The sequence below is a fragment of the Apteryx mantelli genome, chromosome 5, assembly GCF_036417845.1.
Source record: "Apteryx mantelli isolate bAptMan1 chromosome 5, bAptMan1.hap1, whole genome shotgun sequence".
Classification (NCBI taxonomy): domain Eukaryota; kingdom Metazoa; phylum Chordata; class Aves; order Apterygiformes; family Apterygidae; genus Apteryx; species Apteryx mantelli.
In genome coordinates this window covers 35,107,917-35,358,402 of record NC_089982.1, presented here as the reverse complement: position 1 = coordinate 35,358,402, position 250,486 = coordinate 35,107,917, and the positions used below count along the sequence as shown (strand labels likewise).

The 250,486-nt window shown below is 40.9% G+C and overlaps 4 protein-coding genes across 10 annotated transcripts; 1 reads left to right on the top strand and 3 right to left on the bottom strand.

Annotated features, from left to right (window-relative positions):
- Positions 1–16,752: 16,752 nt before the first annotated feature.
- On the bottom strand, positions 16,753–18,359 carry POU4F2 (POU class 4 homeobox 2). The gene is made up of 2 exons (XM_067297114.1): positions 18,081–18,359; positions 16,753–17,688 (listed from the first exon to the last, which is right to left on the bottom strand). The coding sequence occupies exons 1-2, from the start codon at positions 18,357–18,359 to the stop codon at positions 16,753–16,755; spliced, it is 1,215 nt and encodes a 404-aa protein (XP_067153215.1).
- Positions 18,360–46,260: 27,901 nt separating this feature from the next.
- SLC10A7 (solute carrier family 10 member 7) lies at positions 46,261–202,477 on the top strand. 6 transcript variants are annotated; one of them, XR_010884378.1, is made up of 13 exons: positions 46,261–46,426; positions 50,249–50,331; positions 55,642–55,778; positions 60,460–60,535; positions 97,045–97,083; positions 147,051–147,086; positions 160,906–160,989; positions 172,517–172,682; positions 175,732–175,783; positions 177,344–177,417; positions 194,735–194,880; positions 198,569–199,545; positions 200,322–202,477. XR_010884378.1 is itself a non-coding variant. In XM_067297789.1 (12 exons), the coding sequence occupies exons 1-12, from the start codon at positions 46,327–46,329 to the stop codon at positions 198,611–198,613; spliced, it is 1,038 nt and encodes a 345-aa protein (XP_067153890.1). In that variant the 5' UTR covers positions 46,261–46,326; the 3' UTR covers positions 198,614–202,477. The 6 variants fall into 6 exon arrangements, 5 of the variants coding, with proteins under 5 accessions (XP_067153890.1, XP_067153891.1, XP_067153892.1 ...); XM_067297789.1 differs by having other exon boundaries at positions 198,569–202,477; XM_067297790.1 differs by lacking the exon at positions 147,051–147,086 and having other exon boundaries at positions 198,569–202,477.
- A 13,218-nt stretch (positions 202,478–215,695) lies between these two features.
- On the bottom strand, positions 215,696–225,679 carry REELD1 (reeler domain containing 1). The gene is made up of 5 exons (XM_013951646.2): positions 225,460–225,679; positions 224,038–224,260; positions 221,659–221,831; positions 221,292–221,311; positions 215,696–216,289 (listed from the first exon to the last, which is right to left on the bottom strand). The coding sequence occupies exons 1-5, from the start codon at positions 225,677–225,679 to the stop codon at positions 215,696–215,698; spliced, it is 1,230 nt and encodes a 409-aa protein (XP_013807100.2).
- Positions 225,680–234,849: 9,170 nt separating this feature from the next.
- LSM6 (LSM6 homolog, U6 small nuclear RNA and mRNA degradation associated) lies at positions 234,850–242,117 on the bottom strand. 2 transcript variants are annotated; one of them, XM_067297113.1, is made up of 4 exons: positions 242,037–242,117; positions 240,300–240,412; positions 236,554–236,667; positions 234,850–235,023 (listed from the first exon to the last, which is right to left on the bottom strand). In XM_067297113.1, exons 2-4 carry the CDS (start codon positions 240,391–240,393, stop codon positions 234,989–234,991), a joined length of 243 nt encoding a protein of 80 aa, XP_067153214.1. In that variant the 5' UTR covers positions 240,394–240,412; positions 242,037–242,117; the 3' UTR covers positions 234,850–234,988. The 2 variants fall into 2 exon arrangements, with proteins under 2 accessions (XP_067153214.1, XP_013807034.1); XM_013951580.2 differs by lacking the exon at positions 242,037–242,117 and adding an exon at positions 241,413–241,570.
- Between the last annotated feature and the right edge of the window lie 8,369 nt (positions 242,118–250,486).

The window sequence follows — 250,486 nt, the reverse complement described above, 5'->3', positions numbered from 1 at the left end:
TGGTGATCTCTCGCCAGACATAGTCCTGTTCATAAGAACTGCTGAGATCAGAGCTCAAATTAGTAAAATGGAACTTTTTTCCAGTGTCTCTTTACATGATAGATTCTATCATTTCTTTAAGGAGCTCCTCATATGGAATAGAATCATTCTTCACCCTGCCTGGCTCATTATCACTGTAATCCTTTCTCTAAGTTTTTCCAAAAAGCCTCTAATCCTCTGTCCCTTAGGATATTGCAAACAGAAGAGAATACTCACGACAAAGTATGAATTGCAGTTCCAGGTTTTTCTGTGCTCTGAGAAACTGTAGAAATACTTGACTTTAATGAAGTTATGAAAGCAGGTAAATCAGATTAGCCCATGAAGACAGTTGTCTGTTGCACAACATAGACTCGTCAAACATATTACAGCAAATCAGCTTCTGAATAGTTCTGAAATGGTAATATTGCTATCTTTAAAATATGTTATGGGAGACTTGGCAATTAAAACTGCTTCTTGGCTAAGATTTTAGTAAGTTTTGTTGTGGATGTATCAGATGGTATATTTATTGGCTAACAATACATAGCAGAGGGGAAGGTTGCACCTCAGAAATGAGTCTGATTATAATTATGAAAAGCATCTTTTCTGAACATTAGTGAGGTATGTCTTGTTAGTTATGATGATATATATATAAGGTATTTCAGCATCTACCTGTGAAGCCATTTGGAAAATTAATGTCTGAGTCATAGAAAGGTCATCACCATTCTGGACGGAATACATTCATCTCTAAATAGTCCATCCAAATGTAGAATAAGAAATACACTACATATAATTACCTAGAAATAGGTGGAATAAATAAGATTGATGATAGATATTACTAAAGCCACATTTTAGTTTCCTGTTAGGAAAAAGTAGAAAGTAACTGGAAGAAACAATAATACACATGTAAAAATGCAAGAAATAGGTTAAAGTCATAAGTAGTTATGTGAGAGTCAGCCGTTACACATGAGATCAGAACTCATCAGCCTGCATAAGGGATATATATCAAGGACGTTGTCCTGAGATTCAGTCAGGTATTTCAGAATACAACTCCTACAAACAAGTGAATGAGGACCACAGCGTTTTTTTTTTCAAATCTGTCTTGTTTGATAGCATAACTCTGTGTATCTCTATATTTTCCACATTTATGCCTCCAAGTAGATAGAATGTTTGTGCTATCTTTGAAGATAAACAAATAAATGTGTTAATGAATATTTCCATGTTTGAGTCTTCTTTTGACACAGGCGTATTGCTGAAGAGTGACACTGAGCATAAAGGAACCCAGCAGCTATGACTGTAAAGCACATTTCCAGGAGTTCAGTCTCAGGAGACAAACTTCTAAGTATTTAAGGTTGAGTTTTAGAAGTTAAAGCATAAAAGTCTGGAATGGCTGTTGGTCAAATGAGCTCTCAGGCTCATTTGGTAGAGGAGCAGAAAGAGAACAAGGCATGAGTGTGTCTTTAATTGAAAGTCTGCTGTTTAATCCTAGCTCATCTGCAGGGTGGACACAGTAAATCCAAGATTCATTCCCACACGCTGCAATGCAGGCTTGGAGGGTTTAATCTCAATAGGGAAGAAAATAGTTTAGTAACTGAAATCCCTGGTACCTCTCCCTGCTGAATTAGTAGGCTTGGGCTGTTGTGGGCAACTTTTCACTGAGGTTAACAATGAAGGTACCAGTTCATTTCATTGCCACATAAAAGGCAGACAACTTTTAAAGAATAACAGCTTTCAAGCACAGCTAATCTGGGTCCATCTGAACTGCTGGCATCAGTCCTGCCTGAAGCCTGTGGGAGCTGAGGGTGTGCGGCCCCAGCAGAATTACCCCACTCTTCATAGGATCGGGGGCCAGGGGGAACCCGACGTTGTCCCAGCAGCTACCTATTCTCTAAGTCAACTGTGTATAGACTGGGCATCTGCAGTATGAACAGGCAGAAAACCAGTGGATAGCAAATGTTCAGTAAGGGTAGACAGGAAAGCAGTGGAAAGCAGATTTGCGCTAGCAGAGGGAAGACCCCGAGGCTGGGAACGTCAGCTCCTCAGGGGGAGCATCTGGGAGCCGCAATAGCAACTGGCTCCCACTCAGCTCTGAACCCAGCTGGGGCTGGGATCTCCTACCCCACACAGACAGATGAGAGCCTTGTTTCTGGGAGGCAGCTTCCTTTAACACCTGCTTTCATAACTGGCACCTTTAGCCTCTAATTTGGGAGCTACATATCCATGCACAGAGGTTTATGTGTATTTTATTTATGTATATTTTACATACACAAACCTTTCACCTTGGAAAGGTTGGTACCCACTATGCTGAGCCGTCCCATCCCTTGCAACTTTGTCTGATGCAAAGTGACTTTGTTGCTCCTCCACGATCCTCCTAGGCTGCTTCAGAAAACATTGTCCCATCTGGCCACAGGTCTGCTGTTTGCAATCAAAGTAGCTTGAAGCTAGACATAACCAGAGTGTCGCCTCTAGAAACAGCTCCAAAGAGCCCTCCCTGAAGGATGGTTGTCACTGTCATTTTCTCCAGTTTCCTTTCATAAGAGTTGTCTGCCTCCCGACTCCTCAGCGTAGCTGGCTCAGAAAATTAGACACTCTCCCTTTCCACGTGAGTACCAGAAAATCAGTCTCCCTGACGTTACTGTGTGCTTTCTGGGCACAATGGGCTCACGCTGGGCTCACAGTACAGATTGAAACAAAATGTATTTATGATAAGGGAAGTTCAGGATTGCTTGGCTTCTGTTTCCAGCCTTGCTCTATCACAGCAGCCCCTTTAGCTTTTACATTCTGAATTGCAATGAGCTTTTGTGTCTGTTGAGCCATGAAACTCTCACAGGAGCTTTGTGATATTAGAATATTTTGATGAATTAGAGCCTTTGCTTTTACTTTGCCTCTCCCAGCCTCTGTTCTGGGAGAGCAATATCACCAATGCATTCACATTTTGCAGCACATTTGCCAGAAATGGCTAAACAACTGCTTGAGATGGGAACAGTTAAGCGGAAAGGGGTCGGGATTTATGGCACTTTGAATTCTCCCTGTCATGCTGAAATGCAGCACCAACGCACACGAACCGTGCGGGGGGAGGAAGGGGGTGCGTGTGCCAGGAACAATAGTACACCATGTGCATGAGCCAGGGCAGAGCAGGCACCCATGCAGGCTTGTAAAATGTAATTCTGTGATGGCTGCATGGAGAGTGTAACTCTCAGCAGCAGCTCCCTTACACAGCAAATGCTTTTTGTTAAAATGATAGCTGTAGGACAGCCAAGTGGCTGTGTACACACCCCGCCACCAAAGCTTGGGGCGCTATAGAAGCAATACACTGTGTTGACACTGCGTGTCCTCTATAACTAAGGAGGAGCCCCACGGACAAGTCTTACTGGTGTGCCTGAAGGGGAAGCCCTCATTAGCCAGCTTTGGTAACCCTGGTATGAATCTGGCTTGGGCTAAGCCAGCTCGGTCTCCCAAAATACAAATTTGTGGGCCATCAAAGGTGACTCTGGCAGGGGGAGGAGAGAAATCCAGGCTCAGTGTGAATATTTTAAGTTCAGTAGAAGCCAATTAGGCTATAAAGTTTTAGGGCCAGGAAGCATCTTTCGGATTATTTGTGTGTAGCAGACTGGCACAGTTGGGCCTCAGTCAGCAATGGGGAATTCAATGCTGGCGCAGCCTGTGCACCCACACACGCACCAAACAGCCTCTGAGGAGACAACATGCAGTCAGTGTTGCTGGTAGCAGTCACTCATATAAGCCATGTTCCAGGCTTTTTTCCTCCTTCTTCCTGATTAGAAAATTGCAGGATACTGGAACCTGCCTAGAAAATTACTTTGTGAGACCATCTGTGCCAGGAAACTGGGTAGTTTATGCAAAGTAAATAAAAACCAGGATGTGAATCTGAGTGAAGTAGAAGAGTAAAAAATCTAAACTAATATATTTGCAAAAAGTATGTTTGCCTTATTCGCCCCCTCTGGTTCTCCCAAATTCCAGGTCCTGCTGAAGGGAGCTGCGGTATTTCCATCTTTGAGACAATGCGCTTTCCCTTGAAAGCTGCTGAGTTTAATCTCACCATCAGATGGTGTGATTCATTTCTGCAGTCCCTGTTGTACATTTCTTAATATCAGACATGAGTGAAATATCTTCAGGACTGTGAGTGAGAGTGGAGTTAACTATTTTTTCAAGGGAAAAGGATTCTAGAAATATATAGTGGTCTTCATCAGCTGAAAGAGTGTGTGAAACCAAGGCCAGGCTCCTGGGCTGCCCATGGTGATCCCATGGTGCTACAGACTGAGTGAGCCAGAAAGATGCTTTCAGACCACTAAACTGGGACCAGTTTTGTTCAGCCTAGTTCTGGGCATAGTTTAGAGCACTTGGCCCAACACGCCGTTGCCTGGAGGTTGCCGCAACTGATGAGTAACAGCTGTCCCCTTGCAGAGGAGAGGGCCTGAGCCTGCCCCAGCAGCACCGTGCTGCACAAAGTTTCCCTCCGCATGAATTCATCCTCCACAACATAGGGAAGTTTTCTCTGCCTTTTAGAGTGCTACCGTAGCCACAGAGCTGGATGAATGGAAGAAAAAATTCATGTAAGGGTTTAGGTTTTCTCTCATCCTTTGTGAGACAGGCGCATTTACATAATCCACTTTAAATGCGCTCGTCATATGTATTGCCTCAAATCATCACATAGACCAAGAAATCCTGAGGTCTGTGTTCACTGAAGACAGGCTGGAGTCCTTTTACTTTTTCCTCTGGTTTCTGACCCTTTAAGGTTTGTTCAGGGTGTACACTAAAGCTCTTTCTGCAAAGAGAATGGCCTTTCTGTAATGGAAGTTGCAATTCTCAGGTCATCTCCTGACTTCTGAAGCAAAGGCCTCAAAGCTGCCCCAGATATTGCAAGCTTGTCGTAAACATCTGCAGCTGGTAGCCCTGGACAATGTGTCTTCACACCTTTGCTTCCTGATATTTTGAATTTCTACCTGTATATGATTTTCAGCACCTTTGAAACACAAGTATTCATACTGCTTCTGTGAGCTGAAAAAGTTTATTCATGTTCATAGTTCAAAGTAATTCTGCCATTTCTAGCTGTACTAGCTGTTCAGCCTTGCATGAAGGTCACCATTTTTGGGAAGTACTTTCCTTGATTTTGTCTGGTTTGTCTTGACCAGTTCCTTAGTCAGAAGCTTGATCCTCTTTTTTCACACTTTTCTATGTGCAGCAAGTCTACTTCAAAAAAAAAAGAAAAAAAGAAAGAAAACATTTGTTGATCAGGAGCCAAAGTACATTGGATATTCACACCAGAACTCAGTTAGAATCTCATTTCCCAGCAGGAAGTCCAAAAGGCTTTGGCCTGAGAACCAAACACAAATTACAGCAAAGCTGAGACTTTGAGCCTGCTGTATTCCCTTCCCATTTGCACTTTCTTCTCCACTTTTCCCTTTATTCATGTTTCCCTCCTCCCCCTCAATCAAAATCTCCCCTCTCTCTTTCTCTTCCCATTTTTAATTAACACTGGGCTCTGCAGCAGCTCGTTCCTCCCACCCATCATGTGACCTACCAGAGAGTTGACAAGTGCAGTCACTTCTCTGTGGGGAGCCACAGTCTCCCTTCTCCGATTGCCTTGAACTCCTGACTAACCAAAGGTAAGTCCAGTCTCCAAAATGACTATGTTCTTGTTTACATTGCTAGGAAAAAGAAAACCATTCTGTACTGCTGAGAAGCGAGTAAACGCATTGGCAAGGTGCATATGAAAAGTGGATAAGTTCTCTTTATCTGTGTTCATTCTCATCTTCACAACGTTTTTCCCTAGTGGTCTTGATGTGTGAAAAAACTTTGAGATAGTAGAATTTATTCAGTATTGATACAGCCTGGGATTTTGGTCCATCTGCTGTGCTACATAGCTCCCTTTGTTGTTCACCTTGTATGCATACTGAGTGAAGACTTCATATATATATAAGGGAAGTAAAGATCACCTGTGCTGAGCTATTTCCAATTAAACTTTGCTATAAATTTAGCTGATCTGTAAAAGTGACATTGTGCCCTCAAGAAAAATGTAAGTACTTAAGCCTGAAATATCATTGATCTCTGTACTCAAGAACGCTGCCAAATGTCTGCCAAATTCTGCCCTCCAGAAACTTGGACCTTCTTCTTCAGATCCGACCATGGTCCATGCTAGCAGATCTGTGCATCAGAACAACCTGCTCGCTTGTAAACTGGTAGTGCTTTTATCCAGGATCATTCACAACTGCCTCCCCATTAATTCTCTCAGCCTGGAAGCACCCTGATGTCTCCTTAATAGGGGTTAGCATTATTTATAACAATTTACAGGTGTGCTGCTAAAAGACCAAACTGTAAATCACCTCAAACGCTGTTCTATGATGAAGTGCCTTTACATTATTTAACAAATTGTCCCAACATGACTGAACGATGCGCAGTGGAAAAACTTGCCACAGAAACGTGATACTGGAGAAGCCACTGTATTGCCTCCTTAGTTTAGTTTTTTATTTGCAGATGATATTCTTCCAGCAGTTCTGTGTTCCAGGAGTATTTTCAGTTTCAGAAAAGTGGAGGACTTCTAACTTAGGGGTGTCAGCTGGGTAACACAGTAATTGATACATATGGCAGTGTTATATGGCTGGGGTTGCAGAGATATTTGACACAAAAAAAGATTAGATTGCACATATGCATTTTAGTTACAATCTATTACCTGGACTGTGTGGTGGCAATATTGCTTTCCAGAGTATAAGAATGCATCTGCCTCACTAAAACGAAGGGGTGAGGTGCTACAAAATGCCAGACAAAATTGCTTACAGATATCTCAAAATAAAGAACTGCACACATTCTGTGATTTTGGTCTGTTGTATTGGGCTTATCGGCCAATTTTTATTGGGTTTAAACTGAGCCTGGTGCTTTCCTCTATCAAGGAAGGGTGATATTGTGTTAATTGGTATGTTGGTCCTTTTACTTGTACTTACAGATGCTTCTCCTCCGTCAGATATGCAGGTACCACTATGTGGTAAATGGGTTCTGGTTTTCTTTACTCATCCATGGACAGTTTAAAGATAGTCATGCATGAATGATACACCCGCTTACAAGGTAGGCTGAGGGGTCTCCGGTGTCCTCACTCCCATGCAGAGCTGGCACACAAGCTACCTGAGCAGCCCTGGCACCGGCAGCCGGATTGGCAGCCCATTTCCTTGGAGCAGGAGCACTTGCTTGCAAACACAGGTAGTGTTTGGAAGGGCAGAGGAGGGAAGGAGGGATCTGGGGGAGTTGGAAGAGGGTTTTTTTAATGTTAATGCTTCCTTTTTAGGGATTCAAGGCTTGGATGTGTATGAATTAAAGAGTCTTTTCTAACCGAATAGCCGAATAGCTCTGGCAGTATTTCTGTTACTTTTTATGGAATAGATTTTAGTGATGTTTTTTCAGCTTAACCTTTTGAGGTTTCTCAGATAAATCCTTACAGCAATCAGAGCTCTTTTAATGTGAAGTCAAAGACATTTAAAAACATTGTTATTTGGGGATGTTAAATACTCCTGAGGGAAACAGCAAAAAAAACCCCACGTTACTTCAGAAATGACTTATCTGTTTCTGTGTGGAAAGGGGGCTATTTGTGTTTGCATCTACCTGTGCACAGAAGGCTCCACTCAGTGAAAACCAGCCTCAAACAGCGGAGCTGTACTCAAGTTGCTGCCATGTAGACAGAACTAGGACGGTTGTAAGAGGAGCTGTCTGCCGGCAGAAAAGGGCCAACGAGGTTTCAGAGATGGTGAAATGTTCACCTGAGCAGCATCTCTTCTTCAGTCACCGCTTCGAGCCTGGTTTCCCCTGGCAGCGGCTGGTGCGAGTGTACTCTGTGCGACTGTCCCTCCGCATTTGCGTGCCTCTCCGTGCCTCCCCCACCCTCAAACTGGTTTTTCAAACCATTTGCCCACTGAGAACAAATGGAGCAGATAGGGAAAGGGCTTACAGATGAATATATCCTGCCAGATCGTGTGCAGGGAGGCGGCTGACAGAGGGGAGAGACCCCATGTGTGTCCCACACAAGGGAAAAGGCGGAAAATCACACATGTACCAGAAAGCCTGCCCCAGGCAAGAGATTTTATTAATGCTCCATCCTCAGGAAAAGCATCAGTCAGGGCTTGCGCCTTAGTTGACACCAGAGAATCCAAGCAAAAAACATGCATCAGTGGGAAATCAGTGTGCTTAGTCCCGCTGCTGCTCACCTCCCTGCTGTACCCACGAGGCCAAGCTTGAAAAGGGACTGCTGTGTTGCTGCTGGGAAAAATAAACAATTTCTTGCTGTAGTTTGAGCTGAATGGACGGCGGCAAGTAGGATATTGGAGCCCACCACTGCTTCAACTTTTTGGCTTGTGGTTCAAGTGCCTCTGTGGTACCACAGGGGAGCAGGACAGCCCTGTCTGGGGGGGACGCTGCGGATCAATAGAATAAATACCAGGAGGCACTCTGAGGTGCCCATGGGAGGGGGTAGAATCACATGATTGCAAAGAGCCAGAAGAAATTGTAAAACTAGAGAAAAATCCTTAAAAAAAAAAAAAAAAAAGGCTTAGCCGACTGGGGACACGGTGTTAAATATGCTGTCACTCACCTCTGCCACGTTTTTCCCTTTCCTGCGTGTTCTCTTCCACACTTGCTGCTATTCTTGCAAGTACAGCCTGCAAAGTGTGTAAAACAGGGCCACTGCAGGCACCCACAAACACTGGGGTTTGGGCTGCACGATTGCTTCACCGCACACCACGACATTGGCACTAGAAACCTTCTAGTGGCTGTGTTTTGCTGAATAAATAAATAAATAAATGGGTGAATGCAAATGTCACATACATAAATATGCCACAGTAAGTTTAGTCTTTGGATCAAAGTGCTCAAGATGAGACAGCTTTGAAACAGAAAGGTAGGAATCAAAATTACACATCTGCGAGTATGGGCTCGGATACCAGCTGTTTAACTGAGGTTTATATATTACGGCTTATTAAATGAAAACATTTTAACGGCTGTCTAGAAGTAAAGCCCTGTCACCACGTGTCTGGGGGCTGCCTGGCACACAGTGTCCTGGTACGGGAAACCCGAACGCCTGCGCAGGGACCTGGGCTAGGTGGCCTCCCTCGAGCACCGGCACCTCGGTCACCCTGTGTGCGCGGGAGGCAGTGGTGCTCGCCCTGCAGCGCAGGTGCTGCCCCTGAAGCCTGCGCTGGCTTGCAGTAGCGTTCCCTGCAAGGACGGCAGGCACCGCGTGGGCCGGGCTGCGCTGCTCCGAGCACGACTCCCGGCCATGGTGGCTCAGTGCTTCTCCAGCCTTGCTTAACAGCCGGGAAAATGATTTTAATTCCCAAGACTGGTAACCTTCCATATTTCTCCTAAAAAATTTCCTCCAAGCAAATCCTGGGGCCATTCACGCTCTTTCCTTCCCCACCACCCTGATCACATCACAGGTATGTTCAGATTTCTGTGATAACCCTAGAAATATGGCCAATACTCCTGCTTAGGATGATCCAATGCTGGCTGACAGAGTGTGCCCGTCTGAGGGATGCAGAAAAGCAGCTGCTCCCACCTTGCTCCTGATCCAAGCCTCACGCGAATGTGCCGGCAGCATTAGCGGGGCAATGAAACGGGCACCGCGCGCATCGCCCAACCATCGCCCTGGGCCCACTGCTGACATCCCCTGCCTGCCTGCCACGCGTACCCCTGCATATCGAGGCACGCCAAAACAAAGAGGGGGTTCAAGGGCAACCAGGCGGGTGGGGAGTCACCACAGCCATCACTTGCAAGTTTAAGCAAGTAGCAAGAAGACGCCAGCGGGGCCGCCTTCCCCACGAGGGAGGGCCACAAGGAAGCGTCTGCGAGCATCTTTGCAGCAGGTACCTAAGTCTGGGACACATGAAGGAGTTATGCCTCAAAGGCACCAGGCGCAGGCGTTCACGTCGTTCATCGGCCCGAGCTGCGTGAGAAGTTGTAAGTGCTGCCGCCATGAAGAGCTGTCGCTGCTGCTGCACGAGACCTTTCCACACTTCCCTTCGCCATCTGGCGGGGCCGGCTCGCTCAGCTGGCGGTCTTGTTTTGGCACTGTGGCTTTTAATAGCTTCGTTAAATACAAAGACACCTCCCCACAAGGCACCCCCCCAAAACACCTCGTGTTCTCGGTGTCAAATTCGTCCCACCTTGCTCGGCTTCTCCTCCAAAAGGAGGCCACGTCACGGGCACGAGGCAGGCGGGCAGGATTTCCTCTGAACACGTGGGTGCTTTCCGCCACACCACCACCCTTTTCCAGACGAGGGTCCCGCAGGCCGCATGCGCGCACCCACGGGCATCTGGGGAGGACACCGTACCAAACACCATATTTGGATGGGGAAGGAAGGTACATACCGGCATGACAGGTGCGTGGTGCCGCGCGGCTGCGTTTCCTTCCCGGTCCTGGCCACAGCGACTGCGGGCACAGCTGCAAGTACGGTTTCGTGCGTCGACCTCGGGCCTTCTTGCAGGTCGCAGCGCCCAGCGCTCGCTGCCCACGCGGAGGCTCTTGCGTGTCCCACTGCAGGTGCTTTTTGCATCCTCCGCCCGGAGATTGTCCCCTTCGTTAGGGGGAAACAGGAAGCTGCAGGGTTCAAGGCTCCGGCACGCACCCCTGCCCTGCTGGCCAGACCCCTGGGGCACACTGGGACCAGTCCAGCGGCGGCTCTGGGAGGGGTTCACACTAGCTGCTAGCATTGGCCCTGCGCCCCGCGCAAGAGGCACCGGGACCACGCGCACCCCGCGCAGAGAGGGGCGCTGGGGGGTGGGGGGGCTGGAGCGGGCGCTCGCACCCCAGGTGCGGGCACCGAGATGTCCCCACGGGGCAGTGCGGCGGGGAAGTCCCGCGGAGGAGGGTCGCGGGGGTGCACACGTACGCCTCGACTTTCTCCCTTTTTTCCCTCCCCTCTTCCCCCCACCGGGGGTTTTAGGCAGGATTTGGGGCGGGGGGAGGCGCGCAGGTCCCGGGAGGCGGCCGCAACGCGGAGCGGCAGCGGGAGCCCGCGGGCCGGGCGCTGGCGGCGGGTCGCTGCCCGCGCTCGTGGCGCTGCTTTATTATGTGCTAACGCGAGCTCCGCCAGGGGAGGGGGAAAACGCCAGAATCTATGGATTTTCAGATAAATAACGGAGGTAATTTATTGGCCTTTATGCTCTTCCGACGGCGCCGGGGAGAGATAACGCAGGCGTGTGAGCGCGTAATGAAGCGGGCTCAGCACAGCGCGGCCGCAGGCACCCCCCAGGCTGCCCCCGCCGGGGCCGGAGCCAGCCCCGGCCAGGGCCCGACGCCGCGGTGAGGGGCGCGGCGCCGGGGGAGCCGCTGCCCGGCCCGGGGGGGGAGCCCCAGCCTCTCCTCCAGGTTGTCCACGGCGTGCTCGCTCTTCCAAACTCATCTAAATTACATCAATAACAGAGCGCACTCTTTAATGAGCTCTCAACTTTAAAGACTTGAAGGATATTAACAAGCCGCTTGACAAATGGTGCTTAGAAGCACATTAAAGACGCTGCTAATGGAGCGCATAATGACGGCTAATTTTCGATCAGATATAAATTAGAGCCCCAACAGTTATTTGCCTTAAGGACTTTATGTAAATGATTCTGTTCTGTATAAACGGGAAGGCGAGGCGAGCCCTGCCACGCCGCCAGCGCCGCCGCCGTGATGAATGGGGCCGCGGCCGGGCGGCGCTGCGCGGCGCTGCGCGGGCTGCCGCCTCCCGCCCGCCTCTGCTGCGCACAGACACACACACACACACACACACACTCAGGCTCCCGGCACTGGGGTGTCCCAGCTGGTGGCTTTGCCGCCCGGCCCTCCTGCAAGTGCCTTTTTCAGTTGTTTTCTGGGGATATATATAAACATAAATAAATATATATGTGTATGTATATATATAAAGTATATGTGTGTATGTGTGTATATATATATATATATATATATAGGCAACAAGTGGCAGCCGGGGGTGGGGGGCAGCCCCGGGAAAGGGAATGCGTGAACCCCCTCGCAGCGCAGCCGCGGCCGGCCCCGGGGAGCCCCCTGCCCGGGGCCCCGGCGGGCGAGCGGTGCCGGCCCGGGGGGGCGGCCCGGCCCCCGGCTGCCTCTGCCCCCTCCCCCCCCCCCCCGGGGGAGCCGTGTGAATGGGTTAGCAAAGCCCCCGTCCCGGGAAACGGGCACCCACCACCCGGGCGTTTGCAGGGACCTGCGGAGTTTTCTTGGAGACTTCTGGCGGTGGGTGAGTGGGGGTTTTTTTTCCCTCCCTTCCTCCCTAATTCCCTCCCCAATTCCCTCGCAGTTTCTCCTCCTGCAAGGGAAGCGCCTCGCCTCTCCGGGCCGAGCCCCTGCGCGGCCGCCCCACGGCGGCGGGGGCGCCCCGAGGGCTTCACCCGGCCGGCGGGAACACCGAGAAAACACAGGGGGAAAGCCCCCTTTCCCCTCCCTCCCCCGGCGCTTCCCACGCCGGGACCGCGGCCCGCACGGGGCGGCCCGGGCCGGGGCCGCCGCCGCCGCGCTGGGGACAGCGCGGGCCGGGGCCGCGGCGCTCCCGCGGCGGGGATCTGGGGAGAAACCCCGGCGCCCCCGCCCCGGCGCAGCCCGGCGCGGGCGGTGCGCGGGCGCGGAGGCCCTGCCGCGGCGCTGCTCACCTGGGCGGCCCGGGGGGCGGCGGGCTGCGCCCCGCGCTCCGCGCTCGCTGCCCCGCTCCATCGATTTGCTGCTGGAAAAACGCGGCGCGCTCTTATAGCAGCCACGAGCAATTAATATTGCATTAACCCTATTAAAAAAAAAATCCCAAAGCCCCGGAATACCGCACCCTATCAAATCCATCTATTATTAACGAAAGTGTAATTGGAGACCTGAGGGGTGTGGGGGGGGGGGCAAGGCAGGAAAACACGAGCGTGACAGTATTCCGGGAAGGAAGGGGAGCCGAGGGTGGCTAATATTTAATTTCAGGTCTGTGGTTTTCTAATTCGAGATTAAAAGCAGTCACGTCTTTGAAGCCAGACACTTGGTGTAAATGTACAGTTAAAATATTCTATTCCATAGTCCCCAGAGCGCTGCTACTCCCAGGCTTCATTAAATTTTAATTATCATCCCAGACTGGAGCAAGGAAAGAGGGGGAAGACTGTCCACCTAATTGCAATTGATAAAGGCAGAGAAGCCTGGATATTTTTCCTCTCCGCGCAAGCACAGCAGTTGTTGTTGTTGTTTTAATGTGGGTAAACCCCGGCTAGGGCAGTGTAAGCGCCGCTACGTACAGCGCTGCTGTTTACAAAAGAGCCACTTGAAGGAAAAAAAAGAAAAAAAAAAGGGGAAGTGATGCTATAAATGTGTGTACGGGGGGGGCAGCTCTTGGCGAGATCTGGCGAAAGCTCAGCAGAGGAGACGGGGGCTGTAATTAGGGCTCGGCAGGTCGGAGATGAAAGCTTATTGTCTCCCAAAACAAAGCAGGCTGACGCCTCCCGCGCTGCCCCCGCGGCCGCGCTGCCCCGCGCGGGCCCGGCCGGCGCCCGCAGCAGCCCGGCGGCGGCGTCCCGCTTCCAGCCGCGCAAGCCGCGGAGCGCCCCGTCTCCAGGCGGCCTAAGGTAAAACGGAAAACCCGCCGCGTTTGCTTTCTAAGCAGCTTCCTATTATCACCTCGCCACTTAATTTTATTTCCATTCCTCTCCAAGTTAAATAGAGAGACGAGCTCACAGGGGAGCTGCCATGTGCCTGCAGACTAGGGATGTCAAGCAGAGAGACTCGCTGTGCAAAGTTAATTTCAATTCCCGAGGAGGATTTCACATTCTCGCTCGCTCTGACCCACAGTAATTAGCTGAGATAACTAATGATTACTTACTTATTCCTTGTAATTATCTGGATTTAATAATTCGCTGTGTAATTTATTAATTCGCCCGTAATAGCCTTTAAGTGAATGGCTCATTGAAGAGGGCCAAGCGGAAGTTCAGGGGCTGTTGGCCGCCTGCCGCTCGTGCCCGCTGCCAGTTTTGGGGCTCTTTCCGCCGTTTGCAGCGGTGCGGCCCGGGCCGGGCCAGGCGGGGGGGGCAGCCCCGGCCCCTCGGCCCTGCCCGCTCCCGCCCCCGCTTTGCCCCGCTTTCCCCTCGCAGCGCCCGCGGAGGCTGCGCGGGCTCTCCGCGGCCGGGACCCCCGCCGGGGGGGAGTTTCCCCGGCGCAGCTCCGGGTGTCGCCGCCGGCCGCCGGAGCGGGGCCGCGCAGCGGGGCCGGGGATCCGCGGGGCCCCGCGCAAGGGCAGCGCTCCCCGCCCCGAGCAGCCGCCCCGCACCGGCGGGTGGGTTTTTTGGGGGGGATGGGGGGGAATTTTCCGCGGCTCGGGGCAGGGAGAGGCCGCCCGGAAATTATCATTTCCTATGACAATAATAACAATAATAACAGTCGCGAGAGCAGCGGGAACTCACAGGACCGCGGGCGGCTGCGCGCCCCGGCCCCCGCCGGGCCAGGCCGGGCGCGGTGCTGCCTCCGCGCCCCTCCGCGCCCCGCGGCCCCGCCGCGACACCCCGCCGTGCAGCGCCGCGCCCGCGGAATGCCCGGGTGGCTTTGAAGATGCAGCTGGAGCTGGTGGCGGAGCGGAAATATGAATATTTAATAGCGATTTGTGTATGATCTCCTCTCCCACCCCCCGCCCGGCGTCGGGTTTCCCCGTCTTTTGTAAGCGACACTCGGCGAATTTACTCTTTTCTCTTCTTTCTTTTCTTTTCTTTTCTTTTCTGGCAGTTCGCGAGGTCCCTGCGCCGCGGAGAAGAGCAGCGCAGGTAGCGGGGGCTCGGCGGGGCCGGGGGCCGGGGAAGGGGCGCATCCGCGCACACACATCACACGCAATGGGGGCCGCGGCGGGCCCTCGCCCCCGCGGCTCTGGCGGCTCCCCCGACGGCCGCGCCCCCCTCCCCCGCCCCAAATCACGGCTCGCCACTGACCGCCCCCTCGGACGCGCAGAGGGGACCCGCCGCCGCGCCGCCACCGCCGCCGCCGGGCGCTACAAGCCACCGGCAGGGGAAAAAACACCCGTCTCGCTTCGATTTTTAACACCCCCCCCCCAAATTATATATATATATATATATATAAAATATGTAAAGATATATATATATATGTATAAAGATATATACCTCTATATCTATGCGCGACCGGGGCACAATGTTAAACTCAGCAGCAGGCTTTGGAGGAAGAAAAGAACCAGCAAACGCGCTTTGCCAATAAAACGTTAAAATCTTTTTTAATGAAAGACGATTCAACGACATTTAAAAATAACTTAATACATTACTATAATAAATAAACCTCCTATTAACAAAACCAACGAAATCGCGTCATGTACAGAACTTAAGACTTCAAATAGTCTCAAATAGAACAGCGATACAGCGAAATCTGTAAGAATATATCTATATGTGCGTCAATTCGAATGAAATATTTACAATACCTACAGGTACCAAACCAAGTACCCTGTTTTATTGTTGTTGTTCCAAAAGAATTGTACCAAACAATGTGAATTTACAAGCAGTGCAGTCTCGCTCGCTCGCTCGCTCTCTTCCTTAAAAATTTAAATTTGGCTTTTCTACAAACAGACCGCCAAAACCGGACTTTCCTCCATGGAAAAGTATTTCAATTAAAGGTAATAAATAAGCGACCAACCAACCAACCGAACAAACAAGTAAATAAGTAAGCAAGTAAATAAATAAATAAATAATAAATAAATAAATACCCGAGCCGGTCTGAGCACCGTTGCGCTACAGCTTTGAAATTTCGAAAGAGAAATATTGTGCTGGAAAGCAACCCGGAGCAACAGCCCCCCGCACCGCCACCGGGGCGGCCGCGGCTGCGCTCGCTCCGGCGGCGGCGTGCGGGGGGGGGACGCGCTGGGAATCCCCATTAAATATGTAACGCCGTAAACAAATACCTCGGACAGTGAATCAGTCTGCACAAATAATGTAGGACATCTACTACAGGGTGCCGACGCCTTACAAATAAGAATACTCGCCAGGAAAAAATACCTTAGGTTCCGGGGACAATTTACAGATGGCCAAAAGGGACGTTTAGGAGGGGAAGAAGAAGGAGAAAGAAGCGCACGTTCATAATTCCTACCAACACAAAATATTTGATCCTATCCATTTTTTTTACTTTTATCAAGACTTAGATTAAAGAGGTGTAATTAATTAGAATGAGCACGAAATGAAGTTGCTAGAGAGATAAATTAATAATTTACAAGGGGTTGTTTGGCAGTAATCTAATAATAGCTTTCCAAGACCAGTGAACACAGCAGGATCAGCTCTTTCCCTAAGCATTATAACTTCGGAGAAGGAAAAGGATAATAACCACAGTAAAAATATATATATATATTTATAATACGCAGTGTAAATGCAGAAAAAACCTGCCATCTGTTTTTTTTTTCTTTTCTCTCTCTCTCTCTGTTTTTAAATCAAAATACTTTTGAGACGTCTCTCGCGGCGCAAGCCTTCCCCTCTAAGATTCAAGTTTCAGTCTGGAGTCAATTTAATTTCGGGGGGGGGAGGGGGGAGAAAAGAAAAGAGGAAGGAAAGAAACGACCCGCCGGCCGCGAAGCGCGGCTTCGCCCCTCACCGCGGCGCTGCCCTTAGGAATAAGAGGGGACCTTACTTGGCGGCGGCGGGGCTCCGGCGGCGGGGGGGCGCCTCGATTTTTGTTTTGCTTGTTTGCTTGTTTGTTTGTTTTTCACCCCCCTGTTTTGCCGCGGGGGCGGCAGGGAGGCGGGGGCGGCCCTAAATGCCGGCGGAGTACTTCATGCGCTTCTGCTTCTGCCGCTGGTTGCAGAACCAGACGCGGACGACGTTTTTCTTGAGGTCGAGCTTCTCGGCGATGGCGGCGATCTTCTCGGAGGAGGGCCGCGGCTGCAGGGCGAAGTAGGCCTCGAGGGAGCGCTTCTCCGGGGCGGCGATGGAGGTGCGCTTGCGCTTCTTCTCGGCGCCGGCGAAGAGCTCGGGCTTGGCCAGCTTCTCGCGGTGCGCCTTCTCGGCCTCCTCCAGCCAGGCCTGCAGGATGGGCTTGAGGGCGATCATGTTGTTGTGCGACAGGGTGAGCGACTCGAAGCGGCAGATGGTGCTCTGGCTCAGCGAGCCCACGCCCGGGATCTTCAGGTTGGCCAGCGCCGAGCCCACGTCGGCCTGGGTCACCCCCAGCTTGATGCGGCGCTGCTTGAAGCGCTCGGCGAAGGCCTCCAGGTCGCGCGGGTCGGCGTCCACGTCGCTCACGCAGCCCATGTGGGCCGGCAGCCCGTGGGCGTGGGCCATGCCCAGCGCCGCCGGGTGCATGGGGGTCATGCCGGCCATGTGGGGAGCATGGCCCGGCGTGGACACCACGGCGCCGTCAGGGGCCGCCATGGCCCCCAGAGCCAGCCCCGGCGTCAGGTGCTCCAGCAGGTCGCCCTCCAGCGCCTGGTGGGGCTGGTGGTGGTGGTGATGGTGGTGGTGGTGGTGGGTGCCCGACAGGGCGGACGGGTGGGAGATGGGCACCGAGGAGGAGGAGGCGGCCGAGGTGCAGGGGATGGTGTTCATGGTGTGGTACGTGGCGTCCGGCTTGAAGGGGCTGTGGTGCGGCGGGTGGTGGTGGTGGCTCTTGCTCGGGGAGACAATGTCCACCGCTGCCAGGGCTTCGGCGCGGGCCAGCAGGCTCTCGTCCAGACCGCCGAATATATTGCTCTGCAATTGCAAATAGAAGGCGCACATAACGCTCAGCGGGGAATTCGCCTCCCTGCGCACTCCGCCGTGCCACTAAAACCTTCCCAGCATGTTAAAAAAGAAATCCTGGAGAAAAAAAAAAAAAAAAGGAGAGAGCGAGAGAGAGCGAGCGTGGCGCGCACACACACACGCACACGCACACGCACACGGACGGACACGCACACGCCGCCGCCACGCGCAGCATCCCAGGTCATAAAAATTAATACGGCGGCGCGACCCGCCGCATGCATAAGTTGGGCGAGCGCCCGGCGGCGCCGGGTGATTTGCTGCGCGGCCATGAAAAAATCATCAGGGAGTCCAGGGGGGCCGCCGCGGTGCTGCCCTTAAAGCGGGCGGCGGCGGCGGGCACCTACCGGAGGGGTGGGCAGGCAGCCGCGCCGCATCGCCTCCGCGCCGCCGCCGCCGCCGCCGCCGGGGCCGGAGCCGCGGCCGGCGGAGCCGCCGCCGCCGCCGCTGCCGCCGCCGCTGCCGCTGCCGCCGGGGGAGGCGGCGGCGGGGGCGGCGGCGGAGGGGCAGGGCGAGGCGGTGTGCAGCGCCGGGTACTTGGTGTCGTGGAGGCCGCCGCCGCCGCCGCCGCCGCCGCCGCCGTGGGGGATGCCGAAGGGCTGCTTGCTGCTCAGGGACATCATCATGCTGCTCGCCGCCGCCGCGGCCCAGCCCGCCGGCGGCCGGGCGCGCAAGGAGAGCAGGGGCGCGGCGGCGAGGGCGCGGACCCCGCGGAAAAGCAAAAGGAGCCCGTCCCCCCGCCCTTCCCTCCCCTCCAAAAAAAAAAAAAAAAAAATCCCCGCCGGGCCGCGAGAGGCGGCTCCGGGCTGCGCGGGGGCTGCGCGGGGCCGGCTCCCTGCCGTCGCCGTCCGCCGCCGCTTGCGCTCCGGCGCCGGCCCTCGCCGCTCGCCAAGTGCCTTCGCCGCCGCCTCGCCGCTGGGTTTTACTCGCTCCCCTCCCCGCCCTCCCCTCTCGCCTGTCGCTACAGCCCAACTCCGCGGGAAGAGCCCTCCGCGCCTGCCTCCTCCTCGGGCCCCCGCGCCCCCCCGCGCCCACGCCCACGCGTGCTCCCGCGCTCACCCAGCGCCGCGCCGCGCCGCCCCGCCGCGCGCGGCCCCCGCCCGCCGCCGCGCCCCCGAAAGGGGAGGGACGAGCCAAAAAAAAAAGAAAAGAAAAGCCCCCCCAATCCCTCCTCTATTAAAAAAAAGAAAAAAAAAAAGGACGGAAAAGTCCCGTCCGGGCTGAAAACGAGCGCGGAGTTTCCCAGGCGCGGGCCCGGCTCCGGCAGCGCGGGGCGCGCAGCACCCGCGGCCGCGGTGGGGCGGGCGCTGCCCGCGCCGGGAGGCTGCGCCGGCGGCGGGGCCGGGGGGGCCCTTGCACCGCTGTCCCGCCAGCCTTCCTTTCCCTTCCGAAAAGGGGGGCAGAAAAGGGATGGAGGGGGAAAAAAAAGAAAAAAGAGAACGGGGGAAGTCAGCTTTACTTAAGGTGGATGGGTTTATTTCCATGAATTTTACTTTGCACCAGGAGGTTAAAATAAGTGCTTAGGTGTTTAATTTCTCACCTAAACAGCAGACTTGGTAATTTTAAGGGAAATAAAAAAAAATTACATTGTATCAGCTCTCACTGTCGCCAGCTCCGAGAAATGAAATAAATCAAAGTTAAAAGCTTGAGTATCATTTAATTATGGTGCGAATAGCGCTTGGAAAGAAGTAGAACAACATCTCTAAACAAATTATGGCCGGGCCAGGAAGGAATTATTAGATTGAAATTTCATTTAGGCTCGGGAGACACAGTGCTTCAATATGTAATCTGTTATGCCTCATCTGATTTGTATGCTTAATTCAGCTTGACGAATTTATTAGTTTTCATAATAGTAAAAAAATTGAGCAGCACTATGGGCTAATGCATTGTGTGTACTATAAATTGTATGTCACCGTTGAAAGGCTGAAGTCTATAGAAATCTTTTATTAATGACAACATAGGAAAGAGGATTTTCTTGCAAGCCTTTAAGGAGTTCATGCCAAATCTCCATGCTTCGTGTCTCAGTAGGCTATTAACATATCGTCATACTAATTAGGCTACTTCATGAGTGATATAATTTCAAACTTTAAATTATGTTCTAATTAACAAGGGTTGTCCAATTTGCTTAATCTTCAAAAGGCTTTTGGCTCGTCTAATTAGTCTAAACTATTGAGCATCTCAAACGCCTAATAAAAATCCATAAATAATATTTTTGTATTTTCATTAAATATCGTGTAAAGTTTACAAGAAAGACTCGAAAGCCCGTGACGGGAAGTGGCTGGCAGAGAGACAGATGTCCTTCTACCTCCCTCTGCCTGAGTCATTGCAGCTCATTTTGCCATTCCTGTGCTCCAGCTTCAGCCTCCTAAGCAGCAATAATAACCTTTTACATTTCATTACGGGCTTGCGACGAGGTTTTCGGAGAAAACAGACGAGCAGGAAAATCTCTTACTTTCAAAAAAAAAAAGAGAGAGAGAGAGAGAGAGAGCGCAAAATATCTCATTTGCACTCGGAAGTCCGAAGGAAACCAACGTATTTTGAATGAGCGGAACTGAGAAAAGGGCTTTGTACTCCTCGCTCTTTGGCTGAACTTTGTTAGCAATAATAACGGTAGTGATAATATTATTATTATTATTAGAATGATAAAAAGCTCTTTACAACATACATTTAACCCCTCCCGCACTGAGTTTAATTACTTGCAATAGTTGTTTTAATGTATGCTGTCACATGGGAGGATCGAGAGCGCATATCGTTAATACGAATTAATCTTGATTTTAATGGCAACTGACAACCGATCTCCAAAATGCTAAGCACTTATCGCCCCTTCCGACGGCGCATGCACGACGCCCGGCGCAGCGCGCCGCGGCCGCTCGCCAAAACTTAGTTCGCGGCAGCTCCGCGGCCGGCGGAGCGCGGTTTGGCCGCGGCTCGGCTCCCGCCCCGCGCAGGCACCGCGGGAGAAATCGCTGTCGCCTCGCACGGATCCCCGCTCCGCCTGGCGATTAAAATTTAAAGCCGCGCATTCATATTTTACCGAACCTAATACGCTCCATGAATTTTTAATCCCTTCGGATGCGCGCAAACTCCGCCCCCGCCGCGGGCGCAGCGCCGGGCCGGGCCGGGGGCCCCGCGCTGGTTTGGGGGCCGGGGACCCCCAGCGCCGCGGCCCCGCCGCGCCTGCGGTGCCGCCGGCGGCGAGGCCGAGTCACGAAATCAAACGCCAAAGCCCGGCCCGGTCAATGAAGCCTTTTGCCGTCTGTGGCGCCTCGTGCTTCCTGGCACTAAAATAAATGCAAGAAATCGAAACTTAATTACTTGAAAGAAACCCAGAAATCCCTCTGCATAATTTATCCGGGATGTTTTTTCTCTTTTTTTTCTTTTAGTGCCGTTTGTGTTGAATGCGGACGTTTAACTCCCCGCGTGCCCCTCTCCGGCGCCGCTCCGGTTTCGCTGCCCGCCTTCACAGGCCAGGCCCCACGGGCAGCCCCGCGTGCCCCACGCCGTGGGCCTGCCCCAGGGGCCCTCGTAGGAAGGCCGCCCGGGCCACAGACCCCATCGTCCCACTGGGGACAGGAAAAGCAGGAGGAGGAAAAGCTGCTTCCGCTGCCCAGAGAAGACAGCATTTCTCTGATGGAGTCGCCCAGCACCGTGCTTTGTCTGGTTAGGAGCGTTTCAAAAGATCATGATGTATATGTATATATCATATATATATATATATATATACACGCATTCCCTCTCTTATTGCCGCCACAGTCTAAGCCTTTAAGCGGAGCGCTGTGCCGGCACTTTCTGATCGGGAGGGTCTGGAATAACCCTGAGTCTCCTGGCGTAACGGGGAGCGCTGATGAAGTAACTCTCCCCCCGCCTTTGGTGATACCCCCATGGCCTCCGCAGCCCTTCTCACATGCAGGGCGCGACACCTGCTAGCCAGGGGTAGCGTATTAACTGGAAACGTGGCGGTGGCCTTCTCGTTTGCCTGGCTGATGAGAGCCCGCTCCACAAGCAGCTCTTTGGGTTCATTAGGGCTGGGAGGCTGCTGCCTTGGAAGCAAACTTTATCATAGACACCTCATGGAGGACTTGAAGTAATGTTATGAAAGAATGAAAAATACGTTTGGGAGCTGCCTGGAAACTGAAGTACATTTTGATTTAACTTACATTAACAGAAACCTAATGTAAAAGTGAAGGGATCTAACAAAACCATTAATAATTTAAAAATAATTACAGATAGTCTATCCTTACTATTCATAACCACTCAACATTTTAGACGAAGAAAGCTGAATATTCTTCATGGGAGAAAGATGTGAGCAGACTGCTAAGTGGAAACGGAGGCGAGCCGTGCACCATCCGGTTCGGGCTGCCTCTCCTCTCCTTGCTGTATCCCCAGCTGTAGCCGGGGTACAACCTGAAAATTAATTTCCCCGAAGGGCTGGTGAGAGCGGGCAGGTGTGGGGTGGAGGCAGGCTCGGCCTCCATGCGGGACGCTTTAGCAGGCATGGGGCACCGGTTTCCAGCCGCACTTCTTGCTGTACTTGCTCTTGGATGTGGGCCCGGCCCGGCAGGGGAAGCCAAGGGGATGCTCGGACACCTGGGCCCTTGCGAGGCTCCGCTGGCCTTGGGGGCCAGCTGTGAAGGCCTTCTCCACCCGTGGCCTTGGCTTGCACCCGCCGCAGCAGCGATTTTTCTCACTCCCGCTCCTCTACTTAGTGACGGTTGATCTCCACCTCATACATCATCTACCTGGCTTTCAATATCTCCTTGCAAAAGTTGTTTTTAATACATCCATTCCAATTCAAGTCTCCATTGTATGTTTCATGGCTCAAGGGTTTTGAGTATGCTGCAAAACCATGATTTTGCTTGTGTTTCTGTCTGTTCTTTTTTTTTTTTTTTTTCCAGATACACCTGCTGTCCAAACACCATATAAAATCAAAGCAGCTGGATCTCAGGCAAACTTCACTGCTTTTCCTTACGGATAGTGATAAAATTGCAAAGAGGGAAATTCACAGGTGTAAAGCGATTTCTTCAGGGAAAGAAAGTATGTGACTATACAAAACAGAAAAGAAATTCAAATGCAAGTCTGCAATAAATCCACCTTACAAATAGCCTTACAGGTGGGACACATTTCTCACCTCTTCCCCAACTGCTCCTTGCACTGAAAACATTAAGATCTCATGGATCATTAAAAAAAAAATCCAATAAATCACAGAGTGGATGTCCTTGGGACTTTATTTTTGCTGATCTTAGACAAAACCCTGGTATCTTGGATTACCCTTCATTAATTATTTTCATTAATTTCACTTGTTATAGATGTATGATCACAAATCATATTCCAAACACATCCACTAATGAAGCATGAAATTCCCCTCTACCTCCTTATGCCGTTTAAAAGGAGCAATGAGAAAGTGCGAGTTCAAGGTGTATCTGCTGCCCACCTAAGCACGGTACCCGCGGGACGGTGGTAGACAGCCAGGACCACACAAGGCAGCGCTCGCGTGTCAGCTATGTTTCCAGATTTGCTATAACTCAGAAAAAAGTATTTTGATTTTCCATTTGGTAATTAAACTTCGGCATGTCCTCAGCTCAGGGGTTTTCTCCCTTCCAAATTTTACACGTCCTCCATCGTCTCCTGCAGTGTTTTCAGAGGGGGTCTGAGGTCCTTTTCTCCCTGCTTCCCCACGCTATGTGTTGGCTGATCTGTTTATACCTTCCCCGTATGCAGCGTGTGCTGAAGAAGAGCCCACCAGTTTCCGGCCGGCAGTAAAGGTATGGCAGTCAGTAGGCATCTAAAAAAGATGAAAGCATCATGCTTCAAATGACACTATCACCAATGGAGAGTTGCAATTTTAAAATTGGTTTAACGGTGTCACCAATGGTGTGGCACGCTGCTCAGTGACATGTATCATGTCTGCTACATGCTGCTAACCCCCTTTATAAATGAAATATTGCACCTTCTGAAGACTGGTAATATAATGAAACGACATTGGGAAATACCTCTGTAGTTCGTATCAACATTTCCTATTGGAAAAAAAAAGCCTGTTAGGATTATGTTATCATGTATCTCTCGCAGTCTTGAGACAGCAGTCTAATTCCAGTGAAATCTCTTACCAAAGGCAATCAAGCAGATCAATCAGTGTTTTACTGGTAACATCAAACATGATGAAATGGCTGCATGTTAAGAACTGCAGATATGCACGTAAAAGCGGGGATGGATCAGAAAACAGAAATGTGAATATAAAGAAAAAAATACGAAGGAAAAGATACCCAGAAAAAAAACTTTAGGAGATTAATAGCTGACTGACATATATAGCCAATCCAGTATAGAGTTTAAAATGTAGTTAACTCAGTTTATAGCCTGTAACGGAAACTTCTGAGGGCACACTTATTCAGAAAAGCCCTTATGCACACAGCCAGCTTTAAGCATTTTGCTGAATTGAGATGAACTAAACTTATCTTAGCTGCTTTGCTCAATATGGACCAGCGAGACCTGGGACAACATAAGGAGGCTGTGGCTTTAAAACTTCCAAGCATCGTCATCAAGTGACATATGTGTATGTATATCGCTATAGATATAGTAAATGCAGCATCAGATTACATTTTTACTTGTTATATTTTATTCCAATTATATATTTACTTGTTGTTGAGCAGCTGTGCTGCGTGGTGGGTGCCTTGAATGAGCTGGCTCACTTGCATCAAACATGCGCCTGGGTTTCCCGCTCAGGCCAGCGGCGGTGCGGCTCGGGCGCCGCTTCCCGGCACGTGCGGCGTCCTTGCCCTCCTGGCGCCTCAGGCTCCCAGGCTGCTGGGAACGTCCCCGGCAGCTCCACGCACGCTCGTCCGAAGCGGGCCAAGACGCTTCTTAAGTCACGAAGCTTTTAAAAGCGCGTTTGCTAGTATTTTGCAATGAGGGGGTTGGATCTGACAGAGGTTTTTTTACAAGTATTAAAAACCTGCCTGCTTTAAGTGATGACGGCTGGTTAATGGCTCCGAGCTGGCACCGGCTGATGGGGTATTTAGGACCATCTCTGCCAGCTGGGCCTGGAGGTGGCAGTAGGGCAGCACCTTTGCAGCCCCCTGGAAACAGCCCCCAAAACCACCGGTCTTGGCGATCTGGCTGTATCCGCAGGCCTCCTGGGTCGCTGCCGTCTCCCGTCAGGATGGGCTTGGGCGTGGGGAGGGCGCGAGTGGCTGGATTTTGTTCTGCCTGCTGTTGGTGTGGGGGCTCTGGGCTTGGTGTGCCCTGAAATCACCCCAGCCGCCTCCGGCAGCAGCTGGGGCTCAGCCATGCTCCTGGGGGTGAGCTGGGGTCGCGCGTGCTACGGAGATGCCAAATTTGGGTCCGGCAGGAGTTCCTCTGGGAGATGCTTTCTGACACAGGCTCGTGCCGGCGGAGGGGCGAAGCAAGGAGCCACGGGCAGCGAGGTGCGCAGACCTGCCATCCCCCTTTCGTGGGCAGCCTGGGGATTTCGGTCGCCTCTGAACGAGAGCCAAAAGCCAGCTGCGCTCAAAGCTCCCAGTGAGGCAAGTGTTTTGCAGGATGGAGTTAAAAATCGATGCCCTCTGGGGCATGTTGGAGAGGTATGTCTTTAAATGAAACTTAATTTAGTTTTTATATTGACTCTCTCATGTTTGCATTATCTCATTACACATCCCCAGTGTTGCGTAGGATCTCATGGCATGTCATAGTATGTTGCATCATGGCTGCATGCAATAGTGAGAACGTTATTTTATTTAAAGAAGTAAGAACAGCCTCTATCTTATAGTGACACCAAAAGCGGGAGACACTTCAATCCAGAAATAAGATGACTTGATCTATACTCATAAATTGTGCAGATATTCAAAGATGAACTAAAAGGCCAGAAAAACTCAGGGACTAAACAAGTAAGCAGTTAAGTGCTGGGAGGCCAAAGTGACTTAAGCCCGTCAGTTAGCACGGCCCAACTGCTTTAGCTGCCAAAAGGCAGGGAAAAAGAAAGCAGGTGGGTAGCAAGAATATCTTGTGTGCAAGCTAGGGGAGGGAAGGAGATGCTAAAAGGTTTTTGTTTCCGGAGGAAACCTGGGGCCCAGCTCAGGGAGGGAAGGGAGCGGTGGGGCGTTCGTAGGGGCGCGTGCTCCAGCAGGGCTGAGCTCCCCACACAGGGCTGGAGATGAGCTGTGTCAGCACAGCCTTTATAAGCCTTCCCCCCCCCCCCCCCCGAGATGTATGCTATAACCATAAAAGTATGTTCTGCACTGGTATCTCCCGTACAGGGATTTAGTGAGGGCCCTCATTTTCAGGGGGCTGGTGCATTTATTTTTTGAAGCCTAGGATACATGATAGAGGATTTAATATATAGTGTGGCATAATAAAAATGGATGGTCTTTGAGGGGATAGCAGACTTACTCCTGTACCTACACAACATCTCCTTAAGTAACGTTTTGATAATGATTTTACATGTGCGCTATAGGGGCATGAGAAATGGTAACAGTACAGGAGGAAACAGTAGGAGCTGCTATGTCGACTCTAATCTTATCAAAATCACTATGCATATACAAAACAGCCAAACTGGACAAAGAGGGAGGGGAGAAACACTAATTCAGAGGGGGGAAAAATGGCCAAATCCTGCTTTTTAAGATTAAAATTGAAGATTCCACTTTAATTCAGAAATAAGCAAGTGAATTAGGAGGATTTATGTTGAATTTATACGCATGTGTGAATGCTCTGAACATTCCTACGAAATTAAAATGGACCTGGGGGTAGCAGGGTAGCTTTCTTCTGCAGGATTAGGCACGTAGCCTCTGAACTGCTGCAGGTGCGACCGCCGGTTTTCCAGGGGCAGCCCAGCGTTGCAGCTATCTCTAAAACATACCGCACATCACTGCGGGGCGCTGACAGAAACTGTGCGATGGTGCCATGTCGTGTGTAGTTCACCGTAGTCATGATAACCTCTTCCCATGCAAATCAAGCCCTGCCCCAAGCTGTGGTGAAAAAAACGGACCTTTATCTCTGCATGAGCACTTCAAGGTTTTTTCCCTTACTTGGGGAATTTGTGCACCTGAGGTGGTACAGGCACCTGCAAAGCCCGAGCCGTGGACACAGCAAGCCAAAGCTATGCTGCTGCCTTCTCCTGCTGAGTCAAAGAGCGGCCACTAAGCGAGAGATTGGCCTGAATCTAGAGGAGGGACTTATCTACTAGTGCAATTAAAATTAAGAAAATGTAAGGGTAAATTTACAATCTTATTTCTCTTTAAGTGGGGGGAAAACCCAAAATGTCTGGCAAACAATAAAAAGGGGGGGTTTTTTGTTTGTTTGTTTTGGTTTTTTATACACAGTTACCTTTTGAAATATCACCATTCCTCTCTGTATTGTGTAAGCAGAAATTCAAGTGTGTGTTAGCAGTTCTCTGGTTTGCTGGCTCATGTGCATATGAATTGGAGTTAAATGCTATGCTGGTGCACAGACTTTCACGAAGACTTCAGATTATAGCAAATGCTCAGTTCGGGATTGCAATCTGCTTGAATTCTTGAACTGTTTATAGTAGTACAAAAATCTATTAAATCAACAACAAATTTATTTAGGTTTTGGGTTCTTCTGATATAAAAGCAGCAGGGTTTTTCCATTTGCATGTTTGACAAGTCAGCTAAGTAAAGCAAGGAAGGGGTAACACTACTGTTTGGAAAAACACGGCATAGTTTTGAAGAGAAAAAAAGGAGAAATACAGTCTTTATCTGCTAACGTCTTTATGCCATACTTCCAAAACACCTGCTAACACAAATTGAGTTGTTAGCTGAAAAAAGCAACTTTGCGCTGAATTTTCTATATTTGCTTAAGATTGCAAAAATTGTGCTGTTCAGAACTTGTCTGAAGTCTACGCATAGCTTACGTTTACGTGCAAATCAACTCTCTTCTCTCTGTCCCTGTTATCGTTATAATCGATCCTGAACAGAGAAGCCCGGGAGCAGTGTTTTAATGTCGGAGGACTACAGTGGGATCGCAGGGGAGGGCACTGCAGGACGCTGGCTGGAAGCACTGGTCTTCTGAGGATGGATAACTCTGCTTATATAGCGGGGTGTGTGCGTTTGTGCATGTACATGTGATTATCTAAAATAAACAAGATAGCAAAAGGCAACGGAAATCTTGGCTTAGGTGAGAAGGAGAAGCATGCTCAGTGATGTGGGATGAGGGTAAGATAGCAGGCGCCAGCGGTGTTGCGTGCCGTGCCCCAGGCGCAGGCACTTGGGGACTCCCGCGCCGAGCACCAGTGCAGCGACCGGATGGGGGCGAAAGAGCCAGGCAGCCCTGAGAGCGGGCAACAGGTGAGACGGGCCCATGGCCAACGTGTGATAGATGGTCTCGGGAAAAGGGTGAGCTATGAAGCAGAAGGATAAGTTTACTCTTGGTTAAGCTGAGTTTGTGATAGCAAAACCATCAAGTTATAAGAGAGGAAATCCTGAACAGCTATGGTGGTTGGGTGGGTGGGTGGATGTGTGTGTGGGTGGTGTATGGTGTGGGTGTGGGTGTGTGGGGGGGTTGTTTGTTTGTTTTTTAAACCATAATGACAAGGAAGACTCCTGAGAGAAAGAGGTAGGTGTTATTTGGTTTTGTAACTTCCAGAAGCAAATAACAAACAAAAAAACCCCCAAATATAAATATTGACTCAACTCTGACCTGGGTGAAGCAAAGTTCATGAGAACTTCAGCACTTGCTAAAGAGTTACATTATTGTTCATTCCCACACTTAGCAAACTTGGTCCTGAAGTTTTCTTTTTCTCCACCAGAATTGGATTAAATTAAGGTCTTAATCAGACTTGTTTCAAGAGCATGCTCCAGGAAACTCAAAACAGAAGTGATATAGATAGTGACTGACAAACAACGTATTTAATGTTTAGAAAACGGAGCAGCTTAAAGGCTGCTTTCTATTTGAAGCTCCTCACTGGCTCCAAGTTTTGGGAGGCTGAGACGACCCATCAACCCAGCTGCCAGCTGTCTCCGACTGCAGGGCACCCACGCTTCCCATGCCTTTACCTTAGGTGGGAGTTTGACTACAAGCAGGTGAAACCAGATAATATTCCCCCGTGTAGAGTGTGAAGATTTATGTCATATTGGAGTAAACTTAAATATAGTAGGTTTGGCAGTGCACAAACTCGATCCTATTTCTTTTCACAAGAAACTGGCCAAGCAATGTCAGGGGAGGATAACTTCTTTTGACTCTTCTAAGTAATGAAGTGGTTCATTTAGTACTTTCTTGTGCAAATTGGACTGTGAAATAACTGCTCGCGTAATGCATGAGCTCACTTCTGCCACTCCAGTTTTCCCTCCGCGTTTGCCCATCTCCGGCTCTTCGCTGTCGTGATCCAGGTGAGCAGGAGACCGGATGCACCGAGCCACGTGCGGGGCAGCATCGCGTTGTTGACTCTCCCGAGTGGTGGCTGCCTTCCCGCATGTATTTTTGTGATGGAAAGCACAACGGTGCCGGCTTCTGGCTGGTGCCTTCAGAGGCAGCTACGACCCCGATAAGTAAAAGTTAATTGCAAATTTATTTCCACATAGTAATAAGGGAAAAGCACTCGGGGCCAGTTTTCCTTAAAGAAAAGGGGGGAAGGCTTGTTCTGCACTCATTTGATTAACCCATGCTGTTAATCACTGCCAGGTTTATAAACCTCTATTATAAACTTGTTACTCTAAGGGGTTTTATAGTTCAGTGAGTGAAAAACAGCTTTAGGGCTTGTGTAGGTAAGAGTAGCAAGAGATACGAGTGGAAGCACTGAGCCTTTGAAGAGGTGTATAAATAATTAGCAACATATTTCATGTGGTCTCTTTCTTCAAGATATACTGCCAGACCTGGGAGCTTATCGGAACATAATGAAAATGTAGAAGGAGCTGTATATTTATTCCAGTGTAACTATGCTTAAATATAAAAGTCATTCAGTATATTGGAAGCTATTTTGGGCCACATATTTAGATAACAGCTCTGCACTGCTAAACTGCTTCTGAATCCGATGTGTTTTCTCCAGACAGCGCCTGTGTCCGAAAGGCTCTTTTCAGGCTCTTTCTTCTTTCGAATTTTAGATCCATATTTCATAGTTGCAAAATATGATGCAGGTGAAAACCTGAGCTGCCTCTTAATAAAACAAAACAATGAAAAAATAGTAGCTGATACAACTTCAGAAGATGGAAGGGAAATACAGCAGAGAAAATAGGAAACTAAGTTAGAGGTGCCTGAAAACACTCCAGTGAGAAACCTGTGTGATGCACCCATGTCGCCAAAGCTAGGCAACAAAAACTTTGTTCTTGTTAATGAACAACGAACACAAACACTCTTAAGAAATGTACCTGGAAGCTAATGGCATCACAAGTGTCTTGGATATGAAGCAGAACAGATTTCAGCCTGGTTTGGTTTGCTATTATTCCAGTTGTTTTCTTCCTATTTATATGGTGCAACTGTCTGATTTTTTAGGGCAATACTTATGGTCTCTGAGCTTTAAGCATTAACACTGATCTCTGGGGGGGAAAAGCTCAAACTTGCCCACTGTATGTTCCCTTGTTTGCTCCTACCTGAGTAGAAATGCAGTGGTTGTCGGCGCGAGCTCTCTCAGACCACGAAGCCATTTCTGCCTCAAAATAAATTAGTGCCAGTCACTTGGCTGATGTGGAGCATGCAGGTATAGCAAAGCCACGTGTTTGGGGGTAGAGGCTGTTGTGCAGAAATATGTTGGTCTGCGCTGCTTTTGGACATGTTAATTGGCCTTCAGTGAGGTCAGGACTTTGAGTGTTTTTCTATTAGCCTGAGTAGAATCAAGATTTTGCTAGCAAAAGGTGAAGAACAATGCTTTCTGCCAGGCTTTGAAGCTGATGAGAACAGATCAGCGTCAGAGTGAACTCTTTACTCTGCCTCCAGTTTCAATGTTTGGGCTGATCGTGGTCTTAGTAACAAAACAGTAATCTTGTCACTGCAAAGCTCTGGGCTAATGAATTTGTAGGTTATGGGCAAGATGCATTTCCCCCCCCCCCCTTACATTAGGAATTATGTGGATCTCTTTAAATGACAATTAGGTTTTTTAATAGCTTTATTTCTTGTATGGGTTTGTACTTTAGGAGGCTTGCTTGTATTGTTTTGTATTTTAGTAGTTAACTACCTTTAATTTGTATTTGTTCATTGTGCTGGTCCAACAGTCCTAAGAGTATTCTGTGTTACTAAAGCATAGATAATATATATATTAATGTGTTATATTCTGCAGAGATCCCATTGTGTTTCATATTGTAGTATACAGTGGAAATGATTAAATTATGGCTGATACATGGAAGAAGATAGTGTAATCTCTAATCCACCCAAGCTTAGCTTGGCAGTACGTGATCTCCTTAACAAACAACACTCCCCAAAACAGGGGAAAAAAAGAAGAAAAACAAAAAGAAAAAAGCTGGTTCTTCCTGCCGTGGCTTTAACCTGGGAGGGATTCTGTAGAAATTCAAGTCCAGCACAGTAAGCAGTAGAAAAAAGCAGGTCCACATTTATTTTCTGTCTACCATTTGTCTCTTAGTGTCCACTGGAAGTGGACGCTATACCCTGGTTATGTGATGTCCCACAAGAGTTAGACCAACTTACCTGGTAGCCACCCTTTGGTGGGTCTGTCTTCTGCCCTCGCAGAGGCGGATGGGGCAGGGATCCCTCCCGGTGGCTTAACGGCGAGCAGAAATTGCACCGTTCAGCTGTTACTACGTCTGCTCTGTAATCCACGAAGAAGGGAAGGGAGCCGCTCAAGTGCCTGGCTCGTGGGAGGTCATCATTAGCCTGTCAAGGTACTACTTTATTGCTGTTTTCCATAAATGCATTTGATATGGCAACTTCAGGTTATGTTGCTTCGAACAGATAAGACGAACCGTTTATGAAAACGGGCTTCTAAAAAGCAAGCTGTGAGGAGGAAGGAGGAGAGGCTGTTTACAGTATTTTAAGCCAATGGTTCCTTTGGCAGGAGATTTTCTGTAACAAGTGAGAACAAGAAGAATTAGCGCTCTCAGCACTTCAAGCAAGGACTCTGTAATGAAAAGAATCAGACTTGTTTGACATAAACTACACAACGGCACAGGAAAGACGCAAGAGGGCAGAAATATATTACTGAAGGTGAGGGAAACAAGTTCCCCACTCTGCTGTGAATTCAAGCTTCTTGCTCCTTACCGTGTATAATTACAGCTGGTGTCGTTCTGGAAAGGGATAAAGGTAGGTCTTAACAACCGTGGCAAATCTTGTTGAGGAATGGATCACAAGAGCGACCTACCTGATTTCGTATAATTCAAATACTTCCCATTTCTCCTTCTGTGCAGAGTTCTTCCTTATGCAGAAATGCAAATTCTCTTTGGACTCCTGAGGCTTCAAAACTGATTAGAATTTTTATGTTCCTCCATAAAGGGTAAAAACAGGATATCCCAAGGCAGATGGGCCTCCAAATTATAAATTGGTCCAAGAAACTCGGAATAGTTTACTTTTGTCACTAAATAAGTAAACAGATGATTTCAGCAGCCAGTGCCAGCGACCTGGTGGCAGCCCCTTAGTAGGATACTCATCCATCTGGCATTTAAAAGCAAACCTTTGGTTTGCCCTCTAAATCTAGTATGTCATTGAGAAGATTGGAGAAATGACATATGCAGCTCTCCCAAGCTGCCTATGGTCCTTCCTAGGGCGAGAGCTTGAACCAGTGAGGAGACTGGGGTGAAGTCTGGTCTTCTGAATGCCTCTGGGTGGACAAGCAGATGTGCAACCTTGTGAGCAGGGCATCATTTTTTAAAGGCAAAGATGGACCAGGACACTGTAAGACAAAGTGCATATTTGAGTTGCTTCACAGCAGCTGTCCCAGCCTCTCTGCCCCCCCTCAAACTGCAGCGTGCTCAATCTCATGGAGAGCTTGCAAAAAAACCCTGGTGAAGCCATCTGGTTGAAGGAGGGGAAGAGAGAGGGAAAAGCCAAGGCTAGACTTGACGTAACAAGTCTTATTTATTTAACTTTCCCCCTGGCTGGCCACAACTGTGTGCTGTTTATTAATATTTCATTCATATCATACATGCATACTGCTAAAAATGGTGCTTCTCTGGGCATAAAAAGAATGTTGATAATAGATTTTTATTTGCGTTTCCTGAGTCTTATTATAGAAGTAAAGTGATTGTCGGCTGCTGCAAGGCTAGGGGTTTCCACTTGCTTCTATGGGTTTTATCTCTGGATAAGTCTGAGCTTTTTTTGATTTATAATGAGAACTAAGAAAATCAGGCTATTTCAAATTCCTGTTAGGGAATTAATTCTTAAACTCTCATAAGTGTTGATTCTTTGTATTTCCTATTGGTAATGCTATTTGCTTTACCAGTACCGTCTGCGGGGAAGTAAAAAATTTTGCTTAAACCAAAGGGGGTATATTCCCCTGTATTTTAACTAGAGTTCTCAGTTTAGACCCTGACATGTTACATGGATATAAAACAGGGCTAATGTGATTGTAATAATAGACACAAACCAGGATTATATCTGCTAAGCATAAAATAAGAATTATATCAAAGTAGAGATTTATGGGTTACTCCTAGTTGTATCAAAGAAGGAGAAAAGCATAAGTATCTTGTGGAAGCATTTGGGTAGATGCAAAAATATTGTTATAAGGTTGTGCATGTTTACTGAACTTCATTCTCTTTTTTTTCTTCTGTATGATAAAAGATCTATTAAAATCAGCTAAAGGGAAATGAACCAAGTCCAAGTTTGTTGCTGTGAGAGAATTTTTACAATTTCAAGTCTCTGATGTCACTTTGGAAAATGGAGGGTTTTTCTTCTTCTTTTTTTTTTTTTTTTCCTGGTGGCTTTTTTTCTTCTTTGCACTAGTTTGAAGCGTAATTAAATCAGGTACCCACATGTTTACAGTTCCATAGAAAGAAAAATGGTCTGTTTATTTCAGCAGCTGCTTAACAAGCCACCAGCACAATTAATTAGATTAATCCCAGGAAATAAAATTTGAAATAAAGGTGATATCTGAAATCATTTTTATTCATGGTTAGAGACCATGCAGATTCTTTTGACAAGTATAAAAATCTTATGGGTGATGTTGAAAACTTCAATGTACAAGTGCTAATTCAATTTGAGGAGAGAAGCTGTCTTGATAGAATGGTTTCTGTAGAGATATTACTAGAATAGCAAACCCCCAAGCAATACAGAGGCAGCCAGAGTATTGTATGCTCATTACCTGAATTTTCAAACACTGAACAACTGTGGGAAGTATGAATATGCAAAGCTTGCACGCTCTGACCAGCATTTTTCTCTTAGTCTTTTCCATGCCTGGAATGAAAGAGTCAGTGGCTTGCTGTCATCGCGTATATATAACTCTCATTACCACAGTGTAAACTGCATATGATTTAAGGTTATAGGTCTCCAGTTCAGTGGAACATCTAAGGAGATTGGCCCCTTCATCCAGCTGCAGCAGCTTAAATATCTGTACAAGTGCGCTGTTGAACTGGTGCTAAAATTTTGGCCACTGTATCTTCACAGCCCTTATGAAAAGGAATCGAAGGGTGGACCTTGTATAGACAATGCAACAACTCAAAAAAATTTTTATAAAACAGTAAGAGATGGCTTGTTGGAGCTAAAATACTAAAATGGGAAGAAACACCTGCCCTGAATGGGAAGTAACATCTGCCTTGAAGGGTGAGGGTCCTAAACAGTCATCCTTATCTGTAGGAAAACCCCCTAGAAAGAAGAGCCTGGAGAGGCTGTCGTGGTCTGCGTGAGGGAACGGGCTGAATTCCCGTCCCTGCCAGGGAAGCCCCTGACAGTTTTGGGGACAGGCTGCAGCATCAGGCTCTGACAGCTGTGTTAATCTGCCTGTTTTTAAGTTCTGGGTTAGATGCTTCAAACCCTTATTTGCATAAATGGTTCATTTGAGGAAACTTTGTTATATCATTTTATGATAGGCAGTGTGTCAGCCCAGGTGTTTAACCAGAAACAAGAAATACCTCAGGCTTACGCCACACAGGCACTGGTGTCGCTCCTGAAACCCTGATTTTTGCATTTTCTCACCTAAGCAGTGCCAGTTTCTGACAGACAAAAGAGGCAAAGATATTTGTGCAAGACTTAAGGCCTTATGCTTACTGCTGAACGCTTGGAGCTTTGACATCTAATCTTGAACAAGACAGTAAGATTACAAGAATCTGTTGTTTGTTTGTTTTTAAGCTAAAATCATGTTGCCATAAATAAACAAACATGGACACTGACCTTTGCAGGTTAAGGCTAGCAAGGCAGCAGCAAATTTTGATATTAGATTATTGTCTCGTAACAATGGGGAAAAGGTCTTAAAAATAAGCTCAACTGTGTATAACGTACATGAAGCTTTTGTTCTACACAGACATTAAAGGTTTTATTTTGGGACATTTTCTTCTACGATATCTGCAGTCTTTCTCCTCCTTGCTGATTTGTGCTGGCACCGTCTAGGAGAGCTTCCTTGGTTACCTGAGTCCCTTGATCATGGCAAGTAGGCGAAATAGTCTAGGTTATGACAAATGTATCAAGGCTCCAAGCAAAGAGCTGGTAACACTTGTGTTTGCTCTAGGCTCTTGAAGTCCTATTCCTCTGAGCATTTAGATGGGTGAACCTGCTGGAGTGCGGTTTGGCTACCTTCAATTCAGCCCAAATGCTCATGTTTCCTTCCCATGAAAACCAAATAGCACAGCAGAAGGTCGAGCACCCTTGCATATTGCTCCCATATGGAGATGGGTGGTGACATGCCCTGGGAGCTGCAAAGTGCTTCGAGGTCCTTGGTGTATGCTAAATTATGGTGGTGGCAGTGGGGTGGATGTGCATGGACATCTCTGCAACCTGGAAAAGTGGTGGTGCTCTGAAAAGAGACTCCCGAAAAGCAGAGCTCCTTGCTTGTTTGTCGGTGACTCCCCCATGGATTTCCTCCATGTACAAATTCCCTCCCGCAGGCTTTTGTGTCTCTATTACTTAACCTGAAAGGTGAAAATCGGTCTGAGCTCCTGCTTAAATACTGTCAAAGAATTATCCACCTACTTGCCCACAGTAACTGTGTAGTAATACCTGGAGCATACACTACGTGCATTTTAATGAGCTCAAGGAAATCTTTTATGATGGCAGAAAAAGAGAAGCCTGCTTGTCTTTAAAATGCCCGACAGTTTATGAAAGGAGCCTCTCGGGCAGAGGGAGAGGCGCGCGCAGGGAGCGAACAGTGCGGCTTCTACGTGTTTGGTGTTCAGAGCACAACTCGCTCTTAACCACACAGGGCACTGCCAACTACCGGCTGCAGTTTAAGGGTTTAGCTGTCCTGTGGCTTCCTATCTATGAAAAGACAAGTAATTTGATTCTGAGTAGTAATCAATATCCTGCTGCTTCCTTGAGTTGTACGCACTCCCTAGTAATCAATCCAAATTTTTGTTGGGCTGTCATTGTTAAAGATGATCAGAAAAGAAGGGGTTTGTGAATATAAATGAAGCATCCTATTGCTCTAGGCCACGCTGTGTGGAAGTTGTGCAAGATGATGTTACTTAGCGTTAACTCAGTAGCTTGCTTTTTGCATAAGCCGGTTGGGCTCTGTATTTTGGAATGCTGAATAGAAAATTAGAAATGCAGGCCAGTCTTCGGGAACATTTTACTTACTGTTTTAATAAACTTTTGTTTATGCCTAGAGGTGCCATTAAATTACCAGCCAGACATTAATATACAGTACACTAGGGATCTTGTATATAAGCAGTGATTATTACTGTGTGACTCAAATGAAGCTCGCTGTATGCACAGATAGCTGCTGGACAGGAGATGAAAAGTGAACACCTGTCTGGATAAACAGTGCCACTAGTGGTGCGGTGGATGTGCCATTTGGCTGGCTGTGTTTAAGGGGAAGCTATTTTTGATAAGAGCAGAAGCTCTGAAAAGGGCCCTCTGAAGGGGACAGGGGTCTGTAGAAACACCTCTGCTTTCTTTCAGAGAATAGTGGAAAACGAGCACATGGTGTGAACAGCCCTGGAGCTAAATGCACTAAGCATTTCTCAATTAAATATCGTTCTGAACCCTTTAAGCAGGGTGTCTTTTCACACCACCAATGCACCAGCTTCACTTGCTGATGAGGAGTGTGCAGGAAAAGGTTAATTCAGAGCAGGACTTGCTTTCTGTGCCGCTGCCTCCACAGTGAGCAGGTAACCAAAGGAAGCTAAGGCTGCAAGGGCAACCTGGAATAAATGCGGGCCATGGACAACAAACTGGAAAGCATCTAATTGAATAACAGGGTGGAATGGGGAAAAAAACAACGATGCATTTTGCTGCAGGCCTTGAGCTCGCACGCTTACAAAAACAGGTACAACTTCAATTATGGGACTGCAGGAGTGTTATAAGTTCATCTAGAAGGAAGAAAATTTAAAATCCCTCCAGCTTCTGAAAAAATGTATGCCAATTAATTCTGAACTGGGATTTTCCTTTACATTTGATCTCCTTGTGAATGCACCACAAGGAAAGCTTCCTGTGAGGAAAGCTGAGAGATGCTCTTGGGGGATAAGGCACCATCACAGCTCTCCCACTTCCTAGAGGGATCGAGGTACCCTGCTACTTAATGCGCGCCCTAGGAAGGGAAGAGGAGCCCAAGGAAGTCGTGCTAGGTAGGGCCTTATTTTTCAGCAGAACCTGGATAACCAAATAATCCCTCCCCATGTTTCTCTGCTTTTCTTGTTCCTAGCTGCTCCACTGTGCCTGTTGACCTGCTTGCACGTCCACAGATGAGTTTGCTCCCTTATTTGCTACTGTACGAGGCTGGGCAGGTAAGCTGCCTGCATGGAGCAAAGTCAGGGAGGAACGGACAAGATCAGTGAAATGAACAGTACAAAATCAACCTGAAACAACTTGCGTGGCTTAAGCTGTAGAGGCGGCAGGCAGTGGGCGGCACTGCTTGGAAACCTGTGTGAAACCTGATTGTGCTCTGGGAACGGTTTAAGTTGAGAAAAGAATAACTTTTTCTTTCCTTGGGAATGGGGAGAAGAGGGTGGAGGATGTCTTGGCAGTACTGCTGCTCAGCGAAGCGCTGAAAAAGGCCTGGGGCAGATCCTGAGGGCAAGAAGGGGAGAGTGAGAGGGTTCGTCAGCTGAGCTGGCTGTGCCAAAGAAAGGAGTAGTGGGTGTGCGAGCATGGGATGCAATGGAGGTGCAATGTTGCCTTTTGGCTAGTGGACAGTAGGAGGAGAAGTGAATTCACAGAGGAAGAGCAGTGACATCAAGGTGGACTTGGATGGAAAGGCTTTCCCTTCAGGCCATGTCCTCCCTGGTGCTGTCTACCTTGGGAGGGTAGGTACCCCCAAAATGCCCACCTTGGCTTCACTTTTTAATCCTCAGCTTCCACCCCCTCTCCCCTCTGTCTCTGTTTAAATAAGCTGTTTGGGCTGGACATTTCTGGAGTAATGATTGCATCTGAATCTTTCATCATACAGTTCATCATGCTTCCTCATTTGGATCTGACTACTGACAAAAAAAAGTCATTTTCTTTATATTTGATGGTTTGTGGGGAGGTCTGTGTGTTTGTTCCTGTGTCTTTTGTTTCTCATTTATGTCATTGTTTGCTAGCAATACACAATCATGTCCTTTGGTTTAGTTCAGCTTTATTCCCTTGTCCTCATGTGATATTGTTATAGGCACAAAGCATCCCAGTTTTTTTAACACTTCATCATTTATTAATGCTGCAGATCGTGGGATGAAGAGTTGTCAGCATCCTCTTTTTTTTTTTTTCTCTGAATTGACAGGTATAATAGCTGTAAAGAAGCTGATTTGTTACTAAATAGCTTTTAAAAGATCTCTACCTTTCTAGTTGTGTTTTTTTCTCATTATTTAGCATATCTCCCAATAGGTTATCTCTCTTCCTGACTCTTTTTTCCTGCTTTCACATTTGAGATGAGTTTTCCGCTTAATTCTGAAACTTTGAGAGGAGAGGAAGGACTGAGCCTGACCAACGTGAATAGATGGGGTCCGATGCGCCCAATGTGCCCTCGGGCCCCTCTAGGCCAGGGCTTGTGAGGATGTCTGCAGCAGGTGGAGAAGGAGCTGAAACTCTGGCTAAATCCTGAGCACTGACAACAGGGAAATCCTGATGGCTTTGGCCTGGTGCTCCCCACTCATACTGCAGCCTGCACCACCTGTGGTTTTAGTTGCTGTGGTTGGTACTAGTGAGAGCAGCATAAAAGCTGGTTCATAGTGTGTCTCTGCACCACAGTTACCCCGGTCGCCATGCAAACGTGCCTGGGTCTCTGCGTGCACAGTATCTGGCCCAAAGAAGCCTTGCAGTCTGAGCAAGCTTGCCGAATCTTGCCCTGATATGAACAACAATTTAGGGGGGAAAAAAATAAAAATAAAACAAAAATGGTCTGACTCCACCACTGCAAAGGGGTCTAGCTGCTCTTTCCCGGCCCCCCTGCCCTGGAAGACAGGAAATTCGCCCCCTTTCTCTGAGCTTTTAAAGCCTTTGGTAATGCCAAAATCAAAAGGGGCAGACACTGGAGAAATCAGGCCCTCTCTTCCATCTAGCTGAGGGAGTTTGACGTCTGGAGCATGGGCTTTCCTGCCTGTTGGACAGGCTCTGCTGCTCCTGCGTCCTGGAAGCTGGCGCTTCAGAAAGGCTGCTCTCTGCACGCGGGCCCCGCTGCCAGCAGCTGCCTCTTCCCCAGGCCTGCAGCCTCCGGCCTGTTTTTCTTTCTCTGATGGCTGCTCCCTCCCAACTTGACCTTTATGACGGGTATTGCAGGGCTGGGACACTTTCGGCTCACTCTGGACTGTGCCGTCTTCCCATTGGGAGCGGCTGCTTACGCTGGAACTTGTAAAAAGTTTGTGCATGCATATGCACAAATCTGCTAAACCCCCCCCCCCGTAAATCTGGGTTTATTACCATGCAAATACAGCATGAAACTGGTCATGCTTTAGGTGTTTTGATGCAATTACTGTCATATCAAAAGTTACTTTTGTAAACTTGATCAGAAAAAGATATGAAAGTAATAAGTTATCTCTGAAGTGCCTCATTCAGCAGGTTAAATCCAGTTGCTTACTGTGAAAACAGCCAGAGAAGCTACTTTACATTTTCACTTTCATTTTTCAGGTTTAAACTTGTACAGCTTTCCTTGGTTTAAAAAATATATAAATTTTTTTTCTGTTTAAATTAGAGTTAGAAGCCTGCAACTTGTTTCAAGCACAGCATTGTTATGACAATTACTTCTTATGTTCTTTTTTTTTTTTTAATCCAAACTTCTGAATGCATTATAGTCTTGCTGCCTTGTGTAAAACCATAGTTCTGCAAAGAAGTGCAAAACCTGAAAATTTCTCTGTCATGCCTTTTGGCCTTCTCTGTGTGCCCTCTTGGAGGTCTAGGAGGAGAAGGCAAGAGAATTACATGGGCAGAGGAGCACTAAGCCAGTGTTTTCTTTCTTTATAAGAACAAGCTGTTTCTAGCAAAGGCATCAGCAAAGCCCTGTTTGTTGCCTTTTAAGTTTTCTTAAAGCATAAGATTACTGCATGGAAGTTTCACATCAGGCTCAACTAAAAGAAACATTGCTTATTTGTTGCATACATAAATATATAAGATGATCCTTTATTACAGGTAAAAAGATACATTATGTATTTAAATTTCTGGTGAAAAAAACATACCACTATGGAAATAAAAACAAAGAGCCATGAAATCTTTTATCTTATAGCATTTATTTAGAAAAGCATACCTATCCAGAACAGCACTTCATTATGTGTTTAAGTCTAAAAATAGCAAGTCCTGCAACTGGCAATACGTGAGTACTCACAGACATTTTATAATACCCAGTAGAAACAAGGAAATGATTCCTTTCAGATGTCTGAAACAGTATCAGCACCCAGGCCAGGACAGATTAAGAGCTGCAAACTCCATTACCTTAAGCAAAAAATGGTTAATATCATCAGTATAGCAATCTCTTCTTGATGCTGAGAAAATCTGAGATCATGCCACTAAGTGCTTGTGAGAAATATAAATGTGTTGTAAACTGTCTCCCATATATTTCCACTTTTCCTCCTCAACTTTTCTATTTATAATTAACACCTCTCTTTATCTTGTTCATTTTGAATATCTTTGTTCTTTTCAGGTTAAATTATTTAAAACTATCTCTTCCTCTCGTTTAAGATCCCTTTATCTTGTGATCCCCTCTCCTTTATATTAAAATCTCTCCTGTCTAAATGCATAATCAGATGACATCCGCTACTACAGAACTTTAAAATCTCAGCACATTCCCTAAAATAACTTAACAGTGTAGTTATTAGAAAGCAAGGTGTGTTGTGCAGATAAGAGACTGAGTACACAAAAGAAATAGGCTCTGCATGGCACAAAAGGGAGCCAACTTCCAGGCATTGGTTACAAACCACTCGGGTTGAATGTTTGTAACATGACATCCAGAAAGTTGCACTCCACGTCTTCATCTTCGCAACTGTGGAAACTGGTCGCTGTTCACCTTAGATAAATAGTCCTGTTGATTTCAGCAGATTACCTGTGAGCAACAAAGATTTGGTGTTACACAGTTAGGCTTGTTGTGAAGCTTTTATATTACGCAGAAGGGAGCGTGGGGGCCTTTAGAGGCGGGAAAGCAACTGGAAGCCCTGAGGTATGTTTGCATTCTTTTCTTGAAACAAATTGAACAAAAATGAAAATTTGGTAGTGTGAAATCTGAGACATGCGAAGTGCTCATGCTTGTGCTGTGTTTAAGCCACAGCTAGATACATCCTAAAATTGTTCTGAAGCATATTATGGTGAATATACATACATACGTGCCAGACCATTCTGGGATCTGAGAGAGTCCCACTGGTTAATTAGGATACACGTAGTATCTGTATGGGAACCTGATGAGGAAAGTGAAGCATTGCAGGAAATAGCTTTGGATGACAGGGACTGATTTGTTCCTCTCTAATACTGAACAAATGTGTCAATATGGTGATGAATTGCATTATAACAATAGCAATGCTGTCTTGCAAAGAGAGAGTCCTCCTGATTATACAATGTTTTCTTAGTATTTTCTTCCTTCCTGTTCCGCTCTGCCAGGATAGGGCTTATGTAGTGTTTTCTTATTTAAACACAGTAACAATTTCATTTATGTCATCTGAGAGATCTATATGCTTACACTAATATTTGAGAAACAGCTCTTCAAAACAGCTAAAATATCTTTGAGTCTTTCATTACACAGCTTAGAATATTTCCTTAGTATCTTAAAGATTATACAATGTAACAAGTACATGAATCTGTATGTTTTCTAACTCAGTTCACAAAAGACTTTTATTCCAAAGTTCAGACCTTTTGGAAACAGATTTCTAGGCAAAGCATCCCCCAGATGAAAGAGAGCCTTGCAAAATCTGATCTTCTGCCTTAGTGAGTAGGGACAAAAGGTAACCTTCTTCTGTGATTTCTGCTGACCATCGGCAAACCTGTTATCACTAACCATCAGCATTTTTTTTTTTCTTAACTGTTCTGAATCTAATACTCAAGACAGCTCATTCTTCTCTGGAGACAAGAGACAGGCTGGGGACAATGCGCACAGTAACCCTCTGGAGAAGAAAATGAGAAGAATCTTCCAGAGCCTGGAAGAAAATCCAAGGTTTCTAGTTTTTGCCACTTAGCTTTGTTATGAGCAAACACCTGAAGCTGTCTGACAATGTGCATGTGCTACTTCCCATGCAGTCCTGGCCCATGCTGCTTACAGCTACTGCCAGTTAACGCTACTAGCTCAAACGGTGGAGATCGGTGCTCTGATTTTAGAGGTACGAGTTACAGTGATAACCCTGTGAATAGTATTGTTTCAGGGATGAACATGCCAAAGTCGAGAAATGCAAGAACTATGATTTCTCTAGAAACTTAATCTGCTCCTGTTTGTTCCCCTGTGTGTTGTGGCAGTCTCATGTTATGTGATCCCACAGCAGTTTTCCAAAGGACCTCTGTCACCTTCAGTTGATAGGTTTGCTAGCACTCAGCTAATGAGCTAGTCAGTAGTTTACACACACACACACACACACACACTTGCCATACACCAGTTCAATATCCACTATATGGCTCCATGCCTGCATTTACTGCACCCCACTTGAGTGCTACTCAGAGACACATTTCACTTTACTGTGGTCCCTGTCACTAAGGTGTCTGAATGCTTTACAAACGCTAACTAATTCATTTTTTCCAGATGTTCTGGAACAAAAGGATATTCTTACTTTATAGATATGTATCTAAGCCAAAAAAAAAGAGGGTAAAGAACATCTACTAATTTGGATGGCAATTCAGAGGTAGGTAGAGACAATTATTCAGAGCTCTCAGCAGCTTTAGTTCTCACTGTATTCATGTCATAGTTCTGACCAACTTCAGCAACAACTGCGAATCCTCAGTTTTCTTGCAAAATGGACCTAGAATGAATTTGGGCAGCGGGCAGACTAGAAATTCATAATTGTATTCACTTGTGAAGAGTGAGGTTAAAAGGAGAGAGTTAGCATCATATAAAAACTAAGATCCCAAAGCAGGGAGAGATTGAAGATTTCAACTGCAAAATTGAACTTCATTGCCAGACCAAGCACCCTCCCCTTCCACCCCCTTTAGTGACCAAGCTGCAGCTCCTGCAGCAACTGACGCTGCAGCAGCTTCGTTCACTCTAAAATGTGACTTCTTCTAACTTCTGAGTGCTTAAATTTTTGGCCTCAATAGACTATTTGATATTTTGCTTTTGTTTGGTAACGGTGATGGGTCATTATTGAACTATGCTGAAGCTGTTTGTGCCTTTTTGCCCTATGGGTGCAGAGTGAGGTCTCTGTTCTGCATAGTGTAATAAGCCAGCTGGGCAGGGGTTTGCCAGGCAGGGGTTTGCCTGGCAGGGGGTACGAGGCCTCCTCCCCATCTTGTTTAGGGCCTGCACTGCAGTAAAGTAGCCTGGGAAACACTGGACAGCTGCCCGTTCTCCTGCTCTGCCACTGCATTCAGATGGGAGTATGTCTGCTCTCGCTGCCTGCTTTGAAATGCAGTTATGAAGAATCTTAAGTACTCTTACCTAACAAACAGCACAGATAAAAAACATGTCATTGAACTAATGCCATCTCACCTGTGAATGAATTAAATATAGTTTAAATGACAAATCCGCTTTACCCCCTAACCCTTCTAACTTTACATCTTTAGCAGGTTCATCTTATCCTTCCTGAGCAACTCTGAGTAATCAAATCCTATACTCAGTATAATCACAGCTTGCTTTGGAAGAACATCTGTTACACATTTATTTTCTCCAAAAACAGTCAACCTGTAGCACTTGAGCAGGCAAATACAGTGACATTTTGCAATTTGGCACTGGTGTATCCAAGAAGAGAACAAGGGCTAATGTGTATTTCAGTAAATGTAGTAAAGCAGTGAAACATACAACTGTTTTAAAGTGCACATTTTGGATCCCCATATGAGAAGACACATTCCTTCCATATTCAAAAAATTCAGCTGCGATGTATACATGTTTACACAAGCGAACCTCACAGGATACGCAGCAATACATGCTTCCACAAGTAGCTGAGATTACAGCTGAGCTTTGAGCTATAAACATTTATTTACTCGGTAGCAGAGAGCAGAAAGCATGTGGCATGGCTATTCTTTGAAGTCTGAATATATCCATAGAGACTGTGAAGTATAAACTTACCTAAACATTTAGAAATCACATGGCAGAATTGTTGTGTGCTTAAAATATCTTAGAACAAGGCACCCGTGGCAGTACTGATGTGAGCAGCTGTGATGACAAAATGTTTTATACTTTATCATTTCCTTGTTAATGTGATTTAGAGTGAGGGGATCGTGGCCCACCAGAGACTGGACTAATGAATCCATCAGGAGACAAGAGAGGAATAGAAAATCGAAAGTGCAGGTTGAGCATCAGAATCAGCTTTTTATGATACTCTGGATTAAGGGAGATATATTTAACATTGAAACAAACTCAGTGACTTCCGTGTAAGGAATTTTATGAAGTTTGGAAGTAAGCTAATTCAGCAAGCATTCATACATAATGAAACAGGATAAATCACAAAAGATTAAGTTGTCTTTAGGTTATAATAGGTGTTTCTTTTCCTGTAGGCAGGACAGATGTCTTGGAACAAGTTCAGACTGTGACATGCAGGCTCCTTCTTACAGCAATAAAGTGGTGTATGGATAAACTCCAAGGCAATGACGACAAATCCATTATTCAGCATTTTAATACACTAACTGGACAACAATTTTTTATAACCTGACATGTAAATAATGGCTGTTAGAATAAAACATAATTGAATTTGGAAACTCAGTGTTAAGGCAAAGCCCAGTTTTGGCTGGTAAAGTCCAGCACTGGCACTGCAAAGGACAGGAAAGTCCTGAACCACTTGAAATCCGGGTTGCAGGAGGACTCCCTGTGCCTGTAGTACGAGTTATGCGAGTTGGCACCCGCGGGTGTTGCATCCACCCAAACAGGTAGCACAAGCCAAGGCCAGCGCAGGCGGAGCTGGCGGCACCGGGGTCCCTACCAGGAGCCCCGAAGACAGCACGGTACTGGGCGCGGCTTCGCCCTGGCACCCGGCCTGCCGAAACCCTGCCCGCACTGTACGCGTGCGGTGCTCTGTATGTGCGCGTATATATACACAAACACGCATATATATATATATTGCACTCCAGTAACCATCTGGCTGGTGTTCCCTGCTCTCCCAAAACAGGTTCCAGTATTCTAATTGTCAGTATTCCCCCTGTGAACCACCTCCTGCCGAGCCGAGCCTGCTCCCCGCTCCTGTTTCACAGGAAACTACCTGCTCCTGCAACGGCCCTGCCTCTGGAAATGAGGCTCAGATAACACCATGAGGGGGTGCCGCCTCAGCCGCAGCCAGGCGGCTTCGCGCTTCCTGCGCTCCTCTCCCGCAACGCGAGCACCCGCCGCGCCGCGCCGCCACGGGAGCGCGGGCTGCAGCCGGCTGGCGAGAGGAGCCGCTTCGCCGGCCCCGGGAGCGGGGCGGGGGCGCCCTGCCCCGGCCCCGGCCGCGGCCCGGCACCGCCCGCCCCCCGCTCGCGCCGTCCCCGCCGAACGCGCCCAACGGCCGCAACCGCCAGCTCGCGCCCGCCCTCCCGCGCGTCAAAGGCCGGGCGTCACCGGAGCGTTGTAATGTACCAAAAAAGCGCGCAGCATCGCCGCCCGCCGCCCCACGGCGCCCGCCGCCGCCGCCGCCGCCCGGCTCCGCGGCTGCGGGGCCGCGCCATCCGCCGGTATGCGGCTCGGCGCCGCGCTCCCCGGCTCACGGGGCGGCGGCGGCACCGGGGCCGCCCGCGCCGCCGGGACCCGCGAGCGACCGCCGGGGTCGCCCGCGCCCCTCGCCTGCGGCCGGGGCTGCAGCGCGGGGCGGCGGCGGCCGTTGACGCCGGCGGGGCGGCGGCGGGGCGGGCGAGCGAGAGAGTGAGTGAGTGAGCGAGCGAGCGAGCGAGCGAGCGAGCGTCGGCCGGCCGGCGCCGCGGCTGCGGGTCTATTACAGGGTGTGTGGTAGTGATGGCGGCTGTCGGCGAGACTTTTCCTGTCAGCGGATCCGGCTCGTCGTGCCGGCGGGCGGGCGCACCCCGCCCCGGCGCGGTGCCGCGCGGCGCGGCGGCAGGGAGCGCGCCATGGGGCTGCCGGAGCGGCTGCGCAAGGAGTGGTTCATCCTGGGGATCGTGCTGGTCATCGCGGTGGCGCGGCTGGAGCCCGCCGTCGGCGGGAAAGGGGGTGAGTCCGCCCGGCGCCGAGCTGCGGGGCGGCCCGGGGCGCGCGGCGGCGCGGCCGTTGCCCGCGCGTGGTGGCGGTTGGTCTGCGGGAGCGGCGCGGGCTCGGCGGGGCCCCGCCCGCCGCCCCCTGGAGCGGCCGCCCGCGGGTCCCGGGAGCCCGGAGGCCCCCGGCCAACTCGCGGCGGCGGGCGCTGCCTCGCGTCCCCCGCGGGCCGGGTCGGCGCTGCCCCGTGGCGGCGCGCTGCCCCGTGGCGGGGCGCTGCGGGCTGGCCTGGGCTCTCCCGGCGCCGGCGGCACGGCTGGGAGCGGGGAGAGGTCTGGGGAGCCCGGGCTGGGGGTGCCGGTGGCCGGGCTGCCGGGGGCACTGGCGCACGGGAGGGTACTCCTGGCCTCCCTCCTCAAGTTTCCAGGGCATCCACTTAATAACTTTGAAACTCGAGTTGCAAGAGGTTCCCCAGAGAGAGCGTATGGGTTTGCGGGGCAGTCTGGTACACTGGGCCCTCCCGTAATCCCTGCATCTCTAGCAGTTTGCCTCCTTGCTTGTTAATCGTTCACTATTTCTCAAGTACCCAAGAAATATTTTAAGCTGAATTCCTATATGCATTTTTGATAGGCACTGTACAAGTGTCTTGAATAATATCCTACTCTTTGTGGATTAATTGTAATGAAAACTAAATAACAACTTACTTTGAAGGTAATCCTCCTAACTAAGCAATAAATTCAAGAATCTCTAAGAAGGGGATAAAGTTATCGGAGTTCAGCATATGAATGTCTTCCATCTGTGATCCTCTTGAGAGGCATAGCTTAAAACATACTGTGTTAAAAGCAATCTCAGGTGCTAAATGTAAGCCAGATGATTTCTTTGTTTTACAATAATACATTTCTTTTTTTAAAGATTTTTTTTCCTGCTCTCTTTTACCTCCACGCAAAAGATGGGGGAAAGGGTAAAAAAAAATGAGTCTATGCAAAATGGGGTCAAAAACATAAAGTAAGCAAGCCAGGAGAAAGATCTGTCATCTTCTACTAAATGGAATCTTAGGTTTGTGGTAACAAGCTGATGAAATACCCAGCATTATTTTAAAATAAACAGCATATCTTTAAGAAAAGATGCTGGCAATATCTGTTGCTTCGTTTCCGTTGTCACTTCAGTTTCAAATATCCCAAACTTTTCAAAACCAAATGAACTTTTATAGTTGTTTTTTTTTTTCATGTTTGATCTGTGAAGATTTAAGAAAAGGAATGTAAAATACTTTAGCAGAATTCTTTTAGCAATTTCATGTTATGGGAGGGGAGGAAGACTCTGACTGTACTTTTACACGCATAGTTGTTTTTTTTCTTAACAGAGCTGAAGTTTGAGGATAGACAGCTTCACACTGAGGAGCCAACTTTTTTTTTTCCCCCCTTAGGATCTGGAAAAAAAGAATGTTTTAAAAATGGTTCTGAACACTTGCTGTGGCAACTAAGACTCCAGTGCTTCATGGAGTTCAGGGTAGGCAAATTCCTGCTGTGCAAGGATCCCTTCTAACATCAGTGTGCTGTTCTGCATAGGTGTGCAGGGCCACCCATATGGAGCTTCCTGTAGCGTCTGGGCCTGTATGTTTAGCAGACCTTAAAGACAACTGTAATTTTATAACATCAGCTAGTTTGTCCCTTTTTGTTTTGATTGTCAAGCTAATTGTTACCAGTTTTGTGGGAGATCTTTTAAACTAAAGCATTATCTAATTTTTTCTCAGTTTACTTCCTGCATTTTATAATGGAGGGTTTCAGTTTAATTCTTCTACTGCAAAGAGATGTCAAGCATTGATGTGACATTGTTCCTGGGACAGCTTGTTTGAAAAAGCATGTAAGCATTGCTTGAGACTTGCAAGCGCATGTTCCCTATAGCAGTATCCCTTTCCTGAATCTATGCTACCTCCCTGCTCATTTTAAAACCAGAAGGAAAGGGGGTGGGAAGAAATATCAGCATATGAAAAAACCTTAAAGTTTTTAATCTTCCAGCTGAGAAAATCACACTGCAATTTGCAGGGCCTCGCTGAATGGTCCAATATCCGTACCAGTGGAACAGTGTGCCACAAATAGCAAAGATCTCTGCTATTCTGACTGCCTTCAGGGTGCAAGTCAAGCCCCTTTTTGTGTGTTTTCCTATTTGATGAGTGAATCTGTTTAGTTCATTTGTGAAGATAGTTTTCCTGATCAGTCTCTTGCAGGAGAGTTGAAGCAGATCTGTTTGCCTGACAGAAGTGCCCTGTGCTGCATGAAAGTGTAAATACTGTAGTGGCCAAGTTTTACCCCTGTGTAAGAGTTCAGGTAGCTCAGTGAAAAACTGTATGATAGAAGAGTTGGGTCCTAGTAGAATCCTTATCTTAGACTAACTGGCCAATTGACTGTCTGTCTAGTGCGTGGGCCCGCACATACGTCTGCACGCATAAACACACACACAGCACTTTTCTGATCTTTTTTTTTTTTTTTTTTTTCCTCCCTGGTCATTCAGATAATATGCCATAAAACTGTGCAACTAGCTCTGTGTTTTGTTGCAACTTTAACTTTTGCTTGGTAACCTTAGTTTTACATAGTGTTTCATATAGGTTGTTTTGTTTTTTTGTGTTTGCATTTAGTTTGTCTCACTAGTGTGTCTCTTTAGTGTGGCTTTTAGTGTCTCATCAACAAAACCCTCTCTGAGAGTAGGATTTTGGTTTGAATGACTGGAGATGCAAATTTGAGTAGACTCAGTGTACGATCAAATCCCTCTAATTTAAGGATCGTTGACCTTGGTGCTGTGTGACCATCAATGTATCATTCATCTAATACAGAAGAAAGGAGCTTCTCTTCTGGAGTACTGAGTAAAGGCTGGCCTGTTTGCTGCTGCAGTTTTGCCCATGACAACTTATTGTCACTAAATAAAATATGAATTAGAAAAAAAAAGTTGCATTTTAATTTGTCTCACTTGCAGAGTTCAGATATTAGTTTGGTCCTAAGTACACTGTTAATATTTTCTTTTAATATCTGGTTGGATGGTTATGAAAAAAATGAATGTATACTTTTGGCATTTGGTGGTCTCCAAAGGTAGAGAGTATTAAGGAAATTCATCATTTTTATAGGAGTATAAGAAGTATTTGATTTTTCATGTCCTTGAAAAAGGTATATCAATGTATACAAACATAAGCCTTTAATATAGTGGAACCCCTGGAGATGCAAGCATCTGCCACATTGATCTTACTGCACCAATGTGTCTGGAAGGTGTTACACTAGGGCTCTAATGAACTATTCCACCACAGTCTCATTGTGGGTGGATTATGCAGAATTGTACCTTGCAACGAATTCCTTGGGGAATACAATTTGGTTTTCCTTGTGCAGGCAGCTAGACAGGTGTGTGTATTGGGGGAGGGGGGGAGAGGTGAGAGGTAGATATGTGAATGATGTAGATGCCTGTATGGAGGGAGCAGCTGCTATTTTCATTTGAGCATATGCTTTGAATTTGACTAATGTTATGGGGATACTCTGAAGATGGAGGAAAGCTCTGGAAACTTTCCCTTTTTCACATTTACAGAATTTACCCTGTAGTTCCTAATGGCCTGTAATCACATAAGCCCAATCTTTAGGGCATCATACCTCTCTCTCCACTCACTGGTTTGTTTTTATTTAAAAATAAGTAGCACTAATTTCTATAACTTAATAGTAAACCCTACTCTTCTAAAACAGACTGTAATGATTAGATTTTCTACAGATACTCTTCTAAATACTCTCATTTACTTTGATATAGTATATGCATATCATTATCACTTTGACTGTAGTTCACTTTGTTCTTTGTGTCTATATTTTTTAGGACCCTTGAAACCAGAAATTACCATAACTTACATTGCTGTTTCAGCTATATTCTTTAACAGTGGACTCTCATTAAAAACTGAGGTATTGTAATTTCTAATTGCTTCATTCTTGTTTTGTTTGACAAGTTGTGTTGCTTTTGATCAAATTTGAATGTAATTGGAATATTTAATTGCTAGGCTGTTGTTGTTGTGAGAATGGCTAACAAAAGAAGATTAAAACTAGACTTTTATAGAACAACCCTTTCTTTATTTCAGAAAATTCTTCATAAGGCAGCGGAGGTGATGAGGAGGGTGTAAGGGAAGTTCGCCCATCCACAGTGGCATTGTTGAGATTGCAGAGCTTTGACTAAATGGAAGTGCTGAATGCATTTTTGAGTGTGAGAGACTGGAATTGCACCTCAGATGCGCCCCAATCAGGGTGAGACTCAGGAGCACGCTAGCGCCCCTCCTTTCCCCACCCATTCTGCATGTTGGTTTCCGTGATGTTACCCCACTGCTCAGTTTAGATACAAGCTAGAAAACTGTGTGAATCTAGGGTAGAACTTCACAGGGAACTAGGCATAGAGAGGCTAAATGGACTCTCCATGCATCTGTAAGACATGAAGAAAACATGAGATCTCAGTGTCTCTCTCTTTCACACGTCCTGCCAGCGTGCTCCCTAAGTAAGACTCTGTAGGCTAGTCGCTACCAGATTCATGCTGATGAAGATCTAGTGACTTTAAGTTATCACATTGGGTAGGCACAGGATAGCAGCTAGTATCAACACAAAAGGATTCTTCTGTAGATGCAAAGCCAATACACTGGTACAAAGTCTTAGCAATCTTTCCCTGTAAGATTTAGCTGCCTCTTGTGGACAGGTGGACTTGAAATTCCTACACTCCAGTGCATATCACAGACACTGGGACTTTTTTCTAATTTTATGTCTCTTTCATTTTTCAAAGAACAGCCATCCGGGAGTAAAAGGAGATGAAGGGGAAAACCTCTTAGTGAAGCATAAAGTGGGGAGGGAGAAGGAAGTGATTGCTGCGTGCCAAGAAGAGAAGAAGGGGTACCTGCTCTTGCTGAGTAGCCAGAACTGAAGGGAAATGCTGCATTTCTTTGCTAGTCTAGTTTCTTGGTTTCTTTTACTCTGTTGGCTGTGTTAACTTGTCATTTGTATGTTTCTTGAAACTAATGCCAAAAAAAGCATCATGATATTGTCCAGTATTACAGTATCTTCTGGGCAAAGTATCAGTGGGAGTTGGACAGTATGCATTGAAAAGAAAAGTTAATTTCTGTACTTGTATCATGATTATGATGATAATGCTTCAAATGGAGGCTGTGTTTGAGTTGATGCTAGTCCTCTCTTTCTGTGTCTGCAGGTAGGCAATTCTGACATGAGTGCCTCTAGCTCTGCCTGCATACAGTATAAGTGAAGTGAATAATTCTAGTCAATCCTGTAGCAGCTGTTTAGAGTGTTGTGGTCATATGTGGAAGCAGAAAGAGCCATGTCAATTTATCTGTTTCACTGGGACAGTAATCCATCCTAATGCAAACAGGCACTGGAGTTTTCCATAGAGGACCCAAAACACAGAACCTGAGTGGCACTAGTGGAATTTTCTGCATTCAGTGTTAAGAATCTTTGCATGCAGAAGAAAAAATTAAAAACTTCTTTTCGTTTTAGTAATTTGAATCCTTCAAACTTCAGATTTGTAAAGCTTCTGTGAATGCGAATGAAATCTGTAGCGTAATCAGAATCTTGGCTAGATTCCCGATGCTACTGTATCTCTGTCTGACTTTCTCCAGTTAAGGTGGTATGATTGACAAGTTCCTGGCAACTTGTCATGCCCCACTTTGAACTTGTATAACTTTCTTTCATGTGTGGTTCTGAAAGGAATGCGCATATATATATATATATATATATAAATGTAAATGAAGTCTTTGCAGGAGCTGCATGTCCAGCTAACTGCTCTCAGATTGCTTTAGAAATGACAGTTAGTACTGGTAGTGTGTATCTAGCTCTGTATTTCATCAGGCAGCTCTTCTTGCATTTCTGCCATGGGGGTAGAAGATAAAGAGGAAAAAAAACATTTCTGCAATTAGTCCTAGTACTGTTACTTTCTAAAATGTATAATAAAAACTGTCCTGAAATGTTAGGAGACTAGGTCATGATATTATTAAAATGCTTTGGGGTATGTTTTAATTTCTTTCTTTCTTTCTTTTTTAAAATACATCCTTTAGTGTTTTGAGAAGCATAAGGCACAATCTAAAGTTAGTATTATTCATCAGTAAATGTATCTTCTTACTGAGTTGCAAAATGAGTTGTTTCTGCTTTTATCTTAATTAGTTCTGGACAGTCTATGTGTCTACTGTTTTAACTTAGATAACACTAATTTCATTTGAATTAATATATTCAGTGTGCTTTATGAAAAGATGTTGCATAAGATTTAACTGAATGTGTATCCCTTGAAGACGAGGATCTGATAAAATTAGAAATAGCTGATGCTCTTTTAAGATTACATTTCCGGTTTTATCTGCTGTGAAAACACATGCTCAGAAAAAGATTTTTTAACATGCATTTAGAAAGCATTTTACAAAATAATTGACAGCTTTCAGGGAGAGCTAGTCTGTGCACAGCCTTGTTACATTTTCAAAACTAAGGATAATTGTGGTGCTCCTACATCGATAAAAACAGTTTGTGGCCAGGAATCACAAGAACGTTTGACTGCACCTTACTCTGATGCCCTTTCAGTTTTTGGTGACTGGATAGCTTGCTTTTTTTGAAGAAAGTCCTACTGTAGGCCCCAAGAAATCAGACAACATACTTGAGCTCTCCATTTAAATGAGGTATCCGGCAAACCACTGAAAACACTGTTGCTCTGTGTTTGCATTTGCCAGAGGAGTCCAGCTACAACCATCTTAGTGTGAATGGAAGGTAATAGGGACTCACACTGACCAGAGAGAAACTTGCAGAAGCTTTCTGAAGAGTCTAAAATACTGGGGAAGACAAGATAACCTATTCTACTTGGTGTGAAGAAACTGAATCGTAGTTGGCATAATCTCTGAGATTTCTGCTCTTTTTGAGGATTCTAGTAACTGAGATATTTTGAGGCAAGCCCTTGTAGAGTACTTAAGAGGGTGAAGGCTGTTTGCATTAGTGTTTGATCTGTGTTAATGCAGTCTAAGGAATAACTATTTTAAAGTTGATTGCTAGAGACATTTTAAAGACTGGTAGTTTAGGTCTGCAAAGACTTGTTACACAGCATGTCTCCAGGCACTAAGTTGCCTGTGCTGTTAGCACCCTCCTTGCTCACTGGGTCCTGTAACCGACCTATCCCTATGATAATTTTAAAAGTAAAAACCAAGACAAAAACAGTTTCCTTCAAATTACATGTTTTAAGGTGTTTTCCGTTGTTGTAAAAATAACAAATTAAAAGGGAAAGTGGGCAACAACTGTACAATACTGAAACAGGGAATGGAATGTTTTGTATAATGCCTTTGGTTGCATTGTCCACACTTGGGAATGTGTGACATTGCCTAGACTGTCATCATAGATTGGTCCACTAGGAAGGCTGGGACTGGAGAGGACTTCAAAGACTTGACAGGAAAGAATAAGGAATTTGCAGCTGTGCTGAAGGAGTCGCTTACAACTGAGAAAAATCAAAGCATTATTTATATTTAAAAATCTACTTTATATAGGTATTTCTAGGTACCTTTTCTTCTCACACAAGATGTTTTTACTACTAGACATTTTATTTTTGCTTTCTTTGAGGAAAAATGTAACAGTACTACAGTGAAGCCATTGGCAGCTCCATAGGTACTGTGACAGTTTTGTGTGATGGCCTATTTTTTTTTTTTTTTTGTGTAGGCTGAAACTAGCCTGCCTGAGAGTTTTCTTTAAAAAACAAACAACCCCTTCCTGTCCCAAATTTGTTGTTTCATTCAGTTAACCAAGAACTGAACGTAATGGTGCTTTTTTCGTTAAACTGTGTCAAGATGTTCATCTGAAGTCCTTGTTTTGTGTAACTTTCTGAGATTAGGGTGTGAACAGATGCATAGTTTTTCATGCCAGGTTTTTTCCCCAAACCCAAATTTGGGAGATAATTTTAGTAAAAGAAATAAAATAACAAGGGCATGATACTTAATTGCTTATACTTCTAGATGTTTAATTGCATCATATTGCATTTGGATGGTTGAAAAAAAAGTATTTGTTCATGTTTATAAATGTTTAGCTGTCTCGAAGCTGAAAAAGGGTGGCATTTGAAGACCTACTGCTGTGTCACTATACAATGAAATACGCTTTTTGTCTTGTTCTGTGTTTTTTTTTTTTTTTTTTTTTTAATGCATTTGGAATATCAGACCTAAGATAGCTTGAGAATCCTAACAAATTAGGTTTTGAATAAAAGTGACATTAGTGGTTTTTTTCAAGTCTACGGTGCAACTGAAAGGGTGCAAGTTATCTTGAGAGAAAGGGAAAAGGGTTTTCCTTCTCAGTCAATGGGAGTTGAAATGAGCTGAAATGTGTAAGGCTTCTCCCTTGCACTCAAAAGCTATGTAAAAGATTCTTGAAGTGCCCCCACAACAGAAATGGAGACGTAGCTAACTGAAGAGCACATTGCATAATGATACTTGATCACCTCTCTAGAGTGCTCTTCTTTTGATGAAAGGTACTGTGTAACAGCAAAATTTTATTTATTTTTTCAGTCTCTGACTGCATTTTGCACCTTATTTCTCTGAATTTTATGGCTTAGCTGTTAGCTTGTTACAGTCTTGATATTGTTTCTTTGCTCTTCTTCAACAGTCTTATTTCTTTCTATATGTGAGCTCTCTGTTGGCAATTGTGACATACAGTAATATTTTTAAAGTCTCCTAATACAATAAAGATCAAAATCTGCCACTCGATTACTTTGTTATCCTTTCATGAAAAAAATCCCCAACAACCCAAACCCTGGATGATGATTCCTTGTAACATAAAGATCTCTTTCTTCTGGTATAAAGGAGAATTACACTTTGTGGCTCTCTTTAAGGAAAATTTAAATCACATGGGCAATGCAAGTTCCCCTTCCTCTTGATATTAGCAGTCAATAAAGTAAACAGGCTGTCAGCATAGTTAACACAGGTGTTGAAGCAGTGACACAGTTCTAAGGCTGCCTGCCGAAAAGCTACCATTATAAGAGCTACGCTAGTATTGAAGTGGTGGACAATTGTTTTGGAGAAAAGCCCAGGAGCAGACAGAGCTTTTATGTTGTCTGGATGTACATGGTTATTAAAGAGGAGAACAGATGATCCCTGAAGGTGCCTTTTTGACATGCGCTCTCTTTGTGTTATAAAGATGATCCTAGTTTTAAAGCACAAATATGATCTTACTTCAGCTGTTATGACTGCAGCTTCCTCTCTTCTTTTTCTCTTGCAGGAGCTGACAAGTGCTTTGATGCATGTGAAACTACACCTTTTTGTCCAGATTTTTACACTTGTGTTCTTCCCAACAGCAATCTGGCTCTTTCTTCAGCTATTATCAATCACACCTATAAATGAATGGCTTTTGAAAGGGTATGTTTAAACATAATAGACTGAAATATATTTGTAACTATCTTTTTAAAGGACTGCTCATCCTGCAATGTGTATTTTATGAGTTATATTGTGAACAGATTTTGTTGTTTGTTTTTGTGCTTCAGCACTTTGCTATTGAAAACACAGTACACAAGATTATGTTTTCAGGAACCTGGTCTCATTTTTAGAGAGTCTTGTCAGTTAGTTTCATATGTAGGGAGCTTGCAACAGGTCTGCTTTCTATTTCACAACGGGCAGCTGAAGCTGCTGTGCTAGGTCTTGAGGAGGAGGGGGGGGAAAGAAAATGGTTGCTGAAGAGAAACATATGTCTGTGAATACATATTGCGTATGTCATGTATTGATATTCTGTTTTGTTTTTAAACAGTCTGTATTGAGCATCTCTTGCATGTGTCCAGATTGGAGTACAGCATTCCTGCCTAGCTAAGTTGTAGAGGGGGGAAAAAAAAGGAGAATAAAGCTTTTGTAGGAGGAGAACTTAGAAATGAGCAGAAGCTATGTTACCATGAAAACAATGTTTTAAATACTTGGGTGTACTCTGCCAATGTGTGCTTCCAAAGTTGTGTTGACAGTGGTGATAGGTGCTATGAAAAATCCAAAGAATAACATTTTTTCAGATCAAAGATAAATATCTAGAGCCATGCAGCTAGGCTGGAACGTTCAAGCATAAAAATAAATGATTTTAGAAAATTGCTTAAAGAATCTGTACTGGTTTTCTTAGTGCTTGGTGAAATGTTGCCTGGGGATAATTCCCTGTCTTAAAAGCTTAATGATAAAGCTGCTCATGTTTAGATGTTTACAAAGCTTAAATCTAAGAGAGCATTTTGTTTTGTTTTTGAGAGGCTTTTCCAGGCGTTCCACCAAGTGTGAGGTTGTCCAAATGATATCAAGAGGGTGAAATCCGAGATGAAAATCATCCAGAAGTTAGCACTGTTTTGATTAACAGTATCAATACATCAAGTAAATAAGGCAGTGAAACAATGTTCACTTCCATTTGGTGATTCATAGTAAAGGTTATTATTTATAAAGTAAAATCAATGCAAAAGTTGTTTTGTTTTGTTTTCTCAGCCAGGACACAGACAGGATTTTTAATAGTGAGCCAAATTCCTCCTAATCCATGTCAGTCTCTTCCTGAAGTATGAAGTGCAAGGAATTTTGATGCTTTTCATTCTTTACAGCACTTCTCATTCCTTCTTTCACTTATGCCTCTTACGCCACCTTGGTTCTTAATATTTAAGGGGCACGTTCTCAATTACGTGCACAGATATATGTGTTTATGTATATACATATACATGTGAAACTACATATGTGTGTGTAACATACATGTGTATGTGTGACTCTCTAAACATCCTAAAATGGCCTCATTTTTCATGGCATAGTGGCTGTGTTTCACTAGTGAGCTAACAGACTTCTATATGCTTCAAGCTGCCTTGCAAGCACTTGTTCCTTGAGTACTATTTCTGTTCTGGCCATGTTTTATTTTTATTATTGTAACTCTGTAGTATGGCGACTTCATTCAAAGAATGGTCCAATAGGGAAGTTTAATGAAAGTTTATTTTGTAACAGTGCTTTCTTGATAAAGATTGTTGTTTAGGACATTGCACAGGCCAGCAGCCACTGCGTGGGACTGAAGGCATCCACTGCAAGGGAAGCTTGGTGGGAACAGTACCTCCAATGCTCTGTGGGAGGAGAAGCTACTGAGCTCTGTCTTTAAAAAGCAGCCACAAGAACCAGCTATAAAATGAGTTTAAATTCTAGGATAACTCATTTTAAAGTAGAAAATGTCCACATTTTCTCACACGTCCATATACAGGTGGAGTGGAAAGAGGATGCGAGGAACTGCCTGTGCCTTGTGCACTCTGTCTAATCGGAATTTCACCCGAGTGCCCCACAGTTGTAGTTATTACTCCCTCAAACCACTGAAGTAGCCTACTGAGGGCATGGAGTGACAAGATGGAGTTTGGCAAAGCTTCCTCCTCATCACATGCATTTAACGCAACTTGGAGCAGGAGCTAATTGATAGTCCTCACAAAGGCCTGGAAAAATAGGCACATGCTCCCAAAGATATTCGGCTTCCTTTTGACAGGACAGCTCCCCTGGGGACTGTATTTCTTTGCTACTGTCTACCCAAGGCTATGCCTAAAGGACATGGTCAAGCCCACAGTTAATTTCCTGCCTTGCTTTCAGGATTTAATTCATGAATGGTAGATTCTCTCATCCTCTATAACCATCTCTTTTGCCGTAAATGTTATTTTAGAGGCAAATTCAGATGTTACCAGCTCTTCATATGTGTCTCTGTGGTGCTGTAGGCTTTTTTGCCTCTGCCTGGGATCATATTAGGAGGTTTTGTTTTGCAATATTTTTGAAATACATAAAATAGGGGAGAAACTGACATTTGCCGGAAGTGACTTTGTCATTAATTTTTTGTTATCTGACTAGGTTTTGTATTGAAGGGATTCCTTTGGAAAGGAACTTGAAGCAGCTTATATAATGTTTGCATGGGTTCACTTCTGCCACTGTTAGCATATGGCATTTATAGTGTAGTTGGTAAGGATCTAGCACAAGATAGAGCTTTGGTAGTTACATATGTGACTTTGGAGCCTATTACTATTCAGTTGTCTGTACTATATCAACAGAACAGGTATTGTTTATGGCCCTTGAGCAGGTCCCATGATATTAATGCGTATAGCACTGCCTGAACAAATGGAACATTTCAGCTTATTGATTGTTGTCTGTAGTAGTCTGTTGCTGGCCATTAGAGGAGTTTGCATGTTGCTATTGTGTTGCATGTAGTTGACAATAAAGTAAGAAAAAAAAATTTGACAGGCTATTTATATGCATGCTCTGATACACATGTGATTAAAACCATTTTCATTTAGCATATATCATATTTTCTGTAGATTAATATTTTTCTATGAAGGATATTTAGAACTATCTCTTGATGGTGATTTTTTTCATTCCAAATGTATCATTTTAAATTTCACGTGGATCTTGTTTATTAAACCTTTCTCTTCTTAAAGTGTGGAAAATCCCTTTCAACGGAGATGAATGTGCTTGTTAACATTTCATACCTCTCTTGATAACTTTGAACTTATCCATCCTTTATTAGTGCAGGTGAGGAGTTCCAGGAGCTAACTGTGAAGAGACCATTGTAGAAGAGATGTAATGTCACAACTGATGTAGGGGATGGACATCAGAATCGCCATGTGCTTCCTGGTTTTCACTATTTCTTTTTCCTGTATCTTTTCTTTTCAAAATGAGCTTATCCTGCTAGGCACTGACAGCTCCCTGCTTCCAGAGACTTGTCCTTAAGCTAAAGGCACTAAGCAATTCCAAGGCGATGCTTGGCACTTCGTGTGATTGGATCCATATAATGTGCATATTGGTTGCCTTTTTCCTTTTCTACAGTATCTGTAGCTGACAAAGTGAACATCTTTCTTGTCATTTATCTGTTTCTGCTATTTAAGCTTTTCGTATACTTGCAGCATTTCAATTGCACTGTAATATGCTCCCTATTGCTGTTAAATCCAATTCCTATTGGATTTAATAACTTTGTTGTTGTTGTTGTTGTTACTATAGCTTTTTTTTAAACACAATGTTCCTTCAGGGTGGAATTACAAATGCAAAGTAGTTCACCACCAGTACTTGCCCTGAACAGGGATACGGTGTCAAACTCCGATACTTGAAAACATACATAGAGTCCTTGCTTTTTGAGAATCCACAGCTTGTTTTATTTCCTGTCTTACTGTTCCTTCCAACTCAATGCAGTTTTTGCTTCAGAAGACCTATTTTACTTAGCCCCAAAGTTCATTGGGATTTGTTGCACTATGTTCTTTGTGGTTTCCAACTGTGTATTTGATACAACTCTGTTTTGTAATAATGGCTTTTTGTGGACCATATTTAAAAACAAAAGAAAGCTCACACAATTTTTTTTGTTCTCGCTTTGCAACAGCCCTTATTATATACATTGTTAACCTTGATGGACAAACAACAGAAGAAATGACAGATAATAATTATACATTTTAGACTTTTAAAATGCAGGAGAAAGCTGTTGATGTTTTGATAAATAGAAGTCAGATGATATTACCAAGAAGCGAAAATGTGCATAAAAATAAAATATTGGATGGCCTCTTAATGTTCAGTAAATAAAAAGCTTAATTATGATTTCTATTAGCTATTGACTAAAAAAACAAGTACAGTGGGAATGTAAAATAATGCACATGGTCCTTCCCACCCTTTTGCTTCTTAACAGTCCATGTTTTCATCGCCTAACAGCCTTTGTAAGAAAATAAGTTTGCATCCTTATATATATGTATTTTTCTCCACATAGACACAGGTATGTTAACACACTACAAACTTAACTGCATCAGGACACATAGTATCTTTGTGAATGGTAGATACAGTTCTACAGGTGGGAAAACAATCAGAAAGACTAAGTGTTTGGGTTTTTGATGGTGATAAGACTGTTCAGTGTGGTGCTTGGTAAGAGATAGCATAGAAATCCTGCCTGCTGGTGCTGGGCTGTAACCACAACACAAACTGATTAGGTTGCACAGATGACAAAATAATTTTTTCTGCTCAGCTATTTGGTATTTTAAGATTTTTAGGTTGTAGAGTGTTTGCATGATGTAAGGAACATAACATTTCTTTTTGTTGTTTGCAGCTTGCAGACAGTAGGCTGCATGCCACCTCCTGTGTCTTCTGCTGTAATTTTAACCAAAGCTGTTGGTGGAAATGAGGTGAGTTTTAGTTTTGATCTTTAATGACCCCCCTCCCCCCCCTTTTTTTTTTTTTTTTTACACAATTTCAAAAAATTATTATTTATGATGAAGTTGTGTGGCAAAACATTGACTGCAGCATGATGCTACTGTGATTTGTAAAAACAAACAAAGAAAAACAAACAAAAAAAACCCAAAACCCCAACAAGAAGAAAAACAACCTTTTAGAATTAAAGCTTGGGTATTGTGTTGGTGTTAAATTACTGATGTGTTAATCTTCTGGCATTAGTCAAGCTGACAGAAGCTCAGTTTACTGAGGTGGCAGGTAGAGAGAGACTGGTGCTCTGCTTGTTGCTGCACAGTATTTCACTAACCCTATGATATTCCATGCGGTGTAATGGTTATCTCATAGACTATTAGCTTTTTCGGGGAAGGATTACCCTTGCAGTGGTTATCTGGACAGTATTTAATATTAGGAGGCCTTATTGCAGGAGTTCCCCAAACTAGAGGCTGCAAATGCAACAAGTGAGACAATGAACATACAAAAATTAATTTAAATATTATATTGTTATTTGAAACTGCAGGAAATTAAAATTCTGGGAACTTGGAGTGCTCTGACAGTGACATAATGCAAAGTTCTCAAAGGAAAGAAATGTCAGAATTGAAGTTTTCTGTGCAAATTCAGTTTGGTCACCTTAAGTGTCTGCCTTAAGATAGCATGTGCCAATGTCATTTAAGATTGTTTCTTTCTCCTCAAGATACCTGATACTTTCAGGAACAGTGTTTAGGAAATGAATCCAGGTGTGATAGTTAATGAGGCTGTTCCCTTTAGATCTGCTTCCCCTTGACTGCAGAAACTGGATGAAATGTGAGGAAGAGAGAGGAAAACACTAGAAGAAATTGGTTTTAAAGCAAGGGCTGTTGGGGAACTATGCTGGAGGATTAGAGACAAATCTTAATTCAGCCACAGAGCTCCTGTGTGAGGTCGGGTGAGTCACTTCAACCACATTTTTTTTAAATAGGCATTAGTTGTGTACTTCTCATTTTCTGAGTTCAGACTCTTGGGACTGATTTATGTCAGCTTTGAAAACACATGATAGCACTCAAATAGATTGAAATTGTACTTTGTACTGACAAAGTGCTGCTTAATTGCTTTGTCCTCTGATGAGAGACCTGAGGCATCTCAAGACAAGCATCCCTAATTATGGGCAATCTTGATGCACATCACTGTCTCTGTTTGCTGTGTGAAAACAGGGATCATAAAATTGCCTGATGGAGGTGCTGCAAAGTGAATTAATTAGTATTAGGAAATGATTCAGGTTCATAACAATGAGCAATGGAGAAATGAGAAATTTTCTCATTCTGATTCTAGATCTAGGCACTGTAAATTATACCAAGATGCCACATATTGAACAGCAGCGATAAAGTGAGGTATTGAATGAGTGGTCATTCAGTGTTAGTACTACCTGTCCTATCCTTGGAATGAGGTAAAGATCCTCTGGAAAAATTAGGGTGTAATGGGTTAGTTGGAGAGACTATCATAAAGCGTTTGTGTGCAGGGGAGAGAGAAATACTTCAGTTTCTTGACAATTAGAGTTTTGTTCTATGTGGAAATATTCTTTTAACATGGTGAGGGTGTGTGTGTATATCATACCCCAGCTGAAAACCTGACACTACCATATGACGCTTGTGTAAGTAACTACATATGTCCCTGGCAAAGTAAGCTTTAATTCATCTGTACTGGACCTGTATTGAAGGAACATAAAAGCGCATACCTTGTTAGTGGTTTTCACAGATAGATGCTGGCAGCAGAGACAGAGTGAATCAGGAATTAGGTCTTGGGAATTGGGAGGCTTTAGAAAGGTATGCAAGAGAGAAACATCCCTTTAAACGTGTTCAGTGTGGACAAAGTGTGTGGCAAACTTGAGCAAGTTTCCAGTGCAAACAGATTTTTGGAGTCTGATACTTCTCTCGCATTCAGACTATTGTTAATTGATCTTCTGAAGAGCAGCAAATCATATCCGTGATGCTAGAGGAGAGCCTTCTATCTCCTCACCAAATTTAATCTAAACTGTTGTTGCTGTCTTTCTGTTTCTGACATGAGCAGTACAGTGCATTTTTTTTCCTGTTCTAATTGAAATCAGTTCTGATATATGAAGAGGTATTTAAATGTGGAAGTGAGCTGGAAATAGAAGTGGTTGTACAGTGGTAGCATTTGTTGGTAATGATCTCTTTCAAACTGCTATTGCTTCATCAAGTTTGTTTCCCTTACCTGGAAAAAACGGAATTGTCTGAGGGTGTAGCTACACTGCATAGTGTAATATGGAGATAAATGAGCTAGCTCAGAAGCAATATAGTGAGGGAGCTCCACATGAGCTAATTAGTCTGAGAAGTGTCCTGCTGCTGTGAAGTACAGGCACACCCTGAATAAATGCTCTGAAGGCCTCTTTGGATTTCTTGAAATATAGCAGATGGTAACCATGGTGGTTGACTATATTATGGTGGTATAGAGCATTTTAGATTTTCCTTATTTAAATAGAAGCGACTAAATCTCAGTTTGGACTTAGGTAATTCTCAAGGAAATATCAGGCAGTGTGGCGTAGTAGATGAAGTGCTTACCTGGGGCTGAGGAGACTTGGATTCTATTTGCAGTTCTGTCATTAACCTGTTGGGTAAAATTGAGTGGGGTACTGCGTCTCTGGGGTTAGCAGTAATGGATAAGAGCAACTTCTCTGTGAAGTGTTTAAAGATACATACTGCAGAGCCTTATCTAAGAGCTGTATTTTTTTTATTCTGGGAAAAGGTGATTAAATATTTGCTCAAGTGCTTAAAGAGAGAGTCAACATCGTTAAAGGTTGCTGGGATAGCTGGGCATTTTGCTGCATATCATTTGGAAAATTGGTTATGAGGTGGTAAAAAGAATATGTTTTTGTTAATCTTAAAAGGATCTATTTTTTTTAAATAGTATGTGCCAGAGGGCACAAAATAGAAGATCTACTTTTGTTGACTCAGGAAGGTATGGCCACAAAAGCTGATACTAAGAATTCTAATTAAACTGTGTTAATGTTCTGGGATTGTGAGTACAAACTCAGGTAAACTGAAAACCTTCATTATTATTTGTTAACTGTCCGTGTTTAATAGCAAGTATACAATCTACTGATATTTCTTTATTTTTCCTATTGGTCTAAAGAGTGTTTCATAAAGAAGTTCATCTAAGCTCTTAGTCCTCTTGATACACATTAAAGAATACAGCAGCTCAAGAGTTGCTGGGGAGTGCAAATGTAAAATTTTCCAAAGCAAAAATACATCATCTTTCTTCCCTCACATCATTTGATCACTAACTCTGTGATGCTATACAGCTTTAAAATTTCTAGTCTTAGCAACTGTCAGGGACACCTTCCAAACTCTACCACTTTAGCCATTTACATTATTCATGTGCATAGATGAGTTTTGTAGAATGCCTGGAAGGTGAAGAGGCTGGGACTGTTTTGATGTGGCAGATTTTGATGGTTGGAGCATTCCAGGGAAGATAAATCTTTATTGGAAGCCCTCTGTCAGCAGTATCCTTCCATTTTTAAGGAGAGGCAGTTTTGCCTGTTAGCACTTTTGATTAGTTGTGGCTAGTGGCAGTATGGTGGGGAGATGTTAATATTTGGTTAAAGAGTCTTCCAAGCCTTTTGGTGTTTGAAGGTGCAAATTAATGTCTTCAGTTAGCTTTGATATGTAAGTGTTTGGGTGGCTTGTTTAAGGGAACTGGAAAGAGACTTCTTCAAAAGTCATAGGGGTTTTGGGGGTGGGGGAATCTCTGTAACTTTACGGAAGGACAGCAAAGAGATAATCAGACTGAAAACCAGTATCAGATTTTATAGATGTATTAGAATTTTTGCTGTAATCAAGGGAGGAGAAATCCGATGTTGGCATTAGAGTGGGAGAGCAAAAGATTCTAGCTGCAAAGAAAATAACAGAATGACTGATTCACTTTCAGTACTGATTGTTACAGGAGACTTAAGACAGGCTTTCCAAATCTCTTTTCCTCAACTATCACCACAGATACCAGTAGCAGCAGCAGAGGTGTGTAACTGTTCGAGACAGTCTTTCTGAACCACTTCAGAATAGCTTATATACTACCAGTAGTACCATTTCCATGTTTTGGAAATGTCTGATATGAGGCTTTATAAGATATGTACCAGTGGGTATTGGAGGAAGAGCTGGTGGAGACTAAAATTTCTGAATTGCAGGGGCAGGTCTTTGGACAGACTAGCTGGGAGCTGGTATTATTCTACAGAGAGCTGCTGGCAAAGGAGAGCTGTGTGTGTGTGTGTGTGTGTGTGTGTGGAGGGGGAGAATACCCCTTTGTGTTCTTGAAAACCTTGGCTTTTGGAGGAGAGGAAAGTTATTAATGGCTGCTCTTTCTTTTACTGCTGTGGGAGTAGCTGTTCTTGCTGTGATGAGCAGAAAAACAACTTGCCTGATAGGGCTACAAATTCATACCTGTTTACTCTGTGACCCGTGTTACATTTCCTTGACTCATCTCCCTGGTCTCTATATGATGCATGGATTGTTCTGTCAGCTCTCTTTCAACTCTTCTTTCTTTCCCCTATTTTTTCTTCTTCTCCCTGATTTCCTGCACTCTTCCTGTGATCTCCTTCTGTAGGATGCTACTTTCATTAACCCTGCAAGCAACTTTCTAAAATTGCCCATTCCCAGCTTTTATTGCAAATGCATTTAGTCCATCAGAAAAGCTAGCTTTCAAGTACAACATTGAATTTAATTTCATAAATGTTAAGCCTGTGTGAACAAAAAGCAATTCATATGTAGGCAAAAAACCTAGGAGGGATCACCATGAGAAATCATCTAATATTTAATTTGGTGATGTTTTCTCAATTACATAGCTGTTTCTGTCATCAGTAACGTTTATGAAGTCTCTTGATAAAGAAGAGGACAGTCCCTCTAGTTACAAAAACTGCTATAAAAAGTAGAAGGCCTGACTTTTGTTCTTAGCTCTTGTTGAGCCAAGAAGGGTCGGAATTTTAATGTCTGACAGCACAAAAAGCTGTTCTATGTATTTTTTTTTCAAAAAGTCTTGTAGCTTTTCAATGAAATTATAAGTCCCATATCTTTAAAAGTCTGCTTCTAACTATATCCATCTCTGCAAAAGGGAGACAAATAAATACATCGGCATTTCAAGGTGCTTAAAGGCAAACATGTTCAAAGCTCGGAGATCCTCAGACAGAAATGCTGTAGAGATGCCAGATATTACTACAAAGTATTCAGACAGCAAATGTCATACTCTCCTTAAGAATCAAAGTAATGAAGAAAAGAAGTTGAAAATTAGATCTATAAGTCTATTATCAGTTTGGGAGAAAAACATTTTGAGATGACTTTTATGGCAGCTTAATGACATATTTTTGAAAAGTGTAACATAACAGGAAAGAGCTGTGATGGAATTGTACAGATAAATCGTGGCAGACAGTTCATGTTATTGAAAAATACTTCGGCTATTTTATCTCATACAACAAAACCATTGAATTTTTTTGTTCAGTTAAACTGTAGCTTGTACAAAATCTCTTGCTCAAGCTGATGTTTTATTTTTTGCAACTTCCATAGGGATGTTAGGCCTTTTGTAAAATAAGGTGTTCTAGATGCAAGACAGAAGGTTTTGAAATATAAAAAAGAAAATAATGAAGGAAGCTAGAAAAGTATTTCTGAAGATATTTGACAAGAGTTCTAATACTGATATTTTTGTTTAGATTTGTTTTTTGAAGCAGATGTAGAACAGAACCTAAATATAAATTTGAAAGGAACACAACCAGCCTTTGTGGAAAAGAATCAAGGGAGAATAGTAACATTTTAGCAACAAGTAACATGCAATAGTTTTAAGGGGTATTTTAAAGAGCATTGGAGTTCTTACTGACAAGTAAACGATGGAAAATTCTTCTGTGTGTGTGTGGGGGGGGGGCGGGTAAGTAAAAATAAAAAAGTGAACCCTAACACTACTGTAAAGTCACAGGAAAGATATTGATTTTTCTAAAAATATCGGAAGAGTTCTTTGAACTGTGTATATATGCACATTAACCTTTTAAAAACAAAATGAATTTAAAAAAAAACTCCGAGGTCTAATGGTTTGTGATTCATACTCTGATGCACACTGTACCAGGAGTGTTTAACCTGAAAAGGTAACACATGAATATTATGAAACGAGATTAAGATCTTCAAATAAACTATACGTGTCATTGTGTTTAGCTGTCTTCCCTGATATAGTTCTTTTTTCTCTGAATAGAAGTTAAAGTTTGCAGTAGTGTTATCCATAATTTGATTTTCAAATTACACTTAAACTATTAATAGATACTTTTTAGGTTTTGTTTATGAAAGGGTAAGTAATTTTGCTCTATTGTTTTTAAATTTCACATTGTAAAAGGAAAAAGCCTGTAATGAAAAATTTTTTTTATTTCCAAAGTAATAACTTTTGTCTCCCCACACAGATTAAGTACTTCTAGATGAAACTGTAATTAGTTCTGCCCTTAGATACTACACTGAAGTGTCTGGAAAATGTAGGTGTCAGAGGACAAATTTTGAGAAAACGTCTGCACTGCACATGTACAAATATAAAGAAATAACTGTAAGCATAAGCTGTGTATGTACACAGGAGCTGTTGTGCTATTAAATTCACTGACTGTATTCTAGTATTACAGTCTAATTTTTTATGTATCCTAAGAGTTTACTTTTCTTTTATCATTACTGTGCTTTGAGCAGATGGTTTTTATTGAACTATTTATTGACACTTAGGGGTTTTTTCTTCCCTGAGTGGTGAGTGCATTTTGTATCCATCAATGCAGAGGAGTATCCCGAATTATTACTTACAATATGAATTTCATCACTATAATGTGTCCCAGTCACATAGCTCCATTAGATATCTCTAGAGTTCATCACTGACCTTCTCAAATCTTATATAACCTAAAGCAATCGTGGAACCTTCTATTTTCTTTCTTTCTCACTGTTCTCCTTTCCTTTGTTGCTAGTGGTTCTAATACAGATCCACTATTAAAACAGTGCAGAATGGAAGGGAGATTTTCAAGAGCATTCAACACTGCCCTTAATTCAGCGTAAGCAAATTTAGATCAGTAGTGAGACTTCTGAAATCCCCCTGTTAGAGCACTTCATCGCCAAACTCCTGAATTCAGTTTGTAGAAAGTTTTAGACTCTCAATGGCTTTGAAAAGCAGCTCATTTACTACCCTCAGGTATCAGTGCTTGAATTAGACATGTGATGAAAGATTTAATTTTGTCGCTGGTTGCCAGTATATCTATTCACATGGATCATATGGTGTTCAGTGGAAAAAGCCCCCCTCCTACACTTCTGGGAATCTGCGGGAGAGACTTTTTTTTAAATTGTCATGAATTGCTGGGGGTGTATTTTATGCTTTCTGTTCTTGTGAATGTAAAACCAACAAATCTAGGTTCCCACTCTCCCCTCCTCCCCATCACTATGAGGACCCTGTCTCAATCCCTTTGTGCAATGGAAGAAAATCTTTGTCCCACTGAGCACACAGACTAAGTTTGAGGCTATAGGCAAAGGCTGTGTAGAGCAAAGAGATGAGAAATGCAAGAAAAGGTAATAAATCTCTTAAGTGCACGGTGCTATTTACTGTAGGACATACAACACAGAAGTTGCAGCCTATGCATGTTTGGCCTTCTCAAATCTGGGGTGGTTGTGGCAGCTCTGCCATAATCTAGAAAGTCATAGAAGCCTGTTTAAATTATGCCAAACTGCCTGAGCTGTGGCTGGAAACCACTTGGAGTCTTCATAGACTTATGTTTTTAATGACTGGGTTTGCCCGACTGTCCTAGACCTGACTTTGTAAGAGCGTCTTCAGAGGCCTGGCTGTCCCTGTTCTGCAGTGCTTGACTGGGAACATCATGTTTTCATCTGCTGTGAGACATTCAGTGACCCTTAAAGCTGTTTGTGACATAAAGATGCCAGGACAGGAGAAGGATCTTGCTCTCACACTTGACAAAAATTACTTTCTTTTAAAGCAAGGTGGTTTTCTTTATTTGCCTTGGTCTGCATGCAGGTTAATTCAGTGTGAAAGTATAGGAGGCAAGAGCTTCCTTTATTTAGCAAGGAGTGGTATGTGAAATGCGTTACCTATGCAAAGCAAGCATTTTTAACAGTCTAAACAAATCTGTAAAGTTTTTATTTAAAATATTTATAGAGAGTGAGGTTTGTTACCCTGCTAAAATTCAGCTTCCGTACCCACTGTTGTTTAATCTTTATGGCTGTTTAAAAAGGAGGCTGCAGGAATTTTATTAACAAGGGAAGTGTGTTATTTGCTCTCCCTTCCTCAGGAATGGCTGAATTATTTTTGTACAGTCTTTCAAAGGAAAGGTCATCTTTTGGATAGCAATGAGGACTGGAAATAATCATACTAAAGATGATGGCTTCAAAAAGTTATAATTGATTTATTTGCAGTGGAAGCGTCTTATGCGATCTTAATTCCATTGAATGCTTGCACGATGGCTGCATTCGTAGTGTAGAGGTAATTTTCTAATGTTTTTCTTTTGGCTGAGTAGTGCTGCTGTTTGCTGAATCCCAGTGACATGTTGTGTTCTGGTTCTGCTTTACCTCACCTTTTGGCTTACAAAGTAAACACTGATTTTAGTATTAGTCTTCATTTAATGTTAGGCATAAAGTTTAATTATTGCGTACGTTAAGGTTAATGTTAAACCACCATTACAGCAGAACAGAAATTATACAGCTTCATCTCTTGCTTGTGGATGGTTTGTTTTCTCCCGTGAGCAATAAGAACATTCCTTTGACCCTGTTCGTTATCTGTCTCTGTGGACCTGGACCCTCCTGCATGAAAAGGGTACTAGTGCAAATGGTTCATCATGGCTGTTGGTGGCCCCAGCTTTGTGGTTGTGAATGAAAAAATGTATTTATAAAACCAGCAAAAGTTAATATACAACAGCATTGGTTTGACAGAAATGGCATTAATTCAGTATTTCTTTCTAAAAAGAACACTTGAATAATAATATATAGAACATTGCTAACATGTTGAAAGCTAAAGACTATCTTTTACATTTTACTGCTTGCAGTTCATTACAGAATAAGTTGAAGAAATTAAACAAGTCTATTGAGAAGACAAAATGCCCTTTAGGAATATCTTTAGTGGATTTAGTCAAGGATAGCATTATCATTCTTGAAGTGTACAGATTCTGAACACTGGCTTATAAAGAGATGTTACACTGTTTCTCCTTTCTCTCTTAAATTTATTATTAGCCTGTTAAAATAGAAATTTAAGAGTATTTCACTTGGGAAAGTTTTTGTTGTTTCTATGCAAGTATGTTTTTAGCTGGCATGAATGAATGTATTTGCTGATTGGCTAATAATACAATATGGGAAAGAAAACAAGCTTGTAAATTCAGTATTTTATGGGTTTTATTTTATTTCCCTTATTTTGGGCATGCAAGATTAATTTCTGACTTGCAAAAATTGAGCTTGTAAAAAATGAAGCAGCACATTCGGTTAATATTACTATTGTCTTTAAATCTTTTCCTTTTGCAAAGAAATAAAATTTTGTTCTCCATTTTTTTTGTCATTATGATTATGAAAGGACATACTGAGGGTTTTATCATTCTTTTAGATCATCAAATGTTTGCATTCAATGCATGTTAAGAAAAACAGAGCAAAACCTCATTTACATGAACAGGCAAAAAATTTCTAGATTCCTTTATATAAAAATAAAAACTAGTCCCAAACTTGTTTTAATGATTTTATAGAGAAGAGAGGGTGTTTGAGAAGTATTGCCAGTTTGATATTGTTGCTGTTGTTGTTAGAGCATTTGGCAAATATTGTGGAGAGCAGTAGAGCAGAGAATTTTCCCTGATTTTAAAATCATTACTTCAGGCTCCAGTTCCTGAAAATATTGGCCTTACTAAGAAATCTGAAAATGTCAAGCTGTTGGCAAACTGTTTCTGGAGATGATGTTGAAGAGAAGTCACATGCCTCCTGGAAATCCTTTGTCAGGGTTAGGGTCCCCACAGCAGGGTGCTTTCTTGCTCAGCTAGTATTTTTGCAGGTGTTTTCCTGTGCATAATGCCTTTTCTGTATAAGATCCACTGCTTCCACTCACACCTCTAAATTAACAAGGATGAAGGGAAAACAGCACCGTTCAGAGTAGCTGTAGCAGAAGTTAAATCTCTGTGCTTACGTGGGAAGTCCCTACAAGAAGATGGTAGCATTTATGAAATTTTGAGGAGCAGAAGAATTGCAAAGAGAACTAGCACATTCACTCTACTATAGAGCATCCTGGAAGCACAATGATGCCTGATTATTTGTCTGTGTGGTAGGGGAGAGGAAGTTTTAGCATTAAATATGATTTATGCCAACTCATTCAGTATCTCACCATCCACATCCCCTCCACAAACCAGGTTCCCAACCCTTTGCTTCCCTGGCATTTCGTGTCCCCTTGCCATCCAGAGCCTGACCTCTCAAAGCCCATGCTGTTTGTCTCCAAAGCCTGCTCTGCCTCAGGCCCCCGGACGCATCCCCAGGGAGTTGGCGCCCGCTGGCTGGCTACTCGCAGGACATCACAAGGCAGAGGCTAAGTGTGAAGCAGTAGGAGCCGTGATCATGCTTGGCGATATTTTATCATTCATCAATACGCACTTAACACTGGCAGGCGGTAGCTATGTACTTTTTGACCAAGGCTATAAGGCAATGCTCGAATTTAAGGCAAATGTTATTTCTGGAGGAATTTTCTTGGAGGTATGGGGGAACAGACAAACTTGCCTTATGTTAAGGCGAATACAGTAGTTCTGACTTCATTTATTTTTAATAATAAAGGAATGTTTAGTAAGAAATACATGAGCAAACAAAGCAGCTAGCAGACTGTTAGCAAAGAAGTCAGCAGCTGCACAGTGGCTGTAGTCTAACATAGCAATTACTAGAAATTAAGTAATTATGTGGCACATAACAACAACAACAACAACAACAACAACAACAACAACAACAACACCCTACTATCCTTGAGCTGAATTATTTTTGAGCTGGTAAGTCCAGAGCAACAATATATCCCTGAATTAATTTTCCAATTTACATATATAACTTCTTCCATGAAATTTTGAAATCCTGAGAAACTCTCTTCTAGAAAGATCATTGCGGCAGAATGCCCTAAATGGCAAGTTCTTAGTGTGTGAATGGCTTTGCTTAGCTAAACTTTTTTAGTGCAGTGTTATATTTTGTAATGATCTAAATTCATTTAATTTGTTGATACTATTGCAAAATATCTGTAGTGCATAGAGGGATATATACTTTGATACATAAGTGTGAGTATTTCAGCTCCAACTGCATATCCAAAACCTTTTAAAAGAAAATCTCAATGAGCCCCATGGGGCAAAGTAAATTATTACATGTGGTGAACTCTTAAGTCATAGACCAAGGTCATGGCAGTGAGAGTGTATTTCAAAAAGGTTTTATCTGTGCTTGGAAAGCAAATGAAATCTCTCATCATTAACTTTAGAATTACAGCTATAAGAGGGTTTTCACTAGAGGTGAAAGATCAAGTTCATGGCGGACATAATGGAGTCTGAAAAGTTCTTCCTCAGACATAATGTGAGGGCATGAAACATTCACCAAGGTTTTCACATTATTGATAGGGAGTTTACAGGCACTAATCCAGATACTGAAGATCAGAATTATATTCACCATCTATTCTGGCTTTATTCCAGCTTTTTTAAATGGCAGGAACATTTTTTTTGTAATGTTTTAAAGACTTTACTTTTTGAAAATTTCACTTTTCAGCTCTGTCTCTCCTTGTCGTAGCACATAGGTTTCAGAAAGCTGATTAAATGATACCTTCTTTAGTTAATAACAATAATTCTTTGTTGGTATACAAATATAATTTAGTAAAACTGAATGACGTTCAGTCCCTGTTGAATTAATCAAAGCATACTTGCATGCAGTGATATGAAGTCCCTGTCATTTGTTGACAAACCACATAAACCAGAAGAAACAAATGTTGGAGGGAAATGGCAGAAAAGCATGAAGTGACAGAGCTAGTGTGAAACAAGTGGTCATGTAGGTATGAAGTAGGCAAATGTTAGCTCTAGGAGTAGAACTAAGGTTTTTAGAGACCCAGATGGTCATCCTGTCAGTGGGAATGGATATTCATTTGTTGGCTTATTCAACAGACTTTTACATTGTTTCTAGACTTTGCATGCATGCGTTTCACTAGTACCTATGAGCAATGGAAATCTCAAAAATACAGTTTGAATTCTGTACCTGCATTTTGGGAATGGGTTTTCAAATATCCCAGCCAATAACAGCACTTCTTTCTTCACAAAATTTACACCGCTAAGTCTGTTTGCATGTAAAATTGCTGAACTTTACCAGTGATGTGCTACTTTAAAAAGAAGAATATTAAGCAACCAGAGGCAAAAATTAATCTCGTCATATTTGCGTTTGCTGTGACGTGGAAGATATTAAATTTACAAGCAGTTTTCAGCTGTTGTGATTTTATTCAGAAGTGTCAGTTTAGCCCTGTTTTCATGCCATTTCACTTCTAGATAACATATGTTTTTAGTGTTCTGTTTTTTTTTTTTTTAATCCTTCTGTCTAGTTTAAGAAGAGATGTTTGTTAAAAGGCGTATTTATTCCCTCACCTACAACTATAAATAGCAACTACTTATACTTTTGGCAAGTGATACTACAATTTATTTGGAAATATATAAACTAATTTTACAGATAATAGATTTTACAACAGGAACTAGAAAAAGTCAGCTCAAATAAGAGAAGCTATTATTTTTCTTTCTACTTAAGCAAAATACTTTGTTTTGAAATGAACATATTTATAGGGAATCTTTTTGTGTATTTGATATATGTGATATCTTAAAAGTCATATGAGAAGAGGAAGCATAGGCTGGATTGGCAGGTTACCTAGAATTCACGAAATGACAACATTAAAGTTGCACGTAAAATCTCAGCTCTGATCTATGGATATATTTTGTGCTTCTGTTTCTAAATTGCAGGATCACATGCCATTTTCAAAATATCCTATAACATTTTCTCTATAATATTAATGTCATGTGTAATCTCAGAAATACTTGCTATACTTTCATTATCCAAATGGTCCAGAATATCTGTATTGAGTGAGACTTTCTATATAGGTTATGTTCTCTAAGGTGCATATTTTAATAATTTAGTCAATGGCCTTTCTTGTACATTTTCTCTTCAGCCAACAGTGCAACCTCTTTTGTATATTTGGAAGGCATTTCTCTTTTTAAGTGTAGTCACAGACTTCCATGACCTATTAATAGTAGCACATTCCTGCTGTTTATACCACCCATGTCCATAATACCTACACGGCCTGATTCTCTGCAGTTTGTGATCTGAGAAATTTAGAACAATAGATGTTCTTTGTAAGTACAGAATACCCAGAAAAATATGCAGTACAGTAAAGTGCTGTCTGCAGATCCCTTCTGAAAATGAGTCATTCCAAGGCCTCTCTGCTTCATGAGACCTGCCGTCATGACCCTGTGAATAACAAATGCCTATCCTGCTACTTTTGTTTTTTCGAACCTTCCTGATGCTCCCAGCAGGTAACATTCACAGTATTCACATCTTCATCTGCAGATAACAACAAAATACCTACCTTGTACTAACTGCATTTCTTTGCTTTAGTTTATTCCTTAGCATTTTATTTTTCGATTTTCTTTAAATCTGGAGTATTACACTGACATGAGTTCAGTGTTATGGGTAACATTTTTTTTCTCCTTTTTAGAGAGATGTAAATTCAAAAGAGTAGCCTCTGCATTAATTCTGATTTACCTTGTTTTATATAAATATGAAATCTAAATATTTAATGACACTGTATAACCTAGGTACTTTGTGAGTCTGAGAGAGCTGAGCCCTCTCTGAGCTGTGAACAGGATTCAGAAATGTATTTTTTGCTTTAGATATCATTGCTGCCTTAGCAGCATAGTTTGCTTACCACCCTTGCAATCCCCCCGAAAATCTGGCATTTTTGCATGATGTAAGTCATGATGCCTATTATATAAGCATCCTGTCATATCTGTAAGTTGACCACACTGATTTTAATTCCCTTCCGCTTTTAAATCACCAGTCAGTTCCAGCAGGTTATTTGTCTTCCTTCCTTCCTTCCTAATGCACAACCGTACTGAAATCTACGGTAGTCATCTGTTTCCCAGCTTCCCAGACTGCTTGGTCTCAGTAGTAGTCAGCACTTCTACCTTTCAGAGCAGTATTTTACTCAGGCAATTCACTCACTATGCTAACTTTTCATACAGTATCTTGTGAGGTGGGTAGCTAATTTAGAAACACTTCCAGCAGGCTATGTTCATGGTTTCTTTATCAGCTCTTGTGGAGTGTTTTGCAAGTGGTGGGGGGCAAGAGAGTCCAAGAGAGTCTTTTCATAATCTGTGGGGGTTTGTTTGTTTGTTTGTTTCCAAACTAATGGAGATCTGCCATACAAGCAACTTCTAAGGAGATTTCCTGTCTTTCAGGCTTCCAGCTCCTCCTGAATTATGTGATGCAAGGCGAAGGAAAATTTCATTTTGTCACATTATCTCCTCCTGTAGAGTATATGTAATATGCTGAGGCTTTATTCTGTGCCATCTCCCTTCTTACAAAACTAGGAAGAAATAGTTGAATTGGGTTTTCCTGCTGATTAATGCAGGCCTGCAGCTACCAGCAAAAGAACACCTGTGCTGCTAGTGAGGGTACCTGGAAACTTGGGCCTGATTCTCTCCTCCTTTACCCCTAGTGAAAGCAGGTGCAATTCTGCTGAAATTAAAGCAATGGGCTAGCTAAGAGTGGCTAAGAGTCACAAATGAAAATTGAGTCTGTGTGGTTTACAGTAGCCTAATTCCAGCAACACTAATTGGTCTTAGCTAGTATCCTTATGCAAAAGTATGCTGTTGCCATAAAGCACGAGGTAGATATGTAAATAAGCACAGTGTTTATTTTTGCCCACTGTATTCTCATACATTAATTGCTGTCTTTTTGCAAATATCTTTCTTTCAAATAAGTGAAACTGGGCCTCTGACATGAAAAATGAAGGCAAATATCAGTATTGTTCAGGCAGCGAATGCTTCTGAAGACAGAGCTTTATGTGTGCATTTTATTAGCTGATGAGATGCTTAATTACAATATAAGAAACTGAGCTTTGCTCAGTGGAGGGAATGTGGATTTCTTCCATATCCATTCAGAAGCCTATTCCCTCAAACTCTTGCTGCGGCTTCACAGCGGGAATTTCACTCTAGGTATTTTGTACATGCTTTCTCCTAGCTTTGTTCATACCTATAGAAACAAAATACACAAATGAAAAAGAAATGCATATTATGCATATAGTCAGCAACAAACTACAGAGCTAAACTGTTAAATGTCATAGATCGGAAATGAGAGAGGATGCAGCAGTTGTATATACAGCATTTCAAATACATGTTGAACTCAGGAGTGCTATTTAGAATGTAGTACTGGGACAGGATTAATGGTTCTGCAGTGAGATCAATGCTTGAACTTTATGCCATTTAAAATACTGATCATTAACTCTTTTTGACATAGACTGACCAGATTGTTGGAGGAGCTCCAGATGTTGTTCAGGATGTTATTAATGTCCTAAATGGCTTTTCCTCCCTATGTTCTGTTCTTATCACCACTGTAGTGTCAGATAAATGGAAGATATTCTACTTCATTTCCAAATTAGAAGTGTTAACAGTGAATTCTGTATGAAGACCATTTTTCTCTGGAACTTGCTTTCATACTTGATTTACCTGTATATCGGTATGCTGGTGTTCCTCTCATGCTACAATGCTCATTTTTTTTCTGGCTATTGAGTTTTGAGAAAATGGCTGTGGGGAGTTCCTATTTGTTGTTAGAAAACCCGACTGAATAGCTGTGATTTCATAATAGATAATGCAAGAGAGCATTAGTTACCAGTGTTTGGATACCCATGGACATAAATCAATATTCAGAATAAACAGGGGAGTATTTACATGCTGAAGCATTTGCTTATTTGCTGTTGGAATCCTGATGATGGCATATGACTTTAAAAATAAGTTATTTTATGCATGTCCAAACTGTAACTGCCGTATTTTAAGATATTGATCCCACAAAAACATGCTTGCTTTTGCACACTATGAGAAATTGTTCTTAGATCAGTACCTATATTTATATCATGTGTATTTTTCTATTTTTTTCTCTAATATGCAGAATTAATGAGTATTTTCTTGTTTGCTTTATTGACTAATTTAGCTGTTTATTTTGTGAGGTAGACATTCTGTCTACATACATGGAATGCTGTTTGTCACTTTAAAAGGAGTGTGGGGGGGAGCAAGCGTGTGGGATGCTCCATTAAGAATTCGATGGCAAGTGAAAACGGATGGTGTATGATTAAGCATCCATGATGCACGAAATGCCAAAATTAAAAATCCACATAGTTTATACTTTCTTTTTTGTGTTACTTGTAGTGATGCAGTCTCCATTGATATGATCACCTAGGTTTGACATGTTTTACCTTATGTGCTTTTCTTATAACAGCGTGGTCTGAATTGTGCTGCGATAGATGATGTATTTATTTATAAATGCGCTATAAGATTTTCATATTGTATTGTGGATTACCTTATGATTTTTTGACTTCTTTTCTTCTGTTGTGTAAAGCTGCGTAGCTACTTGCACGCTACAGCTGTCAGAGTAGTCGTCAATTAAAGCGTAACAGGTTGATATCACAGCAAAGTTTTTAACAGAAAAGTTTGTTGAGCAAGTATTGTTTATATAGAGCATACAAAACAGATGGTGTTGTCCTGGTATTTTTAAACCTAATTATTTGGGCTAATCTATGTTCATTCTAATAACGTGTATGCTTGGTGAGAAAGCAAAGGAGAATTTGCTTCAGTCATATGGAGAAAAATCTGCATAGCATCTTTTTAATGTCTCAGCAGTATGATCCTTCCATTGCCCTAGGAACTGTTCAGCAATTTTTAACTATTCATATGATCTAACTAGAGCTAGTGAAATGTAGGTTTTCTTCTTGATCCAACTGTTAAAGTGCATTAAGAAACTGCTAAAATAGATTTAGTGTTATTTTTGCCACTAGGAGAGAAATGTGGTGACTGGAAGAAAATAGGATCTGTGGTGTGGGAAATAGGGGAGAAAGAAAAAAGGTAGGATGCTCTATAACAGCATGATTCCTTGTAAACTTTAGCACAGGATTTTCAAACTACTTCCATCTGTTCCACTTTTTTCAGGTTTGGGGAGGGGAGTGCCAGGGGTTTGTTCTATCTGGGTGCTGATACAATATGGCGAATTATTCGGAGATTTCTGCAAAAGTCTGTTTTGAACACTTAAAATACCCTGAAATGAGGCAAAATTAAATCATACAGGCCTGCCTTTAGAATCTAGGCTTAGAATCTTATTTTAGTTCATGTCCATTCTTTTTAATTTGCCAACAGAAGAGAAACAGGACAAAGTCAAGGTGGTTTTGAAATAAAAATTGCACCCACAAAGAAGTGAAAGAAGTGCTTGTTACTATTGTTATGCATCTCCCCTAGATATTAGCCGTGATGCTGCTTGGAAGTCCATAACTGGGATAATGTTCATAGTATCAAACTTGTGTATTTATAAAATTTTTGTTTCTTGCAGGTGTAGATCTCCTGGGTCTTTCTCTTTCCAAATGTAGGCAGTCTGCATGCACTGGACTTTAGGAGCCTGTGTACCTCTTGGTGTGTGAAAAGGGCCTTCAGAGGGGTTACCTGTTTGGCACAAAGCCTACAACAGTGCTCATCCAGCTGCCCAAAGTGTCACATCTGATCTAATTTATGGGTGTTGATTTGGGGAGGGCAGGAATCTGACAGACTAGAGTATGTGACAAAATCCAGGTACCCTCTGATGATAGAAGCCTCTGGCATGAAAATAAAACCTCCCATTCTCCTTGTTAGCAGCCCATCTACCCCTATGGGCTTAGTGCATTATAAACTGCAGCGTTCCTAAGCCCAAAGTGGTGAGTCAAGTACTAGGTTGATATTGTTGCTGTCGTCAGTGTTATGCTTTAGCGATAACATTGCTGGAAGCTAAAATCTAGGACAGTGAATTAGTCAAGATGATAGTGTTTGGATGTTGGAGTTATTTTTCTGTAGGGTTTTAAAGATGTTACTTGATCATGCGGAGTGTTGACCTTTCAATAAAATCTGTATTGAATCCACTCATTCCTTGCAGTATTTTACTTCTGTTTTCCTTTGTCATGCATTCTTTCCTGGATTATCATTCATTAGCTTCTCCAGAGTGATTAGCAGTTCTTTAAAATAGGATCACGTGCATTCTGGCTTTCTGCATGAAAGCAGAGCTGGAGAGCAGAGAAGCCACAAGATCCCTGTAGAAATATGAAGACAGTTTTGATACTCTAGTCCACTCAAAAATCTGCTGATACTGTAATGTTTTTTCCCTTGCCAGGACCCTCCTTGCCTGGTGTCATTTCTTGAGCTCTCCAGGGATGAGATTAGTCTAAAACAACAAAGTAGCCAGATGTCTGGTTCTGAGAGAGTCCCAGAGGCCAGGGTATGGTAGGCAACAGTAATCGCTTGGGGCTGAAGATCAAAGATACCTGAGAATTACTTATGGGCACATACTATGTGTCATTCCCATTATTAACAGTCTGAGGAAATTTGTATACCTAATTAACCCTTTTGTTGGTTAAATTTTGTTGCCAGTATCATCCTGTCTAGTATAACTATGGGTTCTTTTTGGTACTGCTGCATAAGTAGATCTTAATAAAAAAAAATTGTGATATTCTCATAGTAGCAAAATTATGTAACCCATCTTGATCCTTATGATCATAATCATTTATAAACGTCAGAATTTAGCATGATTTCTTTTTGCTTATTATGCTATACTAACAGCCAGTGTTATTCCTACCCAGAATTATGTCAATAATAAGAATAGTTAACTTGTCAGGGTAGTGGTTTTAGTTCATTGTTTCCTAATCTAAAATGAATTCAAATCTAATCCTAGAGGCAGGATATCTGCATATCACTGCTTTTTCCCCACATTGATATTTCTAATGAAATGCTAGTTAATATTTTTTAGTGATCAACGCCTGTTTCTATTATATACTCTAAGATAACAGACTAAGATTGTAAGTGCTGGCTTTGAATTCTTGTAATACTTTTAAGATGGGTGGCTCCTGGGGAGAGAGAGAAATCTGATTGCAACCTATGATGTATTTTATCCTCCAGATGAAAATATCAAGGTTATGAGTAGAATGTCTATTTTACTAAATCATAACATTGTCTGTCACTGTAGAGCTGAAGATTTGGAACCATTTTTCTTAGCTTTTGAGTAATAAACTGTAGTAATCAGGGGCATGACTATATGACCTGTTGTCTGTGTTATGACTGCTACAATTTCACTTTCTTTAGCATAAAGTAATCTTAATGTGTGGCAAATGCTGTGTGTATGTGTGTGGGAGGAGGTGAGCTTCTGGTTATACCAAAATTGTTTGCAATTTATTGTCTATATTATACATGTTTAACAATTCTAAGGGACGTTTTTGACTGAGCAGTAAGTGAGGAAAAGATCCCTGGAATAATTTAAAGGGCTGAATTGATTTATCTGCTTCAATCTTGACAGTCTCTCTTTACAACACGCTACTCAAGCAGGAAACCCAAAAGACTGACCCGACTGGAAACTTCTTATGTTCTTAGATTTTCACTTTTGACACAAGTATGCCTCCTGTCTGCATCTTCCAACACAGACAGAATTGCTGCTGGATTGTACTTGCTCCTGTTCAGTTGCACACCTCATCATCCGTCTTGCTGCACACCCGAAGCAGTGGTTAGAAAAAACTCAGCATCTAAAGAAATGTGAGGGTAAAGTTTTCTAGTGATGTGGGATTATTTAGCCTTTCAGGCCCTGTGGCTGTCAGCAGGTGTAGTGGATCTTCTTGCTAACCCTATGAACTTCATATTAAAAATCTTCACAGAACAGAGGTGGATATTGTGTTCCTCAGAGATACGAGGTAAGGGGAAGTGGTTCACAGGTGGGAAATGGCGTCATTTCCTTATGGATCCTGGCACTCTGGATCCTGGCATTGGTCATCAAAGTGCATTAGCATTGCTTGCTGGCTGTCTTCCTCTGATGATGGTCATCTGGATGCCCAAAATAGTCTAGGCTGGAACAGCCACATTGCCACAATCCAGGCACAGGAGCCTCGCTGGAACTGCTTGGAAGTCATGTGCTGCTCAAGAGACACTGGTTGGCAATCCTAACCTAAAGAAATCACCTCTTTGAAGCATTTTACTCTGTTTTGCGCAACCCTTGTGATTTTTTTTGTTTTTTTGTTTTTAAACTCTGTCTTTGATTTTTGACTCCTACTTTTCCTCCTCCGTTCTCCCTTTGGGAAGTGTTGCAGCAGTTGTAGTCATATGCATTGCTCTGTTGAAGGTCACAGTCAGAACTGGAACAGGTAAAATACAGGTGTCCATGAAGTCAAGTCTGAAGAGTCTGATTTGGCGTCTCTTTCCAATTACCTCATGCAGGCAGCAAGATGCTTCCCATGGAGCTATTGAATCGGTAGGTGAGGTTTGGGGGGAGCACTGCTAGATGGATTTGCAACTCCATTTTGCTCCATTCACTTCAGTCTCTTTTGTTATATGCCCAGAACTCTTAGAAACCACGCCACAGCTATTAATCAACAAGCGAGAGCTCAACATAGTCAGCAAATACTAGATTGATGTAGACAAGTGGAAGCACTGCCATCTCCCTCTTTGTTTTCAGGCTGCTGGACTTTGTATATTAGTTTTGATTGCTAGTGCCACCTCTCTAGGAGGTGACTGGATCTGAGGTGATGCGGAAGTTTCAGTTGAAGTGCGGGAGCAGAGGAAAGCATTGCAGAATTTGTCTCCCTGACAGATACCAACTATTTGTGTATGTTTGGAGTTGATGTTATGAAACGCTAGTGGTTCTTAAAGCAGTCACTGGAGTTTGGGACTGGTGAAGTTGTTGATGCCTTCTGCAATTAGATTGCCACTCACTTTATTGTTCAGGTAGCATATTCCTGTTCTGTAGGAAGAAGCGTCTTAGGTACCTATAAAATAATTCTTTATTTGGACTTAAGAAAAAACGGGCTGTAGAGCAATTTAGATGCTCGAGTAGCCTGAGGAATAAGGTGGTGAATACCTTACACAGGCTGAGTGCATTTGTGTATATTAAGGTGTTACACTGCATAATGAATATTGCTTAATTCTGGGCATTCCATTAAAAAAGAGTCTATGAATCTGAAAGAACTTTCAGAAAGGAAAAAAACATAGGAACTAAAGAGAACCGCCCCCCATGAGACTGAGGGAGCAGTGATCTCCAAAGAGTATCGATGAGCAGCTGGGGGCTAGTGGATGGTATTTGTTCTGCTGGCACAGCTATATGTGGAGAAAAGCATCTGTCTGCTGTGTTAATGTCATCCTCTCTGGTATGTAAGAGCAGAACCATACGAACAGTGCTATCAAAGATGAGAGGCTATGCAAATAATCAGGAAGAGTGAGTCTTGCAAATGAAAACCATGGCTGAACCAAAGTATAAATTGTGAAGGGGATGAAAATAAATCATCTCTATGAAACTAATAGTTTGTTACATCAAGGAAATATGTTTTTTTATGGCAATGTTGGCATATGAATTATATTTTAACCAACATGAATATACTTTCCTGCATACAACAACTACATTTAGTAATTTCAGGAATGTTCCCTGTTTTAAAGTCCCCTCACTGCCTGAGCACATCCTGTATCAGAAGCTTAAGCCACAGCTTCCCTTTTATTTTATCTCAGCCATTGCAATATTCTGAACTTTGACTGTATAAAATCAAAACAAAAAAAAATATCCTTTTGACTTCACTGAAACACAGGTCTGGTCTTTACAGCTGTGAAATAAATAGAAAGTCTTTATGTCTATTCACAAGCCAAAAATTCATTTGAATTTGAATACATTTGAGCATTTAAATTCATATGAAAAATGATGAGCATAACTAACATAGCAGCTCTCTGTTGTGGTCCCCTGGCGATGTACCTGTAAGGGGCTTTTCTCTCTGTAGCACAAAGCATTCACTACCGTCATCAAAAGGTAGTTGATGTTTAGTTGCTAGTTTTACTCTTGCAGGAAAACCAGAAATTCAATAGCAAGTCCAGGATGTCTTGTGCAACTTGCCATTACTCTAACTTGTGGAGTTTTTGATGTAGAACTTGGAGAAGGAAGGAAGTTGATTAGAACAAACTTCTAGAAAACTAGGAATGTTCAAGAGATTTTTCTTCCAGTCTCTTGAAATTAAACATACATCAATTCCTTTCCCTGCTTTACAGATAGCCAAAGTCATTTATATTTAGAGATGGTGAAGGAGAAAGCCTCTAGTACATGTTCCAACTGCTATTCACTTTTACATCACCGACGTAACAGTAATTGGTTTGTGGGGCAAGAGAAAGGGTTGGAAGGATCATGAGATAGTTGACAAAGCTTTTCGTCTCCAAATTGCAGGTCCTAAAAGTCTAAATCAGGGCATGGTGCAGGTGTAGGAGCTCAGAAAAGAATCTTGACTATATTGATAGATTTTGTAACCCCCTAGGTTATCCTGGTGTTTTATCTGTGACCCTTGCAACATCAAATAAATTCAATGCAAGAGCTATTTTTAACTGCACCCCCCCCCCTTCCCAGTTTTGAGGGGTATGTTGCTAACAAGTTATTGTGACTATGCTGATAGAAGAGACTGTCCATACTCTGAAAATGAATTGCTTGGAAAGCAAAATTTTTTTCAAAGCATCATGATTTTCATGATACATAGTTTTTGTTACCATTATTTAGCACAGAAATAGTTGTAGGCAGAATTTCTGTAACAGTTACATTCTAAAATATTTAAATTACATAGTTAACATTATTTTATATAGTCATTCTCTGACAGGCTATTGCTACATGGTTTACCATGTATTACACTTCTGTGTACTGCTAATAAATAACAAATATTTAAAATATGAAATTGCTTTTGAATATTTCCCTCTTTGAGAGGGCTAGATAAATGAAAGATAATAAGGCTAGGAATATTTTGCTTTGCAAATTAAAAAGTAAACCTGGCTTTGCATGGTCTGCAAAACATGATTTTAGTAAGACTGTGTTAGGTATCTGTTGCCCCTTCCGTTTTAAAGGGGAATTACAGAAAATGCTTATTTTAATGAAATTAAAAGTTGTATTAGAAACTAAGTCTTTTTCCCCCCTAGTATTCTGTAAGATGATCTTGTATAAAATGAACAAAATAGTAGCTTTTACTGGCATGTGTGCTTTTTTTCTTACTTGTTATGTAACTGAGCTTGTACTAGTACAGAAGGCACATATACTGTAAATTAAATGATTTGTAATGGAACAGCATTGAAATACACTGCATAATAGATTTAAACATTTTCCTTTAAATAAAGAGCTCAAAAAAGGGGACATTCCAATTAGCTTCCAGAGTTGTAGCAAGCAGTCAAAATGCAAGAAATACTTCATCGCTATCAAGGAACTTTAATTAGGAAGAGCAGTATAATTATAAGTCGTGTTTAAATTGGGTGTTCTTGTTGGTCTTGTATCTGAAATCAGCAGTACATAATGATTCCTGGCAATTTCTAACATGGGTGTTTGTATGCCTGGAAACTTGTCACAGGCCTTATTCCTTAATCAGTAACTACGTCCTGTTTGATGACAGGCCTTGTGCCACAGATTGTAGAATAGCTTTGCTGCTGAAAATTCTCGTGTTGCAAAAAAACCCCAAAACAACAACAAAATATGCTGAGCTGATTTTTGTTGGATGACAAGGTGCAGAAATAACAAGGCATGTTTTTGCTATTGTTTTTTCCCCTGGTCGTTCGCTCATTGAGAAATCCACAGGATCCGTTGGGGCTGCAAGTTACATCTGCAAAGCAGTGCTTTGTATTTGAAATTTTGTTTCAAGGTCTGGTTCCCGCTGGCTGCAGCAGTACCTCTTTTTAAAAAACCTCGACTTTCAGAGTCGAGGGCTCTGAAGAAGTTAAAAGGCAACGGCTCGATCCTCTGGAAATGACGTGGAAAGGTACATTCAAATCATAAATAAGGGCAGGCTTCGGGTACATGAAACAGCCGTAGAAAAATGGATTTGTGTCTTTTGTAGTAAGGTAATTGGGCATGGGGGCTTGGCAGGAGCTGGTGCTGTGGAGTCGGCTGTGCCTGCCACAGGTTGATAGGCAGGTGATAAGGCAGCTTCGCCGAGGGTCTGCACAGGAGGCCTACCTAATATGCTGTCTGCCCTAAGGGCCTGTGGGAACACAGTTGGATTATTATGTTAATGCATGAGCCTGCTGCCCTCTTCCTATCCCAGCTGGGTTCCCTGTTGTTAGGAACTGCTTTGCTCTGACAGTGGAGTAATATACTTCATGATTGAAAGGGCAAAGGGGCTTGGAAGAAAAAAGAGTAGGCCTGCACAGATATGTAAATGAAGGAGGGAAGGCTGGAGGAAGGTTTTCCTATAGGTGCAGATAGAAAGTTTATTAGGAAATGAGTAATATGAATCTGCTAATTGAGTTGTTATTTACAAGTCCCATTCTTCTGATTTGTTTCTTTGTGCATTACCCCTCCTAATGCTGATGTACACTGCATTTGAAGTGCTTACCAAAGCAGGCACTTATGTTGATTTATTTTAAACCAAGGTGCTATAATACGCTGGTACCAGTGTACAATGCTGACAGTGGTGTATTTTTCAGGACTTTGACTACTGTTTCATGCTCTGCCACTATATTGCCACACTACAGCTTATAGCAGTGGTAAGATTCTTCGAAATATTGTAGATAAGCATATCAGTCTGAATTTTGTTGATACTTCCACGGGAGGAGGAGATAGATAACATAGATATATTGGTTATGATGTTAGAGCAGATTGAATTTGAAATCCACTAGATGGTGACTATTTTGTGAGCTTTTTGTGAGATCTTTTCTACAGTGGAATTTACTAAACAGCAACTCGGTTTCAGAATGAATGTGTGCAGAAGTGAGAAAAATCTGTTTTGTAAACAGCCTCCTTTTTTTGATTTGATGATGATATTGCCTGTTATAAAGAGCCTTTCACTACTGTCTGTCAGGCTTTTGAGTGGCAAACCTTGAGTCAAAATACTAGCCAGATATGATTTCAGAAATCTGTTTGTCTATTTTTACCCCAAAAGTGCTAATCACTCAAATAGTTGTTAACCTAAATTAACCCTTTTTCTGGGAAAGCTGTTTTTTGAAATACTGCTAACATACCAAATAAAAAGTTATTTGATAAGTGGCTTGCATATCTTATATCTTTAGCCATGTATTTGGTGCATGTGTAAGAGAGCCATCTAGCAAGATGTTATTTCTGATTGCTTGCAGTGTATAAAGTTTTTTTTTGTTGTTGTTTTTTACTGCTTGCACATTTGTTTGCATATCCTAATTCTGTTCCTTAGTTCTGTGTTCCCACACATTGCTGTTCTGCATTGCTATTAAGAAGATACTTCTTTCTTGGATTCAGGACTTCCTGTTGTACAGAATAGTTAGCAGCTCTTGCACTTTTGACTTGGAAGCCTTGAATGTACTTTTTACACAATTTTGTGCAATTTGTCTATCACAGAGCATCTTATGTTATTAAAATACTTTAAAGTAGCAAAGAATTCTGGATCTAGGTTGCTTCTACAAACTTAACTTGGTCTGACTGTGTGGATACATGATATTCCAGGCTTAAATGGCATGATAAAATACACTTCCCCCACAGTCCACGCCTCCTTCAATGCCCAGGATGAATTACAGTCACAGAATATCAGTAGCAGTGTCTTTGTCATGTTAGAGCCTTGTACTGAATACAGTATTACTGATTTCTTTATTGAATTCTCCTTGGAGTTCTTTGTTTGTAAAACAGAATGCATTGGCCTTGCCTTTACAATTTATCAGCAAGGTGGGAAAAGGTTTTATCATCAAAATGCTGGGAAAGAGACCACGTTGCAAAAGAAATGTGTTCCAGTTTGGGGAGGAGGTTTGTTTGTTTTTTTCATAATCGACTTTTTATTTTTCTTTCGTATTGGGTGTGCACCTTGTTCTTCTGCAACTACTTTAGTAACATGGAAGTTGGCCTACAAACTGTGTTCAGCTGGCAATTTTCTATTCTTTTTTTTCTTTGCCCTGTGTGTATAATTTAGACTTTGTGGAAATGTTTCCATTTTCTTTCAGGGAAATCTCTATGTAAATATTTTGTTTCAGGTCAGGTTAACCTGGGTCAGTTTTGCAGTTTGGCAAACAAATCATTTCGACATCTATCTCAATTTTTGCTGTAACTTAGCTGCTCCATGCCCTTGTTTCCCTTGATAGCCTGAGCTCCCTGGCCATACCATCTCAGTGCATCATAAGAGTTTAATAACTGTGCTGCAACTTGGGAGACATGGGTGAGCTGAAAAGGGCAGGGGCAGAGGCCATCTTCCACTAGGCACCTGAGCAACTCAGCTGGAAGCAATGAAATGCCAAAATGATATGGTTAAAAAACTACTTCTAATTAGACTTAAATAGTTAATTTAAATTATAGTAGTATCTGAGCACCATTTAAAAGAATGCAGTTGCATGCATAAAGATTCCTCCTTTTTTCCCCTCCTGGCAGTGGCTATAGTGCTAGTCTTTTCCTTATAGTGTATTTCTTTCATCAGCCTCTTTTTCCATCCCTATCACAGTATTGCAGCATTCAGAGCTTTGGCTGGACTTGTAAAAGAGTGTATTTCCAATACCATACAGTACTGCTTTACAGTATAGCCTAACCTCAGGCCAGGTTTAAAAAAAAAGAAAAATATATTTCTTCATGATATGGACAGACATCTGTTGTGGCTAGCATGAGATAAAAATCTCTGAATCGTATCTGTGACACTTCTGACATAAACTCCAGAGATCAGGATTCATGGATCTGTGCAGTGGGCCAATCAACCTTTTATTTTACAAAGCTGATGCTTCAGCCAGCCTCCCCATACTCCCATGTTTTTCTTTCCAGCTCTTGGCATTGTACCACTAATAGTGAAACTGTACCCAGTGGTGGGAGTGACAGGAACTGTAATAACAATGCTGTTAAAGCCATTCTAAGCAGGTTTGGATGGCATAGCAGTTAAAATGTCTGGTTCTACTACTAACTGCCCAGAAAGCAAATATGACAGTGGGATATTTATAGAAAAACAGTGGTGCAGGCACAGTCATACAGTTAATGCAAAGGGCACCTTTTAAAAAGTGGCCTTGTGCTTTCATTTCACTTCAGCAGGGAAGTAATACTCTTTTGAGTTGTGGGATGCATTGTTTAACTAGACCTCTAATCAAGTTATGGATGATGTGTCTCCAGGAGAATCAGGGGACAAGACCTTTAAGTGTTTTTATCACAGCTTAAGATCTCAGAAAATGTGAACTTAAATAAAAGTATGTTTGGGAGGTTGTTATTGCTGTGTATCCTTTTGAGGATACCTTCTACAGTAATTTTTTTTTTTTTTTTTTAAGAGAAAAAGTCACTTACAGTTATGAAATGTTTGACCAGAAGAGAGCATCAGGTTGGCAGAGTTACTTATACACTGTTGTTCAGCTGAGTCTCCTTTATTAAATCATTGCTCAGCAGTCCATTTGTTCAGGTGCAAGAGCTAGTGTCTTGACTGCTAAGGTAATAAGCCTTGAGTCACTAACAAAAATGAGATATGAATAAGGAATGTGGGTAGTTTTCCTATGAAAGTGTTGGCGACTGGTTATGTTCTTTCTTTTTCACCTTTTAATTGTGTAGCACAGTCTGGTTCGTGTTCTGATGTCGGTTGTGCTGCTAAGGCTTGTGGTTTACAGTACTGGGATAGAAGGGGGAAGAAGTTACCTCCTGTATCCTGGTGTCTAGGAAAATTATGGAAATAAACTGCCCTTTTGGTGAAAAAATATATACAGCAGGTCTGGCTGTATGTCTTCTTGGAAGCTTAGAGCTTCCTGGCGTGGCAGAGCATTATGAAATTTATGGAGAAGGAGGAGGTCAGATGCTAGATCGTGAAGTTTGCAGATATTGTGTACATATCATGCATTCAGTATGAGAAAGCGTGTGTTGTTACGAGGCTGTCAGCTTTAAATCACTGCTTGTTGAAGTGTTTACACTGGCACTGTGTGGTAACCTTAATATTTACTTTCACAGTTTTTAAGTAGAGGAGGGAAAAGAGGAACTGCCTCTGTTTATTCATGTCAGTTTTCAAGAATCCATTGTAGATGTTCAGGTTGTTGAGCAATGCAGGAGCCGACACTGGAAGGCACTTTTTGTCTTGCACACAAGTATGCTTTTGTGTTCTGTACTGCTGCTGCTGGGAGGACAGAGTACTGGAAGGTAAATTACAGCTTCAGGGCACCCCTGGGCGTGGAGTATGGCTCTTCAAGGACTGTCTCACACAAGGACCAAAAAGAGTGAACCATTTTTCCTAATCAAGTGAGAATATTGGTGGCTGTCTCAGCTGACAGCCCTTCTAACTGTCAAAAGGAAATAGGCAATGGTTGTTAGAAGAAGGAAATCTGTTTGCCGTAACCTCCTGTGGGGATAGACATGAGATTGCAGAAGGTGTGTGTTGCCTGCGTTTGTGTTTCTGCATAGGGCCTTGATAGGCCTTTTTTCCTGGTAAGGCTTGTGGGCATCACGTCACTTTTCTGCGGTGCCCAGCCACATAGGCACCTGGTATGGGTGCAGCTATGGGGTTCAGGGTAAAGCAAAGGTCAAAGCAGGACAAAGCTTAGCATTGTGCAGCAGGTAGCAGGGCATATAGGCACATGCTATGTCTCATGAAGCATCTCTCCTGTACTGGAGGAGACCAAGTCTTGTTTTTCCATCTAGGAAATGGACATTCTAACTTGTTACAGAGGGTTTTCCCTCCTGGCTTAGTATATGTGATCTTTCTGACACTGATTAGGAAGGCTTTTGCTTTCATTCTCCTTGGTGACATAAGTCATCTGAAGTAAAATGGTCCAGCCATACAGGCCAGTATCGTTTCCCAACCTTTGCTCAACATGGCTTTCCTGTTACTAATCTGTAGCTCCCATGAAGTATCAACAGAATTTTGGAGACTGGTACATAAATGTTCATGAAATCTGAATGCTTAGTTTTTGCTGTTTAAATTGTTAACAAATCCTTGTATTTTGGTTTTACTGTCTGGAAAAGTTCCTTTACTATCCTAGTTTTAGTCCTTACCTCCTTTTGCCATCAAATCATAAATACCATGGTGAGCCTTTAGATCTCCCTTGAGTCAGAGTAGAAAGTTGTGACTACTTGCTGATTAAAGGAATCTCTCTCTCAGTATTGCTGAAGCTATTGGTGAAACAGAAATCCTTCCATGGAGCAGGAAATACACTAAATAAGTTTGTCCGAAAAGTCTGCCTTTTGACATTCTTTTGATGGATGGGTATGTATTAATAAATATTTTTACCAAAAGGCTGTGGTGGTTATAAGGAACTACAAAAGTGGGAGAAAGACTGGCTTTTTTTCAGCAGGAAGAGCTTGGCTAGGTGGCCGGCCTGTGGAGTCCCCAGCTTGTTTCCCTGAACTGCTTGTGTCAGGACTCTGAGCCTGGCTGAAGTAGTGCAAACTTATATTCAGGCGTGGCAACCTCTGCCAGCACAGAGCAAATCGGCAGTGTGCACAGCTTCATGTCCATGGCTCAGTGAGGTGTTTCAGAAGGGACATCAGTCTCTGGATGACGTTCCCCTGCTGAAATGTGAACAAACAGCGTATTGGTTATTCTGTTTTCATTTTCTGGTGCCTTTTCAACATCATTTCCATAAAACTGATGGTTATTGAACATTGTTGAAATAAAGGAATGTTTTCATATCATTCAGCACAGCTCTAGAGGCAGGTTGGGGATTAGGTAATATCTTTTTCACAATCAGCAAATATGGTGGACCACAGGGAACATGGTAGTGCATAAAAATATAATCCCCTCCATATATATATATATTTTTTCTTCCAAGAGAGAGAGGGAAAAAGTTATTCGTACAGCACCACTCCACTACAAAATGAGAGTAATTCAGTAATTTTTTAAGAGACTTTTGAAACAGTTCCTTTTTTATGAGATTTCTTTGGACTCAAATTAAAATTTAGTTATCATCAAAGTCTTTTTTTTTTTTTTTTTTTGTCGCCCCCCCCCCCCCAAAGTACTACTGTTGCAGGGCCTGTCACATATACAACATGTGGGGCCAAATTCATGTGTAAGATGCATATTAAAACTCCTGTTGAATTCAATATGAAGTATATATACATCTCCAGGGGTCCCTATTTGTTTCTCAAAGATTATGCTGAAGTGTTAAAAAGACATGTTCTTTGCCTTTGAGGGGGCAACTGTGCAGTCAGAGATTTTGTTGAGCAGTTAACACTACCTCTTTTATTTTTGCCATGCTGTAGCAGGATTTTTATATGCATTTTAACAGTTATTTAAGAGTCCCCGTATGCTTAGAAAAGAATCTGAATATATGTGCCTTTTTTAAAGCTGCATCATAACTAGGTTATTCCATCAACACAGTAGACTGACTGGGAGCTGCAGTTGGAACAGTATGTAAAAATACAGCTTGTAAAAGATTTCCTTTATTAACTGTCATCATCCGCAGAATATATGTTCAAATAAACGTTGTGTAATAACTAAATTTGAGATTAATAGGCCCCTTAAGAAACAGTGAAGTCATTCAGGATAGTCAGTGAAAAATAGCCTGTAAGACTGTAACATGCACATATTGTCCTGCTTACATGCTCTCTCTGGTGTCATTCCCATTTATCAATGTCGGCAGGCTCTGTTCTCATTAAAACACTCTTGCACAAAAGCAACTTAATTTTCTTAAGAGAAGAGGACACCTGATTCAATTTAGTGCTCAAAACCAGGAACTTGAATATATATTTTTTTCCCCGTCTGAACTCAGATGAATAGTTATGAACAGCAACACAGATTAAACCTTATTAGGTATATTTATATTCTGTTTGCAGGAACAGTACTGTGGCAAATGGCTTTCTACAGAACTGTAACATCTTATTAATGGAAACAGCAGTTAAGACATGAGCTGTAGTAACACTCACTTGAGATTTTATTTTTAAACAGGAGATTGAAGGAGCCCTTTAAAGGGACTCTGCCGACTCATTCAAGCTACTTCTGACGTTTTGTCTTCTTCCTCCACCTTCTTGAGCTACAATGATCCCTTTGGGTTGATAAAATTCCCTTTTCTGTCCTGTTTAGTCAAACCCTTTCCATCACTTCCTTCAGAGTCAGTCTCACTCTCTCTTGCCCCCTTCCCTCCCTGCCTTTTTTTTCTTTTTATTTGTTTCTTCATCAAAAGGAGACATGGGTCTATTAAGTTCTGTGTTAATAACGTGGACATATATAATGTTACACTACCACATTCTGTTCTCTGACCTCTACTGAGCAACCCTGCAGTAGTACTGCCAGAATCCTTGTCTTTCCTTCTCCAAATCTTTCTGCTGTTGTGGGTTTTCTCTCTGCTTCATTGTGCCATGCATTTTAAGTAGGATATTTAACCTTACACTTGGTATATGGGCTGTATCCCCCCATTGCATGTCTGAAAATGGTGACATTTTAACTGCTGGTAATTGCAGGCCTGCACAGCTGTTGCTTTATGTGATGCCCAGGCTGCTTCACTTGGAGGCATTTTGAGGCCTTTCCATTTGATTCTTCTGCACCGGAGGCCCCTGGACGGGCCTCACTGCAGAGGGGTGGCTGAGACCCCGCAGGTCCTAGTGTGCGTGATGCGCTCTCCCCTTACGGAGGCCTGGGGACTGCAGGTCCTCGTGGAGCTCAGGGGTGCTGCACTTAAGAGGGTTGCCTCCCCCGGGGCTGCCAAATGACACTCAAGAATCAAACCTCTTAGTGTTAAAACAGCTATGTTGGCCGAAAAAACCTTTTGCTTTTTCACATGGTCCAAATGTAAAGCTATGAGGTAGTGCTGTTTTGCTGTGACTCTGCAGTAAAAAGAAATGGTAGTTCCAGTTGAGTTGTATATAGCCATTTCATTTGAATCTTGATGATAATGATAAAATGTCATTGTTTTTGTCTATTTAATTGCTCATATGAGCTGCAAGATCACTGACCTAGGACAGAAAAGATATCTATTCACAAACTGAGAGCATCCCTACCTCCCAAGACCCAGAAGCTCCAAATTTTACTCCAAATGTTTCCAGGATATCTTTCCATCTTTTTTAATGCAGTCCTGCTTCATTATTATCAGAAGATATCTAGTGTAATTCCAAGACAATTAAATTTGATACCAAAATAAAAGGAAATGGAACTGACTGCAGAATGTGTTCTGTATTTAATTCTATTGAAACATTAGCTTGCTTGTTTGATTTGCTGCTGAATCAGATGTACTTGAATGCTGCAGGTACTTGCTGCTGCATTTGGATGCACGCCTGTGGGGAAGTGTTTGGCCCTTTGGTTATGATTTTGCCTTTTTCTTCTGTCTTTTTTTTTTTTTTTTTTTTTTTAAACAAAACTTTGATTGTAGCTCTGAGGACTGTCTGTGATCTTTTTGCTATCACCATTACAAATCCTAGCAGTCTTTTCTGTACACATACTCCAGGCAGGATAAGGTAGGACATAAAAAGGGATGAAGCTTTGCAGTAGGCTCAGATATGGGAAGAGAAAACTTATTGCCAAGTACAAAATTAGGTTTTCCTCAGAAATGGGCTAGTTCCTTCTCATTTGTAAGCTTTCCACCCCAGCCAATCCTCCCAGGAAATGCAGAGCAGTGAGAGAATTTCCTCAAGCCTAGTGCCGTACTGAGTTGACTGAAATTGTAGCTGTTTAATATTGAGTAAATTTGTTGTTTAGTGAAGCTAGATCTTATTATTTTAAACTCGAGTGGAGCTATACATGTTCTTCTGTACTAGTCCTGTTAGAGTACTGACAGTGCTTTTGGTCTTTCTCTGTGAGTTGACGTAAACTTGAATAATTGGTCTAAATAGCACAGGTTTCTTATCTCCCCTACTACTTTAAAATGGGGTCTGACCTTGCATTTAAATACATGGCTATGCATTTACCTTGTGAAAAGATCTTACCATTGATTTTAGAGAGAACTGTCCCTGATATTAATAGAAAGTCCAATGTACAGTTTGCAAACACATGCAAATCTGAACTTAGAATTTTATAAGGACATCTAAATGTTTTCATATTTTATTGTTTTATTTAAGGGGACTGCAGGTAGTCTGGTATCTGTTATAGCACAAAAGGAGTAAATATTTAAAAAGTTACACAATAATAGTGACTAATAAATGTTTCAAATAGGAAATTAAGACACTAGCTGTATCATGTGTCAGGGCTAATGTTTGTTTGCACCATTCCTCTAAGGATCTCAAAGTGCTTTTCAAGCAATGAATTAATTTTGACAATGCCCTGTGAGGTGCGTAGGCAATATTATCCCCCTTGATAGAATGGGGTTGGAAGCGCAGAGTGGTTAAATTCTACAGGGTCAAGCTACTGGGTGCGTTTAATTACAAATTGGAACAGTTGATTCAGTTTACTATGTATTTGTTTAATGTTGAATCAGAATCACAAGCATAAGCCCCAGGCTTGTGGGTGTGAGAAAAATTTAGTTCGGAGTCTATTTTGCAGGAAAACAATTTTTAAAGAAGGCTGCAAATATAGTTGGCGACATGTGTAAACCCTCACTCACTAAAGCAAAATCATCTGGGTGAACTTATCTAGTTTCATTTGTGGTCTGCCTGATTTTTTTTTTTTTTTTTCCTTGTAATGAGTGTTTAATCATCTGTTGTGGTCAATTTCTGATATTTTGGAGAAAGGGAAGGGGAAAAAAAAAAAGGCAAACTAATATGCCCCTGACCAATCGTGAATGCTGACTTTTGCACAAGACTGGCTGAATACCTGAAATGTAAATATGTCTGAGATTGTTGTCTTAGTACCTGTTAAGAGCTTGGGAATGGTAAAGCAGAAACCTTCCTCGTGGGTCAGGAAGGAAGGAAGTAAAGAAGCTTGTTTATGGATTGATAATGTCAAGGCAAGAAGAGACCACCAGACACAGCTAGTACCTCTCTTTACCACCTTGCCAGGTACAGAGTTTTTCCAGGAAGGGAAATTACAGAATGATTTAAGTAAAAGATTTCATGTCTGCTGATGACCTTCAAATCAGGACTGGCAGCCACTGGTGTGGCTAAAACTTCAATGCGCGGGGTCCTTCCTAGTATATCAGTTCTTGCCAGCTACTGCTCTGTTCTTTGTGTATTGTTAAAATGACCAGCAAAAAGGTTCAGAGCTGTCTAGCAAGTTGTTTCTCTTGCGTCAATCAATGTGGTCCAGCAGGCTCACCTGCACTGTAAGCAGAGCTTGGCCTGGATCCAGCTGGGATAGGACTGGGTGTTTTAGTGTGAAATGAAGGTAAGTTTAGCATGCTAGAGAGGGAAGAAAGGACTCTCTTTGCCCTCTATCCACTTCATGTGGACTTTACCAACTCCTTTTCCTGAGGAGGGTGAGCGACATGGTTCTTTGTGGTAGACAGAAACGTAGCTGTCACTCTGCACATAAAATCTGTGTGGGAAGGAGGGGACTATTAAGTTTCCTCCCAGCCTTCTGGTGCAGAAGTGGAGCCCAGATGCTTCTTTCTTTCAGATCTAGCAGTTGATTTACACTGTTTTATATAGCAAAGACTGTTTTGCAAGGAAGGACGTCTAAAGTGCTCTTGAAAATGAAAGTATAGATTCTCCTTCATGGACTCGGAGGCAGAAGGTAATACAAGGGGGCTCTCTGCATCTTCATCAGATTGAAGTGAACAAATACATACAGACTGTGTAACAGAATAGCACTTGTCCAACAAATACCAAAGAGATTTGATAAACCTGATTAGTTTTTTTAACATAGTGATAATAGGATCTGGAAGAGGGGCATATTAAAAGATACCTACAAGAACATCTCCTGTATTGAAGTTGATGGTATGCAGTAGGTTTGTGTGCACGGGTGTGATATTCTTCTCTCTTGCCACATGAAAGTATCATCTGTACAGCTTCAAATGCAAGTTAAAAATCCTAATTTAATTCACATTTGTTGAAGAATTGTTTTAAGTAATACTCTCTCTTGCTTTCAGCTGTGATCTCTGGCAAGAGAAGCTGTTTGGACTTGTGCCTCTTTATGTTCAAAAAAGGAATGCTGATGAGGAAGAGGTGTTAAAATATGTTACTGTAGTTTACAACTGTCAACTATAATGTTTTATTTAGCTGTATCTATTCAGATGCTCCCTCCGCAACATGGAGTGCCATATGCCATTGTCCCTGTTAGTAAGCAAGTCAGCAAAGGTTTCCAAGTCTGCATTTGTTTTTGTGTTTGGGCCACCGAGGAGCTGCGGTCCAGTGCCATCTTTTATTGATAGGGCCAGCAGAGGAGGAATCTAATGAAATTATCAAAGCTTTGAATTAATTATGAACTTGAATAAGAAAGCTAAGCTCTCCAGAGCCAAGGATCTCATTACCCATTCACTCTCATTGCATCCTCTTATGGAGCAGAAGGCAGGTTCAGCTACGGCTCCTACCCTGAATTTGGACTTTATTCAAACTTGCTAAACTCACTAGCATCCACTTGTTATTAATCTGTGGCTGAAAATGTCCAGGGTGATTAATTTGACTCTGCTCTAGACCTTCATGTAAACGGTAGATTTCCCTCCCCCCTTTCCTCTTACCTTTGCCTTGTGGCTTTTCATCATCAGACTGGCTGCCAAACAAGAGTTTCTATTCTTTCTTGGTAATTGGGGGAAGCTTTTCAAGGCTCAAGTTTTAACTTCCTGGAATTTAATGAGTTAATGTTAAGAAATAATTCTGCTATCTTATATATCCTGGATGTTTAGGTAAGCACAAAGGCTTTTAAAGTCGTTACCAAAATTGTTTATTTTCTTATTTTAAAAGACTGTGGAGTAAAAAGTAATGATAAGACATTTTTGGCCTCATAATTTTGCTGTTATTTTGTTATTTGTATTTGAAATTTGCTGGTCAAATTACAGAAACTTCTGAATTTGTCAATACTTGTTTATTATGAACAATTAAATTGGTTTGCTTGCCTGATTAATACTTGTTTTAAAAAGCTGTTAAAAGCCTATGAAAATGCACTCTTTTAGTTCATTCAGACTATATTTATTTTAATCAATAGGTCAATATGTAAAAGTGTTCCCAGTGAATTAGAGCAAAATCAGTGAGACCAAGATTCTGTGTGATTCTGGTTCTCGTAGATATTCCTCATAACTTTGCTGGCAAGGATTTTTCTTCTCCCCCTGCTTTTGTCTGCTTCAGCACGTTATTTATGAATTCATAAACTGGAACCTATCAGTCTTCTTAACTTACAGACCACTGGCAATTTTTTAAGCAGCGGCTAACTTTGCTTAGCAGTTGCTGTGTATGCGTGTATTTGGAGGATCTAACAGCTTGTTGGGCCGAGGAACGACATTTTATTCCTTTACTATAGCTGTTTTACCATTGGTGATATTTATCTTTTCTCTCTTCAGGCAGCTGCTATATTTAATTCAGCCTTTGGAAGTTTTTTGGTAAGTAATGTAATATTTATACTAAGTAAGTATTTTAATAATATTGTCATTTTTAACATTGCTATTGTTATATTTGTATTTTTAACATTAATGTTGTTGGAATTGTGTGGTTAAGCTGGTAAAAAAAATTTTTTTTGAATAATCTTTCAGTTTATTTCACCATTTTGTTAAATACAGATACTATTTCTTTTCTTTTTGTTAAATGCTTGAGAAAAATAGTGAATAAACTGTCTCTGATCATGGTAAATTAATAATGTGTAAACACATCTTAATTTTCTCCTTAATGGGTTAACAGAATCTATTATTATGCAGATGTTTCAGACATGGGCATCAATATATTGATTTTTCTAATAAGGCCCATCAAATGCTCATTATTTTCTATCAAGAGGCCATGGATTTTGAAAAGAAAACATGACCCAGCTGATCAGAGAGTAGATGCTAATTTACTCTGTGACATGTCATTTGTTTAGCATATTTCACTGTCAGTGCAGCCACTCTGTCTCCGAGGAACTCACTGAAATAGCTAGAAATGGGGAAACGATCAATCCAGCTGGAAATGTAACTGTTTCTTTAAAAAGCTAAAACAGTGTTTGTGGGTGTGGTCATCTGCAAAGATTCAGAAAACACATCGTGAGGAACACTTAATATTTATGAAGAACGGAAGAATCTTTTTTTTATTGATCTGTTGTTTAGAGAGACATTAATGAATATTAAGTACAAATTAGTTTGCATGTATCCAAACTATTGAGACTGATTCCTTGACTTATTTGCGCAGTTAATAATTGAAGTTGTTCTTTTTAGCTAAAAGTTGTGCGTATTTAAAAGTATGCTTTTCCAATTCCAATCCTGTGTCACCAGAAAGAGGACTAATTTGTGGTCCTCCTGTATGTTTGCAGCCCTCATGTATAAAATGAATGAATGACAAAACAATATACATTAGGAAATTGAAGTCAGAACCACAGGTACAAAATAATTTTACTTTATGCTTATCTATTATGAAAAGTTGGGAGCTCAGGAATGTAAGTACATAAATATATACTGCCAAGAGAGAAAGTTGCATGTTGTTTTGAAGTTATACATTATGGTGCTTCTTTTTTGAGGACATACTTTAAAGTATTCCCCCCTCCCCCCCCTTTTTTAGGAGGTGTTTATAAGTTTTGTGGATATAAATAACTATTCACATGTTAAAAATATCAGTTTCCAAATGCTTGTTCCTGTTTGTCTCTTACAATGTCCTCCTACAATGATTAAAAAGAGTACTTTCTTCCTCAAATTAGGGAATTCCAATGTTAAACTAATTTTTAAGTCTTTGTGTGTGCTTGGTGTTTCCTCTTGTTGCTCTGCGCAAGCTCTAGTTTCGCTGCTGTCCCTAGCTTCCAGTTCAGGAGGTTTCCCTGAATACCCAGAGGCCTCAGTTCAGCTGTCATTAGGAGAACGGCTTTTGACTTCAGATAAGAATGTAGGCCCCAGAGCAACTGACAGCGGTGCTGGGTCCTAGTAAAGCAGCATATAGGTATTTTAATTTCTAGAACCTAATTGAAACTGTTTGACGAAATCACAGTTGAAGAAGCTGAACTTGTTTCCATGTTCATATAATACTACTGACATTAAGACTTTGGTTTCAATCTTAGTTCTGTCATTGGAAAGTTTCATTTATCTAGAATTATCTTGTTTCATACTTTATTGACTTTAGGGGGGTTTTTTTGTTTTTTTTTTTGAATCTTGGAGAGTTAGTGTGATAAACACTCTTAAGAAATTCCCAGGAAAGATTTTTTGAAAAAATAGTAAAGATCAGCTAAAATCAAGGTACAGAACCAGCTGATTTTTTAAAATAAAGTGGCCACTAGTGAGTCACAAATATACAAACATTTTAAAGTCTTACTGCATTAGCACAGTTTGAAATCATGATTGTATAGGGGGAGTATGTATATATGACGTGAAATAAATCACAAATATATTTATTTAAAGCTTTGCTTTTTTAAACTTTTCCAAACATGATGATAACAGGATGAGCCTTGGGACTGAGAATGCAGTGGAGTGATTGTAGGGCAAGGGCTGTAATACACAGCCAGAGTTCAGTCTTTCACCGGCGGCATTGGCCTACATGGCCTCTGAGTGGCTCCTGGTTGTCACTAGCATGTGGTCAGACTCTGGACCTTATTATGTAAGTTTTCCTTGAACAACTGCAGACGCATTAAAAAATAGATACACCTCTTTGAAGTCAAATCTATTCCCCTGTAAAATATGAAAATAATTGGCCTATTTCTGAAAAGATAATGGGAGCTTCTGAATGGTTGATATCTTTGGTAATTAATCAGTTTATATCGGTACCTAACTTACAGGCTTGGCCATATGTGGAGATGCTATTTCCTCTGTCTTTACTTCATAGTGAAGCTAAATAGCATTCACATTTTTCTTATTAGTGTCTGATGTGTTTTCTGTCTGTGCCTCATCCCAGCTGTATTTGTATATCTGTGTACCCAAAAGTGTGTATGTGTCCTGGAGATCATTTGGAAGGATCAGACTATTGGCAAGGCTAGTTTTTTTGTTTTTTTTTTTCCTTCTTATTTCCCTAATCCTGCAAAGTGTAGCACATAGGTGGATTGCTGCACTTGTGTGTAGCCGTGACAAAGCCAGGAGGCCAGTATGTTGTTGTCTGCTTTCAGACTATGCCCTGTGGGGCTAGTGCCTGTGTGTGATAGTGTAAAACAAGCTGATTTAAAAGGGCTGAAAGATGTAGATGTCCTGTGCTTCTATTTTTTTTTTCTTCAAGAACAGGAAATGGTCTTTGAGAAGTTAAAATAAACTGTGAAACAAAATGTTGTCTGTAGGAAAAGTCTCAGCTTAATGTTAGGGTGATACTGAGATGAGCTTACTCAGATGGTAAAGAGTGCATTCTGGTATACAAAATGTAGAACTGCTGAGTATGTCTTGATAGGCAGAAATATTTTTTGTTAAGTAGTTTGAGGTGTTTTCACGGGGAAGGAGACTAAAAAACTATCAACTAAACGTGAAGTAAAATTCCTATTAAACTCTGCCAAAACACATATTCCTGCAAATATGAAGGCAAAAGAATGCGCAGGATGATATTGTACATATTTATACTTAGTTTGATTATGTCCCAGGTCTAATTAAAACATACTGTTTTAAAGAACTAATTGTTACAGAAAACTGTTTTTGTGTAGCTAGACTGGTAATAACTAATGATAGCTGAATTCAATTTACATAAATTTCAGACCAAGAGAATATTTAGAATCATGCCACAGAGGATTGCTCGGAGTTGGATATTTAATATCATTATCTCCTCCCCTTGTTTAAACAGTTTGGTTTACAGTAATTGTGGAACATAGTAAGTGATTTGAGTTTTTCCTCTTAATGGGGCTTTAATAAAATCTGATAACATTTTACTAATACTGGGTGGTTGATTATCAGCAAGGTTGCTACTGTAACACATGCAAATGCATGCTAAGATCTTCTGAGTTCAAAAGCACTGAGGTGGCTGCTTCCACTTGTAGAAGAGGAGCTTTTGCAACTAAAGGCTAAAGAAATGGACTGGGATGTCAAATGTGTCTGCTGAGGTTCTTAACATTGTATGTATTACTGTGCTTCCTGAGCTTTCTGTTGTGCTGCAACAGAAAAATAATACTTGTAAAAGTCTGAAGCACGGAGCAATAGGTGGGGTACTGTAAAACATGCTGTGCTGGTGTTTGTTCAGTTTGTTTACCTGGGTGGCTCAGCTCCGCTGGCTTTAAGATCACTAAGGCATAGCCTGTATTTGAGGACATTCTTGTATGGAAGTGAAGATGCACGCTCATTTGAGAGCTAACTTCGATGCTTTATCATCTGCAGTTGAGCTACAGTGCCATGTACATGGAGGAGGAGAGGACCCAAAACCAAGGAGAGGATGCCTTTACAAAATGCTCTGCGCTGCTAGGCTAGAAACCGTACTGTCTAATCTCTTTCCGCCTCTCATTAATCTCCTTTCCACTTGAGACAGTGGGCTGGAAGCTCAGGAGAGTATCTGGCTTGTGATGTGAGTGAATGTTGTCTGATTCCTTGTCAGCTTGGGTTTATGAATAATAGGTTTGAAAGGAGCAGTCGTCAGCTTCCCCTTGAACAAAGAGCTGTGACCAAAATCTGGAGGTCTGTGGTGAGAGGAAATTAAGAGGAGTAGAGACGATCCAGTGGACTCTGCTCCAGTAACAACTGTGCTCCTGAAAACCAGAGCAAAGGGCAGCCTAAAATGAAAGTGTTAGCTGAGACTTCTTATGACACTATTTTGGATTAGTTTAGCTTTCTGTATTGAAGGATGGAATAAGGCATATGTCTAGGATACATAAGTCAGCCTGAGGGAAGGACCCCATTCCAGGTGCCCATCAGTTCATTAATCTCCTTTGTCCAAATTAAGTATATATTTATGTATGGCTTCGCTGTGTTACCTGGCCATCTCTTTCTAAGGGGACAGAGCTGGTTCTTATTGCTCAAAAACTCAGTTACTTAATTTTTGGAGCAGTCACTTGGCTGATCAAACCAAGGGTAGTGTTTTTATTTAAGTTGCCTTCCAGATGAAAGCTAACTCTAGAAGGTATATAAAAGTTAGCTTCTCACACATACACAAAGCTTTGTTGGTTAATGAAAATGTATGGAATTCTTATCTGCTCTGTTTTAGCAGGCATAATGATTTACACAGCCTGACAGCACCAGTGCAGCAAGTAAATGCATTAGTCATAGTGTCCGTTTTTCTTGCAAATTTGTGACACAGATTTAATTATGGGAATGACCAGGAACTTACAAATCTAATTTTGGTAGGCTGAGCCAACTTTTTATTTTAATAACAATGGATTTTTTAGCAATGATTTCATTACTATTTAAAGAAATTCACCAGTATGAAAATAACCAATTGGCTGAATTTATTTACTGTATTTTGCCTTAATGGATGTTGAATGGTTTAGTTTTATTTTTGTGGTTTTTTATTATTATTTTTATCTTAGTTATTTCTAGGATAAATATTCTTGTCTGGCTTAATTATTTCTAGAACAAACATTGTAAATATTTTTCTGAAATCAGGCAAAGATTTCTGTACCCCTTTGTTCCCTCTTTATTGTGTCTTCGCAGTATGAAAAGGGGCAGAGCAGTCTTCAGGGATTCCCCTTTTACTGTGCTAGCTGTTTATAAGAAAATCTTGCCAAGGAAATCTGTTCACAACAGGTGCTGAATTCTAGATTCAGTCTTATTTAATTTTAAAGCGGAGCTGCTGCTGCTTTTTGCTGTGCCACTGCATTCTTAGAAGTTGTCTCCTTTTCCTCTGTGAAGCAGCACAGCGGTGCTGCTGGACCGTGCTCTCGGGTTGATTCCGGCAGTTCTCGCCACCTGGAGTAAGTTCTTCCTGTTACTCAGCCACTCAGGAAGCCACCTCAGCCTCCAAGGATGGGTTTTTGCATGACGGGAAGGGAAGGGCAGATCTCAGCAGTAGTGATTCTTTGGACAAGCTATTATGTACAAGGCAGGAAAAGTTTGGATTCCTTGGAATTCAAATAATCTTGGGAGCTGCTTATTTTGCCTTACTGTAACTTTCTCATATTTGTGGCTAGTGCTCAGTTCTGTCTTTATCATTAAACATCCTCATTTTGATTTCTGCTAGCTTGATCTGCAATCTCAATGCCAGTTTGAGCATCATCAGCTGTGTCCACATCTGCCAAGTCATGTTTTAAAGTGTGTAGGCCTTTATGCTTACTGCATATTTGTGCTTTCAGTTTGCAGCATGCCTGGTTTAATCCTGAAGTTTGACTTAGCATCTGCTGTTTTGTTACAAGAAGTGCAGAGTAACAGAGCTTACTGTGGTAGAGACCTGTTAATGCAGGCTTGAGAAAAGAGCCCGTGATACATGATTACTGTGAGTGTTTGCTAACCATGCACGCCAGTACCAGTATACATCCTCTCCCTCTCCGACAAAATGGGTGTCAGTTAAAAACAGATGCAGAATTATTTTCTTAAAAAAAAAAAAAAAAAAGCTTGTCTATGAGCAATGCTGAACTCCTTTAAAATAAAAATAGAGTAAGTATACAGATAAGATGATGAGAAAGTGAAGAAGAAACTGAGAGCTTGCTCCCAAGAAACTGAGAAAAATCATATAGGGGAATAGCTGCAAATCTGAGCATTCATGCCTAGATTATGTGTGGACTATTTGATGACAGAATTGATTTGAAAAGACCGGCGACATCAGTAGGGATTTACGCAGCTGGCCAGCCCAGAGTGAGAACCAGTTAACCAAAAGCAGTGCTGTTATTTGTTATCTCTGAAAAGTTATGGGGAACAAGTAACTAAGAAGGAAGAAAATGTGTTCTTAAGCTTTCAAAAAAAGCTACCAAAGAGTATCCTCTAGAAGGCCAGTGATTAGTCCTGGTATTTTTTTTTCAACTATTAAGAAGAAAATACATTGAAATCTACAAAATAATAATAAAAAACCCTACTAAGTGTCAAATGTTTATACATGTTTACAAATGACATGAACTCAGTGCTTTTTCAGTTTTCCCCTTAGCTTTTGGTACTGAGCGATTATTTAATTCACTTCCCTTTGTCTTATGGGACTCAGGCAACCAGTTCTAAAAAACAGTATTTAAACGTAGCAAGAAATGGAGCATTAAATGTATCTCTTTGTATTCTCCGTGCAGCCTAAAAGTAATTATCGTTTTAGAGAGAAATTCATTTGGGTGTTGTTTTTTCCACTCTATGATATGGTAACTAACAGTAGGCAGGATTTTTTCCCTGCACCTACTTTTTTTTGGTCAGCAACCCCATCTAGTGCTCTTGCTTGGTGTGGTACTCAGTGACCGTTTTATGCGAGAGTACATTGAATTCCCACCTCTCTCATCTTTGCTGGTTTCATGGATAAACAGGTTCTCGGGGAAAGAAATAGCTGAGGATGTGTGTGCAGTAGCATTTCTTGAGTTAGTAAAAGTAGAAGTTGCTGGAGAAACTTTAGAGGCAGAATTCAACATGTTTGTTGCAAATCAGAAGGATAGCCTGAGAGTTCAAGCTGCTTTGTTCTTCTAATTCAATTACCATTCATAGATTGCAATGAAGAAGGAGTGAAATTTCAGCAGCTAAAACCGGACATTCAGAGTACCTTAAATGTTATGTTCTGGTGTACTTCTGGTCACGTACTGTGTGGAAACTGGAGGTGAAAGTGCCCTCAGTCTGACTGTGGTACAGTCGTCTCTCTTGTCAATGGAAATTGAATGCTGGAAACATACAAAAATTGAAAAGTCAATTGCATTAGGATGGAATTTGTGTGCAGATCGTAATGTTGGAAAGGTCCTGTTACTAGTTTGTGGTGTTTTCTTGTCTTCTGTTTTGTAAGGGGTTCTTGTCTTTTTTTCTCCAAGACAAATAAAGTCAGGAAGAAGAGACAGTAAAATTAACAGGAAGGAATATCAGTAATTTTCTTAGAAATTAAAATGTCCAACTTCTAGTTAAATCACTGAAATTTGTATCATGGAACCATGTCACATCACTTAAAATCAGTTTTAAAAAACGTTCACATTGAAAAGCAGCCCTGGGAGATTTCCAACGGATATTTGGAGAAATATTTGCTTGTTTTGTTTAAGCAGGTGAAAATTTACACTCCAAAATTTTGAACTGTTTCTTTGTAAAACAAGAGACTAAATTCTCACAAATATTTGGTTGCATCTGTGGAAACCAAATGTTTGATTTTATTGGTTCTTTACACTAGTTGGTGTATGGAGGAGAAGTTGAGAAGGGAGACAGTATGACAATTTGCTTTTTATTTTATCCTTTCTGTAGCGTGTTATAGTACTAGAAGATGATCTGTGTTCCTCTAGGGCCGTGGTTGTGTACAAACATGTAATCATTTGGGCTGATTCAAAGGTAAATGTTCCCCGCAGAAAGATTTGGAAATTGTCAAAATATATAATTTTCCCCCTCCCTTAAAAAAAAAAAAAATCATCAAGAGGAAATGAAAATGTTTTTGGAATCGATTGTTAACGTTCTCCCAAAGTTTTAGCTTCTGTTTGAAATGGAGCAATGATCTTTCCTCTCCCTTGCTGCTTTTCATCTCTTGCACGAGAAAAGGGGGGAGTGGAAATGGAGAGAACTCACCCCTATAATTTGGAGCAGAAATGTTTAAACATCTGTGTTCTCCTACTTCAGCAGCACTTTCGACTGGTGACACTGCAGGAAGGATCTGTTTCAGCTCATACCTGTTTTTGATCTAAAATACAATCTGGTATTTTGAGGAGTCACCTACACGGATGCACTAGAGCATACTGGAGCATGGAGCTCTTCCTCCTTCTGCATCTACCAGATGTGGCTTCAGCAGCTAGCAAGGGTTATATCTTAGAAAGCAGTATGCATGTTTCATGACATCCCCCTACAAATACCAGTACTAATGCTGAATTGTTGTATGCTAACCTTCTTTTATCTTAAGTTGACTCTTGGGGGAGGGGGGACATTTATTAAGCTTCTTTGATGTTGCCATGGAATAGTCTAAAGCTCTGCCTGGATTTGGATGTTTTTATTTCTGTTGTTCATTTTGAACAGTGCCTGCTCAAAAATCGGCAGTCCCCAGATTGTCAGTCCCCAGTCTCTTGGGGTAAAGAGAAGAGGGACATCATTGTTACTATAAGGTGGCTGACTGCAAGCCGTTTACCTTGCTGTCAAGGTGACAAATACCGTCTGAGTGGAAATGCTGCAAGTTAGATCAAAAGCTTTAACCAAACTAGCAGGGAAGGCATGGCTATCATAAAACTTGAACTTCCTTTGGAAATTTGTATTTATTATTGCGACCTTTTATTTTTGAAGGGCTATGCTTGTGCTGTTGCTGAAAGGCTGCTTTCATTATTATTTTTCCTTAGGTCTTCACAGTTTCAAAACAATCTGCAGCTTTCATCCTTAATGGCACATGCTTGGAAATATGAATTATTGTGAAGGAGGGGGAGAAATACCTTCATTAATGGTCTGTCATTACTCAGCTTCTTTTAACACTGTTAATCAACCACTGATGGTGACTTCTAGGCCATCAATGGCCTAGAAGAGTTTTTTGTTTGGACTTTTTATATAAAATACTGTCCTGGAGATTGTTCCTTCACCCGTCTTGAGACTCAGGCTTATTCATACAGTTTTTCACCTTTCTGGAATGAGATGTGAGCAAATTCAACTCCTTTGCACCTCCCTGAATCCTCTTTCCTACTCCTTCATTCCACTTTCCTCCCCACCGCACCCCCCAAAAAATTACTCTCCTAAAACAAAACAATAAGTAAGTTGTTCATCTGTTGCTTCTACTTTTTAAAAAGATTGTAACACATAGTTCCTCCTCTAAAAATTTTTCTAAAGGTACCTTCTTGGTCAACTCCAGTGGAATGTCTTGTTGCAGGAATGGTTACATCGTGTTCTTTCCCTGTTGTTGGATGGAAAGTCAGACTAGTTGATCTTCTGACTTTATCTATGAAAAATTGATTGTCATACAAAATAGGGTCTCACTGAAAGCACAGTATGTGAGCTCTGACAGGGTTAAGCATTTGACAGGACTATTTTATTTCCCAATAAAAATAATACTTTATTAGTATCTAAATGTGGTACCCATGGCATGTCAAATAGAAATTATTTTATACCTTAATATATGAAGATGGAGTATTGTTCCTTTATTAATAAACTGTGCTTCACAGAGTCTTTTATTTTTTCAACCAATATCTTGAAAGCTCAACAATGAACACTTTCACTGGATGTCTTTATCTTCCTAGCGTTTAACTTGGCAGAGGCCGTGCATCCATGGATGACTGGGAATAGCTTTTATGCCCAGCATAAGCCCACTGAATGAAAGCTGCATGTGGTATCACCCCCACTGCTTATTCTTAATATATCACTTTGCACTGTGGTGTGATAACAGGTGCTAGCATTGATGCCCTTCTTGAGCAGTAAAAGTCATTCTAGCTTCTTTCTTCTGTCTCCCAGTGCATGTGAGCGGCATGTGCTAGTGGCCTGAAAATGCACACCCTGTCGTGCCTCATTGCTTAATTGTGGTGTAGTTTACTTCCCACGTTTTTACTTGTGTATGGAAAATTAATGTTAACTACTTGAAGGAGAAATGTATTACATAGGATTAGATAACATGAATAATGTGAAAAACAGAGTTTTTTAAAAAACCCAAACCTTTTAATAAAATGGAATGTCAAATATATGAGCGTGTCTTTCAAGAAATGATCAAAAAACATGTGAAAAGTTTCATATCCTTTTTAAAGTCAAATAATTATCCCCCATCATATAATTTTTTGTTAGATGGACAGTATGAAGATGAAAGAAGATTTTATAGATAACATTGCACTTCACAGCTGACTGAAGCAGGTGTTAGAAATGCAGATGAAGTGTGCCGACTAAAGACTATATAAATCTGAAGTGAAAATGCCAATGGTCTGCTTGCAGTGCCCTGCACGTGTGAAGTTTCAGATAGTTAAATTATTAATTTTATTATGTGAGACAGTTCAGCAGTTAGGGAAAAAGTGCCTTTTGTATTTAAGATTTTTTTACTTGTAATCTCTTTAACAGTACTTGATGAGGGAGTATATAATGCAGCTAGATACATGCATAGTGTACATTTATTTGCAGGTTATGTGTTTTACAGGAACTTGTGCTGCAAACACAATTGTGCGTAAATACAATTTCTATAAATGAAGGAGGCTGAATGTTAGTAGTGTTGCTGCACAATGCTACAGACACTGGGAAATTTAGTTGGGGCCGATCCTTTTTAACACTTCAGTGAAAGTGGTAGAAGATGTTAATTTACATATTTCTTTACTGGATGTTGTAGGCTTGGTGTGGACATTATGCCTCATGATATGTAGGTGTGGGAGTGAAATTTCGCCTGGTGCCTTATTGATGTGGGTGGTATAAAGCTGCTTGTTGTTAGGGTTTTATCAGAAGAGCATAGGGAGATGGGTGAGTGTGTTTGCTTCTCTTCCAGCAACTCAGGAACCTGCTAATAGACTGTATTGGGCTGTAAATTTAATTTTGTCATGACCTATCAGGTGCCTGGGGCCAGTAATCAATCTGTAGAAGGTCTAAATCTCTGGTCATTTAGAATTGGAAGTGGCTTGGGAGACAGGATCTCTTGAAATGAGGAACAGGACTGAGGCCCTGCTCAGCATGAGGGACAGTCCATTTTCTTCTCGCCCTTAACTGTCCTATGATAAGAGTGTGGTAGGATTCCAGCAGTAGTCTAAGATCCAGCTAATGGGGGAGAAGACAACAGGGACTCGGAGCAGTCCTCCATCACCTAGAATGACTGCAAGAAAAGGATAGCTTTTCAGGATTCTTTTGTTAGTAGATAGTTCCTGGGTCTGCTACTCTGCTACTTACCAAATTACATTGTACGGTTTTTGGTTTTGTTTTAAATACACAATATTTTTTCATCCGTCTGCTCATGGGGTCTGGTAGTTGCATTGGCAGCAGTTCCACGCTGACTGGAGGAGTTTGTCCATAGTCTAAAAATATTGTGTATATGGTTGAGGAAATTTGGTTGTAATGGAGGTTATTTCATGTAGATGTTGAGCTTTCTTTGATGGGGTAAAAATAAAGAATAAAGTAAATAAAGAGCTAGTGTGTTCTCCATGCCATTGCCATTTAAGTTTTCGTCTCACTTCCTTCATCTGGGTGCAGGCACTGAATAAGAATGGTAGAGGATAAAGTCTGAAGTGCCCTGCTTGCAAAGACGCAGGTAGCTGTAGTAATCCTCTGAAATAAGTCAAAGGAAGGTCAGGAAAATAAGAACTGTCTGTGGGTCATAACCTACTGGAAAATTATATTGGAAAGGGTGACCAGGGAAACCATCTTTGCTGACTTACTCAAATTCTCATGGTTAATAGTAAGAGACGAAGTAAGGATTTCCACTTAGTTTTCTATGACGGTGTTTACCCTTGCATTGGTAATATTTTGGTATGTTTAAAAACGTTGAGAATTGCATTGCTTAAAGAATAGATTGAATAAAAGTTTGACAAAAATGACATCCAGACTCCAGATGCATACACACATGTTGACTGTATGTCTAGTACAGTGATGCTGAGAAAGGTGACTGAACTTCTTTGATTTTCCTAACCTCAAGTCGTTGCAAGCCAGGGAGCGGTAGATGCTATCTAGGTGGTCTCATTTCTGCTGGAACTCTTCATAAGTAGGTGGCTGAGATTTGGGTTTTGTCATTCTATCAACACTAGCCACTAGCTGTAAACATTCATGAAAGATGTGGTTATGCAAAGCTCAAACCTGTAGATAAATAAATAAAAGGGGCAGCCACTAATCCTCTCCACATCTTAGGAGCATGTTTTTGGGGCACGCTGTACTCTGTGTGATAGGATAGATACAGCCAGGCTAAATCAGGACCTGTTCTTGCCTGGTCCCCTCTACCACGCTGCTGGGCTCTCCCAGCACCTTTGTCATCTGTTTTTTCTTGGAGAGAAAACATTGCCCCTCTAGTAATTGGTAGACTGACTGGAGGCCGTGTCATCTGTAGCTGCCTACCCTGGGCTGCCCAAAAGCATGTCTAGCTTTGGGCTAATTATGGCTTGTCATTTTGTAAAAATAAGCAGTGTGACTTAGCAATAAAGCCACTTCCTCTAGAATTACCTAAATTTATCTTGCAAGCCTACATGGAACTACTCAAACACCCCAACTGCTCCCTTTGAAAGTCAGGTGCAGGCAGGCATTCTGCTCCTTCCTGGGAAGGTTATGTCCACATGCCTAAGCTTAAAAACTGTTGAACTTAATTTTGCCTATCACACAAAAATAAAACCTCTATAGTATAACCCAACTTCTAAAATACATTTTGCTTTTGTTTGGACTAGGTATTAATTATTGTTTCTGCCAGTGAAAACTGCAATTCCTTCAAAAACCCGCATGATATCATGTGATAGAAATGCTATTTTATTTCAACTTTTACAAAATAAAATGCACTTAAACATTTTGTATTTTAAAACTGTATTTCAACATTCTGACTTTAAAAGGGTCATACACAATATAAGATAATGCGCTGTTATTTCTGGTAAGGCAAACAGCAGCAACCAATACAGCCATGACTGCCAACATCTGCCTGGATTTCTCTCTTTCTCTCCTCCACTTGGCTGTCACCACAGAGCCTTTCTAGGGCAGGTAACAATGTACTCTGCCCTCCTTAGGTGAAACTGTAGCACCAATGCTTCCGCTGCGTTATAGGGGCAGATATCCAAATATCTGTCCACTGTTCCCTGGGAGATAGGCAACATGTAGCTAGCAAACTAGTCATTTGAAATTTGAAGAGATTATAACTGCTTATAGATGTTTTGCGTATGTCTACTTTATTTTTTTCATAGGAAGAATAAATAAATCCCAGACATTCATTCATTTTCATTGTTTTACATACACCTCTTCCTGCAGACACCTAGACTTACAGTTTATTTCTCTCTCATTTCTGCTAACTGGTGCTTAGAGACATGCATTTTTGTTCTTCCAGTGCCAGTCATTGAATCTTTCTCTGTGCTACAGAAGTGAGTTCCTGACAGTGGTTGGAGAGTTGTACGAAGTCATACAAAGTCCTCAGAAAGATCACTTGGTGCATTCATAATTCAGATAACACACTGCAATAGAGCAGTCAACAAAATACTGATGCAACTCTTACCTTTTTTTTTAATGTTAATTTATATATAGCATTTTCCATAAGATTTTTTTTGCTCATTGACTCTCAGAAACAGTTTCTATCCATGTTTCATTCTTGTTTTGCAGGCCAATTAAAGGAATCAGAGCAAAAATGCAGAGACAATTCATTTTATAGATTGTGTTGCTTCCCTGGCAAGGAATTGTTATGTGAACTCATGTATAAAATGTATTTATTACTATTGCTTTCTCTCTTTTTAGTAGATAGTTAAAAGACAAACTAAGAATACTGCTGTAACACAAGCAGCTTACAAAATAATAAAATGTAGATGAAGCTTAGTATTTATAGATTACTGCCTTCTTGCTTAGTCTGCTCACTCAGTTAATAAAATACAAGCATGGTTTTGTTGCTCTTTTTTATTTTTATTCCCTCCCCTTCTAATTAGAGCGTGGGCCTCCCAGCAGAATGGGCCCTGGTGCCTGGGACCCCAGGTATTTTGTCCTTCAGTTCCAAAATCTCGTCAGTTGGTTTATGTATTCAAGTCAGACAACTAAAATACACTTTTATCATTAGTACCTCATTTTGTTTAGTCCCCAAAGTAAAGTGCTAATGGGGCTTGTCCTCCCCCCATTCATAAAGGTCTGTCAAAATGGGATACATCACTCTGAAGATGTTTAGAAAAATAACTTATCAGAGTCCTACTGCCTCAAGCTGTGGCATGTTTATTGCACCATAAATGCTTGCAAAGCATTATGTTGGCTTCTTTTTCATTTTTCAGTCTGATCTCTTTTAACTCTCCAAATTAAAATTGTTATGCTAATTCAGACAGCAGCACAGTTATAGTGCTGACTGAACTTGTATTAACATTTCAAACCCGTGTTATAAAAAAAAATATGGAAAATTGTATCATCTGTAATATATGGAAAGTGGTGTAGTTTGTTTTATTTGCTGTTGAAATTATTTTCACATTCCTTAAAACCTCTACCGCCTTTCCCCAATAATTATTGTGCTTGCTTGTAGGAACAGAAAAGGCCATAGTTTATCACAGACAGAAAACCACTACAGTCTTATGATAAATCTGTTTCATAAATCTGTTCAAGCAGCCTAAATTAGTGTGATCTGGATTAAGACTTCTAGGCATATGTTTTGCACGAGCGGTAGTCACTGCCTCTGCCCGTAGACTGTCCAGATAAATGGTGTATATAGTTGGCGCGTGGATTTCGTAAAGCCTTGCCAGAGTAGGAACAAGGAGTTTCTTCCTCCCGGAGAACTAGCACAAGGGAGCTCCAGCTGGCCTCTGAGCTCAGTCAGGCACCGACGTGTCTGAGCAGGCAAAGTGGAGGTTTGCACTGGAGAAGCGTTTGGGGCAGGAGGACCATGGGCAGCGGTAGGTCCCAGTTAGGATGTATTGGAGGAGCGGGAGGGCAAGGGGCTGGCAGCCCTCGGAGCAGGAGTGCTCAGGCAGTGGTGGCTTCAGGGCAGAAGGGAGGAAGAACGGCGGCCTCTGCGTCAGGGTGGGCTGGGCATACCCTGAGGCATCCCTGTCTGGGAGCTCCTGTTATTTCGGGAGGAGGGTGCAAGCACCACAGCTGTCCCTCCTGCTCCCTCTGCACAAGGCTGCCACGTGTCATCTGTCTAGGGTTGTTTGCCCTCCTGCACTTCCTGCTTTCCAGCAGAAATACAGGAGCCTGTGCCCAGGTGATCCTTTGAGAGCTAACACTAACCTAACATGTTTAAGCTGCGACAGGAGCATAGCACTTCAGGGTGCTAACATTGAGTAGGAGCTGCTACTTGAATTAGATTTTCCAAGCTGATTCTGTTACACATATCTCAATAGAAAAATAATTGTTTTATGACATTACATGATAAAATTCTTCAACTGAACGTGTAGGGACTTTTTATTGCTAATCAGGCAATAATCTTGCAAAGCCTTTGGACACTATCCTTCAGTTTGTATATGGATTACTTTAAATCATGGTGAAAAGCTAATCAGCTGAAGAGCTGCGATGCTGAGCCATGTCTTGTGCTGTTAGTTAAGACTCTCTTTCAGATCACTTATAAGTTCATTGACTGAATTGTTTTTAAAATGGAGATTTAGCAAATTAGATATTTTGAGGCACTTTCCTGGGATTGTAAGTACTGCAGTAGCTCCTTCAGTGCATAAACTTTGTAGCAGAGCATCAGTTCTTCTGCCACTCAGGAACTGTGATGCACGCTGAATCACGGCATCAGGGAGGTGGGTGGTTTAAAAGCATGCGGACAGAACTGTTTTTTTCTGAAATTATGTTGTAAGAATTAGGGCTTGCTTTTAAAAGATGATTTTTTCTGCCTAATTGTTCTTCACTCCATTTGAGCGAGCATACTTCCATGCAGGAACAAGAGTATAAAAGATGGTTAGGTTAAATTAGAACACAAATACTATTGTTCCAGCATAAAAGTGTCCATATTTGAAGTTACTCTAGATTAGCTGTTGATCAAATGCCTGAATTTAATTGATGTTACACTAACAAGACAAGTATCTCAAAAGATTCTATGCTTTCTGTGCTTACCACTGGCATGTGCAAAAAGGGGATTTTGCACTGAGATCTAGTGATTATGCACATAACTGACTGCTCTACATGCAGAACTGTTAGAATTGCCTTTATACATATAAATATTTGAGTCAAACAAGTAGCTTTATCTGCTTAGGCTGTAATCTCATGCCGTATCTGTGCTTACAGTAGCATCTTGCATAGATGGCACTACTATCAGCCAGCTGGATTGCTGACTCCCCATCCCACTTTATGATGTGTTCATGAACACCAGTGTACGTGAATAAATGATAGAGATGGGGAGAGAAGAAACCTTTTCAGTATAATTCTCATGACAGTATCTTTTTAGAGCCTGGGATTTTTATTAGAAATACTCAGAGGTTTTATTGTGTAAATTACAGAAAAACATTTCTGAAGTCCTTCGGAAAGAACCATTCTTTTCCTCTGCATCATGATAAATGTAGCAATTGTGTGTGTATACTAGAATAGATCATATTGAACATCCCCTGAGCTCCATTTGCAGACAAGTCCTATCTCCACCGTGACAAAATTCCCATAAGAGTTTAAATTATTAATGCCCTGGAATCTGCGGGGTTCAGCAGATATGTTCAGCATTATTGATGGCAAACTTTATCCCTTTTATTTCTAAGACACATAATGAAATAGGGAGTCCCTCAAATAACTGCATTTTGTGTTTAGGCTAATTTTATAGAGGCCAGTGGGCTTTCCCTTAATATGTGTAAATACAATTTTTCTCTTTTACAGCAGATTGTATGGTAGATGGGAACAAGACTGATTTGGCACTAATTTATGAATCCTTCCAGCATTCTCTGTATGCTGCACCCTGTGAGGGCAAGATGCTCTAATTACACTTACTCTATATAATGAGAGCTTTTAATGACAATTACTGATTGTAGTTACGGATGTTTAGGGACCTTTTTTCTAGCTTAAGAAGATGTATTGACTTTCACAAGAGAAGACTTTATCTTCACTTTAGGCAATATCTCCCCCCCATCCCCCAGCCGTCACAACTGATGGGCTGATTGGGAAACTGCTAAAATGTAGCCACAGAGAATTATTGTTCAGTTAATTTAAGTTTTAGAGGCATCATTTTTCTCTGTTTTTTATTTCTGAAATCAAATCTGCTTATTCACACATTCTCTTTCATAGCAATTTAATATTTAGAGTGATATTATACAAGTTGCATTTGTTTTATATAACAAGATAAAACCCCACTTCACATTGAATGTGTCACTGCCATGTTAAGCAAAAACATTGGCAAAAGCTTCATTTTTCTCTTAATGTGCTGATATAAATGATATTTTAGTATGAGGCTGCCAATTTTAAAGAGGATTAGGTTTAATCTTTGTTCCAGTTTTTCAGTTAGATTAATTATAGTGGAAAACAGTGAGTCTCCTTCCAATCCCAGATTGCAAAATGCCTTACATAGGTCCTGCTCACCTTTTTTCTTTTTTCTTTTTCCTTTTTTTTTGGTAAGTCTGTGAGTGTACTTCTCATTGACTGTTATCTTTAAACATAAATACAGATTTGAACAGCTTCCAGTTTAGCTGTCACTTGAGAAAGTGAGCTGTGAATAATTGAAAGATCTGCTTGACCGTTATGAGGAAGAAGGGACGGCTGAAAATATATTTTCCTTTCATTTTCATTTACTAATTTGGGGGGGGTTAAATTTTTTTTCTTTGCTTTGGTTCCTGCTGCTGACAGTCTTGCACTGATAGAGAAAGTGTAGCCTTTTTGTAACTCCAGGGAAGCAAAAGAAGAAATTGAGAATTTCCCATCCTTCTCAGCACTATTTGTGGCTGTTCATTCCCACACATCCCCAGTAGCTTGCCATGCCTTCTGCTGTGCTAACCTAACTAGCAGTGGGGCTGGGCCATAGGCTGAAAGACGGACCTGATCTAGGTTTTAGAATAATTCTTTTTAGGTTTGTTGCAATTTTCCAGTGTTTTGTTGTTTTTTAAATCCTGACCACGTCAGTGGTCTGTCTCTTCATACAGCCAGCTCAAGTGAGAAGATGGTATTCCAGCATGTGGGAGCAGAAATTAAAGGTCAGAAGGAGGGAGAAGAGAATGGCAACTTCTGAAACTCATATACTGCTGAAGATAATTCTTGGGTAATCACACCACTGGAAAACTCTTCTGTGTACTGCTTTATCTCTGTGGCATACAAGCCCCAAGGCTTTAAATCTGATCTCAGTATTTTACTGTTACTATTTATGTATCCTTCACGTTTGTTTTCTTATTTTGCTAACGTAGTAATTAAAAGCTTTCGCAAAGTCAGTTCAGATTTCCAATAGAAAGAGCCAGTTCTTCTACTGTGTGGCACAATTTTCAGAAGGAGTTTGTTAAATTAGAGGCTTGTTTTAGCAGTCTGTGTTATTGTCCTCTGCTCAGTGTGCAGAGAGTAGGTGGATGTTTTATGACTGCAGTTATGTTTGGAGTAAATGATCTGGTTTTCTGAAGTGGGGCAGAAGCCAGCGTTCAATATTCGAGTGCCTAGCTTTGGGCCTTCTTGGACAATCCAAAGAAGGCACAGATCATGTAGCTGATGCAAACACCACAGCTAAATGTAAAACCACAGTTGGCTCCCAAGGTCAGTAATAGAAAGCAAGAATCCTGCCTCTCCCTGTTCCAGTATTAATTCCCAAATATTTGGGTGACTTGTGCACAAGTGCGTTGTGGTTTGCTGTATAGGCTACTTGACCGGCTTTCTGTGGAACAGCTCTGGGTTGCGGCCACACTGGACAGACACCAGCTTGCTGTGACTGGATCCAGTCTTTGAATCCCACCGGCTTAACATACCCCTAGGTGTAGAGTGTGATCAGTCCTGCTTCCTAGCGGAGGATCTCTGTTACATGCCAGGTTGTGCTTGATCTCCTTCCTGAGTAGTGGAAATCTGGCCCCCAGGCTATGGAGCCAGTGTCTTAGTCCAGGAGAAGATGAGAAGGATGTGAGTGGTGTGCACACAAGGTCAAAACCTGGGAGCCACAGCATCTTATGAGCTGTCTATGAAAAGCAACAGCTCCCAGCTTCTGTTTTCCGGTAAAATCCACAATTAGTAGGAAGTGCAAGAACCTGCACAAAAACAGGATTAGCAGCATCCTGCTCTTGAAAAACAGCAAATCTAAGCTGCTGAGTTTCTGGACAAACTTGCATCTCTACAAACAGGCTTAGCCTGTAATTTGAGAAATAGAAATACAACTTGAGACAGCACCCTTAAAAGTTTTTTTGGTCCAGGCTTAGCCCACCTGTTTTCTCTCTTGATTAGTTTTAGTCCATCTCACACACACCTTCCCCCAATCTAGCTATGAGTTGAGGCTTTAATTTTCTAGTTACCCCTAGCAGGAACCACATATCAGTAAAGCAAAGAAACATGGATTTGAGAAAATGAATGTGTTAGTCATAAGTCATATGCAACAAGAGAGTTACCCCTGGAAAACCATAGATTCTGTCTCCTTGTTCTTCTGTCACTGCTCCAGGGAGTCGTGGGTTTCTCCCAAGCAGTTTTTTCTCCCTTCTTAGCTCAGCGGGCTTTTTTTGGCAGTTTGACTTATCTTGCTTAAAGAAGCAGCCCTTTCAAAACTGCGTGATCCCCAAGTCTCTCCATGTGCTGCAAACTAGATGGTAGTTTCAGCTTCCAGCCCCATGTCTTAATTTCCAGCCTTCCTTCCCCACCCTTCCACCTCTCTGTAATTTGAAGTCAGTGCCACAGTTAGTGGAAAACATACTTTTTTATCAGAGAGCAGCCCTTCTGCACTCATGTGTCCAGTTTGCTTTGTCACTGCGCCATCCACTTGGTGTCAGGCCTCAGTACCACAGCGAGGATTCTGGTTGTGTTATTGCTGTGGATAACTGTGGCGGCTTTGCAGATTGAATTGAAACTCTCCTAACGATTCTCCCCGGTCACACGCGGAAAAGTGTATTGGGAGGACTGAAGAACCACTAGGAGAGTTACTGTGTTTGACAAATTAATATTTGGAAGAAAAATTATTTTGGAGGCTTCTACTCTTAAATTATTTGTTCTTGATTAATAGGGGCTATTGCTTTTAAGGATATAGACTAGCAGTCTGAAAACATGTCTGAAAGGGTTGGGTGTGTAAAGCAGGACCTCTGCTTTACTCTGTGACCAGAGAGAAACAGCTCCAAATGAATGACAACTTGAGTTAATAAAAATACCTACTTGAAACGATATCTTGGATGTCTCATGCCCTCTCTAATGAGCTGTTGAGCCTTTCACCTGTAACTGTGAAGTGATTAAAAGTTGTTTCTGGATAATGAAGATATGGTAGCCTTTTCTGGAAGCAAGTTGGTGAGAGGCTTTGAGGTTACGTCCTTTTCACAAGTTTATCAGTATAATTGTAGGCTGTTCAGGTCAGAGACTGATGGTTTGCGTGGTACCTGCCACAGTGAGATCTTTCTGTGGGGTCCCGCAGAAGAATCAAGTGGCTCAAGTTTTATTTTGTACATACAGCCCAGAACAAGAATGCAGCTGAATTGACTGGGAGAAGGGTATTTTGTGTAATGCTTCAGAAAGAGTTTCTGCAGTAAGTCAAACCAGAATCACTATACTATGAATTTGGAATTGTTAGAAATGCATTGATTTCAGTAGGTTATTGAAGTGGATATGGAAGTTCTGCTGAAAAAAAGGTACAAGTCAAAAAATAAACTCAACTTTTTAAAAGAAATGTTATGATTTGGGAGCTAATCTTGCTTGGGAAAAACTGGGGGAGGGAAATGGCTTCCAAACTGCTTCCCAACAGGCACTAGGGAGTTTTATGTGTTTCAGTGATGACATCCCACCTGTTCACAGTTCATTGCTGATGCCTGGCAACACTGAAGAACACTAAACTTCTTGCTTGCTTGCTTTTTCAAAGCAGCAGAGCAAGCAAATGTGCTTCAAATGCTAGTCGTGTGGGATTATACTACCTGTTTCAAATAAGGGATAGTTTTTCCTAAATGCATTTACTGGTGCATTTCAATTTACCTGTTTTTGAGGGGTCTTTTTGGTGGATGGAGACAGGGGCTGCAGATGCTCACAAGGACAAATGTTCCTGTCCAGGCAGTGTCAGTATTTTTTACAGCCAAGTCCGCTGAGTGCTCTCAAAAGGAAAGTGGGAAGCCTGGCAAAATGGGATTGTGTTTCTTAATCTGAGGTGCAATTCCATACTGACTTCTCTGATGACAAAGCCAGTTTCAGGGGTGACAACCTTGCTTTCCCCTCATCGTCCAGTGCATAAGAGGTGCCAAACCGACTCAGTGAAATGATCTGAGTTTAAAAACAAAAACCTGTTCTTTATTTCTCCCACTTGGATCATGTGTGCAATCCAGCTTAGAAATGGTCTCATGAACATGCCTAAAGAAGAGGAGTTGTAAACTGTGGCCAGAGGAAAGGAAGCTGAGGAGAAGGATGTATTAGTCAGCCTTCATAGAGGAGATTCTGAAGTGGAGCTGTGCCCTTTTTAAACTTAAAAGGTAAAATTCTGCCCTGTTCAAAAAAACAGGAATGGAAAAAGCTGTTCTGATGTAGAAGTGAAGGCGTTTTTTTAATGATTGTTTTTGCAGTAAACAGAAAGGTTAGAAGGAGAAGTTGCTTTTTTTTTTTTTAATTTTCTGACCAGATTTATTTTAATGTATTTTAAAGTTTTCTGTGTCCAGTATTGAAGAGCTGCAAGCTCTAGCTAGGAAAAAAAAAAAACAACCAACACACTTCATACTGCAGTCTAATTTGAGATCTGAGTGTGGTTAGGAAAGTGGAAGTATTGTATGCTCATAAACTTACTCTTACACAGTCATTCTGATAGTGTCTTTCTCATGGCTGTATTGGATTCTCTTGCTGGGTCAGATGACATATCATGTACACAGTATTCTTTCTTCCTGTAACTGGGATGAACTTCATCCCGGCTGGAGAAATGTTCCCCTAACTCCTTTTGCTTGAGTGGAACATCTGCAATCTTAAGATGAAATCAGTTTTCATTAAGAGTTTAGACACAAAATAGTACCAAATGGGGATATAAATGCAAATAACACTGTTGTTATGTTGTCAGTGCTGGCTTTTTTTTCTTTTTTCCTTCGAGATCTTCCAGTTGCAGCTTTCAATATCTGTGAGATGGGGGTGATGTCCCTCTGTGACACAGGTTAATAGTGAAGTTAAGACTTAGTAATGCTTCTGAGGAGCGTAGATGTTACAGAAAAGGACCCAGAAAAAGCCTAATAGAGTATAGAAATCAGATGGAGCCTAGACTCTTTTGACTTTTTTCAGAGAAATGAGGGGACAAATGCCCTTCATAAAAATCAGTGTTGTGTTGGTGGAGTGTGGGCTACGCTGCTCCAGAGGGCACCTCATACTGTTCTTTATCTGCTGCTTGGTAAGGCAAAGCGGGGGAATCTTCAGACCTTTAATTACAGACAGACCTTCTTGTCCCCCAAAAGATGAATGAAGAAATGGTCTTTTCTGTACTACACATTGTTAATATGAACTGTGATGTACATATGACAGTGTTCTATGTTTCTCCTTGTAATAACCAGCCCTTTACCAAATATCAGCTTTTTGCTTCCTAGCACTCAAGCAATGGCAGTTGGTGCAAAAATATTGTGGATTTAACACTTTCTCTTAATCCACTGTCTTTGCCAGCCTGTTATGCACAATTACATGTTAAAATGCTCTGAATAGTTTGGGTGTGCACTTTGAAAAGTCTCATCTTGTGCTACATCTCAGTACCTTGTGCCTGAACTTACTGTTTAAATATCCACTGAATTCACTCCATGTAGAAACAAATGAAGACATAGGAGCACTTGTTCGCTTTTTGCTATTACTGTTAACTTCTTAAGGATTTCAATAAAAAAATCCATTTTAAAAAGAGTCCAAAACAAAACAAAAAAACCCTCATCTATCTTTTTGTCTCTTGACTTTCTTTCCTGTCCTCTAGGACTAATGTATGTATTATAAGCCAGGTTATAAACTCTTTGGGGAGAAACCACCTGCCATATAAGGATGCATAGAGTTCCGTGCACATTGGGTTGTCTAGCCATTTAGCATTGCTGTAAAACAAATAATACGCATAACTCAGTTTTGGTGCCGAGAGTCCCCTGTTAATTTGTAGATAAACACTCGTATCCTCCTTCCTTTTTTTATGTTTTTATTCCTTCTCTGTTAGTATATGGAAGTCGCACACGGATGAAATAAGAAACTGATTAACTGGCAATATTGAAAAATCAGTGAAAGCAGCTACTCTGGCCTTGTGACAAGCATTTGCAGAGTAAACTGAACAAAAAAGGAGATGTGATCTTTAGTCTGTTCCAGTCACAGCAGTCTAATGACTTGTCTGTAACTATGTAAGCTATCAAAAATATTTTTTGCCTGTTTTAAAGATAATTTAAAATAGTCTGCTGGTGCTTTTGGTACAAAAAGCAGGATGTATTTTTCACTGTAGCATTAAATAAATTGAGGTCATGCCATTTCTTTTAAACCTACTTTGATAATATTCCTTTCTGCCACTAGATTATACAGGTAATAGTTGAGATAAGAAAGAAAGAGTGTTTTAAAGTGGTGGACAAGAAAAGCATTTAAGAAAATCTATTCATCCATTCTTTTAATTAAAATTTAGCTGCTTGTGTTCCCTCCATATGGAATTAAGGCAACATTTAAGAAAATACAGTGTTAGAATAGACCATTTCATAGAGGAGGGACAAAGACATTTTGCCAGGGCAAAGGGCAGGGTCATAAATTTGTATTCACTGAAATTGACATGTATTGCATAAAGAAGATTTGATCAAACCTTTTAATGTACTTTGCTGAAGAAGTTGAAAGAAGTACTACTATAATTGTCTGCACTATATTGGTATTAGAAGGACAGATGGCTACAAGAGAATTCTTTGCAAGTTTTCCCTTCAAAAGATTGCAAGTGTATGATCAGTGAAATCCTGCTTTTTGGTGGGGTTGCACTGATGTCAGTAGGGCAGGCGCACATACATCCAGCAGCAGAATTTCCCCTGATCTAGCTGCACTAACATAAAACTAATTGATACTGTAATTCAAGTATTGGGTGTTGGGTTTGGGGGTTTGTGTGTGTTTGTTTTTTATTTTTTTAACAAGTTGTTGGTGTCCTTAATTTTGAGATTGAGCATGTCCCAAGATGGGTATAAACAAATGAAATATATGGTTGGCTGTGTTTTATGCATATTGTTGACCATGGGTGATCATGTAGTTTCAATAACATCACACACTTTTTATCATGTTAGATTTACAATGTCATTTTTGAAAATGATGGTAGTGCATATTTTTGCCTTATATTTGCCATTAACTGGCAGGTTAACTTTTCAGACAGATTGAGCAATAGAACGACATTTTATGTTTATATTAATAAAGTTTATTTTTCTAAATTTTCTACTCTTCCTTATATCAGTGAATGCATTTGCATTTACTGCAAGTTTGTCCTGGTCATCTGAGATTCTCTAGTATTCTGTTATCCCTGAAAATCTTTCCCTGTTGAATAGCTTATTATTCCATTAGATATCAGATTTTGTTCAACAGTTTATTTCCACCTGTCTTCCTTTTCCAGAGGAATAAATATCACATTGGAAGAAAAATTGATACATTTTTCTAGCAGATCTCTAGTACTAAAGAGCATAATTTGGCAAGAGCTCAGCGCTGTTCTCCAAGCTGTTGGACATTTTACATCCCTCAGCCACGAGCAGTACATCTTGATTCATTACAAAATAGTGAAAGAGTAGGCTTTGTTTTTTCTGTAGCCTGGAAATGTTCAGTCAGAAAGAGAACAGCATCCGTTATGGTGTCTTAGCTGTCTGTATAAGAAGCAGATGCATTATAGTGAAGCAGTGGATCGACAGAAAGCATCTAATTGCTAACAGAGATGACATCTCTCAAGTAATATCCACTCTGACCAAGTGGTCTTGAAGGTTGTAGCTGCTTCACTGAGGCTTATACTGTGAAGGTATTTATTTCTAGATTCTTTGCTGGAGTTATTCAGGGCATAACTTACTTAAGTGAAAAGGGGGGTTTGTGCCACTTTGACCTTTTAGCTTATTATTTTAACTCACTGTTCTGTCACAGTTCTTATCCACTAATTACTAGAGAGCTTTCTGTTGGATACATTATTCTTCAAGGGCTTAGATTAATTACACTATACTTCTTAATTATCTTTTTAATTTCTAAACTTCTCTTAGTGTGTACATGATAAAATGATTGCAGAGATATTCTGTGGTTGCTAGATTGTATTATGAGTCTGTGTAGAAACAAAGAATATATTCTTTTGATGAAAATTAGTTTTTACCTGGATCATTGAAAGTGTATTGCAGCAAATGTAAGAATAGCCGTACTGGCTCTGACCAAAGGTTTATCTAGGCAAGTGTGCTTTCTCAAATGGTGGCCAAAAGCAGGTACTTAACACTGTAAAGACAGGGGATTCATATGTGGCACTTTTCCCTAAAATCCTCACATTCTGCAGCTCTTTGAAATATTTCCTGAGTTAGTTATAGTTTCTGTGTATTTAGTAAACTTCAACAGGTTTGTCTGCTGTGAACTTGTCCTATGTTCTCTTCAACCTATGTACAAGCATCCAGCTATAGGAGAGCAATAACTTTAAGAGACGTCTGGAATGAGTGTTCTTCCAGTAGGCTTAATGAGAAGGTCCTGCCATTTCTCCGCATGTTGACTGTGCTTACTAGCTCTTACTCGGGGGATTTTATTTAAATAGCATGTTGGTATCTCAGTGGTGCACACACTGAATGAAAAACAGACATCAAAAATTGAAAATAGTACCTGCAGGCACATGGCATAGCTTTAACACCCAGGCTGAGAGGGGCATAAGGAAAAGTTGCTTTTGTTTGCCCCCTGGCTAGAACTGTCATTCAGCGACGAGGTCATTCTCTTCAGAAGGCTTGTCCAAGGTTTTGCAAAATCACTGGAAGTTTAATGGGAACAAAGTGCATCTTAGAGGGTCTTGTCCAAGGTTTTGGCGACGAAGAGCAGAGTGGAACTGTTCTGGCAAAGGCTTGTACGTGCAATCTCTCCTTCTTCTGCTCTTCTTTCCGCTTTGGTTTAGAGTATTTAACTTGGAAAAAAAAATTGTAAAAGCAAGTTTAGTTCTAACTTTAAGTATTATTAAAAAAGAAAAACCTACAATATCACACTTTCTAATACTTGGCAGAAAGAGAATGAGGTTTATCAAACACAACAGTCTATAAGCCCAAAACTGAAGTGTCTTATACCTCATAGCATAGTAACTTAATTGCAAAAAGGTACACCTTTCAGTCAGTACTTGTAAATGTGTACTCACAAGTGGTACTTTATGAAACTACTGGTGGAATGATGTTGAACTTGGCCATGTTAGCAACAAACTTTGAATTACATGTTTGGGAGAACAGGACTGGGAACCAAGACATGAGTTTCTTGGAGATGGAATGGAAAGAAAATGAAGTAGCAGAGATGCGCTGGTAGATACTTAGGTACTGATTAAAGGCTGCTGTCTTTAATCTCTGTGATGGAAGGTCATTTTGATCTCCCTGTCATAGCCACCTACAGAACTCAGGGTGTCTGAACTGATTTGCTCATCCACCTTGGGTTGCTATTCTCCTGTGGTCAGATCATGTGATCAGTCTGGTACATTTTATACAGTAGTCCTTTCAAGAGGCAGAGGAGCTTCACTCAAAGCCTGCTATTTCTTCACTTGCACTGAAGTTTAAGTTATTGATTATATACCATAACATAGTTAATTATTATACTTATATATATGTGTGTGTGTGTGTACACTTTTTTATAAGTGTGTGTATATATATACACACACACTTATATATAAGTATATATATACTTGTATATTATATACTTAATTATATACTTATAATACTTAATTATTAGCATAGTTGCATAATTATTTTCATCATTTCATTGGTTACTGCCTTCTGCATTTATAAGTGTTTTATCAACAGGACAGCTCTGTAAGAGAAATATTTGCAGTGGCCAATCTTACCAAGAGTTAATGAACAGCCTTCAATCCATTATGTCAAAATATCTAAGTTGGTATAGATTTTTCTAAAACAGAGATACCTAACTTAGTAAGATAAGCACTTAACTGCCCTTTTTTGCTTTGAATATATCTCTTTTGATAATTTCAGCTGTATATTTTGATTTTGCAAACAAAACTTCTGTGCAAAACAGTGTATTTTTCAGTAGTCAAAAGCATGTAATTTCAGCCAGACCTTCAAATTACAGAAATGTCTGTGTGTACAATTTGGCAGTTTTATCTCATAAGGTTAAAAAATGTGGAGGGGTTACTATTGTTTTTTTTTCACATAACTATTGATAAAAGAGGGAAATACTGTAACAAAGAATATCTAAACAGGCCTTTGAATCTCACTTCACAACAAACATCAAAGCAAGATGCGCTGCCACCTGTTAGCATGATATGAAAAGCTAGCAAGGTGCATTGTTCTCTACTGAATTACTTTGCTCTTCTAAAACAAAGTAAATTAACCAGGTGACAAGGTGTTATTACAACAGCTAGATCCTCTTTTAATTGCATTACTCCTGACAGATTCTTCGTACAGTTGTTAGGGTGGAGATGCCTTGCAATTTCATGCTCATTTAGTCTTTCCTAGACAATATGAGCAAGCTGAGATTGTAGATTTCTTTCATCTTACAATGACTGAAAAATAAGAAATAAGTACAGTGTTTATTAAATATTGTTGCTGATCCTTTCAGTGTATGCTCAGTATTTACTTCTGTAGTTATGCTGATAAGATTTTGAGCATTGAAGTCTCAAAAGAGACAGAGGAGCTACTTAAATAACTTGTGTGATCTGTAGGGGGGGGAAAGGAGGATGGCTTTTACAAAATATCTCATGCCAACATAAACTTTTATCTGAATAGTCTGAACAAATGCAAATCTTTTTATCGATGTCTTTCCCTTGCTGAGTCATTGTATTATCAGTGCAATTTTCATGTTAGAGCTTGAAAGCCCAAATGTGTGTAAATAAGCTAGGAATTAATTATATTAAGTGCAAGTGATTTATCTGTTTCTCTCATCCAGACTGTGCAGGATGCAGAAAGTAAGCCTAAAGCGTAAATAGTGCAAGGAAGCTAGACTTAATTTATTCCCTCATTTTAGTAATCTCAGTATTTAGTAGGAAGACAAGGTAAGCACCTCTGCATTTGCTTTTGTTTAAAAGATATTTAAAGATAAAATAGCCTTATATATGCATGTAGAAATTTAGATCCAGTGCAAGTAGCCCTTATGCAATAAACTCTCCTTTCTAACACAGCGCTAGGTGCAAGAAAATAGTCTTTCTATAAATCTTTCTGCTTTCAAAAGTGTGCATAAAATTCTACTGCTACATATGATACAGTATTTCATTGCAAAAGGAAACTTTTCAATTATTTTGGTTGGCTCTGTGTTAAGCAGTGACAAACTTGCATGTAATTCTGAGATTTTTGTGGTTTAAGGGAAAAGTCTCACTGGTAGTCTCAGGAAATATAGGCAGGCCCCACAATGAGATATTATCGCACCGCTTTGATCCAGGAGAGTAGGTAACTAGACCGTATGCAATCAGGATTAGAATTGGGCTGATGCGTAGCCCAAGCACTGCGATAGCGCTGAGGCTTTGAAGGGCCACAGTTCAGAGTGGAAGGAGGCAATTTCTTACGAGTGAGCAGGAAGTTTTTGTTGACTCACGCACATGTGCAGACACACAGAGCCGGGGGGCTCTGTATCCCCTTTACCTCCCCGGGAGCTGCAGGCAGAGGTCCCTGACAGCCCAGAATAAGTTACTCAGCGTATGCAGGTCAAATGTAAATGAAAGTGAGCTCTTTGTGGGAAGCAGCCACTTTTCTTGCCATGTGTATTCCTCCGAACATGGACAGGTTGGATCGATTTGTCTAGCCATACTTTCACCATCTGTCTTAAAATAAAATGCGTTTGCAGAGTGTGCTGCGGTGAAGATCTGCTGCTTTCTGCCTTCCCTCCTGCGCTTTGTCCACGTGGGCAAATCTGAAATGAAAACGTGAGCTGCAGAAGCTGAAGAGCAGCAGCTTCTCCTAAGTAGCATGTCCAGAGAAACTGATAAACTAAATAAATGTGAACGTATTTCTATGACCACATTTGACAGCAGTTTGACTTCAGGCATACTAAGAAAATACAACTTCTGCTTGCAAATTTAAATGACTTAATACATGAAAAGGGGATGGAAGGTAAAAATTCTCCATTAATGTTGTTATTCAGGACCTCCCAAGATAGTGAAAAGAGAAAGTTGAACTGCTCGTGTTTATGGTGTGTCTGCAAAGCCTACCCTTGTTTTCTTTTTTTTCCTTCATGCTGTATAATTTTAAGGTAGCAACGTGGCAAGCTGAATCCTGATTTGACCTTACGTGCCTTGCTGTTCAGCTCAGTGGTTTCCCTGTAGAAATAAAAGCTGACACTGCCTTGCCTGAATTTTCTTCAATCAGTATGAGTGGCACAATACAAATTATACAGTAGGAGAATAGTATTAAATAAAAGCTTATCTATTGATACAGATGGATAGAGAAATAAGCTTCTATCTAAGCACTTTCTAAGTATTCTTTAGGAGTGAAATGTGACACCATGGAATGAACTGTGTGTCTTGTTCCTTTTTTACATAAAAACATACTTTTCAGTTGTTTTTAGCGGTGTAGAATATATATATAAAAGTTTGGTAAGTAAATGGCTGTTACTGTACATCAAAAATGTAGCTGTATAAAAATATTTGTGCATATATTTCTTTAACTTTTAGAACAAACCCTTGGAGGTTATGCATTGTGAGTGCAAGTCTGCAGAGGCAAAACTGTTAATTTGGCTGACTAGAAATATTAACCACACTATATCAAATAACTGCCAGAAACAATTCCCCACCATTCCCTGTGACTTCATTTTAATTGATTTTTTTTTAAACTTCCAGCTTCTGAGATTTCGTTTACTCTGACAGAATGTTTATTAAATGTGTAAAAAGAAAATTGTTTTGTAAATTGTTTCCGAGAGTGTTTTTATCTTCCATAAATTGGTGGATCATTTAACATTTTCCATTTACCTTTGCTTTCTACCCTTGTGCTCTGCCTCATTTGTTTCCTTATTGGATTTGGTGATTAAACACTGATCAGCTGCTGGTCTGATCAGCTGTGCATCCTGCTTTTTCTAAACATTGTTCATATACACCCTGAGGACAGCATTACATACACAGTTAAGCAGTGGGTGTGTGTTAGTGGTATCATTTGATCTGCTTTACAGATGATAGTGAACTTGACAATGAAAATTTGTAAAACTGATCATTGAAATAGGCCTGTGTGTTACAGTAGGAATAAATGATACAGTCCAAAAGGGCTTTCACTTTGCTGCCTTCCATTGCAGAGCTCTAGTTTGTTTTCAGGCCTGGTGCCAAACAGAACATACATAATGCCTTTATGAGTTTTTTTTTCCTAGTCATTGCCTTTATGAATAATTTTTTTCTATTCTTGTTCTCTTTTTTTTTTTGTAAGATAGCATGTACTCAATTGTAATACTGTATTGTCTTTCATGTATTGCTGTGAAGATTCATGAAGGAATGTGGAATTTGCATATAAAAAAAGCTAAATGATGATTTTTTCCTTTGAAAAAATCTGAGATAATTCATACAAGTGTAATACTACTGTAAATGCTACCTCTAAATGATCTGAACAAATCAGGATAGTAAAGGAAGTCCCCTCAGGATCTACGCTGTACTTCAGTTGGTATATCAGTATATTTACTGGCAGATTTCTGCTCACAATAATTTTTTTCTGCTTGAAATGATTATTTTTGATTACCCAAATCCTGTGAAATCACTGGAAGTTTAATGGGAACAAAGTGCATCTTAGAGGGTCTTGTACATACACAGCCCCAATCATGCATATCATGGTATCATTGTATTTTTGGTAGAGCTGGTACAGTTGGTGTCTGAAAAAATTATGGTGAGGCTAGTTTCAGCACTCCATGACTCAAATTCCATGCTATTCTAAATCTATCAGAATCAGTAGATTTACACTAGTGTGAAGCTGGTACATCACAACAGCGAAGCACACATTTTCATCTGTTTTGCTCCTAGCTGCATATGAACAGTTCCCACTGACTTCAATGAGAGCCCTGGATGGGAATTCCAGGGCCCTATTTGTCTTTTCATTGCTTGATCTGATTTTTGAAGTACTTGCAGAAATGAACTGAACAATTAAATCTGTAAAGTGTTGGTTCTTCCAAGGACACTAAATCTCATCATGTCGGCTTGGGAACAGTAATGCTGGTCTGAGAACAGTAAGTTTCTTTGCCATCCAGATCTCAAGATTGCTTCCTGATACACTGAGACTGAATCTTTTTGCAGACGTTTACAGCATGTGAGATAATGAATGTTAGTTCAGGAATGCAGTTGTCATTTTAAGTATGCATGCTCTGTATGCTTTGCAAAGTCACTGTGGGTAAGACTTTTTAAATTACCTACTTTGATTTCAATGGGAGTTTCACCCCTAAACCCCTTATACTATATATATATATTTAAACCTTCTAGACACCTCTCTGTGTTCAATCAACTAAAGTAGCTTCAAAAATCCAGTCGATGGGATTTATGCATCTAAGTCACTTGATCCTTGACAGTCAAAGTAGATAGGTATGGTGATGATGAGTATCATTTCATTTAATTTTGAAGAACTTTGATCTGTGGCTGGTGTTCCCAACCATTCCCTGGTGGTTGCTTCCAACTGCTGTTGCATTTTATCTATTGGTTCTGTAATGTAAGATGGGTACTAGAACACAAGACCATCCTTTGGTAAATGCCCTGATCAAACAAGCGCTTGTTCTTTCTCTCACCACTGTATGTGGAAGGTAAACACAGAGGTGCTCCTCTCAGCTGAGATGACAGCAGCTGTGGGCATGCAGTATAGAGGAAGGTGATTTAATGACATGTTCTTAGGTGGCTACAGGCTCTTCTAGCACTTAAAGACACAGAGAGATTTCATAGAATATGACTTTAAATTCAGGCACCTCAGTTCTTCCCAGGTAGCACGGTAGGCATTTGAAAGTTTATGGCTCTAGCCTTTGATGACCCATGTTATAACAGGTGGATACAAGCTTTATTTATAATAGGTATCATCTGTATACCACGGGAAGAAACATTTGTACCGTCTAACTTCAGTGCCTATGTAGACTTGCTTTACAGTCAGTGGAGCTCATGATGATTTTTAAGAGTATCTAAATTAGGTGCTTACCTATCTTCTCTCATTAAATACAAAGTCCAGGCTCCTAACCTATATGTTTTAAGTTATATGCCTTAATGTTAAGTGATATAAATATCCTTTCCCCCACCAAAACACAGCGTTTAGTAGAATAGGTTGTACCATAATACAAACTGATAATAATTTGTCTTGCATGTATATTAATAGGTTTGTGGAAATATGCTCAAATTGAATCATATCTCTTCTTTAGTTTGGGCAGCTTTTCAGATTTTCCTGCATTCTTAAATTCTTGGCACACTTATGTTTCATAGTTTTTTTGTTGAAAATTACTTTCTTCATGTCATTTGATTAGCAAAAATACTAGCCATGGTAACCACAATAAACATGTTTGTATAACTAATGGTAAAACTTCTATCAAATGGATTTTGTGTCATTAGCTGTCAGGGCTGCAGAAGATGAGTAGTTAACCGAGTAAGTAATGTGTAACATTATAATTGACGGAACATTTCTTACCATTAAGCCTTCAAACTCTTACTCAGCTGTCAACACATGGGCACTTTCTGGAGCCAAATTGTCTCATGCTGTGCACTGCCTGCAGCTCGCCTGAAGCTCAACTTTGACTAAAAGTGTTGATTTCACTTCTTTTAGCCTTGTTCTCATTTAGCGTTAAAACCTGCTTAGAGTCTGCCTTTTATTCTGTAAAGTACACATCCGTGTGTCATCCCTCACACACTTCTGATGTGAAGTTAAGGCACTCAAAAGACATGCTAGTAATCTTAATGAATAATTGATTAGAAAGGAGCCTGGCAGTGTTAATTGTGAGGTGCAGCTGAGTGAATGCCAAAACAAAAGCTCCTATAAATGTTTCCGAAGACCTTGTAAAGTCTTTAGCATTGAGCAACAGGGTCAGTGCACTGAAGTGGAATTTAAAGGAGGTTCTTGAATGTAATGGGTTTTGACTTGCCTTTGTCATGTGCCTCAGTGCATCATTGATTGAGCACTCATTTGTTAAATCAGCTGTATTTTTTGCCATTTGTCAGAGCATAGACATTTACTGCAGTCTTTTTTTTCCTTTAAACACGAGTTTCTTGTCTTAATAAATCAGAGTTGTAAATTAGCTTTTATCTAAGATGATCAATTTTCAAGCATAGAGAGACATGTGAGGATGCTCACAAGGAAACACATTGGGAACGTTTTCTTTCTTAACTATTAGAAGAAAAAGGAAAGATCAGGGGTATGTTTTAGCTGAAACATTGATAATTCATGTCTTTAAATTCAGCTCCCAGCAAAACGCTCAGAAATGATTTTATTTGGAAAGCTCTAAATGGTGTGTATTGAAGGAGTAGTTCAAGGTAACCAGTGTTCAGTGAGTTCTCCAAGAAATGAGCAAAGGAAACCGGAGGGTTAAGGAACAAGCAGTGTACTATGCGTTTGCAGCTACGAGAGGTGCTCTCTGATTAGTGGAAAGGCTCATTACCTGGAGTGCGTGGGAGCGCTGTAGGTGCCCTGTATACCTGATTAGCATTCTGACAGCGGGGCAGGAGAAAGAAGACCTTGAGAATGTGCCAAAAATATCCCTTTATGTAAGCAGATGCTGGTACCCTTAGAAGAGAATAGTCACTTATTCAGGATGATTATTGCTGCTAGTGATAAGTATTCTACGGATAGGCCATCAGCTTCTGAGAAATGTGTATGGGCAGTATTTAATACTGCAGTTACATGGCAAATCTGGAAATGTTCATCTTGATGCCCTGTGCTTGCTGGATAAATGACCAAATCAGATTTATTTGCCAATTGTCATCACAGCTCAGACAGGTCTGAGAGACCAGTCTGTAGTTGCAAAAGGCTGAAGACAAGCTAACATTAGGAGGTTTTTTTGAATATTGATACTAGGAATTAAGTTAGGAGGAGTTTCTTTATCTCATCAGTAAATAAGAGTTCCTTGAAAATGTATATAAGACAAAAAGTATAAAGCACCTGTATCTGTACATGAGGGACACTTGGAACTCGGCCTTTTGAATGGTTATACTTTTAACCAGTCTTTTTAGAAAAAACTGATTTTGAGGACAGAAAAAAGATGAGCAGAAAGGAGAGAGCCTGGCAAAGACTATGGAAAGCCAGTCACCTTGACAGAAAGATAAGCCAATCATCTTGACAGAAGAATTTAAAACTTACCAGTGGGATGGAGTTTGCCACTGTAACTGGCTAGATGTAATTAGAATTAAAAAGAGTGCAGGCAGAGCCTTTAGCACTGAAACCACCTCTTCCTGAAGGAACCCTTTCTGCAAGGTGCTGAATGCCTCCTTTTGGCAGGAGCTGTAAGTGCTCAGCACCTTCAGGCTTGGGACCATAATAAACAGCAATCTAAAGTTATCGCAAAGTTGCAGGTGACTAGAATGACCGTCTGTTTTCTTGAGGAGAATCGTGATAAGAAATTTAATTGCAACTCTGACTTGATAAATACATTTTTTTGTTGTTGGCAAGTAAACTGTAGTGACGCTTGCTATAATTGCAAAAGCTGTCCCATACACTGCAGAGTCCCTCGCTCTTAGGCAGCCTCTACAAGTAGCTTGTAACTTAAGCAGCTGTTTTCACTTTTGATACTGCCAGGTGCTCAGGAATAGTTTCCTTTCTTCTCTCTCTGGCTCCCTAGGCTCTATCAAAAGTGTGAATTTGAAACCAAACAAAATAAAGCTTCAGTCCACATCTTTACTGAGCCTTTACATGTACCTTTTCCTGTTTTGAGTTCTTTTAAACTGCAGCTATCAGAAAGAATAAAATAGTGCATCACCTAGTAAAGTACTGAAATGATCATCCAAGCAATTTTCTTCTCCCTGAAGCCGGACAGCCAAAGCTTTTTATTACTGCCTGACTGAACTTCCTCTGTCTGTCTGGCTAGGTTGTTAGACCACCAAATTGTGATGTAGCTTTTGATTGTAGGCAAAACAGAAAAAACAATATACATACAATATTTACATGAAAAAGAAAAAAACTCTCTTATGTAAGATACATCCAAAAACAACCCAGCAGTTTTATAGCACTTAATTTTTGTGGGATGCTCCAGTAAGCATATGACAAACTCAGTGCTCCCCGGGAGCGTTTGCTTGTTTGGAGATCCTGAAGCTTTTTAGTTATTGTACCTTCTCAGTAAAACAGTGTAGCTAAAAACTTTTGAAGTCTTTAGATGGCTTACAGCTCATTTACAGCACCAACTTTGAGAACTACCATCCCAAGCAGTTGTTACTTTTAACCTATAGGATGGTTATTTCTACTCCATATGTGAGGTGGGATGCTCTCTTCTTGTGTTTGATCCAGAAATGAGACTGATGATAGCAGTGTTGCCTTTTAATAGGGCCTCAATTTATCCACTGCACAGTGTTATACAAACCTGCATTACGTGCATTTGTATTGCCTATAATTGCTTTATATATATAAAAAAGCAGTTGTGTGTAATTGTAAATAACCAATGCAGGGTTGTTTTTTTTGGCTCTGCCACCTTTGTGAGAGTGTGCCACAAAACTTCAGAAAAAATTAGGGAAGGGAGTCCTTTTCACACTGAAATTACACTTAGAACCAAAAGGGCCAATAAGAAACTGGTAGTGACCAAGATGCTGGGTCAGGATCCCCTCTGTGATGAAATGTTTTGTGATACTTTTCAGACCCAAACAGCCAGGATATGGTTATTTCTCATTTGTAAGGTATCACCTGCAGAATGATAGCCGAATCTGTATTTAACACCAAGATGTGGCTGTTATTTAATCCCCCATATAATACTGACTTGGACTTTTTTTTTTTAATTTTCAAAATGGTTACAGCTGGTGGGTCACGGTGATGCATGACACTAGTTAGGTTGCATATCTTGATTTCTTTTGTATCAGTAAGGCAAACAGCACACTTGAACTAGTCTGAAAATCAGATCAGTTATTAATCTTAGGATGGATTAAATCTTGCAGAAATACATGCGTTCAGGGTAGAGATAGCAGGTGATTTACTCATTCCATGACTCCTGTGTCAAGTACTCTCTACAACCCACCAGAAGAAATAGTTTATGAAAAGTGTTGACCACCAAAATAGACACAAACAAATGCTCTTGTTGGTTAGGAAATCCTAGGAATTATTGATAATTAAGAGTCTTATGGATATGTGTTGTCCCTCCAGCTAATGAGGTTCTGTGAATATGTGTGTGGCATGTCATTTAGAAATGAAATCCCTTATAACTAATGAAGTAAAAGGAATGTATTCAGCTTGTAAAGAGAGAATTATTCTGGATACAGAGGACTTGGGCCTTTGGAAATAAAAATACACAAATGCCATACTGTGAACTTCCAGCCTTGCAGTGGTTCTTCAGGAAGAGCTGGGGCAAAGCCTGGAGGAGGGAGTAAGAAGCCATCTAGGGAGCCCAGATGTCCTTGAGGACAGAGAGGGCCGAAGACTCATGTCCTGCAAAGGGGAAGGTAGAGCTCTTTGATAACGCCTTTCCATTGCTCCCTTATTTCAGCTTTTCTAGAAGGAGGAAGCACCTTCCGAGTTCTCAGTGCTGGCTGGCCGTTTGAGCTCTTGGGAGCTCAAATCAAAAAAGCTCGTCTTGTGGGGGCTGGGAGAGAAGTATTTTCTCTTTATTCGTTTCCAGTCTCACATCCTCCCCTGCCTGGGTAGTCTCTCCTGGACTAATATTGTTTTGTTTTCAGAAACAATTTTCCTCCTCTGGAAATATTCTGTTATGTTATTGAATCAAAGATCCACATTTCAGGACAGATGATTTTAATGCAAAACCAGCGTTCATATCAGACAGGGAAAAAACAGGCTCCTTCTAATGGCAAGCTTTTGTTGCGTGGCAAGCAGCGTAACCCATGCAGGAAATTGAAGTGCAAAGCCAAGCTTTTGTTTTGTGCCCCCCCCAACCTTTTTAAATTATTATTGTTACTACAGTTAGTTCTTTAGACTGCCTCTGCCTGGGATTTGAACTTTCTACAACTCCCCTACTTTAGCACACAGAGTGTGCTGGCGTTACCCTGCCCAGGTAAGCTGTGCCGTAGCGCCTGTGTCGGGGGGCTCTCCACAAAACTCTCCCTGCAGTGTGCGGGGGCCTTCAGGCTTGCTGCCTTGCTCAGCCTTGTCCCCGTCCCTGTGTGCCGCCTTCCCCTGCAGCGAGGCAGCGTGGGGCAGCCCAGCAGCCTTTCCTGCAGGCACTCCCAGTGCTGCTTGCAAGGGCAGGTGGGCTTTGGGAGCCAGGCTGCATGGGCTTGCCAAGTTGAGTTTTGGGGAGGACTCACACTCCTGGCTTTTCCTGGGACCTGTCGGCTCCAAACCAGTGTAGCCATAGCTCTTTTGATGTGACAGAACTGTAGATTCAGCCAGTTTCATGTGCACTTCAGAGTGGTTGTCAGGTTCTTTGGGAGGTGGAGTAAGCGATTTAGGATGCTGTGCTGAGGGGCAGGCTGCTGTAAGCAACCGCTTGGCTGAATAGGTCATCTGTGACTTGAGAGAGGGTGCATTTAACAAATGCTTCACTCATATTGTCTTGAAAGTGAGATTTGCATCCATATATAGTGAATAATCTTTCAAAAAATGCACATCTTTGAAGCAGATGGTTTAAAAAAAATACAAGATATTCCAAGGATTATATGGCTTTGAAAACAAGAACTTGGGCTTTTGCACACCCGACTACGTATTAACAATACGTTAGCAATATTTTAACAATGCATATTAATAATATTCTTTTGCAAAAGTGCATACTGAGAGCATTAAAATGTGCTTTAAGCAGACTGTCTACTCTGGGGGGTATCCAAAACAACACTGAAATTTCTCGCTTTCAGGCCTGTTTGGACAGTAGTAGTAGATTAGAGGGGTGGCTGAGTGCTTGAGAAACCACAAAAACATGTCACGGAGAGGAAAGAACCAGTTTGTACTGCTTGTATAGAATTGGTGAAATGAATAATAATCAGTCTAGTCATGCTGAAATACATTTGGGTTTAGAACTGAAAAACAACTTTTCTGCTATAAAACAACTGTGTAACTTCAAACAGAATAAAGTTTCTTTCATAACAAAATTATTTTTGTCTGCAGCTAGCTAAACTAAACAGTCACATTTCTGTGTTTTGGGCTTTGGGGTGCTATAATGTCTACTCATTTTTGAGGTAGGTGTTTTATTATCTTACACAAAAAGATGGTTTATATTCGTTTTTTCCTTGTTCACAGTCATTAATAACATTCAACCCATGAATGTTCAGCAATGTATGTACAATTCAGCATTAAAAATGGTTATCACAAGATAACACTAGGTCAGAGCACAGGGTAGGTTATTTAAATTGTATTACTGATTGCTGCTTTTTGAAGATTTTCCTCAGTTGTTTTTAAATCAACTGCTTGGCTTTGATACTTTCTTCTAGAAAAGGTGGCATGGCAGCACTGAATTGAGATGTCTTCTTTTGATGACCAGTTGAAAGCACATGTTTATATAGTTTCATTTATTGTACAAATTATCTAGTTCTAGGCTTTATTGTTCTTAAGCCACATCTTCTAAAGCAGTGAATGTTTGCTCATCTAATGCAGAAGTTATTACCGAAGTTAATGTTTTGAAAATACAGTGCAAGACTTAGCTTGGAATTTACTCAGATGTAGAAAGCAAGGATGATTTGGGTTTTCAGTAATTTTAGTTTGTGCATGTCTTGTAGACATTTTGCTATCTGCCCCGCACCCTCCCCGGAGGGTGGATGGGTAGCGTACCAGCTGCTGTGTTCTGCTCCTAACATGTGAGCTAATCACTCTTGTAATACTGCAGTCATAGTGTCTGTGGAAATGGATTTGAAAACACTGAAAAGAAATAATAGCTAAAAAAACCCACATTGTTTTAAAACAGTGTCTAGCTCATTCCATTTATTATGATCTGCATATTTTTTTTAATAATGCTGTTGCTTTCATTGACTCTGTGTGTGTTTGTGTGTATGTGCATTTGCATGCGTTAAGTTTCTTCTTCAGGAGCAATTTTATTTGGGACTGAACTTTCTGGGTTTGTGGGAAAGCAAAACCATTCTTGCTTGCCTCCTCTATGCAAACCATGGCATTTGAGTCCTCTTTAGTATGTGTTCGTTATCTTATGAACAGAAATAGAAACAACTTGCTCTCCCTGTGCTCAAAATCAACATTATTGTTGAATTCCCAGGCCTCCTCCAATACTGGTTGCATTACAAGCAAGTAATTTTCTATGCTGTACTGTGGAGGAGACCATCAATTAGTACAGAAAGTGTTAATCATATTTGTTTTGTCTGTCCTGTGTTTGCAAAAGAAGATACAATCAAAAGGCAAACCTGTGTTTTTGTTCCTTTTTAAAAATCCCTGACAAGCCCATGACACCGGCTACTGCTGTAGCTGTACATTTCTATTCATTATTGATGACTTGGGGCCAGGCAGGCAGCACAGAACACAAGCAATATAGATTACCATATTGGGGGCTGGGTTTGGGGGGTTGTGTGTGTGTGTGTGTGTGTGTGTGGTTTAAGGCCTTTGAAATGCCCAGTTCTGAAAGGAAATACTACCTGGGAATGTTTTCTGTGGAAAACAGATTGAGTGAGCTTTGTGATACATTTTAATTAAATGATTCAGGGCACTCGGTGAAAAATATGTGGGTGAGCTCACTCTCAAACTAATTATTGTTAGCTTAACTTTCCAGCGGACTTGGAAAGGAGCCAAAAAGGTGCTGAGCATCCCTCAACCCAGGGGATTTGGAGAGCATTTCTCACCTCACAGAGTGTAGTTAGCACCTTCACTGGTGAGAGATTTTCCTGAGAAACCAGTGTAAACTGTCTCGTCTATTTATAGCAACAGTTATAGACTAATTATGCTGTTAGTGTGATTTTGGGGGTGGTATCTTATTTCATGGATACACAACCCAAACCCACAGTTTGGGTGAATGTGAGATTAATTATGTAAGCACTTCAGTGATTTAGCTGAAGTGATATGTCTGTGTAGCAAATAACCAAGAGACCTTGGCAATGCTAAGAAAGCATTTTACTAATGCTGATTAGTAAGTGAATGCTTCCAGGTTTTTATTGACACAACACTTCTTCCCATTATGTGAAGCTTATTTATTTCCATATATTGTAGAGGACTCGTACAGAGTTTTATACATACACTGTGATTCTTGGCTTCAAGAAAAACGAGACAGAAAGGAGATTGCTTAAACATACATAGTGTGTTTTAATATGTTAATGGAACAAAAATTGCTTTTGTTCATATGTTGATGGTATATTTATACAGAGACTGTTCTACTTCACAGTTTTTTAGTTACAAATAAGTCTGTCAAAAGAAAGAAATAGAGTTTTGGTATTTGCTTATTTCTGCAGTGTTTATTGTAACTTTTCTTTTGGGTTTCTGTAGTTTTATCCTTTATGTTTCTGTTTTCTTTCATGCAACTGGTTATCACAGCAGGAAAAGTTAATTCACAGTTCAGTTAATTCAAAGCTTATCTTGTTAAGATATTTTTTTAATCACTCATGGAATAAAATCTGAGTGCTAGAGCGTCATTCCGTACAGCTCAGAAGGAAGAACAGAGGAGGCTGTCAGGAACTGGCTGTATATCTGATTTCTGACTTTGGGCATCGCTTTTGCAGTTCTGTTTTACGTGGAGAATGCTTGAAAGTAAGACTGATGTAGACCATAAAAACTGCTTTCTCTTGTGGAAGGAGGGCACTTCTCCAAAAAGGAGTATTAGCCAAAATATAGTGTTTCTTTAGCGTATTCCTTCTATTTCTGTAATACTGGTTTATCTTGACTGCAGCTTAGTTAGTACACTTTAATATGTTTCAAAATACAGAATCAACAATATGGCTAATTTAACGATGCAAAAACTTCTTTTAGAAGTTCTTAGTTCTTTTCCCTAGAAGGTCCCACAGCACCACCTAGTGTGACATCCTTGCATGTTATCGAAACATTTTGGGATGACAGAGGTGCTAAGGCTGGTGTATTTTGCTATTAATTAAAATCAGGATTTGCTGGTTACTCTAGATAGGTCCAAATAAAGGAGGAATTTAGATCAGTTATCATTTGCTTCTGCAGGAACGCAGACTTAAAAATTAAATGTAAAATTAACTCTTTTTCTAAAATGTGTAAATATTACTGCATTTCTGTTTTCATATAAAACAATGGCGAAAATATAGTGTGTTCTTAGATAGGGTGGCACTTAATGTACATCTTTTGGCATTTATTGTATCCTTATTATACATTAAATTATCTACTGAGAAAGAGCTATGCTTGCAGCTCCAGATACCCTCATCCTACAAGCTGTGCTGCTTTCCCACTCAGTCCTGCTCAGGTTGTGCTATAGGGTGTGGGAACCTGCCTGCATAGGAGAAATTACAGGATTGTGGCAAAATAGTTTCTGCAAAGAGAAGGGGAACCCACTCAAAAATGCAAGGGTGTGGATGACTGAGAATTTCCTCTGGGGAAGGCCCACCTAATGGCAGGAACCGTATAAACGCAGGTCCTACCCTGCCATACCAAATTACAGTGATCTCTTCTCTGCTGACACTGCGTGAGAAATAAACTTGAATAGGCACAGGCAATGGTTTAATGAGCTGGAATTATGAACAATTCGTGTGCACATGAGGAAGTCCTAAGTTTTGCAGTGGAGTGGGAGATAAAGGAGAAGAAATAAGTGTTGAAGCCAGGAATGATGGTCAGCCAGAAAGACTGAAAGGAGAGGGAAACAGCTGGGGCTGCAGGTTGGGCAGCCTCAGTGAATGCACTGAAGACGTAACATCTGACTTGAACGTGTTGTGCAAGAGAGAGCCAGTAGAAAGTTAGTGGGAAGCATCACAAGTCTGAGTAGGGAATATGGCTGGATGCTGCTGCAGATATGCGCACGATGGGCCTCTGACCACACTGGGCCATGGCAGGAGCAGAAAGTCACCGTGGCCCAAGGGAAGCGCTGCCAGCACCAGCTCCCCCAACAGCAGTGTTGCCTGTGCCTACAGAGGGGGGCAGTCAGCACTCTGCTAGGTGACTCTCATCTAACTGAGTTTCAGGCAGTTACTGTTACAGTAATTGCCAATCTAGGTCCTGAGGTTTCAGGATGGTTCATGGAAGCACTTATGTCCAACTCGGATTCAGACTGTCTTGTATTTTGTGCATCGTTCCAGACACCATTCAAGTATCTTCAAAATCAGAGGAAGCTTTTATAATTACTTTAAAACTTCAGGCTTCTCACTAGTTTGTTCTAAAACTATTGCTGCATAAGGAAGAAAACTTCTAGTGTGTGGAAGATGCCCTCTGCTGGGAAGCCAAGCAAATCAAGTTTATTTGAAGTTTTACTTTCCTGAAATACTCTTTTCTTGCTCTTGGGTTAACTCTTAACACTGTACTGAAATCTTCCCCCTCAGACTTATTGAAGAAAACTGTTTCCTCCTTTTGATTTTATTTTTAATACTCAATCTGCAACAAGTCTAGCAGTGTTACTGCCAGTAGTTTAGAATACTTTATTTGTTATGTTTCTAGGTTTATTGTGTTGTGAGAACCAAATTTTGACTGCTTTTTTGCAGTCCTTTTGATTCCACCTTGATTTCATATTTGCATAAAATGTGGAGGGGAAACAACTGCAGTTAGCAATTGCTAATAAATTGTAGATACCCTTTTGTTGCCTACTGTTATCTGATGCTAGTGTGCTTTTTAACTTTATCACTTATTTAAAATTTCCCTTCTCATAATAGAGGACCCTGTCGTCACAACAGAACAAAGGTGTGCATTGCCTGGAATGATACACAAAATATTACGCATAGTCTCGTATGCATATGAGATATCGAATCTGGTTTATTTTGTCCCTTCTAAGAAAGCCTTAGCCATTTCAACATAGCACTTCTGATTTTACAGTTTTGTCATTAAAATCCAGTATTGGCCTAATTGGAGGAGTTGCAGCTATTGTTGTGATACTTATTTATGATTATATTTGAATTGGGGTTATGTTAAATTGTATTTTCAATTTAATATTGTGGTACAGTGCCTTAGTGTTTTACAGTATGAATTTAACAAGATGTGTGAATTTAACTTTATGCTCATTTCATTATCTCTTCATATTACTTATGATGGGGAGGATGGGTAAATTTAGCATCCTAAAAAGCATCAAATCACAGAGCCTTTATTCTTCCCAGCATTCAAATCAATCATTTGATATAAAACAGTACAATAAGGAACTAAATAAAATACTTTATTTTAAAGTCCTACAGTTGGATAAGCCTTCTCAGATTCAACAAAGCCTCAGAGAGGAATGTGTGATAGGAGGTTGTTTAAAAAAAAAAAGTTGTGTAACTTGAGAAGTATTGAAAATAATAAAATGAGAAAGCAAATAAGGCAAAAGTGATTATCAGGCATCAGGAGCTTCTGTGCTTTACGTGGAGGAACAACACAGGGACCTTGAAGTTGCATTATGGGGCAATGACTGAAATGATGAAGACATCAGAAAGTGCAGTTCTAACTTAATCTCTGAAATTGCAACAGATAAAAACTAACATTTATGTCATTTGCATGGACATGCAGTTTGAAAGTGGGGAAAAATCTATAAGTTAGTGTGGAAATTGAGAGAGCTAGTTCAACATCTTAAAATCTGTCGTCTCCAGTGTTGTCTTTAAGTAAGAACAACTGGACAGCATAGTTTTTACAGCCATGCTTACACAAATGCTAAAAGCTGTTAAAAGAACCCAGAAACAGGTTGTTTTGAATAGGTTTCTGCAGTAACTTGGTCCACATTCTGATACATTGAAATGTTTTCCAAAGGATTTCAGTTACAGACTTGAAATCATTAAAATAGTGTAATACTCAAAAATTGAGAAACGCAAAATTCGCGGTTGCCTGTGCAGCCCTGATAGTGGCCCCTTTCTGTTAGGACTCCATTCAGCACATACAGCGGGCTCACAAGGACTCGCATGGGCAGGCAGAACCTGACTTTTAGTAGTTTTTGTGCCTCTGGCTTAGAACCAGTTAAATATGTTAAACACAGGGGGTTTTAGCTTATTCTGTGAAATATGTCAAGAGGTTCTGTGTCATTGCAAAGAGGGTAAGTGAAGATGGGTGGGAGAAGGGAGAGGGCCGGTGGGAGAAGGGAGAGGGCCAGTGGGAGAAGGGAGAGAGTTCTCAGGTTTTTGGCTGGTTATTCAGGTGTGTGAAGGCCCTGTATCAACAATATGAGCCATTCTTTATATAATGGCTAAAACTAAGGTTACTGTAAACCTTAACTGTGCATGCAATTATGCTTCAGATCAGTCTATTCAAGATGGTGCGTATTGTAGTATTGTATTTAATAACGTTTTACAAAGGCAACGTGTTGTCTGTAGCTGTGGTCAGTCTGAGTGGTGGGGGGAAGAGTCTTGTACTCCTCCACAGGAATAGATTGAGAGTTGGCTTTGAGTGCTCTCTATCGTCATCTTTGCAGTCTCCATCATATTCTTGAATATGCTGAGGTATAAGCTTTTTGACCTTCAAGATAGCTCATTTATTTTTTGTTACTAATAGTAACAGATTTTTGAGGACATCTATTTATCTGTATTCTGTGAGACATTTAGTACTAGCCTTCCTGTATTGCTCACAAACACATCTAATTCAGGCCTAGAAGCACTTTTCTGGAGGCAGAATTTTCACTTTTTGAACTGTAAAACACCATAAAGTGGTTTGCAAATTTGTCAAAAATAAAATAGAAAAAAATGTATTTAAAAATAATGCTTCCATTCATAAAAAACAAGGAAACAAACAGTGTAAGAAATAGAAGTAATAAACGTTTCAAGGTAAAGTCTAATTCTGCTGTAAGCAGAAAAACTGCACAGATTGGTTGTGGTGCGTTGTTTTGTCCAGATTTTCTCATTGTTTTTTCTTTTCCAAATAGCCAGTGACTCTTGAAATAAAATCATTTTGAGAAATGCTGGTGTACACAGATGAAGATTGAATTTCAGTTCTCATTCAAGTTTGCCCCCTGGTGAAATTATCCAGAGTTCATAGCCATTTTTCTCATGCATTAGTCCATCAGTGCTAATGGAAATGCTGACCAGTTAACTCCTTAAGTAACCTTGTGTCAGTATATAAATTAATGCTGCTTAAACTTTTGCTCCTTTTGTGCCCTGCTCCAGTGAAGCGTTCAAACGCATCCTTAGCTTTAAGCACAGGAGCAGATAATTGATTTCAGAAAATACACATTGGTTCATTGCCTTGATTACAAATAACTCTTCTTCTTTCTAATCCTGCTCCTTAAGACAAATCAGAGGCTACTTTGGTTAAGAGTTTTTCCACTGGTAATTGCCACATATGTGTCATACTGATGACCTGTAAGAATGAAGAAAAATTGCCTGGGAAATTTGTGGGTAAAGGAAACCAAGGAAAGTTCACATGTATTTCATGCCTCATTACAATAATCCTTACTCCTCTTCTGCCATGTGTCCCTCTGGATCTGTGCCCACCTTGTTCTAACTATTTGCATAATTTCTTTCTTAATGATTTTCCATCATAGATTCAAATCCATTATGTTACTTCCTTTTGCTAACCAATTTGGCAGCCGATTAAAGGTATTGATTCTGCATATTCTCTTGGACAAGAAAACAACTTTTAATATCCACTCTAAAGTAATGCTGTGTTGGATGAAACATGCAGAAAACTTGTTCTTAACATCTTACAAAGCAAATAAGAGTTAAATGCATCTCCCAGTATCTCATTCCTGTTAAAATGTATGCACACAGACATGTGTGCGCTTAAACTCTTAAGACATGTTTCATGATCCTTGCTGAAAAAAAGAAGGCATTTTCAGGTATCTAATATGACTGTGCAGACTCCTATTTTGTATCAGTGTTTCAGGTCAGGCTGAGATCTTTTTCCTCCCTTTCCACTAAAATCATTGAAATATATTCAGTCAGTCTTTCACATCAGAGGTGTAAATGGATTTCTTGAAAGTTTTTCTGCTGATAGCAAACGGCAGCCACTTTACAACTTTGACTCCATTGTAGGCAGCAGTCAGAAAGCTTAACACTCCCCCCGAACTTTGAAGATGCTAAAACTGTGCAGTGACCTTGCATTCTCAAGGGCAGATGCTCAGCTTCTGCTAGAAGTGCTAATCTACAGTCTGTTTATCTCCATACACTATATATTTGGAAGCATTTGCCTGGAAAGCAAGGCAGGGAAAAGAGCAGTCAAATTTGGATACTTTTTCCCCTGATGGTATTACCATTCAATGGACTTAGAAACAACAGTCTTTATTTTCATTTTTAGTTCCTTTGTGCTTTTCAGCAACTGTAACAGTAGTAGTCTTAGATTATAGCCACGTTGTACATGTTAGAATATGCTATGTTATGAGCTGTTAGCACATAAACTGGACAGTGTAGAATAATTGTTGTCTTCCTGGTTTTGTGTATTCTGAGTGAATCAGAGTTTTGTTTTTACCTCAGAAGCCTAAATTGTTGTCTGTAATTTCTGTCAGTAGTGTTTAGACTGAAATTGCTCTATATATTATTCTTTAGTAGGTATGAATTGAGATGTATCACATAGTGCTTATGAGCATACTGAGAAGCTCATTTCTAACAAAAAGAAAAGTAATGTATTGAAGTGAGACAGTGTTTGCAGGGAAAGGTAATACCTTTTATTAGACAGATATACTTCAGTCATATAAAACCCTTCTTCAAATCTGGAGCGGAAACCTGAAGAGAAGGGCTTTTGCACACAAACACATCAGTGTTTTTATATAACGTGTACATTTTATATAACATATAAAGGGTTTTATGTGCCCAAAGTCTTTTCCAACTATATCAGTTGTCCAATAACAGCTATCCCATCCCCTAATAAATCTTTCCTTACTAACATCCATAAACCATTACAGCTACCACAGCACTGAAAACCTCTTGGTTTTAATGTAGTCTCAGTGGTTTTTCAATCTGGCACTCCTTATCAAAATAAAACATTAACATCAAATTACTCTGCATCTATTTTTTAATATAATCTCATCTGTTCTGTCAGGTAATTGTTTCGCTTCCCAGGGAATTGCATGTGTGTTGCAAATGGGAAAATTCAACCCTGTAAATCCTTTCTGTGGAAGGACAGTAGGAAACTTGTTCCTGATTATTAAGATCACGATAATTAATTGCAAAACTTTCTAGAAAATTACTGAATGGACCTTTTGAATGCCAGACTTCCAACAAGCACAGTCAGAAATCTATTTATGATATGCAGGGATATTTCTTCTTCCTCTCTGCTTACAGAATTATGAAGAAATGTTGTTGTCAGAGAGGTAATGTTTTGCTTTATGGCATTACATGCTTTGAACTAGTAGCAGCTCTTGCCCAGACCATTGTGTTGATATCCCTAAGCTTCCAAAGCAAATACGTATGAAGTCACAGGTCCCATCCTAAAGAAGGACACCAGCTTGATTCATTAGCAAGATAATGGGGAGAGTTGGGATATTTGTTTTTTTTTTTTACCTTTCCTTTTTTTTTTGTAATGTATAAAAGTATTATTGAATATACTTAGTCATGAAGCATGTAAGAAATGAGTAACAGTGCTGAATCAATGAGTTCCTTCAGATGTAGAGGAAAGCTAGCTGTATTCAGCAGCTGGGAGTATCCTGTCTTCTCCCTATGCTCAACTCTCTTAGAGTACAGGTTGCTTGTAGTATATCACCTCCTACTGCTTAAATGCTCCTGTTTGTTCTCACCCATCAAGGGTTGTAGTGGTACCCTGCTGCAGGGGTGTTCTGCCATCCCCAAATTACAGGATGCTTTGGGAATACTCAGCTACTCACTAATATTTGAGCTGTGCAATGTAGTTGTCAGTGGAGAAAGGGGAAGAGGAGAAAGGTCTAGCTCACGTATTCTTAGTAATATCTCATAAAAGCTGGAGTTTGCTCATTCTAATGAAGTGACTGTGTTGCATCCACTTTATACAGACCTTACTGTCAGTTCTCCTTTTTAAGCATTGTAGATGATGCTGTACTTAAGTGTCAATTCAGCTCTTAGTGCCTCTTCCCTTCCTGAACTTTTTTTTGTTCCTCCACAGCTGATATCCTTGAACACCTATATTTCTTCATAAACATACCTACATTTTGTCTAGGCCTCCCCCTGTACAGGGAATGATTCCCTGAAGCAATTCTTAATGCTTCTACTTCTTCCCTTTCCAGTCTTTATGATCTATTTAAGATGTGACATTTGCAAAAAGATAAATGATTATGGATAGCTAGGCTGTGGGCCAGTCAGATATGGCATATATTATTTATTTCAAAATATGTTTTAAAATTCTGCAGAACCTTCAAGTTGTACAGGTTAACTGTTGCCTCCTCGTTCCTGCTTGTCTGCCATTGTTTGGGGCATTTACTTGTTGCCTTTTAAGAAGGCTCTGAGTAGGAGCCCTCTGTGCCTGGTGGCCTCTCTGGACCAGTGATTTTGGTGGACACAGAAAGCAAATACAAAAATGCTCATATAAGGTTTTTCTTAATATTAGCTTCCAAAAGACTTGAGTAAAGCTGTGTTATTCAAGGTTAAAGGAAAAGCAGGGGACAACTGCTTTTTTATTTGATCGTTTTTTCACTTGGACCCAAAACAAAAAGAAAACGTCCTTTTAGATGGATGTAATGGATGTAATGTAGATGGATGTTTGGGAATCTTGTCCTTTGAACGATAAATTTTGTGAATAGCTGAAAGAAAAATTATTCTTGAGAAATATTTGGCCAAAGAACAGTCTTGGCTTAGAGAAGTTCTAGGTGAGCTTTGTGAATTAGTATGCATTAAATGCCAGAATAGTTTTATTGAGCAATAATAAAATATTGAAGTCTGATGGAAGGATGATGGGGAATTACTATTTGTAGCTAAGAAACTGATGCATGTCATGTTAACTCCCAACCCAAACAACTCATTTTAAGATTTTCCCTCATGAAACTTAAAATCCTGTATTTTGTCCAATCATCAGCTTTAAACCTGTTCCTTTTCAGTGAACAAAACAAATCTTTTTGCTTGCGTCTGCCTGTGGGATGTGGAAAGCTGAGGTGGTCCTGTGTGACTAAATTAGATGAAAGACTTGCCTTCTACCACTGCAACACAAAGTCTAATCAAGTGAAATAAGTTTTGAGATCTCAGCTCATTTCCTTGGGGAATATCAACTTACATTACACAGTCACAGCACCTAATTCATCACAGTTGATGTGAATTTTGCTCAGGAGAGGACCTGGGACTGGTCAGCATAGGAGTCAATCACCAGTCACCTCCTAGGGAGATGTAGCTCAGTAGAGTTAAAATACAACGCAATGAGGGGAAAGTTTTAATATGTATATATTTTTAAATATTGATCTATATTTCTATGTATCATGTGTTTTAAAAGAGAGAGTCTTAGGTCCAAAACGGGGAAAGCTAGAGGTTAAAAAAAAAAAAAGATAATTTGTAGTGAGTATTGTTTATAAAAAGATCCATGTACAGACACTAAAGAATGTACACAGTGAAGATCAAAGCTGAATTCCCTTTTGTCACTTAATTTCCACGATGCTGAATGAAATTTGTGTATTTCCATGCATCAGGGTACAAGAAAGTAAAGAGTATTCTGCTTCCCTGACTAACGGACAATTATTTTTATTTCTTCCAGGGCATTGTTATAACTCCACTGCTGCTTCTACTTTTTGTAAGTATTTTGATCTTAAAACGTCTGTCCTTTTACTGGGTAATCTTGTACCATTAGATGCTATATTTAAGACAGCAGTTTGGATGATTTCACAGTGCTTAAATACTGAGACAGATTTTTTGATCAATATATGAAACAAATTGCCTTCCAGAAGGGCTATAAAAGTGTATCACAGTGAGTGCAAACACTAGCTGCATTTTTTGCTAAGAGGTCTGAAACCTGTTGTTTTTGCAGCATCGCAAAACCATGTGCTGTTAGACTGGGTCAAATACAGGCACTTGCTGTGTAAGATGATCACCCAATTAGGAGATCTCTTGGAGAGCACCCATATGCAAGAGTCGGACAAGATCGTAACGATCTAAAATGGATGACAGCCAGTTGGAGGGAGCCCTGTTCAGATGAACGAAGCCTCACTCCTGGGCAACTAAGCCCATGGGTATTTTTGTGGTAGAGGTTTGTGAGATATTGGAAAGAGGAAGACAAATTACTGGAGCCCCTGAGCACCACTAATAAGATGTTGGTTCATTCTTGTTAGATCAAGACTTTCTCGGTTTTTAGTTTTCAGTCAGGGCCTTAGTTCCTTACAGGTCATGGGTGAAGACAAAGTTTTAGCTTCGTGTTTTGTAGTGGTAGTGGATATTAGTCAGTATATGATGAAGAGACTTTAACAGACAGGTAATGATTCTTTTAGTGTGTCCCATGTCAGTTAGCAAGGGTTGAGGCTTGTGGAGAATTTGCTGGCGAATATGGTGCAAGTTACTGAGGACTGCAGCTTTGTGAAGAGCAGGGAAATAGGCTGAGACACTTTTAGGGTTTCAGGAGAAGCAGCTTATATACTATATATAGGTGTGTGTGTGTATGTAAAATGCATATATAACAGTGTATACTATACTGGGATATGTAGTACTGTGAGAGTGCGTGTAACAATGTCAACTGCTGTTTCACTCAGTAAAACTGCCTGGGAAGATTTTTATTTTACTGTATTTTTATTTTATTCTAACAAATTATAGTTCAACTGATGCAGCTATAGTTATGCAAAAACTGCTTTGACCATATCATATATACCAATATACACCAACAGAGCTTTCCTGATATAGCTGGGACCATAGATTCTCTGTAGGTTTAAAAAGATACCTGTTCAAGAAAAATGGCTGTTTTGCTTTTCTTACACTGAAGAAATTGATTCCAGATGGTCTGCCTCGGTATTTTCTTCTCTTCTTCTTTCCTGTATGGAATATGTTTCTTCCAGAGACCTATACTTTGCTTCTGGGTGCCTGAAACTTCAGCTCTTTTACTCTTGCTCACTGGCAACTTTCATCCTGCTTTACATCACTGAGTTATGATGCTCTATTTAGCTAACCCTATGAAAGGGCTATTTTTTGTCAAAAATTTTTTTGTTTATTTGCTTTTGCAGACAGATAACGAAGTATTCTGTCCCATAAATAGCAGTTTTCATTCTTGCAGAGGTGGTAATTTTTTTTGTGTGTGTGCAAGAAGAATAGTGAGGCAAAAAGTAGACCTCTGGTCTTCCTACTGGACCTGGAGACACTTGTATAATAAGTGGAGCCGCTTCAAAATGCATAGCATTTGTTCTGCTGTCTGTGGCATGACTCTGAGCTGTTCTTCTTAAAGTAAATATGCAGGTGAATTATTTTTTTATCTGAATGATAAACAATTAAACTAGTCTGTGTGGGAGAAAAGTTACAAAAGCTGCAGCTTCTGTCTTTGTCACAAAACCCAAAATTTGAGGACTCTTCTTGAGGTATACAAACGTTTAAAAGTCCTTGATATCTTTGCTGAGAACTTGACATGTGAGGAGCAGCCTTTCTGGTCAGACCAACAGTCTATCTTGCCAACATAAGGTCTGTGTTCTCTGAAGGTTCATTTTACCTGTGGCAGATACTTGGGGTAGCAAGCTAAATGCACTTGTCGCGCTGTACCCTCCTCATGTTCTGGCAATCGGTGGCTTGGACTTCCTGAGCTTGGAGGATGCAACTGTGTCTTCAGGTTTAGTAGCCCGCAGTGGACCTTTTCCCATGAACATGATTAATTTTCCTTTGAGGTTTCCTTGTTACATCTGGCCTCCACAACATGTAGTGGTATTGAGCACACAGTTCACACACTTCTTTTTGTTTGTTTTAAACTTGCTGCTTGATCATTTCATGTGGTACCGCCTAGTTACTGTGGAATGAGAAACACTGGTGATTTCCGGTTTCCTGCTTCTGTACCATTCGTTAGTTAGTTATCCAAACTCGTTTTACTGCTTAATTAATATAGGGTGGAATTTTCACGTTTCAGGATAAAAAAACTCCCATTTACCTCAACAGTATCTGAGTTGGGTTTCTGAATACTTTGAAGTCAATGCCTTTAGTAAATTTTTTTTCATGAATTTGGTACTTGCTAGCATTAACTCTTCCACAGTCACACTGCAATAATCAGAATGCTGGACTGTATTAGTGATGCTATTGGTGACGCTCCTTATATACAGTGCATAAAATACTCCTAGTGTTGCGAGAATATAATAAATTGTTGTCCATTAGCTTGTTCTTAGTCTTTTTGTATAGCTTAGTCTGGGGCAGTGGTTGTGGTTTAAATTTTGCCCCATATGCACCAGACAATATAATGTCCCAAACTGCCTTTGCTGTTTGTAAATGTCTGGTAATGTAAATATGAGTTGTCTAAACAAAGATGATAAAGACATGTTGAAGCTTATAATAAATTATACATTTAATGCAAATAATTTATTATGTTAAATGAATGGTGTTAAATGTATGATTGTCAATTACATTTCTGAAAAGTATATTTCTACTGTGAAACTTTTGATATAAAGCTTACCATAAAAAACATTCTGAGAGGTAATGATTGACTTAATGAAACCTTAGATATTGTGCACTTAATCACCGGGCTGCATCCTTGTGAGAACACTTACTTAGACTTTAAAGAATAGCAGCATTCACTGTAGGTATCTGATTAACATTTTACCCAATTAGAAGCTATTGAATCTTGGCTTCCAGGTGCATTAATCTGCAATATCATCATCCTCGTGTTAACCCTTATTACTAACAGTCAGTATGTTGTGTTCCCAGCAATGGTGTTATAAATGGGCAATGTACCATAAACTATGTATAATTGATTAGGGTTCACGTATATGATAAGCAGAAGTGCTGCAACGTAAAGTACTGTAAGGTTCGTCAGCTGTAAGTTAGCATGGTGTTACGCTGTTTGCATTTCTTTGCAACAGTCAACAATGTTTCTTTAATGATAATAGTCTGTGAACCACAGCATTCAGAGAAGGACGCTGTCTGTCTTCCTCTTGTCAGGTCAGATACTTAGCTGAAACCAGTGATAACAGACTAATCATGAAGATTTTTAAAGCAGAGGACTAAATCTTTTGTTTCATTTTCTCAAAAACATTTGGGGGAAAAAAAGACTCAAATAACTAGAAATTGCAGTGTAGAAGAAATTTTGTTTTTGGAAATATTTATATTGATATTGGTAAATAATGGTTACCAATAGTGTAAGTAATGTTTGAGGAATTTAGTTATTTGGGCATGAAACAGTACTGTGCATCTTCAGTTATCATATGACTTGTTCTCTATGTTCAGTTTAGTTATTTCCTTTTGTAATTTTAATAACATTTCCCCTTTATTAATAACCTTTCATTAAAAAAAGTTTGTTCAGTGCCTTGCAAGCTTTACAGTCCAGTGGTTTAAACCATTGCCTGTACTGGCACCTCTTTTTGGCAAATTTTAAGAGCCCACTATTGCTGAACAAGGTTACCGTGGGAGGTGATAAAGAATTCATCAAACTAACAGAGAGAGCTGAGGTAAGAGAAACCGACCCAAATCTGACACCTCTGCTTTCAGTAGACAACACTGTATTTCTTGACCTAATGCAACTGACTTTCAGAGTAACCTCCTAATGAATACAGGCAAAAGAGGCTCAAGCCCACCCTAATGTGTGCCTGGCTACCTCTTATCCACTTGCAGGTATTTGTTTAGGATTTGAATTCAAAAGTATGTTGCACCTGGGCACATTTACATTACTAAAAGACAGTTAAACAAAAGATGCCATCATGCTGTGACAATAATAGTGCTGTGATGTCTTTAATAACCTCGAGATGTCAGCACCTTTTTTAAAATCTCTCGTTTGAAAGACAGAAGTTCAGGAACACTGTGCTCTGCAACAGTTTTAACTATATCATCTTGCATGTGTCTCCTGAGATTGTAACTTCAGGCATGAAAAACAGAAATATGTACAAATGCAGGTTTATTGTCATTCAGGGCTTTCATGTGCCTTTTGTATTGCCCCAGGATGGAGAGCAGCCTAGAGCCTCAGCGAGGTCACATCTCTTGGATTTGCCCTGGAAGCAGAGTGAGCATAGGTATTGTACCACTGCATAAGAGTATGCAGGGTGACCTTTCGTATGTGAAAGTGCTTCTATCCCTTTCCAGCCCCATTGGCGAGTTGCCTTCTCTATCCTTGAACTGAGCTGAGCGCATGGATTGGCAATTGTATCAAACCACACAAGTGTATGATTTCACTGGTTGTGTTTCATATCAAAATATGAGAAGTCATCTGCATGTTTACCAGAGCCAAATGTGATACTGCAGTTTTCATGGCACAGTATCCCAGCTCTGCCATCTTCTTGATAGTACTACTACTATTGAGATTCGATGGCTGACGGATGTGGTCTCTTCAGTTGCTGGAAGCGCAGTCAGTTAGCTCTCAAAGCAGCAAACTCAAGGTGCGTGAATCCACGTATCTGTATTGAAAGCCATCAAAGAAAATGCTAGAAATAAGTATGTGTTTTACATTTTTATTTACTTTACATACTTCAGAAGTGTGCCTGCAAACAAGTTAACATGGAATGGTAAAGAGCCGATGCAAAATTCTTTTGTATTTTAAAAAACACACTTGGCAAAAAATTCCGTGTAACTGTCACACATTGCTTCCATGTTTGCTGTTCTACCAAAGATGATTACCATGACATATATGTCAAAACGGAAGCTTCCTAATGCTTTATCAGCTTGCTCCTTTTCTTGATTTATTCAGTGGTGGGTTTTTTCTCTGGTGCCCCCTCAAGTTTCTGAATTTTATAGCAGATGTTTTGATGATGGCATTGTAAATAGTGATGTCATAAGTACTAGAAAGTGGTATTGCTGAAAGAATTCAGGAGTAGTCAAGTGAAGGCAATTCTGTGCAAGTATCTCAGAGAAAACAAAATAACTGATGAATAAGGACATGAATGAAACTAGATGTTGACAGAAATATTGAAGTTACATTTTTTCTTGTTTTCACAGTCTTTAAATTAAAACATTGGGTTTCAAAATCGTGATTTTCTCAGGTTTTTGCTAAGTCTTCTCCAATACCATGCTTTATTTCAGATAAATATTTTTATTAAAAGGTGCAGTCAAGACTTTTTTTAAAAAAACAAGATTTCTGCACACACTGTTTTGCTTTTCCTCTCAAGCTCTCTGTAGATGAGTGTTGATACCAGTCAGCTGAGAAATGAATTGTTAAATATGCAAATGTTTTAATAGCTGGAAAGCCTTGGAAGTTGATAAGGAAGTTGCAGCTAATGGATTTCACTACTGTGTGACAAAAGGCTGATTACAGAGAGTGTGTGTGTATGGGGGGGGGGGGAATGGACAGCGTAGTGCATTAGCTGTTAACAGATCAGCTCATTCATGTGAAAGTTTTAAAGTGCATCATCATTTCTACCTGGTTATTTACCTCACCATTTCCTTTCTCTTTAATCATTAGGAAGAAAAAAAATACGGTGAATCTGATCCAAACCCGTTACAATTGACAAGAACTTTTCAACCACTGTTGTGAAATTTTGGTTTAAACATTTTATGCCTTTGTCAAATTAACCTTTTATGGCTTTGTTATATAAAATTGCATACAAATTACACTCGGAGAATAATAGATGTCCCCACTTCCTGAAACACATACAAATTATTGTAAATTTGCCTAAGCAGAAGGTTCCAAAATATGTAACATTTCTGTGGAGGACCTTCTTTTCTACTTGATTTTGCTCCTGAAATTTTACAACTCTACATTGTTAGGGGAGTCTTCTAAAGATGCATCTTACTTCTACTCAGCAGAAACTAAATGTATGTCTTAATAGGATGCACAGAGCTGGGAGACTGGGAGGAACAGGTCCTGAATCATCTAGTCCTCCTCTTTTCCATGCTGTGCAATCCATTTCGAAACTGAATGTGCTTCCAGTGTCTAAAGATTTTTACCCCCACTTCCCCCTGCAATGCTAGAAACTTGTTTCTCTGATGATTAGAAACCTTCTGATTTCCAGCTGATCAGTATTTACCCATCTGCCTTTTTTTGCCAGTGTTATCATACAGCTGAACAGCATGTCTTCTCTGGAGTCTATCTCCTGACTCATACATAGTGTACAGTCCTATCCCTTCTCCAAGACATCATTCAGTTAGGTTAAATAAACCATGCATTTCTAATCTTTGCTCATAAAACAGACTGTTCATTCTCAGGTGTTTTCTGCACCTGTCCCAGGTTTAAATCTTTCTTCAACTCAGATAATCAGAATTGTGCACAGTAGCACGGTACTCTTCATAAGAGCTTATCCAGTCTTGTACAGTGTCACCAATATCTCCTATCTTGATTGCTTTATTCCTTCTGGAATGTCACAGCTGCCTTTTTCATGGTTGCCTAATATTCATGGTTCTTAATTATCCTGTGGTTTACTGATTTATTTGTTTTCAATTAGTCACTCCAAGTTCCTAGAAGAGTTTTGGGATACTAGTTCTTAAGTCTCAGCTCTCCAAAGGAATTAATCATGCAACTCCCATTTAGGTGCCTTTGGGTTGTACATTTGATACTGTGTACGTTTGATACTTGTACTTTTGACTAGCCCTCGAGATCATTGTCCTGTGGTAAAGTGGAATACTAGCTCCAGCATAGTTCAGATTTAAAATACCTATGGATATTTTTATAGCTCTATGAAATGCTTTAAAATGGCAAGTATGTTTCAGTTGGCTTGGATTTTAATGTCATAGAGGAACCCAGAATGGGATTAGGAATCTGTGATCACTTCAACAAGAGAATCCCAAAATACACCGTCTCCTTGCCCAACCCAGAAAAAAGGATTTTTAAAGTTGACAGATTCTGTCAGCTTTTCTTCTTCCACAAATCTGATTATGAAACTTCATTTTTGGGGAAACAGAAATGGAGGGTATATGCAGACAGCTAACTTTTTTTTAATATGTTTGTGCCAAATCAATTTCCATGGCCACAGAAGCATACAAAATATGCAGGAGTTGGCAAAATATACCATAAGACCAGAACATCTCTTTGCTTTTCTCTAACAGAACTAGAGACATGTCTGCCTTTACTTTTTAGAAATAGCAATAAAAGACCTTTTTGTTAAAACATACTATTGTCAAACCGTTGAACATCTCTGTTGTACCTTTAGCTCCTTTCTCTGAGACATGAGACAGCTTATGGTTTTTGATAGGCAGAATTAAAAGCTTTATTTTAAAATACATTATTTCTGATACCTCTGATTCTGCCGGTGCTAGGAAATTGAGGCCCATTTGTTTCTGAATGCCAAACTCTATTTTTCTTGCTCTTTTAAGCAGTTTTTAGAACTGCAATTTTGCTGATTTGCACAGGATTGAGTTTAACATTTGTAGTGAGAAACTGGCTAAGCTTTGGGAAAGTTGAGAAGCAGGAGATGTTGAAGGCAATGATGGTTATTAATGGATTGATTTGATTGCCCCTTTCTGAAGCTTTGTTTAGGTCCCCATTGCCAAACAAGGAAGGATTCTTAGTTTAATGAGCGGCCTGCGTCTAAAGACTTGATTGCAGCAATCAATCCAGCAGGTATGAACTAATCTTTAGTGCTTAGCAAAACTTAAAGACTGGTGACCACAGTTTTCTCTGCCTTTGAAGGCCAGCCCTCAGTGGCTTTGTGAAGTGAGAATAAAGGACTATAAATAACCTTCCAAACCTATCAGTCTCTATCAAGGCTACCTCCTCAAGGAAAAATAACAATACAGTAGCAGAAAACTATACTACTATCTCCCTTTTGCCACCTAGTCTCTCATCCTTTGTGCTTTTCTTTCCTTCCTTTTTTATTTCCTTGTTCTCTTACTAGAAGCTCCATCCTCAGGGATGTGCCTCCCCTTCCCTTTCCACTCCCTCTGTCAGCACCTGTTAGAGGCAGGCGGTTCCAGGACCAGTGACTCTTGATCAACCTCTGGGACATAACCTCTTTTTCATGGTTTCTATTCCTTGCTTATAGAGATATCTAAACGCTCTGCCTGTGAATGCCTTTAAAGCAGTGGAATAGGAAGAAACATCCTAGTGACCTGCTAGCTCTCTTCAGACTGTCATGAAATGTTATGCAGGAATGACTGTTTCATCTCTCTTGACCTCCATCTACACTTCCTGCGATCAGAATAAATTAAAGACCTAAGGCCAGACAAGCTGGTATTCCCAAGAAGAAAAATGATGATTGTTTTGCTTTTTTTTTTTTCTTGGCAGTTGGTTAATAGAGAGTTTACATTGCTGTGTTCTTACTGAAACATCTTCAGATATTTTTCATAGAAATCTGCACTGGAGACAGGGAAAGACAGCAAGAGTCTTTATTAGACCTGCTTTTTTTTGTGTGTGTGTGTGTGTGAGAGGGGTGATTTATACTTTTCTACCAGAGGTTTTTTTTTTTGCATGCTTGATCAGATCAAAGGAACTCCTTTGCTTATACTTGGACCTCCAAGCTCTACCTCCGATCTGAAATCTAGAGAAGGGCAATGCCAAACTCTTAGGTGCTGTCAGCCCCGTTCCTGCAGTGTAGTGCAAGACACTTCCTACTTCTCAGAGCCTGAACATTGTTACTGTAATTATATTGTACTAATTGCAAAGCATTCCCATTTGTCAAGTACCTGAGTTATTTAATAGGGAAATTTGTGTACTTTTTCTACTGAAATGTAACATACCACAATGACTGGGTAATGTAACATACCATGACGACAAGATAAGGGTAGTGGAAGGAGTCACTTCCCTTCTGTGATGGGACTGTCACCCCAGCAGGACATAAGGGGATGAGAGTGTGGGCTGGTCCAGGTGGGCCCTTCGGCAGCAGAATCTGGGCTGGATGAGTAACACAAAGCAATAGGAAGCAGGTAAGCAGTGACCATAAAATGCTGAAGACAAAATTTAAAAAGACAGGTATCAGAGAGGCCTGACCTGAAGGTGAAAAAGAAAAGCTTAAATTAGAGATCTCATGTAAGAGAACAGCCGGTGACCCTCCCACTCAGTTCTGTCCTCTTTTCACCCCCACCTCACTTCCTTATCTCTGCTGAGGCCTGGCTGTGCTTAACAAATGGCAAGGCTGAAGTTGACTAATGATGTATTAGGGTGCAAAGACACAGTCTGATGGAACTTGTTAATTATAAGAAAATGCTGGAAGAGTAAGGCCCCAAAGGACAGCTGCCTCTGAAGTGGACTCAATATAGGCAACACATGTGGCATTGGATTATAATTTGGTATGACTGGTAGGAGGCGTGTTTATTCTGAATCAGTGGCAGTTGCAGATATGGGAACATCTTTGGGGAAGAAACCCCCGCTTTGATACCTACCGAGTCAGTCAGAACGATGAGAATGGAGCATCTGTCTTGTGGAGGCAGTCTAGGAGTGGAAGTGGAATTGTGTTATTTTTATGCAAGGAAGATATTTTTTCTACCATGACCAGTTAAACACACCCCATCCATTAAGAATAGGCCAGTGTTTTCACCACAAACTTATAAACAAACCCACTAAATAATTTGTCAGGTGTTTTCAAAACAGTCTCTTGAGAAGAGAGGTCTAGAATTATTGTAGCAAGAATGCTGCAGGTCAAGTTTAAAGTACTGCATGGTGACTGAGCTGTTTGGAAAGATTTGCCTGGAATTCACTTTCATTACAGCCATATCCGGGAAACACTTGCAGAAGATGCAGTTCTTGCTCATGTGAGTTGTCCGACTGACATAACTGGGATTATTTAAGTGAAAAGTGCCTGTTCCTTTTCATAAGAAAGAGTTTTCATGGCCTTTGTTTGAATTTAGTTAGTGTGATAAGCCTGCTCCTATCCAGAATAGTGCATACCAGTCACATTTATACCAAGTTTTTTAAAAAAAAAGTTCTAAAATAAACCTAAACAAGTACTTTTTCAGAACACTGGAATGAAAATTTATGTTTTTTCCATTAAATATTGCATTTTTATCTTCCATAAGATATTCCAGTCAGATTTTTTTTTTTTTTTTTACAGCTGTAAATAAGCAGTTTGATTCTGTGAGGTTTCTACACCTGTTCTTACAATTTTTTCTTCAGTTCTTGTTTCCCTGTGAAGAAAGGTTCATTTCTGGGCATGGAGATTGTTATAACAAGGAGGACAGCCAAATACAGTCAGATATTTTATCATAATGCTGTATTATTTTGGTATGATGCCAAAGATGTAGGGGTTTTTTTTAATCATTTCATGACAGCAAATGGGGCACACAACTTAGCTTGATCTAACTAAAACCTGAGCAAAATCCTAGTTATTCATTCAGACAGAATATTTGCATTTGCAAACATGTTTAAAGGCTTGATTAATGTTTTATTGAACATTTTTTGTTTCCTCTGTTCCTAAATTCTCACTGCTCTTTCGAACTCATGCCTAAGTGTGGTGTAGCAGAATATTAGGGCCTTGTGAGGACCCAAGAAAGAAGCTAGCTCCACTCTGTTGTGCAGAAGATAATGGAGCTGCTAGAGACTGACAGAAGAATAAGATTCTCAACTGTTCAGCTAAAACAGGATCAAAAATAGCATGATAATAGGATTATCCAGAAGAGGAGTCATATTAAGAGCAGCAAAACTTCTCAGAAACCTTTTCTTAGAGGATGAGAGTTTTTTTCCCCACAAACCAGAAGTAGCCAAAGAACTCACTTGCTCTGGGCAAAAGCTTGAAAAACCTTAGTCATTTCTTTTAATTGACATTTTGGACTGCTCTGTTCATTTTTGTTTTATTTAAAATGTGGTCTGGTTGGGACAGTTATCCAGAGTGTCTGTAGCAGTCTTTTGGTGGGCCGGAAGACAGTGATATGAGCCTGAATTGATGGGGTGAATTTGGCAAGGTGGCAAATCTTATTCTGATGTGGAAGACTGTTACTTTAAGTAAAATAATTTTACCTCTCTCAGGTAAATTTGTTTGTGATGTGGGTAGGTTTTTTAGCATCCCATGTCTCAGTATCTGTAATTCAGTTTCTATTTTGTGTTTAAAAAGAAAAAAGCTTCATACTCAGTGTTTATGAATCCCTAACAGCTTGAAGATACTACATTTGAAGTAATGTTTTAAAAAAAGTTGTCAAGACTATTGCTGTTTGAATGGCTGCCTTTTTTTTAAGCAATATGTTATATTGTTTAACATCTTTTCATTCTTGAGTTAGAAACTGATTATACATCCACTGAGCATAAAGCTTTAAAATAGTTAGAAAACTCCAGTGGATGTTTTTATAAAAATCCACAAGAACCAGTGCCAAAGTGTCATGGTTTCATGAAGCCATGCAGAGGGTCCTGAAATGTTGACTGTTTGGTTAGATTCACTGCTCTGTGACTCAGTCAGGTTTTAAAGTTTAAAAATCTTCTTTTTCACTTGAAAAAGCTTATTTGAACATGTAGTAAGTAATGCTTTTAACTCCCCAGCATGTAGCCAAAGAAAAAGTTCAAATACAGTTTGAAAAACTATGAACCTTTTAAAATTTCAGAAGCTCATTACAAGAATCAAAACAACAAGGTGGCCATGAGTGGTATGATGGATTGATGCTCCACTTTCTGCAAGGAATCATGGCTCCAGCTCCCTGTTTTCCCTGAGAATGGAATATTTTTGCTGTCTAACTTGATGTGCTCGTGTGGATGATCCAAATCTTCCCCTGGAAGCTTTTACTTCTCCATCTTGCCTCCATGAGAAATTTAAGCTCCTTAATCTTGGTGCTCTCCCTTGCACCCTACTTACAAACCAAAGGTCTGAGAGATGACATCTTCTTCAGCTCACCTCAATCCATCTTCTGTGCCCACATTGTTAAAATTGGAGATGACATGATTGTGTACAAAATGGATGAAATTCTCTCATTTATTAAGTGGCCAAACTGAGTCTTCCCTAATGTTGCCAGTTAAGAAAATACATAGCAATCAGCCATATCTCATTATGTGCTGCAGAAGGGTCTCCCCAGAGACCCTTCTCTTCAGAGAAGGTTGTATGAAAGAAAGTGAAAGAAAGCAAGAACTATGTTAAATAAGAAGAGACTTGGTGTGGTCCCACTCTCTTAAACACTAAGATAGCCAAGCAATATTCAAAGACCCATGATTTCCCTGAGTGTCAGAAGTGAATTTCATTTCACGCTGTTTCCCAGTTCTGATGCCAGTTTCATGCAGTGAGAGCTCAGCTTATGTACAACACAGCCCATTGGCATGTACATCATTTTCCCAAGCAATGCACGTAAAATCTGTAAAAGTGGTATAATTTGCATTGTTTTTTTTATCAGTTGATTTTCTTTGGATAAAGGTTGTAGTCATATAATTCCAAATAAGGTAAAACACTTTAGTATGTAAAATTTCTGTTCTTTCTGTGCTCTGAATTTCTGAAGAATCCTGTTTTTATGCCAAACCTATTTTTATGACCATATGTTGGTTTGCTAGGCAGAATTATAGGATGTGACTAGATTGTATGATCACCTTGTCTGTAATGCCTGCAGGTAGCTTTGAAAGGAAGAAATGTGTCAGAAGTATAATGCAGTGTGAGTGTAATTTATGAGCAAGAAGTATGTGAGAATGTTTTAGGAGATCAGTATCACTTAATTAGATGGAGCTGAAAAAATTCTGAATTCTGTCATCATTTTGTGGATCTTTAAAATGAAGTGCAAAATAAAATCATGTGGATCTGTGAAATCCTCATTGGTATCAGTGTTAGGTCATTTTACCCCTGTTATGAAACAGTTGTCTGTGGAATGGTTTCTCCTCAGAAGCTCTGACAATGCTACTTCACTCTTCATACTATAAAATTTTTCATGTATGTTCTAATACTGTTAAAAAGATGTTAAATGATGTTAAATGAAACTTCTAATGGCCTAGCATAAAGTAAGTCCAATCAGAGTGTAAAAAAATTGTGCATGTTGTCCTACACATTCTGAAGTAGGTTGCAAAAATGCCATTGACTTCATTTGGTTCACCTTTTCTTCATGCATCTTTTAAGAAAATACTTTTAGCATTTAAAATCATAAATATATCTGTAAGAGATCACCTATTTGAAGACAAAGCCTATCACTGTTTAGTTTTCACAATAAAAGAACTGTTAAAAGATGTCTTTTTTAATGTCATTGAAATAAAACACGATTGTCTTTAGTATTAGTTTTATTTGTTTTTTAAATAGTCTGAAAATAACTATAACAGAGTTTTTTTGTTTCTTTGTATAAATGGCAAGGTTAGTTGATCTGACTGCTTACATAGAAGGAGATTCACTCTCTGTCTTTTTTAGACTATGATCCTACAAATGCTTATATGATTTACTTTTCATATGTGTGTAGCAGGGTTTCAATTAAATGAATATTGATATGGCTGTTATCTTAGGTTATAGAATAATCAACCAGAGACTGCTTTACTTTCATTATTATGGAATACCAAATGCATTATTGGGACTTAAAGGTGTGCACACAGCTCCAAGTTTTTACACATAAAATAAAAGGAATATGAATATCTGATATCTGTGCATGAAGTCTGTAGATTCTAAGAAAAAGTTGAATATTAATGATATACTTTTATTTTGTAGCTTGGATCATCCTCCTCTGTGCCTTTTACATCTATATTCTCGCAGCTGTTTATGACTGTTGTAGTTCCTCTTATTATTGGACAGGTATGTCTTTTAAATATACATCCTTATTTAAAAAAATAAGATAAAGAGAGCTATCGTAAAGACAGACTGGCAACATGGTAAACCGCTACATAGGAAACAGCCTCAGGATAGTGGAGTCTAATATCAGAGAAAAGATGCTACAGTGCTCCCTGGAGCCACATTGATCTTTGTTGAGATTGAGCATCTGTCCCTCACTACCGCAAACATACGCTACTGCATATCGAGAAGGGAGTCTGTGAACATAAAGCAGGAAAAATGGCAGCCCAGACTGTGAGAAATTCCAGCCCCATACAAATGAGCTTTGAGAATACTGTATAGTCCTTTTGTCACATGCCCTTTGCCTGGATGATGAAGGAAGTTCTCCGTATGTAGTGTCTACTACTAATTACAGGAACAAAAAAATCCCTACGTTAAAAAAATCCATTAGGGCTAAGCAGTCAGAAGTTTAGAAATGATAAAACTAAGGTTGCTCGAGCCATTTTGCATATACTTTAAAGAAGGGTTTTAATTGCACACTCCCAAACTTTTTTTTCCACAGGACTCCTCCATCATTTGTTACACTGGATTGGAGGGTACTCATGGAATGAGCAGCTGTTCAATATTTCATTTTATCCTCATTGTTCATGCTGAAACACAGGGCCTTATTTTTCATGGCATATGATTGAAATCCTGCACTAAATGCAAAGATACTAATTGCAGTGTAAGATTTTCTGTGACGCTTATCTCTGTAATATGTTTTTTTTCATAGATGTTAATGTCCATTAAGTATTTTTTCTTCCACTTCGTGGTTGGGAAATTGCTATACTAAGATCAAAATTTGAGAAGTGTCCACAGTTCTCGGACACCAAAAGCAAAACACCAGAAGTCTAAGTTTTACATACTTGTAAGCGCTCGTTGTTCTCAGGCATTCAGAATCCACCTCCCATAGACTCTGTTGTACTTCTGAAAGCTCTCTCCTTTTGCAAATGTGGTCACAGATCATTGGCTACTTAGAAGAGAAGACAAAAGGAACTGGTACCATCTGAGAAAGTTGAATTTAACTGTCTTGCATAGCATCAATTGGGAACTTCTTGGCAGAAACATGAGTTGAATCCTTTTCTTCAGGATGGTATTCAGGCATCTGAACCATGCAGTGCCTTTTCCCGTGCTTCCTTCACTGCACATCTTTCAACTTCAGCTGCAAACAGAAGTCCTGTGGAAAATAATATATCCTATGCAGTTGTGATTTATTCCTTGGACAGTGACCTTTCTAACTTTTTAGGTTTAATTTTGCTGTCATTTTATGTAGGGATTTTTAAACATTCAGTCTTATGTTTTTAAAAGAACAGAGAGTAAAAAAAAATCATAAAATACCCTCACATGGAGTCATGCTGATTTCTCTCTCTCACAAACACACTCATGCACGCACGTGCCACTCAGCAATGGCACAGCAGAAATCAGGCAGATTTCTGCTTTTTTGACCAACTGAGCAGCTAGGAACAATAGTTGAAGGTTATCCTCCTGTGAAACCACATTTGAGTGATTATCACTGGGATTTGCAGCTCATTTCTGAAAAGTACCAGTGCTGACTCTAGAATCTACAGTTTAAATCTGGGTTCAGCTGGAACTTGCTGAATTTTGTCAGCCTAAAGCAGGTTTTGGAATGGAAAACATGATTAAAATGTAGACAAATGAAAGTGGAGCCTATAATGGAATGCATAGGGCAATATTAAGAATATCTGTCATTGTCTGTGCTATGTAGAACAGTAAATCAGTCTTGTATCAAACTGTAACGGTAAATTTCAAAATTGACACGTGCTGTAACTTACCGAAGTCCTAGTGAAGTTTTTTTCTTATATGATCAAAAAGAACCATTAAGGTCTAATAGGAAGATGAGTGTGATAAGCACAACAGTAGCCACCAGCATCAGTACCTACATGACCTGGATATAACCTTATCACTTGAAAAAGGAACGTACCAATCGCTGTGCCTCTGAAGTCTGTTGGATTGCTCACGTCTTGAGTTAAATGCCTAAGAACCTCCTAGGACCGTGAGGATTTGCTGATGAATATTCCTGTGTATTTCATTCTTATCAACATTAAATTATGTCTCTGTGAAACATAGAACAAGCAAAATTACTTGAATCCTCTAGTCCTGAAAGGTCCAAAACCTGGAAGTTGTTGCCTTAGTTGGGAATTTCTAGGAAACAAATAGGACAACAGCAGATCTAGGCAGAATGAAATAACTTACCATGCTAGACAGAGTATCAGCAAGCTGTACTGCAGTCTAATGGGAGTCTGAAGATGATGGTACATTGCGAGACAAAGCCATTGCAAAATTTCAAGAGTAGTTACATCTATATGTATAATGGCCTCTTACTTTGGAAAGACATGTTACAAGAAATTGCTACCTGAGATGACTGGTGGTGGTGGGGTTTTGGCAGCACCATATAATAAGGCTAAGTAATATGAATTGTGCAGTAAGCATATGAAATAAGTGCTCTGAGTGATCATAAGTTCAAAATCAGAATTGTGATAAGACTTAACAGAGAACAGATGTGATTTAGGAGCTCTGATAAAGACTGAAAGAAGAAAAACAGAATCTTACAGCTTGTGTAGCTCAATCACTTATTTAAGACTTATTTAAGAGTTTGTTTGATTTTTATAAACACAATTCAACAACAAACAGAAGGCTGACTCTCCTTTAAAAGTGTTTGAAGCAGTATCTAGAAATGAAACACCAACAGAAATAACCCACATTCCTTTAAGTGTAAAGGCTTTGTTTCTAAAGATACTGCACTTGAGATCTATTCAGAAGATATGGAAGAAAGGAAATGTTAAGGATAGCTACAGATTAGTCAACACTGATTGTCTTGATTAGATAGAACTGTACAAAAATAAACCAACCTGTTTCTAATTCAGGTAAGAATCGAAACCATTTTTGAAGGTGGGTATCCAAGACTAACCTGCGGTAATCAGGAGAAAACAATATGCAAGAAAAGTACTGACACCAAGTGGTATAGTCATATGTCTGATTTCCCTTCATCCAGAAGTGGCATGGATCTGTTTTAAATTAAATGCGAAGTTTTGCATCTCATTTGTAGACCTCTACTCACTCACTATTGAACTGTTGCACAACATGCTGTGTAACAATGTAATAATACTTGGTAAATCACAAGTTGCTCACTCTGGGATTCCAGATGCATTAAGAGATAATGGCCCACCATTCATGAATGACAGTTTCAGCAATTACCTCTAATTTATCATTTCACGCCCACAGTGTCAATTCCTTACCATGCACAGTCATACTGTTCAGCAGAAAAGTCAGTGCAAGAATGCCTGCTAGAGTTACCTAGTAGCAAAGAACTTGATTTGAAAAAAAGCAAGCCTGGGACCTGCCTACTTGGAGGATTATTTCTCTTCAGCCATCCTAACTCAGCTGTTATCAACAGAGGCTTTAAGCTTGATCTGCATCAGTGTAAAACAGAGGAGGTTGCTTAAAAGAAGCATTCTCTGAGGGGGATTTTTTCTTTTAAAAAAATCTCACCTCTGGGAAAATCTGTATTGCCTAAATGCCCGTTTTCTGGGAAGGCTGCAAAGCTGGCTGTTTGCACAGCCCCTGGGATATGAGTGAAGCAGATAAGAAGGTGCTTTTAGATCTGTCTTGGGTTTTTTTTGTTTGTATGTTTTATGGCAAAATATGTCAAGAATTTTGGTTACTTGGCTGACTTGTCAGATTTTTAAATGGTGGGTCGGAGAAAAAGTGGCAATAGTGTAATTGATGCTTATTTTCTACTGTTTCTCAAACAATTTTTCAGTGTGTTGCCAGGCTGCCATTGACTGGAATCACTTTTTCTAGCTTTTCTAGCCACTGGCAATGAAATGCATAAGGGGCTGCAGGTACAGCCTCTGCTCAGGTGCTGACTGTCATTTGTCAGTTAAAGAACTGCTAAAGGAGCTGGCTTGAGAAGAAGAAGATACTATGTGATCAGAAAGCCACTGAGGCTTACAGATAGCAGTTAGTGACAGATGGTCTTTGACAAGGAGAATTATTCTGTTCTTTGTCAGAGATGTTTGGGTTGTCTGCAGTGGCCTGCATCCTCTGTGTCTACAGATGTATTTTGCTAATTGACAATCTGATGTTGGTCAAATGAATATTGATAGTATAATATTGCATTTGTATTTACAGAGTAAAAAGTAAGACCTCTCTGACAAGAGGTTTTGAAAAGAGATATGAGCTATAATGTTCTATAAAGGTTTCATGTTCTTGTAAGCCTTGAAGATCTGTAGTGTTCAAGAACTTATCTGTGCACCACTCTGGTATACCTATAAAGGGAACTTGAGAATACCTGTTATACAGATAAACATGGTAGTAGATATTTCATGGAAAAAATACTATTTTTGAATTTTCTGTGGGAGCTTGAAGTCCTGATTATTATTTTTTTCTGTGTAGCACAGAGTTCTGTAAAGTCTGATGGAAGGGATGAAAAATGCTCTTCCTCAGCTATCACAGTTATGCTAAAATATTTTTACTTTGTTTATAGGTGTTGATAATACTTTTTGCTGGCTAAAATTAAGGTTTCAAGAAATGTCTAAGCATTTTCTTCATGACCAGTTCTGAGAGTTTGGTTCAAGACTGTTGTTTGTTTGTTTATTTTTTCTTCTGAAGGTGACAAATAACAGAAGCAGTGAAAAACACTGCAATATTTCCTTTCTCCTTTTTGCGGACTTTCTCCTTTCTCTACACCTAAGTGCTTATGACAGACTTTTATTTTATGATTTATATTAAAGAGCGATTTATGATTAAATGTTAATGAAATAGAATTTTCACTGTGCTTTCATTATATTCTACTAGTTTGAACATTTTTCAAAGCAGCACACCAAAACCCACTGTTTTCTATGAATAAATAATAAAAAGCTTGTCTGTACATTATCATTCATGCATTCTCTAGTTGCCCCACTGGTAATTTGTCTGCCAGCATAAAGTGGGCACTTCATATTGAACAGACCTTAACTAAAGCTAAAATTAATGTTACGATTCTAGCAGTTCTTCTTCCCAAATCTATAAAATGAGGCCAGTTGTACAGAAATCCTCACAGAATCAAAAAATCTTGGTGTTCTACAAGTGCAGGATTTTGAGTGTTTTCTGCGTCATTGCCCCAAATGTTCTGGAGGAACCCTACCAGCATTTCAGAGCATGTTTATAAACACAACTTTAAAAGGGTGCTACGTTGCAGTACAAATTGTCAGTGAAATGAAAGCTAAACAGCTTAGCAATGAATTTATTTTTAAGGAATAAGAAAGGAATTGAAAGGGAGAGGTATATTGCAGTTATCAGTGAGCAGGAGATACAATTCACTTAAGCATAATGTTGGTTTGTAGTGGCCGGGGTGGGGGGAAACAATAGTCAAATTGTTATAAAAAGGGAATGGTTTTAAATGTTTTCAGTCTTGTAACTTAAATCCACATGGAAGTAGCCCTTCTTTTCCTTAACTCTCCAGGGGTGCTGCAGGGAGGAGGAGTGGTGCTCGAGGAGATCAGCACTTCTGGAGGGTTGTTGCAGAAAACCGAGATGACAGATTAGCAACATTCAGACCACAGCTCACTCCCTTCTGACACTTGACTCAAACAGGGAGCAGAACCTAGTCTCCACAGAAATACAAAGTATGAAGAAAATATATGCATTGCCCTTACAGACTCCCTTTACATTTTTGCCGTGTTGCAGCTGTTTTTAATGTTATTAAGCAACAGTTGTGAATTGCCCCCAAATGTGAAAGTTAATTTCCAAAATGGTCTTGCGTAAGTTTTGCAAAGCTTGATTTCAAAGCACATATGTGCCAGGAGCTTTCTCTGGGGAGTAAATTGGCCGACATAATGGAGTAAGATAGCTTTCAGGGAAATTCAATAATCTGAGGAAAGAAAACAAGACTTGTAAATATTTTCCTCTCAGATTTCAATATAAAAATATTTTTATGTTTTTTCCATCCGATCTTTGGAAAAGAAATATTAAATTAGGTTGTACACTCCCTTAAAAAAAGGGAGGGCAGATATGACATTTGTTGATATCTTAGGAGCTATGGAAAGGCGGGTGAATCAGTACAAAGTCTTGGCTTTATAACAGTGTACAGGAACAGGCAGAAACGCATGGCTTGATGCAGGCACTATCTCTATAAAATGATCAGCACAGGGTCTGGCTGAAGTGGTATGAGCCAGCAAAAGGGTCAGTGTGTTTGAATTGCAGCTGCAGATCATGGATCTATGAAAGGGTATTATATTATATAAGTATGTGAAGGAGGTTGCATCTTATTTATGTGATTCCTATAACCCACATAATCTCACTTCCATCTCAGTGTCTGTCTGATTCTTTCTGTTGCTTTTCACAGTCCCCATTCTTAGTTCACTTTCTTTTCTAATTTGGACTGGTATTTTTCCCCCTTTCATGTCTTTCAAGCTTCACTGAAGAAGCTTCCAGTATTCTGCGTCATCTTTCTTCTTCATTTGCTGTCACTGTATAAGAAGGAGTATTGAGAGGTTATTAAACTGTTGCTAGTATCTTTCTAGCTTGACTCAAAGCTTTCCAAAAGAAAACTTTGCATTGCAGAGTTCATTGCAAAGTTATGATGTTATAAGTAGCAATAACAGTAATAGTAGTTAGGAACGAGTTAAGAATCCTACCTTAAAAGAGAAAGTAAATAAAGTAACTGCTGCGTTTAGGGCTAGCAGTGATCCGGCTCTGCTTCAGCTTGTTTCCTTATGTGTTTCAACACAAGGAAAAAGTGACTTGTATTTCTTAGTTGAAATGTTAAAGTTCAGGTGTTTTGTCCAGGTATTTTGAAGAACATACCAATGCATAATGATAGAAGAAAAAGCACAATTAAAACATTTTAAATTTTCTTAAAGATTAAATCAGTCCCCAAGAGTTGATAGAATTAGGAGAAATCTTTGTGTGATGATATAAATACCAGGAGATTCTCTTGTGTGTACATGGAAACAGAAAATGTGACTTCATAACTGTTTCCTCTAGGCTTTCAATTTATGGGTTTTAAACATTTTTAAAGTTGAAGCAATTTTTGAAAGATATACTGTGTTACAAATGTCAGAAATAACTTCATTCCATGAAATTTTGGGGGAAGAAAAAGCACCTTTCCCTAATAAGTTCAATTAATAACGAACAGTAATGAACTACATTGAGTTTGTTTCATTTGTTACCTTGTATATCCACCGCTTGAGCAGGCAGGTAGAAATAATCTAGCTATATTTTGCTGACAGGTTTCTCTAGGTATATAGTGTGACTGTTATGAAGGTATAATAAGATAAGAGAGTTGTTGTTTATAATATATGTTCTGCTGTTTTCATGTATGATCTTACAACAGATGAGCATTATTTACCTGCTTCTGGAATAGCAGCTCCTGTTTCTTTATACAAGGGGATATTAAATGCATTAAGCACATGAACACTTAGCCAATTTGCTTGAGGAGGCTGCTTTTAAACAAGGGTAGGGCCAGGCGCTGAGCAGGCTGGAGGAAAAACCTCTAGATGTAGCCATTCCAGTAGAAGAACTAAATTGAAATGGCCACACTACAGATTCATGTGTTCATGTGTTATTACATTCCTTTGTTATTTAAAGAAAAATAAAATCCTGGGCAAGAGGCAAGTCTGAGGTCATATCTAAGGCCTGGAACTGTGTTTTGAAGCAAACTTGACCTGGCACCTTTCCAGAAACCTTGTGGAGGCTCTAGTCACCAGCGCGCAGTTGCCTGGTGGAGACCCTCTTCCTCTGTTGTCATCTAACTTTCCTATGAATTTATCAGTATCTCACATTATGCAGTTTATTTATATAATATCCCCTAATACAAAGGTTTACTTCTCACCCTCCCTTCTCCCTGCTAAACCACAGTTTGAGGCAGAGATTCACCACGCGCTGTTCTGTCACATGCAGGCAGCAGGAATTCACTGCTCTCTGAGGCTGTCATTCAAATCTGCATGGAAATCTTTGCAGTTCTTTGTGCTTAGTGTGGTCACTTCCCAGGGCCGGAGGCCACAAGCCCTCTTTACAGAAGTAGCCCTGCAGGAGTCCCAGCAGGGAAACAGGTTGCAAGGCTCTTGTACATTCGGAGAGTTGTACCGCCGGAGATCGCAAATGCCTTCTCTGTGACATGATAGCATCCTGCAGCATTTTCCCGAGGAAAGTGTGTTTTTAAATGCTTTCGTGTTTCACATGGGGGTTACTTTTCCAACACCTCTTTTTTGTTCCCCCCCTCTAACAGGAAGCTGTTTTCAATTGAATTTTTGTAGTGTGAGGAATTCTCTTTCACTAGGAATTACTGTGTCTAAAGAGTACTGTCCTTTTGCTCTTTTTCATCAATGTGCTTGTCTAGGGCACTTATTTTGAATGTCAGTCCTTCACATTTCTACTCCAGTCTGTAAGTTCATCTGTCCACAGGAAGATCAGTTTCAGATCTTTCCTTAACTGCTTCCCTCTCCTGTGCTTGTCCCTCCAGCTCAGGGCCATACAAGTGGCACACTGGTGTGGTGTCCAAGTCTGGTGTCCTTAGTGTAGGCCAGAACATGCAGAAATCATTTTGTTGGCTTCTTCTGTGTTTGCAGACAAATGAAGCTCTATATTTTTGTTCAGGCTCCAATTTACCTATGAGATTCTTTATTTAATCATTTCAGTCCACGTTGCTTGTGGCTTTTCAACCTCTATTAGATTTCCTGTCAGAGTGCCGTTACTACAGAGCAAAAGGGTTCGCTGGCTGGCTGGCTCTGGTCTGTTTGCGCGTTGTCTTTATTAGATGTGTGGGAATTATCATTATTTCACGACAAATCTTCACAAGTTTTTTTTAAAGTCCTAGTTAACGCTGAAATGGTTATAAAATTGGGTTAAGAATTAAGAGGCTTTCAAAGCATCCTTGTCCTGAAACAACTCTGCAGGGCATAAATAAGTAAAAATGGATTGTTTTTTAGTCAAAATGAATCAGCTGACATGAGCTTGCCTGTGAAAAATCTAGTTTAACTTTCACAGACACCTATAGGGGCTCGGGTTATATTTCTCTCCTCTTAAATTACATAAGAATTTAATTACTTCAAATCAATGATTATAGGCTGAATCAACATGCTCTAAAATTACAAATCGCCTTGAACATTAAGAGAAGCCAAGAATGTATCAGCTTCTGTTTTAGAGAGGGTGTATTTGTCTATATTTTTATAATATATGTTTCTTAGCATGACACTAGGTTGATGAGATGATTTCCTGAAGCCACAGTTTAGTTCTTCAGGATCTGACTATGCTATTTTTTTTTAATATAAAATGCATTAAGGAGCCCCACTAGCATTTGCTGATTCACATTAACTTCCAGACTAGTCCAGGTCAGGAAGTTAGAGGTGGATATTTAAAGAAGACATCAACTGATAGAAGGTAGGGAGGAAATATTGCTTGCAATTTCATTTTTAAAATGTTTTTCTCTCTTTCTTGTACATCTGTATATGTTAGATATGCATATAGAGTTAGTATTGTCCAATATGTTATAGTTATAACTTGGTACAGACACAAGGTTGTAGTTTTCATGATAAATATCTCAGGCATAAATTGTGCTCTGGCATAATTGTTAACCATAACTTTTCTTTTTCAGTATCTCCGGTACTTTCAGTATTGGCCTGGTTCACATTTGTCTGATTGAAGGCCCGTAAATTTGTGGTCTTATGTAGCTTTTCTTTTTCCCCAGTGTGACTTTAATTTAGGGGATAGCAGGATTCTTTTTACCTTCCTTAGCAAATGCTCACATTAGAGGCCAAAGACTTTGCTTTTTACTTCTAAGAATTACAGAGAGTCCCAGATCTGCTCAGATTAGGCTAATCCAGTCTTCCTATTTGGTTGCGTTCACACTCTGCACACCATCTGCATGCGGGTTACCTGTCTCTTGTTCATCAGCACAGTGGTCTGTTCCTACCCGGTGTTACAAGGAGGTGACTGAAGGAGCTCCACTGAATGCTCCTTCAGAAGTTTGGCTGTATTATGGAGTTTTGTTTGCTCTTCAACATCTGGCAAGTGTGAAATTTGAAAGTTAAGTGAGTGATTTCACTGGGGTGTTGAGCATTTCCTTGTACGGTTTCCTGTAAATCTGTTATTTTTCACCAGCAGGAAGCTTAGAAGTACTGTGAGGTAAGCACTGGTCTTCAGCCTGCTTAGCTTTTCGTGAACCCCATGTGCAAAATTTTTAGTATGTGCCCTGCCATGTGGTCGATAAAGTCTGTTTTCTGCAGTTATTCAGATCTACTTACAGGACTTCCCCACTGAGAGATTTGCAAACAAGCTGGAAAGGCAGTGAGGAAAACTGACAACTGTGAGGTCAATCCACCAGCTTTGGCAGTTAGTGTGTGAAAAGGTCCTGTGGTAGCACTGGTGATGATGCTTTGATATTAATCTTGAATACCTCTAAAATGTTCTATATTATTAAACTGGTAGTGGTGTTTATTACTGGTATTGCTATGGGAAGGTAATGAGACACCTCTAGAAACCTCTGATAGAAGTGTCTCAGGATCTTGTGCTATTATTTCTGAAAGGTTTTGGTAACAGAGAATGTTGGGAGGTCTCAGCAGAAATTAGGCAAGATAATGTGATTGCTGAAAAATTAACACAAGTCACAGCTGCATGATAAAAGCTGTAAAAAGTTTTTTCAAACCATATAAAGTAAAGAGAAAAAAATAAAAGCAGCTCCACATGCAGGGCTTGGATAGATGTATTGTCTCTGCTGATGCTTAGTCTTGTACTATTTGGCATAATTTAGAAGTTGAAGTTGCTTTAACATTTATGGTTGTTTCTAAAAAATATTCTGGAAAGGCAACTTCAGATTCAATTTCCTGAAAGTGCAAAAGTTACACTAAGTACAGGAGGTTTGCTTGTTTTCTTGTGTTAATTCTGGTATTCTAAAAGCATGCAAATGGCATTTGTCTTTGGATTTACAAAAACTCTAGATATTCAGAGTTTGAATTATTTAAACTCCCACAACACATGCACTTTTGCTTTTCAAGCTTGAGTTATAATTTAATTAAAAACTTCTGGTGCATTGCTAGCTATTTAAATATTAAAATGTTACATGGATCACTTTCAATTATCTACCGTCATGAAATTCCTGAAGATGTCAGATTTTTAAGATTCCCAAAGTTGCACTTGGAATTGTCTGTTGATGCAAAGGGGACTGTGATAATTACATACATCCATTAGTATCAGCAGAGGAGATAAACTTTGGGGAGGCTTAATGGGCATGTCTCAGTGACAGCTAGCAAAGAACATTTGGCATGATTAAGGATGGATTTGAATGTACTTGAAAATATACTCTCATTATGGACGCCCAGTGGAAGTTGCACTACAAATGTTAAATTCGCCAGAAGAAGAGTTGTGTGGCAGGGAGGCTTTGAAATCCACTGTGGCCGTCATCCAAATTACTCTCTTCTCTTTGTGTCTTTCTGCTGTCAGATTCATTTTGTGATGCCCAACTTGGCTCCCTGCATCTTTGAAAAGAGGCAACCTTTTGATTTCTGTGTTTCAGATTGTCCGAAGATACATCAAGGATTGGCTCGAAAGGAAGAAGCCTCCATTTGGTGCTATCAGCAGCTGTGTGCTCCTGATGATCATCTACACAACATTCTGTGATACTTTCGCCAATCCAAATATTGACCTTGATAAATTTAGCTTGATTATCATAGTGTTTATAAGTAAGTTCAGCCTTAAAACATCTCTTTTATTAGTCAGATGCATGTGTGTAAAGAGCAATGTGTATGGGAGAGGGTGGGGAAAAGAGAAACTGGCTTGGGTCTAGAGCTTGCACTTTTAATGTGTCTAGTAAACCAAATAGATTATCCAGCTTCCTAGGGGCTGCATGCTTTTACGAAGTTGTGTAAGCATTTATAGAGTGATGAACCCTACTATTAGGTGTGCCTGAGATTGCTCAACAGTACTTCCTTTCTAAAGGGGCACAGTATTGTTTTTCAAGCATTTATGACCATGCTGTTGTGGTGTCTTTGTTATTAAACAACCATACATGAACAGATGTGCATTCCAAACAGAAAGGAAAGATTTGGGTTTGAACTGCTACTCAGAAACATTGTTATAACTTTCAAATAGTTCTTTCTTACTGCATTACAAACCTAGAAACTAGTAGGGAATTTGAAGGTGTTGATATATTTCTGTGGATGAAGGCATTTGTTGCAGAGTTTGTTTTAGAAGCACTCTATTCATTCAGCCTTAAATAACACACACGGGAGAATAGACTGCTGGTATCTTTGCCATCAGTTAAAAATACACTTGCAGATCATTACCTCCCAGGGAAAAGCAGTGGTATTCAGGCACTGTCTCCTCTCCCAGTAGGTAATTCCTGTCTTGCTTCAGACTGTGCAGAGAGAGAAGTTTCAGTCTGCTTGGGGGAGAGGTAACTACATTATACAAGAGTATAAATCACATCCCGTAAACTCCAAAACTATTAGATTTCAGGAAATCATTACATCAGCTTCTGAAACTGTGTGCATGTGCACATGTTTGCATCTAATAGAAATAGGTATCTTACGTAAATCCAACCTCCACTGAAGTCAGTAAGAAATTTGTCCCTGCCCTTAGTGGGTCACTTACTGTTCTGTCTTACATATCCTCATTGTGGCGGTTTTCTGGATTATGAAATGCTGAATGTGTGAAAATATTACATGGAGTTATAAATGATACTGCGTAGCTTATGGTGAAGCACAGAACTGTCATTTTATTCTGAAAACAAAGAAGAGGGAGGCCATCTAATGAACTTTTTCAAAATGGAGAAAATACTTGTTTGCATAGGCACCTAAAGAGGGACCACATCTCTGGTGCAGTTAAATCAGTGCCAAGTTGCTGGGGAGAAAGAAGGATGTGGAAATCTCAAACTCTGACTTAAAATGCAGAGAAATCAAGAATGAAGTAATTTTATGTCACTGCAGTGACCACTACTTGGAGAAAACAGGCAAAGTTGTCTTTTAGACGAAAAAAAACATATTCTTGCTTGGACAGTTGTCATAGAGTGGTTGTTCCCATAGCTTTTCTTTTCCTTTCTTTTATTTCTCTGTAAGGCAGCTCTGCATTTGTGCCATGTGTAATTATATATACACCACTTGCAGTGCAATACATTGAAAATCATTATATATACATTTTCATTTCAAATGTGTATAACTGGAGTTTCTTTGCAAGAATATTAATGTAAGCCTTGAAACTGATAGGAACATATTAGATGTTTGTTTTTTCTCTAAAATATTTATAAAACTAAAAAATAAGAAAGTTATGAAGATGAATATATATATGTTACAGTCTAGAAAAGGTTTACTTCCATTGGATGTGTTGGCTGGCCATGTGTGTTGTGTTACACCAGGAGGTGAAATTAGCACAAGGAGTTTGAGATGAAACTGCATTTATTATTCTGCTGATTAATGTTTTCATGTAATTTTTATGTTAATATTCTAGACACAGCAAAATATGCACAGTGAATAATTGGTATCAACACATGCTTATTGCTCTACAGAATTATACCTATTAAGAAAGGGATTTTTTCCTGTGTGTATTAAATTAATGTACTTAGTTGCAAAAGATTATAATTCAGTAACAGTGGATTGCTTCCTTAGTTCATGAAGGAAGTATTAAGTGCATGCTGAGGTGACATTTATGCATCCTGGGAAAAGTATGTAAGAGAACAGAAAATGTCACTGGCAATAGTTAATAACCATGCCATGTTGCCCAGTTAAAAACCGTGGTCCAAATTCAAAGTATTGTCTTGGCTTGTATTACCCTAAGGGGTGCGTTAGCCTTAGTGCATTCACACCTTTGGCAAGGAAAAGGGGAAGGACCCACCCCAGACAAGCGCTCCCCCCTGCCACACGCACACCCACGAAAGGTCTGTGCAGGTCACAGTGTCTGCCCCAGCTCTTTGGGGTGGTCCCGCACCCCAGCCGGGAGGGGAGGGGGCTCCACAGTGGCCAGCAGCTACTCATGGCACAGCTGGGAAGCTGCCTCTTTCCCTGATCTCATTGCCCATTCCTCCACCGACACCATGGGGGCTCTGCATGTCCCAGAAGCCCTGCAGGTATCACATGAGCTGGCGGAGGGGAGAGCTCCCCTCAGGATGCACAAAAAACATCCACACATAAAGTTCACTGAACTTGAACAGCTGCTTTGTCTGATATACGCAGGAATTAGCCTTTGTCTCAGAGGGAATTAAATGTATATGATTATCTTCTGTTAATAGTAATCATTCATCAGGAGAGTAGTGTACCCAGCACGTGAGAATATTTATTGTAATCATGCCTACACATTGTGCTTTCATTCCGTTAAGTAGAAATGGGCTAAATTGAAATATCTGGCAGCTAGGGCATGTCCAAGAGATCTTATGTCATCAACCTAATAAGCAAAACTAGAGAAATGGAGGGCAGCATTTCTCTGTCTTCTACTGTGTCAAGAAATACTTGATTCAGAGGAGTTACCTCAGGAAAATCTTGTGTAGCCACAGTAATAGCTCTGGCTTTTTTGGATATAATGATACATATTGTTCTTTCTGATGTAATTGTCCGAATCACCACCCTTTAAAATCTGGATTTCTCTCAATTGACTTGGTCCAGGCTTAACATCAGCAGCCTAGGCTGCTGATCTTTTGCCTGGGTACAAAAGGCATGTACACAGTGCACACAGAGATTTCAGTGATCTTTGCTTCTGTGATGTAAGTTTAATTTTAACTTGTTTCTCTTCTCTTGTTTTCAGTATTTTCTGTTCAGCTGAGCTTCATGTTTTTGACTTTCCTCTTTTCTACAAGGTAATCGAATGTACTGAAACAGAATGTTTGAACGTTTATTATGTGTGCTATTTTTGTTTTGAGTGATTCAGTTTATACAGGTGCGTAAGGGCAGGTTTCTGAATACGGATGACCTTGTTTTGATGTTCCTTGTCATCTTTACTGCTTTTTTTTCTGTTAGCATTTCATAGGCTAACAGAGCAGGACCTGGATTCTGTCCCTTCTTGTGTGTTAATTACAGAGTTGTTAAATCTCAATCAATCACGGCTATACCTCATCCTCTGAAAAAAAATGGATTTGCACAGATGTCACTGAAGATATAATTTGCCCTGCAGACATACTGATGACATATGAGAGAGAGAACTCAGTTTGACTTTTTACATCTCAAGATACATTTGCTGGCCTTCAGTCGTCTTTGTATATGTCAAATGTGTTACATTTATATGGAGTTTCTTAAAAGGTGGTTGTCCTGAGCAAGTGTTTGGTAAAGGTGTTCTTTCCTTTTTAAATATCAACCAGGAAGAACCATTGTCCATTCATGTCTCAAAAAGTAGTACAGTGAGAATGACTTACTGTTGCGTAGTCACTTGGCTACCTTTGGCCTTGGCATTAGCCAAAGACTGAGTGGGTCGCTTATGTCAGTTAGAGTATCCACCATTGTCCTCTGGCTTACGCTTGCTGGAGCATTTCCCTTAGCAGTGCTCTGCTGCCTGGGAAGTGCTAGAATACACAGCAGACTCCGGACATATACTTTGTATAAATTACCCAATATCCATAAGGGATGATTACAAAGGAAGGTGCAGTATCTCAGAGCTACCTACACGTTTTTTATGCCACAAGATGATTTCTCTGTGACAAGATCATACCATGACCTTAGAAGGCAATTTTAAAGAACTTTTGAACTGTTGGACCTAATCTAGGGAAGGATCTGGCCCAACTGTAAAACCCCAAATGCCATAAGTAACAACCAGCTCAGACAGTATAATCAATATTTGGAGTTTTAGAAAGCTATTCCTAATTTTGAGCACAGTGATCCATTGGCCAGTCATGTACCTCTGTATATCATTTTCCACCCTTCCCAACCTCACCCCCAGTGTGTAAACCTCAGAAATAGTTTCTCGGTCAAGCAGATACAGATAATTACATATTCTATGCAGTTCTTGTAGTATAGATTCAATATACTATCTAAATGGAGCATTTTTGTTAACATTAAGTACTAGGAAAAGAAATGATAGGTCATTCTCTTTTTTTTTACAGTGGCAAACTGGCCACTGGCATGTTATTGAATGTTTGTAAAAGTAACTCTGGCTGAAATAAAGTTGTCTTACATACAGCATGTTCAGAATTCCTCTCCTTCATGCGGGATTGTATTTATTAGAGAGTTTGCCACAACCGAGAAACAATTCTGCTTAAAAAAAAAAAAAAACACTACTGTTCATTTGTGGGTAGAATTATTTCTGTCACTAGAATTGATCAAAGTGATGTGAACATGCATATGGATCCTCAAAGTAATACATTTGATCAATGATGTTTTAAGAAGGCTTTTGCTAACAGAGATTATTAAAACTCTTTCTTTTCTAGGAATAACTCTGGTTTCACACCAGCAGACACAGTGGCTATCATTTTCTGTTCCACACACAAATCGCTCACCTTGGGTAAGTTAGGAGGAGAGATCAAGATACACTTTTGAGCAAAACAGCAGTAACATTCATAGCTTGCTTCGTTGAAAAAAAGTTGTTGGTTGTTAGCTTTTCTGCTTAAAAATTTGGATTTAGTGAGACAAGTAATGCTACCAGTTTGATATTAGGATATTAATGTTTTCACACAGGGAAAGTAAATGTTTATTAAAGGGGAGACAACATGGTCTTCTCAGCTGAGATTTCAGTGGTTATACAGTAAGACCGTCTCATTTAGGAAAGACTGGCTTTTTTTCTGTTTTTGTTCTGTTCTGTTGCCTAATCCAATATTGATAATATTTGATGTTTGTTACTGAAAACAGTCTAAGGTATATCTGCATAGTCCCTCAGTAAAGATATTATATCTCAAAACCAGGTTGCACAAGTGAAAATCAAAACATATAGTGTATTCAGAAATCACAAAGAGACAATACTGTCTTCTGCTTAATATGAGCAGAATGTGCGTGTTTATTTTAAGAAGTCTGCAGGGTTTTTTTGGACAGTGTTTTATTTATTAGAATTCATTTATCAAAACATTATTGAGATATTTGTCACTTACAATCCCTTAGTGATAATAAGATGTTCTGATGGAAATTCACAAAATACCGCTAAATCAGAGTCCTATTTAGAGCCACCTGATAGTGCTTCATCCCTGTTATGTTCTGTCAGTGTAAAGATTAGGACTTGAATATTTTCTTACTGTTTTTCAAAATATGAAAATATGTGTTTGATAAAGCATATGTGACAATATTAGCCTTTTCAAAACTTTGCAGTTATACCTGTCAAAGATTAACACAGCTGGTGCCAATGACAAAGGTAAGAACTCAGCTTGAAATGGGGAAAGAATGAGTCAGAGAGGACTTAGAAAGGTGAGATGTTTTCAAGTCAGCTTAATATGGTAAAACTCATCTCAGGGTTCTGTGCCTCAGCCAGGCCTGGGCTGCCAAACTATTAGCAAGTGCCCTTGAAAATTTGTGGGAACTGAGGGAGTTCCTGGAAGACAAGAAAAAGGCAAACAAAGACTTCTCTTTTCAAAAGGGAATCAAGAAGGGGCCGAGGAATTACAGATCAATGAGTTTAACTTCGTTTGCTAGAAAACTGCTGAAACAAATAGCTAAATAAATAATTTTAACAGTGCAGGAGAAAACAAATGAGTAACATTTGTCAAATGTTTATCAAGTCAGTCTAATTTCCTTTCACATAAGGTTACGAGATCCTGAGGGTTGGGGAGAAGTAGCAAAAGTTGTATGGCTTGACAGTATTATGGCTTTTGACGCCACTGCATGTGTGACATTTGGGACTCCACAATTCAAAAACAGTGTGAACCAACGGGAAAGAGATCAGAAGAGAGTGACATGGATGATCACAGATCTCAAAAACACGATCCATGAGAAAAATTCAAAAAATTGGGATTGGTGAGAGAAGATTGAGCTGTAATACAGTAGTGATCTTGAAATATATAAAAGGCTGAGGCAAAGAAGAAATTACCTTTTTCACAGTGGACTTTGAAAAGGAAAGGACTTTTACTACCACAAGGAGGATTTAAGCTAACAATCAGGAAAACCTGTCTAATGTAAAGACAGTTGAGCTTTGGAAAATGTTGCCTGCTGATGTCTTGGAGTCTCTTATCATTGTAGACAAGCCTCAGTCAGGAATTAGATAGCTCAACTTGGCCCTGCCTTGGAGCAGAAGATAGATTAAATGACACTTGAGCTACTTTACAGCCAAGTGTGCTATGAAACCAAAGTTTCAAATAATAAATGAGCTTGTACTGAGGAGGACAGTTACATTTGTATTTATAGAAAGTGACCCCCCCCTGCCAAGTCATAGCATGCTACCATACCTGCCATTTTACTGATGTGCATATAAACCTAGGACACAGCTGTGATGCTACAGAACAGAAGCTAGTTGTATTTTACGGCATTCGAATGTGTAATTCTCTCCTTCCCTTTCTAATGAAAATAGTTTTATACACATTCTGTGAATACCTCTTATCATGGTACTAAGAAAATAACTACGAAGTCTTTTCTTTAATATTTAAGTCTTAAAAGGGCTTGCTTTCACCCAGTGAAAAGTGAGGACTTTTTGTCTCTTTCACTCTCTCTACCAAGCATCCTCACATAGCTCATCTTGACCTGCATTCTATACACACAGCTGAATCAGTGCACTTTTATTCTGCTAGTACTCTCTCCTTTTTATGTTTTACTTTCTCATTTAAAAGAGCCCAGTTCCATGTCCCTAGCTTGCTTGACTTTTCTGCAGGCATTTTCCCAAGTTGCTGCTGTCATTAGCACAGCCTGATTAATTGGATATGCGTTGCATTTTGCAGAATTCTTTGCCCAAGTGCACTGACAAAAACACATCACTTGACTTCAGGTATTTCTACAGCTTCTCCCTGGCTGTGCGTGCTTTTACTCTGCTAATACAGATCTCTCCTACACATAAGTGTGCAAACTAAAATGAAAGAGGTTGATGGTAGAGTGCAATATTGCAGCACTGTTTCTTGGCTACAGACTTTTATTTGTCACCTTCAGGACAGACTGCTTTACCTTCATCCTTGAAGAGCTGGTACCTCTTGGAAGGCAAGCTCCCAGAGGTCAGCAGACTTCTGTCACTCTTACACTTCGCGCTTTTGCACTACCTTTCCTTATTTCTCAGTGCCTGCGTTGAGATCCCTGAGAGGATTGGACCTGCTTCCCTTGCCGTTTTCCATCTCTGGGGTTGAGCTTCATCAAAGTTTTTTTGAGGTTTCCAGACTACTACTTTGTGTGTGTGACCAGCAGCAGCACGTCCTGAATTGAGCACCACCCTTGATGGGAAATGCTCTCTTTGGCAGTCCCTGGGAACCCATCTTTGGTAAGCCTAAGGGCCCAGCCACTCTTCTGTGCACTACATAAGCATGCCCACTGTTTTTGAGTTTCAAGCTGGTTCATTTTGAGATCATTGGTATTTTTCTCTGTTTGGTGCTAGTACCAGGTCCATACAGGATAGAGCTGTATACAGCTGTAGAAATATACATTTCTATCTAAAGAGTAGATGAATGGAGTGTGCTAGGGAGAGGGAGGAGCTGGTTTTACAAAGCTGTAGCAAGATGAGATATGCCCCTGAACTGATGATATAAACAGAAATTGTTAATCAGAGCAACTAGCGTATATTCCTTCACTGAAGATGGAAGCAGAGTAGATATAATTTGTTTTTAAGGATCAGCTATTTCTAAATGACAGTTGAATGTATCCGCAGCACAGTCTTGTCTACCCTGATCTTAGCAGAAATAAGAAGAGACTTAGGTATTTTGCCCCTCACTATTTTTATTGTTCTGTCACATTTCTCCTTGTCCAGAGGTGTATACTGTAAGCCATGCAAGGAGAAAGCTTCTGTTCTTCTGTAGCAGAGAGAGTTTTTGCTCTCTCTCTGTCATTACGATGCCTGAAAGCCCAAACAGCGCAGGGTTTGGTTTCGTATCCATTGTGGAGATCTGCTTTGTTTGTCTCCAAGATTGCAGTGGTGGTATATAAATGACCCCCAACACTTCTTCCTTCACTGTGAAATTGATTTCTCTCGACTTGGCAGGTGAAGCTCCGATAGGTACATCTGGTCCGTTCCCTGCGGGACTCAGAGTGGCACCGACAAAAGTGGGAGAAGCGCTGACAGCTTTAAAGCTTTAGAAGTGGTAATAGGAGAGGCATGAGAAGACTTTTGTAAGTCACTTTCTCCCACACCATATTATGAAACCAACTAATTCCCATGCAGTGCATGCTCATGAGGCCAACTGCCACTTCCACTGTTGAATCCATGAATAAGTGCTTGCTCTGTGCGGAGATGAGTGCTGTTCCCATATGCTGGGTTTTATTTTGTAGACAGAACAGTTGACACACTTTTTGTCTCACAGATCAGAGTGCAGGGCATGTTTGTGTAAGGACAAATTACACAGGGCAGGTACCTTTGTGTTTCTTATTTAGGATTACAAGTCAGTATTTTTGAATAGTGGTGGGTGCTTTGGTTGTTTTTAAATAGAATACATCACATATGTAGAAAAATAATGTTTATTTGTATTTCACATAGCGAGTGGAACGAGATATAAACTTACGAGTAGCAAGGATAAATGTAGTATTCACAATGCCCTCTGGCATATTCACCCACACTTTGTTCTTTTTCTCTCCTTCTCCCTGCTCACATGTATGCACAGTACATGTGAGTGCACACATATGCAGACATTTGATGCATGGCTTTTATTAGTGCATTTGCCATTGATTGATTAGTACCTAGTATTAGTACTTCTTCTATTGATTGATTGCAGATGAAGTGACTATTTGACCTTTAATTATGAGCCTTGCTATTGAAAATGACATTGAGCTATGGCTTCACATAATCCATCTGGAAAGCCCGACATGATGCCATTCCCTGGAGTTCATTCAGTGAGAAGAGAAGAGGCCTCAAGGAAGTGCAAAGCTATCAGTGTGGCTCATCTGAAAAAAGTACTGCAGAGTTGTTGCTTGCACTTACACAAAAGTTGCAGTCAAGTATGGAACACTTTTATTTTTTGCAGAGTGAATTGCTAGCTAGAACTCCAAATATAAAATACACAGTTGTCAAAAAATATTTTTACTTCAGGTCTTTGTATTTATTATGTAAAAATATTTTGTGAGAAGAAAATGGAGCACTGCAACCTATTTTGGCTACCACAAGTGCAAGTATCAGCATTGTAGGTATGATGGACAACAGTGGTTTTTTGTTTGTTTGTTTGTTTGTTTTAGAAAAAAAGCCCCTTATGAAATTAGGGTATTGTTTGTGATGCACAGTGCATTTTTCCTCATTTGGATTTAAGAATGTAGTAGTTCTTTTGTCATGGAATTCTTAAAATAAAGCGATCAAAGTTTCCATGGTGCAAAATACTTTCAGGAAAGAGTAGAATTAATTTTGCAAATGAAAGTCAAAGCCCTAATTTTCTTTTTAAATATTTGTATTGTTTTAATTTCACTCAGCATTTATTTTTTAAAAATTAATCTTCTTACTGCATGAGTACAGAATGAATAGTCTATATCTGAACAATTCTTAAAAGCCTGGTGTATTGCCCAAGTGGGTTTACAGACAACTCGATTGTCTGTGGGCAGATCATTTAGGCCACAGATTAATCAGCCCATGCTTTCCCCCAAGATCCCCAGCTGCATGATTGTGAGTATGCATCGTGCTCACAAAAAGCTGCAACTTGCCCACAGCTACCAAGAGTTTGCTCATGTTTTCTACAGAAATCTCTTTACAAGCTTTTCAGAGGTAAATAATAGATTTGCACAGCTTAAACCATGGATATTTAGTATTAGCTGTATTTTTGCTTCATCTGGCTTATCCTGTACCTGAACTCTATGAATACTGTACTAATCACGAGCAGACTCTTATTGTCTGATGATAGTCACCTTTCTCCTTTAGACAGAAAAATGCCAAAATATTCCAACTTGTGTTAAGATTAAATCTCTCTGATTTTTAAAAGGTGGCATTTCTTGATAATTTTGTAGGAGAAAGAAAGATGGTAAAATTGGTGCTGACTTACTCGCTCTAAGTGAGTATTCAGGCCAAACCCTGTCAAACCTGAGGTATTTTGAAATGTGCTGGCTTTTGTCTGCTCGCCAGCAGAGGATTGCCTTCTAAGGTGATGATTCATCAAGGTGCTTACCATGGCTAGCTATGGACATGTGAATGGTTTCACTGGCTTTTACCTGGAGATCTGGAAAGTAATCCTGGTTGTTAACTGCTCTCCAGAAGTTTTCAAGAGTAAGATTTTCAAGGCTGTCTTTTCAACTTTCAAATTTTCCTGTAAGTGTTGAAAAAGAGACATTACTGCTGGCATCGTGTCATCCTTCTTAATGTTATTAATGCTTGAGTTCTTATGTTTTCTTACCTGTTCAAGACTCTTAGTCTCATTTCTTACCTGAGCATCTGATAGAGTGAGTAAGTGAAAATGATCTGGCTACTATTCTGCCTTGAATTGGTAAGGATGACCCTCTGGGAAGAAGAGAAGCTGGTGGGAAGAATATGCTTGAAAGAAGGGGTGCCTGGTGGAGGCTTTGTTTGGGCCAGTGTGTACCCCTGACTTCTGCCAAAGAGTTAGAAGTATCCTGTTGATGCGATTCCTGCTTCTGAATTCCCAGGGGTTTTAGCGGCTGCTGGTGCCCTTCACAAGCTGTCCCCATGGCCCAGCTCTCCACTCTTTCATATGACTGCAGGAGACATTTCCTTGTGTTCTGAATGGTATATGGAGGTGAAACTGTTCTGAAAAGGGGCTGATAACTGGGATAAAGTGCTTGCAATTCACATATCTTCATTGACTGCAGTACGTGATTCTTTGGGACAAAATGAAAGGTTTTTCTCTTCAGTCTTCATCCAGCAGTTGCTTTGAAGAACAAGCAAGTGACTGGCTGGGCTTCTTCCGGTGCTCTGTGCTTCCCATTCTCTTTATGCCTTCTCTGTCTCTGGAGAGCAAGAACTAAGGGATTCATATTACATGAGATGGAAGGGGAGACCAGGAGCACCTGGATCCACAATGCTTCTCTCCTCAGCCTTTTTTTTTTTTGTAGCCTAACTTGAGAGCAGGTAGATTGCTGCTCCTATCTCATCAGTTTTTTAGAACCAACTTCTGGTTCTTACCAAGCAATTTTAACAAACAGGTTATTATCATGTCATTAGCATGTCGTCTTTCTCACTAGACCCCAAAGGAAGACTGGGAAATGCTGTATTTTCAGTATGGTTGCCAGCTCAGAATATTAGCAAAACCAGATTTAGTATCAAGCTTTGTGTAATTGGAAATAGTGTAAATGTTTCCTACTTGCACAGACTGCCTGTTCCACCTAAGCTGAGATGTCATGTTGTATGTGCACAGCATTTCTGTAATACTAAGCCCACCACTCACTTGACAGGGGCTCTCCATGAGGAGTCAAGCTGACAGTTTTGAGTAGGCTGTGGTTGCTGGGATAGGCTGTGTCAGAGCATCTCTTTTATTTTCTCTTGCTATTCATATATGTGACTGGGCAAATACCCACCGATCATTTATGTCTCCTTCATATCAGAGCATCCCAAGGGGCTACACTTTCAGGAAGGTGATATACTGGCAGGCCAACCTGAAAGTAGGAAATGGTGGAGTCAAATGAGTTCTAGTTGCTTTTGGACATAGAGTACCTGAATCCCTGTTATTTTTCATCACAAGATTCACATTATAGCATGTCTAATATATTGCAGTTTACTGAGTTTTGACCTCTCTGTGATTCCAGAAGGGGAAATACTAGAGGAAATTGGGGAATCTCCTTTCCTTTCTGACCTGAAACATATGTTTCTTTGATTAGACTTTGAATGTGGCAAGAAATTCTGCACCAGCTCCCAGGGCTTCCTTTTCATCCGTATACTCTGCCAGTAGTAGGTTTTTTATTAATATTTAGAAAGTTTGCCTCCAGCAGTACTAAAATGTGCATCAGAGGACAACAGTTGTTTACCGTGTTTGAACTGAAGAATCTCACCCAGGAGATCTCATTCACTTGAAGTTTACATCTCTCAATCTTGACTTGCAGAAAGAGATCGATGAATAACAGTTGTCATTTCAGAGTTGCACCTCTCCAATTATTTATTTGGTTGTGTGTCTTCCCAGATGTACACATAATTGGATCAGACATTAAAAACCAGATTGCAGGTTTTTCATGACAGCAAGCTCATACCTCTTTACAATAAAAAAAAACAACACACATATCCAGCTGTAAAATGATAATGACACAAAAGCCCTCCCAACCCTCCCTCTCTACCAAAAACAGTTAAAGTTAATTTATCTACTTTAAGAAACTACATTATACTCAGCAGACAGCTGACAGGTTACCCTTGGGAAGATCCATGTTTGGACATGACTCAAGATTTTTTTTACCTCAAGCTGGCAGAGGCTACAAGTGTCACCCATACTAAAGCTGTCGAGTATTGAAGATGATGTTGAGTTTCCCTGAGAGATTTGCATCTACATGTGCTGCCCTCAGTGCACCTTCTGGCAGCCAGTCTGAGCTGCTGACTCCAGACACTTTAAAAAAAGTGGGTGCAAAGATTTAAAAAAAGCGATAACACCACCACAAATCAGCAATTGAGCGGGCTTATTACAGGGCAGTCTTGGAATCTGGAAGAGGGGTCATCATCCACTGCATGCACATAACTCTAGATCCATAGAGCTTTAGGACAGGAAGTGGTAGCCCTCAATATTTCTAGATGATGAGCTGTTATTTCAGAATGCTTCCCAAAATGACTGGGACATTGAAGCTTTTCTGGCCTTGTAACTTCTTTTCTTGGCCACAAAAATCAGGCAGCAGAGAATTAAAGGAAAAATTACGCTAACATTCCTAATAAACATTTTTTTTCCTAATGAAAAGAAGTAATTGTTTTCTTATTTTACCATTTATAATGAATTTCTTACTTCATGTATTCCTTTGCTTCAAGCCTTCAGGAGAAAAAAAGGTTTTTAATTAAAGGATAGGATGGAACAATTTGGGACATAATCTTTTCCTTCTTGTGTTTACAAATATAAGGGTGGCTATCAAACATGTTTATAATGACTTTTTTAATAGTATATGTAAACAAAATCCACATATTCAAAACTTCAGTGCTGAGAGAGCTCCTAGCATCAGCTATGTATGGAAAGGGTAGTAATGTAGTAATAAACTCAGCTTCATGTTTTTAGGAAATTTGTCGGTCTGTTGTCCAGAATTCCTTTTATTAGTGGGTCTAACTTATTAAACCTTCAAAAAGTATTGGCTAAAAGAATTATAGAGAAGGGGAGGAAGTGTTTAGATTCCATTCATTTGTGTGCACAAGTTTAGGTATTACTGGCGAGTTACAAGGAAGAAATTATCCTATGCCTTGAGTGTATTATCTGTGTGAAGAGTGCCTTGATATCTGAGCAATAAAGAAAGCACTGAAGTGCTAGAATCAGCTTACTGCATTCCTATGCCTGCATTGTGGTCCCAAATTAAGGATAAATCACATTTAAAATATGACTCATGGTGGTTCGATTCATTCTTGAATTCCCTGTTAACTAATTACTACTACAGTGTTGTCAAACAGGTGAAGGTGTTCTGGAGTCATAGGCACTAGTCTTGGATTGTTGGTGTTAAATGTTTCATTGTCAGCAGCTGGTAAGATTGTCTGTGTCGTTCATTAAACATCACTTCCAATCTGAACGCACCTGCTGAAAATCCAGAAATAGATCAAACTGTACGCTCTTTCTCTTTCTCCCATCTTTTCCATTTTTATTTACTTAAAATTTTGATAGTATCAAGATGTGCTGTTTCCTAGTAACTGTGCTTACATTGCACAGTTGCTGATTTCTGTGCACAGTTTCTGATTTCAATTACCTGAAAAACTTAAAAAACTAGAATTAGTAAAAGCATGCAAAGCATATTAGATTTTCTCCTTTTTAAATTTTTGTTAAGGTAATGACAAAAGAAATACCTTATTCCTTATTTCTCTTCCTCCTTCTTCTTTATTCATATATTAGACCAGGCCGGTCTTTTACTGCCCAGTGTGGGTCTCAGACAGGTAGTACTTCATCTCAGACGGTGAAATTCATGCACCCTAGTGTAATTGTATGGCCAATGTGATGTAATCACATCACTCAGTGATTCAGTACAGAGCCTTCCCAATAATTCTAGTGCTCCAAACGAGTTAAGTCATCTAGTGTAATGCAAGGACCTGTTGAATAATCCAGTAAATCATTGTTCTTTTCCCAGTGAGTGGGATGAAGGTGAAAATGTTGAAGATTAGGAGCTATGTAGATTTCCCAGCTGAACTAGTATTGCCCTCCATTCTGCAATTTTCCTCTGCAGCCTTTCCAGACTTCTTTAATCTCTCACCAGTCCCTTGTAAAACCTCCTTCTTAGATGTTTTTACCACTTCATTAGCCTGTTTTTTGCTTTCCATCACATTTAAGACTGAGCCGAAATGTGAAAATATACTGAGAAAATGGTCTTCCTTTTTTCATGAAAATATTTTAAGCGCAAATCTTCACACCCACTTACTTGTGGGCAAGCAGGAAGGGGAATGTAGTCTCAACTGCTACAAATACAGCAGACTCTTCCCAATTGGATACCAAGTGTCATATCACCTGGAGGCAGTTGTAGCTGTGCTGATGCATGATCTCCTTTTTTGCCTACTGGCAAAGGTCAAATCTCCATGGTGACACTAGGTTTTGTCACCAAGGTGTGATTGAACCAAAAGTGCCACAAATCATTGTACCAGCCTGTCTAGCCACCGTGGATGGAATCTCATCATGAAGATACTACTATTTCCTTCTGGACAAGAGAGTAGCAGTGATCATCTATTACTTCTCTCAACCTTGATCCTTTTGCCTAGTATAAAATGACTCAATGTAGGATCTCTTGGTTGGAGCTACAAGCAAAAGAAATCCCAGAGCGGCAGCTGGAGTGGGGCTGGAAAGGGCCTCCCAGATGCTCCTCTGAGGAATTTTTCATCTGGGGAAGAGCTAGGCTGCTTGTTTTAGGCTCAGTTTCAAGTAGTCTCTTCTTGCTCTTAGTTAATGTGATTTCATATTCCTAGAAAGAATTGGAAGGTGCTTTCTTCAGCTGAAATGCAATAGTCAGTAGGCAGTAGGCAGCAAGTATTTCTATTGTGATTAGCTGTAAGGTGTCGTTCGGTCCTGAGGAAAGAGCCTTTAACTTGACTTCAGTGCATATTCTGGAGTGGGTAGGTATATAGGAAAAAGGATCCTTAACCAGTTATTTTATCAAAAACATCTTCTCTTATTGTGATATCAGTGTGTCATAGCAGATTCATAATAGGGGCCAGAAACAACATCTATCCCTGGCTAGCCTTCATGGAGGACAGGCATAGTGTATAAACTTCTGTCTCATCAAGACTAACCATTGCAGTGTGATTTTCTTCAAAAAGAAAAAAAAAAAGCAAGGAAACCCTTAAGAAAGCTTGCAAACAAGAGTTTAGCAGCATCTCTCTGTTCTGGTAGATATCTGCATGAACAATCTTGTTCTAATCTTCTAAACTAGACTTAGCCGGTATCTCACCACCCTCCCCCACCATGCAGTCATGGGGCTGTGTGCCATCCTGTTCTGAAACTTGGAGTTAAATTTTCAGATGGTCTTTTGGCACTGTCTTTGCTGGGGTAAGTTCAGAAAAACCCTGCTCTGGGAGCTTAGGCAGGGTTTAATGCAGTATATGCCCACCTTGACAGGCCTCTTCTCTGTTAAAAAAAAAAAAAAAAAAAAAACCTATTTGACCTACTGATGTTCTTTACACATCAACCCCTGAGATGATCCTTCAGAAAGACAGAGTAGCATGGAGGGGGCCAGAGAAGCTACCATCATACATCTGCTTCATCTTGTATATTATGCTTAGAGACTGTGACAATTGAGATTTCTGAAATGTACAGATGAGTAGAAAAGAGCACTGAAAATCCACTGGCTAAGGCTTTTCTTTTAAGTATTTCCACTGCCTGTGTGTGACAGTTGCTTTTCATTCTGATTTCCTGAATGACTTGTGGTTCCATAGCCTTAGTGTTGACCTCTTTGTTTTGTACCAAACCTCTTTTCCTAAGAAGAAATGCTGGAGTATCTTGTGATTTGGAATGTGTTTCAGTAATGTAAGCAATAAAGTTTAGGATAAATTGTTTGTTATGCAGACATTTAAGGGGAAAAAGCCTATACCATAAAGTACGTAAGTAGAGCATCTAGCAGTAATTCTGCTTTGGGTGCGAGAGATAATGGCCCAGGTTTTGATGGTAATAAAAATGTTCTATTAAGTTCTCTGAAACCATTGCAATGTGATAGAAACAGCAAATGATGAAACACTGCTTTGAGGGAAGCTTACAAATTCAGAGAGCATAAAATAAACATATTAAAGTAAAAAAAACCCTGAGTTCCAATACTTATTGTTTTATCACTTCCATCTTGGGTATAGGATAAAAGAAAACCCTTACTTGCTTGTTAGAAGAAGAAAGCTCTTACTTGAAGTTCTTACTTGGCAGATGTCAGTTGAAAGCTCTGCTATGGAATATGCTGCAATGTCAAACTCTGTTGGGTAATTTTAGACAAATGTGTCATGTGTGACATGGAAATATGGCATGCTGTACATTAGTGATTTCCCAGGTGTTTGGATCAGGTAGTAATGTGCTGAGAAAGTGCTCTTTATCTCTCCACACTGTGTACTTGTATAGCAGTGGGGAAAAGCTTTTGGTAGAAATTACTTTAGTCAGAAAAAGAATCCATTTACAATATGTGCCTTCTAACATCTTTCAGACAATGCATTGTATTAAAGAGGCATTTTTTGATTAATGTTTTATAAACATTTTTCAGCATGACAGCTTAAAGTCCCTGTAAAATTGTAAATGTGTGCATAGTGCTCACTTCCATAAAGTCAAATGCCATCTCATAAAGTCTAGTTGGATCCTGTCAGTCACAGTGACACAGAATCAGTACCTTGGAGCATTAAAATTAATTTGCTTCATTTATATTACTGCAGTGATAGCTAGATGAAGAGAGTCCTATATTTAAATTCTCTTAAAAATACCTTCAAATCTTTTAGGATTTTTTATTATTATTATTTTACTGTTAACTAAATGTAGTGAAGTCCAGCATAATATTTTCATGGGCCTTTTAAAAAGGTGACGACCAAATGTGAAAGTAGCAAAGGGGAAACAGGGGATGTGGGATGTTGTACAGGGTGCAAAGCTGTAGGGAGGATAAATAGCTTTCAGTTGAGCAGGTTACTAGGGAAACAGTGGCCTTAGGTCAGGGTTGGTAAACTGCAGTCTTGGAGCCAAATTGCGATACTCTGGAGCAATGGAGAGCAAATAGGGCTTTCTTATACCAGACCTTAGGAGCAGTCCTCTTGCTCCTCCTTGCTGTTGTTGTAGTTCACGGAGGAAAGAAAAGCAGCTTTGCTCTTGCTGGCTTTTCTTCAGGTGTACTAGCTTCTTATATGAAAGGGGCTGTGTGAGGATGCAAACAGGAGGAGGAAAATGAGAATATACTCCTGATCACAGGCCTACCCCGCTTCTCTTCGTTACAGTGGGTCTGCTGGGAGCTCAGTAATTTTAGTGGAAGTCCCCACAATTTACCTTACTGCAAGTGAGAGCAGAACCAAAGGTCTTGGGAAGCCAAAACAACCAGGCTAGAAGCACAGGGGCAGAGAAGAAGAGGAATAAAAGAGGGAGAGAGAAAATACAAAGGGAAAGAAAGAGCAAGAGAGCCTGTCAACTCAAGAGCTTAAGAGCGAGGAGGGATGTGGGAACATGGGTGAGCACTGATAGGAGGCACAGGAGGGAGAAACTAGAGCCAAACAGAGGAGAAGAGGGAAATTCAGGGTGAAAAACCTGGGAATATCAATGATCTTGTTTGTAAGGGATATTTGTGGAATGATCTCGGTCTTTTCTCCCTTCTGTTTTTCCTCCTTTAAGCCTGGTGAGGTGCTGTTTTCTCACCCAGCTGAGTATCCATTTTCCTTGTCCTTTGAGGGAGGATGGAGTAGAGCCCTGACTGGGGGCCTGGCACGACGCGTGGTCAGCCCCCCTCCAAGCAACAAGGCTGTTAAAAACAGTTTGGCAGCTCAGCACCGTGTTGCACCCCTACTTTGAGTGAAGCTGCCCAAGTTGGCACCAAATGGCAGAGACACACTTAGCTGTTCAGTTTGGATAAAAGGTAGCGGGTGAGGAGGATGTTTGGCAGAGGTGCAGAACCAAGCGGCTGGAAAACTGTAACTTGAATGGGTGCTTGTCATGTGAGCCCTGAGACCATGAGAGCAGTATTAAAACTTAGCAAAAGAAAAATTATATGTAAACTGATAGTGCCAGTGTTCCTCTTTCAGTGTTAATCAGGATGAACACCCATGAAGTCAGTCCAATTATCCTAAAGTGCATATGAGCCTGATTCAGTGACTCTCTGAAAACAAAATATAAAATCCTTACAATTATTATTCTTTATACACATGAATACAGAATATCACCTTAATACTCCAGCTTGCAAAGGTGGGGAAAAAGAAAGAGCCACTGCGTACTTTGAGGAAACTTAAGAGAATTATAACTAAGCTAATGGTATGGTTTGGTTTATAATATATGTGATTTGATCCTGTGTAAAATTTTGCTTGACTAATACAGCCCTATCATGTTCCATTAGCACTGGAAGCAATAGGCTATAGCAGATGAGCGAGAGAGTAGTGGACAGCCCAAAATAAAGATAACCAGATCCTTTTTGCTTAGCACCTTCATTCCTTCATTCCTGTCTATCTGAAAGTTTTACACCCATCTTGCTCACTTCATTAGTTTTGTTATAGCAGCACCTGGTCTTGTCGCTACTGTTTCAATCAGTGTTTCTGTTACAGCTTCTGTTAACCTGGTTCATAACCTCATCTTGAAAATATGTTGCAGGTTAAGACTTAGCATACAAGATCAGCCCAGGCATTATAGTGTCAGTATTCTTCCTTTGGCTGGGATTTGTTTTTCTTTTTTTTTTATATATATATATTTTATAAATCTTTTACAAATGTTTGCATCTTAAAAGAGGAAAGAAAATCTGTTAAAATATATTTTTCCTAGTTAACAATTTGCATGAGTCTCACATTTATCCCTGGTAAAATCTTTTGGTTCTTTTATTTCAGGCATTTGGAAAGCATTAGCAATCATACTGATACTTGCAATTACTATGTATTGCTGTGAAAAAGTTTAGAGAATATTTTTGAAAATAAATAAAATCCCAGTGCTGTTTCGTTTAGCTTTGTGGTACCATTACTGACACAAGCATTTGAGGCTGCGGTCTGTGGATCCTTGTCATGAAATATTTCCCAAGAGTGTTGCATATTGACTGGAATTACAGAAATCAGAAAGGGTGTAAAAAGAGAACAAGGCTTTTTTTTTTCATTTCATTAAACTAATGCTTACCTGCAAAAATTATTACTACTTCTTTTCACCGGTTAGTTTTTCCCAGTAAATAATAGGAACTTTAACTGCACATTAGTGGTTCACAAGAACCTATTGTTGTGACATGTATTTAAACAAACTGTGAATTAAGAACCTCTTTCTACACAGTGATCTAATTATATTGTCATACTAATTATAGTATTTTGTATTTATATTTGACAACTTTAATTTTCTTTTCATAGTTTACTGAAATAGCCTTCCTCTAGAGAATTTACCTTTTAGGCTAGAATTTTTCATATTTTCTTTCAGTCCAGAATATGTATAGTAATTTAAAGACTGTCTCAGTCACTTTCAGTCCATTCTGTTGCCATTAGTTTGCTGTATGATCTTAGGCTAGTCATTTTAGTGTTCTCTGATTCTCTGTACGAGCCCTGTTCAGTTTACTAAAGAGTTTTTGGATCTATGGATGAACTGCACTACCGAAATACCAGGTACTGTCTTGTGAATGTAAATATAGCATGTTCATAAGTTAAGAATCTAGATTATTTCTGTGTAGTTAGAGAACAAAAAAGGTTCCACAGGGCTGAAGTTCAAACTGGGAAACAAGCAATAAAACCATTATCTGTTTACCAAAACAGTATGATGGGCATTTGAAGTAAATTACACTCTTTAATGTAATGCAAATGCCTATTTAATTTCTATCCAAATACTATCTATTCCCAAGCCCCAGAAATTAGTGTTAATAATAAGCAGCTTTATTGTTTTGGTGATAGGTCCATGATGGTTTTTGAAGGTAATTATTTAATAATATTGAAATTAAGCCTGCAAACCTTTATTTGATTTAGCCTTTCCCTGGAAATATCCACATAAGTAAAGGCTACTATAATGGGGACTAGATTGTTAGTGATTTAATGTAATGAAGCTAATTAAATTAATTAAAAGAAATTGTGCTGTGGAAACACCATGAAGATTTCAGCAAGCCTAGATGTGTGTCAGGGATAGTGGTGCACTGGTGGAGCAGTAAATATTCAACAAATAAGTTATGTTTCCTCACCTAGGGAGGAGGCAACTTTTATTAAGGGAGACCTGGAAAGATGTTGAGAAGAGGAATATACCCAAGACAGAGAAAAGTTTATGTAAACATGGCAACTTTGGTTGATCTGAAACACCTACTGCTTGGGGAGTAGAGGGCATGTGCCGCAACTCAGCTTTTTATGGCTGCTAAGAAAGGAGACACACAGATGAGCTCTGTGAAAACTCTGTCTAGTCTATTTCACTGCAAGGTTGGTGCTGGTGGAAGATTCCTAGAATGATGTTTAAATCAGGTAGAAAATAAGGTATGTCCTCTCCTGAGGTATAGCAGCCACTCTCGTTTGTGATTATCCAAACGTCTGGTCAGACGAGGCAGAGATTGTTAACAAGTTTTGCCTGCGTACATGCTTTGTGGAGCATGGTAGCAAAGTTTCATGATTTAAACAGATTCTTTTGAACAATAACATGTTTGAAGTAAACATAATCTGTTTCATTACAGCAGAACAAAATCAAATTTAATCTTACATTCTTCATCTTCAACAGGTGGGAAGATTATGCATGGAAAAGTCTAATAGAATTAGCACTGTTGATTCCAAATTCAAGCTCATAGGAAAAATAGCCTATCCCTAGTTCTAAAGACTCATGTCTTCCAACATCTAGCAACTTCTATGCTCCAGCTGCTCCCTAATTCTCCATAGACATGACCACTTCTTACTTTCACTCAGGTCATTAGACCTTTTCCCTCTCTTGTTCTCCCTCTTCTGAAACACACAGGTAGAGCAGAGAGTTTTGCTCTCTAATGTGTGAGCACTCACCTGTACAGTACTTGGTGCTCTACCTTGTCTGTGTGAATCGGCCAGAGCACAGGAGGCAGTTGTCATCTCAGTACTTACCTACTGGTGGGGAGTATGCAAGCAAAACACAACCCTCCTCCAGTGATGAAAGCACTGAAGAAAGGTTACAAGCAGGAATTGGGCAGGTTGGATGGTGAACAAGTTGAAATAGAGCACAGCAAGAGGAAGTAGTAAATAAAGAGTACAGGACTCTGCTCAACAACAAAACATTCATGCTGTAGCAGAATGCATTTTACATCAAGTGTTCAGCAGAAGTTTGACAGCTATCAACATAATTAGAAAAGATCTTTTATGGCATCCCCCTACTCCTTCCTTCCTGCCACTGAAAAACTTTCTCTGCAGTGGAATTTTTTGTTTATGTTCTTCTGTTTGTTTGTTTTAAAATACTCCTGAGTCTTCATTTTGTTTCCTTTTCGGTGTTTTGGTGAAATCTCAATGCAATATAAAATGTTTCACTGTGATCCTTGGCACAAAATCTGAGGTTAGTGTCTGTCTTCTGTTTTTCTGCCTGCAGGGATTCCAATGCTGAAGATAGTGTTTGCAGGATACGAGCACCTGTCCTTAATTTCTGTCCCCTTACTCATCTATCATCCTGCTCAGATTCTTCTTGGCAGTCTGTTGGTACCAACAATAAAATCTTGGATGGTTTCTAGGCAAAAGGTAAGAATTGCTCTTACTCATGTATAATGAAAGGCTGCTGTGAGGAAAAAACACCTAAACACAAGTCTAAAACTCTTCAGGTTCCTTGTTGTAGATCCCATGGTAGCAATTTATCTGTTTCTTTACTTCCTTTGTTACAGTGATAGTCACAGCAGCATGAAATTAAAAACCCTGGACTTTATCCCCCTTGGCTTTGAAAAAATTCAAATCCAGAAGTTAGACCTCTGCAGCTAGCTCTTTTCATAGTAGCAAGCATTCAAATTACAAATTATGCCTGATAAGAATGGTTCAGTCTTTTGCTAATAATCCTAGCTTTGGACCTGTCTTGGGGAGATGTCCACTGTCCACTGGCATGGGAGCTGGGGAAACCAGGTAAAATGAGGGTCCTTTGTGAATTGTGTAGAAGAAGGACTAAATCTTTCAAATGTTTTTTTACTTGGTTACCCTTTATGGTAGCAAGAAGTCTGTGAGAGGCCGGTGTGTCATATTTCACATCAAAAATATGGTGTGGGATGACTGGTAGGATTGTAGCCTATAAGCTAGAGCTTTTCACATTGACATCAGTGATTCAAATTCCACTTAGGTCTGTACTGATTGAAAGTATTCACATCTGACAGCCTTTCTGTGACCTAGATGAAATAATTGCGATGGTTTTGGTCCAGTTCTCAGAACAGGAGTAACCATCTCACAGAAAGCTAGTCCTTACAACTGATTTTAATGCTGTCTTTAATGTTCTGAGATGATAAGGATTAAGAGGCTGTGGCAGCTGAAGTAGTCTGTGACCCATACACAGTCATTCTAGGTAAAGGTCAAGACATATATTGTAGGAAGCCCAGTTCCACCAGTACTCTGCATTCTCCACTTGTCAGTGGACAATCTTTCATGTTTCCCATTTTCGGCCCAGACCAACAGGCCATTTTACTAGCTTCGTTCCACTGAAGTCACATTGCTAAGTTGAATACTAAATTCCCAAATTTGTAATTTTATGGGAATCCACTTTCAGTTACCTGAATTATAAAAAGCAGGAAAGCTTCCAATTTTCAGGAATTTTGCCCAGAAATCCACATCTTGTTAAGATATACCCATCTCAACATCCAAAAATGGATATTTGAGAATCATGTATCATTTCTGAGACTCTGTTGGTCTGAAAGTCATGACAATTTTTAAAAAATCTTTTTCCAACAGAAATTATCAACAGACATTAGTAGACCTCATTAAAGGTTGTGTAAGGGAAATTATGTGCTATTCCTGCAGAAAGATAGCCTAAAGTTGACACCACCAGTGAGAGAATGATCCCCACAATGCTGGCTTCTGTTTGTCATCTCACTGCTCCCTGCTGCCAAGACAGGGAATGTGGCTGGAGCTCGTCCAGATGTCCCTGATCCTCAGGGGCTTTGATGGCCTATCGGGGCTGCTGTCAGTTGCTGCACATTAACACAGCCTTTGAACAGGGCATCAGGAAAGTCAACCAGTACTAGAGAGATTTAAAGTTCACCAGCACTAGTTTCTTATTCATTAAGCATCAAATAAGCCTTCTGTGCTAATCAGACTGTAATGCTACTGTAAAACTACTTTGGGGGATCATTGTTCTTTTGAAGCCGTTTCTTCAGTAGGTCTTCTGTATTATTCACAAATGTTATTTTAATTACTCTTAAAAAAATCAGTGAGGTTGGGTTTGGTACAGTTGCAATAAGTATAATAAAATGTTGTGTCTGGATAATGGTCTCCTGCTTTGAAAATAAACATGTCATCATCACCCTTGATGTTTATTTTCTGTAAACACCTTGGCTTCATTTTGGCATCTCTCTTGCAGGGGGAGGCGGTTATCCAGTCACAGTACTCAAATGCAGTGACATTCTTACTTAATTATGATAGTACATGTGATCTGCTTGTATGAAATTGAATTTAAATATTTAGAGGTTCATCTACACTAAGGTATTTCTAGTTTGTAAATATGGCAGTAGAATCTGCCAAACTACAAAGTAAAAAATTGTTTTCCCAAACAAGATGTGGAATGATGTCTCTCTCCTAAGTCTCTTGCTAAATAATATCCAAAAGTTTAATCTCAAATGGCTAGATTTAACAATAGTTAAATGCTGGTGTTCTGAATGCTGGTGTTTCTGGAGGGAATATAGCCTATTTATTTTTAAAGGTTTGGATTTTTTTAAGGGTTTACATTTGTGCTAGAGTGTTTTCCAAGTAGTGCTTACAAGCTTTAAATGTACAATATTAAAGGTTAATATCTACAATAGAAGACCCATCAGACTTCATCTCTCAAACTGAAAATTGTTTGTTCAGCCAGTCCTCTAGAAATGATAGTCTCTCACCCACTGAGCAACCTTAGTCTGTCAGGGCATCCCCCAAAAAAGCCAAGGAAAACAGAGGTTACAAATGTCAGGAACTTCCCCTCTCTCTAACCAATTCCCCCTGGCAGGGTCAAGGGCTGCTCGCAGAAAATGCTGTCCTCACATACAGCTCAGCAGGGTGCTCATCACTTAGCATAATTATTGATAGTAGCTGCAGAAATATCCTAGGGGAATAGGTGATTTCTCAAGTAATCAGTTCATTGAAAACACTTCCTACTTTCCATTCTTTCCCTGCAATACTTCATACTGCATTAAAGGCTAATTGAAAACTTGCGTGTACCTCTGTGGACTTGTGGGGTTCACTGCATGAAACACTGCTCTCCACCTCCAGGTCCATCTCATCCTGTGCAGGCTGTGCTGCTCTCATACCATAGGAAAGAGACACAATAAAACACTGAGCCTTTCCTGTGCCCTTTTCCAGAGCACACGAAAGAAGGCATCCTGCACAGTGACCACATCAGTACGCAGGAGCAGCTGAGAACCTAACATCTTTTAAGCCCATCACACATATTTCCTAAGTTAGAGAGGCCTCTTCCTGCTAAACTAGAGGCATGATCACCTATCATTTGAGTTGAACCTCTGTCACACACTGAATAGTTCATCTACCTTAATTGGCCGGACCTGAGGGGAACACAGAGCTGGATCTTGCCATTAAAGTAAAGGCATGTGGTTTCTCTCCTCTGTGTAAAAATGTTCAATAAGAGTGGAGTCAAGCTACAGCCATTTTAAACCTACAAGGACTTCAGATATCACCTGGTATAAGATTATCTCTGGCCTGGTGGACTTTGGCTTAGTGTTATCTTTTCTCCAAAAGGAAGGCATAAACATTGCAGGTGTTTGACATTCACCACTGCAGCAGTGACTATACTCTGAGCAAGCTTTGAGCCATGTGGAAGGAGGCCAGAAAACACAAAGATGTTTGCAGAAGTTTTCTTCACAGTCTTTCCCTAACTAGGTCAGAAACTGTTGTATCTATGCCACAGATGGTTTTTTTGAGTGGGGTCCCAATAGTTGCTTTCTAAAAGACATCTGAGACTCATCTCAGCTTCCTCCAGAAGCCCTCTGGCCGTGTTCCTAATGTTTCCTTGTTAAGGCTATCTGTATATGAGGCGGTTGTGATGGGCTACCAGAGAGCAATTATCATTACAAAACCCGGATCAGTACAAAACCTAGAGGGGTCTGTCAGCTGCATGCTGCTACCTCACTCAGCCTTGCAGAAGTACATGGAGCATTTTGTCGCTACTAAAATAAAAAGCTTGTCTTGTGTTGCTGGTCTTTTTTTAGGAGTGCAAAAAAGTCACTGTTTTCTTTACTGTTCACAGGCACTGAAGTTAACCAGGCAGCCCAAAGCACCCGTGAAGGTATAATGATGGAGGTGGCCTGTGTCACAGTGAATGTATATATGTACTATTCTGTACACACAGACAATTGAGACAACTGGGTATCTGTGAATGTTGCTTCAGTGCATATTTTATTTTTATATATACATATATATATATTAAAAAGATACCTGTTTAAGTGCCTTACAAATACATTTTTTGACAAAAACATTGTTTCCAGAAGCCACTTCGATGGTTACTGCAAGAGGTTGTACAGTATTTTGGAGTCCTTTAGTTTTTATTTTTCTAACAGAGTGAATGATCATAACTAACAGCTGTGTTTCTTCCGTTGCCCCTGCTTTGAAGCCAGGGTGCACCAGCTGTAAGTTTCTGTTTTAAACTAGCCAAAATGACCAGAAGCCTATCCCACTGCTGGCTTACCCTGAGGAAGAGCTTTCTGAAGGTTTTTTTCAAGATTGACTTGAATTTGTGTGTGATTCTGTTACACTCCCTAGTCATATGACTGTGACATGCCTTTTTCTTCTGAGTTTGTGTATTCTCAGCATGGGGCCATCCATTGGATAGAAGCTGAGAAGCATGAATTATTTGCATTTGTTGACACAGTTGTCTAGACATTCCTTCAAAGTTAATGGTTTTTCAAGAAAATTCTTTCAATTCCATTGTATGATATTGTGCCATTGTATATCTTAAATGCCTCATAAGCTTCTTCAAAGAAATGGTCTGGTGCTTGGGTTTTGAGTGAAGTATTTGTGTTTGCAGCTAGGACATCTTTTAATTTACCCCAGAAGAATACAAATTTTTGTTTTTCTTTTTCTTTTTCCTTCCCCCAGTGCAATGCACAGAGATCTGCAGTGACAGAATTTAGGATGCTCATATTTAAACAGAGTCTTTATTGTAGTAAACCAAGCTAAATTTTCTATACTGCCGCATTGGTAATGAATAACAGCTTGTGCAGACAAGTAAGTTCACAATTATTTTTTTGCCAATTAAAAGGATCCTTATAGTAACAAGTACACTATCTTAGTTAATTTGATAATCAATCAGAACTTTTTAAAAAATCAAGTGTTGCTATTTGTAATGATATTATTAAATACTATTTGTACAAGTAGAGTAAAGAGAAACAAACACAGGCATATGTTTAAACAGACAGCCAGACCTGCATCTTATCCAAGAGATTAAGATTTCAGAAGAGTGCACTAGTCTGGACTCTTGAGGTATACCCATCTGCAAAAATTGTGCTGGCAATTGTACATTAAGACATTAAAAGGAATGAAAGAAATAGGTCAAACAGGGATTGATTTAAGTGCAGATGTGTCTTGTGTGTCATGGTTAACATTGCACTCAGTTGCACCATTGACTGCAGACACCTAGGAACAGATCTTTAGCAGATGTAAATTATCATAGCGCTGATAACACTATAGCTATTTACACAAGCCAAATATCTTTTCTATGAGAATAGGTACATGCAACTCATATCCCTTTACCTTAGTGAAAAAATCATGTTTGGTTTATCTAGTCTGTTATTCCTAATTTAACAACAAGGAAGTACTTTGGTACCAATCAGCAGCGCTTTAACTGATGGTCAGTGCAAACCGGCTCTGTTGCCATCTGTATGAGAAATTATCAGGGGTTGATAGTGACACTTTGTGCAAAATCATCATCACCAATTGTAACAGAACTGCATGACAAAGGTACATGATGTGGTAATGTATTGAATTCTCTTCTTTCCATGGAGGGGAATCAAACTGGGCACGCTGAGCCTGTGTGAGGGCTGAGAGTCGCCATCTGCCACCAGTCCACTCCAGTGCTGTGCTCTGTTCTCACCAGCCACTGGTGCAAAGGACAGCGGGCAGTGGGCTCGCAGTATGGATCAGCGTGTCCCTGGAGAGCATACGTGGATCCACAAACAGGCCAGCCTGAGAGGTAATTGGAGAGAAAAGCATGTATGTTCTTGGCCCAGATTAAAGGTTCCCCTTTCTTAAGTAGGCTAACCAGAAATTGGCTCCATGTGTGTGTCAAAATTCCTCTGTCAGTGCTTAAAAACCCTGATTGCAGCAGAGGGCCCAGATGCAGGACAGTTTCCCTCTGTGCTGTTTCCATAAATCTGCCTTGAACTTCCAGTGTATGTAAGGACCTGATCCCAATCTGACTGAAATCTGTGAATCTTTCCATTGGTTTTAAATGGCAAAGGAATAAGTCCACGGAGAGTGCTGGGGGGTTTTTTGTTCTTGTTTTTGTTTTTTAATATACAGGCAGAGTTCCAGCATAGAGTCACTTTTTCCACTTCTGGGGTTGTGTCTATGCTAAATAGTCAATACACTGCAAATACTCTTACTGAGCTACCTCTGAGTACTGAATCTCCCATTTTCAGTACATCCAACAACTTGCTTAGATTCCATGGAAAATATCCTCTTTTCTTTGTTAAATATTTTCTGTGCTTAAGACTATTTCAAACTATTTTAAGAGAGAGTTTTGTTAGATCTTTTACAAAGTCATTGCTGATTTCTTGGGACAGCCTAAATGTTGCCTAGATTTTTCTTAAACCTAAATGAGTGTTGGAGGTGTTGATCTGAAGGGAATATAAAGCAAAACTGAAATACATTTTTTAAGTACTTAATGAAACTTAATTATTCATATCAATTCTGTTATGTTTGAATACTGTTAAGCTGTTAGTTTTATGCCTTCCTATTATGCGTATGTCTTTAATAAACAGAATGGTTTTGAATTTAATTTTACTAGTAAGAAAAAAGATAAAATTCCATATCCTCTAGGTCAACTTTTTACTTCTGTTACCTGAAGTTTTGTTCTTTTGCGGATAAACCTTTTAAATTCTTTGCTTGTCATTTTTAAAGAAAATCTGTGAACAGTATAAAAATATTTTATCAACTAAATTTGGGGAAAGAAGGCCCTCTTTCTCTGCAGTTTCTTTCATATGGATGTAGAAAACTTTAAATACTTGGTTGTACATTTGAAAAAAAGTGAGAATCAGAGAATACTATAAATTATAATCAGATGAAAATTAATTGAATACCAGCACTTTTTAAGTAGAGGATTAAAACAGTTCCAAATGTTTCCAATTTCTTAGCTTTATATTTAACTGAGAGACATCCAATATTGAACATAATCAGACAAAACTAGTGGCAAATGAGAACTTTGTCCATGTTCAAACATCAGGGTTTTCTTGATCATTAACACTTTAGCTTCTACATATCTATAATGGGGAAAAAAACCTTAAAAACAGTGAAACAGCACTTCAGAGTTCACAGGGATTCTCAGCACCTTTGTGTTGAGAGTTACTCAAACATTTCATCTCCCCTTTTGTGCTCTAAATTGAGAAGCTTATGACAACCCCCCAGTAACAGGTCCAAGATAAATAACTCCTTACGTATTTAAAATCAAGATCTATAGTTTGTGTTTTGCTTTGTTTCATTTTAATATCCTTTACATAGTTCGAATAGGCTATATGACAGAAAAGCCACAGTCCCAGCAGAAGCTGGACAGTTGTGCTTGTTTACAGACCAAAAGGAGAGTAATCCAGCAGTTTGGTTTTATGAAAATACAGTCCCAAATGTTATTCTGGCAGTCAGGGAAAGAGGAGCCTGTTTTGTAACAAACATGCTCCCTTGTCATTATTTTCATCTTCAGTTTTATTTGTGTGTGGTTTTCTATGGAAATATCTTGACAGCAGGAGGTTAGAAAGCAAGATGAAATATTGTGTGTTTGCAAGCACATATATTGTGTAAGTGCATACGTACATAAGATACGAGCAGATGTATATGTAGAAATCACTAGTAAGGACCAAGTCCCTGGTATACATTTTCTGCAAGTCTGCATATGGAGAAAGAATTACTTTTCTGATGTTATTCTGACATTAAAAATGAAATTTCAAACACTGAATTGTGTTTTGTATTGAATCATAATCTCATACAGAAGCTCTACAGCAATTTTTAAACTGGAGACTGTTTTGCACTTAAATAGATGTTGATGCATTCAGGAAACACAGTGTAGTAAGAGGCTAAATCATAGTTTCTCCATTTTGTTATAATTCAATTGCATTTATATTACTATTTTTATAAAGTGCCAGAAACTAATGCAGTCCCTTGCAAACACGTTAAATAGACACGAGACTAAATTCTGCCCTTAGTTACACTTGCACATCTCCGATGAAAGGGCTGTTAAGCTGCAGAATAGTCTCCCTAGGGAAGCTGTTTGAAAAGCCCTGCCATTGTTCTAACAATGCACTGTGATAATGTAGCGTATGAAGAGAGTAAATGAAGAGTATTTTACTTTATATTTGATAGCTTGCCCTTTCCAGCGTGTAACAAACGTAATCTCTCTTGTCCCTGCTTCCACGGGTGGCCCCCAGTCTCCCAGATAAAAACTACAGTATCAGATTGGAACAGTGGCAGAAGGGGTGGCATTGTCTCCTCTTTGTGGTTTTCCTGCCTGAACCGCAGATCCCTCGTGGTCATTAGACCATAAGTTCTTTTGAGGACGCACTCAATTAAATTCTCTTAAGTTTATGTATACAGTTCCTCTAAAATTCTCATACAACAGAGAATACCCTACAGGACGGTAAGTAAGCTTCTTGAGTAGTACAGACAAGTGCTCTCCAGTGGCTTTAGATTTTCAGGACTAGAAAAAGTAATGCCAAGAAATAGAGGTGTAAGGCATTGCTACAGCCAGGTCTGCTTCCTGCTGGAATCTAGAGCTCTAGCAGAGGTCATGAAACCAGCCTCTAAATTGCTTTCTTGCCAGAAAGGTGGAGAGTGAGATCTTCAGTGAGAAGTGAAATTAAATTTGTTAGTGATTAAAAGGACAAGAGAGATGTGTTGGAAGCAATTGGTGCCGATGAGGCCTCTCAGCTGCTCCCCTAAGCAAATTGCAGTCTCGGTGGAATATCAGCTTCTCAGTCCATCAAATTGCAGTAATTGAGTCTAGAGCTGATCGGAGCATGAGTCACCACTTAATTTTCTCATCAGTGGAGGCCAAATTTTCACAATATTTTTAGATGCATTTCTGCAGAGATCTCTGCCAGCCAGTGACCAATAGAGTGACAACGAAATGAGCAATAGTTGCTGCTGTATCAGACTCTGCTGTCTGCCACCTACCTACCGACTGCAGTTTTGGGCAGGGAGGGCAGGTAGATCAAAGGCTTTGCCATCATTATAGAAAAAAGAGCCCCACTGAGTTGATTCCAACACCTGCATTTGCTAAGTGAAACATATTCTTAGACTTCAGTACTCTTCCTGAAGCCCTGAAAGTTGGGACTCAGTTCACCTAAGGAAAAAAAAAATAGAAAAGTCAATGCCAACTCTTACTGAAAAGTAATGTAATAAAGGAGAGCTGCATAGCTACTAAAATAACCTGTTAACTCTTAGCATATCTAGTAAGTTCAGATCCACTTGGATTCTGTGTTGCTATTCCAGACTGAAAGCAGGCGTGTGGTTAAAAATTGGTTGTAATCTTTGTTCGAAGAGACAGCCGATACTTAACAGCTGCAGCGCATGGAAGAGGCAGTACATCTCCAAAGGATCCTGTGCTGGTGTGTATTATCCACTCTTTACATGTGTTCAAAGTTGCCACCTGGCACAATCATTTTTCAATAATAAGAAAAGATCCTGTTTGGATGGCATCCTCTGTGTGGGGGCTCCATCTAGTATAATTGTAGCAAAATCAAAGACTTGCAGATGTTAGCATGCAGGTGTTAGTTCATTTCTGTAAGAGAAAAATTATTATTTATGGTTATGTTTTCCTATGAAATGGTTCCAAATTGTAAGGGAAATCAGCTCTCTTAAAAAAGAAAAAATGGGCTGCCTCAAAGGAAAGATGATTTCCTTGATATGTTGATATGATTAAAAAAAATTATAGAGGTCATGTGAGAACTGGCCTTTTGCCAGAAGAATTGCAGAAAATAAAATTTGAGAGTCCTGTGACAATAATTGGGAATGAAATTCTATTGACAAAAGCTTTTAAAACTGTATGCTCTGTCCGTTTCCTAGCATTGTGATGGCCATCCTTCCCAATCAGTGTCCTTTGTCTGCTACGCAGCCCATACTAGAGATGTTACAAAATTATTTCGGATTTCCTGGAGCCTTCCTCATGTGGCTTTGCCAGTTCTTACAAAGAGAGTTTGATGGTATCTGCAATAAAACATCTTTCCCCTATCTTCAACTTAGATTTCCCCATTTTAACTTTTCCTAGTTGTTCATAATTAAAACGTTTGGTGTCATCATCAGTAAAGACACTTGCTTCTTAGAGTTTGATTGTGACATTGGCCACAGTCCTGATGTAATGGCACTTCTGGGGCAGTTTGGGGAAGGGATTGTGCCTTGGACAAATAAAAAGTCTCTTGCCTTTTCCAGTCCTCTCTTACCCACTCATTGTTACCTGTCTGAAAAGCACAGGTGATACTTGCTATCCTGGCATGAGGCATTACATGACATAGTACCGAGATCCCATCCCCTCACAGCATGACAGCTTAGCTGTGACTGAAAAACCAGGACAGCTTTCCAAGATGCTGCCAGGGGAAGCAGCAGTCAGCTTGGTACGTTGACACTGAAGAACTTTACCTATCCAAATTCTGACTAATTTTTTTTGTTAGGCCTTACAGCTCCCCAGCACTGAAATGCTCACTTGGCCTGTAGCTCAGTGTTGTATCCATTGTATTCACTGTTGGTCCTTTGTGCAATCCCACTTTGTGCATTTGTTGCATCTGTCCATCTACCTTGATTTCTGATTGTTCCCCCTTAGCTTTGATGGGAGCATAAACAATATATAAATAGCTAGTGTGTAAATACTAAAACCAAGGGATTCTGGGAAAATTGCACTTCAGTAGAGGATCTAAGGATTCTCTGGGAAATAATTTTGCTATCAGGATAAGACCTTTCGAAGGGCTGACTCCAACCCTTTTCTGCATTCTGAGCAGTTTTGGCTGTGCCATTGGCTGGCATACTCTTATGTGAGTAATACAAAAAAGCACAGATATAAAATGAGCAGAATTCAAATCTAGATTGATACCCCTGGACCAAAGTCTCCATTCGATGCTGGTAATAATGGCAACATGGAAAATGTATATATGAATTACTACACAGTATGCTTTGCCAAGGTCTTCAGCAAATTCTTGCTTGTTCTGTTTCACAGTTTTGCTTTAAATTAGAGAAACTTCAGGAGGACCTCAATATTTTTCTTTTTAAAAATTAAAAATCTTTTTTTCAGTGAAATCTTTCAGACCACTGTTTGTCTGAAAAATTAACTGTAGTTCCCAAACAGCGGCTCAGGACTAAAAAAGATGCATATAAAATATCTGGCTTATGCATTCACTGTGCTCTTTCCCCAAAACACACAGCCCTTCAAGTACCTCACAGAGAGTTGTCTAAACCCCCCTGTAGAAAACTTGTATAACATGTCTGTTTAGCTCCAATTCCTTGCTAAACAGAAGATTTCCCAGAAGCACAATAGTGTACTAAAAATAAGAGTATGACACAATTTCAGCCAGCTAATATGATAACTTTCTCTGATGCAGTTCATGGAGTGTTAATGTGGGAAGTCTGTATCTTTTCAGCTCAGCTGTCTATGAGCATCACACACAGATCTCTCTCTAAGCTGCAGTCAAATCCCACAGCCATATTAACAGCAACATGGGATCAGTACTTCCCCAGTGTACTTGTATTTTTGCCACCCTTTGTGTACAAACTCCCCTCTTTCTGGTCCCTCCAAATGTAAAAACATAGTTGAGTTGTGATACATGAGATTTTTGTGAGTCAGAGGAAGGGAGTAAAAATGCTGTAGTCTCTGGAGTCTTTCCTTTGACTTCAGCATGTTTCAGATCAGGTAGCACGTATTTGTGATGTATAACACTAATATATAGCCTGTTCAATTACAAAGGGCATAGAGAGCTGTATAGGGCAACACTATCACATATAGAAGTCCCCAAATAATCTCATTTAAAGTAGCTATCATATTATTATTTTAAAAAATTAAAATCTTACCAGTAACAGTTTTTGAATGTTTTTAGGTGTATTCTTTAAGGAAGGTGAATACTGAATGGAGAAAAACTACTGTCCATATAGAACAGTACGTATATTAAACCATTATCTTTTACCTTCTGTAATTTAATATTTCACATATATTTACAAAGTTGGTTTGCTGGTTTAGCTCTTTATTTTCAACAGCAAAGTCTCTCTGCTAACACGTCCTGTTTGAAGTGGATTTTTAGCTTTGGTTCATACATAAGTATGTACCATTGTATTGTATGCAGCAGCTTTCTATGTTTAAAAATTAAAATTTTTCATGAGAGATTGCAATACATTATTCAATATTAGAAAAAATAATCAAAACTTAGACTGTTAAGATGGTATAGTGGTATTGTTTGAATAGCTGCTGCTTGGAATGTGCTAATTTTTTCAGAAGCTCCGAGTTAGTTTATTGTCTTCGCAACAAGATGTTTGCTCTGAACAAAATCCCAGAGCACAGTACATTTAGCAGGAGAGGAATATTTACAGACAGTAATTCAGCTGAAGTCTTTTATAAATTACAACTGTAAAAAAAGAGAAAAGGGTTCCTTTTTAAAACTTAAGCCAGATTCTGGTTCCAATGATGCTGGGTAAGGTAAGTAACGTTCTTTTGATTAACAGTCAAGCCTTGAGTGTTTTTTTTTTCTTTTAAAAAGACTTTATTAGGCTTTTTTCCTCAAATTCATCCCCCCCCCTTTTTTTTTGCTCTGTTTTTCCCTGTGTCCTGCATGGAGAAATGGACTTCCACCTGAAGAAAACTTTCCATGACTTTTTAGCCCAGATTAAACTCACACTGATAAACAGATGGAAATTACTATTTTCTCCAGAAAGAACAAATGGGCTTTGCCAAATCAAGCAGATCACCAAGTGAGCTCTGCATCTTTCTGCATTTTATTGGTTAAAAATCATGATGGTTACCCTAAAATAATCAAAAGATGGAATAATCTCAAATCAGTACTTTGTCTTGAAGAGACAAATCTGGACTTATGGTTGTCTTGAGCTTTGTTTTTATGTTTGCAGGTCAGAGAATTAAGCACAGCTGGTGAGCTTCGATTCTTAGCCTCTAGGAAATCTATTCATTTGTTTCTTCAACTCTTTGTGTTATGTCTGCATTCTTTGGTTTAATGGGGATTTTGCAATTCAACCGCACCTGTAGACTGGAAGTAAGTGGAATACATTAATAAGCAGTTCTCTACGCAATTTGATGGGCCAGAAAAAAAAACGGCAAAGCTGAACTTGTTTAATTCAGCTTTCTCAGCATGTGTCTTTGTTTTTCACTTGCCCAAGCCCAGTTCCAGATCCAGCAGCTCTCTCAAAGCAGCAGCCCTAGCCTGGGCACAGGAGTAACTCGACGGACATGCGGAGCTGGTGCAGACCAGCTCTGCCACTCGCCCGCGGTACGTATGGCTTCCTGCGGGTGCGCGATGGTGCAGGGATGCTCCGTGCAGCTGCGCCCGCTCCTGCCTGCGTGAGGAATCAAAGCCGGCTTCGCCAGCCCGAGGCTTCCCTCACACCGGCGTCGCGCCTGAGCTCTCCTCGCAGGCGACACGCGGCGCGCAGGCTGCAGCGTGCGAGAAAGGGACGGCGACGGCTCGGTGACTTCAGCAGCGGGGCGCGTTCTGCTCGCTACGGCCGGCACAGGCGGCAGCCTGGGACCCAGCGCCCCGTGGGGACCCCTCCCTCCGGCCACGCGGGCCGGGCCGCCCCCGCCACGCGGCGGCCCCGAGGTCTGCCTGGGCCCGGTAAGTCGAGCCTCCGGGCTTTAAGTCCCCCCTTTCGGTACTCAAAACAGCCGCGGGGCCCGACCCGCCGTCGCTCCCCGCAGGGAAGATGACGGCGGCCGGGCCCCCGCCCGGCGGGGGGGACGCGAAGGCCCCCGCAGGGGAGGGCTCCCCCTCTCCCCCCCAACGGCTTTAACGGTCTAACGGTTCCCCGCCGTGCGGCCCGCGCGCCGCGGCCGGGGCCGGGATGGGGCCGTTACGGGCGCGGCCCCAGGTGAGGCAGCAGCAGCAGCCGAGGCGCCGCCCCGCAGGGCAGTGCCCGCCGCCCCGCGGCGCCCGCCCGCGCCCGAAGCGCCCGCGGCCCGCGGCTCAGCCCGCCGCCGCCATCGCCATCGCGGGGCAATGCTGCCCCCTGGCGGCGCTGCGGGGCCCCGCCGGCCCGGCCCGGCCCGGCCCGCCGCCGCCGCCGCCGCCGCCGCCGCCGCCGCCGCCGCCGCCGCCGCCGCCGCCGCCGCCGCCGCCGCCGCCGGCCTTCGCCGCCGCCTCCCGCGGCCCCGCCGGCCGGGCGAGGGGCTCCGCGCCGCAGCCCCGGGCTGCCGCCGCCGCCGCCGCCGTTTCGCGCGTGTCCGTGTCCGCCGCCGAGGGGCTGCCGGCACGAGCCGGCGTCGCGCGTGGGGCCGGGCCGGGCCCCCCCCCGGCCCGGGGGTGTCTCTGCCACCGGGCCTTTGCACCTGGGCTCCGGAGGTGCCCCGAAGTATCACAAACCTGCAGGAGCCGCGTCCTAGCACATCTTTGGACTTTTTTACAGGGAATGGTGCCTGCTACGGCACGATCTCCTGCTGCCGCACTTTTCCTGCTCGCAGGTTGGAATTGCTGCACTTGCTTGCTTTGAGAAATGCTGCTGAAACAGGCTATAAGAACTCCAAATATTTACTTAAGCGGTATATGCTGCTGTGTTTTTTTGTTGCTGAACGCTCGTTCAACACACTGTGTAACAGCGCAAAATTCACCCTGTGAATGCAAGTAACGTTTCCAGTCTTCCTCCACCTCTGTCCAGTTACGTGTACTTTCAGCTTCACAAACCAGCCCGTAAGTGACATCCTTTGGGTCCAAACAGGTAACACAGTGGGGAATGGCACAGGTAAAAACCGCAGTACCACATAGCATACAGAAACTTAACACAGGTGGGAGCCCTTCTCTTAGCACAGTGACCACATTTTCATGGGCACCTCTCCCTTCTTCACCAGTAAGGGATTCATTCACAAAACGTTCTGCTTTGACTTGTCCTCACGGTCAAATCTTCATTAACTCCTTCACTCTCTGTGTTGTAAAAGGTACCTCTTGATACATTGGTAGAAAGGGAGAATGCCTCTGCTAAGATACTTTTTACAGAACGTGATTTTTCAGTTCGACAAGGTTCATCTTTAATTCTGATATATGCACCAGGCTTGTGTCAAATAGAAGATAGATAGAAGAGCTACAACCCACCTTTTGGCCCTGAGTAGATCAAATGTCCGAGCAAAACAATAGTTGGACAGCTACTTCTATTATTTTTATTATAATAGCATTAGCAGTTTTGGTCAAAATCAGGGCCCTGCTGCACTAGATGCTAGAGATGGAAAATGTTCTTGTTACCAGTGTACTTAGACTATCACAAAAACAAATACAAAAGCATGTAAAGGCATTTGCCTAGGTAGTTTTTACCAATTTGTTAGAATTAAATAGGAAATATATGCAGGATAACAATCACAGTTTTATTTACATTTTCTTCTAGCTGGAAAAGATACGTGCAAAAGGCTTCCGTAAAACACCTTAAAAAGGGCTAGAAACTGTGCATTTGGCCCTCTCCTGTACTGTGGACACATATGCCTTACAGCAGATGCAAGTGCCGGTCACATCCATGGTAAGGCTGTGAAGATGATGATTAATTCTTGTTTGGCCAAGATATAGGGTTTTATACCAGCCACACTGCCGCCTTCATTGGTCCAGGATATGAAAGGAATATGCTGTGCTTTCCCACAGTAGAGTTTTTCATATTTATTGTTGTATCTTTAACCCTTTCCAGCAAATTTCAGCACAAGGGGTTGATCTGCCCGCTGAGTCTATTGCCGAAGTAGATCACAGTTAACTTGTGTGACAAGTAGTGTTTGTGCTACATTAAGCACTGGGAATTACTGGTGACATTTTACTTGACTGGGTTAAATATTTTTTCACTTTGAGCCATGTGTTTGCATAATAAAGATCAGCAAGTCACATCTATGTTTCTCTCTATGCCAACAGCATAATGTCCTTGGTACCTGGACATCACTTCCTAATGTACATCAACATACACTGATATACAGCAAGTCTGATCTTTGACTTGCCTTTGAAATAGCGACACATTTTCTGAACAACAAATTATGCTTTGACATTAGAAGGTGGCAATCTGTAATGGATATTGCAATCTGAAGATTCAAAGAGACTATCTGTGATCTTTGTCCTTAGCCCAGTAAGCTGGAGTCTCTCTTCCCTCCTACACATTATTTGATTGTAGTATATAACCTTGGGATGTACTAATAATCATTAGTCAGAGCTGACATATCCTTTATGGACCTGCCTGGCTAAGGAAGGGAGGTGTTCTCTAGAACAGCAGTAAATCAGCAAAACATGCACTTAAATATACAGTAAAATGTAGTTTGAGACATGATCCTTCATACATCATGTAACAAAATGCTTTACCGAGAGAGTCACACATAAGCTAATGAGAAAAGAGTGCTTTTGAGATGAGATTTGAAAAGGGGAAGTGATTCAGTGGCTGGGAGGGAGGCTGGGGAGAGATTCCAGATAAGCTCATGGCATGAGGGTAATTGCGACTCCCCAATTCCAGCCAGAGAGCTGGGAAGGTGCTTCTCTGCCACTCTTATACGTGATGTGGTGCCTTGGAGGAGGCGACAGGAGAGAGGGGAGGGAAAAGAAAGGAAGGCAGCACTACAGAGCTGCAAACCTTTTAAGAGCCCAGACCTGAAGACTTTTAGAATAAGCATTGAGACCCTGGCAGAGGCAATGGAGAGGGTCTGGGTTACCAGGAGGAATGAAGGGGCTATTCTGCTGTTTACCAGCTGGGCCCAGCCAGTCACTTCTTTGTCATTGTCATTTTGCTGTTAAGTAGCTGTCTTCTTGCAGCTGAATGTTGCAGGAATCATTAGAGCATCTTCTCATCCTTTTACGGGCATTTCTCATTGTTATTTAAATCTAAAGGAATAAATAACATGTGCATCTGCAGCTCAGCCAGCAGACCAAGGAGCTGGCTGAAGCACCAGGCAAATCTGCAGGGGTGAGGGGGAGGACGAATCCTCATCCCTCAGCAAGGCAGTCTGTGTGCCATCTCCCCAGGCTCGGTTTGCCAGGGGGAATGTGCAGAATGTTTTAGTCTCCGGGTTTCTGGCCAGAGAAGAATGGCCTAGCTGCTTCGGCTCCTTTAGCCTCTCTTGGTTTGTGTGGTGTTAAGTAGTTGCAGAAACTGTGCCAAAAGGGCTGGCCAAGCCAACCAGCCAGATGTCCATAATACCTGGGGCCTCTTCCAACACTGCTCCGTGGAGAGCGCTGCTTTTTTTTTGAGAACAGAGCTTGTGTGGTTAGCCTGAGCTTGCACATCCCTGTTGACCGCTATAGCTGGGCCCACTGGCGTAAGCAATAGGTTCTCAACTTGGGGCAGGCACATGAACCCTGGCTTCAAAAAATGTTGATGGAAAAGCTCCCATTCACTTCACAAAGGAAAGCTACCACCCGTGGTCTTTTCCTATGAGTCTTGTCATCCATTTTGGAACTGACAAAATTAGTCAATGCTTGTCTTTTTGCTTCTTGGTGACAATTGTGACTGATTTAGGAAATGCCTATGATGGCTTAACCATGCTTTGGGCCAGGTGCTTTGCTTAATGCAACCTCTCTGCACCACATTTAGTGCCACTAGTGTATTGGAAGGCTGCCAGCCTCTGATAACTGAAGTTGGCTGGGGAATCTTTATTAGAGTAGATGCAGCAGAGCATGAGACAACATCATCTCCTAAGCAGAGAGGAACACAATTATGCAAGGGCTTGACCAAACTGATTTTGATACCATGAAGAGGCAGTAAGAAACAGTGATGGTATTGTATGTTCAACATGCAAGACTGTTGAATTTAGGAGCAGTGATTTGTGAACAGTGAATATGGAGCAGAAGGAGAGCAATGACCCAGAAGGGGAAACTGAGAATAAGGAAGTAAGGGAGTGATGAATGGGCATATCCGTACAGAAGTTAGTTTGAAAGCAGTGCTTATCTCTAAACCTTTTTTTTTTTTAAGAACAGATGAAGCATCATAACTGCATCAAAAGCTTTAAGCCACAGGAGTGCATTGCCCAAACTGTGTTTGATGTCTGTTTGGTTGATGGGCAGACAGACTTATGATAGATGTTCATTAGACCTGAATGTGAGCTCCTTTTGACACCTTTTGTCAGTAATTCTGACACAAAGCACTGTCGCTTTGCTGCAGGACAGCAGCCTAATGTGAGCTGCAGACTACTTCAGTCTAACCTGCACTGGAGAAACTGGGATCCTCCACTTCTGAAATAAAGCCAACTGACCATCTGTATTTCTGACCAACAGAGTCATGCATCCAGAGCAGAAAAAAAGGAAATTCTTTTACTTGTCACTCTAATAAGTATTATAATGGTTTGTGGTTTTTTTCCTAACTCTGTTTTTTTTTCTCCTAAATCTGTTACAAACATGAGCACAGATTAATTTATTTAAAGGCAAGACACTTAAAAATGTAGGGTGTTTGAGTGACTTGCCTTTTAATAAATTAATCAGTGCTCATGTTTTTAACAGCATTAGGAAGAGATAAAATCTCTATCCCTCTTGTCATGGCAACTACAATAAATGAAACATCATTCAGAAATCAAGAAAAAAATACAAGCACTTAAGGTCTTAGCCAAGCCCACAAAGTAACATAACTCATTACCAGTACAAAGGAGCTGGGTCCCTTAGAGCTCACTGTTACTGTTTTTACTACTACTAATACTGGAGCTGCATAAATTTAACAGAAGGCAGAGTGTGGCCCAGCATAGTGTTGAAGTGCTACTATCCTAATCAAATATCTCCACATTCCAAACTGAGGCTGTCACTTTCTCTAGTCAACCTGGTAAGAAGAAGTGCTGGGGAAAAGAAAGTTATACTTTTAAAGCTATACCAATCTGATAATAGCATTAAACCCAAAGAGAGAGTGAGAGAGGACACAGGTGTTTGTAATTTATTTATAAGCAACTATGTCATTGTAAGAAACTTTTTCAAATAATATGTGATAGTTCTTTAAATATTTAAGAGTTTGTTGACCTATTTTCTTGGTTAATTAGGAATTTTTGGCTGCATTACCAGTAACTTGAATGCAGTTTGCTTTAGATGCTAGATGCTACATTGGGTTACAGAAATATGATTTCTTTCTAAAGCACAATGACATAGAAGGGGAACTCTACTGTAAGTGTCTGGACCTGCACTTGAAAATTTACAGACTTCCTAGTATGTAGTACTCCAGCTCGACTTATTGAACATAAAAACATTCACTCAACATCCTTTTGATTCCTGAAACAAATATATTTCCAATTACAGCATTGCCTCTAACCTTGGTTATTCTGCAGTGGATGGACCCTGGTGTGGCCACTCTTCTTCTGAAAAAGCAATGATTAAGACCACCAAGCTCATCTCTGCAAGCTGGGTTTGTGAGTACACTTATTTTCTTTCTCATTTATTTTGTCCAATGTTTGCTAGGCTTAGAAGTTGACTTGATAGTAATTGGGCCATGTGTGGACAGCGAAGCATCATGTCACTGATCACAGTACAATAATACGGTCAGAACTGAGCTCTTTCTGAACATGGAAATCCCTATTAGCAGAAGATGCACTATGTTAATCAAACTGCAGGGTTTGAATAGATCTTGTTTATGTCTCAGGCATCTCCACTGAATCCAGTGGACATGTAGGGGAGGAAGTGAGAGCAGAGCACTGACTGATTATCAAAGACGAAGATGGCCAGATAGTTGGAGATGGCCACAGTGCCCTGCTGAGCAGGATGTCAGTTATCCAGTGTCCCCCTCATCAGGAAGAAAGTGTGAGCCATCAGGATCCTGTCAATATCTGCTTAGCTCAGGGGGGAGTGTTGCAGGCTGTGACAAAAGTTGCAGCACTGCAATGTAAGTCTGCTCTGCCTTACACATCTCAGGGGAACATCTGAGCCCCTCCACCAGGATTCCAGAAGGGATGATTACTGCTGTCTGAAAGGCTCTAAAATTTACATTTCAAGAGGATCATTATCATTCAAAGCTTCAGTAAAATAAACCTTTGCCCTTGCTTTCTACACCTCTTCATATTTGGAATGTGTCAGGGTTCTTCCTGTTTTCCAAGGGCCTCCTGCAGAAAACCGCACAGTCGGGGAAAGGTTGCACAAACTCAGAGTACAAGGATGCTGTTAATTTACCATCCAGCTTTTGCTGAGGATCTCTAAAGTGACCTGGGAAGGGTACTTCTCAGTGTATGTTTCTTGCACACAGTGTTACTGAACTGAGTCAAAGTAAGAGACAAAGTAAATGCTGGCCGTTAGGCTTAAACAAGCTTCCTCATCAGGTGCAAATGGATAGGAAAGGTTTTCTTCCATTTGCACCTGATGAGGAGACATGTTTCTCCCCCAAAAGCAGGTGTCTGCCACCCTGTGTTTCATTCCCATAGATCGATTCAGCAATGTGAGGAGCACCTGCACTCTTCGGATCAATGTTCTCCGCTAATGAGCTATTACTTTTTGTTTTCAAGTCGGAACTTAAAATCCACTGGCAAGTATTTTGTGATCTGAGAAATATCAAATGCACAGAATCAAATGTATAAACTTCTAAATGAGAATGGTGGTTTAAATCAGGGATTTCTGGTTCCTAGAAAGGAGAGGAAAGCATAACACTAGAAACTTTTGCTGAGATTAAACAGGAGACAACACCACAGTGCAGAAGAAGATTTTCTATTTTTGGCTACACCCTTAAGGCAATAGAGGAAGTGTAATGGCTGCAAAGACACAATTAATGAGCAGGTATACAATATTAATTGTGGGAAGTGTAACACACAGAACAATCTATCTACTTATATTTTCTTAGCAGCTGTAATTTACATTTTTTTGACTAACACCTCTGTCTGAACTCGCTGCATCTGTATCATGATCAAAACGAACATGCATATCCCCACCATTTCCCAGTTGTTTTTTGTTTATCTATGGCTGCATATACAGGAGATACACTACTGCTTCCTATAATCTGTGTTAGGTCATATTCACCTACGCAAACAGCTGGCTCACCTATATAGCACTGTTTTAAGTGTTGCAAATGTCTAGATTATGGTCTTTTTCCCACTGCCTGATGGACTGATCCAGTTATACTCGGCCTGAACCAGCACAAAGCTGTTCTCCCGGATCTTCCGGAAGTGCATCATCTCCCCATTTTCTCTCACGGTGATGACGTTGTTGTCTGGTTCACTGAAGGACACTTCCGTCCGCTTGTGGCAATATTGGGCATAGATACAGCGCAGCCCAGCTGCCAGAGCCAGGCCCAGGACAGCCATGCAGACAAGGAGGATGCCAAGTTGGGCTGCTATGAGTCGAGTCCCTCTGCCAGAGTCTTTCCCCTTCCCAGGAACAACGGACTCAGGAACCAGTCTGGTCACCCACGCCAGTGTACTCCCAGCCACCTCCTCTCTGACCTCCTCCTCCTCTTCGCCCCTGGAGCCTGCCATCTCTGACTGCAGTGCTGGCTTTCTTTCCGACATTTGCCTTGAAGCTGATGACAAATTGCTGGCCGTGTCCAAATTGCCAAACTGGGCTGTTGTCACAGTGGTTTCAAGCAGGCGAGTGTATACATGTGGGGCAGAACGAGAAGCTGTTGCATACAGGGAGGTTTTCAAGACAGCCCAGTTCTCAGTACTCACCTTTGAAAGCAAAAACACAACAAAATAGCCAGCGAGGCAATAGGAAGGAGGCCGATTAGATTCTCGTCCACTAGCAGCTTCACTGTATAATTCCCTTGGAATAACCCTATTTCATCCTCTGGTTATTCAGTAGCTTTTAGGAAAAAAGCTAGATTCAGCACAGTTCTTTCCATATCACAATTGTCATGGGAGATGAGGCACTGGGAGGTGGTCCTATAGGCACAGGGTAGAGCGTGATGAATGGGCAGAGATGAAGGGCACAGGCAAAGATGGAGGTCACTACTTAGTGTAAGTAAAAGTCTGCAGCTCCCATAGCTGTTGTGATGATATTTTTCACAGACATTGTCATCACAAAAAAAATCACTTAATAAACAATTCCCCCATTTAGTGATGCCAGGGTCATGCTGAAAGGACAGATGTGATCCTCCCAGCCAAACTTCATGTTTAGGGCCACAGTGAGCCTGCTCCCATTCAGTATTGCCCTTCAGAGGCTGTGGCTCAAACCATGGAGAGGGGATATCCAGAGGACTTCAGAAGACCTTTGACACAAGTATTTTGGGACTGTCACATATAACCTGTGAACTCTCCCCAAAGACTGTCTTGCTTTCTCAGTCTATGCAGACAGTCTGAAATCTGCTGCCTCTCAGTGTTGTCTAACCGCCCATTATAGCGTGAATTACTGTTCTTGCTTGCCTGTGTGCATTCCTTGGGCTCTGCTTGGTGCCAGGCACCTAATTTTGTGAGTCACAAAATGACAGCCACCCCATGCTACTTCTGTAGTCCAGGCTATGCTACAGATTTCATCCAAAACCAACTGCGAGACAGTCTTACAATTTAGGAGGCCCCCACTGAATTTCCCCCTTCCTGCTGGGCACCTGAGGGCCAATCCAAAACCTGTGAAATGTAGTGGAGTCTTTTCTTTGGCTTCACTGAGATTTGGATCTGGCCCTTAGTAGCTGGCTTCTCTTCAGTATGTCCAGCCCAGCAGGCTTTTTCACACATCCATTAATTACAACAGAGAAACTCTCACCCGCTACTGTCATTAACAGTTTCTAAATCTTGCTGGGAAGCCAGTCTGACAGGAGCACAAAGCTGAGGTAGGAACCCTGGCAAGCTGTGAACCAAGGTAGGGGAAGGTCAGAGCATCCTTTGTGGAAGAGACAATTTCAGAAGAAAGTGAAGGTGATAGTAAAATATAGGCAGCAAATAAAAGAATTTTAGTGGTTGATACGCAAACTGCAAAGTAGCTGGCTGGCGAAGTTAATGTTGCATGTGTATGGATCACTTGCCCTCAAAATGTGAAGGTCAAGTCGTAGGGATATACTGCAGGATTGGGGTCTTCAGTATAGAAAATGGAATTTCCTTGCAAGTCCTTGCCCTAATTTGCTCTTTTAGTCCTTTCTTTTTTTACTTCTTCTCTCCTTTCTTGCCTTATTTCTCAGTATTTTAATTTTGTTATGCTCTTTTGGTCTCACCTTGCACAATAGCTCTTTCTTTCCCTCAGTCCTCTCATTTCTTCACTTCTTTCCATAGCTATGCCAGATGCTCATGTTCCATGTCTCTCACTTATTTTTTCTCTATCTTCCTCTTCTTCCTAAACATTTCTCTGTCATTCTCTGTTGCAGGGGCTCTTCCTCTTTTATTTTCTGGACTGTTACCTCTCTTCTTCCTGTGGCATCCTGCAACCCTGATCTAGCTCTATATTTTTCTTCTCTCCATCCCCTGCTTATTAGACTTCCCCTATTAACTTTGTTTTCCATATCTCTAAGCTACCCCCACTTTCTAACTTCTCCACAAGTTCCCATCTGAATAACCCCCTCTGTCCTCCACTTTCTCTCCCTTCTCTCACTGTCTTTTCCCTTCTCTACCAGGCCCTTTCCAGCTCATGGTTCCTCCCTTAGTGAAGCCACCTACTCACCCAACACTGCTCTCATTTTACACCTTTCTGGACTTCCTCTCCCCATGTCACCCCTTCCTGAAAGACTCTCTCACCAGCTCGTCCTTTCTGCCATCTCCAGCTGTTGCAACCATCTCGGACCAGTGCTCACCTTCACCTGACTGTCAACCCGAGCCTTTGGCTGACCACCACCTCTGCCTTCCTGGGTGACCCAATCTCTTGTGCCGGCACTGCTCCCATACCCCTCGCTGCCTTGTTCTTTCTGGGCTCTGTCCTGACATCCTACCACTATTTGAAATGCAGGCTAAGGGCAAGGAAATGCGCTTCTGCCTATCAAAGGGATAACCACTGGCCGCCTTCCCAAAAGCCCAGAAGCAGCAAACATGCAAGCAGGGAGCAACAGCAGTAGCCAGAATGACTGCACCAGGATCCAGGAAATTGCCTAGCAGTGAAAGGAGGGGTGTTTCCCCTGAAAGAGGAACTTGAGCTGTACTGCGCATCCCAGGAGACAGTTACCTCCAGGGCTTGGCTAGGAGGGTCCCACCCAGCAGGTAAAGCAGGAAGAGCAATGTTAGAACAAGACCTCAAATGCCCCATGGGCTCCAGGCCATTCTCACCCTGCCCTGTTTTCACAGTGGGGAAACTGTTCTCATTTATCATGGTGTAAATCATAGTAGAGACCACTGAAGTCAGAACAAAGTGAGAAACTGTTTCTGGGTTTGCACCTTTCATGACAGCTAAAGGGGACATTAAGCTTTTCTGTCCCTGAAGAGCAACTTACTTAGACCTCAAGTAAGAACAACTTAAATCCTTTAAAGAAAAAGGTAAATGGTCTGAAAACAGGACATTGAGCTCCCTAAATAATATCAAACTGGTTTTGAACTGCTGCATTCCTATGCAGAAGTACCCATTTAAACTGTCTGCACTTCCTGATATGTGTTTGTGTGAGCACATTAAGGAACATGTTTTCTTCTTACGCATTTCAGTGCTCAGAGAAATAGGAAATTATCTTACATGCCGTATATGTTTTAGTCTTTACTTACAGAGCAGGCCCACACTGACACCACAAAGAGGTGACTACTTTAAAAGTTTTGGGCAGAAAGAAATGCTTAAAACTATTGGGGAAAATCAGGCTTTAAAGCTGAGGAGAATATAGGTCTATCATGTTCACAGAGAGATGTGGAACTTCCCTCAGAAAGCATGCAACTTCCCTGGCCTTGGCCAGACAGGATGAAATCTTAGGCCTCTGGTAAATGTAATGGCTAGTACCTATCAGGATCACTGCACCTCTGGAAAGAATATCTCAGCCTCCTGGAATAAATGCAAATTTCCAGCTCAGTAATATCCAGCAGCCTGTAGTTATGGTCATGTCTACATATGGAAAAGTTATTTTAGATGTTTTCTACAGTGGGACTCTTAGAAATCCAGGCAGCAGGCTCAAAGGGAAAAAATGGATATAAAAAACAATTTCCAGTTAAAATTCAAAAATTAAAATTCTTAACAGTCTCAAGGTGATTTTGGTCACTTATGACACCTACACAGACTGCTTGGTGCTGTGATGTAGCAGAGAGGTTTTATCCTCCTCTTCTGTTAGTTTTTTCACCAGCTCCCAGCAATTTCTGTCTCTGGAGAAGACACCCTCCCCATCCCCAGTGCTTACCTGCTCGCCTTCTTTACACGTCAAACACAAGTGTGTTTTGGTAGCGCTGGCAATACTTTGTGTTCTAAAATATTGAAACAGGAAAGACAAGGTTAGTATATTAGGTCTATCACTTTAAAAAACAAAGTAAGAATCTCCAGGGTCTACTGTGTACACAATTTATTATGAGTACCACTTGCTAGAATAGCCTCATGATACACACAATCAACACACACCATACAGAGCCTATTTTAATGTCTTATCATTTGTTCCCATACCCATCATTTACATCCCCAGTGTAAAACATGGCATGAAAGCCCATATGACCCTGACCCTCAAAGACTTCTGCATCTGAGTAGACATCCTCAAGCCAAAATTTCATAGTTGCTTTAAATCCTTTCTTTCGTTTCTCTGCAGATGGAGGAAAAGCTCTGCTAAGTACATAATTTCTTCAAATATTTGCACATGCTTTTAGAAAAATATTGCAACAATCAGCTCTGAGTTTTTATCACATTTTTCTGTCCCCTAGCTGGCTATCTCTACTGAGATGATCAGGAGAATGTCTGCTCTTTAATTGTTTTGAAATAGTGTCTGCCACTTTCTGTCATATGCAATCTCTGAAGGATCATTTTTCAAAAGTTAAGCAAGCAAACACCTTCTCACCTTCCCCCACAGCCACAAACACCTTCCTACATGGACCCTCATTCAGCCACACTGAAACTAGTATTAACTTCCTCCCTCAGCACTGTTAGAGAAATAGCTGTTCCCACTGTCTAGTCTATCGCATTTAGTGTTCACGCAGTACCCGTCATAGGTGTTGTAGCTGGTGGAATAGTCTTGGAAGAGGAAACTTTGCAAAGCGCTTGTAATGCTCAGTTCTTGGAAAGCAAGTGATGGCTCCAGCCCTTGACCACTGAAATTGCTACTTCCTCCACTTCTGCTGGATGCAGCCAAGGCCGTGGCACCCAGGGAAGTCCAAGACAACAGCTTTGGGTCAGCAACAGTCTGTGTATCTATCTGGACACCAAAACCCGGCTCCAGTACTTCTGTTGCAGCAATGCCAGTCAGCCTGCCAGGCAGAGTGTTTGTGTACTGAGGAAAGCTGGTAATCGCAGTGGGAGAGGTGGCATCTTGTCAAACACAGAGACAATACACAAAATAAAAGAGGAACAGAAGTCATCTATTTTCCTCGTTTTGTTTATTTCAAATCCCAGTTGGTGCTAACATGCACTAGTAAGGATCATAATAGTGATTTTTATTTTTATATCACTGAATTCTAAATAGGAACCCAGATGGAGAGGGAAGCAACAAAGCCCACTGCCCAAATTATATTTATGTAAAATAATTAAAACCCAGTCTTGGTGCTATGCCAAGAATGTTAGGAAACATGTCAGATTTTAATATAAGTCTAAATTTGTGGAGCGTTTTACTGAATAGAGGCTGTATAAATACATATAAATACATACCTGAAGGATAACAGCCTTATCTGGAGACAAATTTACTCATGTATTTAGACAGTATTGCAAATTGCACTTGCTTGTCTTCAGGAACTGAGATTTTAGGTAAAAGTTGATATATTTTAGGGTTTGCACTGAAATCATAAGATGTAGCAACTCTGTTTATCCTTTTGGTACCCTCCTTGGGCTGCCTCTGTTACCTTGAATGCTGACACATGCCCTCACTTCAAGGAGTTCTTCACAGCCATTGTGGGTCTCACCAACAGCTACAAGAGTTAGATGGGCCTCTCTAGCTTGTTTGCCACTTGTGTTCAACAGTTGCACGGAATAAGCTGTCAAAATACTCTATAGAAGCTGTCAGTAACAAAACACATACCTTTGCTTGCCATACCTGCCACTTGTGGGTCAGTGAGTGCTTGCAAGGGTGCAGGTGTTAGAGGCTTGGCCGCCTTATGGCTATCAGCAGATGTTTTGTTCTGCACTTGTTGAGCCACAATAGCAGATTCAATCTTTGCCCAGTGAACAAAGTATGACTGGACTACAGATATGCTGTTAAAAATATAATTATGCAAGGATTTACTCACTGTATACCATTAATAAAACATCAGAACATTTAGCTAATCAAAAGGAATGCTTTAATCTAACGGCAGAAGCAGTGCAAAAATATTTTAAAGGGTTAGCCCATCACACATTTTATATTACAAATAAAAGATAGCAGGACCCATAAGAAAGATGCTGAGTGAAGGATCACTCATAATTAAGATCAGTCAAAAAATGTGTGGGAACTTAAATGAAAAGAAAACTATTATATTTGCTATGTTGATAGAGGTACATTTGGAAATCTCTGAATAGCTCTGCTTATAATCTTCCGTAGGCAAGGAGACAACAGTGGTATTTACTAATTAAAAGAAGTCAATGTAACTTGTACAAACAGCAGTATAGGTAGAAAAAAATAAGAGCACTCTCTCTTAGCCCTTCAATATGTGAGCCTGCCTAACAGTCTGTTTTTTGTCAGATGTGAAAACTGCATTTTACCAATCTTTAACCATTCATCCTGACAGCCTTATTTAAGCTGGATATTTGTTGGAGAATTTCAGCTCAGATGGCTCAGCTACTTCTGAGAATGAGATAAAGGGAAACCAACCCTGGTTTTCCTTTGTTAAACAACTCTTATGAGCCATTTTTAAGTCTTAAAAGGAATTTTTTCAGATGCTCTGACACAAGTTTTGAAAGAAGGATTTACAATGTGGCTGGGGAACACCCTTGTTTGTTAGGATGTGTCTTTTGCTATTTGCATTAAATCTGCTCAAAGTTTACCAATTTATAAATAGTTTGGGGAGTGGGGGTGGGAACGCCAGCTTTTCACAATCTCAGTAGGAGCTAGGTGGAGTTGGACTGCTGCCATCCTCTGGCATCGTGTAGCACATGCTCCAGCAAAGAGCTGAGCGCAGCACTCCCCAGTGTGGCTCTGTGCACTGCCAGGGGCCACCATGGTGTGACCGCGGAGGTTGGAGCAGGAGACTGCTGCATCTTGTGCCGCTCTGAGAGGGGCCAGCTGAAATCCCTCAAATGCGCAAGACTCAGCAACCTAGCAGGAAGCAGAGGGGAGGAACAGAGAACAACTGCAAAAAAAACCTGCAGGGGGAGAAGGAAGGAAGATGTGAGAGCAGTGACAACATCAGATATAAAGGGAGGAGGAGATAGGAGCTGGCTGGGGAGAGAGGAGAGAGCAGGGAGGATGATATGGCTGGAGGTGTCCATGGAGAAGAGAGTGGCCCGTGTTCAGAGCTATGGCCTGGCATGGCATGGAGAAAGGGGAGACACTATTACAAGCCAACTTTAGGGGGTCAAAAGACAGGGAGGGAAGAATTAGAGTGGGTGGCTAGGAACAGGCGTTGTTGGGGTTGTGTGATTTTTGTTTGTTTTAGCTTTACACATTTTAGTGGTATTTCCCCAATGTAAAACAGTGGGCAAAATGGACGTGCTGAGCAGAAACATATCTGTTTCAATGAATTTGTGTTGAATCACGATGAGATGCGCAAGCCATGGGGCTCACCAGGAAGCTTATGTTTTGGGGAGCAGCCAAGGATCTGGCCAAGCAGCTTCTAAGTGTTTTTGTGAAGTCAATACATAACAATTTCATCTCTTCCAAAATGAAAAATCACCGTGCTTCCTCTATGACAGCTGGTTAGAAAATTTTTAATTTCATTCCAAGACAGAACCAAAATATTTTGACAGTTTTGGACTTTGATGCAGAACAATGAGGTCAATTTTTGACTCAGTGCTTGCTTTCTCTTATTACTTGATTTAAAACAGTAACTTTGTCTGTGAATAATTCTGTTCATATTTAACTTAAAAAAACCACTAAATTTGAAAGAAATCACAGAAATTATATGCAACACTATCCTGTAGGCAGGGAGGTCCTGTGGGCTGTGTTATTTAGAAAGTCAGGCAAGTGATCACAGTTCTCTCTTTAGCCTTAATGTTTCTATTTCCTAAGTGCTTAGGCTGTCATCTTCTGGTGTATTTATTCTGAGAAAATACTGACCATGTAAATAAAAAGGAGCACTACCCAGCAGATAAAAAGGGCAATTTATATACCAGCTGGGACACCACTGTAGCATTTGATAAGTATTTAACTATATGGGATTCAAGATACATCAAACCACTGTGTTGGACAGGTACAATGGAAAAATAGAGCCAATTTTTTAACTAAGAAGACACAAATTCTGGTTAGGAACCAACATGTTCTTACAAAAATTTGATGTCTCCAATGGGTTGATCTGGTGCTTTCCACACAAAGGACAAGTTTCTTTTCAGGGATTTGTCCGAGTGGGTGACAGTATCACCATCTTCAGAACAAGTCAGCAGTTTGGAACCAGGAGGAATAAAAACAAATGTGCCAGCAATTTCATCATTAGACACCTTGCGAGCTTGAAGCAAAAAGCCCATAAAATCCCGGCTGCTCCTCACTGTCACTGCAAGACAAAATATGGCACATGAAGGGATTTGTGTCATAGATGAATTGTTTGCAGTGAAATTTTCATTGGTACCACTGAAATCAGAAGAAAACCCTGTACAAAAAAAATTCTACTATCTTTGTCCTTACAGTCTGTCTTGGACATGCTAGACAAGAGAGGCCAGACTTTACTCTTGACTTTGTAGTATGAAATTACACAGATGATTTGCTTCAGTCTTTTTTTCCCCCCCTTGATTATAAGCTGCTAAGCAGATTGTGTTAGACAGCATGCAGCCATTTTTAAAGAAGGAGGTTTGAGTACCACGCTGCATGTACACAAAAGATTGTACAGTGTCCTCGGAGAAGAATTAGTTTAAATAGGAGTGAGCAGGCAAGTGGCCAGACTGCAGAAAGGTAGATCTCAGATCTCTCTGCTTCTTCCTCAGGTGCAGTGGTGCTGGGGAGGAGTCATCCTGCCCAACCTACAGAACAGTCAAGGTCATCACTTAGACACCTTCACGCACCATGAAGAGAGCCGGTCACTGACAGGGGGTGACTCATCCTATCCTTGGACAGACGTGGGAATCGGACAAGGTCACTTACCTTCTGGAGGTGCCTCTCATGCGCCATTGCATGTGGTGAGCTCCTGTATGACTGAGACATAGTTGAGATGAATGAATCCCACCCAAAGCATCTGAACCTACCAGCAGCAAACATTTGGCCTGCAACATGGTGAAAATCTGGAGTCAGACATCACCTGAGAAAACTTAGGCAAAGAGCCTGCAAGCAGAATGTGATCCTTTCAGCCTTGACAACTGCTGACAAAAATGCCCAGACTTTATACACCTAACAGGTGAAGAATCTCTCTAATTACATTCATTTCCATGTGATGAGAGATATGGTATACCTCACACAGAGCAGTGCCATGTGGAAGTTACCCTCTTCCCATCCCTCATAGAGATTAACATCATCACCAGAGGTTAATTATTGTGTATTTCTTAGATGCATTCATCTGTTTTTTAGACGCATTTCATCTTTAATAATTGCTCCTCCGAGCACAGATCAGAAAACTTCTTTGCTCAGTACACAGGATTTAGAGTCAAGGCTGAATGTGATTTGAATATCTGTCAACAAAACTGCCACAAGGTAGAACTAATAACTGTTTTAGGGCTTTTTCCATGACTGTGCTAGGGTATAAAATTAGTTGTTGTTCCTTACCTGGTACCTTGTCGCCTGGGAAGAAGAAGGACATATTGGTATGGATAGTAACGTAGTTGTTTCTGGGACTGTGCAGCTGAGCTCTCATGTGCTTGGGCATCATGTCAGTACAGGCAGAAAGACTCGCTCCATGAGAGAAGGCAGCAGTATATGAAACCAAGCACAGGGTTGTGCATGCCCATCCAATGATAACTATGTGGATTTTCCTTCCATCCTCCATCTTACATCAGTAAAACAACAGGCAAGTTAACTTCAAAGCAGTGACTTCTGGCAGCTGCAGTCCACAAGTGTGTCTGTCACCTTTGAATTAACTGAGCTCTAGAACAGCCTTTCCCACAGCCTTTGAATGAAGGAGAATAAATGATCTCTGTGGCGTGTGGAGCCTCTCTGGCAATCCACAAATTTCACATTTTGAAGTAAGTTGTTGAGGCTGGGAGGGAGGGACCCCACAAGAGAATGCATTTCTTGTGAAGTCATCCATTGAGTGAATAGCCGAGACACACTTGCTCTAAAAATTCCTGTTGTGTTTAACAGGAGGAGAAGGCTCTGTACTGACGTGCTCGCAAGTCAGCTCAGCACTCTCTACCATTCCCAGCACACATATACAACTTGCTCAATGGGGATAGAAGGGGGAAATATCTATCCCTTAGATCTGTAGAGCCACTCTGTGGAAGCTGAGCCATGCCCAGTTCCTCGCAAGGTTTGTGCTACAGCACAGCCTCTACCTGCTCACTGGCAGGCAGAGACTGCACAGAGCTATGTCCCATTACTGCCTGGCCGTGCGTGGGGAGAACACATCTCTGCACCTCGCTGTGACCTGCATAAGCACAAAACATCTTCTAGCAGCCAGTGCTTCAAGTCTTGGATATGTGGGGCTGCCTGCAACCGCCAGAATGTCTGTGCTAACTATACCACCCGTATTTGACATTCCAGCAGCATTTTATTTTGTCCTTCTCTGTCAAAACTCTTTGTTGATTATGAGACATCAGAGATACTATCTTTGAAACTGGCACTAGAAGCCTAAGATAAACATATAGCTATTTTGGCTAATGCTAAGATTTCTCCGTATTCAATCTGAGCAAACATTTTTCTTGACATTACAGAAGTTTAATAATTTCTATATGCCATGTCTTTAGTATCTCTCAGATTTGGTGGCTGGCACAAAACATTTGCAGATTGGATGGATGGACTGGATTTTATTATTTTTGTTTTTCAGTACACATTTGAAAGTGAAGATGAAGAATGGGCACACAGTATTTATTGTGAGTGGTAATGTGAATCTTAAAGCAGGCTGTGTGCTTTTAATGTAGCTCTTTCTAACATTTTCTCAATGTGCAAATTTTCCTGGCTTAGGTTACCTTACACTCAGTCAGTAAGTAGATGTAAATAAATCAAAGGAAATTAGACTGAGGAGGTCTAGCTTGCATCTCCATTTATGTCACTTCTAAAACTTGCCAGCTGACTCTAAAAAGCTGCCACATGAAACTGTTCATTCCCAGCCTCAAGCAGGGGGCAGATGGACATAGTTTTACTATCTACTATGCAGCATCATCACTCTGATGAGCAGTGTGCCAGAGATGCTCGTGGGATTCAGAGGAGCCGTTGCAAAATATTCCAGCCCCTACAGCACGCTGGGTGGGATGCCCTCATTCTCGCAGAGGCAGCCTCCCCTCTAGATACACTTCAGGCTCCCTTGCTGAATGTGCTTTCTCTCAGGAGCTCATAGAAGCACCTCTGAGCAGCACTTCTTTTCCTCTGGAGTTGCCCAGGCAGCATCTGCAGCTCCCCCTGCCTCTCCCCCCACCCACGTGCCTGCGCCCTTCACAGTGCAGAGCAGGGAGTGAGGCCTCAGCCCCCCAGGGCCCGTGCAGTCCTGGGCCATGCCAGCGCAGCTCACTTACCTCGGACACGCACTCTGCCAGCCTCGCTGCCGTTGCTCCCCTCAGCCTGCCAGAGAAACATCCTTTCAGGAAAGTTCTTCACTTTCTCCTCTAATGGGAAGTGCAGCAGCTGTTACTGCTAATACCCAGGACCTACAGGAACTCTCTGTCAATGCCCCAATTCAGCCTTAATCGTATTAGTTTTCCTCTTCATATCCCACCCATCCCTTTTATTATCTTCAAGCTTCTGCAATGAAAATGAAGGCAACCAGCAAGGTGGCGGGGGGGACAGCACCAAGCCATGGGTTTTGTATGGGATACCCTGAAATTCCTTTACGGCGGTGCAGCAGGAGAGAACTTTTTCTTGTGCCCTCTACCCTCCCCTCACTCCCTCCCCCTCCACCCCTTCCATAATTGAAGATTTTCAAAACAAAGCCAAGCCCCCTCCCTTTAGTCTGTGATACCCTCTGATCTGAATGTCTTATCACTCGTGTTTACGTGGGAGTTACTTGACAGTAAAAGCAAAATTCTGCTAGAAATCATTGGACTGTGCATCCTGCACTGGCCATGCCAGGAGTAACCGTTAACATCTGACAAACCCACCAGAGCCAGGAAACTCTATTAAAAGCTGCTGCCCTGTCCTTATTTCACCCTTTTGGCCTCAGGTCACTGATAAGAACAATGACTACTTGCCTTAGCCAAAAAGCTTGAAAACAGACATAGCTGAATGCGTGCTACGCACAGGCTTGTGTAAACATCTGTTCTATATGCCAGTATGAAATCAGTGTGTTAATAAAAGAACTGCTCTGTTGCTTTTTGACAGTGAATGCCACAAATTCAGGAAGGGCATCTAACTTTAACTGCTGGTGTGTTGCAGTGTCTCAGGCAAATAGATGGATTGGAGCCACTGGATCTGCAGATTAGCAAAGCTTTCTTAAGAAGAGGGCAAAGGACAGCAACGCTTAAGGAGAGTATCTGTGGTCTGCTTCAGGCAGTCTCAGTTTTCTCTGTGACCAAGAGTACCCATGTATATTTGCTAGGCTGGAAAATTCAGAGCTTTTTACACACATGGCTTCAGCCACTGTTGTTCATGCCACTGCCAGACTAGATGCTGTGAGGAACTCTGCCTGGGGCTTTTCTCCCGAAAACTGAAGGCAGAATTGCAGAATCCCCATCTATTAGCATTATTCTCAGTTATCTTCCCTAACCTGCAGGCTGTTTTCAGAAGCAAAACAAAATGCTGGGTTGGCTCTGAGATATTACCACTGGCAGCCCATCTTTCATCTGTTTAACCGTTTTAAAAGTATGGAAGCTGGTGGCAGTGGGCTTTCAGCAGACCTCTCTCCTCTGTGTCTCAGGGAGGGCTTAAATCCACTGAATTTCAAGATAGAATGCTCTTCCTTGCTTTCTCTCTCTGTTTTTCACTTTTTCTTTTTTTTGCTTCCTCTTTTTTTTTTTTTTTCTTTCTTTCTTTCTTTCTTTGGAAACAGAGAATCTTAGTTGTAGTAGTTGGGGTGGGGAGGAGAGGGAGGAATAGTTTGCATTATTGCTTCTATTCCAGTTTGCAATTGCCCATATTTTATGTATAAAAAATGAGTACCTTCAAATAGTGCTATATTAATGAGTAATCCTTTCTTGAAACCAGCCAGTCTTTTGGGGCTATTCCTTATTAACTTATTCCTAAGTTAAACTATCCCTTGCTTTTAATTCCAGTGTAATACAGGAGCAGTGCCAGACCTCTGACAATCTGTAGGAAAAACATTTAAACCCACCCAACCCGTTGCAGCCATTCTGATAGAGTGACAAGATCTGAAAATAATATTCCAGGTAAGTGTCTGTCTGTGAATCAGAGCATGGTGTTAGAGCACTGCATGGTTGTCCTCAGTTGCTGCTGTGCACTGAGCAGAAGTTTTCATTATGCAGTTTCCAGTAAGGTCCATTTCTCCAGTGGCTTTCACCTGAGGGGAAAACCAGCGCAGGGAGAGTACCGAGCCTGAAGCAGCAGTGTCAAGTGTTCAGATCTAGAGCTGCTGCTTGAGGTCAGCACTCTGCATCATAAGGCTGTGCCTCCACCACACAGATATGGGGAAAAAGCAGAAGAGCTTCCAAAAAATTTGATCCAGAAGCAACCCAGCTATAACAGTGTAGGATGTAACACAGCACTAAAGTGGCTCTGCTCACTTCTGAAGCTGGAGCTAACAGCTGCACGTTGCCATGCAGGTATTATATGCAGGTATACCAGCTTCTTTCGGAATTAGCTCTGAGAGATCTGCACAGTGCTGCATGGACACAGCTCTAATTGCTGGGCTGATTTGAAATATAGTCTTATGCAGAGTTCATCTCACTGTCTGCTCTTAAGCCGGGAACTCAGTGGTTTCAAAGCTGCAGCCAAACCAAATGTTACAATCATCTTCCACTTACAGATGGAAAAAATCCTGTCACAGTCATTATTATGACATGAGCACGTACCAGCAGCCTCGAACTGCAAGTTCTAATGCCAGATGACAGGCATATGTTTCCAAAAAGAAATACAGTCCTCTCCATAGCCTTTGGTTGCAACAGGACCGCATGGCCTCAGCGTTTTCTGGACAGAGCTTTGACCTATTGGAGTCATTTGAGCTCAGCCAGGCTCTGCATATCACTCTCACAATGGGGTCCAGACACAGACAAGGAAAGATCACATGTCAGTGCTGTCACTAGAGAGAGTTTTGGCTTTTTCCTGACATAAATTTCTCTGTGAGTAGGAAGCTGGCATGGAGAAGGGGTATAAGACAACTTACACCCTATTAATTGTTTTCTCAGCAGCATTTGTGTAGCAGATTTCTAGAAGAGAGGAAAACAAACCCTCAGCTGGGATTTTAAAATAGTATTAGTGAAAATAGTGCATGCTCTCTAATAGCTTGATAACTGAGATAAGCTATAGACCATGTAACTTGAAATTTCATCAATGTAGTGCACAGGAAGATTGTGAATCAATAATATTCCAGGCTCTTTGATGCAGAAACTTTCTCCTTCTCACAGATTGCGTCTACATCTCCACATCATCAGGGGCACAACAGAGGCAGCAGGTGTGGTGCAGCTGCAGTGGAGAACAGTATGTAATGCAGGCATGGATGTAAGCAACCCAGAGCTGTCACACAAGAGTAAGTTGGTTGCTTCACTGATAGGTTCAGAAATGCTTTGATACTGCACGATAATCAGGGTTATAACCAGTAAGCAGTTCTTCCTGGGAGCCAGTAGCCACCTCACTCCTTGAAACAGTTCTGAGGGTTAGAGACAAGTGGACAGATTGATCAACAAGTACAGAGGTTGGAGGTGGCAACAGTTAGTTAAGTCCAGATCGCAAGGAACTGATCATTGAACCAACAAACCTGGAAGCACAATTTTATTTAAGAAAATTTCATGTCATCTTTAAAACTAAAAGAGTGGTGTCCAACATTTAAATGGAGAGGGAGAGAGGTTAAAAACGCAAAGTAGTTCCATAGGCAGAATGAAGAATAATGCCTACCAGTTGGCATCTCAAGGTCGATCTGTGCATGTCTGTGGCTCTGTGTCTGAGAGAGCAGGGAAGAGGATGTTTCTCTGATATCTATTTAGAAGGAAGGTACTGACCTTCTAGCAAAAGCATTAGCAAGACCTTCCGTTTCTATCCAGTTGTCTATTTTTGCTATTCCTGTATCAAACTGAGCTGAAGTTGGCAAGTATATTCATGTTACTGGTGGAAATGAACTGACACATACTCACACACACACCCAACATATAATGTGGCCTTGTGAGCCTCATTAGCTTAAAATTTCAGCCTAAAAACCTTTTATTTGGTACCATAAGTTGCACAGGTCAGGAAAAGCTTACTCCTGTCCAATTTCTCTGCCTTGGAGAACAGTTGGGCACAGGAACTTGAGACTTTAAAACTACTGGCTCTGCAATTTATTTGCTTTCAAAAACGACAATGAGCTGGAACTAGCTGCAGGCATGGGCTGGCACATTGGAGATGCAGACATTGCTTTGGTACCATCATTCAAATGTTCTAAGACTGTCAACTTGCAAATGCTTCCACACATTTTTGACTATTGTGAACAATGCAGCTGAAATCTACAGTTGTCAGGCTAAGGGTGTTGCAAAACCTGTTTTTAGAACTGGGTATGAACCTTAAGACTTAATGGGCAAGTAATATCTGAATGGATTCTGGGTAGCTGTTCTGTCATTTTAACATCATAAAAAAGATGGAAAGAATTAAAATAAATAATGTACAGAGCAGTTTTCATACAATTCCCTTCGAACTAGGAACCAGGTGGCAAACAAATTGTAAAACTGACTGGTCATCAGTGAATATGCCTTTAAAGCGGACCTTTCCTAGCATGCTCTGCTCCCTTTATATAGGGGCACTCAAGGGTGCTGCAGGCCTTAGTAGTAACCTGACTTCTGACTGCACAGACCCCTCAACCACCCAGTAAGTATTTAGTCCCTTCCTCCTGCCTTGCTTTCTTTTGCTTCCATAGAATAGGGTATATTGTCACTCCTGGCCAGGCGCTTGTGTAAGGAGATGAGACTTAGTTTGGCTTTTCAATTTTGATTTTTATAAGCAACTTTTACACTGGATGTGGGGATTTAGCATATCCAGAGTTACTGTTCTTCCTAGAGGCTGTCTGAACTGAAAGCTTGAAAAAGGGTTAGGAGGGGGGCAATGGCTGAATGGCCTTAGTTTTTGAAGTGATCCCATCACATAAAATTACTACTTACATACATAAATGCAACTTTATTCTTTGAACCACATGCAATTTTTTGTTTGTTAATTTTGGATGCTCTTTTCTAAGACAAGTGATTTCTCTTATGGACAAATGCTTTTAAGTTGCTATAGGAATGTGTCATTTTCAGTCCTGACCTAGACACGCTAGATATTTTTTCAACCTAATTATGATATACTGTCTGCTCAATCCACAAGGAAAATTGCTTTATACACAAATACTGGGACAAGAGCATTACAATATAGTAAACTAAATAACATGAAGGGCATGAGCATTAGTATCTAATACTGTCTTTGTGTGTGAAGATATGCTTTTAAGAACATTTGTAAGAGTATAGAAAACACATGTAGTCGCTGTTGGTCCTTCTCCCAATAGAAAGAGAATTTTATAAATTAGGTTGAGTCATTTTTAAATATCAAGAGTTTCTGAAATACACTACTCTACTTTCATGTTTACATACACATATAATGGGATAGTTCACCTTAAAACTTAAATGTTGGATACTGACTGTCCATAGTGTCTGATTTACTTACAACTGGTATGTTGTGATCCAGAACATAGTAATTCAAAACAAAATCTAAAAGTAATATAAATCCAAGATGAATGTTCTAACCAACTTAAAATGAACTACATCAAAACATTATAATGCCTAATTGAAGACAAGATTAAATGTTCACTTCATTTAAATATAGGGGCTGAAAATTGAATTAAGGCTTGCAATGTGTACATAAAGGTCAGCGATTGTGTGAATTAGATTTTTAATTCCTCTTCTTTTGAAATTTAAATACGGATTGTAATGGCTCCTGTTTAACATGAAATTTCTTACCCACTTCACATGGTGAGTAGTGCCTGATACATTTTTCATCACTGAGATAATACTCTGTACTAACTTCATGATCTAGATTACATTAAAAAATCTCAGCATTTAAACTACAGCGTATTTATGAAGTTCAGTGTTTAATATGGGTGAGCAGACCATGCATTTAGATATTTCAGAACTACCTTTTGAAGTAGTGGATCACAACTGAAAGCTGTTCCATAACTAGGCTTGCAGAGACAGAACTGCAATTACAAAATAAGGGATGCAAGGTCTTGAGAATAAAGCAAATGCTATGCAAAATATGTAGCCACAGTTGGGTAGGTGGACAAGGGGGAGAAAGGTGGAGAAGGAAGAGAGAAAGAATAAGCAGCATTAACTACTCTTAAAACAGGGAGTGAAAGGACACAGTAACCTGCCAGCTGTACATAGGTGACAAAACAAATGAGAAACTGCATGGTCCTCTTGGAGGCACATCTTTCTCTTTTTTAAAGAAGTCACTTACAGAAGGGCAAATTGGTGATTTGTACTTACATCCTGGACCCTTTTCAAGCCGTTGTGAAAAAATGATAAATTACTGAAGCATATTGTAAAGTGGTGTCTCTATTTGTGTGCTCTGTAGAGGCTTCTGAAGTACTTAATGTAGAAAGGTTAACTATTAATTGCAAAATAATCTGGAATTATAACCTGATCATTAAAAAAAGACCAAAAAAAAAAAGCAACCTGCATTTCCTCCCTTGGATAACTGAAATGTTACCATATCTTATTTGCATTAGAGCTATTGGTACTTGGAAAGAATGGACCAGTGTTACATTCACACAATTGTCTTGTGCTCATTCATCTGCAGTTAGAAATATTTTTTGTTCCCAAAGGCAAGACAAACTGCCCAAAGAATAAAGCAGGGCTTCAGAAGACTCATTAAAAAATGGGTAAATAACCTCACCACAAGGCATATTACCCTAAGTTGTAACTTTGCCCCGAGCAACAAGAAAACATTCTCAAAATATGGCTGTTAAGTACAGTGTCACTTGGACTAAGAAGTGTCTGAACATCCATGCTTTATTTCTTGTCTGACTGCAAATAAAAGGAGAAAAGATATTTTACAAACTGGTAGAAGCATCTATGAAAAACTGAACTAGATTTACTCACTGAGCTCAATATATTCATTCACATTTCTGGCTAGCATGTAAAGAAAGAGTATATGTATGGTACTAGGTTGGGGGGAAGGAGATGGAAGAGTAAGAATGGATTATCTGAACAGGATATACATGATATGTTTACATAAGTTTTCTAAGATTACTCATCTGTTTTCAGGAATAGCTTTAGATATTAATTAAAATTGCTTTTTATTGAAAAAGTTCCTTGTGTTTTGTAGAGACATGCAAAAAATAATAATAACTGTGAGGGGGGTGCAGAGGGAGTGGGAAGCAGAGGTAGGACATGGAAGCAGCTGCTAGATGTCCTGGCTTACCAACTGAGAGCTTTTCACTGGTGACTGACTCCCACAGCTGGCACAGCACTAACCCATAGGGCTTTTCTTCCATTTGATTCAATTCTTTCTTCACCCCTATTGTTGAAGTGTCACTGTTACATCCCCTGATTCAAATCCACAGTTCAAGATTTTTTGGCTAATTTAGCAGTCGGCAGCTGAACTTTTTACCCGATGACTCTTCCTACAGTTTGGTATTTAAAACTGACTCTCTGTTTTCCAAAAGGGACACGTCATTTTCACCAAAATATTAGTTTATCCCTTCCTAACCTCAGTTAAACTATTGTTTTGCCATCAGTGCAAGGCTCTGATTTGCAATTATGCCACACTCGCTTACTTTCCAATCAAATGAACTGTTGCTTTGAATTAGTCTTGCAGCACTACTACATACTTCATTTTTATTTTTCTTCCGTACAGTGGAAGCAAGCAATGCTTTGAAACTGAAACAAAAACATTCCAGAAGTTTACACTGGTTTACATTTATTAAAAAAAATTTAAACACCTGTGTATTTCACCTGTGAATTATTAACTACAAATCAAAGAGGGGTCATCAATTCAGAGAGGTTCAGAAGTACAAAATAGCCTCCTTCTGGCATCTTCACATCCTCCTCTTCTGTGTGCTTATGTACAGTACTGTGAAAAGGAGAAAGTGACACACATAAGAGTGCCTTGGTAAATAAGGTACAGAAGCCTGTTCATTTAAAACATCTTATTTTCACGGTAAAATAAAAGCGTAATAAATCCTATTCAGCATGAACAAAGTCAGGAAATTTGTAAAATCAGGTTTCAAGAAATGCTATCAAACTTACACATATTATTTTGTTTCAGGTATTATATTCATAGCCAAACTGTACACCCCAACAGATGCAGGCTGAACTGAGGGAAACTACAGCCAGCTACTCTGCAGCATTACTTAGGAGTGCATGAGAGAGTTTCTAAGCAGCAGAGATTATGGGGGTCAGACACAAAAGTTCTGATCTTCCAACAAAAGGTGGAAATCCCAAGCACTTAGGCAAAGCTAATGATAACAGCAGCTGACATATTCCACCTACTTTACTGTTGATACCAGAACATCATTTCCTGTACGCTTTTTAGGAGTGTTTTTCCTTTGAGTTAGAACCATGAAAAATGCATTTTGAATACTCACAACAGGAAATTATACAAATCATGCTACTATACCTGTGATGTCTCACTTTTCTGCTCAGCCTGTTCTTTGGTCTTCTCTCTCATCCATTTGTTTTTTTTATAATAGATTATTTCCATAATTGATTCTCCAGCTCTCTGGAGCTCTCTGTCACTGCACTGTTTCCTTTAATAATCCAAATTCCTTGCAAAAAACCTTGGCCTTACTCAAGGATTGTTCTTCCTTCCACGACAGAATAACATCTTTCATGCTGGTACCACATTCTCCTTGACACTTTATGTACCATGGAATTCAGTTCTTGGTTTTTTTTATTCCCTCCTTCCCTCCCTCCATTTTCTTCTTGAGTAGCTTGGTCCAACTGTGCTTCATTTACCTTTTCCATCAGTCTCTTCACATCTGACTTGTGAACATCTGTTTATTTTTAGATATTCTTCTCCCTGGCATGCCTGCTCTTACAGCCCAACTAGGGGTCTGACACCACAGTCCCATTTCAGCAGCCTGGGGTACTCCTCAAAGTATAAGAAAAAGCAAGTCTGTCTCGTAGTGGAGCAGGATGTTAATTGTCCTTGAAGTGAACTAAAATCCACCCACTACACTGGGACATCCAAAGGCTCGATAGTGAAGTCTAAGTATTAGCATGATTTTCTGCTATCAATATCTGTGCTGTATCATAAATTTACAGAATAGTTTACTTAGCAAAACTCAAACTTCTGTGGAGCAGAGGCCACCTAAGCAAGCAATAAGTACACAAGGGTAAACCTGCCAGACAACAGGAAATTGAGTTCTAAGGAAGGCTAGAAAAGAGCATGCTTCCTAAGAGAACTTCAGGTTCAGAGAGAAAAAGGAACATAGGAATGCTGAGGAGCACAGACACTGAAGAGGCACTACAGAAAATAAATATGTTAAGGTTTCCAAGAAAGCCTGCAGGCAGTCACTTACACCTCAGCCACTCCTCAAATTCAGAAATAAACATCAAACACAATCTTCTTATGAGCAATAATACAGGGAGAAAGAGTTACCATTATTTCCTCGGATAAATGCGTCCCCATACTTGTTCTTTAATTGTCCGTTTACATATTCTTCTGTCTGTTCCAGAGCTATATTCATATACCCATCCAGGCAAGCCAGGACACCTGAAGAGAGTGACAGTTTAAAAGTGAATCAATTTAAACATACCTTAAAGTAACTAAAAATGCATTTTATTTGAACAGTACAGAAAAAAATCTCTTCCTAACAAAACAAAAATCCAGGCTTGTCCAGATGAGACAGTTGGCCAGAGTGTTCTTAAAACAATTAAGCTAGGAGTGAGGAACCCCAGGCTCCAGTAGCAATTTTAACATCACTTGATATGGGGGGGGGGGGGAGGGGAGGGGAATCATTGAGGCATGACTTTCAAAAGATGAAAGACTTCCACTTTGAAAGTTTAAGTCCCTTCTTGCTGGGTTTTAAGTCACTTACCTGAAGAGAACTCGTGACGTTAATTGTAACTGATTAGACTAAGGACAAGACTATGTAAATCAAAATTTCAATCAACATTTGTCAGGTATTTATCTGAAGAATAGCCCTTTTAATAAAGGACACCATACATTTTTTCATATTTCTTATTTTCATGCCTACAGATCTACAAGAACATTGGCTGCAAGTCTTTGTTTTTGTGTAAACAAAATTCTACATAATTTTCAACAGACAAAGTGTTTTCAAATGACACTGAAATCTTCCCACAAATATAAAATTATACTGTTTAATTATTGCACATCAAAAATATTCTCTGCCTTTGTAATATTTGATATTCTTTTGGTCAAGAAAATGGACATTTGGATAGCACTGTTTTTAAGAGAAGTATTTATATTCTCACTTCTTGTAGCCCCTGTTCTGGCTGTATCTTGTTCAAACAGTACTTCCTATGTGCTGGCAGTATGGTGGCACATTCCTTATTCAAAATCCCTCTTCAGTATTTACACCCACTGGTAAGGGCATTGCAGTGGATCAGAACCACAGCCACCTACAAATTTAGCTTATCTGATGAACAAAGAGATTATATATGTAAGGAACTGAATGTGGGGGTAAATAGATGTAAAGAATTGAAGAATTGCTCAGAGAATGCAATCTGATTTGTTAATCATGCACATAAAACAACTTGTAACAAACTGTATTTATTATCTCGGTCTTGCCTGTGTGTTTTTCCCACTTCATCTTTGCACACATAGACAATACTACTAAAATTGTATTTTTCTTTGTTTGGAAAGCACCTTATTTATTTATTTACCTTGCATTAAAATTTGAGAAATACTGTGTATTGGCTGTACTTGGGGAGTGGGGGAGAACTCCAGTCAGAATCCTCCTCTAGGACATAGTCTTATTTTTCAGAAGTGTTACGGTAATATCTTCTATTAAATAATTAAGAATTTAAGTTCTCCTGTGCCAACTTGTAATGGTTGGGGGAATGTTATTTTCCTGTATGTGTTTTTCTTTCCTCTGTTGCCACATAAACAGGAAAAAATGACTGCTCACAAAGTGCTATTAAATGCACAAAAAACCCGAACAAAATGAAAGTCAGAACTCTCTTTCACTCCAGTAATCCCGAGTGCTCCAAGTAACAATAGTAAGCAAAAAACTGTCTGTCCAAAGTTGTAATTGGACTGTGTGGGTTTTTAAGCTATCATTCACTGGGCCATAAATGGCAGTATTTTCAGACTCTTTTGTTCCTAGAGTGCATTCATGCTTGTTTCACTCTCTTCCTCCTTCCCTTTGTATTTTCTCTACACTCAGGCCAGTAATGGCATCAAATATTGTCATAGCCCACCCGGGCTAGTACTTTATCTTCAGTTCCATATAAATATCCCTCTCTACACATAGAAATCATACATACTAATTTACCACTGATTACCTGTGCACTTTCCCAAGGCTTTTTCCCTTAGATGTGTGCATGCCCTTGGCAGAGAATGAAGATATTTTACAGCTACAGAGCAACACTTGTATTAGGTCACATTTGTATGTACGATGGCTAGGAGAACAGAGGTACAGACATAGAATTAGCAACGCAGCCTAGAGGCAGAATATAGACAGATCTGCAATAAAAGTCTGCGATGCTGAGTTTTTTAATGTTTGGGATTTTTTGTTGTTGTTTTTTATTGTTGTTGTTTTAATACAAATGTTGGTTGGATTTCTGTAGAAAATGAATTGAGTGTGTATTTTTCAAATGAGAACAGCATACTGTTTTTAACTGCACTCTGGCAGGATAACATCAAAGGAGGCTGCTGGTGGGAAGGAGGGAGAGCAGAAGGAACAAATAAGGAAGACAGGAAAAAAAATCCAATGCCAAATAGCACTGCGTAAAGGAACTGTGGGTCAACTCTTTCTAGACCTGACTGTAGGCATATTAAACTAGTAGAATCCCAGGCCCAGTCAAGGTGAAGGTTGAGTGGTTCATCCACAGCAACTACAGATTCATCTTACTGGGCAGAAGGTACCAAAACAAAATAGTTCATAAAGAAAATAGTGCATGCAAAAACTAAACCAAGTTTAGCCCTGTACTTCTAGGCAGATGATGACTTGCTTTAGTTGACTTTAATCAGCTGTTACTACAGTCTCCTGCAAGAAAGAATTTACAAGGGCAAAAGACAAATGAGAAGCAGTGAAGTTTTTCAGCCACAGATCCCACCTAGAAGTGCTCAGAATACATGGTTCTCAAAAAAAAAAAAAAAAACAGATTGCAAATATCGTTACCTGAGAGGGACACTAAAGAGGAACCAGAAGGGATCAGAAAGTGCTGCTTGCCCTGTCAGTGAACAATCACAATTTAAAACTGTCCCAATACAGAGATTCCTCATCACAGCACAAACAAGTCTTCTCTCACAAGCACCAAGCTGAAGCCGACCGAATTACACCTCTGAAGCAGTGACCTGTAACAGGTCCATAACATTTAAATCTTTCCATAATAAAATGCCTAGCTTATGCTGAAGAGGAGATGCATGAAAAGTTTTAGTTTAATTTTGAATCCTATTAAAACAACCTGACAAGCTGACAGTCTTATCCTAAAAGGAGTAGGACACTTCACTGAACGGAGAAGTTTCATTTACTACTTAAGAAAGCTACAATTCTACATACAGCTCAGAAAGATTTACAAATGGGCTGAAAAGTACTGGATTAAAACTGCTGGACTGCTTTAATACACACTGCAGATATAGGAGCAGAAGTCAAACAGAAAAAGCTTTTTCTTCATCTCCATGGGTCTTGATGCGACACAAGTCTAGGCAGTGTTTAAGTAAGAATGTAAATAACTCCATTTCATCTCTCATACATGACTGTTTAGTAGCTTGGTAGGCACAGTTTACTGTTCAATGCTCTCCTGGACCAAGGTGTATGAGGAGTTGGAGAACAGTAAGGTGAAGGAAAAGGGTAGTTTTAACCAAGCAGGCTAGTAGAGAACTGGAAAGGGAGCTGCCTGGAAATTTCAGGAGTTGCAATTCAAGCCAATCTCAGTTTAGAAACTTGGAATCATCTTAAGGCTCTAGTCTAATCATCTGTGACTTAGGACACTAATGATTTAGACAAGTCATTTTAATCTCTAAATCCACCTCCTTTTCATTAGTTTCTCCAGAGTTGATCTTTTTCTTTTTTCTTATGTCACCATTCTGAGATCTATTCACATACTCCAAGATTTTGGGTCAAACTGCTTTGCTTTTACAAAGCACTGCATCTGTTCCAACCTCCCCAAACAATGAAATAGACTTTACTTAATGTGGGAGACAGAGGGAGAACTTACCTCGATAATCAACTCCAGAATTTAATTTTACAACAACTGGCCGTCCGATGATTTGCTTTAGGAAGTCACTAGGGGTTTGCTTCCGTAGACTCATCTTGATCTTCCCCGGTAGGCTGGGAAGAGGAGAAGGGGGAAGAAACATTTGGATAAGTAACACACTCAAATGTAGACTTTAAACACTCAACACAGACAGGCAGTCCCCTGATTCTCAAGACTCCCAGTAAGAGAAAATATCAAAGGAGATAAAAGGAAAACCTTAAGGGGAGATGTGGAAAGACAGTTCCTAGAGCCATAGCATTAAACCTTCCATCTGACATTTTTTTTATAACTTCCAAAATTCTTGACAGGAATCCTTGATTTAAAATCATTTGCCATGCTGTGCAACTTGTAAACTTCCAATGTAGCCAAAGGCCTCCATTTTTCTTTGCTGAAATGGATTTAGTAAAATTACTGAATAATTAGTAACTGGTTCCTATCTTTGGGGGGGGGGGGGAAGGAAGCCAGTAGATGTTCTACATATAGAAGTCTGAGCTGAAACAACAAGAGAAGGGATTTTGATCTCAGTTATACAAATATGAGCAAGGAGTAAATTTGAAAGGATGACTTCAAACGAGTCAATTAAGTTACACTAAGTTTAGAGTTAAGCACTGTAATTAACTTGTGCAAAAGCCTGAAAGAATGCTGCGGTTTAAAAAATCCATGGTACAACATACAAGCACAGTTTGGTATGAGGCCCTAATTCAGTATTAACTTCTGCTTTAATGTTATTTTAAGTCATTTTGTCTAACAGCTGTTCTACATTTTAAATTAATTGTAGAAAATAGTGCTAATGATGAGTTGCCACCATTACTATGTCAGCCTTTTGTTGCTCGATTTCTGTGGTAAATTGCAACAAAATATTTCATCAGTATGAGGATTTTGAGACTTTCCATCATTTTCATATTAACATACATCTTACAATTTCACGTGCGATATCTACAGTATAATACTTGTTTGCATAACATTTTATAGATAAAGCTTTCATACAGGCATGCTTTGAAATAGCTTGTACTGTACCAGGTACACTGCCCAAACCGGACAGAACTGGGCAAGATCTGCTTTCGCTAGACTTACCAATTTATCTGTACTACGGATCCACAGTTTTTGTTTTTACTTGCTGTTTTTGCGTGTGTTTAAAAACAACTAAAATAGCCCCAAAAGATACTTTGACAGTATATACACCATGGGAAATATTTCTAAAGAAAGGTTTATGACAGAAATCCTAAATGCAATGTGAAGCTTTACTGCCACGTGCTTATAAAAAAGCAGAACACCTAAAACAGGTGTCTGGCACCAAACCTCCCATCACCGACCTCCTCTCCCCCTCGAAAAAAAATCAGGCTGGATGTACTCATTTTCCCAGCTCACTGTAACAGCGGGGAAGAGGAGAGGGGAAAGGAGGAAATGAAAAAATTCTGTGTGGACCTAACAGGAATAAAAAGGGACTAAAACCGTGGGCGCATGTTTGCGCACACATTTTGCCGGCAAAATCCTCCCGGCGCCGCTTTATCTACCGAGTAAGCTTGCCGTTTCACTGCGCTGTTCTAAGCTGAGGCACCCGCCACCGCCCGGCCCAGATCCGCGGCCCCGAGGCGGCGGGGTCCGTCCCGAGAGCGGCGGCGGGGCCGCCCGGGGGGGGGGGGGGGGGGGAGGGGGGAAAGGGAGGGTCCCGCCGCCCCCAACGGCCGCCGCACTCACCCGCCGCGCGCCGCCTGCGCCCCTTCCCGCTGCTCGCGGCCAATCAACACCGCCCCGCTACGGCGCGGCGGCCGGGACAAAAGGCGCCCGGCGCGAGAGCGCGTTTGGCAAGGCGGCGGGGGGCGGCGCGGGGCGGCGCGGGGCGGGGCGGCGCGGCCCCCCCTGGCGGTGGCGGCGCCGAGTGGCGGCTCGGCGGGGGGCGGTCTGGCGCCCTTTCACCTGTGCTTGACCCCCGGTGACCCCGGAGCCCCGGCCGTTGACCGTTAGCCGTTGGAAAAGGCCGCTCGCGGCCTCCGTGCCCTCCCACCTCGCTGCTCGGCGCGGCGCAGGGCGGCGGCGGGAGGCTCTTGCCTGTCCTCAGGCGGCAGCTCCGAAACGAGCGTCCGGGGCACTGGAAACCAGCCCTGTTTGCCACCAGTGTGTATCGTGAGGGCGTCTGGCAGCGCCGGGAAGTTAAACTGCCCTCTCCGCGGTGCAGGGAGCGAGCGTGCAGGTCTCGTAGCCTGCAGCGTGCCTCAAACTTACCTTGGAGGCTATTTCTTGCTCTGCCAGGTTAGTTGCTAGCACCCAATAGTAACTATTTTTTTAATACTGCCAAGAAAATACTACAAAGGGCCATTTGTTGTAGTACTTTTCCTATTGCGTTTTTTGAATAATCAGAATTGCTTTCACAAAACTACGGATGCACAGGTCAATACAGAAGGTAGTTGATTATCCCTGGACAAGCAAGGATAGCTGCTGTCTGTTGTCTCTCCTCTGTCTAGCTTGTCCACATGTACAGAACTTCATTTTTCTGTAGCTAAGTCATCACTCCTGCTCGTGATACACGTCAGTCCTGTGACCTGGAAAGCTGAAGTGGTAATGACCCTCTTCACATTTTTCCCAAGTATGATGAAAAGTGGAATCTTGGACACATTTCCAATTGTTCTTGCATGACACTCAAATACAAAGTTTCCTACCTTATAATCTGAGCTGTTTAAGGAGGGACCCTAAAAGCTTCATCATCAGATGTCCGCACCTTTGACTCACACACAGAAAAGCTTACCAGAAAATCACCTATAATAGTTCTCACTCCTCCTTCCGCTTTTACTGTGATTGTAATTTTTGCTTCTTTCATTAATACAGAGAGAATAGTGCATGAACCTAAATAGGGGCATGGGGGGTCCAGTTATGGGGACTCCAGCGTGCATATTTTTCTTGATCTTTTGAAAGTGACTAAGGCTACAGGAAGAAACTTCTTAAATCTGAGATTATTTTAATAGGTTACTCCATTTCTGTTTTATATTATGAGAAACTCCGTCTTATTAAAGGCTGTAAGTCATATCTATTTTAGAATTATGACAACGCAAAAGCATTATTGATTTCTCATAAAACTCCTCCAAAATCTATCTGGACGTTCTGCTAGTGATTCACCTTTAGAATCTACTGATACTTTATAACCTAAATTCTGATTTGTTAACGTAGATGCAGTTTTTATATGTTTTGTTCATATTTATACCAGAAAATAATGTCTCGTTGATTTCTGATGGAAAAATGATATGATCCAGTATATAATTCTATTCTACTATAATGAGATTCTATTTATTCCCAAATGATCTTGTCTTATATAGGCCTTACCAGATTTCAGTGCAGGTATCCTTAGTACAACTCTAGATAGGAAAGTGTTGTTCAGTTCATTTTACAGGTGAATTAATGAACGTAGAAGCTAAGTGGTTTTTTTCCAGTGTAATCTGAAAAGAATACAACAAAACAAGAAATTGAATTTGCATCTTCTACCTCTCCCTCAGCCATCTTTTCCCCTTTCCTCCAGCTATCACCATAATGTCTGGGAAGTCCTTTCTTTTTTAGGGATTTACTACCATGACAGGAGTTAATCATCTGTGAAAGCTTCTGAACTGGATTTTTTATTCTTCCATTATTGATTTAATATCTTAGTAAAACTATTAATTCTCATGATGCAAAGAAAATGTACTATGGCTTTTCAGAATATGGATTAGTAAATGTTTCCTTCTCTTCCTTCTAGAGTTGTTTATCTTCTCTTTTTTAACATGTTCGGTAATTTTTTTTTTTTTTTCAAAAGCTTAGGCTAAAGGGCTTTAAAAGGCAAGGTCTGCAAACCCAGTGAAGTTCACCTTACTGTCCTAGAGTTCAAGAACAGGCATGGTCAGGAAAGTAGGGCCACACTGTGACCATGTTGCCAGGCAACCATCATATTAATCAGGAGGATCCAACTGTGCTTGATTATATCTAGCACTTGAAGCAGAAAAAGAACCTAAAATAGTTACTACAGGGAGAGCAGGCTTACAAAGTTTAATTTGGCCGCCAGGCTTCAGTGCATAATATTTTGATGAGGAAGTATTCTGTTTTTCATTATTACTGATCTCTGTGATAAAGACTGGGCAAGTAGATTTCATGCCTGGGCTGGTAAATTTTCATAAAAATTTTGCGAGTCTGGCTAGGGATGTTTTGTGATTTGAGAGCCTTCCTTTTTTGTTTTATTTCTGACTGGTTTTTCTTTGCAGGTTGTATTTCCTTTTTGCTAGTCACTGCTGAGCTATTTTGCCTACTGCCCAACAGGCTGCTTTCTAGTTAGGTTAGGCATATATATGTAGTTATAGCTTGTGTGTGTATGCATACTTTTGCTGTTTGATGCCAGTCAGCAAAATTCCTGTAATTTCCTGCTTAATACTTTATTAAGCTTATAAACGTGTCTATTTTGAGTCATGGGAATTGAGATTGGTAAGAATTTTGTATCCTTAGCTCCCCTCATTCATGGTTTGCCGTCAAGTCAGGAACCCAAATCTTAGTTTTCTGTGGTTTGCTTTAAGTCTTAAAACAATCTCACATGCTATTCTTAGTGGTGAATTGACCTTTGTGCAATAAGATGTATATTGCTGAGCAGTTTGGTGTAGTGTGATTTGCACCTGGAAAATTCCTTTCTTGTACATTCAGAAAGATTATGTAATAACATCTGTTAATGCACAACCCAGAGAATGTTCTATTTCCTGACTGACAAAATTGAAATGACCTCAGGAAGGTGGTCTTCAAAGGGTTTAAGTAATCCACATTCAATGGAATCTCTAAAGATTTCAAGGCTTCAAGAGTGAAAATAAAATTAAGACCCCATTGGCTAATGATTCTATTCTTTTTTGTTTCAGTCATCTAGATGGAAAAGGATTTAGATCTTAAAATTTTGCAATAGTTTGCTATCATTAGATTCCTTTAAATACTGTATTGCTTTATCCTTCCATAGTGTACTACAATAGAGCTTTTTCAGCTTTATAACTCACTGAAATCAGTGAGATGCTGCCCTTGCATTTTAATCAAGATGAACTTGAAAGGTGAACATTGTAAGTGGTAGAAATTATTTATAATTTGGTAATAAAAGTTTATGTCTAACACTCCAAATTTCATACATCTGCTATGTGCTGGCCTTGAGATATAGAACAATTGCAGTTGCCTTTACATTTGGCCTTAGATGAAAGGTCATAAATTACAATGATTGAGTTCATAGTCATTCCCAGCTCACAAAATTTCCATATTAACATCTTCACCTCAAACATAAATGGTTACAAAGTTACAAAGAAAAGAGTTGTGTTGGCCTTTGTCAACTGAACTTAATGATGGAAGTCTGTGGAATGCATACTATTGCTAACTCTTAAATGCAAAGCATTGCAGAATCTGTGTTTCAAAGGACCTAATTAAAACCTTACAGTTAACTTTAAAAATGAAATGGTATTTGACAGTCTCGCTCTTTCTTTTTAATGCAATAAAAACTGCTTCAAAGTTAGGAAGGTTTTCCTTTCCCAGCTCCTTGAAATAAAAGCATTCCCATAGAGCAAGATGGCTATATAACACAATGTGTTAAAAGAATTGTCCAATTCTTCTAGTTCTAGTGAAGAGAATTTTACATAAGTTAAATGCAGAAGAACAGCAATCCAGATGGCAAAAGAATGTCTGTGGCTGACTTTGAATTCAAACTAAATAATCCCAGGCTGTAATCCAGTGGATGAAAGAAGAAGACGCAATAAACAATCCTCATCTGAAAACTGGGTCACAGAGGACGAACCTGTTCTGGCCAAAATCATGGCATATGCCAAGATTTTAACCATCAAATTTGGTACCTCCTTAGATTAGAAAGAAGAAAAAGTCTGAAAAATATGCACTAGAATAAGGGGCCAAGAATCAGTTCCAAATCCAGGGAATCTGTGTTTGTATAGAGCCTCTGAGAGCATGTAGGGAGAAGGACAAGTCAACTTCCGTGAAATAGTGTCAAGGTGAAGAAGCTTTGCAATTCAAGATTAACATTGTAATTGCAGGGTTTTCTGAGGGCACTGAAGTAAACACTGTATTGCATTTCTAGAGTTCGAGAGATGGAAGTTGAGATTTTGCTCCCACTGAAGTCAGTGGAATTTTGCCAATTACTTCACTGTACTGAAGTCCCATCTAAAAAAATAACAGAAATATCAAAACAAATCTGAGACAAAAGCAAAATCAGGATAAGACTCTTAGGTTTGGTTTCTTTCCATGTGCTTTGCATCAGGAAAGCTCCATATATGCTTTCGCCTAAGGGAGAACTGAGCCCATTGATATGTTGTGCTGCTCAACCTGATAAGAAAGCCGCCTCATGGAGAGTGGACTGGGTGCTTTTCGATCCTGAAATTGCTCCTGTGCCAGGAGAATGGGGATTAGCATCCTCCACATCTCTGTGGACCTCCAGGCCTCCGGCTGATTACAAGCTAGTGGATACAATTTGCTGAGGGTTCTCTGTCTTGCCTTGCACTGCTTGACACTGTGTTATGTGCAAAGAATAAATTGGTGCCAGCTTTGCACTTAGGCATGGGACCACTGAAGCTGACCACACCACACCTCTGTGCCGTGCTTCCTGGTAGACCCACTCCCTTAATATTGCTGTAACTATCACCTTCTCTGTCTATTTCTTCCAGAGCTGTATCTCTTTGCTATAATGTTTGCTTGTCAGAGGTCTTCTGATGTCCTGGGAGTGAAGAATAGGACATGAAGGTATTGAAGGGTGCAGGAAGAAGCAGCAGAAATGAAATATTAGGACCTCCCTCTTTTTCCTCAGCAGCAAACTTCCAGGTAACATGGGAGCCCTGCTGCTGCCAACCTCAGAAGATCATCAAAGCATTTTAGCAGGTCTTCAGGGAGCTCAAGAGAGAAAGAATAATGTGGGAACTCAGCCTGAGGCCTTCTCTCCTTCTCCTAGACTTTCAGAAGATCCCCAGAAGATTTCAGAGTTCACTTAACTCCCTCAAAGTTCCTGGGAGCCTTCTCCTTGGCTTCCCCCAGTACAGAAGCTTTTTCATGAGCCATAAGAGGTTTGACATGCATTTTGCATGGAAGAATTCAAGCCTCCCCAGCATTTGAGTGATGCTGTATCTGTGCCCATAGAGCAAAAAGATCAGAGACTTTTTTCCGTAAATGAAGGCTTAGTTATCCAACATTATTTGCCATACTATGCTAAAATCATCAGAGCTGCTGATTCCCAGCAATGTTCTTAGTTAAAAATTTAATGCATTTTTGAATTGGACCTTAGTCAAAAAATACCAGTTCTGTGCAATAGATTTTAGATAGAAGAGCGTAATAAAATCCTGTCCTCTTCAGGTTCTTATGTTGTGCTCGTCACCCCAAGATATTCATGCTTTCCAATACGGACTAAGTGACATGATTAGCTTTTGTCACATGTTTGTCTTTCCTGCTTTCTGTTAATATGCTAATAATGTTAAAATGTAGTTTAACAGATCACATGAAAATTATGCTTTCTGTTGCATTTAGTAAAGGCTGGAAGCTCCACTTGATTTTTTTCTGCAATATTTAGCTAGATTCTATCCAAAATATGATCAAATTGGACCCAGTCCTTTATGTTTAGACTTTTTAAAATATTTACCTTAAAGAAACACATGTTCTCTATTTTTTTCCCAGTGTGGAATATCAATTCCAGATGACATTTCAATGTAAATGTTTCCATAGCTAGTTTGATGATGCGAATGCAGGACTTCAGGTTGCAAACTTAAGTGTCAAGTTTAAGCACAGACAGAGGGGCTGCAATGTGGTTACTTTAAATTGGTCTGCTGGTGTAAAGCATCTGCAAAGTTAGTTCCCAGATCCCCAGAAATTCTGACACGGACCTGGGGCAATGAGGAAGTAAACATAAGACACTGTTCTAATTAGTCGTGAGGTAAATCAATCCATACCTTGTTCCAAAATTCAATGAAGGAGGAAGATAAAAAAGTGTTTTGCTACCTTTCTGTCCTGCTCTTACCCTTCCCACTTCAGGATCCAGCTGATGCCACAGGACAGAAGCATCATCTGACTGGCATGAAGACTGAGTCTCTTTTCAGGAACTAACTGGATCTGCCAGCACCTGATTTTTTCTGGCCTCTCAACCTGATTTTTCCATTTCTCTGAACCTTCACAGGTGCTTCATATATGGGAAAAATTTGTGTTGGCTGCTCCTCAGAAGAGAGTCTTAGAGTCTTTCCATGGATTTCAGCAAGCAGTGGATTATGGATCAAGCCTAAAATAAGTTCTGAGTGGTTTTTTTTCCATCCACATGTTTCAGTCTCCCAGAAATTGGAATACGTAAGCCTGAACCTGGTAGTGATACTTCACTGGATGAAGCAGCTAGCACAGTTTAAGTAATAAGTTTAATAGTAGCAAATTGAGTTTTATTGACACAGGCCACAACATTATATATAAAAAAAAAGTGTAGATAACTCTGTGAAATTTAAAGAGTTTGCTCTGGAACATGCCATAACAAAATACTGGAAAATGAAGACACGAAAAGAGAGATCAAGATTTCAAGCTCTGAGGTTGCAAACCTTTTTTGTTGCTGCTCTTGTATGTTTGTGCAGTATGCAGAACCTCCTTAGACGTTACTGAAATGCAAATAAAATCATAAAAATGAAATCATGTTAGAGAGCAAATAAGTATACAAAGATGATTCAGTTTGTGTGAGGAGAGTGCCTTTTTGGATATTAGCCAGACTGGAAGCCACAGGTGAAGGCTACAACATCAATGTTCACTCTGCTGACATATGTTACTGTTGTGAGGATACTGGAAATAGGCAGAAGCGACAGTGTTCCTTGTAGCTCAGAATACCTGGGTTCTCATACGGCTGTGCCAGAGGCTTCCAGGGTGACCTTGGGTGAATCACTTATATCCTCAGTGGCTCAGTTCCCACGTTCATTTAATTAACAGAAATTTGGTTAGATGGAAGAAGCTATTTTTATTAGTATAAAATATTTGGGAAGTGGTGGGGAAAATAGGAAAGATATATATAGAAAAATATCAAATATTCCTGATTTCAGTAATTTTAAACATAAAGATTTAATCTACTGATAATGCAGGAAATAAAAAAAAATTAATCTATTAAATATTTAAATATTGGAGATTATGGTGTAATGATTCTGTTCTTTCTGTGCCTTTACTAGCTGGAGTGCTGGAGAGTTCCATTTCTTTAGAAAAAAAGTGTGATTTAATGTCAATGTTAGGTCACTCTTGGGGCATTCATGAGCTGGTATTTTTCAGTGGCCCCAGTTCCTGGCCATTGACCACAAAATCACTATTTCTGAGGTTAAGGGATCAAAATTGAATATGATTATTTTATAAGATAACAACAAAAAAAGGTGAAATCAAAAAGGAGGACTAGAAACTGTATATATGCATGATGAACAGTCTTGTTAGGAATAAAAAAAAGGTATTAAGTTTCATACTAAGTCACAAATTAATTTTTATCTGAGTACATTATGTAGCTCTCTTGTCTTTTTAACTTCATTATCTTTCAATTAATACACTAGTAAAAATAAGGACAGTACAGATACAGATTTGTCAGTATGATCTGACTGTTTCCCTGTTACCCAGTCCTCGGAGCCAGCAGTTTCAGAGGTAGTAAAAGCCTCAAATGCTGTGTTCATCTCTGATTCCCTGGTGTTCACACATACAAGAAAATGCTCCTACATGCTTTAATCTTGACTGCTTTTACAAGAAAAAAATATTACTGGAAAAAATTATATAAAATGATATTGAAGATTATGTACTAACTCTTCCAGATCTGTGATAACAGGTATGAACATTATCTTCCAAGAGAGGGGAATGACACAGGGAAACTGTCTCACTAGTCTGTGTTTCATTTTTCAGCTTTCAGGGAAAACTGCCATCCATGCTATCAGTGCAGCTCCACTAGTCCTAGGAATTGTAGGACCTTTAGCATAAAAGCAACTCCTGTGTTTTCCCATCACCTAGTCTTACCTAGAAGGTTTAGCTGATAGTAGTCTAGAGTGCCTGTAGCTATCCAGGACACCTCTCATTAAAAATTGCACCCTTGCCCTGCAAGTGGACATAGATGTTCGAAACAATGGCAAATGCTAAGAAACCACTCAGCACAGACAAGACTGTGAAACTGAAAAGGCTCCAATAGTTCTTCTGAG

Bases quoted from the DNA above. Each gene is read 5' to 3' on its own strand.
- POU4F2 (XM_067297114.1), bottom strand. From the start codon at position 18,359: ATGATGATGTCCCTGAGCAGCAAGCAGCCCTTCGGCATCCCCCACGGC. The intron at 17,689-18,080 runs GTAGGTGCCCGC...TTGCAATTGCAG, and splicing joins GCTGCCTGCCCACCCCTCCG to AGCAATATATTCGGCGGTCT.
- SLC10A7 (XM_067297789.1), top strand. From the start codon at position 46,327: ATGGGGCTGCCGGAGCGGCTGCGCAAGGAGTGGTTCATCCTGGGGATC. The intron at 60,536-97,044 runs GTGAGTTTTAGT...TTCTCTCTTCAG, and splicing joins AAGCTGTTGGTGGAAATGAG to GCAGCTGCTATATTTAATTC. The intron at 160,990-172,516 runs GTATGTCTTTTA...TCTGTGTTTCAG, and splicing joins TTCCTCTTATTATTGGACAG to ATTGTCCGAAGATACATCAA.
- REELD1 (XM_013951646.2), bottom strand. From the start codon at position 225,679: ATGGAGGATGGAAGGAAAATCCACATAGTTATCATTGGATGGGCATGC. The intron at 221,312-221,658 runs GTATGTGTTTTG...ATTTGTCTCCAG, and splicing joins GGCAGGTATGGCAAGCAAAG to ATAAGGCTGTTATCCTTCAG. The intron at 216,290-221,291 runs GTATGTATTTAT...TTGCTTTCAAAG, and splicing joins ATAAGGCTGTTATCCTTCAG to GTGAGTACTGAGAACTGGGC.
- LSM6 (XM_067297113.1), bottom strand. From the start codon at position 240,393: ATGAGTCTACGGAAGCAAACCCCTAGTGACTTCCTAAAGCAAATCATC. The intron at 236,668-240,299 runs GTAAGTTCTCCC...CACTCTCTTCAG, and splicing joins TTCTGGAGTTGATTATCGAG to GTGTCCTGGCTTGCCTGGAT. The intron at 235,024-236,553 runs GTAACTCTTTCT...TCCTTTTCACAG, and splicing joins ATTTATCCGAGGAAATAATG to TACTGTACATAAGCACACAG.